General features: G+C 41.8%; 5 protein-coding genes and 1 long non-coding RNA gene across 7 annotated transcripts; 4 read left to right on the top strand and 2 right to left on the bottom strand.

Moving 5' to 3' along the window:
* The first annotated feature begins 7,008 nt into the window (after positions 1 to 7,008).
* Positions 7,009 to 31,755, top strand: nmt1a (N-myristoyltransferase 1a). Of its 2 annotated transcripts, none has more exons than XM_034190232.1 (12): positions 7,009 to 7,100; positions 16,088 to 16,159; positions 16,417 to 16,561; positions 16,707 to 16,825; positions 17,773 to 17,864; positions 18,063 to 18,179; positions 21,555 to 21,725; positions 21,808 to 21,916; positions 22,019 to 22,189; positions 22,296 to 22,460; positions 22,564 to 22,701; positions 30,261 to 31,755. In XM_034190232.1, the coding sequence occupies exons 1-12, from the start codon at positions 7,065 to 7,067 to the stop codon at positions 30,279 to 30,281; spliced, it is 1,356 nt and encodes a 451-aa protein (XP_034046123.1). In that variant the 5' UTR covers positions 7,009 to 7,064; the 3' UTR covers positions 30,282 to 31,755. The 2 variants fall into 2 exon arrangements, with proteins under 2 accessions (XP_034046123.1, XP_034046122.1); XM_034190231.1 differs by lacking the exon at positions 7,009 to 7,100 and adding an exon at positions 7,314 to 7,471 and having other exon boundaries at positions 16,054 to 16,159.
* LOC117527761 lies at positions 7,024 to 16,217 on the bottom strand. The gene is made up of 3 exons (XR_004565601.1): positions 16,206 to 16,217; positions 8,478 to 8,482; positions 7,024 to 7,105 (listed from the first exon to the last, which is right to left on the bottom strand). It is a non-coding gene; the product is annotated as an uncharacterized LOC117527761 (long non-coding RNA).
* A 163-nt stretch (positions 31,756 to 31,918) lies between the features above and the next one.
* retsat (retinol saturase (all-trans-retinol 13,14-reductase)) lies at positions 31,919 to 42,374 on the top strand. The gene is made up of 11 exons (XM_034190230.1): positions 31,919 to 32,114; positions 33,107 to 33,289; positions 35,428 to 35,669; positions 37,901 to 38,102; positions 38,213 to 38,410; positions 38,531 to 38,650; positions 39,806 to 39,944; positions 41,475 to 41,584; positions 41,696 to 41,865; positions 41,956 to 42,115; positions 42,215 to 42,374. Exons 1-11 carry the CDS (start codon positions 31,958 to 31,960, stop codon positions 42,361 to 42,363), a joined length of 1,830 nt encoding a protein of 609 aa, XP_034046121.1. The 5' UTR covers positions 31,919 to 31,957; the 3' UTR covers positions 42,364 to 42,374.
* A 7,851-nt stretch (positions 42,375 to 50,225) lies between these two features.
* cdk21 (cyclin-dependent kinase 21) lies at positions 50,226 to 64,830 on the top strand. Its single transcript, XM_034190233.1, has 7 exons — positions 50,226 to 50,460; positions 50,569 to 50,701; positions 54,462 to 54,629; positions 56,932 to 57,041; positions 57,148 to 57,198; positions 60,953 to 61,085; positions 64,473 to 64,830. Exons 1-7 carry the CDS (start codon positions 50,231 to 50,233, stop codon positions 64,545 to 64,547), a joined length of 900 nt encoding a protein of 299 aa, XP_034046124.1. The 5' UTR covers positions 50,226 to 50,230; the 3' UTR covers positions 64,548 to 64,830.
* A 10,458-nt stretch (positions 64,831 to 75,288) lies between these two features.
* svilc (supervillin c) lies at positions 75,289 to 119,552 on the top strand. Its single transcript, XM_034190225.1, has 32 exons — positions 75,289 to 75,788; positions 77,718 to 77,882; positions 77,991 to 78,164; positions 80,308 to 80,342; positions 83,153 to 83,214; positions 84,041 to 84,180; positions 86,052 to 86,265; positions 86,353 to 86,858; positions 87,165 to 87,279; positions 94,136 to 94,183; positions 94,347 to 94,409; positions 96,146 to 96,220; positions 96,329 to 96,449; positions 99,957 to 99,989; positions 100,075 to 100,258; positions 100,907 to 101,073; positions 101,149 to 101,280; positions 101,360 to 101,496; positions 101,753 to 101,900; positions 102,141 to 102,286; positions 103,105 to 103,280; positions 106,978 to 107,122; positions 111,419 to 111,704; positions 112,992 to 113,137; positions 114,230 to 114,332; positions 114,427 to 114,631; positions 114,705 to 114,838; positions 114,929 to 115,084; positions 115,405 to 115,542; positions 115,626 to 115,732; positions 117,999 to 118,154; positions 118,889 to 119,552. The coding sequence occupies exons 1-32, from the start codon at positions 75,523 to 75,525 to the stop codon at positions 119,033 to 119,035; spliced, it is 4,830 nt and encodes a 1,609-aa protein (XP_034046116.1). The 5' UTR covers positions 75,289 to 75,522; the 3' UTR covers positions 119,036 to 119,552.
* A 2,496-nt stretch (positions 119,553 to 122,048) lies between these two features.
* tmem98 (transmembrane protein 98) lies at positions 122,049 to 136,343 on the bottom strand. The gene is made up of 7 exons (XM_034190234.1): positions 136,252 to 136,343; positions 128,699 to 128,920; positions 127,261 to 127,392; positions 127,062 to 127,095; positions 126,871 to 126,986; positions 126,724 to 126,783; positions 122,049 to 122,460 (listed from the first exon to the last, which is right to left on the bottom strand). The coding sequence occupies exons 2-7, from the start codon at positions 128,827 to 128,829 to the stop codon at positions 122,259 to 122,261; spliced, it is 675 nt and encodes a 224-aa protein (XP_034046125.1). The 5' UTR covers positions 128,830 to 128,920; positions 136,252 to 136,343; the 3' UTR covers positions 122,049 to 122,258.
* Between the last annotated feature and the right edge of the window lie 90,494 nt (positions 136,344 to 226,837).

Raw genomic sequence — 226,837 nt, 5'->3', positions numbered from 1 at the left:
CATGATGTATATCGGTTTTACACACTGTCCCGGTCCGATGCCAAGCCCCAAATCCCCGTCAGTAGCGGATATCAGCGGTTAACGGCAGATATACAGCACATAGAGTGTGTATGTATTGTGTATGAATTGAGTATATATGGAGTATGTAAGACAGATGTCATCCGCATCCAGATTTTTGAACAGCTCAAAAATCCTGGCTGGGGACATGCGTGCCTCTGCGGATGATCACGGGCGTGTTCAGATGACGGCCGACTCATACAGGCATGTTACACGGATATTGTGGATGTTTGGCGAATATGGGCCAATTTTGTGCGCAATCCATACGCAAATCCTCCTAAACGCCAGTGGGACAGGGCCCTAAGTTAAGTGAAAAAATATGTTTTCTATGGAAGCGTATTGCATTCACTTGATAAATTTATTTTTTGCTTTGTTTTTCAGAGTAATTATTGGTGTTTTTCTGAGTAATTTCTTTTTTTGTTTTTTCAGAATAATTATTTCTGTTTTTCTGAGTAATTTTATTTTTTGGTTTGCTTTTCGGAATAATTATTTCTATTTTTCTGATTAATTTATTTTTTGGTTTGTTTTCTGAGGTTTTTTTTCTGAGTAATTTATTTTCAGGTTTGTTTTTTTTTTTAATATTTTTTCTGTTTTATTGGCTTTTTCTTGAGTCTCCACATAGCCAGTCTGAATGCATTGCAAATGTATCATCCTGTATCCATGGAGCATACTGTATCTGTCCAACTGATCCTGGAGAAAAACTATGTCTAGCAGATCTGAATGGGCTTTCCTTCTGAACAGCCGCAAAGTCCTCAGGTGCCTGTGTAGAGTCAACAAACTAATGATAATGCCATCTATATGACTTAAAGACAGGGCAATCTCCCAGTGTCTTAAACCCAGATCTAAGTAAAACTTGATTAAACTGAGCAATGTCATTTTTGTTACCAAATCGAGCTCTCAATGAATGAATGCATTTTCAAATGCTCTCTAAACTCAAAAAAAAAAAAAAAAAAAAAAAAAAACTGGTCTGAAAAACAGAAGAAAAAAAAATTCAGAAAATCAGGAAAAATTACCAACCATATAAATAAATTACTCTGAAAAACAGAAATAATTATTCCAAAAAAAACCAGACAAAAAATAAATTACTCAGAAAAACAGAAAATAATTACTCAGAAAAGAATTACTCAGAAAAACAAACCAAAAACTAAATTTATCAAGTGAATGCAATACGCTTCCGTAGTTTTCTGACTTTATATTATCTTGATTAAAACTTCATTATTTACACAAGGAATTTTTGTTTTTTTAGTGCAACTTTTTTGTTTGTTGTTTACACAACAAGGACATTTTAATCAAGATACAACCATGTTAGAAGAACAAATTATATTTTTTTCACTTATCTTAGAATTTTAAGGTGGCACTTTCACTACTATTTGAGTTGAAACAACATGTTTTGATTTTACAATGTACAAATTACATTTTGGCACTTTTACTTCTCTCAAAAGAAGTACAATATTTTCAGACAAATCATACTATTATTTTCCATAAATTATAAATGGACTTGGAAACAGTATATTCATGAGGTGATGGACAGATGCTTACTGATGGTGCTTAGAAAGTGAAATTGCACTATGCTACGTTAGTTTGTTTTTAAGATTTTCAAACAGTATGTCATATTTTCAGTGCACTTCCTTTTTTACATTTTAAAAACTACTTCCCTTTCTCTCATCCCTCCCCCCCCCCCACACACACACACATATATATATATATATATATATATATATATATATATATATATATATATATATATAGACACACGTGTGTGTGTGTGTGTGTATTAAACACTGAAAACTTGATAAATATGTTGTATTTCTAAATGACACTTTATAAAAAGAACTTTATAAGAATAATTTGGTTTTAGCACTCAACTGCAAATTACAAGAAAAGCGAGTTACATTTAATCGGGTTTTTAATAATCATTTTATCATTAAGTGATCATTGGTAAGTGGCATTATGTTACATACTGAACAATGAAATAAGTGATTTGTTGCTGCTTTTATGTATTTGAAAATTTGATTTGAAGTTCATAGTTGAAATCATTGTGGGTCCTTGGTTTGTTTAATGAAACAGAACAAAATGCTTCATTTGATTTTTGTTGATTAGGAGACTTAAAATTAGATTTTCTGTTTACCCACTAATGAAGAATAATAAAAACAAACCCCATTGCATTTCTATCAAAACTCAAGGGTGCAACTTATATTAGGATGTAGAAAACTAAAGTTATTCAGTAACAAATTCATTAATTTTATAATTGGTTTCTTTGACAGTTGAAGGTGATGCACAGTGTTTGTGTTTCTCTAATGAAATGGGTAGAAACTGACCGACTTCTTACCAGAACTCAGGACAAACACTTTTTGTAGAAATGTGTCGCTTTTATGGGAAGGAAGTGAAGCTCACCGCCTGCCTGGAAGGGTATTTTCCAGTCTTGAATCTGTCACACAACAATAACATCTACGAATATAAGCAACAGGTTTGTAGTTGTGTTCCACAGCAGCCCATATGTTCTCAAGGTTCTTGAAATGGAGCAACCTGGTGAACATTTACAATGAAAGCAGGTACAATAGAATTTCACCAAGTGCTGGTGTTGCCCATGATCTGGTTTGTGCTTATCACTGTGACAAGTGGACAAAGTTGATCATTTTTAACTTTCTATGGCGCATACCGTTGGTTGTAGTGCATATAGCTGCCACTCTCAATGTCAGGTGGTGGGATTCGTTCTCTCTTTAAAAAACAATGGCACATCTGATTTGCCAGTGGAATGAGTACAAGACAGGTGTGATGTGCTCACGAGTAAAAGTGTTTGTAAAAAGATGAGCAGCATTCTGCACCAACTGGAGGCAAGCAAGAGAAGACTGATTAATGCCAGAATAAAGTGCATTACAACAACCAAGTGTAGAGCTGATGAAAGCATGAATGGCTGTCTCAAGATCACGTCGACTGAGGAAGTGCTTTACTTTAGCCAGAAGATGAAGCTGGAAAAAAAACTTGCTTTGACAACAAGACTTAATCTGTTGATCAAACCTCAAACAGCTGTCAATTATCACTCCCAAATTCTTGGCAACTGGTTTTACATAATTAGCGAGAGCACCAAAGTTTGGTGTTACTGCATTCGGTATGGCAGAATGCGGTAATTAAATAATAACAAAGCATCGCTTCCTTTAGTCCTCATAGGCAGATAGAATTGCACATCATCTGCATAGCAATGAAAGGGCAGGTTGTACTGGGCTATAATTGAACCCAATGGCAAAATATACAAAGAAAATAGAATAGGCCTAAGAATAGAACCCTGTGGCACTCCACAACACAGGGGAGCAGTTGATGAGGAAAGGTCACCAATCATAACAGAAAAACTCCTTTCGGCCAAATACGATCTAAATCACTTAAGTGCAGTACCTTGAATGCCAATAAGATGTTCTAACCAGGAAACAAGTACTGTGTGATCCAATTAAAGCAATATAATGGACTTTTCTCTTATGTCAATGTATGAATGCAGTATCAGAAGTATAAAATGTCCCTAGTTTGAGCCATCCGTCAAAGCCATTTTTAAAACCTTTTTTAACCTTCCAATAGGTTCAAATACCCACTGGAATTAGCACAAAAGAAGAGACAGTGTATTGTACGTCATACAGAATCATACCAACACTTTACTCATGAGGTTTCCCACCAGATGACGAAGGCTTTTAGATTTGCCATGTCAGCATGCTGGCGTCTTTGCTTTGTATTTATATCCACAGTTGGCATTGTGAAGAGAACCTGAACTATGAAGAGAAACTACTGTTTTCATTAAAACACTAATAACACGTTGCAGTGTCAAACCGTTTGTCGCTCTTTTACTCAAACATCAAATAATACATTTGTATTTGTGTAGGATTTGACAAGTAATTCTTCTGATAATGTGAACTTCTCTGATGAGCTGCATGAAATCCAGAAAAAAAAAAAACATAATCAGAAGAATTCTGTAAGCTTTTTATTGCTTTGTAAAAAGATTTCATTATTAAAGGGAAGGTTTTTTGGGTTCAACCTTCCACTCAGGATGAACATGATAATAATCAGCCCAGTTGTGCTTTTTATTAACAGTATTGATATTTGGCTTGTATGGACTTAGACGGTGGTTGCTTTGCCAAATGAAAGAAGACTAAGGTAAGTCACTACCTGTTTGATCTGTAAAAAAAAAACTTACATTTACTGAGGGAAACGTAGTTCCATTCAGATCCTTTCACCGCAACCAGACACCTTGAAAGACATTTTCACTTATTTTGTGGTAACAAGAAGCAGATTACTTTGAGGTTTATGTACAGCCCAATAGACTTGCACTGTATAGCTGTTTAGCTATCTTAGTCCTTCCTCCTTGGCGTTGTTGAAGTCGCTGCTGCTTACGTGGAATAATCTATAGTCTTTCCTAACGAATTTTATCTTCATTCATTCATTTTCTATCCCATTTTCAACACCATTTCTATACTCCTGCAGAGTCTGCTGGACCTTGCCACTGATCGATGTTAATCACGTTTTCACTCTTCGCTGGCAAACGCTGGGCTAATTGTCAAAGTGTGAATGGAGCAAACCGTCTCCAGGTTTCATAGAGATTTTTGAGAATCTGCTACATCAGCAACTTCACGTCATAGTGTGAAAGCTCCCTCACGAGAGGCTGGAGCAGTCATTTGGCAAGCGGCGGGGTGCACCCTAGATGGGCTGCCAGTTTATCGCAGGGCCACACCTCGGACTGGACTACAAAGTAAGTGGCCATCTTGTACTGATCAGCGCATGTGCACCCACCAGGAATTGAAAACGGGGACGTAAGCATGTTAACTTCTACAACCGGCACATGTACGCGTGTTGACTTCCTGGTAGGCATGTGCAGATCAGTACAAGATGTCCACTTAGTCTGTAGTTCAACCTCTTCAGACACATCAAGACAAAAAGTTGGCCTTTTTTGTCTAAACACAACAGAAACATGCAATACAAAGCAGCAACAAAACAGAGCAAATAGATGTTTTCTGTGATTATTCACTGACGTTCCAGCTGCACACGTGCAGAGGATGGGGTGCACTGAATTTAAATAAAAGTCTATAGGAAAGACGACAGGTTAAAACACACCATTGTTAGAAAAAGCAGTACTGACTTTGACAACGTCATGCAGGGTGAGTAGTTCAACCTCAATACTGGGATGGTTATTATTGTTTTTGTCCCAAGTGAAAAGTTGAACCTAAAAACATCTTTTAAAAAAAATCAGGCTGAGGTTGAAAAGTTCCAAAGTTCCTCTTTCATAGTCAAAATGATTGTGTCATGTCAGTATTCAGGCCATATGTCAAAGGCCTCACTGCTTTAATTTCCCTTCGGGCCAAATGCATAGATCTTATGTGCGTGCATGACGAAGGGTGTTATTAAATCCCATAATTAGATTCAACCAGACTGAATAAAATGTAACTAAAAGACAAGAACTTCAAAAACTTTCACAGATACATTATGTAAATGTGTCTAGTGATAGATAATGAGTACAGACTAGACCCCACAAGAATAGAGGCATGTGTTGGTGCTGTGCGTCACTGCATCCACCACAGCATGATGGCCATCCTGGACCGTCCCAGGTCCAGGATGGCCATCATGCAGGTGCTTGAGAACAACAGTCCTGAGGTCCTGTGGGACTTCAAATTTCACACAGACAAGTGGCTGCTGGCCAAGCTACTAGATATAGTGATGGTTGACAAGGAGCAGAAGACCACAGTTGTGATCAATGTGAAAATCCCAGCTGATGGCAACATCAGAAAGGACCAGAAGAAAATCAAGAAGCACCAAGGGCTGAAGGAACAACTGGAGTGGATGTGGAAGGTAAAGTCCAAAGTGGTCCCAGTGGTAAATTGAGCAAATAGGAGATGGGAAGGTGATGGTCTAGTGGATAAATGGTGGGCTTGAGACCAAAGGATCCTCGGTTCAAACCCCTGCCAAACCAGAAAATTATGAGTGGCCCTTGGGCAAGGTCCTTAATCCCCCAGTTGCTCTCGGTGCACAGTTGAGCGCCTTGCATGGCAGCACTCTGACGTTGGTGTTGGGGGGGTTTGGGGTGAATGCGAGGCATCAATATCAAGTGCTTTGAGCTTCTGATTCTGATGGAAAAGTGTGATATAGATGCAATCCGTTTAATAGTGCAGGGGTGGTGGTCAAGTGGTTAGTGAGCTTGGTTTCAATGAAGATGGTTCCTGGTTCAAATCTCACCCCTGCCACATTTTCTCTATGTAATGTGGAGTTGCATCAGAAATGGCGTCCAGTGTAAAACGTGTGCCAATTCAACATGCAGGTCCACCTTGGGTCTGCTGTGGTGATCCCAAGTGACAACAAGGGAGCAGATGAAGGGATCTACTTTTAAAAGCTTATGATGGGACCAAGAGAAGAGTTGTGGTATCGTATGAGGAAGTTTGGAGTGGCAGAGAAATATGTGAGGGTATTGCAGGACATATACAAAGATGGTGAGATGCGCAGTAGGATTAGATTCAATTAGTAGTAGTAGTAGATTCAATTAAGGTGGAGGTCAGATTACACCAAGGATCAGCTCTGAGTTCTTTCTTGTTCGCAATGGTGATGGACAGGTTGATGGATGAGATCAGACAGGAGTCTTCATGGACTATGATGTTTGCAGATGACATTGTGATCTGTAGTGATAGTAGAGAACAGGTTGAGTCTAGCCTGGAAATGTGGAGATATGCTCTGGAGAGCAGGGGAATGAAAGTCAGCAAGACTGAGTACATGTGTGTTAATCAGAGGGAGCCCAGTGGAAATGTGAAAGGACAGGATTAGGGATGATGAACATATCAGAGGGATACAAAGTCAGAGAGGCGAGATAGAGATGACGGACATGTGCAGAAGAGGGACGCAGGTTATATAGGGAGAATGATGCTGAGGATGGAACCATCAGGCAGGAGGAGAAGAGAGAGGCCAAAGAGGAGGTTTATACTGAGGTGTTTAGTGTGACAGAGGAAGACACAGAAGACAGGGTGAGAGGAAACGGTTGATCTGCTATGGCGCCCCCTAACGGGAGCAGCCGAAAGCAGAAGGTGAACTCAAACTGTAAGAGCAGCTCCAACTTCCTATGAATAAAATAATCTTTATAAAAACTAACTTTTTTTTAAACTTTGTTCTGGAAGTGTCTGGTATATGCATGTATATCTGTATCCACGTTTTTGTTTTTGTTTTTTTTACATGGAACATAAGACAAAAGATCAAAAGGAGCGAGCACGTGTCGTCACGGCTCTGAGCCAATAGCGTCGAGAGAGTTTAAGGGCGTCGAGGACACGCGGCGGCTCTTCACTTCCTGGTTAAAGATGGCGGATGAGAATGAGACAGCACCGCTGCCGGAGAAAGAAGATGTAGAGGACCATGGACACTGCAGCGACTGTGAAAACGAAGAGCACCACTTCGGCGATGGGTAAGGAGGCCCCCTTAGTGCCGCTAACGTCGCACCGCTGTAAGGGAGCGCTTACCAAACCTCGGCCATCAGGCTTAAATCAACAACTCTTGATGAAGTTGTTCCGCCCACCTGGTTTCACCCTATTGGTAGGAAACGGTGTCTGCTTCGCTGTTTTCTGGTATGATTGGCTGGCTGTGAGTTTTTTCCCTGGTGTGGGCGGAGCATACGGCTGATTTCCTACAGCTTTGCGGTAGCGAGGCGTTAGAATCAAATGAAACGTTCTTACAAGGCAGTTAAATGATCACTTTTTAATATAATCCTGGCAAAGCCTTGGACCGGACATGGACGTAGGTTGATGTAAACTTTGAACTGCTCAGGATGTGAATTTCAAGAAGATATTTATTGAAATGGGCGGTGATAGCAACTTAATCGCAGCAAAAGTCAAATAAATTTGATTCAGAGAAATAAATTGGCGGCTGGCGTGACAATAATCGAGCTGATGGGTGTGATTGTTTAAGTAGCGGACAGTGTAATTAGATGTGAGTTTTTTGCATTTTAGCCACTGTTCTTTGGGCAGTGGGTTGTACCAGCAAACCGAGAAAAGAAATAAAAATCCATCACGATATTAAAAACAAAACATAGAATGCAAAATTTGGGCAGTAAGGTCCTCCTCGGCACAGACCAATATTTCATAAAGCATAATGATGACACACGAAGAGGATTATGCATCACATAGGTCAGTAACATGCATTACTTTGGGGGGAAATAATCAGCAGCAGTGCCCGTCCTAGGGCAGACGTGACATAAATGCAAATTACTCTCATAAATACCTGGTGTGTCTGAGATTTGATTAAATATCAGGATATTGAACTTCTACCCATTGTGTTGGATCATCTTTCAGTCGTTCAGCTTTGACTTGGTACGGACAAGATGCCAGTCCTTCTGCTGCTAATTTGGTTTTATATCGCTTCCGGGCGGTATTATCCAAACCCTCTGAATAGTTGAAGGCCAAACAAATAATTACTTAAACTGAAATTCAAGAGCAAATACCACTCCCAAATGCACAATGTATTTCTGTGGTAAAACATATGTATTGTTATGCCGGCAACTGATCTGATTTGGAATTGACACTGCTGCGACTGAATAAATTCTTCCCCCATGCTATTTTTAGATCTCATCGTGTGACCATTCAAAATGGCGATGCCCTTCGGTTTTAGGGGTCCTCATGGCAGATACTGATCTGACGCGGAAGCAAACCGGAAATGATATTGCCGTGACCGAATCAGTTCTTCCCCCATGCTAGTTTAGATCGCATCACGTGACCATTCAAAATGGTGGTACATTAGGTTTGTAGGGGTCTTCATGGAGGATGGCACATATGACCATTCAAAATGGCGGTGCTCAACAGTTCTAGGGGCCCTCGTGGCGGATGAGGTAGGTGGCCTAGGAGGATTTTTTTATTATTTTTTAGCATCACCCGAACATCCCATTCAGTGTTTGGTTTTACCACTTTGATCATTCACCGGAAGGAATTCCATTCTACATGTAAAGTTGACCCTAATATAATGTTTACACACAGGTTTGAACAGCCTGCAGATTATGCATTTTATCTCAACCCCAGCTGGCACTTTGAGTTAGCGTGTTAGCTAATGTAGCTGTCAAATCTCCCTATTGACTGTAAGCCGATTAAAAATTGAAACCATAAACAGCTGCAATGTGCCAACAGTATCAGTCTGTTGGGTTGTCTACTTAAAGTTTAAAGTCTATGATTTTCAGCTTCTCTTTTTTTCACAACACGAATGTGGCTCAGATCTTAAAGCAGCATAACATTCAGTAGTGTATCTGTGTCTTAAAACAGGTTTTGATAGACATCTTTCCCTGGTTGGCATGTAGAGCCAGGTGAACACGTATTTGGACAGTGGCAGTGGCTGTCTGTATGTAGACGTTAGAAAGATGCTTTTTGTATGATACGGTTCTCAGTGGGCAGTGTACGTCAAGTGATTATGAGGCTCCACAGATTTATTTTTATTTCCTTTTTCTTTAGGTGTCCAAAGTATTTCAGAAAGGGCCAAGAGGGTGCAGGTTTTCTTTGCAGCCACTGACTCCAGCAGGTGATTTCACCTTTGAACCAAGGACGATTGGCTCAGAAGTCCCATGCCCTGCCACTTATACAACAACATCTCACACTATACAATGGGTCATAGCTTGAAGTTCTCATCCATGCCATGTACGGCTATGGGAGAACACCTGATCTATATCATAATCTTACGGCTAAATACAGAATTTTTTTTTTTTTGTAACTATGGCTACATTTATATAGTTTAGCTTTGGAAACAAAACAAGATGTGCTTGTCATAGATTTAAATCTTTAAGTCAAGGAGTTTAATCCAAGCACCCACAAAATCACATTAATCATTTAGTAATTAGTCCTTTTAAACACAGTATAAAACAACTACATAAGAAGTTGGACAATCTAAATACAAGCTATGTGTGTGCCAGTGCACTGATTGTATTTTACAAATATGAAACTCCTAACTTTGTTATGGATGCACATTCCTGAATTATCTACTCACTCACTCACTCATCTTCAACCGCTTACTTCATTTAAGGGTCACGGGCTGGAGCCTATCCTAGCAGTCATAGGGCATGAGTCGGAGTACATCCTGGACAGGATGACAGTCTGTCGCAGGGTCACATATAGACAAACACATTCACATCCGCACGTACATATATGGACAATTTAAAGTTTCCAGTCCACCTAACTTGCATGTCTTTGGATGTGGGAGGAAGCTAGAGCACCCGGAGGGAACCCACGCAAACACGTGGAGAACATGCAAACAGAAAGGCCACTAGTGGGCATCAATCCAATGACCTTCTTGTTGCGAGGCAATAGTGCTAACTACTAATCCACCGTGCTGCCCACACAACCTCTATCTGTTCATTAATTTCAGTTTTATTTTCCTGTTTTGTTGTGAAACAGGTCACTTCTGTTTCATGCAGATTCTCGAACAGTGTTCGAAACGTGTTCAAAGAAAATGTTTTGGGGCAGTGTTTCAAGTTACATGTAGGAGCAATGAAATGGTGCAAATTTTGGCACATTTTGGCACATTCTTATGGCCACATTTTCTTTTTTCTAATTCTGGTTTTAGATTCTTGTTTGGTTATATATTTTCTATCAGGTTTGCCCATGTGTTAGGCATCGTGTTTATTCTGGCAGCTGCTAGCTTAATCCCAAATGTAAACTGATGCTACTACGAGGGGCAGAGCAGATATCACTATGACATTGGTAAGTAAGTCCCTTCAGCTTCTGCTGTGTTTCAGTTGGGGTTGCCACAGCAGATCTGAGATGAATCTGCATGTTGATTTGGCACGTTTTATGCTGGATATCCTCCCTGATGCAATTCCACATCACATGGAGAATGGGCAGAGGTGGCCTTGAACTGGGAACCTTCCACATGGGAAACACGCACACTTAAGTGCTTGGCCACCACACCTACGTTACACAGACAAAATAAAGTTGCTTTTGGAATTGATTTGGTGCATCAAATTCAGTGATGCCGGTAACGCGTTACTCTAATCTGACTACTTTTTTAGTAACGAGTAATCTAACGCGTTAATCTTTCCAAAACAGTAATCAGATTAAAGTTACTTCAAGTCACTGTGCGTTACTATTATTTTTGCATTGTGGGTCGATAGCAGCATTAAACTTGGTCCGTGGGCAGGAGGTCGGGGTTCAACTGAACTGCCCACTTTAAGCGAGCGGTGAGCTTTTCATCCACGGTTTTTTGCAGCAGCTACAACTCGTCCTCACCTTAAAGGCAACAACAGCACACGTGCACTGAGCTTTACAAAGACATTTTTATGCTTTTTTTTTTCTCCTTTATTTAGAATTCTGAGCTGAGCCGCTCCGTATCTGCTGCTAAAAACAGCTGATCCTCCGCGACACTATTTTCCACTCAAATGCACCTAAACTCTCTTTCTGAGGACCACATGATGTGAAAACGCAATAAAACTTTCTTACCTGTAAATCTGGTCATGTTTTCTGCATAAATAAATGTTATCCATTCTTTGTGCTCAAACGCCAAAGCAGGGGCGAATCCAGACGGAATGGGGGCGTGGGGCAGGGATGTGCCCCCCCCACAACACCCCTAGATGAGGCTGTTTTTTGCTACAACTATTAATACTACTTATAATAATAATAATAATAATAATTTCGACAAGTAAAATGTTTAGAGAGAATTTAAATGTTAGAAAGAATTTAATAGTTACATTTATAAACAATGTAGGTTAGAAATTGCAAGTTTTACTGTTACAGTGCTGTCAACAGTTAAATATGAGGTCAAGAAAGAGGTCTTTATTTTACTTTTTATAAAACAAGTATTTATTTTCATTGAAGTCAAGAAAGGGTGACTATAAAGTGAGTTTTGGCAGAACAAGTATCATTGTCATGTTGAGGTGGCAGAGGGTTGTTGGCAGCTGGAGAAAGTAACTAAAAAGTAACTAGTAATCTAACTTAGTTACTTTTCCAATTGAGTAATCAGTAAAGTAACTAAGTTACTTTTTCAAGGAGTAATCAGTAATTGGATTACTTTATCAAAGTAACTGTGGCAACACTGATCAAATTTCACTGTGAACTAATCTGTTCATCCTCACCGTGGCCTTTTTTTAATTTGGAGAGTTAAAAGATTATGCTGTTTTTGTTGTAGATATTGTCTACACAGGTGTTGATTTGTATTAAATTGTTGATTTGTATTAAATCTAATCCTTGTATTTAGTTTGTCCAGTATTGGGACCAGAAAATTAAAGGGAGTGTGTACAGAAATGGCTGCAATTCCTAAATGATTCTGGCCTTTTTTTTTTTTATTGAACCCCCGAATTCAAGCTGAAACTCTACATCTTGATTGTTTCATTTCAACTCCGTTATGGTGGTGAACAGAGGCAGTCTTTTATTTCCTTGAGCAAATGCAATGTGTTTCTGTGTAGTAAAAGCAAGCAACACATGTAATTCCAGAGCACACGGAGAAACAAAGAAGGGTTCTCGCTATTAACTCGACTCATCTGTGGAAATGGAAGCCTGGGGAAAAATTGATTGAATGCTTTGTTGTCTATTGTCCCAGTCACTCACTGACCTCTTCTGTGTATGTTCATGTACGCGTGCATACATACACATCCAGGCTTCTCTGGAGGTCATGTGATTCACCATCTGTCCTGGTGTTACAAATACAGTCCAGTGCTTGGCCTCTCTCCTCTCTTGGGCACTAATGAGATTATCTTCTGTAAGTATGCAGTCGTTCTCAGGGCAGAAGATGGGTTAAATGGGTGGGGGTGTGCAGCTCTTTTGGTTAATGTCAAGTAGAAAAGGAGGATGTAGGACTGTGATTTTTATTCCTTTGTGTCAACTGTTCGTGCATCAACACAAGTGGCCAACCTGGGTGTCACAGCACAATGTCGTCCATATGCTGCTATGTATCGGGTTGTTGTCAGGGGCACGTGTTTTTTTTTAATTATTTATAACAAATCCAAAACTCTACATTTAAAAAATATCTGCACTGAGTCATGTATCATAAACCTCTCTAGAGACAGCTAACTGTTGATTTCATCAAGCTTATTTTTTATTTAAGGGAATAATTGATTAGAAGTAAATATGTAGTGAAGACTTCTGTTCTTGGACAAGATTTACATCATACAAGCAGCTTGCGTTGTCCAGCTAAAATTTAATATTTTCTAAAAGCCAAATTCCAAATGGCATTGCACACACTTTTTTTTTTGCTTTTTTTTTTTTTTTTTTTTTTAAGTTGGCCTATGTTGATTTTTTAACATTGGCTTTGAGTTATGGAAACACTGTACATTTGTTATATTGCTGACAGGATTGTGGTCAAGCAAGTGGCCGATACAAGTGTGAAACATTAAATAATTATATGTGAAGATGGGCAACAGAGCAGAGATTTATGTTGTATGGGCATTTTAAAAAGGTTTTATGTTCTTTTTCTCTGTCTTATGGCATGGCTGAAACTTGGCTAATGCTCTGATTGTCTGTCATTGCTGGACCCAGTGCATAATGGTTACTTGGATAAAACTATTCCATTATGGAATAGTTTTAGCCAAGTATCTAATAGATACCAAATTAATTTGGTTTCTGGGGCCCTGCTGTCCCTAGACCCCAGCTGTGCCCCCCCCCCCCCCAAGGCTCCATTTATTTATTTATTTATATACACACACACACACACTGCTGGCTGCATTGGGGGGCCTTGTGTTTTTCCTGGCCCCAGGGTCGGGCCTCGCCTCTTGTCTGGGGGCTGGGCCCCGCCCTCGAGTGTCTTGGTGGTCCCTACCTTGTGCTTTAGATTCTGTTGTGGTGGCTCCTTTGCTCCCCGTCCTTGCCGCCGCTCGCTCCCGCCCTCAGGAGCCATGGCCCGGGTGGCGTGGTTCTGGGGCTTCCCCTATTGGTGGGCTCATCCCGGCGCCCTGTGTGCTTCCCTCAGGTTTGGGGCGGCTCCCTGCGACCCTGTGGGGTGGGGGTGGGGGGTGGTTATCAGGGGTGCGTTCCGGTGCTGTCGGGCCGCTCCCCTATTGGTTTGCTGTGCTGTCCGGTGGCTGTGGGGGCTTCCTTTCCTGGCCCCCGTGCCCTTCTGCTGCCCCTTTTCTCCTGGCTCCCCCTGGGTCTTGGACCCACTTCCATCATCGCTCACTGCTGGCCGCGTGGCTTCTAATGTGCCGGAGTGGTCCATGTCATATGGTAAGGTTCTGTACTCTTGTCTTGGCTCAACACACCAGCCACAGTAGTGATGGGATATTTAGCTGTGATCTGGGTCTCTGTGTGTGGATGGTTGCATGTTTGTGGCCATCACCACAATTCGGTTTTGGGTGCTCTTAAAGGGATTAACACTATGGTGTTCTGGATTAGGATATGGATGCTCACTAATTAGACAACAGACTGTTGCTGTCACTGTTTGTTCATGTGTGGTTGTTTGTCATGGTATGTCATATGGTTGGGGCCCCGTCTCCTCGGTATCTCACGTCACAGTTATTGTCTTCACCACTTGTCTCCCGTTCTTGTCTGTGTTGTTTTGGTGGTCGGCCATTCCTGATAGAAGCTGTCGGTTGGCTTTGAGTAGGATGTTGTAGGCTGATCGGGAAGGGCGGATGGGGGTCACACACACCACATTCACTCATGCACTACATACCTTCTGTCTTGCAAGAATAAATTCCATATATGCGTATTAATGTTCATAAATGGTTCTGCCAGTGTGGCATTTACCATTACAGTGGTCCCTCGTTTATCGCAGGAGTTGCGTTCTAAAAATAACCCGCGATAAGCGAAATCCGCGAAGTAGTCAGTGCTATTTTTTACAATTATTATAGATGTTTTAAGGCTGTAAAACCCCTCACTACACACTTTATACACTTTTCTCAAACAGGCATTAACATTTTCTCACTTTTCTCTCTTGTGTAAACACTCTTTTTTTTCTTCTGGGTGAGATTATAAACAGTCACTCAGAACTCTCCCTTCGCTCACTGCCTCCAGAGGTAAGGATGCAGGACCCGCAAAGAATCCAAGTCCTCTCTCAGTGGCCATGGAGCTCTCTCAGTGGCCACGGAGCTCAAAACAGCGAGCGTAGTCTCTGGACCTGTTGCCAGATTTGGCGCAGCTCCGCGCAGCAGACAGGAGGGCGGTGTGACTGGCCCGCTTCTGCGTTTACAGAGCCCGCAGACTCAGTAAGTGCATCGGAGGCAGTAAGAGCAATCGCGACCGGCCCGCCTTATAAGGATGCAAAACACAATGCGCAGTTAAAAAAAAAAAAAAAAAAAGCATGCAAAATTGCACTAAAAAAATTCTGCGGAACTGCGAGGCCGTGAAAGGTGAACTGCGTTATAGCGAGGGACCACTGTACAATATATGCAGACTGGGGAAGGGGGCAAAAAAGAAAGCTCTCTATGCATGCGTATGTGTTTGTAACTTCGATCATGGAAAAACTGTGGAGAGCTGACACTTGCCCTTTGGTATGCTTATGTATTTTGGGTCAAGGATGAATGCTGCGAAAACAGAACATTGAGACTATTTTTTTGAGAAACTATGGTTAAAAGCTAATATTGCTAATTACATTCTGGACTAACACGCCTTTCCAGCAGTGGGCAGTAAATCATCTTTATATTAAAAGTGTGATCGCGTGCATGCATGATTTTATTTAATGTCTTCAATGTAAGTTCATAATATAATTGTAAATACGTTAAAAATAGATGGAAAAAATTCAAATGGCAAAATAGAAGTAATCATAAAATAATAATACTGATGATAATAGTAATGTGTGTGTATATAACAAAAACCTAAACATTTTATAAATACATTAAGACAGTAAATTAACATAAAACAATTACATAATTATTAACAGGATATAAAAGGGTTGAGTTCTTCTAAAAGCTGTTGAGATCTAAGGTTCTAAAAACATTCTGAACTTGCACGCCATTCCAACTCATTATAGAAATTTTGCACAATTTATTACCACCATTGAAAAATGTCAGCTACCTATTTTGTAAACACTACCCAACAACACTCTAGTTTGAATATACTTTCTGTACCTTTTATTTCTGTCTGTCTTCAGCGACAGGGGTTTGGGTGATGACACTAGTACCAAGAAGAAGAAAAAGAAGCAGAAAAAGAAGAAGAAATCTGGTGCCATGGAAGCAGATCAGGACCCCTTTGCCAAGGTAATATTTATTAATGTATAATAAAACTCATCCTGCATATGGAAACAAGTGTGTTATTCAGATATGCTTGACAGGTTTGAAACTGTTCTGAGTGTGGTGATGTTTATATTGCCTACTGTCCATTTTAAGAGGTGAAAAAAGTGTTCTTTTCTTGTTGTGGGGAAGATGTTGGTGGTTATGTTGACATTAATCATTTCACAGAATGCTACGTTACATGAAGAAATGCTGTAACTGATTCCTCTTGACCCTTAAAACAGGTGAACTCGTTGCCAGCTGATAAACTTCAGGAGATCCAAAAAGCCATTGAACTATTCTCTGTAGGCCAAGGCCCTGCCAAAACCATGGAGGAAGCAAGTCGAAGGAGTTACCAGTTCTGGGACACACAGCCTGTCCCCAAGTTAGGTAGGATAGATGAAGGGACTAAAAGTCCTGTTTTTGTTATTTGCTTATTTCCATTATTCTCTCTTATGCATAATCCACAAATGGGTGAATAACAAGTATCCCAGGTGTCTGTTTCCTTGTCAGAAATGATTTCCTTTTCCTTCAGGGGAGACTGTGACGTCACATGGCTCCATTGAACCTGACAAAGACAACATTCGTGAGGAGCCCTACAGCCTACCGCAGGGTTTTAGCTGGGACACACTCGACTTGGGAAATCCTGCTGTGGTAAGAATCGCACTCACTTGTTGTGGAGATGACACCTGAGCAATTAATGTTTTGGCAGCTCACTGGGCATTTCAGGGGTACTCAGAATGCACCTTTGTTTTCTTTTTCCATGGTCTGATCTTGTTCTAAACCCAAAGAAAAGCCCAGTTCAGACATTTGATTTAAAAGGACGAAATCTGCGGAGCTCTTTGGAGCTGTGCACGTAGCCTCCCAAAACAGAGGATATTATTATTATTATTATTATTAATTCCTTTACCTGATGGACAACTCCAGTTTACGCACTGGCTGGTGCTCACGCCAATGGACTTGCTGCTTCTGAAAACCAGCGAAGCAGAGAACCAGTGAACACCAGGTCGAAGCGCTGCTTCATTGCTTCAGGCAGACTCGCTGCAGTCTCCGATCAACGTAGAGAAATATCATTTTCTCGATAAACACTCTCAAAAACAGTGGCTGCTCCGGTGTCCCGACCCGGCCATGGTGCATTCAGTGTGCCTCGGAAAATATTGATGCAAGCAGGCAGGGAGCGATGCAGTACGATTCAACCCATTGATTGAATCGATGCACTCGCATCGCGCACGCTTGTATCTAGATTCTGATTTGTATCGATTCATCTCCACATGCCTAGTGTATATGCAAAAGTCAGTGTGAATGTCACCATAAATTCATTCTTTAAGTGTCTTCTTTCGTGCTCAGTCTTTTATGGTCGTTCCTAACTGAAACATTTCTGTCACAAGTCTGTGGTTAACCAACACCCATCCTGCCAACAGACTGTAACAGTGTATACAGCCTGTATATTTAATTATTTTAGTCAAAAAAGGCTTAATGGATTGTTATACACACTGAATTAACCCACTTAGACTAACAAGAGACTGTGTGGGTGTGATTTTTGCTGTCGTACTCCTTATCTGCTGAAGGTAATTATCTTTTCGAAATTCTTTGTTTTCTAGCTCAAGGAGCTCTACACTCTTCTTAATGAGAACTACGTGGAGGACGATGATAACATGTTTAGATTTGACTACTCTCCAGAGTTCCTGCTTTGGTAATTCTTTTCCTTTTATGGTGTACATTTGAGACGCATTTGTCTCTGGGTTACATGCATTTTAATCTGTTTGCTATCTTTGGATTGCTATTGCTTTTCTTTGAGAGTTGCTGGCATGCCTGTTGGTCATGAAATGTTGAATTCAGCTGATTGCTGGGCAGCAAGCTGTTGCATGTGAATGACTTGTCTTTTTCTCAGGGCCCTACGGCCCCCCGGCTGGCTGCCACAGTGGCATTGTGGGGTGAGAGTCAACTCTAACCAGAAGCTAGTAGGCTTCATCAGTGCTATTCCTGCAAACATCCGCATCTATGACATGTAAGTGAACACAGCATGGAGCCATGTAAAGATATGACTTGTAATTTTGCAGTAATGTCATTTCACACACAATTTTTTTGCAAGTGATTAGACATAAAGTTTTCTGAAGAAGTGAACCAGAGTAGGTCCTGATTAGTGGGAGGCTGCTAGGGAAGACCAGGAGCTGTGTGCGTTTCTCATTGTACAACCCCTGGCAAAAATTATGGAATCACCGGCCTCGGAGGATGTTCATTCAGTTGTTTAATTTTGTAGAAATAAAGTAGACATGACACAAAACTAAAGTCATTTCAAATGGCAACTTTCTGGCTTTAAGAAACACTATAAGAAATCAGGAAAAAAAATTGTGGCAGTCAGTAACGGTTACTTTTTTAGACCAAGCAGAGGGAAAAAAATATGGAATCACTCAATTCTGAGGAAAAAACTATGGAATCATGAAAAACAAAAGAATGCTCCAACACATCACTAGTATTTTGTTGCACCACCTTTGGCTTTTATAACAGCTTGCAGTCTCTGAGGCATGGACTTAATGAGTGACAAACAGTACTCTTCATCAGTCTGGCTCCAACTTTCTCTGATTGCCAGATCAGCTTTGCAGGTTCGAGCCTTGTCATGGACCATTTTCTTCATCACTGAATATGACTTTGATCCAGTCATCCACAGTCCACGATTGCTTTTCCTTAGCCCATTGTAACCTTGTTTTTTTCTGTTTAGGTGTTAATGATGGCTTTCGTTTAGCTTTTCTGTATGTAAATCCCTTTTCCTTTAGGCAGTTTCTTACAGTTCGGTCACAGACGTTGACTTCAGTTTCCTCTCATTCATTCCTCATTTGTTTTGTTGTGCATTTTCGATTTTTGAGACATATTGCTTTAAGTTTTCTGTCTTGACGCTTTGATGTCTTCCTTGGTCTACTAGTATGTTTGCCTTTAACAACCTTCCCATGTTGTTTGTATTTGGTCCAGAGTTTAGACACAGCTGACTGAACAACCAACATCTTTTGCAACATTGCGTGATGATTTACCCTCTTTTAAGAGTTTGATAATCCTCTCCTTTGTTTCAATTGACATCTCTTGTGTTGGAGCCATGATTTATGTCAGTCCACTTGGTGCAACAGCTCTCCAAGGTGTGATCACTCATTTTTAGATGCAGACTAACGAGCAGATCTGATTTGATGCAGGTGTTAGTTTTGGGGATGAAAATTTACAGGGTGATTCCATAATTTATTCCTCAGAATTGAGTGAGTCCATTTTTTTTTTCCCTCTGCTTGGTCTAAAAAAGTAACTGTTACTGACTGCCACAATTTTTTTTTCTTGATTTCTTAGTGTTTCTTAAAGCCAGAAAGTTGCTATTTGAAATGACTTTAGTTTTGTGTCATGTCTGTGATCTGCTTTTTTTCTACAAAATTAAACAACTGAATGAACATCCTCCGAGGCCGGTGATTCCATAATTTTTGCCAGGGGTTGTAGAACCGGAATTGCGTCAGTAAGGGCATCCAGCGTAAAATGTACCATAGCCCAATGCAAATCTACTGGCTCCACTGTTGTGACCCTGAGAATTTGGGAGCAGCTGAAAGATAAATTACAACATGATGGAATTCATTGTAAGCTGGTTGGGATCTGGGATGGTCTCATCCAGTCATCTACGTTTTTCAGTTTCAATTTATTTTCATTTATATAGTGCCAAATCACAACAAGGTTGCCTCAAGGCGCTTCACACAAGTAAGGTCTAACCTTATCAACCCCCAGAGCAACAGTGGTAAGGAAAAACTCCTGAGGAAGAAACCTCAAGCAGACCAGACTCAAAGGAGTCACCCTCTGCTCGGGCCATACAGCAGACATAAATTACAGAACAGTTCACAAAACGAATATACACGAAATGTTGCCGGTGCACAGGACGGTTTCCGGAACAGATACCACACCCATCTCTGGGTGGAGCCACACCTCAAATAGAGAGAAAAGAAAAAAGGCAGAATCAAGCATTAGATAAAGTTGAGGCCGCGGCACGCTCCGTTTTCTAATAAATGAATTTAAGAGTAAAAAGCATAGTAACATACTATGCCAGTATGCTAGTCATATGAAAGGGAAAATAAGTGCGTCTTAAGTCTGGACTTGAAAGTCTCTACAGATTCTGACTGTTTTATTGATGCAGGGAGATCATTCCACAGAACAGGGGCACGATAAGAGAAAGCTCTGTGACCCGCAGACTTTTTATTCACCCTAGGGACACAAAGTAGTCCTGCACCTTGAAAATGCAACGCCTGGACCGGTACGTAAAGTTTAATTAGGTCAGCTAGGTAGGGGGGTGCCAGTCCCTGAACAATGTTATAGGTTAGTAGCAGAACCTTAAAATCTGATCTCACTGGGACAGGAAGACGCCAAAATGGATGTAATGTGGTCAAACTTTTTTGCTTTGTGTCAAAAGTCTGGCAGCAGCATTTTGACCCAATTGGTAAATCTATCTCTACTTGCTGCTTCTTTCTTTATTTTTTTAATGAATTGCTTGGTTGTGTAATGATTGTCCATTTGGCAAAATCCTATCAATTCAGTCTGCATTCTCCTATATACAAGTGTTGGTAATCCCAGGCTCTGTAGCTGATCTCCATGGGGTAAGTCAGCGATGCTCGGGGCTTTTTTGTTGCACATCGCTGTATTTTCTCTATTTCCTCAGTTGATATCCGGGGGGCTACATATTCAAGATGAGACCTGATTAGCAGGTGAGAATTTGCAGGATTTTTTTTTTTTTCCCCTGGAATCTGAATTATTGTTAAAATAGTGTTTTCCTGATGTTGGTTTAACATTGTGATGTCATATCCGTGAAGTAGTTTTGAGGTAATCCTTAAATCTACAAAGTGAAATCCTGATCTGGAATCCATGTCCAGATCACTTGCAACATTTAAAGGAGTCTTCCAAGGCTTAACACTGTGTGGTGAAAATTCGTTGAGTAGTTTTGACGTAATCATTCAAAGCCTATATAAAGTGAAACCTTGATCCACAATCTGGATCACCTCCAAAATTGAATGGAGTCTTCCATGGCCTAATAATCTATCTGTGATGGAAATTACAACAAAATCCATGTAGTATTTTTGACGTAATCCTGCTAACAGTCAAATAAATAAATGCTGATTTTTATTACCTCCTTGGTGGATGTAATAAATTTAAATTCACTTTCTGACGTTGCATGTTAAATGGTTGTCACCAGACCCTGAAATGGTAAAAATGTATGTTATGGATGAGTAATACAATGTAAAATATAGTAAACCTCTATTTTTAATGAACTTGTTAAATATACGTTCATATCTAAATAAAAAGTCTGGCCTGTTTTTTTGTAGAATTAGGTGTCGACTTGTTGACACGGCAAACTGTTGTTGTGGTTCCTCAGAGAGAAGAAAATGGTTGAGATCAATTTCCTCTGCGTCCACAAAAAGCTTCGCTCCAAGCGAGTAGCTCCAGTTCTCATTCGAGAGATCACCAGACGGGTCAACCTGCAGGGCATTTTTCAAGCGGTTTACACTGCTGGAGTGGTACTGCCCAAACCTGTGGGCACATGCAGGTGGGTCAGATGTGCCCTTCTGTTTTTAGTAATGACTCTCTACACACAGTACATTTTGTATAAGTGACCTTTTTCCTCTCAGGTACTGGCATCGCTCTCTCAACCCACGCAAGCTAATTGAGGTGAAGTTCTCCCACTTGAGCCGGAACATGACAATGCAGCGAACCATGAAGTTGTATCGACTGCCTGAGGTTGGTTGGTACCCACATGCTCTACATTGGTTTCATTAAGTTGGTTGACTTGTTGCTGTGCAGTCCACTGATCTGCCCGTTGTCATTTCATTTGTCCTCAAGGCCCCCAAGACTTCAGGCCTGCGACTAATGATGCGGAAGGATATTCCGGTGGTGCATCGTCTCCTCCGTGAGTACCTGAGCCAGTTCAACTTGGTGCCTGTTATGAATCAGGAAGAGGTGGCACACTGGCTGCTGCCTCGGGAAAACATTATTGACACGTACCTGGTGGAGGTAAACAGCACTGCTAAATATCCGTGTGTGTGTGTGTGTGTGTGTGTGTATACACAACATAATTCTTTGAGCTGACTGCAAAGATGAGTGTGTGCTCTGTTACCAGAATGATGGCAAGATAACTGACTTCCTGAGCTTCTACACACTGCCCTCAACCATTATGAACCACCCTGTGCACCGCAGTCTTAAAGCAGCATACTCCTTCTACAACGTGCACACCACCACTCCTCTGCTTGACCTGATGTCTGATGCCCTCATCCTGGCCAAATCGGTGCATTCCTATTTAGTGCATGCCTCATTTTCTTGTAGTATGTTTTAACAGGGCATCTAACAAGTTCTCTCCTCCCCTTACCCTTTGCTTTTTCTTTCTCCAGAAAGGGTTTGATGTCTTCAATGCACTGGATTTAATGGAAAACAAGACTTTCTTGGAGAAGCTTAAGTTTGGTATCGGCGATGGAAATTTACAGTATTATCTGTACAACTGGAAGTGTCCCAGTATGGGGCCAGAAAAGGTACCCAACCTGCCAAGCAGGTTATGCGTTTCTCTATCTTGTTTGTTGGGAGGGTTATTGAAACAGGTTTTTCCAAAACATCTTAAAGGTTGGAACATCTCTGGTGGTGGGGCGGGGCATATTGGTCCCTGCTACCCTAAAAAATGTACAAACTCTAAAGGACCTCTAAAGGATCTTCACTTAGCCTGGAAAAAGAGTGTTGCTCTATAAAAAAGCCCTCCGTAAAGCTAGGACATCTTTCTACTCATCACTAATTGAAGAAAATAAGAACAACCCCAGGTTTCTTTTCAGCACTGTAGCCAGGCTGACAAAGAGTCAGAGCTCTATTGAGCTGAGTATTCCATTAACTTTAACTAGTAATGACTTCATGACTTTCTTTGCTAACAAAATTTTAACTATTAGAGAAAAAATTACTCATAACCATCCCAAAGACGTATCGTTATCTTTGGCTGCTTTCAGTGATGCCGGTATTTGGTTAGACTCTTTCTCTCCGATTGTTCTGTCTGAGTTATTTTCATTAGTTACTTCATCCAAACCATCAACATGTTTATTAGACCCCATTCCTACCAGGCTGCTCAAGGAAGCCCTACCATTATTTAATGCTTCGATCTTAAATATGATCAATCTATCTTTGTTAGTTGGCTATGTACCACAGGCTTTTAAGGTGGCAGTAATTAAACCATTACTTAAAAAGCCGTCACTTGACCCAGCTATCTTAGCTAATTATAGGCCAATCTCCAACCTTCCTTTTCTCTCAAAAATTCTTGAAAGGGTAGTTGTAAAAACAGCTAACTGATCATCTGCAGAGGAATGGTCTATTTGAAGAGTTTCAGTCAGGTTTTAGAATTCATCATAGTACAGAAACAGCATTAGTGAAGGTTACAAATGATCTTCTTATGGCCTCGGACAGTGGACTCATCTCTGTGCTTGTTCTGTTAGACCTCAGTGCTGCTTTTGATACTGTTGACCATAAAATTTTATTAGAGAGATTAGAGCATGCCATAGGTATTAAAGGCACTGCGCTGCGGTGGTTTGAATCATATTTGTCTAATAGATTACAATTTGTTCATGTAAATGGGGAATCTTCTTCACAGACTAAAGTTAATTATGGAGTTCCACAAGGTTCTGTGCTAGGACCAATTTTATTCACTTTATACATGCTTCCCTTAGGCAGTATTATTAGACGGTATTGCTTAAATTTTCATTGTTACGCAGATGATACCCAGCTTTATCTATCCATGAAGCCAGAGGACACACACCAATTAGCTAAACTGCAGGATTGTCTTACAGACAAAGACATGGATGACCTCTAATTTCCTGCTTTTAAACTCAGATAAAACTGAAGTTATTGTACTTGGCCCCACAAATCTTAGAAACATGGTGTCTAACCAGATCCTTACTCTGGATGGCATTACCCTGACCTCTAGTAATTCTGTGAGAAATCTTGGAGTCATTTTTGATCAGGATATGTCATTCAAAGCGCATATTAAACAAATATGTAGGACTGCTTTTTTGCATTTACGCAATATCTCTAAAATCAGAAAGGTCTTGTCTCAGAGTGATGCTGAAAAACTAATTCATGCATTTATTTCCTCTAGGCTGGACTATTGTAATTCATTATTATCAGGTTGTCCTAAAAGTTCCCTAAAAAGCCTTCAGTTAATTCAAAATGCTGCAGCTAGAGTACTGACGGGGACTAGAAGGAGAGAGCATATCTCACCCATATTGGCCTCTCTTCATTGGCTTCCTGTTAATTCTAGAATAGAATTTAAATTCTTCTTCTTACTTATAAGGTTTTGAATAATCAGGTCCCATCTTAGGGACCTCGTAGTACCATATCACCCCAATAGAGCGCTTCGCTCTCAGACTGCAGGCTTACTTGTAGTTCCTAGGGTTTGTAAGAGTAGAATGGGAGGCAGAGCCTTCAGCTTTCAGGCTCCTCTCCTGTGGAACCAGCTCCCAATTCAGATCAGGGAGACAGACACCCTCTCTACTTTTAAGATTAGGCTTAAAACTTTCCTTTTTGCTAAAGCTTATAGTTAGGGCTGGATCAGGTGACCCTGAACCATCCCTTAGTTATGCTGCTATAGACGTAGACTGCTGGGGGGTTCCCATGATGCACTGTTTTTCTCTTTTTGCTCTGTATGCACCACTCTGCATTTAATCATTAGTGATCGATCTCTGCTCCCCTCCACAGCATGTCTTTTTCCTGGTTCTCTCCCTCAGCCCCAACCAGTCCCAGCAGAAGACTGCCCCTCCCTGAGCCTGGTTCTGCTGGAGGTTTCTTCCTGTTAAAAGGGAGTTTTTCCTTCCCACTGTAGCCAAGTGCTTGCTCACAGGGGGTCGTTTTGACCGTTGGGGTTTTACATAATTATTGTATGGCCTTGCCTTGCAATGTGAAGCGCCTTGGGGCAACTGTTTGTTGTGATTTGGCGCTATATAAAAAAATTGATTGATTGATTGACCTTTCACACTGCACACATTCAGGGTGTTAAACGTGTCGCAAATCGTTCTAAAACACATTTTCAATGAGAAGTGTCAAGTCAAAAACGAAGCTGGCGCAGTGTTCGGCTGGGAGCGCGCATTGCTGCATGTTGTCAGGCCACCATGGGCAAAGTTCAACCCAGTCCAACTTTGGCTGCTGGCCACTGTGGAGTAGCTTTGCGCTGTCCAATAGAAACAAGGCATCAGGCAAAAGCACGGAAGACTACAGTGCAGAAACGTCACAGAACTAATTTATACACAGCAGTTTTCGGAAGAAAATCCTTGCAAATGTTTTTTTTTTATTTTTTTTTTACCTCAATATCTGATTACTGCAAAAAAGTTTTACATTAGAACACTTGCAGTTAAAATAATAAAAAAATAGAAATCCTTTCATCTGTATAAGTGTGGTAGTTTTTTCATTCATATCTGCATTTCAACCAGGAAAAAAGACACCATAAATAAATACAAAAATTTATTATAAACACAACAGGAGATGATATTGCTGTTTTTTTTTTGTTGTTGTTGTTGTTTGTTTTTTCCCAGCTTTTTTTGTGGTTCTGTCAAATGTGAATCCAAGATGGGGATTGTCCTGCTTTTTCAGGCCTTGAAAAAGCCAGATAGTGACGTAGGAATCTCCACCCCCCCTTGCCGCGTCCAACGCAAGGGGAGACATCATTTGATGCTAATGAAGTATGCGGTGTGAAAGACCTTTAAGGTGTTTTGGGCCTTGGTGGAGGTGTGGTCATAAACCATACAAGTTTATGGTCATAAACCTGTATGGTTTATGACCATATAGTGGGGTTTAAATTGATAATGAGAAGCAAAAAGTGCTGATTTTAACTTGATTAACATCCAGACTGGGTGAGCGATGCATGAATTGAAGATGTATTTTTTTTTATTTATTTAAATGTCCTTTTGAAAGGACCAAATGTAATGATTGAGGTGTGTCATTATTTCAGACATTTGATTTATGAAATAATGGATAAAGTCTACAACTGATTGCTGAAGTACTGCAGTTTGAGTCTGTTGCTGGTCATTGTCAGTATGAAGTCCAAAGAGCTGAGGAAGCAAGCCATCATTTGCAGCAGGAACATTAAAAGAACAAAAGATTGTGGCGGATGATAGAATTCTTTCTTTGGGGAAGGGAGGGAATAAAAACCCTTTGTTAGCCAGATCAAGAACAGCATTCACATTTTTTGTTAGTCTTGTAGAAGGAGAAGACTTCAAGGTGAATAGAGAGTTCATAAGCTATAAAACACTGGTTAGCCCTAAAAATGGGTGAGGTCAGAGATTGCATTAAAAAAAAAAAAAAAAAAATCCCAGACAAACTAACACAAAACCACCTATTACAAGTTTGGAACATTTTATGGACGGATGTGAAAAAGACCAGCTTGTACCGAACTCTGGGAAGAAATGACTGTGGAGACTGTTGATCTGAAGCACACTGCCTGATCTGTGGTGTGTGTGTATAAATGGCTGCCAGTGGAACTGCTTCCTTCTTGTTGATGACAAAAACACTGAGTCCTGAAGTGTGCAAGCTGACATCACGTTGCCAACTCATTGCCCACGGGCACCTGTTACCTGTGAGAAACTTAAGCTGCCCTCATGAGCATCAACATCATCGCAGTAGAACTGCAGCTGTGCCAGATGGTCACTGATGCAGTGTGAAGGCCAAATTAAATTTGGACACCTGCAAATGTGCAAGGGTCTGTTGTTGTGCACTTCTGTTGATCCCCCTCCAGTGGAAATGCACTGAGTGGATACATTGAATGAAATGTCAACTAAATATTCAGCTCCAGGTGGAAAATATGCTGCATAATGAGTTTCTTCTGAAATAGTCTTCTATCCTGGAGATGTTATTGGATTCAGCACATTTTGATGTCCTCTTTCTCATTAAAAATTGAAGGACAGTAGTGGGATTGTGCCTAAATTGACTGCAGGTATGAATGTTTGTCTGTCAGTCCTGTGAAAGACTGGCAGGCTATCCAGGGTGTACCCCACCTCTCGCCCAGTGACCGCTTTATTCAGAGAGTAGCGATGAGACAAAAAAAAAAGATTGCATGACTCGTGCCATCTTGGGGCCAAAATAGTGGTTGCTGTTAAGGTGTCTGCATGTATTTTATTAACTTATTTGCTGAAAGTACCAAGTTGTTGTGCATTTAGGTGCACAAATAGACACAAGGGCTTCAAGATGTACAGATTCCCTTCAGATCCAAACAAGAAAAATTTGGGAAAATAGTCAGCCTTGTGGGATGGAAGCAACATCATCGTCAAAGCTTTTAATAAATGTATTCAGTCCCATTCATAGTAAAACTCACCTAAACCGTCATTGTATAAACCGGATATTTGCAGTCACTGGACAAAAAATTCCCAATGTTTTTGTATTGTTTTCCATGTAATTGTTGGAAGTTAAAAGCTTATGTGGCTCTGATTGGAGAAATTGTACACAGTGCAAATCTTGCATCACCACTCTTAGCTTCATAGTAGAGTAGAGCAGAGGATATTCTTTCACCAAAACAGACCAGATCTAGGCTTGCATCTCAGATGTACCTTCTGGCAATTTGTAGCTAAACTTTCAGGTCGTCTTTTAAGAAAATCCTCTACCATTTCATCATGAAGCATTATAACTGGTTGGTTGGTTGGTTATGACTTAAAACATCTTAAACTAAGATGCTAGGAAAAAAAAAATCACCCCCTGTATAGCTGTCATGGAGACAAACTGTTGAAAGAGACCAAAACTTTTTTTTGTACCAGGCTGTAAACTTGTTTATTTCTGCTCTAAAATCTTGACATTTTTATAGTGTCCAATGAGAAAGTGCTCTGTTTTGAAGCCAGCCACAAGTGGCTAGTCAAGGTACTACACTTCTGTGTTGGCCTCATTTATAGCAAACAGATTGCCGCTTGGATGGACAGGATTAGGAATGAACATAATCAGAGGGACAGCTCAGGTGGGACGGTTTGGAGACAGAGAGACAAGATAGAGATGGTTTGGACATGTGCAGAGGGACCCAGGGTATGTAGGGAGAAGGATGCTGAGGATGGAGCCTCCAGGCAGGAGGAGAGGGAGGACAAAGGAGGTTTGTGGATGTGCAGAGGGAGGACATGTAGGTGGTTGGTGTGACAGAAAGATGCAGATGACAGGGTGAGATGGAAACAATTGATCTGCTGTGGCGCCCCCTAACTAGAACAGGAAGAACTACTGGTAAATGGGAAAAGATCTAAAAAGATGTACAAAGACGTGTTGACTTTCTACTGAAAGTTGCCGTGCGCCAAAACCCTGAATCAGGCGTAAGCACAAATATATTCAGACGTATCAAAGTGTGCCTAGGCATGAATCCACGCACGGCACACATACACACTCACCAAACTCCTCCCTGGCCATGCCTCTATCTGAATATGCAAATGTATTCGAATAGTCTGGTTGTTGTGCTGATGGCACCATAAGTGTTGTGTTTGACGCCCGCCATCGTCTCTGTGTTGTAAGAAATTAAAGAACTTTCAGAGGAAATGTGCAAAAACGAGGAATGCTGTGGTTAGATTGCCATTGTCTCAGCTTGCTGTCATGTAAAATGGAAATTAAATAAATGCGTTTGTGTTAATGCTCTACTGAGCTGCGCACACACATTGAAGTAAAAAGATATTAGGTGCACAGCGGCTGACAGTGTGTGACATTAACATGACGCTTTTATTGACGAATGTTAAGCTCTCTAGTTCCACCATCAACAAAAACAAAACATAATAAGAATAATAATAATAATAAAAATGAATGTGCACATACCCAAATGTGGTTGCGCTGGTTTTCGTTAAGAACAATTACACGGATAACTTATTTAACCACCAAGCAGCCCCCCATCACGCACCGCGCCTGATGAGCATTTGCGCACCACATGATTTGAACATTGATGGAATGAAAATGTTTCCTGTTGACAAAAACAAACTCCTGTGATGGCGCCTTTATAGCAATATGTGTGCGGTTAATAGCTCTGATTATGTTCGGTAAAACTGGCTGTTGTTGCAAAATGCGCTGTAATGTTCGAATGTACCTGGATGAGATTCGGGTGATTGCGTGGCTCGGCGGAGGTTGACTGGCACACTCCTGACCGATCAGCCAGCTCCCGCTGGAATGCCCCTGATGCCAGGATGCCCAGCGTGGTCAGCAGCTGGCTCCTCGCCATATTGCGCTCTGAGCCAACTGCAGTTCTGTGCACAACTCCAGTGACAGTGGCCTTTGTAATCGGAATTGGTTTATGAGCCAGTTATCGTCACTTGCAAGTAAATCCTCATGTTTCCTGAATACACACTCCTGTTGGATTGCACCATTTTCAAGGTGCTTTAACAACACTAACACAGCCATTGTTCGTGCCATTTTACGCATCACTTTGGCGCGTGCTTTTATATCCACGCATATAATTGCAAACGTGGGTGTGTTAATTGTTCATCAGTGTGTCTCTGATGTGCACATCACTCTGACTTCTTGTTTTCACACTAACAACGGTTCCCAGCATCACCTCTACATGACCACAGTGGCACAATAGCTGTAGAAACGTGTGTACGCCAGCCAGGATTTTTGCCTGATGCACTGCACATTCTGCACATTTCCGCGGTCATTTCACTTTTCATACATATGAACGTTGGCATGGAGACGGATGCACGCCAGGTTTTTGTACGCATGCGAGCTTTGTACATGAGGCCCCAGGAATTCCTGTTCTAGACTTTGGGCAGTCATGGTTATGCAAAAAAAAAAAAAAAAATTGTTACTTTTGGTCCAACTTAAGGGGAAACAAAATGGACAGTGCATACAAAAAGGGCTGGGCTTTCCACACATTCTACCAAACATAACATGCCTTTGACTGGATCACTGCACTCCCCCCCCCTTTTTTTTTTCTTCTCCCAAATCCAGAATGCTATGATTATTATAATGGAAATTTTGTCACTTTAAAAATGTCTTCAACCCTGACGTTGGTACTCAAGTGCACACAATCAAGTTATTGGAATTTTACAAAAAATGACTGTCATTATCTTATTACTTCACTAATTTTTTTTTGTTTGTTTTTTGTTTTGTTTTTTTTCTTCAGGTTGGCTTGGTACTGCAGTGACATCACTTTGCATCATAGTAACAGACGTCGCCAATAGGCCAGGAAACCAACGCACTGACCAACCTGTCAGGGGGACTGATAATTTCCTGCTCCAGAAAAGGAAACTCGCCGCCCATTTTACTTTTTGACTTTTTTGAACTTTGACTTGCACTACCGCAGCCAAGCGGGGAGGCAGTTAGTCAGTTCTTCTCCCTGCTCTTCCTCCTCAGTCTATCACACGGACCTTAAAGCCATTTGTTGTTGCATCCTAAACAACTGTTTCATCTGAAGGCTGTCTTGATTGTACCAAACACGCCAACGGTTTACGCACGAGTCTGTATACCACACACTCACTGGTGGCACACCTGCAGAACCAACAGTCCATGTAAATAACATTAGACATGACTGCCGATTACATCCTAACGTGCAGACAAGAAAGTGTTTTTATTTTATTCCTAAGTGTTGGAAGTGCTTTTTGCAGTTGAATCTGTCATCTTTAATTTTTAGAGATTAAAAAAAAAGATCAAAAATATTTTAATGGGGTAAAAAGATGAGGTAATAAATACCAGATGTGGAGACCAGATAAGGGCTTATGTTCGCATTTTTATGTTTAACATTTGCAGTGCTACTTTGGGAGAGTTACCGTATATGCCAGCGTTGGCATTTGCCGTTATGCTCCAGCTTACTCCCATCATCCAACAGTTTAGAAGAAAGGCCTGATGCAACAAGGACCTGCTCGGCTGGTGACGTCGACATGCATACGGTCGAGCGGGTGCCGGTTTGATGGACATGTTCAGATTTGGTATGATGTGATTGGACTAAGACCCAGTTTCATTTTCCACAGGTTTTTTGCATATTCCTGCCAATAGGTCATGGTGACTCTTAGCTCTCCAGCTTTGAAATCAACAAGTGCCTGAGGGTGCACTTACTTTTTTTTTTTTTTTTCTTGCAAACTATGGAATTTATTGTGTTCCAGTGGTCTAAATGAGGATGGCTGGAAAATGTCCAAAATGATCATGAAAGTTACAAGTGTGCGTGCGTGCGTGCACACAGGAAGCTGTGTCTACATGCTTTGTGGTGTGGTGGCATGTTGATTATTTTTCATCAGACTTGATCAGAATAAATACTAATTCTAAGCTTTAATCAGGACATTTTTATTAACATGGAATAATTTCTTCTAACATTGCACACAGTGCTGCCCAGTTTGTTGGCATTTGTGCACTGGGTGATTGACAGGTGCGGGTCAGGTGGAAACTGCAGGGGAGGGGTGCGGATTGGGGTCACGCCCCCTTTTAAAGTGATTTATTTATGACGTGTGAAATAACCAGCATATGGTAAAGAGGAGGAGGGGGTTGGATTCGCTGTTATACAGAAATGAGACGTTGCGGCTGATTTTTCGTCTTTTCAGCAGAAATAAACTCTAGAAGTTTGTGTCAGACTGTTGTGTGGTTTTTCTCAAGGTGCAGTTTCATGGCTTGAAAATAAATCTGCAAAATAAACACTCGGCTATACTTTATATACGTGTTTACAATATGTGTAAATAGTAGCGTTAAGGCCTAATGTAGCCAGTGAATTCGTCAAAACGCGGTGACGTCTCCAAAAGCGTGGCCTGTAATTGGTCTATCCCGGCATCTTAAGCATGTGGGCGGAGCTTCAACGCGACGCGGAAGTACGCTGCACTTTTGAGTTCTGCAATCATGTGGATCTGGATTATAATTTGTCCCGCTTTGGTCTTTATCTTTTTGAAATACGTTTTTTTCAGTTCTGGGCCCAATCCCTTTCAGACGGACAGCCGGGAGCCGTTGAAAAAGAAGGTCTTTGACAAGAAAGAGAAAAATAAAGTATTGAAGCAAGGTGAGATACAAATACACGGACTGGAATGGATCACAAAAAGTTACATTTCTTTTAATTTGTAATGTCGAACAGCTGGAAAAGTGGATTGTCAGGCGGCAGTAGAAATAGTAACCTGTACAACAGTGGAATAAACTCAAACCGATTAAAGGCCATTGTTGCCAGATTTGCTAAATCACAGATTCGAAGTTCACGCATTTAAAAAAAATAAGGAACGTAGAAACAGACGGCAGTAGTTTCCAATCTCTAGCGAATTACCTCATTTTATTAATTTATTTTTTTTAAATCAATTGAACCGTTGTTGGGCAAATATGAGACAGTGCTTAGGGCTTGTCAAAGTGCAAAAAAACGAGAGACACAAGAAAAATACTTCAACCTTCTAAAGCAGGGGTAGGCAACCTGTTCCAGAAAGAGCCATGAGGGTGCAGGTTTTCTTTTCAGCCACTGACTCCACCAGGTGATTTCACTGATTAACTGATTCCATCTGCTCAAAGTGATATTAATCAGTAAAATCACCTGGTGGAGTCAGTGGCTGCAAAGAAAACCTGCACCCTCATGGCTCTTTCTGGAACAGGTTGCCTACCCCTGTTCTAAAGTGTGGTGTCACCAAATTCACTTCATCCATCGGGGGTCTCTGCTTGGTTAAACGTTATTTTTCATTGTTTGACTATTCAGTAATCTCATTGTAAGGTGTGGTGCCACTGAATTCATCTCAATTTGGGAAAATGTGATTTTACATCATTTTGAAGACTTTTTTCATTGGTTAAATTATCAGTAAATGAATTGTTTAAGGTGTAGTGCCACCAAATTCATTTCACACATCAATGGTCTCCAGTTGATCCCCCCCCCCCCCAAACAATCACATCTCCAGAAGTTTTATGCACTCCCCTGATTTTTAACAATTCACATTTCTGATCAACTTTTGGAGTCCTGAAGTCCATTCTCTTGCAGTGTTGTTTGTGCCATATCTATCCTGATGACGTTTTGTTGCTTAGGTTTTGTTGCCAGTAAAGTTCCTGATAACCTGGATGCCATTGTGATTGGCAGCGGGATCGGTGGACTTGGAGTTGCTGTGTTGCTGGCTAAAACTGGGAAGAAAGTCCTGGTTCTAGAGCAGCATGGTCGGGCAGGGGGATGCTGCCACACCTTCAGCGAAGAAGGCTTTGAGTTTGATGTCGGTGAGAAGAACAGCTGTGATTAATTTTCTGTATTATGGATGTATATATATATTTTTTTTCTTTGAAAAGACTGTGTAAAGATTCACGCTGACACATGACAGACACTGATGTGGAATTTTTGCAAACCTTAAAAAAATGAATTTATACTTGTCATATTTAACTCAGATACTCTTAGACATTTTATTTAGATTATTGGCAAAGAAAATCAAAATCATTGCATTTGGTTTTATTGCTTATATACAATTGTGGTCAAAACTTTACGTACATTAAGAACTTCTGTTCAGGCCCTGAGGCCCATCGGTTGACAATCTACAACTCCCACTGATGCCCGTCCATCACAGGCCTTAAGTGCACAACTGGAATCGAACCAAAGTCTGTTTATTGGTAGTTCAACTCCATTACTACTCAGTGATCTGCTCTGCATTACGTGCACTCAAGGGCATAAATGTAGTGGAAATATTTTGCTTTTTAGTGTGCAAGTTCTAATTTATTTTGGGTTTTCTGACATCAACACAGGGTTACAATTATAAATGCAGTGCACCTAATGTTTGGCTAAACATATAATTTATTTGGAGAAAGTGAAAAAAAACAACTTGGCCGGCCCGTAACATTACTGCGGTTCATTTCACCAACACAGAGCTGCTGAGTGCAGCGTTTTCCCTCAGACATTTTTCTTATTAGGGTGGTCGGTCGTGGAAGCAACATCTCAGACCAGTGCAGCGTGCCGTGTTGGTACAGGATGTGTAGTGGTGCAGTAATAACTAGAGAAAGCCAGGTTTAGATTTTATTTATTTGCATCATACAACACAAGTGAATATGCCCCTGTCCAGGACTCCAAATTGTAGCACCACTCAGTTTTGCTTATTTAGACAAGTAGAGTGTGAATTCTTATGAATAATCAAAATAAAACCCTTTAGAAAGACTGTATTGAAAATAAAGGCATAAAAGTAGAAGCTAAACATCACAACAGTCACTTCAAGAATGTATAGTGCCTTTCAGTCAGGGATGGATACAAGAACATATTAAAAATTTCAGGTTATCGCTTGGCATTACCATATTTTCCTGAGTATAAGTTGCACCTGTCAAAAATGCCTCTGTACAATTTGCACCTTTTTTCTGTTATCTGCTCTTTAATTTGGATTTTTGTGCATTTTTGTTGTGTACTTTTTTATTAGCAGTTGTTTTCCCTTACCAAAAAATAGTACTGATAAGTATATAAAAAGTAAACTAGAAGTATACTTGAAACATACTTGCATATACTTTTTGGTAAGGGTTATTATTGTAGTTTGTTTTGTGTTTTGCTTTGATTTCTGGGAAAGTTCTACATAAGTAATTATAATAATTGTGATTAACAACAAAATTGAGATTTTTCGGTATATAAGTCACAGGGCTACCCAAAGTAGTTAAAAAACAAAAAACAAAAGCAACTTATACTGTGGAAATATGGTACTTTTAAATAAATTTGTAATAAATTGAAAAAGCATGTTACTGTGTGGTTGAGCAGGTTCGCTTAAATTTAACCATGTTAGTCCCATTGAGATCGAGATCTCTTTTACAAGGGAGACCTGGACTTTTTTTTTTTTAAAAGTTTCCAATCCACCTAACCTGCATGTCTTTGGATGTGGGAGGAAGGCAGAGCACCTGGAGGGAACCCACACAAACACGGGGAGAACATGCAAACTCCACACCGAAAGGGCACAGGTGGGAATCAATCCCATGACCTTCTTGTTATGAGGTAACAGAGCTAACTACTAAGTCACCGTGCTGCCCACCTAAGTATACCGGTACACACGCTCAATGACGTTCATGTCAACATCTACGTGCGCTGCCTGCCAGACAAAAGGGTTCTTCCAGCGGTGGAAACGCAAGCCAAGCCAGACTTAACCGTTCCCAGCCAGACCACTTGGAAATGGGGCTTCTCGGCATACTCAGGCTAAATCGTTATGGTGTGACAGCTGCATAACTTATTCGACATATCCAGCGTAAATGCCAAATTTTTCATAAGTCTGCATATGCTGGCTAAATCATCAAGCTGTGACAGGGCCCTTCGGCTTGTAAAAGCACAATTTTCCACACAGACATGTTGTCTTACAGTAGTCTCAGCCACTACAAATCCCTGCTGTCATCTCACACCACAGGAATCCACTACGTGGGCGACTTGCTGGATCACAAGCCTTTCCGCTGCATGCTGGACCAGATGACCAACGGGCAGCTAGAGTGGGAGCCTCTTGACAATCCTTTTGACCATGTAGTGCTGGGACCTCGAGATAACCGCCGTGTGTACCCCATCTACAGTGGCAGGACCCGCTACGCAGAGGAGCTGAATAAATGCTTCCCTGGAGAGGAGGAGGCCATTGACAAGTACATTAGCCTGGTCAAGGTAGGATCTTGGAATGTTATGGAGCAATAACCGATCATCACGCATTGTAGATTGATATCAAGTGCCTTTTTGTTGAGTTTGAGAGTGTGTACATACTTAGTACACACACTTGCAAGGATAAGTTTTGGAAAAGAGCAGAAACACTGAGGAGATGAGAAAAACTGAATGTTGCAGAAAAACAAAATTTGTAGTTTCGGTACAAAAATCTTATACTGGCTCTTAGAAAACCCTTTGTTAGAACTCTCTTGGTAGTTCCTGTTTTTCTGCAAATATCTTTGAAGATCTGGCTGCTTGTATTTTTTTGTGCGGACCTTTAATGTGTCCTTGCTTCCTGCCTTTGTTGTGAACATCACCTTTAACACAGCGAGGCTTCATGGTTTAGACCTCTGCTGGTGATTTTTCTGTCTCGAAGAAGAACACTGTGTGTGGCTCTACCAAGACTCAGAATGCCTGATTTTGCTGTGTTATAAGTTTTTTTTATATTTTCCTTCCGAAATGGATTTATATATTGAGGATAGACCAAACATTTTTAGCAAGTTGTGAAAAACTGGTTGACTGTTAAAATATACAAGGTGTGGCAAATGCTCCCTTCTTGTTTTTATTTGTTGGCACTGCCCGTTAATCTAGATATAACCAAAATATAATGGTAACTGTTGCAGACCAAACCCACCTATTTTCAGCAAATCCAGTGGCATTGGGTTATAACAACATCTACCCTGTAATAGCATTTTGAAAAACTAGGTTCATAGTAGGGCGTGAAGACGCTAACAGCTACAGCAGTCTGCCAATTAACCCCAATGACCTTCACCTTCACCAAATGATTGACTTGTGGCTGACTTTGTCCAGGCAATTCTGGAATCCACCTAAGTGTGTGTGCCACGTTTGGTCCAAATCAGGTTGAATTCCTTGAATTCCTTTGCCAAAAAAAATTTTAACTGCAGTTTCTGGGCTAACTTTCATTGACATTGAAAGTTTAGTAGGAATTGGCAAGAAGACCTGGGAAGGGCCAATAGACACCTTTGGCACAGTGACTGACATTTGTCTAATTTGACCTCACTTTGACAGTTCCAGAGTTCGTGACCATATGTGTCCCATTTTTGGTGGATGTTAGAGTGAAAAATCATAACTTTGTCCTTTTGATCCCAAAGGCTTTGACCTTTGCCAAAGCAAGCCCTTTTTACTGCACTTCTGGGGTCGACTGTCATCCACATACCAGGTTTGATGGAAATTGGTCAAAGGACCTAGAATGAGCAGGAAAATGGACAGAAAACAAAATTTTGACCTTGACCCTGGATCACTTGATCTTTGCTGAAACAAAAATAGAACAAAAATAACTGAAAGCTTAGCAGTTCTGGGGTACACCTACATGGATGTATGATAAATTTAGGATTTCAATTAGATTAAAATAAATTTATTTGTATCGCGCCAAATCACAATGTATCACATATCGGGGTGCTGTACAAGGGCAGGGTCCAAAAGAGCTGACCCAACTCAGTTGGCCTACCATCCATTCTGGCAACCACAACATAATAAGACTTCAACAGAAATCAACACAAAATACAAAGAGATTTGATTATAACTAACAGCAAAGAAAACAGAATGGATAAACAATAAAATACAATTCAAATAAGGGGTAAAAGTGCAAAAAAACCCCACCAAAAAACAGCATCAATTATAAGAAACAGAAAAGTCTTCAGCCTGGACTTAAATGAGTCCACAGAATCAGATTTATCGTAATTAACAAACTGTTCAATAAAAAAAGGTAAGAAAAGGCCCTGAGATCAACTGACTTCTTCTTCACCTTTGGAACACACAACAGACCCAGATCCCGAGAACGGACAGAGCTTTTTTTTTTTTTTTTTTTTTTTTTTTTTTTTTTTTTTTTTTTTTTTTTTTTGCTTCTCCTCCTTTCTGACATAGCCACCTCCCCATTCAAAACTGCGCCTAACCTTTGCACCAATTCCTTATTGAGACATTCTTGTGATTTAAAAAAAAAACTTGTAACAGTCCAAATCAGAACAGAATCATGTCTGGGGTCAACTCAACCTTTTCACATAGTACTATGAAAAACCCTTCATTACTCTTTCAAAGTAATCTTATGTTTGGTTAATTCTACAGTCAAACCTACAATTGCAGGCACAAACACATTGTCCTTGGAAAAAAATAGTGTTTTTTAATTTATGTTGCTAGTGTTGTTTTTTGTTTTGTGTGTGTGTGTGCTTTTCCTTCAGAAAGCTCACCGGGGTATTTGGCTCCTCGCTGTGCTGAAGATGTGGCCTGTCTTTTTGGCAAAGTTCCTGGTCTACACTGGCCTTGCCACTCGTCTGTCTTTCTTCTTTAAAATTGCCTCCAGGAGCCTGACAGATGTGGTCAGTGAACTGACAGAGAACAAGGACCTCAGGGCTGTCTTCTCCTACATGTTTGGCACCTACGGTAGGCTAGGCTGTAGTTGTTGTAGTCAGGCTACATTTCTTTGCAGAATATTATCACTTATCTTGAACATCCTTCTTACATTTCTTCATTTCTTGGTTGCCTTTCATCAGGTAACATCCCGAAAGACGCAAGTTTTGCGACACACAGTTTGCTGGTTTCTCACTACCTAAATGGTGCCTGGTACCCAAAAGGCGGGGCCAGTGAAATCGCCTATCACATGATCCCCGTCATTGAAAAAGCAGGGGGCGCTGTTCTAGTTCGTGCTCCGGTCCACCGTATCTTGTTCAATGAGAACAAGGAAGCTACTGGTGGGTGTGACTCTTGTTTCTGGACTTGTTCCATTTTTCAAATTTATATAACTACAAAAATGCGGCTCCTTTCTGTGAGGTGGTTTCACTGCATTAATTTGGTCATTTACACCATTTCAGGTGTGAGTGTGATGAAAGGTCAGGAGGAAATACACATCCATGCTTCTATAATTATCTCTGATGCTGGAATCTTCAATACCTATCAGAAGCTGCTGCCAAAAGAACTCCAGACCATACCAGGTAAGGAAGGAGTCAGTGCTAAATGTGATTTAAAGAGTACTTGAAACCTCAAGGATATATATATATATATATATATATATATATATATATATATATATATATATATATATATATATATATATATATATATATATATATATATATATATATATATATATATATATATATATATATATATATATATATATATATATATATATATATATATATATATATATATATATATATTTATTTTGGGGGGGGGATGCATGGCAAATATAGTGGGTTTGCTCTCTGAGATCTCACAGGTGATAAGAAGGAGGATGACTTGCACATATGTCGGCTGGTAATGCTGGCTGATATGAGTAGTGTCAGCGTTATTTATGCAAACCTTTATTATGCAGAAAAATAATTTGGCTGTTGGAAATGGTGTCATTATGTAGTTTGTCCAGCAAACGGCAATCTGATGGTATTGTTTTCAATGCTGTCAAGCATGGCTGGGACTCCATCACCCCTTGGTCACATTAGTTACAACAAGAGACAGAGGTGGAGAGACCAGCTGCCATTCATTTTCAGTCAGAGTGGGCATTTTATAGTAAAGAGTGTCAAGTGGTTGGTATGCCACCAGCTGGGTAGGGCCAAAATAGATGTGAAGTCTATTTTGTGCAAATACAGAGATATTCTATACAACAACTACCAATCTAAGTGAAGGCAGCATGACAGCAGCGTGACATACATTGGTTGTTTGTTGGTTATATTTCTGTTTATTGATAATGAAGGTGATGTTTAAACTGTAAAACATTATGCTTTAATTAGATTTCTTTTTTATAATGATTTGATAATGAAATGTTAGGACACATTGCAATTTTTTATGTATATATTTTATCGCAATTTTTTTTTTATCTCCCTAATGTCTGTATCTCCCTCCCCCCACCCCAAAAAATCCATTTTGATCACACTCTACACAAACAATCTATAACTAACTCTGTAATTTTGAGTCTGTTGCTGTGATGTCAGTCACTCAGAAGAGCTGTGCAGGAGCACAGATGAGGCGAGACGAGCAGTTTATCACTGCTGGGTTAAAGGAGCCGTTCTAGGATCATCTGTAATGAAACGTGCCTCTAAGACTTATTTAATGTTATTTGTTCTCTGTGGTGTGAAACTCTTATTTTCCAGAAATCCAGAAGCAGCTCAGTATGATGAAACATGGTAAAGGTGGCTTCAGTGCCTTTGTGGGTTTGAATGGAACCAAGGAGGAACTGGGCCTGAAAGCAGACAACTACTGGATCTTTACTGAGAATAATTTTGATGAAATGTATGTTGCTTTTTTATGTGCATCTCTGACTGTTTAAGAATGTCAAAATAGCTATTGGCCTGATTAATTTAAATAGTTTTGCATGTTCAGTTTGGATGTTTGTATCAGGTCTGACCTGTTCACCTCCAATTACAGAGTATCACCACAGGAGGTGAATATTTTAAATATGTGATTGAAATGTGAAATGTTTATCTATGTGGGAGTAGTTGCCCTTGAATTGTAGCAGAATTAATATTAACTCAATAAATTAACACTTAATTGTTTAGTTATGGTTTAATGGTGTTCATGTGAACTAATGCATGACTGTATAAATTATTGCTAAATACACAAGTCTTCATTAACTGTTAACGCTTATTACTGCAGTAAATGCAGAGACGTTAGTCATTTCTTTTTTTTTCGGCTTCTCCCTTTTATCACTTGGGGGTCACCACAGTAGATCTGAGGTGGATCTGCATTTTGATTTGGGACACATTTCTTTCTGACACAATTCCACACTCCATGGAGAGCGGACAGGGGCGGTCTTGATACTGGACCCTTCTGCGCACTGACCACTCGGCTATCACACTTCAACCAACACAAACACATTAGTTATTAATAAACCTACATTAACTGTTAGTTCATGCAGTAATATGTTTTAACTAACATGAACATATTAATGTTAATAAACATATAAGATAACTCCAAACTGTTAGTGCTTATTACTGCATTAACTAATATGAACACATTAATGATGATAAACACAAGTTAACTCTTAATTGTAAGTTAATCCTTATTGCTGCATTAACTAACATGAACACATTAACAATAATAAATATATGTTGGCAATTGTTAATGCTTATTGCTGCATTAACAAACATGAACACATTAACAATAAACATATGTTAACTCTTAATTAACTGTTAGTTAATGCTTATTGCTGCATTAACAAACATGAACACATTAACAATAATAAACATATGGCATCTCTTAACTGCTAATGCTTATTGCTGCATTAACTAACATGAACACACAGGCTCCAGCCCCCCACGACCCATAACTGGATTAAGCGGTAGAAGATGAATGAATGACTCTTAATTAGTTAATGCTTATTGCTGCATTAACAAACATGAACACATTAATGATAAACATGTTAACTCTTAATTAACTGTTAGTTAATGCTTATTGCTGCATTAACTAACATGAATACATTAACAATAATAAATATGTTGACTCTTAATTAACCATTAGTTAATGCAGCAATAAGCATTAACTAACATGAACACATTAATGATAAACACGTTAACTCTTAATTAACTGTTAGTTAATGCAGCAATAAGCATTAACTAACTTGAACACATTATTGATAAACATAAGTTAACTCCTAATTAATTGTTAATGCTTATTGCTGCATTAACTAACTTGAACACATTAATGAGTAACATATGTTAACAATTGTTAGTTAATGCTTATTGCTGCATTTATTGACATGAACACATTAATAAATGATTAATAAACACGTATCAGTTAACTAAAATCACGTTTCTTTTGTAGCACAGACAAATATATGAATGGAAAGAGGGAGGAGTCAGCTGAAAACGTGCCCCTCCTGTTCTTAGCCTCCCCGTCAGCTAAAGACCCGACCTGGGAGCAAAGGAAACCAGGTAGAGAAAGAAAAGGGAAAAGCTGCACATCACTCCACCTGTTTTCACCGCAGTTTACTCATGCAGAGCGCATCTAGACAGTTCAGCCCATCTGTTTTTCCTTCACGTCAGGCAAGTCCACCCTGAGTCTGGTTAGTATTGCAAACTACAGCTGGTTTGAGGAGTGGAAGGACGCAAAAGTGACAAACAGAGGGCCTGAATACAAGCAGCTAAAACAGACGTTCTTAGACTGTATTCAGGACGTGGTTCTGGATATTTTCCCCAAGATTACCAGAGACAAGGTAAAGTGGTTTTGGGTCTCATCTTTCTGAAGGAACTGATGAAGCTCAGCACCTTCTCAGCAGCTCACACTGTTTCCTGTCTTTGTATAGATTGAATACATTGATGCTGGAACCCCGATCACAAACACCTACTACATTGGAGCCCCCAAAGGTGAAATGTATGGAGCGGATCACGGGATTGCACGGTTCAGCCCTGAACTCAGCGCTATGGTGAGGCCGCAAACGCCACTGAGGAACCTCTATCTGACAGGTCAGTGTGTGCACGTGGCAACGAGGTCGCAAGAAGCAACTAAATGCTGTGACTGTGCAGTTTGCTTTGCATTCAGTACTTTTTGTTTTTGTATTCTAGGTCAGGATGTGTTCCTGTGCGGCTTTGCTGGCGCGCTCGCTGGTGCTGTCACCTGCGGCTCCGTCATTCTCAACCGCAACCTCCATCTGGATGCCATCACCTTGGCAAAGAACACCAGATTTCTGAAAGACAAATTGAAAGGGGAGTAGCTGTCAAACCGTCAACCAAAATACACACCTCTGTGCAAAGGGGAGGGGGTGTGGCCAATCTAATTACACCCCCAAATTACATTGCATCTGTGGTGTTGTTTTTTTTTTTTTTTGTAGAGTGTAGAAAACTAAATCCTGTACGTTGCCAAAACATACCAGCACTGAGCAGTGTCCTTCCTTTGCTAAATGTACAACTAGACTAATTTGGTACCTGTGTGGTGTCAGCACTTAAATGACTTAAATGAGCTCATTATGCTTTCAGTATCACTGTACTCTTTTATATATATATATATATATATATATATGTGTGTGTGTGTGTGACGGGTCGCAGGCTACCACACTGCTGTTGCCTCCAGAGATGACGACCAGGTGGATTATGATGGTACTTTATTACAGCACTGCAACACAGCATATAGCACCGCAGTGGTGTGGGAAAGATTGCGTCAGTGTCGGGACAATCTGAACACCACAGTGAAGTCCTCTTTTTTTCTGTGCTTTACCCAAGTCCACCACTGCGCCACTAGATGGCGGTGTTGCACCTTTTTGCCATAATTTAACAGGTACAATTCAACCCCGTTACATACACCCCCCTTAAATTATGCTAAATAGGGGCAACTCCAAACAAACCTCCAATATAAAAGCAAACAACAACAAAACAAAATACCGACATACAAAAAAAAAAAAGAAAAAAAAAATATGGATCCAACAAAAACAAGGGAGAGGGAGAGACAAGAGGGTTGTGGGTATCGAGCAGTGATGCACGAAAAAGTCAATGTCAGAAATTCTTCCCAAGGAAGTGTGCAAGGACAGGGTGGCACCAAAACCTGTACTTATCACAGACTAACAGAGATGCCTTCTACATCTCATAAACATGGACATACCTTTGCTCTTACAGTGTAAGGAATCACATATACCCAATTCTAAAGTCAACTACACTAGCCAAAAGAAAAGAGCAGGAGAAGGAAAAAAAAAACAAAACACAACAGGTGATTGCCTGCTACAAAAGTCACATTAACTGGTCTACACACAAACTGACATGCGCACATTAGATGCAACGGGACCGAACATGGACCCCAACACAGGTTCAGTTTTCTGCACAAATCTCTGATCCAACATCTCACAAATAAGCCTATTTGGGCGTCTGCTGACCCTCCCACATCTCGTAAAAACTGAAGGGGCCGGTGTGGATAGCGGATGTGTGCAAACTACCTCTTCCAACTCAACCCCATCTGGAAAGAGAAAGTCACCCAAGACAACAGATGTATCAGTAGGTGTGTGTCCTGTAACATGCACCGAGACTGAGGATGAGGAAAGATGCGCACAAGGGATGTGGTCATGCTCAAAGCCATCAGGTGCACAGTCTGGCAGCTTCCCTGACTGGCCTGTCTCCATTGCATGCACAAGAGAGGTGTCACCAAAGTCACTCCCTTCCGAAACACTCCCACTCCCAGCTTCAGCCCGGACAGGCGACTGCAAGAGCCAATACATAGTGCGTGATTGAGCGTCCTCTTGATCAACAACAGAGCTTTGGCCACTGGCACCTGACACAAATGACTGCGACTCTCCAGGCACTGCCTGAGGCCCATCTTGCTCAGGAAATGTCAGGAAATCAACTGGGAGCAGCAAGTTTCTGTGCACAACCTTCACCTTTCCAGTAACATTATCGCAGACCCTGTAGACGTTAATGCCAGATCTCACAGACACCACCTCAAAAGGGGTCGAATCCCACCGGTCTGCAACCTTCCTCTTGCCTTTAACTCCCCGATTGGCAAGTAGCACCCTGTCACCCACAGTCAACGGCAGACCTTTCACTTTACGATTGTAAATTTTGGCATGGCGATCTTGCTGACCCCATGCATGCCGGCGAGCAACCTGTGCGGCTTCAGAGAGATCCCTCCTCAGGTGGTTTACAAACTCATGATGGCTGACAGTGCTGTCATTCTCTAGGACATGATGGAACATGATGTCAATGGGCAAGCGTGGGGTCCGTCCAAACATCAAGTAAAATGGTGCATAGCCTGTCGTCTCGTGAACTGTGCAGTTATAGCAGAAGGTCAACATCTGGAGCATTTGTGGCCACCTAGACTTGTACTGTGGGGGAAGAGCCCTTATCATGCCTCCAAGAGTTCTGTTGAACCTTTCTGCTATGCCGTTGCCCATTGGATGATAAGGAGTAGTGTGAGATTTGTGCACACCTGCCATCTCGAGAAGATCCTTGATGAGCCTACTTTCGAAGTTAGCTCCTTGATCAGAATGGATCCAGTTGGGGAATCCATAAATACAGAAAAATTTCTCCCATAAGCAGCGAGCAACTTGCTTTGCAGATTGGTTCTTACAGGGAAAGGCATGCGCCAGCTTTGAGAAATGGTCTGTAACAACGAGGACATCAGTAGTCTTCTCATCACTTGTCTCTGCTGTCCAAAAATCAAGGCAGACCAGTTCCATAGGAGCCGAGGTGCGGATAGGCCCAAGGGGAGCTCGGGCATCTGGTTCAGATGTCTTACCCAAAATGCATCTCTGGCAACACTTCACATGCATCACAACATCCCTGCCCATGCCTGTCCAAAAGACTCTCTCACTGGCCAGGGAGAGGGTTCTTGAACGGTCCTGGTGACCAGCTGCATCATGAACACCATGCAGGACCTGTTGTTTCAAAGACTCGGGTATGACAAACTGGAAAATCTTCCTGTTAACATGACAATCCCTCTTCACCCTGTAGAGAATTCCATTACGCACTTTCAATTTCTTCCAGTGCTTCAACAGCCTGAGTACACAGCTTGGCTCAGCTGCTCTCTCACACGTTTGGCCTCTTATGTCGCTGAACATAAAAGAGGGCCCTGGACACTGTTTCATCTTGTTGCTGCATGTTATGCAACTGGCTGAGGGGAATGACGATGGATGGGTCTTCATTTGGTAACTGCAGTGAGGAAGGACTCACGCCAGACAGACGGGAGACACCACCCGTGCAATGAGCGTCCAATACGGCAGACACCTCTTCTGCACCAGTTGCACCTCCAGACGACAGACAGCTGTCCTGTCCTGGGCTAAAATCCTCATTACTAGAGCCATCAGCAGTCTGAATAACTTGGCAGTTGGTAGTAAGTCGGAAGGCGTCTTGCACTGTGCCAGTGACAACCCCATTAATCTCATTCAACAGAGACAGATAGGGCTCCTTCACCAGACGATGGCTAATGCTGGACTGGACAAAGGGTTCACGGCTCAGAGCATCAGCAACAGTATTCCTAGACCCAGGGACATATATATATATATATATATATATATATATATATATATATATATATATATATATATATATATATATATATATAAAATACAGTTTAAAAAAATGATTAATTGCAAAAACTTTACATTGCATTTTGTAGGCGGTTGATAATATTTTCTCAGACTTGCAAGGATACAAACAATAAAAGGGAGTCAGCTTTGTTCAGTTTATTTTGTTCCACTTTTACAACTCTTTCAGAAAAGTCTGTTGTACAAGTAATAGTTGATTTATGCATTTGGCTGTACTTAATTTCTTTTAAAAACAAACAACCCATAGACCAGGGGTAGGCAACCTGTTCCAGAAAGAGCCATGAGGGTGCAGGTTTTCTTTGCAGCCACTGACTCCACCAGGTGATTTTACTGATTAATATCACTTTGAGCAGATGGAATCAGTTAATCAGTGAAATCACCTGGTGGAGTCAGTGGCTGAAAAGAAAACCTGCACCCTCATGGCTCTTTCTGGAACAGGTTGCCTACCCCTGCCATAGACAGTAGCAAAGAACAAAATGCGTATCATAATTTGGATCCATGAAAATGGGTATATTTACCTGTACAACACATTTAATTTAGTGAGGACCAATATACTAGTTGGCTGATATGAACTTTTTCATAGACATATCGGTATCGCCATTATTTTTGTTGAAATGTGAATTTTTAGCAAATGAACAATGCGCAACAACACTTTGGCTGATGGAAATTGTCATTTTGCAGTTTGTCCAACAGAGGGCCCTCCAACAGCATTGTTTACAATGCTGTCAAGCATGGCTGGGACCCCGTGACCCCTTGGTCACCTTAACTACAAGAGACAGAGGAAGAGCATCCAGCTACCATTTATTTTCAATCAGAGTGGGTGTTTTACAGTGTCAAGAGACAAGTGGTCACTATACCACCAGCTAGGTGGAGCCAAAATAAATGAGAAGCCTATTTTGTGTGACATAGCAACTGCCAATCTGAGTGAAGGCAGTGTGATGTACGTTGATTGGTTATTACGTCCACCAAGGATGGAATAAAATCATTGGCAGTTATTTATTTGTTTGTCTGTCTTTCTGTTAGCAGGATTACAACAAAAGTACTGCACAGATTTTTACAAAAGTTTCACCACAGATGCATATTAGAGCATAGAAGACTCCATTAAATTTTGGAGGTGATCCGGATTCTGGATCAAGATTTCACTTGATATAGGCTTTTAAGGATTATGTCAAAGCTACTTCACAGATTCTAATCAAATTTGCACCACACATAGATATTAGGGCATGGAAGATTTTGGAGGTATTCCAGTGTCACAGACCGAACGGTCCACCTAAAAATTGGTCCGTCTGCCTTCACTGCGCTTGTGTAATTTCTGACCACAGCAGCACTGAGATGGAGTCTCTTCACCCAGAGCAATCAAATGGGATTAATGGGATTATTAACCATCAGATAACAAGGTAAAACCTCTTAAATCATTCTAAAGTCAGTTTTAAGCAGAACGTTTGCAAAACTCCATGATGCTTTGAAATTACCGACGCACAGTGAACGCATCAGCTAGCAGCTCCTGTAGCCGCGGTACTCTGATCGCATCATCTCTTTTATGATGAAATAATGCTGAATTTATGTAAAAATGATTGTTGTACAAAAGCTTCAGATATCTGTCGCTGAGATAGATGATGACTGGAGACAGTTTGAAGCAGAAGCCATGTGTTAATCCGTGAACCAATGACGCATGCGCAGTGAAGGCAGGGCGCACTGATTTTTAGGGGGGACCGTTCAGTTGGCGTTACCGGATCCGGATTCTGGATAAGGATTTCAATTTATACTTTTGTTGGATTTTGAGGATTACATCAAAACTACTTAACTGATTTTCACCAAATTTTCACCACATATTGGTGTTAGGTCTTGGAAGACTCCATTAAATTTAGGAAGTGATTTCGATTCTGGATCAGGATTTCACTTTGTAGACTTTTAAGGATTATGTCAAAACTACTTCACAGATATGACATCACGATGTAAAACCAAGATCAGGAAGACACTGTTTTGTTTCATCTTGTGAATTAAATATCAGATTGCAACATGTTGAGCAGTCGGGCCATTCTAGATCAGTATGCGATTATTGCATTGTGTTGTGGAATCTGGATCCAAATTTCTGGGTCATGATGTGAATCACATATCTTTTATTTTTGAGTCCTTGTCAACCCTTGGTGGATGTCATAAATCTCAGATTGCTCTTGTATTTGTAATAAAGTTCATTTTGAATCTGGAAAACATCAAGCCTCACTCACACACTCATCTTCAACTGCTTTTCTGGGTTCGGGTCACGGGGGCAACAGCTCATCTTCAACTGCTTACTCCAATTAAGGGTCACGCGGGGGCTGGAGTCTATCCCAGCAGCCATAGGACGTGAGGCGGGGTACACCCTGGACAGAACCCCAGTCTGTCGCAGAGCCACATATAGACAATCAAACACATTCACACCTGCGTGCACATTTACGGACAATTTAAAGTTTCCAATCCACCAGTCCCATCTAACCTGCATGCCTTTGTGGGAGGAAGCACAGGGAGAACATGCAAACTCCACACAGAAAGGCCACAGGTGGGAATCGATCCCATGACCTTGCTGTGAGGCAACATTGCTAACCACTAAGATAATGTGCTGCCCACCAAGCAAGCCTCAATTACTGTATTTTCCAGAGTATGAGTCTCTGTTTTTTTCTTTTTTTTTATGAGTTTGAGATGTAGGTGATATCACAATAGTCATCTTTGAACCAGGAGCATGTGATGGCTTGAAATTAATAACAAAACATTTTTGACCTTTTCACAACGATAACATTTTGAGGTTTGATCTTGATACCTAGTTGAGCTGCAGTTGCAAATTGTCATGTTTAAGTTAAAAAAAAAAATTATCATTCGTTTGCACACCTAAATAACAAATCTCTGGCTGAGATACTGAGTGTGTTTATGTGTGATGGACTAACTGTCTCATCCAGCTGCAGTGCACGCAAAAGTTTTAGTACCTGTGAGCAAAAATTCATGAACCTCGACAAACATGTCAGAAGATGAAGCCCCGTCATGTCAACATGAAAAAGCAAAAATGGTGTCATTGATGCTGTACGTCTTGTTGGTCCTTAATTGCAGCAAATCTTTTGTGCATGACCACCTGGGGACCATTGTGTGCAAGTTGTCATCCAAATCTGACCATAAACTGTAGCAGGAGATCAAATCAAATCAATTTTATTTATATAGTGCCAAATCACAACAAACAGTTGCCCCAAGGCGCTTTATATTGTAAGGCAAGGCCATACAATAATTACGTAAAAACCCCAACGGTCAAAACGACCCCCTGTGAGCAAGCACTTGGCGACAGTGGGAAGGAAAAACTCCCTTTTAACAGGAAGAAACCTCCAGCAGAACCAGGCTCAGGGAGGGGCAGTCCTCTGCTGGGACTGGTTGGGGCTGAGGGAGAGAACCAGGAAAAAGACATGCTGTGGAGGGGAGCAGAGATCAATCACTAATGATTAAATGCAGAGCGGTGCATACAGAGCAAAAAGAGAAAGAAACACTCAGTGCAGAGATGCATTAAAGAAAATAAAAATTGTGGGCCTTCAGTGGGTTGAGCAATAAATAAATAAATAAATTCTTGAAAATGTTTGAAACAAACTATAAAATACAAAATAATAGTAATAGATTGCATAATTACTCAGTATTGAACATAACACAACTATGCAAGTTTTACTTAACAAAATGAAGCACTGCTAATCATTTTTTTCTTTATTTATGTGTAAAAATGTGTGTCCACTTTTCACCTTTAAAAAACTGGTGTTTCTTGAAGGTAGCAATTTTGAGGAGTGATCACTGCCAGTAGGACACCAAGAAATCTGAAATAAATTCACACCTTCATAGTTTATATTCGATTTTTGCTGGAAAATGATTTTTTTAAACTAATAATATTATTACTTTGAGTCGTAAATGAATTAAGAGCATATTTTTTATTTAATATAATTATTTAATCTGATTAAAATGATGTAATTTACTTTCCAAAACAACAACATGCACGTATTGCCCAAAGGTTTACACGAAGCTGTATCTAAATAATGAATAATTACATGCATATAACTGGTACTCACTGTGCACATGCGAGCTAAAAATAAATGATGCGCAGTAGAAAACAGTGAAGCAGTGACAGATTGTAGGAATGATTTTTAGCACACACAAGCACGATGAGCACCAGTTATGTGCACCCCTGATAATTATGAGCGTTTCTTGTTTTTGTTTACATGTGGTTGAAGTTGCCGACGGCTCGTGAACGCGCAGCATTCTGATTAGTTGACACTGGAAGGGGTGTGATTATTATCATTTTTAGGTCTCAAAAGGCCCCAAAATTTTCACCGCGCTGTCCTTGACATGACGGCGAATAAACGTTAAGGAGTTTGAGGTAAAGTCACGTTTAAATATCTCGTAAAAACGGTGTCTTTGTGTCTGATAAGCTAACTGCTAGCCAACCGTCTATTAAATTCAGTGTTTCATGGAGCAGTGCTGGTTAGCGCGTGAGCACGACATAACTAACCCGTGTCATTTTCAGACGGTGAAAATATCTTATGTTTGGAGGACCATGGATGCCACCACTGTTTCTTTGCGGTATGAAATCTTGGCAAAAGTTGGCGAAGGTTCCTACAGCCAAGTCTTCAAGGCCAGAGAAACGGGTGAGCAACAGCGACTCCTGGCGGTGAAGAAATTCACCATCCAAGGACATTCAGCAGAGATGGGGATCCCGCCCTGCATGATCCGCGAGGTGTCACTGTTGCGCAAAATGAGATGCTTCAACCACCCCAACGTCGTAAAGTAAGTGTGTGTTCTTTATCTTCAACAGAGATATGGTTTTTTTTTTTCTTTCTTTCTTTTTTATTTTAAACTTATTAACTTTGTGATTTAACGTTTTCACCTGTCTAGATTGCTGGATGCATCTGCTGTATCAGCAGGCAGGAGCATGGATCTCACAATGGTGTTTGAATTCATTGATCAGGATCTGTCAACCTACATCGCAAAGGCTCCTGCTTCTGGTCTGAGCCGTGACTCCATTAAGGTGTGAAATTACTCATATTTTTAAGATATGAGTTCATCCAGTAGCTTCACATTTCAAAATATGTCGAGCTCTCAAATGCGTGATTTTGTCCAAGATCCACAAGGGTAAAGTTTCTGGTTGCTGCACGAAAACTACCTGTATGAACCACTTAACTTCTTTCTAGACCAGTTATTTTGGGTGAACCACTCAAAATAAATAAATAAATAAAATAAAATAAATAAGTAAATAAAAATAAATAAATAAATAAAGGGCACCTGCAGTGCCTCGCTGTTACTGTAGTTTTTACAGGAAAATGTTGCAAACTGATTTTTCTGACTAAAATTGTGCATTGTGGGAAAACTGCTGTGCATTTATGGAAAGCTTAAATCCACCATGAATAAAGATAAAGTTACAGTGTGTAGGATTTTGCTGTGTTTATTTACAGAAGTGCAATGTAGCATTCGTAACCATCAGTTTATTAATGTACAATCACCTGCAACAACAAACTGATGACGTAAGTGAGAACAAGTCTTTCTTATCTACATGGGAGTGAGCCCTCTTAGTAGGCATGACAATTTTCAGGATTATTCCGGAATTTTAGATTTTTAGGACCATCTGGATGAAGTATTCCTGACTGTTTTTTTTTTTTTTTTTGAAGTGGCTTCCTGCCTGGCAAAATAAGTCTTAAAATGGTTCTAATTTGCCCTAAAACCCAGGAGCTCATAGAGGGAGCCCCAGACCGCTGGCAGACTTTCAGGATTTTTCAGGATGTCTTATTCTCAAGCTTGCTTATGGAGGCCATCTATGTTGAAACATTGGCCCAAAAATGACACAATTACATATCATTTTGTGTTTTTTTTTTTTTTTTTTTTTCCCCAGAAGACTGAAGAAAAAAAAAGGACCACTTATTGGTTACACCCTGGTTACTTCCTTCTGCAATCTGCAACTGTAACAATAAATGACACTAAATCCTATAATGTACATTTACATACCTTTGGGAATGGTACATTAGACCATTGGGAAATATTACCAACGATCTCCATAATCTTGACTAATTTACTCCAGCTCTATCAGGAAAAATGGTGAAAAGTTCAACAGAATATTGCGAGGAGCTTGTGAAAGTCTATCCTAACTATTCAAGTTAAGCAGTTAAAAGTCAATGCTATCTAATATTTAAACATTTACATAAACTTCTGACACACTGATCATCTGATAGAGCAAATGAACAAGTTTGGAGCATGTGTCAGTGCTTCGTGTTACTGTCAGACCACAGAACCGCCCTGGGAACTGGATGAAAGCCAGCTAGACAGCCAGATGACACTCCCTCATAATGCAAATTATACTCATCTTCTAAGTCCCAGGAATCCTCTGAAGAGACCTAGGACCAATGACATCCAGTCATTGCCTTGGTTCACTGATTAGCATCCGATTCTTACAAATGTATAGTAAGACAGGAAGCACCAAGACCCTAAAGTGTTAGATAGATCATTGTTCTCCTGCAAAGATACCAGCATCCCTAAATACCTCCATCCAGTGGTATCATGACTCCATGCGCTTTTCAGAACCATCTCCCGAATTCAGAGATGGAGGACCCAGAGACTTGAATTTCACTCCTGAGAGAAGTGAATCAATCAAAAGGTTCAACGTTCACCGCGTGTACAGTGAGGAAAATAAGTATTTGAACACCCTGCGATTTTGCAAGTTCTCCCACTTAGAAATCATGGAGGGGTCTGAAATTTTCATCTTAGGTGCATGTCCACTGTGAGAGACATAATCTAAAAAAAAAAAAAAAAAAATCCGGAAATCACAATGTATGATTTTGTAATAATTTATTTGTATGTTACTGATGCAAATAAGTATTTGAACCCCAACCAACCAGCAAGAATTCTGGCTCACACAGACCTGTTCATTTTTCTTTAAGAAGCCCTCTTATTCTGCACTCTTTACCTGTATTAATTGCACCTGTTTGAACTTGTTACCTGTATAAAAGACACCTGTTCACACACTCAATCAATCACACTCCAACCTGTCCACCATGGCCAAGAACAAAGAGCTGTCTAAGGACACCAGGGACAAAACTGTAGACCTGCACAAGGCTGAGATGGACTACAGGAGAACAGGCAAGCAGCTTGGTAGAAGACAACAACTGTTATGATTATTTATTAGAAAGTAGAAGAAAGACAAGATGACTGTCAATCTCCTTCGGTCTGGGATTCCATGCAAGATCTCACTTTGTGGGGTAAGGATGATTCTGAGAAAGCTCAGAACTACACAGAAGGACCTGGTCAATGACCTGAAGAGAGCTGGGACCACAGTCACAAAGATTACATTAGTAACACATGATGCTGTCATGGTTTAAAAACCTGCAGGGCAGAAAGGTCCCCCTGCTTAAGGCAGAACATGTCCAGGCCCGTTTGAAGTTCACCAGTGACCACCTGGATGATCCAGAGGAGGCATGGGAGAAGGTCATGTGGTCAGAGGAGACCAGAATAGAGCTTTTTGGAATCAACTCCTTACCATGTTTAGAGGATGAGAACAACCCCAAGAAAACCATCCCAACCGTGAAGCATGGGGGTGGAAACATCATACTCTGGGGTGCTCTTCTGCAAAGGGGACAGGACGACTGCACCGTATTGAAGGGAGGATGGATGGGGTCATGTATTGCTAGATTTTGGCAAACAACCTCCCTCCCTCAGTAAGAGCATTGAAGATGGGTCATGGCTGGGTCTTCCAGCATGACAATGACCCCAAACACACAGCCAGGGCAACTAAGGAGGGGCGCCGTAAGAAGCATTTCAAGGTCCTGGAGTGGCCTGGCCAGTCTCCAGACCTGAACTCAATAGAAAATCTTTGGAGGGAGCTGAAACGCCAAACTTGAAAGATTTGGAGAAGATCTGTATGGAGGAGTGGACCAAAATCCCTGCTGCAGTGTGTGAAAACCTGGTCAAGAACTACAGGAAACGTTTGACCTCTGTAATTGCAAACAAAGGCTACTGTATCAAATATTAAAATTGATTTTCACAGGTGTTGAAATACTTATTTGCAGCAGTAACATACAAATAAATTATTAAAAAATCATACATTGTGATTTCTGGATTTTTTTTTTTTTTTTACATTATGTCTTTCACAGTGGACATGAACCTAAGATAAAAATTTCAGACCCCTCCATGATTTCTAAGTGGGAGAACTTGCAAAATCGCAGGCTGTTCAAATACTTATTTTCCTCACTGTACATACACTTTTGATGGCCGAGTCCAGGAATATTTGAAAGCTTGGATCTTACTTTTGATCCAGGACGATCGCAAACCCACTGGATTCTCGCTCAGTTTCTTAAGTGTTGCTGCTATCAGGGTATCCATTGATTCCGCAAACATCACAGCGTTGTCAAACAAAGGCACCAAAGCTGCTTTTCTCTGCAAGTCTACCCACCACTTAGTCCATGTAAGCACTGAACAGTGTAGGAACCAGAACATATCTCTGAGGAACCCCAGTATATAGTAGTTGAAAAAAGTCTGTTCATTATCTAGAATAAAAACCCTAATGAAGATCAAACTGAGAACCTATTCGACTGAACACGAGTTGTGTGGTAATGTGAAATGCGTTACATATGGTAGAATTAAGTTGGAATGTTTTCAGCTAAGGCATACTGTTGTGGTTTACTTTGACATGAATATCATTGTAGTGCTGGACTTTTAGTGATTTCTATAGAAATCCAGTCTCTGAATTTGGATATGACTCTTTGGTGAAATATGTGCTGTTGTATGTTTTTTGTTTTGTCCAGCATGTGATGATGCAGTTGCTGCAGGGGTTGGACTTCCTGCACACAAACATGGTGCTCCATCGTGACCTAAAACCAGAAAACATTCTGGTCAGCAGCCATGGAGAGGTCAAGATTGCTGACTTTGGGATGGCACGAATTTACGCCTTTAATATCGCTCTCACTCCTGGCGTAAGTCGGACTGCACTTAACCTTCCAGACATTTGTTCTTCGGATTGTACATTTCAGTATAAGATGTGTAACAGTTTTGCATTCTTAGGGTGCAGGACTACTTTGTGTCCCTAGGGTGAATAAAAAGTCTGCGGGCTACAGAGCTTTCTCTTATCGTGCACCTGTTTGTGGAATGATCTCCCTGTGTCAATAATTCTGTGGAGACTTTCAAGTCCAGACTTAAGATGCATTTGCTCTCCCTTTGTATGGCTAGCATACTGGCATAGTATGGAACTATGCTTCCTATCCTTTTAAAGAAAATGAAATAAATGGACTGCATTTATATAGCGCTTTTCCATCTGCATCAGACGCTCAAAGCGCTTTACAATTATGCCTCACATTCACCCAGATGTCAGGGTGCTGCCATACAAGGCGCTCACTACACACTGGGAACAATAGAGGTTTAAAGGCCTTGCCCAAGGGCCCTTAGTAGTGATTTTCCAGTCAGGCGGGGATTTGAACCCATGATCTTCTGGACTCAAGCCCAACACCTTAATCACTAGACCATCACCTCTCCGTCACAACGCCGATAATTTCTCATAAACAGAAGAGTTACTGAAACAATGTTTTGTGTCGGCAATGTAAAATGTCCTTGCACCGTTTGTCCAGTAGATGGAGCTCTGACTCCATTCAACTGAGAGCTGCTTACACCCCTGCTTAAATGTGTTCATCACCGGCCCCCGTAGTTCTCCGTCACACTGCACTGATCAGCTGACAAAAGCATACAAGTAAGTTTATAAGGATGTTGTTTGTAATAACTTTGCGATTACATTCACCCCACATTTCTCCCGTTTCAGTTCAACTCAGTTTCACTAACTCAGTTTATATAGTAATGTGTCAAATGTGCTTCATTGCGTCGGTCATGCTTTTTATTAAGCCCACGTTATGTAGACCTTATTTCTAGCATGAAAATCTTTAGTTTACTGCTAAGAGGTTGAAACATTCAGATTCACTGGTCGTCCGGAAGGGTTCTGGGAATTACTGCCATTCGCTATTAAACCTCTGGGGCCTACACCGTCATATACGATGGCTGGAACCCAGCTTTACTAAATTGTAAATAACTTTTTAATGATATGAGATAGAAACTTACTTTTTTTTTAGCTGAAAAGTTAACTCCGCGGAGTTTCGATCCACTGTCAGCCATCTTGGTACTCCTCATAGAAGATGTGTGATGACGTGCGCAATGTGAGTGTCCAATCGGAATTGGTTCTCCGTCACATGGTTTTCCAAAATCCAATCGTAGTTCAGATTTACCTCACGTGATATGGCAAAGATCGTTTTCAGGAGTAATATCTTACTAGTTGGCCTGTTTGAATAGCCCCTAACTGCTCCAATTACATTTTTGCATTTTTTGAACCTGAAAATTCTTCTCTGTTATAAAGTTAATCAATATGAGGACAAAGCTTCAGCTTTTAGCTCATACCTTTTTTGTTAAGGGTCCAAAAAAGAACATTTTATTCATTTAAAAAATATATATATCGGCTATCGGCATTTTTTTTCATCCAAATATCGTTATCAGCATCGGACTCAAAAAATCCATATCGGTCGGGCTCTAATTTTCACACCATACAGACTTGCAGGCGTATATCACACAAGAAATGCACAGGCAGACAGTTTTGACTTATGGTTAAAATTTTAAACAAACTAATTCCAGACAAGTTATTGTTTTGCAAATTGAAAATATCAGCTATACATTTTAGTTTTAAAGTAATGCACTAATTTTGAAGGTTTAGCATTTACAGACACACATGCCACAATGTATTATGGGAAAATGAGTTTCCTGACATCAGTGCCGTTAGAACGCCGTATGTATGAAGCTCATTTTCCCAGTGAAGAAATTTACCAATCCTTCTAATTTCTTTAACCTCATTACTAGACTTAAATTGCCCTTGTCCAAACTTTTTAATTTTTTTTTCCTTTGGAATGTGTTGCAAGCCTGAAATGCAGGAAAGGATGTATATTAACAAATGAAATGGGATTTACCCCACAAAACATTAAATATTTTGGGTTCATACTGTGTGCGATGAAATTCAAATCAAAGTAAATGGAAAAATTGCAGGGGGCTTTTTTTTATTTATATTTTACATACTGTCCCAACTTTTTCTGTTTTGGGGTTGTAATTATAATAATGATGATTTTATATAGTTATATTTTGTATACTGTCCAGTACATGACAACAAAAACTGTTCTTGATGATCACATGATAATAAATGTTTAGTTCAGCGGTGGTGCTGTTCTATTTTCTGTGCGTCTCCTGCTTCAGGTGGTGACGCTGTGGTACCGAGCTCCTGAGGTGCTCCTCAACTCTGTTTACATGTCCGCTGTGGATGTGTGGAGCGCCGGCTGCATCTTCGCCGAACTCTTCCTCTTGAGGTAAAGGTGGGCGAGTCACCGTCTGCACCGAGACCTGTGCGGTGAGGAGTAAATGTTGTGTACCACCCTGCCGTGTGTCAAACGTCCTGTGCCTTATGTCCCACAGACCGCTCTTTAAGGGACAAACGGAGGCGCAGCAGCTGCAGAAAATCTTTGAGTGAGTTCTTCTTACTTTGTGTTTGACCCAAATTCGCTTTTACGTATGTTGAGTTGTTTCCTCAAATATCGGGGCATTTTCTAACTGAAATATAATTAACAATCACAAGATGCACAATTACAATAAAGTACATGTAACACAATTTAATCATAATCATCTCCCAAAATATTTGTTTTCCTGCAAATAAATAAATAAACCTTTGAAGTTGACTAAAATTGCATACGCATGATGCACCAGTGGTTGCCAGTTTAAAACAACAACAAAATATATCCCTGAAACTTAACAACTGCAGTATTTTGCCCAGAAAACGCTTTTTTAAGGTGTGGTGGTCCTCCAATCGTGAGGCAGCCACAAACAGAAGCAGTGAGCGAAAACTTCACTCACACTGAAAACTAAAGTACAGAAATCTTTTACTGTAGGAAAAATGAACTGTCACCAGTGCATTACATTTTTGCACAAATTTTGAGATAGAGTGCTAAATGAAAGCATTTGAGGACAATTCTGTGACACATGTCACAGAGGTCTCAAATGAGTTGTGCCAGGCCTAAATGATGTAGAGAGCAAGAAAACGTCTGTGAAAGCACTCAAAGAATTGTGGGACTTTTGGAGATTTTTAATATTAAACCTCAAGTGCATGAAAATGGGAAGGTGGATCCTTGGTTCAAATCCCACCCTGACCGGAAAAATCACTAAGGGTCCTTGGGCAAGGTCCTTAATCCCCTAGTTGCTCCCGGTGTGTAGTGAGTGTCTTGTGTGGCAGCACCCTCACATTGGGGTGAATGTGAGGTATTATTGTAAAGCGCTTTGAGAGTCTGATGCAGATGGAAAGGTGCTGTATAAATGCAGTCCATGAATGAAAATGGAAAACAGATGAATATTATTTTCCTGCAGTAAGACCCCTTTAATAATTATCGTAATTGATCCAGATTATTTTCATTTTCATATTTGAGCCTTCAAATGTTAAAACAAATGGGAAAAATAAATAAATCATGAAACAGATTTTTTTTTTCACAGTTTTGCTTAAATGTATGTCTGTGCTCAGTTGCTACATTAAGCTGTAGCACAAGCGTCATGTTTGCATTAGGACGTAGTGGAAGCAGCACGTTTGCGGTATGGCTACATTGCATGTTGATTTTCATTTAGGTGTCTACGTCAGCATATTAATCTGTGCAGACCGGCGGCATGAGATCAGATGTGTCCTGGAAGTGTGCGTTGTACTGTGTGTACCGTTTCCCTCTAGAGAATAGACCCGGAGTCGCGACATCATACCAGCAACATTAAATAATTAACACAATTTACTGGACTTTCTATGACTATGAAAGAACTCACAGTCTAGAAAAATATAGAGAATTTTTGTTTAAATTTATTTATAAAAAAAAAAAAAATAATTAAAATATCTTTTTTCAGTGTTTGAAAAAAGTCACATAACTTTTGTCCTATTACAAGAAGTCACTTTCTCCTCTGTCTGACCGCTCCTGAAACCACACGAAGGTCTGTGACCAAAAAGATCTGGGTTACAAAAATGATCTATAAGGCCAAAGTTGATGGTGAGTCTACATGTGCTTTTTAAGTTTATGGACTACAACATTCTATAAGAGCTGCATTCAGGCAGGTGATTTGGTATGTGTGGCTGTAAGTCAGCTACTTAAATCGTGTTAAGGCTAAAGCCCCGTTTACACATAGACGGTAAGAGCTCCCGGAAGCATCCTGGAAGAGTTTTTGGCCGTCTTAAGGATCAAACGCCGTTGTCAACGCCGGCACTAGGGGGCGTGGCTTAGTTCCAGCTTTACCGGGAATTGTCGAAAAAATTATTCAACATGTTGAATAATTCCGGGAGCGCACCCGGAGAATTCACGTGACGACGGAGACAACGCGAGCAATGGCGTTTGATACTTTGTAATCGCCGTGTCATCCTGCCCCTTCCTGTAGTGCCGCGGTTTATACTGCCGTAATTGCCGGCCGGCGTTGTATCCCTAACCAACGGCGTGTAAAATGGCAATAGAGCCCACATCGGTGTCCTCAAAGGCGTTTTAACCGGCGACAGAGGCAGACAAAACGGCGGCGCTAGCAGACAGTACGTCGTTCTTAACGCCACCTCCCGGTTAATGGCGTTCCAAACGGCCAATAGGCGGCGGTCAATATAAAAACGCTAGCACGCTGCATGCAGGCCTCTCACTCGTGGCCAGCTCCAGATATTTTTGCAGAGAAGCTCCAGTATGCCTCCTAAAAGAAAATTGGCAGCGGCAAGGACTTACCAAGAGGTCTGGTTCAGAAGCAGAGGAGAGCCCTGTAGTGGAGACAAGCAACACGTTGAGGAGGAGAAAAGGAAAGGAGAATAAAAGGCTGAGAGATGAGCTCCCTCCCCCTGCAGTGACAGCTGTTTCAGCCTATTATACTCTGGGGGCGGTACCTATATGCAAAAGTTCCTGGAGTAACGCAGGATTTGCCTGGATAAAACCAGTGGTACACAGGGCATTATCGGCGGCAGCAGAACACCGCTGTTCTCACGCGCGTCTTAACCTGCGATTGTAAAGGATAGAACTGGGTATTAACCCCCGTTGCCTGACGTGTTCCGGATGCTACAGCGTCAAAACGCCGCTTTATTCGGCGGATTTAGCAGCGTTTTATCCGCGCATTTGCGGCTAGTACGGCGCTCAAAACGCCAGCGAAATGCTCCGCCCCTTTCCACCGCGAAAACAGCCGGAACTACCGTGAACTTCGGTCTATGTACTGCCCGCCGACAAAACCGTCTATGTGTAACCTGGGCTTAACTCAGCAACTTTTCACTGAATCAATACAAATGGAGCAAACTGTTCATAATGAAGGATTTACCTGCTTTCCAGCTTTTTCACTTAAACAAAAACGATGTGACACCGCTCTGCGGAAAGGGAAGGAAAATGAAGCAATGCTTCATAGGAGTCTGAATCTGCTTTGTAAATGAAGTGAAATGAAGCAGTGCTTTGTAGATAATATAATCCTATGGTTTTAGCCCATAGGATTATATTATAGAAATATAATATAAGAAGTTATATCTATAATATACCTCTATGGTTCGGCCACAGAGTTATGAGCTCGGCTCTGTAAGTGAAGTGAAATGAAGCAGTGCTTCATAAGAGTCAGATTCTGCTAATTCACGCTTCAGATCCCGAGCTGCAAGTTGAGATGTGCAAATCGCTTAATGGTAGCCTAGTTTGTTTCTTCATACACTTTAATTCTTCCAGAGAGGTTTTCCTCATCACTGTTGCCAGTGTCCTTGCTTGGTGGGGGGGGGGTGTAAGATTAAATTTCAGCCTCGTGAAGTGTCTTGGGGCAACTATCTTGTGATTTGGTGCTATATAAATAAATTGAGTTGAATTATTTTAATTCCAATTGTAATGGTGGTACTTGGAAAGCCAAACATTTTTTAAGGTGGCACGTACTATAAAAAGATTGAGAACTACTGTTCTAGCTAATTAAAAATTCACCACTCACACAACAGAATCATATCTTAGACAATATTTTCATGGCAGTTATATCTTTGTATAAAATGACTATAAAGTCATTTTCTTATGGAAGTGTGTTATTTCCATAAGAAAAATGGTTAACAGGTTTTTTTTTGGATGATGTGTGTACTGTAGCATGATGGGGAACCTTCATCTATCATGATTTGCAACAGACTAGGTACGACTGTGCTGATGTGAGCGCTATAGTTGTGGCAAAATGGTAGAGTTCCATGTTAAAGGTTATTTGGTGGACTGTGTTTTATGTATGTCAGGGTGATTGGTCTTCCAAGTGAGGAGGACTGGCCCAAGGAGAGTCCAATATCCTACTCAGCCAGCTGGGGACCAAAAACTCCTGACACCCAGCTGATGCCCAACCTGAGTCCAGAGGAGAATGGCCTTCTCTCTGTGAGCACATTTGTGTTTCTTCTGTAATGAAATAATATCACGTGACCTGTTTTTTACACTGTATTCTTTTGTTAGTTTTTAATTCCGCCATCTTACAATCAATTACCTGTTTAATTTTCAAGAAAACACATACAGTGCAGTGTAATTTTTTAAGGAAAAAACAGCTACAACCCCTGGCAAAAATTATAGAATCACCGGCCTCGGAGGATGTTCATTCAGTTGTTTAATTTTGTAGAAAAGAAGCAGATCACAGACATGACACAAAACTAAAGTCATTTCAAATGGCAACTTTCTGGCTTTAAGAAACACTATAAGAAATCAGGAAAAAAAAATGTGGCAGTCAGTACCGGTTACTTTTTTAGACCAAGCAGAGAGAAAAAAAACGGACTCACTCAATTCTGAGGAAAAATTATGGAATCATGAAAAACAAAAGAATGCTCCAACACATCACTAGTATTTTGTTGCACCACCTCTGGCTTTTATAACAGCTTGCAGTCTCTGAGGCATGGACTTAATGAGTGACAAACAGTACTCTTCATCAATCTGGCTCCAACTTTCTCTGATTGCTGTTGCCAGATCAGCTTTGCAGGTTGGAGCCTTGTCATGGACCATTTTCTTCAACTTCCACCAAAGATTTTCAATTGGATTAAGATCTGGACTATTTGCAGGCCATGACATTGACCCTATGTGTCTTTTTGCAAGGAATGTTTTCACAGTTTTTGCTCTATGGCAAGATGCATTGTCATCTTGAAAAATGATTTCATCATCCCCAAACATCCTTTCAATTGATGGGATAAGAAAAGTGTCCAAAATATCAACATAAACTTGTGCATTTTTTTGATGATGTAATGACAGCCATCTCCCCAGTGCCTTTACCTGACATGCAGCCCCATATCATCAATGACTGTGGAAATGTACATGTTCTCTTCAGGCAGTCATCTTTATAAATCTCATTGGAACGGCACCAAACAAAAGTTCCAGCATCATAACCTTACCCAATGCAGATTCGAAATTCATCACTGAATATGACTTTCATCCAGTCATCCACAGTCCACGATTGCTTTTCCTTAGCCCATTGTAACCTTGTTTTTTTTCTGTTTAGGTGTTAATGATGGCTTTCATTTAGCTTTTCTGTATGTAAATCCCTTTTCCTTTAGGCAGTTTCTTACAGTTCGGTCACAGACATTGACTTCAGTTTCCTCTCATTCGTTCCTCATTTGTTTTGTTGTGCATTTTCGATTTTTGAGACATATTGCTTTAAGTTTTCTGTCTTGACGCTTTGATGTCTTCCTTGGTCTACCAGTATGTTTGCCTTTAACAACCTTCCCATGTTGTTTGTATTTGGTCCAGAGTTTAGACACAGCTGACTGTGAACAACCAACATCTTTTGCAACATTGCGTGATGATTTACCCTCTTTTAAGAGTTTGATAATCCCCTCCTTTGTTTCAATTGACATCTCTCGTGTTGGAGCCATGATTCTTGTCAGTCCACTTGGTGCAACAGCTCTCCAAGGTGTGATCACTCCTTTTTCGATGCAGACTAACGAGTAGATCTGATTTGATTCAGGTGTTAGTTTTGGGGATGAAAATTTACAGGGTGATTCCATAATTTATTCCTCAGAATTGAGTGAGTCCATATTTTTTTCCTCTGCTTGGTCTAAAAAAGTAACCGTTACTGACTGCCACAATCTTTTTTTCTTGATTTCTTATAGTGTTTCTTAAAGCCAGAAAGTTACCATTTGAAATGACTTTAGTTTTGTGTCATGTCTGTGATCTGCTTTTTTTCTACAAAATTAAACAACTGAATGAACATCCTCCAAGGCCGGTGATTCCATAATTCATGCCAGGGGTTGTATAACCACAGTGATACCGTAGTACACAATCATCCAAAGTCTCAGTCCAGCAGCGTACATGGAGCCTTTGTTGGCTGTGAAGGTTTACTGACCTTGACTTGGTGGAAGATGCTGTAATCTTTATGGCACCCTGATTGCAGCACTTGAGAAGCTCAGTAAAGAGTGTTTGGGTTCGTGATTGGCCTTAATCAAGACTAAGCGATTCAAGGTTTCAGTGACATCCTGGACTCCGCCATCAGAACTTTATCTGAATGCAGTTGAGCGTATCGCTGCAGTCATAAGTCAGTCTTTGGGTCATCAACCTCTGAGATCGGGATACGAGTGGGAAGAGTTTATGGAGTCATGAAGTCACTTGACAAAGGTGTTTTGCGATGCCAATATCTTTGCAGGAGATCAAGGATCCAAGTCTTTAGGGTCCTGGTGCTTTCTGGCATAGTGTACGGTTGTATGCTAATCAGTGACCTTAAGATGTCTTTGGTATCAGCTCTCTGAACGATCCTTGGATACCCCTGGAATGCTGTTGTGTCAAATGAACAATACTTAGGGAGGCACTGACACAGCGTAATACTTGCATTGTGATGGAACTTCAATATTTTGGATGTGTGTTGCGTTTCTCTCTGCATGATCCATCACTTCTGTGCCTCAGTGTTTTGGACCCTGCCAAGATCATGTCCATGTTTCACCTGGCTGAGGCAGACAAGTGTTATGTTGGAGAGGTCGGGATGGACTGGTTGTTTACCTGCATGTTTGCAATCCAGGACCTATTATTGTGTTTATAAGGTGAGCTTGACGCTCCCAGAACTGACCTGACCCCCTGAAGTACTTTTCAAAGCAAAGGGAGATTTTTTTTTTTTTTTTTGGTCATTAATTGCTACTGCCATTTTTGTTGTCCCGTTACAATGATGGAGGGATGTAGAAGTGTTGTCCATCTATCCAAAATGCTTTACTCCCTATAACTTTTAATAGATTTGAGACAACTTTACCAAATTTGCAGCAGCGATGCTTCGCTTGAAGATCTCTGTCACGTTCATTGATGGGTGACCTTGACCTAATTTTGAAGGTCATGGGGCCAAAAATATCTGCAACACTGTAATCCTAATAATTTTTGAAAGAAATAAGGCAGGATTACCAAATTGGGAAGCAGGAATACATCCCTTGAAGGTCTTGCTCAGGTTTGATGATGAATGGCCTTCACCTAATTTTTCCACAGACCATTTTTTCCTCTAAATGTTGTCTCCACAATAAAAAAAAAAAAAAAACCTTGGTCCTTATCTCCACAATATTTATTACAATGCAGTTTAAAGTTACATTGTTTTCATTACAACCTGGCTGCATGAAACATTCACCTATTCACAAATAGGTGGAATACTACACGTTTCTGCAGCAGGGAACACAAGGCCTTTAAGAATTGCACATGTATGTTGTAACAAAATACTGTCAATGCCATAAACAACATAACATCACTTTCAGCACAGACTGTAAATTGTACTTTTCTCTGGCTCATTTTTAAGATGTGGCCTGTTTCTTCCCGCAGCAATGTCTGGCGTTCAGACCGAGCAGTCGTATCACGGCGGTCAAAGCTCTGGCTCATCCTTTCTTCAAGCACTGAAGATATCAATCAAATGGGAAGTAGAGATCAGAACATCATCCTTTTCTCTGCCATCCCTTGGATTAAATAGCCTTGTGCCTTGAAAGCCTTTGTACACTCTGTTGGTTTGAGGAAACACAGTTACCCCTCTTGAGTAAATTAACGAAGATCCCAAGTGCACAAAATGTGTATCTAGGTGAGATGGGAACTTACTAACTCATACATTTTGACTAGTTTCTTCAATGTAGTTGTTAAATGGAACAATTCACATCATAAAAAAAAAAAAACAAAAAAAACGCTCATTGTTCTGTGATGTTCTTCCCATTTGCTCTCCAGTCGAATTCCGTTTTCCGCTGAATGTGTGGAACTGCAGATTTTTGTTGAAGTCGGGAATGCTGTTCAGCTGTACAATACTGAAATCACTGTTGTGTGCACTTTGTGGTGATGAGAGTGTTTGTTCAGCACCTGTACATGTCTTTTGGTGGTGGTGGTGGTGGGGGCACTTTTTTTTTTTTTTTTAACATTTTATTTTTGTGAAGATATTTATGGTGTCGTCATGTGACACCTGTTTTTATGTTTGTATGGACAAATTGTACAGGAAGATTATATTATATATTTTTTTGTAGTCATGCATGTCCTGTTCAAGCCAGAAGTTTTTCTATAAATGTCTGACCCCCTCCCCCAATTTACGAGTTTCATTTTGATTAAATTTATTCATTATTGGGTCTGCTTAATCTTGCAGCTTCACATTATGAACAGATGGGGGCAGTGCCGAAACACTGACGAGTGGATTTGCTTATAATAGTTGAAAGCAGTGTTTCTCAAACTTTTTTGGACCAAGGACCACTTAACATTAATTTAAAACACACACACACATGTACACACATCCCTCACGCAAACACACACCTTGCACACAGAACACACATCTGTATTACATACTTGTATTTTGTTTTTGCATTATTACTGTACTACAGTCACTTTGCAAAGATATTTGTTTTTACTGTACAATATGTATATAGCTCTCCATCTCCGTATGTCTCCCAGAATGTTTTTTTAAGCGCTGTGTACTTACTCATTTTATTGAATTAATTTTTTGCACAATGTATGTTCATTTTTGCACAGTTTGGGCAAGTCACACTGTCACTGCCTTTGTGCTGTACAATTGCATGTGACAAATAAATCTAAATCTAGTCAATTGCACACACACATACACAAAACTACCCCCCCCCCCCAATATATATATATATATATATATATATATATATTTAAACTCTCATCGACCACCTAACTCCCCAAAAAGCCAGAAAAAAACCCAAAAAAACAATATTTGCTATTTATAAGACTTTGGAGTCATTTTTAATCAGTATGAGAAACAATTTAGAATATATTGATATAAAATGTTAATCAGTGTACTCACAGACCACTAGGGGCTGCTCATGAGCCACCAATGATCGGCCCACCACTCTGAGACAGGCAGGTTTAAAGGAACAGTTCAGGCATTTTTCTAAAATGCAGCTCAGTTGATGAAGCAAGTTGAATGTTAAGCAGAAGGTTGGTGGTTCAATCCCGGACTAACTGTTAGTGTGCCATGAGAGGATCTCCTTCTGATCAGCCGGTGGGATACTGTGTCTTGTTCGGTTGTTCCGTGTGATTGTTGTGTTGACCCCTGCTGTGGATGACTGTGGGTTTGGCCTCATCACTTCCTTTGAGACCTAACACTCTGCTGCCAGGAATACCAAACTGAGGGCAGGGGGGTCAGTATGGTTATATTTTTAACGGGGACACAAGTGCTCGCCTTCCATGTTCGGAACATTACACATCTCTTCTGCTTTTAGCTCTCCTGAGGGGAAAACTCAGATATCCAATCATAATAAGATAAGATCAACTATTGATCCCACAGCGGGGAAAATCACTGTTGCAGCAGCAAGACTCGTTAAGTAGTAAAGAAAAGGAAAATATTTACTTTAAAGAAAGGTGACTAAAGTATATTGCAACATTTGCTGGTGGATGCATAAATATTAATGTGACTAGATTATGTGAAAAATAGAATGAGTATATATACAGTATGTATAGATATGGTAAAATTATTGCATAGGATAAATTGCACAGTTGTGCATGTAATAAAGTACAAAAGACGAGGGAAGACATAGTGAATAGCGTAAAATCAGCAGTTGGTTATGGTGCTACCAACATTTTGAGGTACTATACAGTCTCACTGCAGTTGGAATAAACAACCTGCGGAGGGGTTCTGTTTTGTACCGAGTGCTGTGTGGGCCGCTGAAGAGGAGGTACTGCTGGCCCACCACCACCAGATGGCGCCCTGCTTGGAGTGCGGGCTTCAAGCACGAGAGGGCGCCGGAGCCACTGGGAGTGACAGCTGTCACTCTTCATCAGCACCAGCTGTCACTCAGCCAACTCATCACCATCTCCATAAAGGCCGGACTGCGACTCCACCTCCTCGCCGAGAAATCAGCTACCATTCAGGTAATCTTCTCTGCTGTGATTATTGTTGTCCAAGACATTGTTCTGTGTGCAGCCGTGTTCCTGTGGACTCTGTCAGAGGCTGGATTGGCGGACAGTGAGAGGACGACGTTCTTCGCCTCTCACTCCATCCAGGAAAGAGACCAACAGGAGCTGCACGGGTGAAATTGTTGCTGGAGGTGGAGGTTCTCCCTCCTACTTGTGTACAGACTGTGGGATTACTGAGTGTGCGACCTCACACTCATCAGGACTGTCTCTGTTCTCTGCCAGCAGTACCGGGTCTGACTGCTGAAGACAGCGGCCACCTGGGGCGCAGGGCTTGGCGGCTCCGGTGTTCTTCAGCTCCGTTGGCAGTGGAAGCTGTGTGGGATCCGGCTCTTCTCTCGCCAGGCGTCTTCTATCGTCGAGCCTGCCCACACGTCACTTGGTGTATGATTGACAGTCACCATATTGTTATTGTCTGTACGTCGTTGTGCAATTCACAACATTAAATTGTTACTTTTGGCTTATCCATTGTCCGTTCATTAACGCCCCCTGTTGTGGGTCCGTGTCACGACACTTTCACAACACCGAGAGCGCAGCAGTCTCTTAGTCCTTAAAGCTCCCACAGTCTCATGTAAGGACAGAGAGGGGTTGTTTATAATTGATGTAAGTTTAGCTAACATCCTCCTCTCACCCACCACCTCTATCTGAGGTACATTCCAGGACAGAGCCAACACTTCTGATTAATCTGTTGACTTTCTTCCTGTCCCTCTCAGAACTTCCACAGCCCCAGCAGACCACAGCATAAATAATGTCCAAAAATGTCCTTTGTGTATTTTTACACCGTTACAGGTGATTCTAACACAAGTCTGTAACGGGTTGCTTGACGCGAGGATGTTTCGCTTCAAATCGCAGAAGCTTCCTCAGCTAAAATTCTTGCTCTGGTAGTCTGACTTCTGTCTTGACTCTTGTAGAGAAGAATAAACAGAAGCCACAAAAGCTGGAGTTAGTGAAACGTCCTCGCGTCAAGCAACCCAGTCCAGTCGAAGATTCAAGCTTCTCTACTATGGAAACCACCTGGACAACTGAGAGCCTACACAGAAACAAGTCTGTAACATCAGGTAACTCCTGCAGTCTGTTGATGCGGATCACTTTTGGTTTTGCTCCCATTTTGTATGAGATGAACTCAAAGATCGAAAACTTTTTCCACATACACAATATCACCATTTCCCTCAAATATTGTTCACAAACCAGTCTAAATCTGTGATAGTGAGCACTTCTCCTTTGCTGAGATAATCCATCCCACCTCACAGGTGTGCCATATCAAGATGCTGATTAGACACCATGATTAGTGCACAGGTGTGCCTTAGACTGCCCTTGAATGTTCATTTCTCTACCATAAGCCGTCTCCAAAGGCGTTTCAGAGAATTTGGCAGTACATCCAACCAGCCTCACAACCGCAGACCACGTGTAACCACACCAGCCCAGGACCTCCACATCCAGCATGTTCACCTCCAAGATCCTCTGAGACCAGCCACTCGGACAGCTGCTGAATCAATCGGTTTGCATAACCAAAGAATTTCTGCACAAACTCTCAGAAACCGTCTCAGGGAAGCTCATCTGCATGCTCGTCGTCCTCATCGGGGTCTTGACCTGACTCCAGTTCATCGTCGTAACCGACTTGAGTGGACAAATGCTCACATTCGCTGGCGTTTGGCACGTTGGAGAGGTGTTCTCTTCACGGATGAATCCCGGTTCACACTGTCCAGGGCAGATGGCAGCGTGTGTGGCGTCATGTGGGTGAGCGGTTTTCTGATGTCAATGTTGTGGATCGAGTGGCCCATGGTGGCGGTGGGGTTATGGTATGGGCAGGCGTCTGTTATGGACGAAGAACACAGGTGCATTTTATTGATGGCATTTTGAATGCACAGAGATACCGTGACGAGATCCTGAGGCCCATTGTTGTGCCATACATCCAAGAACATCACCTCATGTTGCAGCAGGATAATGCACGGCCCCATGTTGCAAGGATCTGTACACAATTCTTGGAAGCTGAAAATGTCCCAGTTCTTGCATGGCCGGCATACTCACCGGACATGTCACCCATTGAGCATGTTTGGGATGCTCTGGACTGGCATATACGACAGCGTGTACCAGTTCCTGCCAATATCCAGCAACTTCGCACAGCCATTGAAGAGGAGTGGACCAACATTCCACAGGCCACAGTTGACAACCTGATCAATTCTATGCGAAGGAGATGTGTTGCACTGCATGAGGCAAATGGTGGTCACACCAGATACTGACTGGTATCCCCCCCAATAAAACAAAACTGCACCTTTCAGAGTGGCCTTTTATTGTGGGCAGTCTAAGGCACACCTGTGCACTAATCATGGTGTCTAATCAGCATCTTGATATGGCACACCTGTGAGGTGGGATGGATTATCTCAGCAAAGGAGAAGTGCTCACTATCACAGATTTAGACTGGTTTGTGAACAATATTTGAGGGAAATGGTGATATTGTGTATGTGGAAAAAGTTTTAGATCTTTGAGTTCATCTCATACAAAATGGGAGCAAAACCAAAAGTGTTGCGTTTATATTTTTGTTGAGTGTATTTCTGTATTGATTAGGTCATGGGGATCTATAAGCTGGTTCACTGCCGTCTATCAACCCATCTAAAATATCAATATGAAATCAATATACCATTGAGCTATAGAAAATAAAATCTTTGATTTTTGACCTTGAACACTAGCTAAATCATGCATTCTGAAGTGTTGCTTTGGCAAGATAGTGCAGCAGATAACTGAAACAATCCTGCAAATGGTGATAGAAGCAACAAATTCAGAACAAATACTCCATAGACGTTCCTCTTTCGAAAAAACCGATTGGCCATTTGAATTATCAGTAGGCAGCCAGATAGGGGTCAGTTGAAGAATTACACAGGGGTCAAAATTAAAAGATGCTCCAATCATATTGAAAACTACACCACATTATTTGTTTGAGCAAAAAGATTCCAGAAAGGTATAGTTTGGACTATCTATGATTGAATGTTACAGATTTATGGGCTTAAAACAGCAAAAATGGTGACAAAGGTCAATTTCAGTTTTCACAGGGGTCAAAAGTTAAAGTTGCTCCAATTCTGGTAAAATGTGGTGCAAATTATTGGTTGAGCTAATAGGATTAATAAATGGAATAGTTTTGACTGTGTTGAATGTTTGGTCTGCAAAGTAAAGGTCAAACAATGTCGACGACCATTGGATTCTTTGACATGTGACATATCTTAACCCGTAACATGACAACTAAGCATGACCCATGATGCAAGCTATTCCTTTTTTTCAAAATTAGAGCAACTTTAACTTTTGACCCCTGTACAAATTGAAATTGACCTTTGTCACCATTTTTGCAGTTTTAACCCCATAACTCTGTAACATTCAATCACAGATAGTCCAAACTATACCTTTCTGGAATCTTCATGCTCAAACAAATAATGTGGTGTAATTTTCAATATTACTGGAGCATCTTTTTAATATTGACCCTTGTGTAATTCTACCTGGCTGCCTACTGATAACGCAAATGGCCAATCGTTGTTTTCAAAAGAGTAATGTCTAAGGTGCATTTGTGCCAAATTTGGTGCTTCTATCACCATTTGCATGATTCCTCTGTAAATATTCTATTATCTGCTGCACTAAGAAGGAGATAGTGAGGGAAGCCACCAAGAAACCTTTGACAGCTTTGAAGGACACATGGCTTTTGTGGCTGTGACTGGAGAAACTGGGTTGTGCAACTTTTCTTTGTTGTCCTGTTCAGACAAGAAGATGCCTCAAATCTAGCTTTGGGTCACATCTAGTTTTGGGGTCAGCCATATGCTTTCAGCCAAAGTGTTGGTAAAATTTCACTTTTTTTTTTTTTTAAAGAAAGTCCTGTGTGCCATCTCACCATGAAACTGTTTTAGTAGAGCTGCTGTGAGACATCTCTTGAAAGCAAGACATTTATTCTATTCTGTATCTGCCAGGTCGATCAAATAACTTTGGAGGACTAAAAGTGCTAAATTATTTAATTTTGGCACTTTTATTATTGTGACCAGAAAAATAATAAATAAATCATCTGTCACACCTTTAGACCTCCTACTTTACGAGTGTGCAGACACTAAAATAAACAAATAAAAAACAACTCAAAATAAAATCAGACATGCAACACGAATTAATAAAAAAATGAATGAATATAAAAAATAATCTTTTTTTTTTTGCTGTATCTTTACTTCTATATTTATTTACATGAAAATGTGTAATGAATTCAAGATATTAATTTAATTGTCCCCTATTTTCATCACTCAAATGTATGTGCATACATATCTAGTTAATCAAATGCTTATTTTTTAATGAGCGCATTTAATTATTTATTCTTTCCTCGCGCTCTCCCCGCCCACGCCACGCCCCTGCCCCGCCCCCTCGCTGAGCTCCGCGTGTCTACTTTTGGGCTAAAGTGAGCTTTGACAGTGTCACATGTTACTTTCTGCCGAGTCCACGTAAGTACACGTGTGTGAATATTTGTCCGTTTTTCTACGTACTGTAGGCGTTCAACTTTTACTCCAGGTGTTAGTCGGGTCCTTTCTATCAAACTGGACGTTGCTGTGCGGCTGATGGCGTGAAGCTGTTTATTTTTTTTTGTGTTGTATATAAAGTCTCAGTTTGACTTTTGCTCATACAGATTTTATTTTGTTGATAAAGTCAAATGAATTCCACGAGCACCTCTAGACACTTGTTTTGTTTCCTTGGTGTGTCAGGTGGGGCCATGGCTATATGTAGTGATGGTGACAGAATTTGTAGTAAAATTTGAGAAAATTTGTTGTTCATGCTGCATATATGTTCGTCATTCACACACACATTACACAACAGAAGTAATGATGGCAGTTCTTGATGAAAAATCATAATAAAACTGTGTGTGGGGAGTTAGAGATAGTTTTCTAACTTCTTGGGATATGGTGGTCGTGAGAGGCAAAGCACATCAGAATTAAGACGACACTAGCAAATGCAGAAAAGAAATGCAACCATCTGCTTCAATTCAACATTGGGTAGTGGTATCAAAAATGGTCTTAAAAAGAAGAGGACATAAACTCCGGTGCATGCCAGAGTTTAAATTGGTAACATGTTTCCTACAAATTCAGCACACATATTGCAAATATCCACAACACAGCAGTAGTAAAGAGACAAAAAGAGCTTTCTGCACTCAGAACTGATGGGCCATGGCAGCACTTTATCTTTGGGATATAGCACCTGTATGATCCGATTAAATTTATATATCTGCTTATTGATGATTTTACTGTTAAGCTTGTTATATTTTCATGTTTTATTTGTGATGCATTTAATGGTCAGTCAGTAAAACTGTTTTGTTCCATTAGTGTTCTGCACAGTTGTGACTGGGGTGTTTTTTTTTCTTTTCTTTTCTTCCCCCTTAATGCCATTTCTGGAAGGGATCCATGTGCTTCCAGTATTGGGTTCTAAGCCTCATGTCTAAGATGCTGAGCAATGTTGCAGCAAGTTATGCAGCCTTAAATGCTTTAAGGATTAGGATTAGGGTTTTGTTTTTGTCAAAATGCATTAACTGTTTGGAAGTTGGACTATTTCCACTTCCAGACCACAGCTTTGCAGACGACCAGGAGACTTTGGCAGTAGCAGAATTACGATATATTCAGGATCCAGTTGTGGAATATTTCTGCTTCACAAACTGTGCAAAACATTACTGCTTCAGTCATGTTGTGCCTGTTTGCAAGGCGCCTGGATGCACTGTGCCAGTTTGCAGCAGGAATATTACCAAATTGTTGCACGCACTGCAGGTTGCCTGGATTCTCTCTTTGGAAGCATTTTCTGTTGTTGAATTGATGCATTTTTTTTTTTTTTTTTTTTTGTATTCATGTTTTCTGTGTTGTGGCCGCTCTCGACCACCGTAACCTCACTTTCCAGCTGACTAAATGTTGCTGTGGTGGGGGCGGCCACCTGTTGAAAAGAAATGGAGTTTAAACTTGTGGTTTCCACTGCAGCCTGCATCATTCATCCCTGCAGCGGCTCCATCCGCTGCTCTGCTGCTAACACCTCTTTGTTCTGTGTCTGTTGTGCTTTTGAGGAGCAAGCACAGGGAATGCTGACATCTACATTTTGGGGAAAACACACACACACACACACACACACACACACACACACACACACACACACACACACACACACACACACACACACACACACACACACACACACATGCATCCAAACCCACTTTTATATTTCTGCACAATTGGAAATGCATGCGCACACACACACACACCCGAACCTGAACCAACTTAGCTGTGCCTGCTGCGATCTTAAAATTGAAATTACGTAATATCAGTCCTATTTTTATGTTATTTATTTCGTCTGTTTGTGTCTTCACTTCCAGGCAACCATGTAGCCAGTGGGGACTTTTCTTTCTTGTCTGTGTGTGCACAGGCTTATGAAGTATGCCTTAATTCAGGTCGAGCATTTTGTTATAAAGTAAACAAATGTGATGCTAATCCAAGTCTTAGCAGTCATACCGGTGACACGAACGGCGCTCTTTCAGGATGGAAAATACAAGCAAGCCTGCAGACTCGGTGCCGTCACAGCCTGGACACAGATGGGAGCTGTGCAACTGTGGTGTTGGGTTTCAGTGCAAGGGGAGATTCCTGACTTGGCACTGCAGGCTGCTGCAGGTCATCTTACATGGACTTCAGCAGGAAAGAGGAGAGAGACATAAATGAAGGATGTAGTCTTAGAAAAGGGGATGAGGAATAAAGCAGGATACCTTTTTGGAATCTTGGTGATCAGACAAATAATGTGGTATAGCTTTCAATATGATTGGAGTATGTTTTTAATATTGACTCCTGTGTAATTCTTCAGTTGACCCCTAACTGGCTGCCTGTTGAAAATTCAAGTGGCCAGTCAGTTTTTTCAGAAGTGTAATTTGCCAGTTTTGGTGCTTGTTTCCAGAAATGAATGATTGTTACAGTTATCTTCACTATGTGCCCACCCTGCTTCTGTAAAATGTGTCTGAGTATGACCCTCTTTAAATGAAGAAGAGTTTTTATTGTCATTGTACATACATTCTTTAAATGCAGAGGACAAATTTCATTGCAAGTCCCTTCGACCTCTCTTGTTTTCACTCTGCTTCACCAACAGTAGATTTGAGGTGAATCTGCATGTTGATTTGGCACAAGTTTTACCCGGATGCCCTTTCTGTCTCAACTCCACGTTACATGGAGAATGGGCAGGAGTGGCCTTGAACTGAGAACATTCTGAACTAGAAACAAGCACATTTAACAGTTTGGATGCCACCCCTGTCCTCTGCATTTAACCATCCTAATTACAGTTAGATTAGACACAATCCAACCACTAAGGAGTATTTGTCCCAAGTGCCTGGTGGAAACCCACACAGACACGGGAAGAACATGCAAACTCCACACAGAAAAGACCAAGAGGGAATCGACCCCACCACTGTCTTGCTGTGCCGTAGCACTGCTGACCACTAAACCACCGTGCCGACGACTGCATGAGGTGGAAACTGGCAATGACACTAGTTTGGCACTGTAATGCTTTGCACGGAGTTGAAGAAGTGTATATCTATACTGGGTTATCAAGTTGTTCAGATGAGGAAGTTTTCTGAAAAGAACGGACAGAATCACAGTTGAACGTTCTACCTTCCAAACACGTAGTTACATAATGTTACAAGGGAACAGTTTTGCATGATGGGACTAATTAATGACAAAACCAATGTGTACAGCTAGTCCAACAATCCTCTTGGGGCTAGCTTGCGTTGTAATGGGTTGTGCTCTTTTGGAAAAATGTGCCTGTTTGTATAGTTTTAGTGACAAACATTAATCATGATTTTAGCTGCATTGTAGTTGGTCTGCTTGAAGTCAGTGGCTTCTGGTGATGAGCCTAGTTAATGTTAGTGTTTCAGCAGTAACCCAAAGTAACACATTGCAGTTATTCATATCAAAGTACTGTAGAGACACTTGATACCCCTACAGACTGGGGACAGCTGTTGGGTCTTGATTGATTAGGCATCCACCAGGATGCCTTGACCCAGATTATAACCTAATAATATATGCCGGTATAAACATTATACTTATTTGTGGGTATTAGGTGCCCCGATGGTTATTTCTCCGTTAGCCATAGATATCACATTACAGATTGTCAAGGACTTTGGTTCGACTACCTACAATGTGGCTCCTGTCACCGTGTTGGATTTCTGAGATTAGTTTGTGACCTGTTTCCGTTTCCTTTCAGGGGGAACGCTTTACCCACCACGGGTCACCAGTGTTGGATGTGTGTTGCTGTTAGACGACAAAATTGTTGATGAGCACAGCAAACCTGGATGTTTGTAGATCACCTGGAGCCTGAGAACTTCACCAGGAGAAAGTGTGTCTCCTTTAAAAAGTGGAGGAAGCGTCAGTGAATCTACTTCCCAGGCCTAAATGTTTCTCAGTTGTTTGTTGAGCAGAGCATCCACTGAATTCATTTGAGGCACATGGACACCATGGAAAACCCAGTCCTGGAGCCCAGATCAGAGTGGCTTGCCCGCTATAAAGCTGAGAGGAGGCGGGAACTGGCTGAACGCTATGGCACCGTGGAAGAACTACCTTCTAAGTGGGTGAGGAGGGATGAAAATCAGCTCCAAGACTCAACAAACCAAGCCCACCACTCGACTGCTGCTGAAAGCATGAGTTGTGGGGTGCGTGGATTTGCAAATGGATTTAAAGGAGCAACTCCTGCAGAGTCCACCTACCTGAGAGGGTGAGTCACAGCAGGAGCGGATGGTCATTTGACTTCATGCGCATATTGGAAATGTGGAAGGAAAATCCCTCATAATATACAAGGATTTATGAGTTCAAAATGGTATTTGTGCAATGCTTAAAAGTTAAAAATGTGCAAAATAATTATGTTTGGTCTTCAAATCTTGATACATGAGGGATGGAAAGCCATTAGGTTGAGAAATGTCATTGGACATTAGTCTTTGCACTTCTCTATTTTACTTGGGAAAAGTTAATGATTTTTAAGGTTGGCGCATTTGGCTCTAAACCACACACTGATTACAGGTTATCCTTCTTTACCATGAAAACTGCTCTTTGTCCCTTTCGTCACTATGAACATGTTTTTGAATGCCCTTCCAATTATCTGTGTATGCTTGTATAACCTCACTGGCCACTTCAGTAGGTGCTTGATTAACTGTTCATGAAAGCAAATATCTAATCAGCGAATCATGTGGCAGAAACTTGATGCATTTAGGTAGTTAGACCTGGTCAAGGCGGTCTACTGAAGTTCAAACCAAGCATCAGAACGGGGAAGAAAGGTCATTTAAGTGACTTTGACACGTTGGTTTGAGTATGTCATCGACTGATCTCTAGAGTCTACAGTGAATGGGCTGAAAAAGAAGAAACAAGTCTATAGTTTCCTGGTGCTTCCAATATTTCCTGTATTTTACTCTATGGTTGTGAGACCCCGATGCTAGCCAGTGACCTAAGGAGATCAGTGGATGTCTTTGTTGTCAGGTCTCTTTGGAAGATCTTTGGGTACCGCTGGAATGACTTTGTGTCAAAATAGTGGTTGCTTAGGGAGACTAAGATGAGGATTTTCACTTGCATTGTGAAGAAGCATCAGCTTTGGCATTTTGGGCTTGTGGCATAGTTCTCTGTGCATGATCTGGCACATATGGTTGGTGCCTGAGTGTTGAGGACCTCAGTGGCTGGAGAAAGCCAAGTGGACGCCCATGCTTCACCTGGCCATGGCAGATAATTAGTTATTTTAGATATGTGGTGTTGTCAGTGCCCCCTTGGGTAATTGCAAATGCTAATGTCGGTGTGCCGCCATGCAAGGTGCTCAACTGCACATTGGTAGCAATTTGGGGATTAACCCTAGTGCTACCGCTGTGTTTATCAGTGGGCTCCCTTCCCCATGCCGGCATGTTAAGCATCCCCAGCTTGTCTGCGTGCCAAGCTGTAAAAAAATACATGTGCAGTGAAAAAAGCCAAATCTCCCCACTATAAGACACAATACCCATATTAAAGTCATGATAAATCAGTAGAATAAAGAATGTAGAATGCAATAGCGATCTTACGCTCTATAATCCTATTCAATAATCATCCTGATATGGTGAAAATGGAGAACCGTCATGCATATATAGAAGAATATGACTTACCTTTCCAAGAACACCGCCATGAAATATGAGCGATGTCAGTATCCAATCAGGTATATAATTTGCAAGGTCTTTGCAGTTCTGTCCTGGATCTTTTTTCCTCTCTGCAAATAACTTAAATATCTTTGGTTTGTGGATAAAACAAGACATTTGATGATGTCATTTTTGGCTTTGTGAAACGCTGACATTTTTCAGTATCTTGTAACATTTTACGGACCAAAGAGCTAATCCGTTAATTGAGAAAATAATCAATAGATTAATCGAATATGAAAATTCAGTGTAGTCCTACTATCACGTCAACGTGGACCAAAATCTGTGAGGAATATTTCCAGGAGCTTCTGCCATGAAGAAGTTAGTCATGAAGTTAAGGCAGTTATGAGGGCAAAAGGGGGTCCAACTAGGTACTGTTAAGGTGTACCTATCAAAGTGGCCTGTGTGTGTATGTTTTTCTTTATTTTTAGATAAACGGGTAGGTATGGGGGTGTTATTTATAATGGCTATCCTCACCTAATTCCCCACACCCACTCCAGGCAGGGTTCCCAGGACTCTGGCAGTATGCCGATTTGGGAGGCTCGGGAGGGGCACTCAGTCCACCTTGGTCTGGATGCCCCCCAGCTCCATACTCGGGTGTCGGTGGGCCAGTTGAGAAGTTCACTGATGCAGCAGGCCAGGAGTGAAGCACAGCTTGAGAAAGAGTATGGTCACCCACTTGTTTCTGTGTGGACGTGTTCCAGATTATTAGACTCTGTGTTTATCAGGTAACATGGCTCTTCCCTTTGTTATTTGACTGTGGACACTCGTAGGTCTGATGCTGGACGAGCCACATCCTCCCTGGATCTGGCTGTGAAGTCCGGATCTGAGGGGGGCCGACGACGTACTCGCCGCTGTCTTGCTGGTGCATCAGGTGGCAGTCGCAAGGCCACTGAGCGCTTCAGAACACAGCCAGTCACAGCCATCGAGATGCAGGAGAGTAGCGGGTAAGAGCATCTTTTTGTGGTTATCTAATCTGGTTAGTCAATAAGAACTGGTTCCCCAACGCCCCCCCCGCCCCCGCTAGCACACCCAGCATGTAATCCTGGTTGCCTTTTAACATCCAGTGAGTGACAATCAGTTAAAAAAAATTTAGCCTTTTTTTTTTTTTTTGCTAACTCTGGGTTACTTAAATGTAATTGCCAGAGTTTTGACTAAAACCAAGAGTTTCGATCACATCACACCCATTCTGGCTTCCCTTCACTGGCTGCCTGTGACTCTAAGAGCAAATTACATTTTTGGTTGCTGACATATAAGGCTCTAAATGGACATGCACCCTGTAATCTCACTCAACTTGTTAAGCCTTATGTGCCTCCTCCTACCCTGCAGTCACTGGATGCGGACTTGCTCTGTGTCCCAAGAATTTAATTTAATTAGCTTATAATGCACCAAATCACAGCAAAAGCCGTCTCAAGGCGCCTTACATAAAACAAGTCAACATAAAAATGAATAAAAATTCAAATGCATAAATAAAAACAGAAGTAAAAGAATAAAACAAATAAAAATAAAAACTATTCATAAGAAAGAGAATAAAAATAGGTTTTTAGTCTTGACTTAAAAATGGCCACAGACTCAGACTGCCTCATGGTCGCAGGAAGACTGTTCCACAGGGTGGGTGCGTGATACGAAAAGGCTCTTTGACCTGCTGACTTCTTCTTCACCCTGGGAACACAGAGAAGTCCCGCATCCTGCAACCGCAAAGACCGGCCCGGCACGTAGAGTTCCACCAGATCAGCCAAATAAGATGGCGCCAGTCCATGAACAACCTTATAAGTCAATAACAAAACCTTAAAATCTGCTCTCACAGAGACAGGGAGCCAGTGCAAAGATGAAAAAAGATGGGATTGAAAAGAAGTTGGCAGGTTTTAGAGCCTTTTCCTGCTGTGCTTCTACCTTGTGGAGTAGCCTATTTGGATTTGGAAGGCAACTTCCATTGACTCTTAAAACTCGTCTAAAAGCCTGTTTATTTTTTATTGCCTATCATCAGTTTTATGGGGGGTTGGATTTTTTTTTTTTTTTTTTTTTTTTTTTGCTTCTTTTAATTATTTTGCATGTACAATTTTTTTTTTTTTTTTATGGTAATGTTGTGGTCAGCACTTTGATTTTTGTTTTTTTTCCCTCCCCCTTCTCCTAAAGTGTTTTATTAATTTAGTATTAGTAGTAGTATTAATGGATGGATGGAAAAAATGCAATTATTAAAATTTATTGCTACCTTACTAATATCAAACCATTTCTTTACATTTTCTATTCATATTTAAATTTTTCTCACGACATAAAAAGTTATATAATTTTACAACAATTACACAATTGACAATGACTGTCTGTAGAGATTCTCAATCATCCAGGTCATGATATTCTGTACGTTGAGTCGGATAAACTGGACTTGTGTAGTTCCCTGAAAATGTTCAGTTCCACATCCAGAAATGCTTTATTCATTTGTATCCCAAGTAAATAATTTCAAATTGAAAACTGATGCCTGTGGAACTTCTCAACTTTTTTCAAGAACTGAGAACTTTTCATTAAAAAAATCAAGTAAAATTCATGCATATTTCGAGGGTTGTACATCTCTACTTTTTATAAAATGATCCAGTACATATCTCGATGCATGGGTACGATACGATTTAGGTATGATCATTTTTATCAAATTGATTTTGTGTGATTTGATAAAGTGCAGCCCAGTACATTTCTTTGTTTAATGTCCATGATAAATTAGAATAAGTCAAAAGTGGCGTTACTTCCATTCAAATACTTATTTCTTGGGAATCTTGAGTAGTAAATGGCAGTGGAGGGGTGGGAGTTGGGGAGACAAAATATATAGTTTCAGAAATGTATGTCCATTAACTACTATTACAAGCAACATGTTGGTCTTTGTTGTGTTCCAAGGTTTTTGAAATGGAGCAATAACTCCAACTGATGGACGTTTATCATTAATGCAATTACAATAGAATTTTGTCAAGAGCCCTCGTATAAAGTGGCAATGTCTTTTTTGTGTGTATGAAGATAATCTGAAAACCAGGATAAATGACCTGGAAAGGAGTTCCCCTTGCTTTAGTCATATTTCACTTGGTGATCATGTCTTTGCTCTTCCAGGATGTTGGGTGCAGATAAAGATGAGAACTGCAAAGGTAACAGTTGACTCATACAGTTTATACAACTTCTCATATCTGTGGAGGAACAAATTATTTGCAGCAACACAGTGAAACTAAGAGGTTTGGTGGAATAAAAAAAAATCTAAACTTTTATTCACTGTTATCTTTGCATATATTAGAAATTGGTTGCCAGGTTTGCAATATGTACAACAAGTATAAACACTGGGCTCAGACATGTAAAATAGTAGAGTTAGAACAACTAGTGAAAATCCTTAGTTGACTTGTCGGGTATCATTAGTTATCAACTAGTCATTGACTGATCTTGACACTAAATTAATATGGTCAAATATAAGTAGCAAAAATCCAAATGGACTTTAAATCTTCAAAGTAACTATATATTTAAGAAAGTGACCAACATGGGAAAATGTTTGTCAGACTCATAGAAGCAAAGATCCTAAGTGGCAGGCACGATAAAGAGGAGGATTTTCTTCAGAAATGTGGAATTTCAGCTGCAGTTTTCCAAAAGCCACATTGGTGACTCAAGATTAGATTTGATCCTTCTTCGTGTATGAAAAGTCCTTCTCTGCTGCACTCCACCATGAAGCTGTGAGTGCAGTGATGCAACAGACAAAAGTTGCACTTTCCCCAGTCGCACCAGTCAAATCAAATCAATTTTTTTATATAGTGCCAAATCACAACAAACAGTTGCCCCAAGGCGCTTTATATTGTAAAGCAAAAGCCATACAATAATTACAGAAAAACCACCAATCCCCACCACAAAACCATATGACTTCTTCAAAGTTGTCATGGGTGTCTTGGTGGCGTTTCCTTTTGGGATGGATACTAAGTTTTTTTTATAACTCTTTCTTTTAAATTCATTGTCCTCTGTCAGTTCTGAGATCCATCTGTGTCGGTGCTTTTTCTCGGAGTCTACCAGTCTAGTTGGATGGGATGCGAGTCCAGCACAGATTATTCCACAGCTAGTTGGACTCTGACAATGCAGATGAAGTGTCTTAATCAAGTACACAAATGGGTAATATGACTGTGAATGGAACCCAGGTCTACGTGTTGGAGTCCAGCTCCTTTTGTTACCCCTCTTGAATTAAAGCAGAAAAGGTCTGCTGTACAGCCACATCTTGATTGTTTCATTTCAACTTCATTGTGGTGGTGTACAAAGGCAAAATGAGGGAATTTATATCCTTGTTCAAATACTTATGGACCTGACTGTGTTGTTAAAAAGTCAAGCGCAAATGAATCTGGATTAAATGTTGGTTCAGATAAACATCTGAACATCAAGCATGCATTTTCCAGCCATTATACAGTAGTGTTCAGAATAATAGTAGTGGTATGTGACTAAAAAGATTAATCCAGGTTTTGACTATATTTCTTATTGTTACATGGGAAACAATAAGGCTATGAAATTGGGCTATTAGTTAAAAAAAAAAAAAAGGAGAAAAGGGGGTGTTCACAATAATAGTAGTGTGGCATTCAGTCAGAGAGTTTGTCAATTTTGTGGAACAAACAGGTGTGAATCAGGTGTCCCCTATTTAAGAATGAAGCCAGCACCTGTTGAACATGCTTTTCTCTTTGAAAGCCTGAGGAAAATGGGACGTTCAAGACATTGTTCAGAAGAACAGCGTAGTTTGATTAAAAAGTTGATTGGAGAGGGGAAAACGTATACGCAGGTGCAAAAAATTATAGACTGTTCATCTACAATGATCTCCAATGCTTTAAAATGGACAAAAAAAAACAGAGACGCGTGGAAGAAAACGGAAAACAACCATCAAAATGGATAGAAGAATAACCAGAATGGCAAAGGCTCACCCTTTGATCAACTCCAGGATACTCAGACAGTCTGGAGTTACCTCTAAGTGCTGTGACAGTTAGAAGACACCTGTGTGACGCTAATTTATTAGCAAGAATCCCCCGCAAAGTCCCTCTGTTAAATAAAACACGTGCAGAAGAGGTTACAATTTGCCGAAGAACACATCAACTGGCCTAAAGAGAAATGGAGGAATATTTTGTGGACTGATGAGAGTAAAATTGTTCTTTTTGGGTCCAAGGGCTGCAGACAGTTTGTGAGACGACCCTCAAACTCTGAATTCAAGCCACAGTTCACAGTGAAGACAGTGAAGCATGGTGGTGCAAGCATCATGATATGGGCATGTTTCTCCTACTATGGTGTTCGGCCTATATATTGCATACCAGGTATCATGGATCAGTTTGGATATGTCAAAATACTTGAAGAGGTCATGTTGCCTTATGCTGAAGAGGACATGCCCTTGAAATGGGTGTTTCAACAAGACAATGACCCCAAGCACACTAGTAACCAAGCAAAATCTTGGTTCCAAACTAACAAAATGAATGCCTCGCAGATGTGAAGAAATCATGAAAAACTGTGGTTATACAACTAAATACTAGTTTAGTGATTCACAGGATTGCTAAAAAAGCAGTTTGAACACAATAGTTTTGAGTTTGTAGCCTCAACAGCAGATGCTACTATTATTGTGAACACCCCTTTTTCTACTTTTTGTTTTTTTACTAATAGCCCAATTTCATAGCCTTAAGAGTGTGCATATCATTAATGCTTGGTCTTGTTGGATTTGTGAGAATCTACTGAATCTAGTGGTACCTTGTTTCCCATGTAACAATAAGAAATATACTCAAAACCTGGATTAATCTTTTTAGTCACATAGCACTACTATTATTCTGAACACTACTGTATGTGGTAGTTGGTCATTTTATTTCTAAATGTTTACATGTTGACAGCTTATTTTTTAAGTTTTTCATAGTGCTGCTTATTTGCCAGTTGTAATCTGTTGATTTTTCCTCGTCCTCCTCCATAGGTGATGTGAAAACAGATGAAAGAGCCAAAATGAGTGTGGCAGCTAAGATGTCTTTGTTCAAAGTAAGTCTTTATTTACACCAGTGAATGAAACTAGGTTTTCTGTTGCTGCCTGTTACTAATAATGATTCCTGATGAAGCGTCTTTGCTCCTGCATCCCATTTAACAGCATGTGCACTAACAGAATTTACTCCTGACAATTCACCTTTTTAAAGACATCACCTCACCAGATTCACATCCATTATGCACACATTTGCCTCCCAAACTGAATTCAGCATGCCTGTGTGGCGTAGTAGCGAATATAGGATTACAGATTGATATTCCGAGCTGGTGATAAGTTGATGACTAACATGTTAAAAAGAAGAAGGCTCTGACTGGTCACCACAGCTGCTCATCTGAGCGCACACTGCTGAACCTGATCGTGCTGAGGAGTGTTAATGCTCCAGCAGGTGTTGCTGCTTGAGCCACAGTTGCTCTGATAATGTGGTTTTCCTGTTCATGTCAAAACAGACTTTAAAAAAAAAAAGAGGAGCTCAAAGTGGATGGAGGAAAATCTGTTGATTTAATGATCTGTTGGTCAGCAGCAGACATCGTGCTGGTAATAACATGCGTAGCTGCTGTTAGGATTCTCGTGTTGTTCCGCAGCAGTGGGCAGGAAGGTAACTGAAGCCAGCAGAGCTCTGGTTACGCTGTGACCTTTGGTATTCTGTCCGTGGCTCTTTGCATCCTTCCAGCTTGCAGCTTTATTCACCTGCTCTCAGAGCAGCTTCCTTTTCCTCTGTCCACGCCACTACTCCATCAGGAAACGTTTCCTTGCTGCGCTAAAGTAGAACTTTGACCCAGATGTTGTGATCACCTGTGACTTCCTTCCTCGATTCCTCCTCTGTAGGAGCTGGAGAAGTCCGCTGCCTCCTCTGCCTCCCTGATGCCTCACTCAGGGAGCGTCGGTCATGAACGCAGAGTGCGCCGTGGCAATAACCATCGTTTTCTCACTCAGCCAGTCACATCCGAGGACATGGTGGCTATCAGGTAGGTTTTGCAGCAGTCTAATGGAGGGAGATGCAGCAATGTGATTTCTTTGTCACTCCACTAATGCAGCTGAGTGGATAAGGAGCTGGCCTGCCAATCTGTAGACCTGGGTTTGAATCCTGCTCATGCTACCTCTCTGTGTCCTTGGACAATCTACATTGTCTCAGTCCACCCAGCCGCAAATGGGCCTCAGTTGGGGAAGTAACCTGCATTAGACTGGCGTCCCATCCATGGGAAGTCACAGACTCTTGTCCGCATGATGCTGCGAAATCCGGAGGCAAGCACCGGCATCAAACAGGCCTCAGGGCTTATATAGGACTTGCGTCTTCCCCTAATGTCCATGTCTGGGTTAGATGTTCGTGTCAGTCTATGCAGTGAGTGACACGTGACTGTGAACAACTGGACATACTCAGACTTGTGTCATGTTGTCCCTTTTAAATCATAATTACCCTGTAAAGTAATGCCTAGTGCATCTGGAAAGTATTCACAGCGCTTCACTTTTTCCACATTTTATGATGTTGCAACCTTATTCCAAAATGGATGAGATTCATTTTTCTCCTCAAAATTCTTCAAACAATACACCCCATAATAACTGTGAAAAAACGTTTTAAGATTTTTGCAAATTTATAAAAAACAAAAACAAAAGTAAGAAATGACATGTACATAAATATTCACAATTTTTGCCATGAAGCTCAAACTTGAGCTCAGGTGCATCCTGCTTCCACTGATCATCCTTGAGATGTTTCTACAGCTTAACTGGAGTCCACCTGGGGTAAATTCAGTTGATTGGACATAATTTGGAAACACACACACCTGTCTGCATAGAAGGTCCACAGTTGACAGTCAGAGCACAAACCAAGCATGAAGTCAAAGGTATTGTCTGTAGACCTCAGAGACAGGATTGTCTGCAGGCACAAATCTAGGGAAGGGTACAGAAACATTTCTGCTGCTTTGAAGGTCCCAACAAGCACAGTGGCCTCCATCATCATCTGTAAATGGAAGAAGTTTGGATCCAACAGGACCCTGGAGCTGGTGGCCATCTAAACTGAGGGATCGTGGGTGAAGGGCCTTAGTCAGGGAGGGAACCAAGAACCCGATGGTCACTGTCAGATCTCCAGCATTCCTCTGTGTAGAGATGACCAGTTGATTATGGTGACCTTGGGGTAATTTTCAAGGTCACAGTGAGATATTCAAGATAATGTCATCGTCACTGTTCTTAGCGTGATATCTCAACAACCAGTTGACCAATTTCATTCATATTTAGCATAAGGGTGTACTTTGGTAATCCCCTGACACTTTGTATTACTGATTTGTGAGACCTGGGGGAGGGGGACATGTAATTTCCTGAGGACTCGTGTTTGAATAGATTTCAGAAAAGATGTGTAGCTAGAAAATGCACAGTGCAAAGGTGTTAAGTATCATAGAATTTAGATTAAAAATGTAGTGTGATTCTGAGCCATTAAGTCAGAAAACAAACAAACAAAAAAAACCTATAAATTCAAGTGTTTTGATTCTTCATATTCAAATAAAAATCAGATGTGTATCTGTAGTGTCCAGAACAACTTAACGACAGTTGTTGACGATCACTTAGTAATAAAACGATTATTTTTGCAGGAGACCACCAAAAAAAGGAATGTAGTTTTATCACAAAAAATGAGTGGTCCATGCTTTATTTGCAGATATTAAATATTTCACAGTTAATGTTGAAAAGAAATGAGAAATTATTTCTGCTGTTAATCAGAGCTGTGTAACTGGATAAACAATTGAGTTATATTTGTGGATGAAAAGTCTAGAAATGGGAAACTAGTCTAACTCGTAGTAGAATGCACTTCAGAGTGCCCCTAAATTTGATATATATATATTCATTTCAGCGACTGTAAAGCTGCACAGCCAGTGCAGGCTGCAGAAGCGGACGAGGATGACGAGAGCTGTAAGCTGAGCGTGAGCGAGAAGCTGGCCCTCTTCAACAAGCTGTCGCTGCCCAGACGGCAGAGCGGCAGCCATGTTGACGGTGCACCAGACAGGCGCCGACAGAAGGGGAGCCGCTACCGCACACAGCCCATTACTGTGGAGGAGGTCAACCTTGTGAGTCGGGCCTTCACAATCCTAACTGTGACTGCACGTGTGTGTTAGTAGATTTTTAAGTGTCTCAGAGACCTTCTGTTTGTTCAGCTCCAGAAAGGCCCCATACAGCTTCCTACACTCTCTTTGTCCTCTGAGCTGTCTGGCAGACAGCAGATGTCATCCACAAACCTGAAACCCAGTGAGGTGCTCCTTTCCCGGTCCAGATATGACCCTGGTCCAGACCTGGAAGCATCCAGTTCGACCCAGCAGGCCATGCAGAGCTGTGGCTCTGAGCCGGGTTTAAGAGGGATCTTGAAAAAGAGCCGCTCCGAGGGTTCGGAGAGGAGAGTTCAAACAGAGCAGCTGCTCAGCCGTAAACAGGACGGGCGGGATTGTGAAGAAACAGGTCTGCAGGGGGTGACGCAGTGCACGGAAAGCCAAGAGGTTTCTGCTACACTGTCGCTGGAGAGACGTGAGGCTGCGTGGGCTGATGGAGGCTTGTTGACTGCCACTCCCTGGAGGCAGAGGAGCAAAATCAGGAGGGAAACCAAACCGATGTGCCCTCAGCATGTGGCCGAGGAGAAGAAACCTGAAACCCCAGACACCAGAAACCAGTGAGTAACCGAAACAGAGTTACGCGCGATAACAATGGCTGCACCAGCTCCAAATCTCATAACGATGAACATAACACATAAACGTTTGATGGGCTTTTTGATGTTGAATGTAAAATAATTATAATGAAAATCAAGAACTAAACCATCTGTTAAAAAAATAAATAAAATAAAATCTCTAACAGAATTTGCAGACTGTCATGATAAACTTAAGATGCAGCCCCCCCAAAAAAAAAAAAATATATATATATATTTTTTATCATGCTTAGATATTGTTGTTAATCTTCATGTTATGTCCTAAACCTAAAGGCAGTCGGATGAAGAAGACAAACTTGAGAAGACGACTGGAGAAACCACACAAACACTGAATGGCGATGCCAGCGTGCAGGACACGACCAACAACACTAAAGTGAGGAAGTACACGGTACAGTGCGTCACACCGCTAATGTAAAGCTACTCTCTCACAGACGTGGCACTTGTTGCTTCACGCAATTGACCCTTACATGCTAACAACACGCCGCGCACATGCCACACATACACCCTCTGTGTCACAGGCTGGAAAACACCAGGTTGTTCAAAAACTCCAAATCCATGACTTTAAAAAAAAAAAAAAAAAAAAAAAAAGACAAAGTTGATAAAACACTGGCTAGGCAGCAGCAGACAACTCATTGCATTAAACGCAACCCAGTCTCACGGCATGTCGTGATTCAGCAGCACAAAATATACATTAATCTATTGGTTTGTTATATTGTCACGGGTGTAACGGGTGCACGTAATTAAAAGTGCAGTGGGGGGGTTGGGGGGTATGGTTAGGGTTAGTAATAGTGAGTTAAAAAAACCCTGTCAAAATTTTAATCATTTTGTGACAGGAGGATGAAAAAAGTGTGAGACTGGGCTGGTTAAACGCCACTGAACTCTGTGCACACGCAGCGCTGGTAGTCACCGTTATTGACAGTGAAACTGCATATAAACAGTTGCCACACACGTGTCATCTGTGTGAGATGGGCTTTAAAGTATGCAACACCTCATGGACTTTCACCACAGCTTCTGAAGTCTGACAATCTCTGTAGACAAATGAAACCCGAACCCAAAAATCACAGATGATCCCCAACAGAAAACTCTTTCCCACCACTTCCCTTTAAGCCTGTCTTGAAGGCAGGTGCAGACCGAGTGGTGCACATCATCTTGGGCCGTGTCCCAGTTCTATTTGCCTGCCACTGGGCATGTAGCTGGGCCTCGGGTACAAAGGGGACGGATTTACTATGATGACCAGACTGAACATAATATCAACCAATCTGAGTGGGACATTTTATTCCCTTTAAAACAGAGTGTCAGAAAGTGGACAGGTGAACATGTTACCACCAGCGAGTTTTCTGTTTTTATATGATGCGCACATGTGTGTGAGTGAGATTGAGCTTCATTTTGCAGCCTCGCATCACACATAGTGCTACATTAGTAGCTGATTATTAATATTGTAGTAACTGAATGAGGATGTATTGTGTGTGTGTGTGTGTGTGTGTGGACTTTTCACTTCTGAAAAGCAGCAAAGCAATGAACCAACAAAGCAGTGCTTCATTGGTTCAAGCTGCAAGAACAGCCGCTGCAGAAGTGGTTGATTACAGAGCCGCTGCAGGGTCGGCAATCAGCGTAGAGAAATTATCATTTTTGCAAAAAACCACCCTCAAAAACAACGGATGCGCTGAAGTACCAATAAGGGAATAGTTGAGCATAAAGGCTATTGCTGTCTGTGGATCGAATCATTTCTTAATGATTCTCGATCCCCATCCCTTGCGCCTTCCTCTGAAGAACTCTGGTGCCCCCTGGGGGACGGGAGTGCACCCCATAGTTTGAAAACCACTGATATTAGGGGGACAAAGTGTACTGTATTTTCCAGAATATAAGTTGTACCTTTTTTCTGTATTAGTTCTTTAATTGGGATTTTTGTGCATTGTTGTAGAGTACTATTTATTAATGGCATTTATTATTTTAACTTTTTTTTTTTTTTTTTTTTTTTTAAGTGCTTAGATTCCTGGGAAAGTCGAAATAAATTGTCATTATAATCATTATTAATACATTATGTGTGATTTTATTTATTTTTTATTATTATTGTTTTGTTTATTTTTTCCTCTTTCTTTTTCGGTATGTATTTTGGTATGAGTCGTACTGGAGTAAGTTGCAGTCCCTCCTAAACTAGAAAAAACAACTGTACAATTTATTTTCAGTAATTGAATTGTGTTGAATTTTTTTTTTTTTTTTTTTTTTTTTTGTATTGCAAATACAAATTCATTCATGTAAAAATTCATATCTATAAGAAGTCACAAAAATTGCAGCTCGACTTTTGTAGGCTGTTGTCAGGTTATTTGAGGGGAATCTCAATGAGGGGAATCTGTTTGGCATTTTGGGTTGTTGGGTTCATTCCTGGCTTTGAGTCGAGAACAGGAGAAGGCCAGTGGTGATGTTGGGGTATTATTCTTTCCATTGAAACCAGATATAGCTTCTCCCAGCAACAGCAGCAGGATTTGGTATGTGGCAAATGTCTTCAGATGGGTGTTCTGTTACTGGGGAACATACCCAGTATCCTATGTGATAATGTACTGGGCTAAGTTTGGCTCAAAGTGTGACATGGAATGTAAACACCTGATAATTCTGCCGGTTCCTTCTGACAGTTAGCTGGACGATGTTGACACTGCAGTCAAGTCCACAAATATTGAGACATTGTCTAAGCGTTTGTTTTAGTTGTCAAATACAGCGCATTTAGAACTGAAAGGAAAAATGAATGGAGACAAAAATACTGTTGTTTCAGCTTTAACATTATGCTCCTTTTGTGTAGGTCTCCTTTATTAAAAAGCTCATTGGCTCTGGTAGCCATGAGATGAAGGCTGTCAGTGTTTTGATTTTTTTTTTTTTTTTTTTTTTTTTTTTTTTTTTTTTTTTTAGAACAGATGATGCAATGTGGGAATTCTTAATGAGATAACAGGAAACGTGATTTCAAAATGTTAAAGAAATGAGGAAGGGGACAAAGAATTCATTAGTTTTCACAGCTGTTAAATTCTCAGGAGAAATTATGTTCCTCTGTACATCCTTCCAGGAAACTTTAATATCTTAAAACTCAAACTATAAAACTCTCAAAAATTAATTTTTATGCATTATTAGAGGTCAAAGCTCTGCCTGCCATATATATATATATATATATATATATATATATATATATATATATATATATATATATATATATATTTCTGACATTTATAAATGCCTTTTTTACTCAATTTTGGTTTTAAAGTAGGAAATATACCACAACCCCTGAAATGCACACAGTGCCCACTAGATGGCGACAAAAGATGCTCGTATCTGTCAAGGTCTCGACTGTTTATTCATTAGAGAAGTAGTGGTGGGCTAATTTTTAAACTGCTAACATATTATCACAAGCTTAGTGAATAAAGCTTTAACAGTTAATAAGCATTTTTAAAGTCTGATATCAAAGATTTTAGAGCCTACCTGTTAAATGTTTTGTAGTAGATGTACAGTTCTGTCCTCTGCAATCAGAGGAGAACTGTCACAGAAGACAAACAAAATGTAACAATTTCTCTTGACACCCTACTAACCAGCCGGCAATAAACTAATTTTGGACAACTTATTTAAATTAACGTCACGTCTAAAGTTTTATCAAGTGAAAATATCAGCTACATGTTTTAGTTTTAAAATATTGCACTAATTTTAAACGTTTATTGTGTCAATCAATCAATCAACATTTATTTATAAAGCGCTTTACAGCACCGACTGGTGTCCAAAGTGCTTAACATTAGAAACACAAATTTACAAAAATAAAACGCATAAAATAAAATTTTAAAACAACACATAAAAAAAGAACATAAAAATAACAGAACAAAGCCAGTTTAAATAAATAAGTCTTTAACTTAGATTTAAAAAGTGCTAGGTCAGGAATAGTATGTAACTCAAGAGGTAGTTCATTCCACAGTCTCGAGCCAGCTACCGCGAAAGCATGATCACCCCAGCGTTTATATCTTGACCTTGGAACATCTAAGTAAAGCTGGCCAGACGCCCTTAATGTCCTACTGTAGGTGCGCAAACTTAAAATTTCAGACAAGTAGGGAGGTGCAAGGGCATAAATAGCTTTAAAAACAAACATTAAAATTTTAAAATCAATTCTAAAACGAACTGGAAGCCAGTGGAGTGAGTACAGGACAGGCGTAATATGCTCACGTCTACAAGTGTTTGTCAAAAGACGAGCAGCAGCATTCTGCACCAACTGGAGACGTGCAAGAGACGACTGATTAATGCCCGAATAAAGTGCATTACAATAATCAAGTCTGGAGCTGATGAAAGCATGAATGGCTGTCTCAAGATCACGTCTACTGAGAAAGTGCTTTATTTTAGCCAAAAGGCGAAGTTGGAAAAAACTAGCTTTGTCAACAGAATTTATCTGTTGATCGAACCTCAAACAGCTGTCAAATATCACTCCCAAATTCTTGACAGCTGGTTTTACATGGTTAGCCAAAGCACCAAAATTTGGTGTTACCACATTTGGTATGCCAGTGCGCTCAAACACCATGATCTCAGTTTTACCATCATTCAGGTAAAGGAAGGTACATGGCATGTATGCAGTGCATTATGGGTACAATAAAAGTTCACAACAGGATTTGAGATGCTCTGATCAGGCTCCACACAGACAACAGCAGTAAACCCTTTGTACATTGTGCCTAAAACTCTCGTGAATATATTCTCTGGGTTTATAGACGTTGTTATTGTTTATGTAAAAATGCCAGAAGAAGCTCAAGTTGCTTCTCCATTATTTTCAGTTGAAATCACTGTGAGCTGCAATCGCTTCCTGTTTGCTCTATAATGTCAGGGTTATTGTCCTTTACAACAGTGTTTGTCATCTTTGTTCCAGAGTAATATATATAAGATGTCTGAAATTCGGTATGTGTTTATTAAATTCCATGCTGTTTTGGCAAGTTTTCACGGTCTGTACGGCCATCTACTGGCTGGTAGTGTTCATGGCAGTATTATCAGGTTATATCAGACGGTTGTCTAATCACAACTTGACTTTTGCAAATGGCTTTTTTTTTTCCCCATATGAAAAAAATGGCATATTTTACAAAAGCACATTTATATGTAAACCAACACACACATCACATTGTTTTTACATAGAATGAATGAGCCAACCAATCAGTGTTAGCGGAAGCTATCTTACTCTTAATCCCTTTGGCATCTGTGTGTATTTGTTGCAAAAATTCAGAATTAGTGCATTATTTAAAATTAAAAGATGTGTTATTTTAACTTTGTACAAATGACAAAATTGTCATTAATGTAGTTGTTCTACACTCAACAAAAATATAAACGCAACACTTCTGGTTTTGCTCCCATTTTGTATGAGATGAACTCAAAGATCTAAAACTTTTTCCACATACACAATATCACCATTTCCCTCAAATATTGTTCACAAACCAGTCTAAATCTGTGATAGTGAGCACTTCTCCTTTGCTGAGATAATCCATCCCACCTCACAGGTGTGCCATATCAAGATGCTGATTAGACACCATGATTAGTGCACAGGTGTGCCCTAGACTGCCCACAATAAAAGGCCACTCTGAAAGGTGCAGTTTTGTTTTATTGGGGGGGGATACCAGTCAGTATCTGGTGTGACCACCATTTGCCTCATGCAGTGCAACACATCTCCTTCGCATAGAGTTGATCAGGTTGTCAATTGTGGCCTGTGGAATGTTGGTCCACTCCTCTTCAATGGCTGTGCAAAGTTGCTGGATATTGGCAGGAACTGGTACACGCTGTCATATACATCGGCCCAGAGCATCCCAAACATGCTCAATGGGTGACATGTACAGTGAGTATGCCGGTCATGCAAGAACTGGGACATTTTCAGCTTCCAAGAATTGTGTACAGATCCTTGCAACATGGGGCCGAGCATTATCCTGCTGCAACATGAGGTGATGTTCTTGGATGTATGACACAACAATGGGCCTCAGAATCCTGTCACGGTATCTCTGTGCATTCAAAATGCCATCAATAAAATGCACCTGTGTTCTTCGTCCATAACAGACGCCTGCCCATACCATATCCCCACCGCCACCATGGGCCACTTGATCCACAACATTGACATCAGAAAACCGCTCACCCACATGACGCCACACACGCTGTCTGCCATCTGCCTTGAACAGTGTGAACCGGGATTCATCCGTGAAGAGAATACCTCTCCAACGTGCCGAATGCCAGCGAATGTGAGCATTTGCCCACTCAAGTCGGTTACGACAACGAACTGGAGTCAGGTCGAGACCCCGATGAGGACGACGAGCATGCAGATGAGCTTCCCTGAGACGGTTTCTGACAGTTTGTGCAGAAATTCTTTGATTATGCAAACCGACTGTTTCAGCAGCTGTCCGAGTGGCTGGTCTCAGACGATCTTGGAGGTGACAAAATGGGAGCAAAACCAAAAGTGTTGCGTTTATATTTTTGAGTGTATACAGAATAATCTGATTTATAAATCAAAACCATAAGTCAAAACTGCTTTATTTTACAAGACCTCTGCCTCACAGCAGAACAGATGTATGTTGTTAAGGAATAATGTTTTTTTTTGTTTGTTTTTTTTGTGACAACCTGGTGGTCAGGCTCCTTTTGCTGTGGTAGAGTAAAATACATAGTAAACACAAGCTTCCAGCAGGGGGCACAAAGACAGAAGTGTTGATTCATTGTTTGGGTTTGTGATCGTGGTGTTAAAACTCAGTTTTGAAAGTTATCGGTTAGCTGTAGCTTCCAATACATTTTTGGGTGGTTTATCGGTTTAGCTTTATAAATGATAACTTTTCAATTAGCTGTTAACAAAGCTAAATTTTTGGTTAGCTATGCCCACCACTGTGGAGAAGTTAGCTTGGTGAAAATAAGACTTGTCTCTTGTCCTTATGGGCGGCTTAATTTTTTTTTTTTATTATTTTGAGGCAAATTTGGATCAACACTCTTTTAGTGGCACAGTGGTGATCTCTGCAAAACACAAATCACATAGCCTCCACACTCCTCTGTCAGCAGGCACTGAGGTCACACCTCTGACACACCACAGTGGATCTAATTATCTGTTTTCTGTTTGTACTGGATCTGCTTCTGGATGAACCTGAAAATCTCAATTCACATTAATATGGAACAGAGTGTGTGTCTGTTTAGTTGACTTGTCATAATTTGTTTAATGTACTCTTAAGTTACATTTACTGTAATAAAAAAATGATTCTTTATGACTGTATTTTTCAATGAAGGAAGAGACGGAGTTCCCCGATGCTGACAGTGTCACCCCACAGTGCTGGGTAAGCCACAGGGATTATTTTGAGTGTATTTTAACTTCCTGATGAAATATGAACCCCACACGTCCCCACATATATAGTACTACTACTTTTTTTTTTTTTTTTTTTTTTAAACTATTCTCCAAAATAGCTTTTGCCTGTCCTTGTCTTCTAACTCCTCTCACAGGAACCAGTCTTTGCCACTGTCTATTCTAGCAGCACTCCTCAGTATATCATGTGTTTCAATCAGGTAATTGTGAGTCTGCACGCCGTGTGTGAACCAGTGCATGCAGGCTAAGTGTTGCTTTTCATAGACTGAGCTTTTGCATTGGGTTAAATTTTGTTCAGATTTATGTTTATATGATAGTGGATTTTGCTATGTGATGTGTGAATTTTAATGGTTGCTTATTCTGTCACCTCATGCGGGTTTTGATTTGAAAATGAAATGACATGATCTGGGACCTGCAGGAGATTTTCCAGCCTGCAGAGAACTCTTTTTTCACAGTTTGGTGGTGGGACTAGCAAAAGGAAATTAGATTGGAAAGGATCCCTTATCATTTCTATATTCTGTGGGAGTCACTCTGCTGTTGCAGTCTACTGATTAGATAGAACTTTATTACTCCTTCAGGGAAATTGTGGTTCCAGCAGCATTGTATAGCAGCACACAGTATCAAAAGTGAAAGTAAAAAAACTATTTGCAAATATAAATACCAGGAATACTGCTCGCTACTGGTTTACTGGCTACTACTGTTCCTCTCCTTCCCATCCTCTGTCTTCCTGTTACTCCTCCTCCCCCTGAGTGAGGAGGATGCAGGATGCCAGGGGATTGGTAGTGAGGAGGGTGGAGGCAGGGAATTGATGTGGATCCTCATCATTGGAATTGAAGATCAGAAAGCACCTGAGATTTTTGGAGGGTGATGACTGATGCAGTGCTGAAGGGTAGCCCACTGTGTGGCAGCACCCAGATCCAGTTAATGCAAGTCATGCAGATGGGCACCTGGAACATTTATCAAAGCTCTTAACCTCATCAACCTCGTCAGCAAGCATAGCGGTAGCAATGCTTCAATATCATCTAAATTCAGGCATGCTTTGATGGAAAGTCCAGGCTGTGGCTACATGAACCTGGGAAATTGGGCCGTGATCTCACCCAGGGTACACAAGGAGACGTTTGTTACAGTAAGCTGTTAGCAGGTGATGGATCATGTGTCAGAGATGTCTGGGAAAAGCTTATGGAGTCTTGAGGTTGCTGGATAGCTGCCTTTGCAGGAGAACAGAGGTCCACGTGTTCAGGGTTTTGGTTCTTCCAGTCTTAGTGTATGGCTGTGAGACCTGAATATTGAAGTCTCTCCAGGGGATCCGTGTTACTTTTGGAATGACTTGGTTATTTGGCTCGGGCATCTTTTCCAGATGCCCCCTGGACGCCTCGCTGGAGAGGTGTTCCGGGCACGTCCCACTGGGAGGAGGCCCCGGGGAAGACCCAGGACAGGCTAGAGGTATTACATCTCTCGGCTGGCTTGGGAACGCCTTGGGGTTCCCCCAGAGGAGCTGGGGGAGCTGTGTGTGGATCGGGAGGTCTGGGCAGCTTTGCTTGAGCTGCTGCCCCCGCGACCCGACTCCGGATAAAGCGGAAGAAAATGGATGGACTTGGATGAGGTGGGTTATGTACATTGTGAGGGGACACTTCCCAAAGCACGATCCATTACACACATTTCTCAGTGCAGAGGATCCTGGCAACTGGTAAAGACCACGACAACACTCACGTATCATCTGAGACTGATAGTTGCTTTTGGGAGGTGGGGGTGGCCTAGGTGATTGAAAACCAAGATCCATGGTGGTTGGAGTGTAGTAGGTGTGGTGATGTCAGCAGCGCATGCTCCCAGCCCTGACCTCCTTCAGTTTTCATTGTATTCATTACAAGTCTGTGGGTTTGCTGGTCGACTCGCTGGAATTTTCTTTATTTTTTGGCATTCTGTTCTCACTTCTCAGAGCAACCTGTCCTTTGAAGCACAAGAAGTCTACTCATCTACCAAGTGCCACATCCAACCTCAGTGGAGACAGAAGGTGATTTTAATACATGCTGATGATATATATGACATTTAAAAACACACCCCTGTAACCTTGTGTGTTTTTTTTTTTTTTTTTTTTTTTTTTTTTTTTTTTTTTGTATAGGCTAAAAATGAGGCACTTCAAATTACTGAAGCAGAGGAAATGAATGCACAGCAGGACAAAGAAGAACCGGTCCAGACCAAGGAAGACTCAGACCAGTCCACTGTGAATGGACACAAAGATGGTAGAACTGCACTCTGCTTACTCCCATTCTTGTATAAACACCGAGCAAATCATCTAATGTGACAGTAAAAATAAGTTGATATATTGAGTAAGCTGTACAACATGTTTATGGGTAATGGTCTCTTTAGTATGTATTGAGAACTCCATAACAGATTTTTTTAAAGAAATTATTACATAATAGAAATTCTGTAGTTTGCAGTGTGCACAGTTTGCTCTCTTATGTGTGTGTATTTGTTTGTCAAATGAAATTTGCAGAATTAAAAGAAAAGTTGATACAAACCAGGATGTTGCACAACTGCACTTAAACATTGCCACATCCATATACAAAACGCAGAGGATGTACATTTGGCATTATGACTGCTGCACAAATGAAGGGATGACACAATAACCAATTGATTTTGTTGAGGCAGGACACTTCAAAGCAGGCAGTTATTTTTCTGCCACTAGATGTCATACTTGCATCACATTACAGGACATAGACAAAGCGTCCCTCTTCCTTCTCATACCCCCGCATCGAGCACAAGGAACGGCATTTGGTGCCTGTTAACAGGACTAAGGGCTGTTCATAGCCCCGTCTTCACTGCAGGGATTTCACCTACTCTCCAGATTTCACAAATATTTACAGATACGGCCTACTAATTGGCCTTCTCAGCAGTTGTGTCTCCACTGCGGTGAAGACTCACCGGGGTCAAAAGTGAAAGTTTAAAAAAAAAATGCAAAGTACCAGAAATACTGCTCACTACTGGTTTACTGGCTGCTACTCTTCCTCTCCTTCCTGTCCTCTGTCTTCCTGTTACTCCTCCTCCCCTGAGTGAGGAGTTGTACAGTCTGATGGCCTGAGGGACAAAGAAGTTTTTCAGTATGTTGGTCCTGCACTTGGGAAGGAGCAGTCTGTGGCTGAAGAGGTTCATCATCCATAATGTCTAGCAGTTTGTCGAGTGTTCTCTTCTCGGCCGCCGTCATCAGAGTCCAGTTTCATGCCAACCATGGAGCCAGCCTGCCTGATCAGTTTGTCCAGCCTGGATGTATCCTTCTTGGATGTGCCCCCCAGCACACCACGGTGTAAAAGAGGATGCTGGCTACTCCGAACTGGTAGAACATCCACAGGAGTGTTCTGCACATGTTAAACGATTGCAACCTCCACAGAAAGTAGAGCCTGCTCTGTCCCTTCCTGTACAGGTGGTTGTTGTGGGTTGTCCAGTTTGCTGTCCAGCCACAGCTCGAGGTACTTGTTGGAATCCACAGCCTCCAACTCAGCTCCCTCGTTCGGATCTGGTCACGGGCTTGGTCCGGACTTCCCAAAGTCAGTGACCAGCTCCTTTGTCTTTGAGGTGTTGAGCTGTAGATGGTTTGTGTGGCAACAGGCAGCAAAGTCCTTCACTAAGCTCCTCCTCTCTCTTTCACTATATTGCTAACATAGTGCTAGGCAGTGGTGGGCACAGCTAACCAAAAAGTTAGCTTTGACCGTTAATTCGCTAACCGAAAAGATAACGTTTATAAAGCTAAACCGATAAAAGCTTTTAAAAATTTAGCGGAAGTTATAGATAAAAGCTAAACTGATAACTTTTAGTATTGGCTCCAGTACATTGTTAGCTACTGAAAAAACAGATCAGCCTTCTCTCAGCAAAAGAGAACTGGTGACCAGAGAGAAAGGAATATATATATTCACAGCCATACAGACTTGCAGACGTATCACGGGAGTCATGCACAGCAAGACAGTTTTGACTTGTGTTTAAAATTTTAAACAAACTAATTCCATGCAAGTTATTGAAATTAACGTCACCTTTGTCATTTTACAAAGGGAAAATATCAGCTATATGTTTTAGTTTTAAAGTAATGCACGAATTTTGAAGGTTTTAGCGTTTACAGACACATGCCGAAAGACATTATGGGAAAATTACTTTCCTGTCATCAGTGGTTGGTCGGTATATGTAAAAACCAACACAAGTTACTGTAACGTGTGTTGGTTTTTACAATGCCATCTACTGGATAGCAGTTTCCATGGCAGCAGTGTTCATGGCAGTGTGAATACCAGTTGCCACATTTTCACTAAAAGTGCTGAATCACTTAACAGAATTTTCAGTTTTCAAATCGCCTTTTTTTTGTTGTTGTTGTGGGTTTTTTTTTTTTTTTTTTTTTTTTTTTTTTTACAAATAAAAAAAATTGACATATTTACAAATTTCCTTCCATCCATCCATTTTCTTCCGCTTTATCCGGAGTTGGGTCACGGGGTTAGCAGCACAAGCAAAGCCGCCCAGACCTCCCGATCCACACACACCTCCCCCAGCTCCTCCGGGGGAACCCCAAGCCAGCCGAGAGATGTAGTCCCTCCAGCCTGTCCTGGGTCTTCCGCGGGGCCTCCTCCCAGTGGGACGTGCCCGGAACACCTCTCCAGCGAGGCGTCCAGGGGGCATCTGGAAAAGATGCCCGAGCCACCTCAACTGACTCTTTTCAACGTGGAGGAGCAGCGGCTCGACTCCGAGCTCCTCCTGAGTGACCGAACTCCTCACCCTATCTCTAAGGGAGTGCTCAGCCACCCTGCGGAGGAAGCTCATCTCGGCCGCTTGTACTCGCGATCTCGTTCTTTCGGTCATGAGCCAAATCTCATGACCATAGGTGAGGATCGGAACGTAGATCGATCGGTAAATCGAGAGCTTTGCTCCCCTACTCAGTTCTCTCTTCACCACGACGGTCTGATACAGCGACCGCATCACTGCAGATGCTGCACCGATCCATCTATCGATCTCACGCTCCATCCGTCCCTCACTTGTGAACAAGACCCCGAGATACTTAAACTCCTCCACTTGAGGCAAGGACACTCCACCGACCTGAAGAGGGCAAAGCACCTTTTTCCGGTCGAGAACCATGACCTCGGATTTGGAGGTGCTGATTTTCATCCCGGACACTTCACACTCGGCTGCAAACCACCCCAGTGCATGCTGAAGGTCCTGATTTGACGATACCCAACTCTTGGAGAGGGGCTGGACGCTTCATTTACAAATTTATTTCTAAAAATGTGGGCAGTCCTGCAGTGGAGACACATGCAAGGGTGTTGAACCCCCTAAAATGGCCCGTAAGTTCCTGTGGTGGAAACAAGCCTCATGTGGGAAAAGCCCATTGTTTGTAGATACTATTTGAACCACATTCTTGCTTGGAAGATTTTTTTTTTTTTTTTTAAATCTAGATTTTTTGGGGTGTTTTGTTGGAAAGTAGCTGCTATGTTGTTTACTGCTCTCTCTTCTTTAAACAGGCATGGTGACAGTTTCACAAGGCAGGACTCTCATGCACAAAACATACAAATACAGGAATCTCCTACACTAATTGTGCACACGAAGCCAGACTAAGAAAGTAAATGGGTTGGAAAAGCTCACTGCGCAGAGGGAGCGCTGCTTCGTTCTGTACAGGACACCACTGAATACTTGCACAGAAAAATAGTCTGTTTGCTGCATTAATGTGTACGATGCCATCTGACTGTATTCTGTGTTTGTTTTTTTTGTTTTTTTGTCAGACGTTTCCACACAGCCTGTGATGGAAGTAGAAGGTAAAACATTTTGAAATTAGATCCTCTCTCCTTAAGACTGTTGCTGTGCCATTTGTCTTAATAAGCTTACATTTCTGTCTCTTAGTAGAGCTGCAGAGCGCAAAACAGGAAGTGAAGGAGACGAAGCCTGTGGATGAATCAGTGTTTGATGCATGCTTCCACAGGGAACAGTTTCCTCTTTATGCATGTGATCCCCCATCGTGTGGAGATGTTGCTGCCACAGCGTGTGAACAGAACTTAGGTTTCCTCTGCCAGAACAGCACACCGACGTGAGTCCAGTTTGTGATGATGAACAAAGTTGTGCATGCTTCTGCTCCTTGTCTGCTTTCCTATGTCATTTAGGAATGACAGCCAGCCTGGGGTGCTTCTGTGGTGTGGTGGATGCGGTGATGCTCCCAGGCTCAACCTACCATTTGTATCCGGAGTAGCACTGTTTTCAGAACCCACAAGAAATGGGACAAACAAAATATGATGATTATTTTGAATTCAGATCATCACTTTTACAGCTGCTTTTCTTTGGACAAGTTAGGGGATGGACACAGGTCTGTAAACAGATTTGCACCAAACTTGGCACACAGATGGAGGTGGGTTCTGAAATTGCTCAAGTGAAGTCAAATTTGCCAAAAGTCGATCACTGGGTCTGTTTGACCTACTTTTCTCTGGTCCTTCTGCTGATTTCTACCAACCTTGGTACGTCAATGAAGGTTGACCCTGAAATTGCCTTTAATGTTTGTGATCTTACCAACAGCTGACACTTTATTAACCACATTATTTAAATACCTGGCAGTAATTTCTTGAAATTAACACTTTTATCTCATTAATTGTTAAAAAAAAATCTGAATAAAATCAGCTAATTGGTCCTTCAGGTTGGCACCTCACCACTCTGAGCCTTAGGTCTTTCCTCTTGTGTGGCACAGGCTGACTTCGGCAGTAGCAGAGCACAGACGAGCGGTGCGTCCGTCCCGTCGGACACAGGGTTCCAGAAACCCTCTGAGAGTTTTGGCTGCCAGAGAGGACATCAGACATGACTACATGGGGGAGAGAGTGGAAACAGCTGCTGAGGAAAGAATTCAAACACAGAACCGTGAGTGCAGATCATCCCTGTCCCCAGTTCATTTCTCTTCATCTCATCTAATCTTGTGTTTCTTCATTCTTGCAGAATGTAACAATTCCTCTGTGTCGGCGTCCGAAGTACTCAAATCTGAAGATCTCCACAGCGCTGACTGTTCAGACGCACCAACAAATAAGTTGTGCGCTCCTTTCAGCAGCCTTATGCTCATTCACATTAAAGGTCAGGAAGGATTTGGTTTGTGTATTTATTTATTTATTTATTTTTTCTGTCTGAATATTAACTAGTTTTGTGGTGACAGGTAGGTGGCATGTGCAGGTCAGGCTGGTGGAGCCCTGCGTGCAGTCGCTGAACAGTGGCGACTGCTTCCTACTGGTCACTCCAGAACATTGCATCCTGTGGACTGGAGAGTTTGCCAGCGACAAAGAAAAAGCCAAGGTACAAGAGAGGAGAATAACTTTTCCCCATCTTCATCATTTCAGTTTTGTCATCTTGATATATTTAAGAATCAAAGTTGGGTGTCAAGAAACAGTACACTGTAACTTTCAAATTGTTCCTCGGTCTACGTCGTGAGGGTGCTAAACACTCCATTTTTGACTTATTTCATTTGACTTGAAATCACAAGATGTTTTAGGAACCCAGCTTCAATTGAGACTGCAGCAGTATTGAAAAGTATATATTTTTATTTTTGCAGGCTTTCGAGTTGGCTTTGTTCATCCAGACCCAAAGTGACCTCGGCTGTAAAGCGTCACGAGTCGTCCACCTGGAGGAAGGGCTGAACTGTAACAGCAGCCTGGCTGCAGACTTCTGGAACCTTCTAGGAGGAAGGACACAATACAGAGGTTGAAGTTCAAAATTTCTCTTGTTAAAAAATTTTTTAGGGTTACTTGGGTTATATGTTATGGTTTTTGGACACTCTGTGACCACAGTAGAAATTGGGGAGAAAAAGAAAAAAATTATTTAATATAGAAATTATATAATATTTCAGTATTATTATTTTGAATTTAGCCAGTATTTGTACACCCCTTGTTATGTCTGTCTACATATCGAGCCTACGGTTTACTCTTTGCTGTCCTCCACAGGAGCAGGTCCATCTGAGGAGGATGAGCTCTATGAGCAGGGTGTGGTGGAGTCCAACTGTGTGTATCGTCTGGTGGAGGACAGACTGGTTCCGCTTGAACAGGCCTGGGCTTCCATCCCCAGTGTGTCTCTGCTGTGCCCCAGTGAGGTCAGCTTCTGCCAATGTTCACACAAACACACCCCGCTGAAGAATCCTCAGGTGTCGCTGGAATGATGTCGGCTCAAATGACATGTGACTTAGCGGGACTTGGATGAGGCGTGCTAGTTGCATTTTGAGGGAATGTTTATGACGCTGCGGCAGTGTGGCACACGTTCTAGAGTGTCGTCCGTTGTGCAGGGACCGCCGTGCTCAGGACCTCCACAACTGGACAAGGCCAAGGAGACACCCACGTACCACCTGTTTATGGTAGATGGTTATCTAGAGCAGGGGTATTCAACTCCAATCCTTGAGGGCCGGTGTCCTGCAACTTTTAGTTGTCCCTGGTCCAACACACCTAAATCAAATGGCTGAATTACCTCCTCAGTATGCAGTCAAGTTCTCAGAGTGCTGCTAATGACCTCATTAATTGACACAGGTCTGTTGAAGTAGAGACGCATCTAAAAGATGCAGGACACCGGTCCTCGAGGACTGCAGTTGAAGACCCCTGATGTAAAGGACGATGATGCACTGGTGGTTAATCAGGACGGTTACATAAGATGGATGATGTGGTACATGTTCCCAGAATTGACATGCTGGGGTTAACCTCTTGTAATCAAGTTTGGACATTTCTTGACTGACTGTGAAATTATGTGAAAGTATTCATTTGCATGTGATGAAAGATTGCATCATGTTGTTAAGTTTTCACTTATGCATGCTTTAATTTGTTCAGTTTATTAATAACTTTCTGAATTTACTCAGCCATCATTTCATGATATCAACATGGTGTCTTTGTGTGTGTGCGTGCGTGCGTGCGTTTGTGTGAGTAGGCTCTGCTGTTTGATTTCGGCAGCGAGGTCTACCTGTGGTATGGAAAGGATGTCTCTCTCTGCAGGAGGAATGTTGCTCTCCAGCTTACTCACCAAGTGTGGGCTGGTGCTTACGACTACAGTAACTGTCCAGTCAACCCACTGGATCCCACTCACTGTAACTCCAGCATATCACTGTAAGTCCACACTGCACTCACTGAAACATGTAAATGTTAAAGAAATATCCTCTACACTGAACAACAAAAAAAAACTATTAATGTTGATCCTTATTTCAGCCATAAATACAGAGTACACATTTTGCAGCATTGCTAAAAGGCTTCACATCGTAAAAGCAAATTATACGTAATTCCACATTTGACAGTGTGATTCCAGCACATTCCAAAAGTAAAACCATGCAGAAGACTTGAAGGTTGTCAGCTAAGTTGTTTATTCATAATTTTCTGCAGAGTGCATAATTTTCCATCATGCCTTCTTTAAAAAAAAAAAAAAAAAAAAAAAAAACTTTATTAAAATCGACTTCAATGCAATTTCAGTTTGAACAAACCAAATTGGAACTTTAAAAGTGCAAATGAAGTAAATGAACCATTGTATGTGAAATCATCCTGGTTCATACTTAATGTAAATGTCACTGTACTCGGCAACAAGTATGTAAAAAGTTTAGCTTCTGTCTACTTTACCTTCTGAGATATGGGGGGTTGGTATCAACAGGATGGTTCCGTTTGATTTACGATGATTAAATGCCAAGAACAAAAAGGCTCAAGCAGCTCAACCTTGAAGCACTTCTTGGACATGACCCTGTTTTAACAGCACACACAGAACCTGACCTTCAGCTGAACATGTCCAGAATTGCAGAGGTGATGTGCCAATTTGCTCCAACAATCGCTCATAGAAAAGCTGAAGAAGTTCCTGGTACCATCTCAACCAAGTATACTACATCATGAAGAATGTAGCTTCCTTCAAATACATCAGTAATGCGATATGTTTTGGTGGTTCCCACGACAAGGAAATCGCAACCAGATTCAGAAGTGCCAGTCAAGCACCTGGTCGAGTCCAAACCTGCGTCCATAAATATTAAGAAATCAAGCTGCCAACATATCTTCATGTTCAAGGTAACTGTTGTCACTCATCTGCTCTGCGGAAGTGAAACATTGATGCGCCTGACAACAAAAGAAATTCCACATGTGCCATTTATGTTCCATCAAGGTAAACTACTAGCAGTATGAAATGACCAACTTGAAGCTGCTGGGCAGATTAGGGTTTGTGAACAAAGTGTCCCAAGTGTTATGGTGAGCCTTCTGTGGCACTCTATCGGGAAAAAAAGTGTTTCAAAGATTCTCCAAGGTCATCAGCAGCTCCACAGAATGTGTGTGGAGGAGCTAGAAACACTTACTGGAGACTGGACTGATTGGTACAGAGCTACAGGAATGATGGTCACCATCTTTGAAGGCACCCATTGTCAGTGTCTTGCCTATGATAGAGAGAAGAAGGAAGGCCACAGTTTTTAACCCTCTTCCACAGTTTACATTTACTTTAACCGTTACCATGGGTGGCTCCTGCAGTGGCCTCTTTAATCATACAAAGGTCCACCAGAACTAAAAACTGACAAATGTACATTCAATTTTTGTTGACCATGATTGGCCACCAAGCTGATTCTGGCCCCATATTGGTGCTGTTCAGCAGAACATTCCATTTAATCTTATCAACACATAATGGTAGGGGGGTGCCGAAAGACTAAACAATTGCAGTCATTGTTGGACTACAATTGCAAGAAGCAGAAGAATATATACTTCATTCAGTATGACTGCCGTTATTTTTTATTTAACATCTGCTTGATTTGTGTGCAGACAACTGACAAAAAGCCTTTTAGGGTTCACTCAATAAACTGATGCAACAACCAGAAAGATGTCCTCATTACCACTAGAGCCAGACACAGCAGATAATTACCACATTTATTTTCTCGGGATCCAATTTAGACCTGTTTTATTGAACACCATTAGTCACTGAATAAAAAGATGACGCCTACTTCAATTATTTGTGGATTCAGAGAAGGCGGCCAATTCTGAATGTCTGAACTTACTCAAATTACTCCAATAATGAAGCCAAATGACATCTGTTGACATCTAGTGTTTTCGTGAGTGCAGTGCACAGACAGCCTGGATAGCATGCACATAATCACATCCAGGAATCTGGTAGCTGAACCCCAGCTTTTGTTCTCTAATAAGTCTCAGAAAAGCATCAGTCTGTCTGCCTGTGGGAAAGGCCCCCATGAATGTTAAGACCTGTATCTGACTGTCCAGAGAGACTCTTACGTCTGACAACCTGGAATCATCCGTGTTTTGTCATGACTGCTCATGTCGACACCTCAACACAAGCAGTTTCCTGCCAGACCTTCATGTCATCTCCTTTGAAGGTTTTTAGAGGTGCAAATACATAAGTGCTTATTTGGAGAGTTGGAGTTGACTTGGTAGTACGTTTTGCATCTGTTTCCAAGTATGGTGTCTCGAATGTTTTAAGATCATGCTTCACGTTATTTTTACAGGATGTGATTATTCGCTGAGTTTGGTGCAGCATTAACACTAAGCTACACTTGCATCTCAACTCTTAAAGACAAGTGTTTTGTTAGCAGAGGTACTGATTTATAAACTAACGCAACTCAGTATTCAGTTCATCCAATATTTACATTTACAACTCTGTTTTTAAGACGAAGTTGTACTGTACAGTCCCATCGGACTGGTGCTTATCCCCGAATACTGAATCATAAAGCAAATAAGTCTGACTCCCCCGAGATGGAATAAAAGGTCCATTGTGGGTAGCTTACCCAGCCAGGGCCAGTACCCATTTACAGATAGCTGGACTTAAGATTGCCCAAGTGCAAAGACTGGACTCGAACCCCAGTCTGCAGATTGGTACCCCGACTCCAAACCATAGAGCTAAATTAATAGAATCCCTAAAGGCAAATATTATACTTTGAGTACAGTCACTTTAATAATAATATCAACTTTATCAACTCTATTCACTCTTAAATTTCCAGAATGTAACTTTATGTGGGACAACAGGAAATATAGGTGTACTTTCTGAAAAACTATCCACCCAGATCCAAGCCAAACTGGATTTATAGTCAAACATTTGTAACCTATGCAGTTCTTTTGAAATTGACACACAAATTACCACATTACTCTTCACATGAGAAGTATTTCTACACCATTTCATCAAAGCCAGTTGAAGAGCTTAGTTGGAACTTGCAACAAAACAGTTGAACTGACTTACAGCATGTCGGTCTGTTTGCATTCTGGAAAAAAAAAAATACCTCAGAGCACAAATCCTTCAAAAAGATGACTGCTGTCATTTCCAGTGTTTACTGGTTTTTGACCAACTCGGTAATTGTGGAAAATTCATTTATTAATTTTCTGCCGCTTAACTGGTTTCCCAGCTGTGGTGAAGAGGTTAGAGTTAGAGTCCTCTAAACTCTTCTGGAGGGGGAGATCCCAGGACAGCTGGGAAATGTAATCCCTGCAGCATGTCCGGAGTCTTCCCCTGGGCCTCCTCTCAGTTGGATGTGCCTGGAAGGCCTCCAGGAAGCGACTAGGGGCCATCCTCACCACATGTCCAAACCACCTTAGTTTTCGAATATCCTTCCCAGATATTCAAGCTTCTCACCCTGTCCAGTGTGAGTGTCAGCCCAGATAATCAAAAGAGGACCCTCTTTTCTGCTTTCTGGATATCTTGTTCTTTCAGTCATTACCCAAAGTTAATGACTAGAGGTGAGGATAGGAGCGTAAATTGAGTTTTTCCATATCTGGACTGAAGTGTACCAGCAGAAGTCGGTTTGAAAACATGATCCTGGTAATGACGTGTTTTGTGTTCTGTGTGCAGGACAGGAGAGGGACGTCCCAGCTGGGCGCTATTCGGCTGCCTCATGGAGAACAGTGAGACTGTTCTCTTCAAAGAGAAGTTTTTGGCCTGGACAGGCACGAGTGGCAGTGCAGAGGAAGCTGCCACAGCCAAGGATGCCTTACAGGTTGTTCTCGCAAAGTGGCAATTTATTTGAGTTGATGGGGTTATTTGTGACGCCACTGTTGTGGGTTATTTATACATTTCAAAAAGAGTTCCCCTTAGACAGTTTTTATAAAACTGGTGGGGGGGAGGGGTGGATAGGAGTTACCCCGTCTGTCCGTGTGTTTTCTAAATGCAGCTCCTCCTAAACAGGTTGGATTTCAATGGTAGTAAACCGTGTGAGGGAAAATAATTCCATTCAGATGTCTTGAAGGGGGAAAGTCATTTGACTTTGGTGGTTGTTGTTGCCGAGTACGTCATTTTTGCTTACAGCATGTGTGCCTGTTGGACTGTTTAGTACAAAGGTTGTTCAGTTATTTCATCACAAGATTTTAAATCTATCAGGTTTTTTTAACCCAGTGTTGCAGACCGAACGGTCCCCCTGCCTTCACTGCGCATGCGTCATTTGGGACCACGGCAACACGTCTGAGTCTCTACACCCAAAGCTGTTAAAGGGAATAATGTGATTATTAACCATCACATGACAAAGTAAAACCTCTTAAATCATTCTAAAGTCTGTTTTTTAAACAGAAACGAGACGATAATCACCTCATTTCGGCACTTACGCACCAAAATGACATAGGCAGACGTCTGACGTGCAGCTGCAGCGCTCTGATTGGTCCACCGTCTTTTATTACAAAATAAGGCTGAATTTGTGGAAATGATTGCTGTACAAAAGCTTCAGATATCCGTTGCTGAGATAGATGACTGAAGTGCAGTGTTAAGCAGAAACAAGGTGATAATCAATGAATTGCTGCTGATGCTCTGAAATGACGCATGCATAATGAAGGCAGGGGAACTGATTTTTAGGGGGGGCAACACCAGGAAATAGAGGTGCCGCGCCCCCTTCTTTTGGCTGTGCACCCCTTGCTGAAATACTGTTTTTTTTTTTTTGTTTTTTTTATGTTATTCCTAGCACACAGCTTTCCCCTCGCCAATTGATTCTTCCGTAAATACTTAATATGGATGCCAGGAAATGACAAGCCCGTTCGTAATAAACGGCGTATTTTTTTTTTTTTTTCCCCAAAACAATAAAACGTGGCAAAATGATAAGAATATGTAAATACGTCCCATTTCATGTAGCTCCCCTGCTCTGTTGTTGTCGTCATTCCAGTCCTTCAAGAAGCCTCAGAATGCCTCATTTTAACCTCAAATTTTCAAAAGTTCCACACCAGGCTGTACACATGTAGCCCCTTGCTAAGTTTTCTGAGGAAACCCGTGTGTGTGTGTATCCTCACCAAGCTCTTCAACCGCTTCCTGACACATGCCACTGAAGGCCTCCACCATTGTCCCCATCCCCCCAAAAACCTTCCATAGACAGCCTGAACGATTGCAAACCCATCATCCTGATGTCTGTAATCAGGAAGTGCCTGGAGCATTCAGTCTCCCAGCACATCAGAGACTGACTCCCTGTCTATCTCGACGCCCACCAGTTGGCTACAGAGCAAATCGATCTATGATGGACATCATCGTCCTCACTCTCCACACAGCGCTGAGCCACCTGGAGAACAAGAAGAGCTATGTGAGGATGCACTTCATGGACTACAGCTTAGTGTTTAACACTATCATACTGGACATTCTCATCACCATAGTGCTGAAATTACAGATCCCTGGATTAAAAAAACTGGATTAAAAACTTTCTGACGAGCCGCCTACAGTTTGAGACTCGGCCCCCACCACTCCTTCACACTCGCAGTCAGCACTGGTTCCCCTCAAGGCTGCAGTCTGAGCCCTCTGCTGTACGCCCTGTACACCTACGACTGCTCTCCAACCCACCAAACCAATCGCATTATAAAATATTAGGACGATGCCACAGTGGTTGGACTCATCTGCAACGGGTACGAGACAACCTACAGGGCCAAAGTGGAAGAACTGTCACTCTGGTGCTCAGAGAACAACTTGGCCCTGAAAGTTCATAAGACAAAAGAACTCATCATGGACTTCAGGAAAAACACACAGGACCAACCTCCCCCACCCCTCATAAATGGAGAACAGGTGGAAACTGTCACTTCCTTCAGGTTTCTGGGTTACCCAGATCTCCACAGACCACACCTGGACCTCCAACATCAGGGCTCTGGTTAAAGGTGCGTTTACACATAAGCAAGATGCATTACGAATGTCATTTTTCTGTCATTCGTGACACATTCCTGACATTCTTAATGTCACTTAATGCATCTGAATATGTTTCTTAATAGTGCGTGATATTCTTGATATTCGTGGAGCATGTTTTTGCCTCTCAAAAAAATCTTCCACGAATGTCACACACCACCCGCGTCTCACGTCGTGGAGGTCGCAACTGAGTGTATTGATCCGTCTTGATGAGTAGTGGTTCCTGTGATGGTTCTTGGAGCCCACACTGTCACGCGTTATTACGAAATGACACGGAAACTGTCAAGTTTTGACACGACTTGTAACACGGCATCACATTTCACTGCGCGCCACGACAAATCAGTTTTCTGTCACTTGTGCACAATTAAAGTCGGCTCCACAGCGTTCAGTTTGATGCAGTATGCCGAAGAGGAACAGTGATGCGAAGTCAGCCAAGTGTCGTTCCACAGTTCCTGCTGAAGCTCCACAGGACGCTCCTGCAGGTTTTCCACCTGCTGTTGTAATCAACGAGCGGGAGAGCGAGTCTGAACCAGAGGAGACTCACGTGCAGCCAGACATCTCTGCACCTCCTCCAGTCCGGCTGAGGAAGAAGCGTGCGCACAATTAAACCCTGCTGCACTGCATTCAGTTTGATTGCTGACACCAAGTCGGCTAAAAGTCTCATTTCAGTGCTTCTCAGCGCGCTCCTGCAGGTGTTCCACCTGCTGTATGTGCCTGATGTTTGGGAAAACGTGCAAGACGAGAGCCGCATGAAGCCACACATCTGGCTCTGTCCGTCTCCTCCTCTCTGCGCCACTCCATGGCACAGAGCCCAACTATGCATGTAAAGTTCTTCTGGAAAAACTGGAGCGATCTGAATTTGGCTGGATGAATATGGGTGTGTGTGGAGACAATTCACCTTAACCTTAACAATTCACCTAAATTCACCTCACCTTGCGCGCAACAACGTGGAACATTATTCTTGACCGTGCGTAATGGTTCCTGATCATTCTCCAGCAACACGTGCCATTAATCGTAACATGTGGTAACAGGTTGCAGCAGTTCCTGACGCCTCTGCCCCGAATCATCACATTCGTGATCAGCGGCTAAGAATGTGTACTTCGTGGCATTCGTGACTTGTCATCGTTATGTGTAAATGCAGCATAAGAAGGCTCAGCAGCAGCTACACTTCCTGCGTGTCCTCAGGAACAACAACCTGGACACAAAGCTGCTGCTGGTCTTCTGTCACTCCTCAGAGGAGAGTGTGCTGACATACTGTCCAGGTGTGTTTGGTACACAGGCTCCACAGCTGAGGACAGAAAGGTGCTGCAGAGGATCACAAACACTGCCCAAATGATCATCAGCTGACACCCCCCCCCCCCCATTCACAGTGCCCTGACCTAAATGTTTACAGCCCCATTTAAACTGTACTTTATTTATGTTTACATTAACCCTGGGGCACAACAATAACCAACCTGTTGCTCATAGTAGTAGATGAAAGCAACTATTGTGTCAGAGCAGAGGTATCATTTTGTGTGCTTGCTGATAGATCTCCAGATTCTGTAGCCTCAAGCTGATGAGTCTACAACCCCCACCCCGAGAGGGGACGCCAGTCTGACAAAGGTTACTTCCCCAGCCGAGGTCGGTACCCATTTACTGCTGGGTGGACTGAGACACCATAGATTAAGGCCCGATCCCAATACTCTCACTGCGCCCGACTCCTTTGGCAAAGGGAGAGTTTTGGGATCAGGTCTAAGTGTGTTGCTGAAGGATGCAGACATGTAGCATGAGCTGGATATATTTTATGAAGTCCATTAAGAGAGGATGACGCAAAAAAGTGACTGGCATCGGAAAATATCACAGCTTCACAGCTGAAATAGATCTGAGAAAGCCAGAGACATCTGTAGGAGGTTTGTTTGCAGCAGAGATGGCAAACAACTCATTTCTGCTTTGGCTGCAAATTACAGAAAGATCAAAATGCAAATGATTCAGCTGTATTTCTATTAAAGAAGGGAAGGTCAATTTATTTCACTTTTTCTACATTATGACTCCCCAAGTACACCATGCAGCAAGTTTCATTGAACTCCAAACTTTTGTCAGAAGTTGCTAAATGTCAGATTATCTGAGTGTGATGTTCTTCAAATTCTACTCACGCACTAGTGTCTGTCTTCAGGTTCCTGCCCTGCCCCCTCGCTCTGACCTCCTGAGCCCCTGTGATGCCAAAGCTCTAGTTCTGGGCCAAAAGGAAGATGACAGCTTGGTCCATAATATGCTGCCTGTAGAAGATATCCAGAGGGGTTACGGAGTTGTTGCAAGTCGGACAAAGCTGAAAACGGTTGCTGTGGACACGTGGCATGTCCAGGAGTTTGATGACAGTGAGATTCCTGTAGAGACCAATGGACAGCTTCATGAGGGGGACTCCTACGTCATCCGATGGACATACATCAGCATCACAGATGGTCAGGGGCATTCATGTACACTGCACTGGAGCTTTTTAGGAATAAACGCCTAAAATACGAGGTCTGTTAGAAAAGTATCCGACCTTTTTATTTTTTTTAAAACTATATGGATTTAAATCATGTGCGCTTGCATCAGACAAGCTTGAACCTTCGTGCGCATGGGTGAGGTTTTCACGCCTGTCGGTTGCATCATTTGCCTGTGGGCAAGCTTTGAGTGAGCACTGGTCCACCCCCCTCGTCGGATTTTTATTGTTTAGGAATGGCGGAGCTACTGCTGCTTTGTTCCATGAAAATTTTTTCAGAAACTCTGCCAGACAGCCAGATGGAAACCATTTGGAAGATTCAGATGGCTTTCGGTGAAGATTCTATCGGTATCACACAGATTAAGGACCATTAAAACTGGATTAAAAATGGCCCACGGTGGCGGAGGGCGCACTGCGCCCTGAGCGGCCATCAACAGACTGGAACGAGCAGATCACTTCCAGATTTAAGGCTCTGTTGATGCAGGACGTCGTGTGACTAGCAGAGAAGTTTCAGAAGAGGTCGGGATTAGCACTTTATCGGCACATTCCACTGTTAAAGGAGATTTTGTAATGAAAGACGTGCGGACGGATTCGTGCGTCTGGAGGCAGCTGCTCATGGTGCGGGACAAACACCTCCGTGTTGGAAGTCTCACAGGACAAGTTGGAACATGCCCAGCTGTTAAACAATTTCTCGGATACTCACTCGACTGAAAAGCCACCGAAAGCCGTCTGAATCTTATGAATGGTTTAGTCACACGACGTCCTGCATCAACAGAGCCTTAAATTTGGAAGTGATCTGCTCGTTCCAGCCTGTCGATGGCCGCTCGGTGCGCCCTCCGCCGCCGTGGGCCATTTTTAATCCAGTTTTAATGGTCCTTAATCCGTGTGATACCGATAGAATCTTCACCGAAAGCCATCTGAATCTTCCAACTGGTTTCCATCTGGCTGTCTGGCAGAGTTTCTGAAAAAATTTTCATGGAACAAAGCGGCAGTTGCTCCGCCATTCCTAAACAATAAAAATCCGACAAGGGGGGTGGACCAGTGCTCACTCAAAGCCTGCCCACAGGTGAATGACGCAACCGACAGGCGTGAAAAAACTCATGCATGCACACAAAGGTTCAAGCTTGTCTGATGCAAGCTCACATGATTCAAATCCATATATTTTTTGAAAAAAATAAAAAGGTCGGATAGTTTTCTCACAGACCTCGTATGATAAATAGCTTTTCTTCAGCCAGTGTGTTTTGGACTTATGTTGTCTCTATAGGTGGTACAAATGGCCTGGATGAGTGTATGAAGGGGCCCACCCCAGAAAGCACCGTCTTCTTTCTGTGGCGGGGTCGTCACTCCAGTTTAAGTGGGCAGGACAGTGCAGCTTTTCTGTCCATCGGGATGAAAAACAAAGAATCACAGGTCAGCATACTGCTGTTAAAAATCCTTTCAGACAACTTAACTCGGGATCACAACCTGAACTCAAACCTGGATTTGGCTTAAAGGACATTCACTTGAGTATAAAATCAAAGCGCATTACATTTTTTTTTTTTTACCTCATTACATTTTGTTTTCATTTACTGTATTTATGCAGTTACTGTAAAGCAAATACTCTGGAAGTGATTTTGTTACTTTGTCAGATACACATATCCTCAAAGTTTAATTAGGGCAATGATGGCATCGTGTAGTGCTGCTCAGGCCAAAAATATAACCTACTAATGCTGAAGCTTTCAATCCACAGTGTGGTCTGTTAAGAAACTAGATGAATACTGTATTTTATGGAGTATGGTTTAACTAGTTTGGGAGGTCCTGCAACTTGTATATGTGTATGTATATATATGTATATATGTGTATGGTGAAAAATATATTTTCCACCATATAAGTCGCACCTGTTAAAACATGCTGCTTGAAGAGGAAAAACCCATATAAAAGTAGCACTACTAGAGTACAAGTCACACTTTTTTTTCTGCATTATCATCTTTTTAATTTTTTTGTGTATTGTTGTAGTTTACTTTTTATTATAGGCATTATTTTTTTCATTATTGGAGTTTTAGTCCTTTGAGTCCTGGGAAAGTCTGATATACATAATTATTATTACTCTTGAAAGTGTTATTTATTTATTTGGTATATGTCGCACTGGAGTAAAAGTTGTAGGACCTCCCAAACTAAAACACAAAAAAACCCACAACTTGTTCTCTGGAAAATACGGTATAGTATGTGAGAAGATTTGCTCTGATGAATCCTTTTTTACATTTTTCCATTTTAACAGGTGCATCTCTAACTGCGTTGGGTGTCTCAATAAGGTTACACCTTTTAAACATAATCACCCCCTGACCGTACTATACTTTCACTGCAGATATTTCTCACTTTTGTTACATTTTGATTGCAGAATTACTGAAGGATTTTCGAACTTTTTTTTTTAACCATTATACACACAGATACTGTATTCTCACAGTTTTCCATGCGAGATTGTTTACAGCTGTTTTATTTATTATTGCTGTGTTGTTCATGAAGGTGATGGTACCTCAGGGGAAGGAGCCTCCTTGTTTCCTTCAGCTTTTCCAGGGTTGCTTGGTCATTCATAAAGGCAAGCGAGACGAAGCCTCTGCTAAACCAGGTACAGTTTGGTTTTTGTGTAATTATTTTTTTTTGTCTACTTGTATCCACTCTCATTGCTCTGCAGTCCAAAACAAAAAAATCTGTTTTTGCAGGCTGGCGTATGTTTTGTGTCCGTGGAGAGCTCCCAGACGAAGGTTCTCTGCTAGAAGTGGATTGCTGCTGTGCAAGCTTGCGATCCAGAGGTGCCATTGTTTTGATCAACAGCCAGGTGGGGGCGCTGTACCTGTGGACTGGTTGCAAAGCCCATCCAAGCTGCAGAAAGGTCAGCCAGAGAGCAGTGGGCCGTCTCGTTGAAATGTAAGTGGCACGTCCCTAGTGGGCTTTTAATTCCATGCATAGTTTAAAAAATAACTCTGCTCATGTTTGTTAGGTGTCCACCAGAGTTGGGTCTCAGCAGAAGCAGCCCTGTGAAAGTGCATGCAGTAGAGGAAGGTTCAGAGCCTGCAGACTTTTGGACAGCTCTTGGACAGATGGACAGGAAAGCCTACGACTGCATGCTGCAAGGTAAACACCGCTGCTTCTGTCCACGCATGACATGTACTTCCAGCTTTCCATCTGCTTCAGTCAAAATAACAGCCACACGCCCTCTGTCAGATCCAGGGAGGTATAACTTCACACCTCGTCTCTTCCACCTGAGTGCTGCCTCTGGAAGCTTCCAGGCCCAGGAGCTCCAGAGTCCAACCCGGTTGCCAGGAGTAGTGACAGCAATGCCGTTCGTCCAGGAGAGTCTGTATGTGGCACCGCAGCCAGGTGAGGGCAGTAGACTAACATCAGGTCTGCAGCCACAAGCGGTAGTGTTGGGAAAGTTCTTGTGCTTTATTATTTTTCAGTATCATCATGATGGTAGAATGTGGAGTTTTCTTTTAATTGATATAATATATGCAGAATATGTATTGTGCTAACTTTACATTTAAGTGTAACCACTTAATGCTGAGGGTTTTTCATGTGAAAAGACGGCTCTCCTCTGAATAAGACGCGAAGACTACTCTCCCCCATTTGAGAATAATACGGTTGTCTGACTGAGGTGTGGACTGTCTGGTTGTTTAACGTATCACTCGTCTTTCCTCCAGCGTTGTTTTTGCTGGATAACCATCTGGAGGTGTACCTGTGGCAGAGAGGTCACTCTGACCGAGAGGATCTCTCTGCTTCAACCCGCTGGCACAGTGAGAGGAACTGCGCCATGCAGACGGCACTGCAGTACTGCAGAGGTAGAGGGAGCAGCTCTATCAGGACCACTTGGATGTGATCTGCAGAGCTTTGCTGGATGCTGACGTGTTTCTTTGTATTCCAGAAATGAATCCAAGACGCCCACCACTGGCCTACCTAATCAGTGAGGGGTCAGAACCGCTCACCTTCACTAACGTCTTCCCTCGCTGGGAGAAGAAACCCCCCACACAGGTACAAGATCTGTGGACTGTCGTTATCTAGAAATATGGAAAGATGAAGATTCGAGTGGCCTCAAGTCATCAATTGTGCTTATAAACCACAAAGAAGCTCCTTTGTATCTTCGTAAAGCTTTCCTCCTACCTCCAAGTGTTTGAGAATTTTGTCTTGGGCAGTCTCCTATTGCCATGTACACCCCCCCAATTCCCATTTGTGTCCTAATTTTTAAATAGCAGGCAAAGTTCTTATTACTTACTATCAGTGGCGGGCACAGCTAACCAAAATGTTAGCTTTGATAACCATTAATCCGCTAACTGAAAATGTATCTTTTATAAAGCTAAACCTCTAAAAAGAAATTTAGCGGAAGTTACAGATAAAAGCTAAACCGATAACTTTCAGTATTGACTTTAGTACATTGGCAGGCAGCTACTGACACAACAACAACAACAACTCAGCATTTCTGTCTCAGATCGGCCTTCTCTCAGCAAAAGAGACCTGGTGACCAGAAAGAAAGGAAACATAGAGGGAGAGGAAGGGGGGAAAAAAAGCAAATTTATTTTTAACACCATACAGACCTACTGGTGTATTATTGGAGTCATGCACAGGCATACAGTTTTGACTTATGGTTAGAATTTTAAACAAACTACTTCCGGACAAGTTATTGAAGTTAATGTCACGTCTGTCATTTTACAAAGTGAAAATATCAGTTAAACATTTTAGTTTTAAAGTAATGTACTAATTTAGAATGTTTTAGCGTTTAGACACATGCCGCAGTGCATTATGGTAAGATTAGTTTCCTGACATCAGTGCTTGGCTGGTCAGTATAACACACAGCAAGTTACTGAAACGTTACATTTCAGTAACGTGTTATACCGATCAGCCCGACCAGCCAACCACTGATGCCAGGAAACTAATCTTACCATAATGCACCGTGGCATGTGTCTAAATGCTAAAACCTTCAAACGACAGACTGACATTAATTTCAATAACTTGTCTGGAATTAGTTTAAAATTGTAACCATTAAACTGTATGCCTGTGCATGACTCCAGTAATGTGACGGCAGGTCTGTATGGTGTTAAAAATATTTTTTTTTTTCTCTGGCAGTCGGCTCTTCTCTGCCTGCAGAGGATTGAGCTCTGTCTGCTACAAAACATGTAACAGTTAAGCACTAAAATCTTTGATTTTAGACTTAACAAATGTTTATAACTGTTAAGCTGTATTTACTATGCCCGCAAAAATATGTTAGTGGTCTAAAAGTTATCGGAACTAAACTTATCAGAAGCTAATTGGCCCGCTGATGTTTTTCAGTTATCTGAAAAGCTAATCTGCTAACAAAAATGTTAGCTTTGCTAATTAGTGGTTAGCGGAACTGTGCCCACCACTGCTTACTATTTTATATCCGCTTACATATGAGTGTACTCAAATATTGAGAAATACACCACAGAACGCAGGGGTGGCAGCCAAGTGATGAGTGCACTTGGTTTCAGTGCATAAGGTTCCCAGTTCAAACCCCCACCCCTGCCACATTTCCCCATGTAATATGGAGTTGCTTCAGGAAGGGCATCCGATGTAAAACTTGTGCCAATTCAACATGCAGATCCCCCTCGGATCTGTTGTGGCCACTCCGAGCGCAAAACAAAGGAGCAGCCAAAAAAACTTGCGTCTTTACCATCGAATATATGATTCCCATGAGCCAGATCCCATTTTGGCCTGTCCAGTCTGGGTATATCATGACCTACACAAATATATGGTGGCCATCCCGGTTTGGTAGCTAAAGAACCACCAAGAACAAATGATAGATAAATTTGGTTGCTTGGTTGAGTTGGAGCTTGTTAGCCAGGGAGGGGTCAGTGAAGGATTACACTGGCATCAACTTAAAAAAACAAACAAAAAAAAACCCCCCAAAAAAAAGCTCCAGTCATATTGATTAGTATACCACATTATTTGTCTGACTATAAATATTCAAAAAAGGTGTAGTTTGGACCATCTGTGACTGAATGTTATGGGGTAAAAACAGCAAAAATGGTGACGAAGACAAAAGTTGGTTGCTCCGGTTTTGGTAAAAATGATGCAAATTATTGGTTGAGCTCGTAGGATTAATAAATGGAATCGTTTTGACTGTGCTGAATAGTTGGTCTCCAAAGTAAAGGTCAAACAAGGTCAGCATCCATTGGATTTTATGACATGTTAACACTGTAACTAAATGATTCCTTTTTGCTCTCAATCATTATTGTAGTGGCTTCTGGTTATTTACTTATTTACCCCCACCTTTGTATGTCAGGGTGCTGTGGGACAGATGAAGCTGACTTTGGTGCAGGACGCCTTAGCCTGGCTCACAAAGACTCAGTACCCTCTGGAGGAGCTGATGAGGAGCCATTTGCCTGAGGGAGTAGACCCCGGCCGTTTAGAGATCTACCTGTCGGATCAAGACTTCCAGGTTTGAGCCAACAGCATCGGCAACCAGCAGGCTGCAGTGTTCACTAGATTTTTACAATAACAGGGATAATTAGGGATATTTTTTTTTCCTATAACATTTAACACAACTTATTTTTGGGTGATTCTTAGACTACGGGCACTTATTATGTCCTTTGATCATATTGTATGAGAAACAGAAAAAAGGGAAAATTTCACACTTTTATAGTTCTTTACAATGAAAGTGTGTTAAGAAATTTGTTCTAGTAGTCTATGATGACTTTTTCACCTTTTTTCAGCATCATTATATGCGAATATTGCCATTTTGTGCTTGTCCCACACCCAGACTTTTGATCTTCAATGATAAAAATTAATGGTAAAGAAACGCTTTTTCTAATGTTTTAACATATCTCTGCATAAAATATCAGTAAAATAATCAAAACATAATTGGGGTATTCAATGTCATACAACTGTTGTGATTTTTTTTAAACAAAATGTAGTTGTCCCACACTATTGCCGTAATTTCCACCACAACACTGTAATGTCCCTTAACAGTTTGTATGAAGGATTGTTTGGGTAGTTTCTATGGAGATAAACAGTGACATCAGAGCACATGTATAAATCATAACAGTTGCCCCAAGGCGCTTTATATTGTAAGGCAATGGTGTGGTGGAAATTACATTTACAAGGCCAATAGTGCCCGTAGTTAAAGAATCACCCTTTTACACTGTTCCTTGTTCTAAAATTATTTCTTTTTAGACTATTTTGGAAATAAAGAGAGATGAGTTTGACTCCCTCCTGAGCTGGAAGCAAACTGATTTAAAGAAAACTAAAGGTCTCCTCTGCTCGGTGGAACCGCAGGCTGATGGAGGGACAGTCTCTGAGACGGTGGCAGGTGGACATTAGTGCCACGTTGCAGCACAAAGGACTGCTCAAAGCTTAAAAAGAAGATATTTATGTCAAATTGGATGCAAAGTGTTACTTTCTTCAGCTGGCAACATACACAGTCTTTTTCTAGATGCTGTTTGCAACTTGTGTCTGAGAGTCTGATTTAAGCCTTAAAAGTGTTCTCGGCCAAATCCTTGTTTTGGAGAAGCCTCACTGCCTGTGCCTTTTTAAAAGAGGGTTTTATCCCTGTCCCTAATTTGTGCCTCCTCCACCAGTTTTCTCTCTCTCGTTCTCTTAAAAAAAACTGTAGTTTTGGGCTTTCAGAATACCAGCAGGGAACCACATCTGAACTATGACAACAGCCTTTGCAATTTATTACCTCTATTCTGCAAAATATTTCTTTCATTTTTCACTCACTTTGTCACTATAATCACTGGTTTTTCAGTGACCCCTGCAGGTGGGACACTGCCCCCGATCCCCTGCTGACTTGTTTTTGAGACCCCTGCTGCAGCGTTGTGTTTGCACGTGTCCGTGTGCACGCTTTGACTTCCACTGTACACGAAAACAAAAAAAAAAGCACAAACACGTGTTCCTGTCAAACTGAACTTTATCTGTACAAATCAACGGTGTCTGAGCAGAAGGACATCAGGGACAAACTACAAGATAAATGAGCACTGATATAACAAGTCAGTGTGAATAAACATGTAAATGAGAAAATAAAAAGATATACACTTTATAAATGTTTCCTCATTCATTGATTGACAGACAAACACAAAGAAAAACTGCTTTTTGATTGTCGTCAAAAGGTTACACAGCGTAACTGAAAAATAACTAGTTGTGAAGCACTGATGTGTTCAGTTGTCTGGCTGGCGTGCACGTGCACACGTCTGTACTTGCTTGTTGGGGTTGTGGGTAATGCCTGATTACGGCTCCACAGGGACTCACTGTTATCTATGTATGGAGGAGCAGGAAGACGTGCTCCGCTAATGTTCCCTCTGGTTAAAACGGCATGCTAATTCCATTCGGCCTCGTAGCATCCAAATGCAATAACGTGCCAGAGCTGTCTCAATGGAGTGAAAGGAAAAACCAACCCTGAAACACAGATGTTTTTTTTTTTTTTTTTTTTTTTTAAGTGGTCATACTGTGCAAAACGTTATTTAAAAAATCTTAACTGTTTGTGTTTGGCCTCTCAGCCTTTGAGATCGAGTTTTGTCTTAGCAGAGCTTACAGAATCCTGGGGGCGCTGGACAGACGTATTTGGCAATGCTGATACCTTTGCAGGAGAACAGAGGTCCAAGTCTTTAGGTTCCTGGTCCTTTCAGTCTTTACTGTACCGTTGTGAGACTTGATGCTAATCAGTGACCCCAAGTGACAGCTAGATGTTTTGGATACTGGGTATCTTCAGACCATCCTTGAATACTGCTGGAATGTCAAACGAATGTTTACTTAGGGAGACAGAGAGGAACATCAGTTGTATTGGGAGGGAATGTTGGCTATGACATGTTGGCCGTGTGGTGCATTTCTCTGGGTGCCTCAGTGCTGAGGACACCAGCGCGTGGAGAAGACCAAGGAGACGCCCACACTTCACATGGCTGCAATTGATAGATGGTTACTTTTCAGACATGGGGATGGATCTGTTGCTGATGGTTCTATACGGAGGCCACTGTTGGAGTTCTGAGTGACATGTTTTTCAAAGTACTACAATTCTATGTGCCACTTTTTAATGGGTATTGTTTAAAAGGTGTTTGATTACTGAGTGACTGTACATGGAGATTCTGACTGGTTAGTGTTAGCTTATGTGGTCACATTACAGATAGTTAGGCTCAATGATTAATCATATATGCTAACATTCAAAGTAGTGTTTCCATTAATATGTCTGTCAATACACAAATGCACCACATGAACAGCTGGTATTAACAGCAGTTTGTTTTTCTACAACTGGGCATCTGGTCTTTTTCAGAAAATCAGTTCTTGTATATGTGGAAACTCCAGACCAGAAGCAAAACTGAGTCCTGTAATGGTACATTTCAGACTCTATGACCTATGAATAAACTAGAGGTCTTGGTGAACATTCTATTTTACTGGCATTAGTAGTAAATGTCCACCGGGTGGCGATATTGCTCCATTTAAAGAACCCAGAGTACAGCCTGCTCAGACACTATGACCAACCTGTTGCTTATAGTAGTAGATATCTTGATTCCTAGTTGATCCTAATCACATCCGCTGAGTTGATTCACACTGTGACGCCACATGGAACATGGGAGGAAAAAAAAAAAAAATCAGACCAGAGGTCTCTATTTTCATTTTTAAATGTCGCTGGATTGTGTAATCATGTATAATTTGCAGTGGGGATCAGAGGATCCTGTCTTCTTGAAGCTGGATTATTTTGTTTGCTTGTTGCCTTTTTGTGTGTGTGGGGGGGGAGTCAGCTACCGAAAGCATGTCATGTTAGTTTTTGACTCCCCCCCCCCCCCCCCCTTTTCACAGACGTGTGTGTTACACATGGCGACTTTCAGACTTGCTTAGCCTCCAAAATGGGAACACAGTGATGTAGAAAAGGGGGTGTGGCCAGCAGCTCCTTTGTATTTAAAGCAACAGGCACAAACATTCCTCCCCCGAAAAGCTAACCCCTAAAAAAAAAAAAAAAAACCCAAAACAAACAACCTAAAACAAAAAAAACACAAAAGTTAAAAGGAATAATCAAACTTCAAACTGCTCTGCTGACGGGGGTCACCTGAAAAGGCGTTCTCCTCAAGAACGTCCAGAAGTCGACACGGAGAACAAATGATAAATAAGTCGGGTTGGTTGGCTGAGTTGGATCCATTCAGGGTCACTGAGTAACTCTTATTTTCTCCTAACTTGGATTATCTGACTAAGCCTCTACGTGATTGTGCAGAACTGCTGATATTGGGTTTAAACCCACCACAGCCAGCTGATCGAGCACAACCAACGCATTTGTGAAGGGGCTTTCCTTCACGCACGGCTACACCTGCAATCTGCACCTGCTTCAGACTTTTTCCAAAATCCCCGTGGTGCTTTCTGTGTTGCCGTGGTGCAAACTTGAGAAGCTTGACAGTTGAGTTCCAGCAGCCGTCAGCTCGGCGTCGTCATTCTCGTCCCGCATGACAAGTTTAGGATGTGAACCTGTTCAAGGTGGTCAATAAAATAAGTGTCGTGTGAGTATCAGAAGTGACAACTTGAGGAGAAATCGTACACTTTTGGAGCTTTGGGGGTGCATGCTCTAGATGGCCTGCTCTCTCTGCGTGTCTGCTCCGGGAATGTGTCGCTCCGGTTCTGAAGCCAGCGCCGCCTCGCGCAAAACTACCATGTGATCTTCAGCTGCATGGAGCGACTGGTCGATCCAGTCCAAGCTGCCCGACATGTGGCAGGCATTCCTGGTAACGAGCACGAGGTGGCTGACTGAAAGGAGGAGAGCGGTGGCCCTGTAGAGGAACAACACCACAGACTCATGTTTGTGTCGGTAACAAATAAGAACAGTGACGTGCCAAAGATGAACCTGTTAAGAAACTAACAATATGTTATTAAGCAGTAGTTTTGTTTAGTCACATATCTGTGCTAATAGATTGTGTGTGTGTGTGAAGATATTCTCAAAATCAGATCTGGTGTTAAGGCTGTTTTACCCCTTTAAAACAGGAGCATCCCGCAACTGTGCCTGGTGGTACTCCATGTTTAATCGTCAGTATTTCACAACAAAATGTCAACATATGAATATTCTGGGGAAATTTACCTCCTCTGGAACAAAATAAAAATCCAAAAATCTTTTTGTTTAAACGTGCATATGCAAAGCATGACATGGCAGACACCCCCCCCCCCCCCAAAAAAAAAACAGCTGAGCAGACGGGAAAATGACACAGCTGAACAGAAAAGGCTTTTCTTTTTTAATATGCCCTTTGTTTTTATGCTATTGCTGTTTGGGCACAAAGAAACATTTATTTGGTGCAAAAACAAGGGAAACTGCGGTGCCAAATACCAAATTTTGTTTTACACTTTACGCAAGTGGTTAATGCGCTTGGTTTCAGTTCGGAAGGTTCTGGGTTCAAATCCCACCCCTGCCACATTTCTCCATGTAATGTGGAGTTGCGTCAGGAAGGGCATCCGGCGTAAAACCTGTGCCAAATCAACATGCAGATCCACCTTGGATTTGCTGTGGCGACCCCGAGTGCAAACAAGGGAGCAGCCAAAGGGACTTACTATAAGTCGCATTTTTATTACTAGTTTGGTTGGCCTGCGATTTAAACTCCAGTGCGACTTAGACTCAGACTCACGTTTATTGTCACTCAACCCTTACAGGCAAAACGAAATGCAGTTTCTCCAGGTCTTGGCGTAGTTAACTGGGACAGTTTTTTTTTTTTTTTTTAAACCTAACCTATTGTATAAACTTTTGCAATGTATATACGCCCCCCCCCGCCCCCCCCCACACACATACACAAAAGTTGTTGTTAAAAATGATGACTATTTATATCAAACTTCCCCAAGACACAAAGCACTAAACTAATAACAAAAGAATAAATGCCAATAATAAAAGTAATTACAAGGCACAAAAATCCCAAATTAAAAAGATGAAAACACACAGAAAAAAAAACATGTATACATGTTTTTCTTCTTCAAGAGGCATTTTTAAAAGGGTGCGAATTACAATTAGAAAAAATACAGTTTTTCTGTGTTTTAAGGTTTGAGTCTTTCTGTTGTACATTTCATTATCTTTTACAGGTAAGTACTCTATAACTGTTTTTGAAAGGTGCTCTATAAGGTGTCACTCTATATTGGAGTGTATGGGGTGTATGGTAGAGGTAGTAACTCTGTTGGGGGGACATGTCGTGCTCTTCGGAGTAGTTCGCCCATCTTGGTCCTCACCATGCACTCAGCTCTCCCCTGTGGCTCCTAGCAGCTGTTAGCATGCAACAGCGGCCACACCCCGGGCAACGGCTTCGACTGGCCGGCTGAACCAGGCGGAGGGTAGCTGACGGGTCTAAAACCCTCAGTGAATTCGGGCTCGTCTACCCTTGCATGCGCAGACTGGATCCGGCGGACTGCGCGGAGGAAACCAACTGATTGGTTCAACGGGCAGAAAGGCGGACCCAGCAAAGCGCTTTGGAGCGCGAACAGGGCACAGTGAGACACTAAGGACACTGTTGGCCATCCACTGCATCCAGAGCCATCTCCAGCCGTCCTGACTGTCTTGCCACTGGACACAGATGGGCCGGGATAAGAGAGTGAGGCTGACGACTGTGCGCAACTCTCCCTCACTTAAATCCAAGTCAAGCGCAAGTCATGACTCCACTCTCCACACACCCACCACCATAATAATAATAATAATAATAAAAAAAAATAAAAAAAAACACAAGTCCTGTGGTGATGGGCGAGTGGCGAAGCAGCAGGTGCGGATACACTGGGAGCTGTAGTCACAAACCTGCACACAGGCGGCCCAGGGCATAGGGTCGCTCTCTACTGGGCTGAAGTAGTGGAGTTCGGCAGCCCCCTGGGCGACTGAGCAGCCCTGTTTAGGATCGCTCTGCTCACCTCCACGGAGGAAGGGGCTAGAAAAGGTGCCTCAAACATAGCTTGCTTCAAACTCACCCCGGTAAGCATACCGCGGCTTGCGGGGATCCCACTCAGCGGTCGTAACTCGGCAAAAAAGAAAGTGAAGGTATTAAATCTTGGCACATGGAATGTGCGAACCCTGCTGGATAACATCAAAGCAGACAGGCCAGAAAGAACGGCGCTAGTGGCCAGGGAACTAGCTCGCTACAACGTGGACATAGCGGCACTCAGCGAAACACGCCTTGCGGACAAGGGCCAGCTCACAGAGCAAGGTGGCGGATACACATTCTTCTGGAGTGGTCGCAGCAGCGCTGAACAGCGAGAAGCAGGAGTTGACTTTGCCATCAAGTCCCATCTCGCAAGGAAACTTGCCAAGCTTCCAGAGGGCATCAATGAACGACTGATGATTTTTCAGCTCCTGCTGGGGGGGAAGAAGAATGCGACTCTGATTAGCGCATATGCCCCCACCATGACAAACCCTGAAGACATCAAGGACAAGTTCTACGAAGAACTCGACACCCTTATTGCAGCAGTCCCAAGGTGAAAGAGACCGTCATCAGAGATCTATTGTTTGCTGATGATTGCGCGCTCAACGCAGCTACAGAACAGAAGATGCAGCATGAAATGGACTGCTTCTCGAGAGCATGCGACAACTTCGGTCTCACCATCGGCACCAAAAAGACCGAAGTTATGTACCAACCAGCACCCGGAAAACTATACCAAGAACCCCACATCACAGTGACAGGACAGAATCTGCGGGCGGTCGACAACTTTACATACCTGGGTAGCACCCTTTCTCGCGCAGTCAACATTGATGCAGAAATCAACAACAGGGTTGCAAAAGCCAGCGCCTCATTTGGAAGGCTCCGTGAGAATGTCTGGGAAAGGAGAGGACTTAGCATTACCTCCAAGCTGAAGGTCTACCGTGCAGTGGTTCTAACCACCCTGCTGTATGCCAGTGAGACCTGGACTGTCTACAGCAGACATGCCAAGCAGCTCAACCACTTCCATATGAGCTGCCTCCGTCGCCTCCTCCACATCAGGTGGCAGGACAAAGTCCCGGACACGGAGGTCCTTGAGCGACCCGGCCTCCCCAGCATCTACACCCTCCTGCAGAAGATGCAAGTCAGATGGACTGGCCACGTAATCAGAATGCCTGACACTCGACTGCCAAAGCAGCTCCTGCATGGAGAACTGTGCCAGGGCAAGCGCTCTGTCGGGGGGTAGAAGAAACGCTACAAAGACTGTCTCAAAGCGTCCCTGAAAAACCTGGGCTTTGAGCTCACCTCTTGGGAAACGCTTGCCCACAACCGCCCTCAGTGGCACAGCAAGACCACCAGTGGCGCCCGCGCAGCAGAGGCCAGACAGATCGTGGACGCCAAAACAAAACAAGCCGCACGCAAGGCCCGAGCTACCTCTACCTCCACCGCAGCACCTACCCATGTGTGTCCCGCATGTGGGCGCACTTTTCAAGCCCGGATTGGTCTCATCAGCCACCTCCGGACGCACCGTCACTGATTACCCACCTAGTGGAGCCATGGTCATCTTCGACCCCGAAGGACGAACAACAACAAAACATAAGTTATTCTTATCATCATTATTATTGGCTTGTGTTTGTGAAATATTTTTGAAAAAATGTCTTTTTTTTTTTTTTTTAAGGGTTGCTCATCCACACTTTCCCCTTGGCCAAGGGTAGGGAAGTGTGGGATGAGCTGGTCTGCTATTACCGCGACTTGGACCCAGATAAGTGTTAGAAAACAAATGAATGTATAACTTGAAATGATACCCCTGTTAACCTGAATTATTTGTGTTTTTGTCATTTAAAAAAAAAAAATTGAAGTTAAGAATAGCTAAACTTATCTGAAATTTTAAACAGTTTTCTGTCAATTGTAATAAATGTAATAACTCCTTTATAGTACTAAAGTTTTATTTTTAGGTCATTTCAAAAACACTGAAGTTTATCCCGTTTTGATGATCGTGTCATTGAGTTGTGACATGCGTTATCGCTGTTTCTATGTTATAACTGAATGGCAAATAACATGCAGTATCGGTCACGGTGGTCGCACTGAACGGCTTCCTGCAGACACTGTTCTTAAAAACGCAGTGTCTTCGCTGTTAAGCAACAATGAAGCAGGTGGGCTTACCTGGCATCCAGCAGGATTGGGTCCAGAGGAGGATACATGGATCTGACCACGTCGTCCACCCTGCCGGACGGGACAGTCGGTGTTAGTCGGCCGTTTGGTGAAGCGGTGACGGGTGTGGGGGGGGTGGGGGGGAGGGTGTACTCTCACCTTGGGCTGATGCGTTTGGCCACAGTGATGATATCGTTCAGACTGGCTGGTGCTTTGACCTTTGTCCCTGAGCCCATTGTCATGGCAACTAATTTTTCAGTCAGAGTGTGGCAGATCTGCAGGCAGACGTACGTTAACGTCAGTTGCTGAATCAAAAAAAGAAAAGATGAGCAAGAATGTGCCGGAATTACCTTCAGGATAGAGATACAGTGAGAGACCAACCCGCTGAGGGAGAGAAACAAACTCAATTAATTCTGGTTTGTAACAATGATTAAGTACTAGTACTGTACTAGGTCGGTGTAAAATTCTAACATTTGTCTCCTGTCAAAATTAAAGCGGAGCTGGAATGAATAAGTGAGATTAAAGCTTTGATCTACGGTGGGGACGTACGAGGCATCTTCGATCCAGTCCTCGTTCTCCAGGATGGCCTCGATGTGGGGGTTGGTGATGACCACGTCGTCCAGCTCCAGCTCCGACGGCTCGCTCTGTGTTTCCATGGCACCGATCAGATCCACGGTGGGTCTGACAAAAGGGAAAAAAAAAAAAAATTCAACAGATTTCCAGTCCCCTAAGTGAGATGTGCGGCATTTTAAGAGTCAAAATGTGAGAGAATTTCACATTGACAACTAGAGTTGAATTTAACACCAATTTAAATTAAGTGTGTGTGTTGGGGGGGGGGGGGGTAATTAAATTAGATTGAAATGATTAAAAGTAGTTAAAGTGAAATGTGGCAAAAAACAAAGGAAAACATCACTACTGTCACGAGTCAATACAATATACATTCTACACAGGAAGTCACTATTTTTTCAGTTAGAGCTGTTGGAATTATTTATTTAAATATGTATATTCATCCACTCAGTCCTGTGTGTCACCACAGTATACACACACTATAAGTATAAAGCCTCTGTCCTACAGTATTGTCCAGCAACCATACTTACCTATGGTGTAAGTATTAAGTGTTTACATTGTATTATTGAGTTAGAGGACTATAAAAAAAACACTGTCTGAGGATAGGAAAGTGTGGGGTGAGTTGCTTGATCTTCTGCAACTGTGACTCAGACACGGATAAATGTTAGAAAATGAATGAAGGAAAAAGCAAATACACAACTTCAATGGTACTAAACTACCCTTAAGTCTGTTTTCCAGAGGGTACCTACAGTGTAATGTCTAATATAACATCGACTTACTGTGAGCATAATAAAAGACAGTTCAACTTCAGTAATATCAAAATATGTAATAAACAATGCTAAAATATATTTATCATCTATTCACCAAGGAGTACCTATGGTGCAAATATAAAGTGTCTACCTTGTACTGTTAGTTATTGCATGTAAATGAAAAAAATTAATTCAACTACATTTTAACTTGAATATACAACGAATCGGCTCATATTTTCACCAGGGAGTATCTATGATGCAAGTATCAAGTGTCTACCATGTGTTGTTGTGTTTTACATAAATTTGCCTTCATTAATGTTCAAACATCTGCAACCTTAAAATTGAATCGGTTTGTCTAACGCTGAGGGGGTACCTATGGTACAAGTATGAAACACCTATCATGGAACTCACAATAATCAATATGCAAATATACTCACTTAACAAACTCATCTACTTTCCAAGTGATACCTGTGGTATAAGTATCAAGTGTCTACCATGTATTGCAGTTCTGAGTTAATGTGTTCACAAGAACAACCAATTAAACTTCATTCATACACAAACGCGCACACACACAACAAGCAATCCTCGGATATCTATGGTTTAAGTATCACGTGTCCACTCTGTGCTGCTACTAATACAGACATCTGGAGACTTTGTACTGATTCACTGACTTGGAGTCGAAGTGATGCAGCAGGTCGTGCGGGCGGCAGTAACGATGTCGGCACACCACCACCAGGGCAACAAAGGAAGCCAGGAAGATGGTGGCCAGCACCCCGATGGCCACAATCACCACGGTCTCCATGGCAGCGCTGCCACCCACAGTGGCTTCTGCAAGTAAGACGTTGAGGAGAAAGCGTCCAATCAGGGCTGGTTGATTATGGAGGAGCGCTCATCTGTCAGAGAGAGAATAACAGTGCGAGTCTGATTGTGTGTAAAATCAAACATCAGGGAACGCTGCGGAGGCTGAGCGGAGCTGAACGCTCGCGCTCATCTCTGACGGAACAGAAAAAGCTGCAGTGTCGAGACAGTTTGTCTCCAAGAAACACAAACCGAGACAATCACTTCAACTTTGAGATAAAAACTGTTTATGCTGCAGGAATACGACAGCAGCAGAAGAAGTTTAAACCAAGGAGAAAATGATCTCATGAACTTTGACCTCTTACCATCCGTGTGCTTTCAGTCCATGCTAATGTACGTTGATATTTTCCCACCGTTAGCTTGTGTCTGAAGCTGTAAAGTTGATTATTTGACCTCTGCCCAGTTAGTCGTTCATTAACTTGTCCTGCCCCGCCCGAGCGTCTGTGTGGGGCGGCAGGAGAAATCTAATTCAAAGTAGGTCTACACATCACTACAACTTAACGCAAACTGCAACACCTACGACTATTTTACCTTTTTAACATATTACTCAAACAGCTGTTGCCATAATTAAAAAATAAACAGAAAAATAATCGAGCACCACACTCAGGTTAAACACTTCCAGCCCTCTTAAATGAGGCAAACACAGAAATGATAAAGCCTGCAGTTCCTCGAATGGCCACTAGAGGCATGCTCTAATGCCTGTCCACACGGGTGTCGGACTGGGGGGGTAAAGGGTACCCAGGGCCCAGAGCATGGGGGGAGCACAAAAAACTGGCATTAAATACATTTTTGTGTTGCATATTATTAATATCCATACAACTCATGTTGTGCGATAAAATAATATAATTAGAATGTATAAATGTTGCAAAACATAATTCTGCTCTAACAATAATATTGAAAGATTGTACAATGGTTTAGTCCAGGCGCACAGGCAGCACTCTGTCCCACACACACACATCACAAACGGGATCTGACAGAAAGAGGTGTTTAGTAGAGCTGAAACAACTAATCGATTTAATCGATTATTAAAGGGTGATTCTTTAACTACGGGCACTATTGGCCTTGTAAATGTAATTTCCACCACACCATTGCCTTACATTATAAAGCGCCTTGGGGCAACTGTTTGTTGTGATTTGGCGCTATATACATGTGCTCTGATGTCACTGTTTATCTCCATAGAAACTACCCAAACAATCTTTCATACAAACTGTTTAAAGGGACATTACAGTGTTGTGGTGGAAATTACGGCAATAGTGTGGGACAACTACATTTTGTTTAAAAAAAATCACAGTTGTATGACATTGAATACCCCAATTATGTTTTGATTATTTTACTGATATTTTATTCAAAGATATTTTAAAACATTAGAAAAAACATTTCTTTACCATTCATTTTTGTCATTGAAGATCAAAAGTCTGGGTCTGGGACAAGCACAAAACGGCAATATTTGCATATAATGATGCTGAAAAAAGGTGAAAAAGTCATCATAGACTACTCGAACAAATTTCTTAACACACTTTCATTGTAAAGATAACTAGAAAAGTGTGAAATTTCCCCTTTTTTCTGTTTTTCATACAATATGATCAAAGGACATAAGTGCCCGTAGTTTAAGAATCACCCTAAAATAGTTGTCAACTAATTTAGTCATGGATTAGTTGTTAAATAACCTTGTTTTACTGAAAATGATTTGTTTCTTCCGTATAAATCAACCATTTCTGCAGCGCGGCTTTGCTTTGAACCTTGAACCAATCGACAAAGCAGCAGATCGAAGCGAATCACTGCTTCGATCTGCTGCTTTGGTGATTCATTGTTTTATTTCGCTTTATCTTTTCCCCCGCTAAAACCCCAAAGAGCATATGTCTGTGAGTAATATTTACCTTTTTATGTTCATCTGACCTGTTATGGTCTTCTGAAACAGTTGATAGATGTATTTTATAACTTAAAAACGGGACCAATGCTAACTTGTTAGCATGTCTATGGTGTTTTCAGTGTTAAAGTTAGCATTAAGCTGTTGCAGCAGTCACCACATTTGTGTGCTTTTGTTTTCTGTATAATTCATGGCTCAGCATTTGTTGTCATAAGAGTCAAATGTATTACAAATTGTAATATCTTTTTTATTTTTTTATTTATATATTAGTAATAATAGCAACAACAATAATAGTAATAACAGTGGTGGGCACAGATAACCAAAAAATTAACTTCGATAACAGATAATCAGATAACTAAAAAGTTATCTTTGATAAAGATAAACCACCCAAAAATGTATCGGAAGTTACAGATAACCAATAAATTCCAGTATTGCCTCTGGTACATTTGCAACTACTAATAAACTGAATTTGAGTTTTAACACCACAGTCGCTTTTGGAAGAATCAAAAGCGACAAAAGACCCAAACAATGAGCCAGTACTTCTATGTTTGAACATGCTGTCCCTGCTGGAAACTACACAGCTGCACCCTGAGAGTAGCCACAAAGCCAACTCTCTACCAATCACAATGCTCCAGTCAGGCGGAGGTCTTGAAAAATAAAGGCAGGCTGACTTATGGTTTTGTGTGAATACTGATAGAATAACTCCATTAATGTCAATTCTGTCATTTGTACAAAGTTAAAATGTAACATATATCTTTTAATGTTGAATAATGCACTAATTCTGAGGTTTTGTAACAAACACAGACAGATCGCAAAGGATTCTGGGTAAAAGTGCCTCTGCTAAACACTGATTGGTTCAGTCATTCATTATGTAAACCAACACATTAATGTGACGTGTGTCGTGTGTTGGTGTTTACAGATAAATGTGCTTTTGTAAAATATTCCTTTTTTTTTTTTTGTTGTAAAAACAGGCATTTTTACAGAGCCCTAGAAGTGTCATCGCAAAATGTTTTGCATGTGGAGAGAATGTGCACTCATTTTATTAGTGCCGTGTGTACGTTTTATTATATTGTAAAATGTGCACTCAATATTATCTTGACACATAAATGTTGGCTTTACACTGTGCGGGTTTTGGCCCTTTTTCAGATGATTTTTCATTCGTGCGAGAATTTTTTTTGGACCGAGTTTCAGGTTAATCGCACATCCTGCATCGTGTAGTGTACATGGAGTAACAAGCTGCATTTAACATTTCACGACCACCTCCTGATCGCTGATCGTATGGTCGAATGAAAATCAAACCTGTTTGATATTCTGGTCGGCCAAGTGTATCCTGCTGCTGAAGAGCTACAAACGTCCAAACGCTCACACTGTGCATGTGCAAACACCGCAGAGCTGTCTTGTAATGTTTGTTTTTTTTTTTTTAAACTTAATTTTGTTTTTGTTGTCGTTTTAAAAAACATGACACTGTTTCAAGAAATATTTATGTACACACAAAACCACTGACAACTGAAAATGCTGTAGTATTTATGCCAGGCCTGTATGTGGCGCTGTAATGCTCCCACGCAAAAATGGAGAAGATGACGTAAAGGTCCATGTAGCCCCAATAAACTCAGTAGCTTCTGTCACACAAATACAAGCCTGCAGTCTTGTCATTTTTGGTAGTACATGATGTCATCATTTCACAAAAGTTGCATTTTTTTGGACGCCCAAAAACACAAAGGCGCCGTTTTGAAATTTATCCACTCTGGGACCCATTTTCAGGATCCACGTGGATGAAACGCCAATATGACACAAAACATTTGTGGAAATGCCTAAACTCATCTCTGTGTGGACGGGCTCTAAAAGTGAGTGACTCCTCGTAGACCCTGATGTTAAAATCCCGAACTTTAGAGCAGGAATGATCATGTTTACAGCCTGGTACAAAAAGGTGTTGTTGTCTAAATAGCTAACTTGACTGCGCCATGACAATGCTACAGGATAGGATGGGGGTGGGAGTGCAATTCATCACTTCAAGATATTTTAGGTCATAAAATTATGAATAATTAGGGGTGGGGTCACTTTGAGTGACAGCTGCGTATGCCGGTGAGTCACGTCCAGGGTCCGGCTACCAGAGACCGCTAGCAATAGCTGATAGGTGTTATAGACTCAACATGTCTGTCCTTTATGATCATTGTTACAAATATCTAATTTAACTTATTATTCAGTTAAATGTACTAACAAACCATCTAAGAAGTTTGTGCTCCAGTATTTCCATTAAGTGAAATTTTGTGTTATTTAATTGTTCAAGGTATGCCCCGCCTCTCGTCCAAAGACAGAGTAAGCAGGTACAGACAATGAATGACTGAATATTTGTTAGTTGGTTCGGCCACAACAGATCTGAAGTCCTCCGAATTCCGACACACCACGTGTCCACACTGTGAGTGAAGCCTTCAGCCAATCAGAACAAAGCTGTGTTGTCACAGGGGCGGTTCTCAGGCAGCACAGTCAGTGAAAAGCACCTGTAGCGGCTAGCAGTTAGCGTGTGACACGTGTGGTTTTACAGACACATGGCATGGTGACACTGTGCGGCACCAACCAACGTGCAGTACCTTCACTCCACAATGCACAGTGTCTAGCGAGTGCCACGCAGCACCGCACAGCGTCTAGCGAAGTTAAACGCACACGATGCTGCAAATCAGCCTTCTGATAAATTGACGCAGCAGCCTTGTAGTTTGTTCAACGTTCCTGATAAGTCATGGTGTTGTACGCAGAATCTTTTGTAACGCAATCTGAAAACTGTGGCTCTGTTGCCTCCTGGTGGCCTGGAGACAACTCCACTGCAAATGGTGGCAAATGATCTAATTACGTGCGATATTTACAAAGCAGAAACACACTTTTGTACGCAGTTAATTATACAAGTGTGATTAGCAAAGGCTGAACTGGAGAGTTTCAACACAGGATCATTCTTGCACTGTGAGATTCAGCGCAGGAATGCTGTAATTCTTTAATCAGATTAATACCTCTCACACTGGCAGTATCACTCAGCACTTTCTCCCATCCCTCTCCCACCTGATTATTTTTCATTTCACCAGCTCAACATTACATTTGTGAAACAATACTGCTAAATCAAAAAAGGGATAGAAGTGTGTCGTTGACGTATAGTGATACGTCTAAACTGATCCAAACAGTTCAATTGCAAGCAAATGTTGTACGTAGTGTACGTAGTGCACGTAGTGGTTCGTCTGCACTCTCGTACCCTGTGCACCAAAATCCCAGGAGCCACCGCTCATACAGTCTGAATTATAGCGTTAAATTAACTGCAGAATTTGATGCATTTCTATGGGCTCAGCCTGAAGCTTTATCATGGTAATGGACAAAAACAACAAAAATTCACCCACGACTCAGATCTCATTAACGACTGAGGCAAGAGAGCAGACCCCTGATGACTGCAAAATTCCTGCTTTGACCTTTGGCCTTGATGAAATGACCCCTCAGTAACAGCTCAGATGAACACATAAACTTAACAGAGTGTAAAGAAAATACATTTTTAAATTAAATGGCGACATAATGCCTGATGTTAACTGTTTTTTGTCAGTTGGGAATAATCAATACCAAACTCTTGACTGAAACAAACAGTCCAGAAGTCTGGTATGCGTCTGGGGGGGGTCCATTCATCTCCATGATGGAGACTTACCGCTGCCCGTCTACTGCGGAAGACAGCGAAGCCTGAGATGGCGATACATAAAAAAAAAAAAAAAATCCATTTCCATGTGGAACACTAACTTATCTCAGCGATGAGTCTGACTCTCAGTGGGTTGAAATGATGTCAAAAACACTGATTTGTTTCTTCTCGTCACTGATTTCAGCAGGACACTCGACTCCACTTTTTTCATGGGAAGTCCAGCTGCAGTTACTGAAGTTTCTCTTGTTTGCCATAAATTTATTTTTAACATTTAACAACATATTCATTCACAGGTACAACACAAAATGTGTTGCACATCTCTCTGGTGAACTAGCAGAGGTGGAAGTGGAATTTCTTTATTATTAGTGAAACCAACCAGGGCTGGTTTAAAAAAAAAAAATAAAAATTTCTAAAAAGTCAAGATTTTTTTTTTTTTTTTTTATAAATTTAGACTTAAATTTGCAATAGACACTTATTGATTTAAATATGGTACTGATTTCATATTTTGGTGATGTTTTAAGTACTGATTTCTTAAAAAAAAAAAAGATTTTCTTTTTAACAGAAATTGAAATCATACCAGCCCTGAAACCAACTAACCTACAGCTTTTTTTTTTCATTTTTGAACTATTAACAAAGACAAATCTTCAGAAATAATTTACAGTACAAATACCACCAGTGGGTAAATATTCTGGAGCAAACCATAATACATTAGACAATAATCAAAAAATGCAAGAACACTTCATTGGCCGTACTTGCTGGGTTTCCATTCCAGATTTATGCAAAGGTTTGGTGATATTTTCAGAATATTGAGAAAGCAGAATCAGGAAATGACAGCATTTCCATTAACTGATGGAATGCAACTGGTTCTGTGTTTTCGAGATAACTACCATTCTAGCGAGGCTCTTGTAGGAATTGTAAATCCAATAGATGGTGACAGAATGACAAATTAGATTAAATATTTTTACCTTTTAAAAAACAGCATTGCTTTTATACTATTTAACAATTTCTGTCTCTTATCCGTCCACACGCATACTGCTTGAAGCAATCGCATATTTTAGAATGTCGTATGATGCTTTCTATACATCATGTGATCTGTAATAACAAAAAAAGTGCTTCTACCCGTTTTTGGAATTACCCGAATAACCACTTTTTTTTTGCAGTATTTGAGATTTTTGTAAAAATATACGTGTTTCAATTCAGGATATTTTCAATTCTCTACTTTAATTTGCACAGTTTAGATTATGATGAAAACCTGCCAGCGGTGCAATTTTAAAAGACGGTTTAAATTAATCTGTAAACATATTTCAGGTGCTGCACCAACCAATAGATTTACTTTTCAGTAATTGCAGAAAGAAGTTTCTCAAAAGTGAATTGAGTCCTCAGAGGCCTGATTGTTAATATTTGAATATAATACAATGGCTGCAAAAGAAAAGTGAACTTGTCCTTTAAATTTAGCTTCAGATTTTTTTTTTTTTATACCTGCAAATAAACTTCTACACTGAACCAAACCCACTCAAAAACGTCTAAATAATATTATTTTATTTCCGATTACTGGTCAGTACTGTTTTCCATCTTATTTATTTATTAGATTTGTATTTTTATTTACACACAAAAAAATGATGTCTACTTCAAAACTATTTAGCAGAAAACAGACAAAACATAAAAACTCATTAAGCGTTCACGTGCAAATGAACAGAAGTTCTTTGTAGTTTTTTGTTTTTTTTTTCCCTCTCACGGATTGAAGATATGAACACTAAAGTTCGTCAGACTCCACCGGGGCTCGTTAACGGCTATAAACCTGTCAAACAAACTGTCTGTCGGAGGTTCTGGTTACTCACCGAAACATTTTCTTCTTTTATTCAGAGACGCAGCACTTTGCAGCAGTTTGTCTGCAGCCGTCGGGAGCGCGGAGACGTCACCGACATCTCCGAAGGCTGTGGCGGGAGCGCGCTGACGTCACTGACTGGCTGCTGTGCTGCGCGCGCGCGGGAGAAACAGAACTGGGCCCCCCTTCCAGGGAGGCTGGAGGTCAAAGTTCCTTCAGGGTTTGAGATGTTTATGTTGGTGTCTTCTGTGTTGCCAGATTCAACTCGTCTTTTTTTACTTTCTACGGTCTGACACCACGACCAGAGATTATTATATCATTTTCACAAGTTCATGGGGATGTGATGGTTTAGTGGTTTTCAAACCAGAGGATCCTCAGTTCAAACCCCAGTCCCTTGGGCAAGGTCCTTAATCCCAAAGTTGCTCCCGGTGTGCAGTGCATGGCAGCAGCACCCTGAAATCAGAGTGAGTCTGTGTGAATGGGTGTATGTAAGGCATCATTGTAAAGCGCTTTGATCTTCTGATATAGATGGAAAAGTGCTATATGAGAAACGGGCAGCAGGGACCCTGGTCCAGATGTGCTGATGTCTGAGTGATGTTGTCAGTCACGGTGATGCGTTGTTAGATGTGTGCGCACGTTGCACAACTTTTAACTTTTTCCAACACAAGAGCATTTGCACACTAACAGACCCTCAGCTCAGTGGGATTATTAGAGATTTCAGTAAGTAGAGAATATTGTGATGTAGGTTTTACACATGAACTGCGTAGGAGCTAAATATCACTGCAGGATATTTGTTCAGCAAGTCACAAACATCTTCACTCTGTGTTCTTACAGTCCAGTCTCACTTTATTTATTTATTTTTGTGATACCGTCATGAAATGCGTCACATTTTTGTTACATGGTCAAGTTTAGTTCACCATTTTTAATGCTAACATGGCCAAGCGGTTAGTGCACTTGGTTTCAGTGCAGAAGGTTCCCAGTTCAAATCCCACCCCTGCCCTATTTCTCCATGTAATGTGGAGTTGCATCAGGAAGGGCATCCGGTGTAAAACTTGTGCCAATTCAACATGCAGATCCAACCTGGATTTGCTGTGGCGACCCAGAGTGCAAAACAAGGGGGCAGCCATAAGCCCCGCCCACCTGAATCACCCCAAATTTGTGATACCATCATGAAATAATTTCAAGATACCGTCACAAACATTTTGGTGACGAACAAACAGATTAAAGCACTTTTAGCTAAGATCAGGTATTTGGTGAGATCACATCAGTACTTCTTGACTTCTGGTTATTTGTGGGTCACCTTCATGGTGCACGGTGAACAAATAACAGCACCGTTCTTGGTTTAAGGGTTCATAACCTTTATTGCAAACTCCAAGAAGGATTGAATAGTTTTTTTTTTTGTTTTTTTTTAAGTAATAGCCAGTTACAAACATCTGGATCTGATTAGTAAGGAACAGATGCCCACATGGATCAGGTTCCTATGTCTGTCAATTATGGGCAATGAAAATCCAGAATGGCAGCACATCAGCTTCAGTCATTTTTAATCCATATCTCTGGATCCTTGACCTTTAAAATTCTTATTTAGTCACTTCAGTCATGATGTGAGGTTAAACAGAAGTCCAGGCAGTGAAAAGTTAGTTTTCATAGGTTTCTGTTTATAGAAATCTAAGATGGGTGCTACTATAACAACCTTTGGGGAAAAAAAGGAAACATTGTTTTTTGGATTCTTCATAAGTTTTCTGAAAATGTATAATTTACAAAATGGCAGCGGATATTCTTCCGTTACAATTACAGCTGATGTTCTGGATACACAAACACACAGAGGCCACTCCCCTTTTGTTATATGGAATACATTTATCTCCTGCACCACAAACCTTGACAAAAATACATATTTGCAGGTGCCATCTTTTAAAGAAAGTCTGCCTTCTTGAAAATTGAAGCAGCTAATGGCTTTTTTGTGCCAAATTTGGTGTTTGCATTGCATTTGCATTTATATGGCGCTTTTCCATCTGAATCAGACGCTCAAAGCCCTTTACAATTATGCCTCACATTCACCGCGATGTCAGGGTGCTGCCATACAAGGCGCTCACTACACACCGGGAGCAATAGGGGATTAAAGGCCTGTGTTTGTATCACAAAATAAAAGATTCTTATGTTATACGCATTTATCTGCTACACTACAACACTTTATAGGAATATATATTTCCGGGTACCATCTTGAAGAAAAAAAAAGGCAGCCATCTTGAAAATTGAAGTGGCTAACAGCTTTTTTGTTGTTGTTGTTGCAGAAACTAGACCATTGTGCCAAATTTGGTGCTTTTATCATGACATGAAAGATTCTTACATATGCATTTATCTGCTGCAGTACAACCCTGAACTAATCTTAGAAGTAATGACGTTCTTTGCAGAAACTGTGTGTATCTGCCTCAACGCCGCACTGTGCTGGTTTGTAGAAATGACGCCTTGAGGCTTTTGCTGCATCAGCGATCAGCCCTTCTCACTCACTACGGCGGTGTGTTTGAGTACCGTCCATGATCAGGGCTAATGGCGTGTGTCTGAACAGAACTGCCGCCTATGGTCTTCTCCTGAACCTTTGATAGACAAGCTGGCGTGCCAGCTGCTGAGCCTGGCAGTCGACAGACACCATTAAGTGACTCTTAATTTCATTCACGCTCGCTCGGATGGATTTGTGGTGATAGTTTGCCTTTTAATCACTCCACACAGAGCATAATATACATACTTTTTTCCACACAGTTGTTATGATGATAATAATAATGATGATGATGGTGGTGATGCTTTGGGCTGGCTGCATTTAACTGGCCGACTGAGCGTGTTTACAGTCCATGTGGCCTTTTGTGACATCTGTGGCATGTGTCGCTCTGCAGGCGACGAGAGTGTGGAAGAGTGGGTGTTCAGTTGTGATTGTGAGAAAATGTGTGTGGGGGGGGGGGGCTGTGGATCCATATCGTCACACTTGCGATTTATCTATTTCTGTCAGTGTTTTTGTCAAAAACAAGGGGAATGAGTCTTTCTTGTTCTTATTTCACATTATTTTGCTGGTTAAATTTTGTGCCTGGATGAGCAGGAGTTTCATTATTCTGCTGTAATCACATTTTGCCTTTTGTGTCTTCATCCGCTGCATATTCTCATTTTGTAGTTTCATGCATCAGTTAAGGTTTTACTTTATCAGAGTTCAGACCTGAAACTATATTTGTTTGCTGAGAACTTGATGCACAAAATCAATTGGAAAGAATTACTTTTGCCCCATTGTTTTACCAGCTGTCTGCATATGTCATGTGTTTTAAGGGTATTTATGCTAAATATAATACTAATAATGACTTGTAAACACTTCACAGCATCACTACAAGACAGTAAAACCCACAGGTGTTGTGGGCTGCCTCTCTCCCCTTCCCTTCTGTCTCCTCTTCTGTGTTGTCTGTTTTCCTTCCAGGTGGCGCGCTGTAGAGCCGAGGAACAGCTGCTGCTTATCATCTACTCGCACCTGATGCTCATGAGCGGCTCATCAGGAGCAGGTTACTTAAACTCTGGCTTTGAGCTCAGTCACTGCCAGATTCTACATTGATTCTCCGTGATCATTACATCATCATTCCTGTCGCCTCCATGCATTTTGACGTCTGAGCTTTCCACAGCTCAACTTCCTCGTCCTCGGCTCTCTGCATCCCACCTGGCTCCAGGACTCCAGCTTGTTATCTAACTTTCAAGACTGGCTCGGGTTTACCTGCAGCTCCCTAATTTCCACCGCTACAAGTGGGCCGTCTCTTCATTCTGCAGGCATCCCCAGCGCAGCACCTTTTGTTTATTTATTTATTGTAAATAAATCTCTTTTTGTTCACAACCAGTTCTCTTCCTTGCTCCCAGCATTTGAGTCCATCGCCTGAAATGGTTGAAACAACAGGCATTCTAAGAATTAAACAACATAGAAATTAATATTAAAAACATTAAAAATGAATAATATTATTCCAACCTTGAATAAATGAGAATTAATATAACTAGCACCCTGACATCTATGTGTGCATAGCAAATCATAATTTTGAAGCCTAACTAGCAAGGCACATCCACGTTTATCATTTAAAAGCTTGCAATGCCTTTATTCAATGTCTATTTATATGTAGACGTTGAATAAACTTTCGCATTGAGACCAGTTTTCAACATATTTTTACCATTACTGTTTTTTAAACGTCCATTCAATGTTAAAATCCTCCCTTTTGGAAGTCTTAATTAATGACCACAACATTTTTGTTAGAATTACCAGCACACAAATTACACTTTGAAACATCATTCTGGCTGTTGAGAGACAATTACACCACCATCAATTATCACATATATAATCATAATAGTTTACAAAAGGACCAATAAATACATAAATGAATAAATAACCCCCATACAGGATATAATAAATTTATTTGCAGAACACCTACATAGATCCTTGTCATTTCATTGGTGGTTTGTATGACGTGATATGGATTATTCATCCTATTTGCCATTGTGTTCCATATGTTTTGTACCATTGCATGCCGCCACCACAGCCTGCGCTCACACTGGCGGCGACAGCACTTAGCTTCAAAACAAACATTTTATTAACGGTGCTCATTCGTGTAATACACACACACACAAAAAAAAAACAGAGTACGGCGTCAGCCATCTGGAGACATTTGCAGTTTTCACTGGGATGTCTCTATCTGAAGTACAACCGCTGTCAGATTAAGAGCTCTACAAATTTCTGTCGCAATTTTTTACTGGACTGAGGAAAGCAGACGGCAGTCTGTACACAAAGCAGTCACTACATGACATCAGGTACGGACTACATCGACAGGAATGTTAGGCATTATATAACACAAATAATGAATGTTTTTTTTTTATTCATGCAATGGAAAGTTGAATGTTTCTCCGCCTCAGTGAATGGAACATTCCATCTCTCACCTTAAGAAATGGTCTTTCCATTGCACTCACAAATATTCATTATTTGTATATTAAGCAATAATTTAAATATAACACAAATAATGTCTATGAATTGCCCTAAATGAGGAGTTTTTTTTAAATGTTAATATTGATATTGAATCTTGATATTTAATTCACAAGCTGAAACAAAACAGTGTCTTCCTGATCTTGGTTTTACATCGTGATGCCATATCTCCGGAAATGGAAACGGAAATGGCGTAGTTCCAAACTAGAGGTGTTCCACCTTGTGTGGCATGAAGCTATTTTAGATTATAAGCATGCTTTATTGGCTACGAAGCAGGGCTATTACTCTGAATTGATCAACAAAAACAAGCATAACTCAAAGGTTTTGTTTGATACGGTGGCATTTCTTATTCATGGACAGCCACCTGTTGGTTGTTCTCCTTTTTCAGCACAGGACTTTCTGGACTATTTCGAAAAGAAAATAGAAGATATTAGGTTGAGCACATCTCAGCATACTTTGGTCCAGTCATTGTATCCAGCTACTGAGCTTGGGACTACTACTGAGGTGCTACCTAGATTCACGGAATTTAACAGTATCTCACAAGGTGTGCTGACGAAACTCATGATGTCTACTAGAATCACAACCTGTTTATTTGATCCTATACCAATAAAATTGTTTAAGGATCTTTGGCCCATTCTTGGGCCGACTGTGCTGGAAATTGTTAACCTTTCTTTAAACTCTGGATCTGTTCCAAATTGTTTTAAATCTGCCGTGGTTAAACCACTACTCAAGAAATCTAATCTTGATCCTGGTGTATTGAAAAATGATAGACCAATATCAAATCTATCATTCTGCTCTAAAATTCTGGAAAAGGTGGTTTCACGGCAGCTTGTGGACTATCTTACTGAGAATGACCTTTTTGAGCCACTGCAGTTTGCTTTTAGAAGACATCACTCCACAGAAACATCAGTTATTAAAGTAGTTAATGATCTTCTGCGACTCGGATACTACTACAATATTGGTGTTGTTGGATCTCAGTGCTGCGTTTGACACAGTTGATCATCATATTCTACTTGATAGGCTAGAAAACTGTTTCGGGATTACTGGAACTGCTCTTGCGTGGCTGACATTTGTCTGGTCGTTCCCACTGTGTTTTGTGCAATGGCACTACCTCTGACTTTAAGGGCATGAAGTTCAGGGTTCTGCAGGGATCCGTTCTGGGTCCCCTGCTTTTTTCCCTGTATATGGCACCTCTTGGGAACATTTTGTGGCGTTTTGGGGTTGCTTTTCATTGCTATGCTGATGATACTCAGTTGTATATGCCGATTTTTTTTTATGTTCTTTTTTTATGTGTTGTTTTAAAATTTTATTTTATATGTGTTTTATTTTGTAAATTTGTGTTTTTAATGTTAAGCACTTTGGACACCAGTCGGTGCTGTAAAGCGCTTTATAAATAAATGTTGATTGATTGATTGATTGATAGCTACTGGAAATCCTGACCACATAAAATCTTTACAGGACTGTCTCGCAGCAGTGAGAAGTTGGACGTCGAGCTACTTTCTACTTTTGAACTCTGATAAGACTGAATTGATGATTCTTGGTCCAGCAAGACATCGGCATCAATTTGATCAGCTGGCGCTTAGCCTAGGTTCATGTGTTATACATCATACTGACAAAGTGAGGAACCTTGGGGTAATTTTTGATCTTACGTTGTCCTTTGACCTCCACATTAGGGACATTACGAGGACTGCTTTCTTTTATTTAAGAAATATAGCAAAGATTCATCCCATCCTGTCTGTAGTTGATGCTGAGACTCTGATTCAGGCGTTTGTCTCTTCTAGATTGGACTATTGTAATGCTTTGTTTTCTGGTTTACCACAGTCCAGCATCAGGGGTCTTCAACTGGTTCAAAATGCTGCTGCCAGACTTCTGACACGAAGCAGAAGGTTTGATCATATTACGCCGGTTATGGAATCCCTTCACTGGCTTCCGGTGTCCTTGAGATCGGATTTTAAGGTATTACTATTGGCCTATAAAATTGTTCATGGACTGGCGCCCCCCTATCTGGCCGGCCTGGTTGAGTCCTATGTGCCAGCGAGGGCTCTGCGTTCACAGGGTGCAGGACTATTGTGTGTCCCGAGGGTGAAGAAAAGGTCAGCGGGTTACAGAGCTTTTTATCACCGCGCTCCAGCTCTGTGGAATGATCTGCCTGCACAAATACGACAGTTGGACTCTGTGGAGACTTTTAAAGCCAGATTGAAGACACATCTGTTCTCCCTATTTTATCATTAGTATTTTATTGTCTTTTTTTTATTTTTTATACGTTTTATTTATTTTACTTCTTTTAATTTTTATGGTTAAATTTTTTATTGTATTTTAATCTTATTTCATTTTATTTTGCTTTTAAATGCTTGTGAAACGCCTTGAGGCGGTTACTCGTGATTTGGCGCTATATAAATGAATAAATTATTATTATAAATTATATTATTATATCTTTCTGCTGCAGAACCTGCATATTGATCCAGATCACTCCTAACAAGTCCTGAGCCAGAATCCGGATCCAGATCACCTCCAAAATTCAGTGGAGTCTTCCATGCCATAATAACTATCTGTGGTTCAGATTTGGTAAGAATCCATGAAGTAATTTTGACGTAATCTTTCATCCATCCACCCATCCATTTTCTTCCGCTTATCCTAAGTTGGGTTGCGGGGGCAGCAGCTCAAACAAAGTCGCCCAGACCTCCTGATCCACACACACCTCCCCCAGCTCCTCCGGGGGAACCCCGAGGTGTTCCCAAGCCAGCTGAGATACGTAGTGCCTCTGGGTCTTCCCCGGAGCCTCTTCCCGATGGGACGTGCCCGGAACACCTCTCCAGCGAGGCGTCCAGGGGGCATCTGGAAAAGATGCCCGAGCCACCTCAGCTGGCTTCTTTCGACGCAGAGGAGCAGCGGCTCGACTCCAAGCTCCTCCCAAGTGACAGAGCTCCACACCCTATCTCTAAGGGAGCGCCCTGTCACCCTGTGGAGGAAACTCATCTCGGCCACTTATACTCGCGATCTTGTTCTTTTGGTCATGAGCCAAATCTCATGACCATAGGTGAGGATCGGAATGTAGATTGATCAGTAAATCGAGAGCTTTGCCCCCCCTACTCAGCTCTCTATTCACCACGACGGTCTGATACAGCGACCGCATCACTGCAGATGCTGCACCGATCCGTCTATCGATCTCACGCTCCATCCGTCCCTCACTCGTGAACAAGACCCTGAGATACTTAAAATCCTCCACCTGAGGCAAGGACACTCCACTGACCTGAAGAGGGCAAGGCACCTTTTTCCGGTCGAGAACCATGGCCTCGGATTTGGAGGTCCTGATCTTCATCCCGGACGCTTCACACTCAGCTGCAATGCTAAGCAATGCTACCCCAGCTTGCCGCCTCTCCCCATGAGCAACGCCAGAAAAGTGGAGCATCCAGCCCCTCTCCAGGAGTTGGATACCAGAGCCCAAGCTGTGCGTGGAGGTACCGACTATCTCTAGTCAGTACCTCTCAACCTCCCGCACAAGCTCAGGCTCCTTCCCCCCCAGCGAGGTGACGTTCCATGTCCCAACAGCCAGAGGCTGTGAGCGCGGACCGGGCCGCTGGGCCACCCGCCCTCGACTGCCACCCAGTCCTCTCTGCACCCGACCCCCATGGCCCCCTCTGCAGGTGGTGAACCCACAGGAGGGCGGGCCTACATCGCTCTTTCGGGCTGAGCCCTGCCGGGCCCCATGGGCTAAGACCTGACCACCAGGCGCTCGCGCGCGAGCCCCAACCCCAGGCCTGGCTCCAGTGTGGGGCCCCGGCTCCGCCATACCAGGCGATGTCTCGGTCCTTGATTTCGTGTCAGTTATGGGAGCTTTTCAATCAATCAATCAATTTTATTTATATAGCACCAAATCACAACAAACAGTTGTCCCAAGGCGCTTTATATTGTAAGGCAAGGCCATACAATAATTACGTAAAAACCCCAACGGTCAAAACGACCCCCTGTGAGCAAGCACTTGGCGACAGTGGGAAGGAAAAACTCCCTTTTAACAGGACAAAAGCTCCAGCAGAACCAGGCTCAGGGAGGGGCAGTCTTCTGCTGGGACTGGTTGGGGCTGAGGGAGAGAACCAGGAAAAAGACATGCTGTGGAGGGGAGCAGAGATCAATCACTAATGATTAAATGCAGAGTGGGGCATACAGAGAAAAAAGAGAAAGAAACACTCAGTGCATCATGGGAACCCCCCAGCAGTCTAAGTCTATAGCAGCATAACTAAGGGATGGTTCAGGGTCACCTGATCCAGCCCTAACTATAAGCTTTAGCAAAAAGGAAAGTTTTAAGCTTAATCTTAAAAGTAGAGAGGGTGTCTGTCTCCCTGATCTGAACTGGGAGCTGTTTCCACAGGAGAGGAGCCTGAAAGCTGAAGGCTCTGCCTCCCATTCTACTCTTAAAAACCCTAGGAACTACAAGTAAGCCTGCAGTCTGAGAGCGACGCGCTCTATTGGGGTGATATGGTACTACGAGGTCCCTAAGATAAGATGGGACCTGATTATTCAAAACCTTATAAGTAAGAAGAAGAATTTTAAATTCTATTCTAGAATTAACAGGAAGCCAATGAAGAGAGGCCAATATGGGTGAGATATGCTCTCTCCTTCTAGTCCCCGTTAGTACTCTAGCTGAAGCATTTTGAATTAACTGAAGGCTTTTCAGGGAACTTTTAGGACAACCTGATAATAATGAATTACAATAGTCCAGCCTAGAGGAAATAAATGCATGAATTAGTTTTTCAGCATCACTCTGAGACAAGACCTTTCTGATTTTAGAGATATTGTTGTATGGCTGGGGGGCCTGGCTGCCTTTTTGTTTCTGTCTTTTGTTTTTCCTTCCAGGTGGCTTGCATTTGGGACTGAGTGGCTGTGTTGCTGAGGTTATCAGGACCTCACCCTGATCACCTGCGGCTCGTCAGGACTCACAGCTGAGGTGCATCTATATGGATTGGAACATGGTGGCATTTAAGACTGGAGTATACAGTGTGTATTTGCCAGAGACTCGACCTTGTGACCAGACGGGTGAGATCGTCGTCTCGGGAGCCATCTCATCATCAGTGGATGCAGAGAACGTCCAGGGTTTGATGCACGGTCTGTGAAAGAGGAGGGGGTGAGGTCTCACGCTCGTCAGCATACTTCCTGAGGTACGTTAGATTTTGTGACTAACATTTATACAGTCAGTAAATGTGGTGTTCCTCACACCTTTTTATATTGAGCTGTATGTTAGTCATGTATCGGCTTCCACTGCAGTGGAGTTTTGTGAACTGGATGTTCCATGCCTGCAGGTTGGGAAGCTGATTAGTAATCAAGCCAGGAAGTGTTTGCTGTTTGTACACCTTTAAGTGTTCTCTCTGTGTGTAGAGTGTGGACTCACATAATGGTTCCTTCTTTCACAGACTCGGTTTGTTGCGGCCACCTGGGGGGTGTCGGCGGGGTCCTTGGGTCCGAACAGCTTCTGGCTCCGGACCGTTAGCGCTGCTGGGAGCGCACCACACCAGACCGCACTTTCTTTTGTTGTTTTTTGTATCACTGTTATGTATTAAATTCAGTTAGCCTTTGTACCGTGCTCTGCTTATTTCATACTGGGTCCTTCAAACGCTGGTCGGTTCTCCGAGCTGCGTCCGACACATAACAGATATTGCGTAAATGCAAAAAAGCAGTCCTACATATTTGTTTAATATGCGCTTTGAATGACATATCCTGATCAAAAATGACTCCAAGATTTCTCATAGTATTACTAGAGGTCAGGCTAATGCCATCCATCCAGTTCGAGGGGGACTGCCACCTTAATCTTTCAAAGCCTATATAAAGTGAAATCTTGATCCAGAATCCGGATATTGATCATCTCCAAAATGGAGTCTTCCATGGCCTAATATCTATCTGTGGTGAAAATGTACAACGGTGCTCATTTCTGGTTTGTTTAGTTGAGAGACAGTAGTAAATGTACTTACCGAGTTTGTCCTTATCACATTTCTTTGGCTCATTCAGGTTACAGGCTTCTTTGTTACAGTGTTCCGAGCTACGATCCTACAGCAACTGTGTGTGCAGGCAGCGACCAAAGCATAAACTTAGAAAAACTCCAAGTGTTTGCGCATGCACATTAAACAATAAGCCTAAAATATTATTTGGAAATAATCTCTGAATGTGTTCACATTACAGAGTTCTGGAGGCTTCTTTTTAACTCCGTGCAGCCGACACAGCTCTGTATTTGTGACATTTTATTTGAAACATTAAATGTGTTGAAAAGACGTCTTTTTGTAAGCCAGATTTCACTGACCAGTGAAAAATGAATTTGGAAAAATTTCACCACAATAATCCGTATCACCTCTGTTTAAAGCTGCATCTCAATGAATCACCTATTTGATGAAAGAAATTTATGTTTTGTGACACGTTGATAATGTAGCTGCATTTTTGCTGCTTAAGAAGTGGGTGAAAAGACGTTCAGACGGACATCACCCAGTTTTCAAACAAAAATCAATGCTGGAATTATGTCTTGTGCTCACTGGGAAGGAGCACAGCCACCTTCTGAAGACATGCTGGTTACGTGAACTGGAAACTTTTAATTGACCGTAGGTGAGTTTGTTTGTCTGTCTATATGTGACCCTGCAATAGACTGGTGTCCTGTCCAGGATGACACTGCCAACCACCCTATGACTGCTGGGATCGGCTCCAAGCCCAAAGTGACCCTTAAAGAGAGTAAGCAGGTATAGAAAATGAATTAATCTATTTCTTTTGATCCAACCTTCACCAAGGCCATTGAAGATATTGGCACCAAATTTATCCCACGCATATACTGATCCTCAGATTACTTCTTAGGGCCAGAGTAGGCAACGTCCTACGAGGACCGTATTGTAATTGCGCTGTTTATTGGTATTGAAATTCATGATTTCAGCACTCAGGTGCCTAAACTTTTGCTAGCGGAAAAGCTAACCCGCTACCAAAAAACATTAGCTTCGCTAACTAGCTGTTAGCTAATTGGTAGACATGTTCCCACTTCAGTCCACAAATAAAAACATCTATCTGACTGTGTGATTACAAGACTAATGACAAACAGCATGATTACAGCACTCAGGTGCCTAATGTTTTGGTAGCTGAAAAGCTAAACCACTAAGAAAAAAGTTAGCTTTGCTAACTAGCTGTTTGGTAGACAGGTTCCCACTTCAGTCCACAAATAAAAACATCCATCTTCGCACGTCAGGACCGATTCGCTGATCGAGCGAGACAAAGGAACACCTCCGTTTCAGGGGGTGTTAGAGGACAAGCTGGGGCATGCCTATCTCGGCTTTCAATGCTTACCAGCCCAGTGAGTATAACAGAAATTGTGGAGAGCTGGGCATGTCCCAACTTGTCCCCTGGCACTCTGAAACGGAGGTGTTCCTTTGTCTCACTCAATCAGCGAATCGGTCCTGACGTGCGAAGCCTCCGCGCGGCTTTCCATGACAAAATCTCTTGTTAAAAGTGAAATCTGCCGGAAAATGGCTGATGTCCAGCTCTTGTGATAACCAGAGAAATTGCACACGACGGCCCGGCTCCACACAGCCATCCATTTAGAAATGATGTGGTGTTTTCTGCCTCTCGATGGCGGCTCGGAGCACGGCGCGCCGTGCACCATTGTGGGCCGTCCTTAAAGCTGTAGTAACACTCCTTATTCTATGTGAAGCCTGTACAATTTTCACCGAAAGCCAGATACATTTTTCTAGTGGTTTCCAGCTGCTTGTCTCTAACAGTTTCTGAAAAAATTCTGATGGAAAAAAAGCCCAAATCATTCCGCCATTTCCTCGCAATGAAACAACGACGAGAGGGGTGGAGCAGTGCTCATTCAAAGCCTGCCCACAGGCGAATGACGCAAACGACAGGCGTGGAATAACTCACGCACACGCACGAAGGTTCAAGCTTGGCTGACGTAAAAACATATGAATCAAATCCATATGGTTTTTGAAAAAAATAATGTCGGATACTTTTCTAACAGACCTCGTATGTCTCAGAATAGATCTGACAGTCAACTCGCTCTCTAAAACTACAAACACAGCGCCAATCAGACCCACTCATGATAAAAATTTCCTTTGTGTTTGAAAAGAGCTGCACTCGTCCTAAGGGTGTCTGACATTTTAACATCTCAAAAACGTAATTTTCTGTGAAGAGGCTTAAAGATGTCTCGACTTTCAGAACGGGGCTTAGAAACAAAGTCAGAAAGCAAAACTGCAGTATTTTTTTAAAAGAGTTTTCTCAGATTTGACCCAGTGATTTCCAATCCCTGCTGCTCCGAAGGCTTACATGGTTTACCGTTTTATAAGCAGCTGAACTGGAATGGTACGACGCCGTCTGTGACAGATGACAACACATTGTGACTGCTTGGAGTGAACTCAGATAGGAAGCAAAGATGTCCTTGAGAGGCAGGCTTTTAGCCAAAGAACACTGCTTCTTTATTTTTGCTCCTTTTTAAGAGTCTAAATGCTGCTGAAATCTATTTCTTGGCAAGGAAAGTTTGCCGTGTTTCGTTTGGTGGAGATGACAGATGGTATCAGACTGTACACATTAAATGTGTGTGGATTATATGTAGAGTTTGTAATTTCCCATATTGCTAGTGCAATGGGATTTATAGCCACTAATTCAGAATATGTTGTTTCCTCAGTATTTTAAAAGTTATTTTGTTCCTCACCCACCACATTAATGCTCTCATTGATCCACACACTGAAACAAATGACCATGTCTCTTTTCTTTTGCCTTGTGCTCTATAGTCCTCATCCATTCCACTCTGCGGACCCTATAACAATCTGCCATGTTCTCACTATAACAGCTGACTTTAATACGACTCTGTTCCACAGTTTCAGCATATCAATGGTGAAACCACAGCAGCAGTTGAGATTTGAAACCGCTACGGTATGAGGTATTGTTTTTTTAATAGTAAACAGGAGCATTTAAATACATGATATCTCATGATAGTTTGAGATGTCATGACACGATTATTGTAGTTAGTGAGTGCATGCACTCCACCCCGGAGTGGAGCACATGGAGTGCTGTACGGAGTGAAGGCAGAGACTCTTGAGACGTTCCCTGGGAAAACTGGTGTTCCTCGGGGGGGGGGTTTCCAGTTCACACATTGTTGAATGCTTGCATGGATTGGGTGTTGCATATGGTTGTGGAGACCACTAACCTGGATGCTATCTTTTTTTTAGGAAAGGTTTACTGACTTGATCTTTCCAGAATCAAGGGACAGTCTGGTTGCAGTACTTGAGAAGCTAAGTGAGGAATCTGAGCATCTGGGATTACCATTGTCTTGGATCAAGAAGAACATTCAGGCTTTTAATGGCTTCCTGGACTCGGCCATCAGAAGTGTAACTGTAGTATGCAGTGAAAGTGTTGAACTTGTAGAGACATTCACTTATCTCAGCAGTGACCAAAACTTTCTTGAGGTTCCCAGGTCCAGGTCCAAACAATGGGGTGACCGTTCTTTTGCAGTAGCAGGTCCTAAGTTGTGGAATGCATTACCTCCTGAATTGAGGTCCATTAATAGCTTGCCTCTGTTTAAAGCTAAGTTAAAAACATACTTGTTCAGGGCAGCTTTTTGTACATAATTGCTTTGACACTTTTTTGTCTATTTTTATTCTATTTTGGATGCTCTTATTGTGTTTTATTGTGTTTTTCGTACTTTTCGTTTTATTTTATCTCTAGCTGGTGCTATTGGAAAGCACTTTGGTTCAGTGAAAACTGTTGTAAAGTGCTATAGAAATAAAACTTGATTGATTGATTGATTGACATACATGTTTCTGGGTCTTCAGCCTTTGAAATCGAGAGACACCTGGGAAGAGTTATGGGGTCATGAGGTTGTTGGCCAGAAGAGTTTGGCAATGCCAATGTCTTTGCAGAAGAATGCAGGTCCAAGTCATTAGGGTCCTGGTGCTGCCTGTCTTAGTGTGTGGTTGTTTGACATCAATCAATCAATCAATCAATCAATTTTTTTATATAGCGCCAAATCACAACAAACAGTTGCCCCAAGGCGCTTTATATTGTAAGGCAAGGCCATACAATAATTATGTAAAACCCCAACGGTCAAAACGACCCCCTGTGAGCAAGCACTTGGCTACAGTGGGAAGGAAAAACTCCCTTTTAACAGGAAGAAACCTCCAGCAGAACCAGGCTCAGGGAGGGGCAGTCTTCTGCTGGGACTGGTTGGGGCTAAGGGAGAGAACCAGGAAAAAGACATGCTGTGGAGGGGAGCAGAGATCGATCACTAATGATTAAATGCAGAGTGGTGCATACAGAGCAAAAAGAGAAAGAAACAGTGCATCATGGGAACCCCCCAGCAGTCTACGTCTATAGCAGCATAACTAAGGGATGGTTCAGGGTCACCTGATCCAGCCCTAACTATAAGCTTTAGCACAAAAGAAAGTTTTAAGCCTAATCTTAAAAGTAGAGAGGGTGTCTGTCTCCCTGATCTGAATTGGGAGCTGGTTCCACAGGAGAGGAGCCTGAAAGCTGAAGGCTCTGCCTCCCATTCTACTCTTACAAACCCTAGGAACTACAAGTAAGCCTGCAGTCTGAGAGCGAAGCGCTCTATTGGGGTGATATGGTACTACGAGGTCCCTAAGATAAGATGGGACCTGATTATTCAAAACCTTATAAGTAAGAAGAAGAATTTTAAATTCTATTCTAGAATTAACAGGAAGCCAATGAAGAGAGGCCAATATGGGTGAGATATGCTCTCTCCTTCTAGTCCCCGTCAGTACTCTAGCTGCAGCATTTTGAATTAACTGAAGGCTTTTTAGGGAACTTTTAGGACAACCTGATAATAATGAATTACAATAGTCCAGCCTAGAGGAAATAAATGCATGAATTAGTTTTTCAGCATCACTCTGAGACAAGACCTTTCTGATTTTAGAGATATTGCGTAAATGCAAAAAAGCAGTCCTACATATTTGTTTAATATGCGCTTTGAATGACATATCCTGATCAAAAATGACTCCAAGATTTCTCACAGTATTACTAGAGGTCAGGGTAATGCCATCCAGAGTAAGGATCTGGTTAGACACCATGTTTCTAAGATTTGTGGGGCCAAGTACAATAACTTCAGTTTTATTTGAGTTTAAAAGCAGGAAATTAGAGGTCATCCATGTCTTTATGTCTGTAAGACAATCCTGCAGTTTAGCTAATTGGTGTGTCCTCTGGCTTCATGGATAGATAAAGCTGGGTATCATCTGCGTAACAATGAAAATTTAAGCAATACCATCTAATAATACTGCCTAAGGGAAGCATGTATAAAGTGAATAAAATTGGTCCTAGCACAGAACCTTGTGGAACTCCATAATTAACTTTAGTCTGTGAAGAAGATTCCCCATTTACATGAACAAATTGTAATCTATTAGACAAATATGATTCAAACCACCGCAGCGCAGTGCCTTTAATACCTATGGCATGCTCTAATCTCTGTAATAAAATTTTATGGTCAACAGTATCAAAAGCAGCACTGAGGTCTAACAGAACAAGCACAGAGATGAGTCCACTGTCCGAGGCCATAAGAAGATCATTTGTAACCTTCACTAATGCTGTTTCTGTACTATGATGAATTCTAAAACCTGACTGAAACTCTTCAAATAGACCATTCCTCTGCAGATGATCAGTTAGCTGTTTTACAACTACCCTTTCAAGAATTTTTGAGAGAAAAGGAAGGTTGGAGATTGGCCTATAATTAGCTAAGATAGCTGGGTCAAGTGATGGCTTTTTAAGTAATGGTTTAATTACTGCCACCTTAAAAGCCTGTGGTACATAGCCAACTAACAAAGATAGATTGATCATATTTAAGATCGAAGCATTAAATAATGGTAGGGCTTCCTTGAGCAGCCTGGTAGGAATAGGGTCTAATAAACATGTTGATGGTTTGGATGAAGTAACTAATGAAAATAACTCAGACAGAACAATCGGAGAGAAAGAGTCTAACCAAATACCGGCATCACTGAAAGCAGCCAAAGATAACGATACGTCTTTGGGATGGTTATGAGTAATTTTTTCTCTAATAGTTAAAATTTTGTTAGCAAAGAAAGTCATGAAGTCATTACTAGTTAAAGTTAATGGAATACTCAGCTCAATAGAGCTCTGACTCTTTGTCAGCCTGGCTACAGTGCTGAAAAGAAACCTGAGGTTGTTCTTATTTTCTTCAATTAGTGATGAGTAGAAAGATGTCCTAGCTTTACGGAGGGCTTTTTTATAGAGCAACAGACTCTTTTTCCAGGCTAAGTGAAGATCTTCTAAATTAGTGAGACGCCATTTCCTCTCCAACTTACGGGTTATCTGCTTTAAGCTACGAGTTTGTGAGTTATACCACGGAGTCAGACACTTCTGATTTAAAGCTCTCTTTTTCAGAGGAGCTACAGCATCCAAAGTTGTCTTCAATGAGGATGTAAAACTATTGACGAGATACTCTATCTCCCTTACAGAGTTTAGGTAGCTACTCTGCACTGTGTTGGTATATGGCATTAGAGAACATAAAGAAGGAATCATATCCTTAAACCTAGTTACAGCGCTTTCTGAAAGACTTCTAGTGTAATGAAACTTATTCCCCACTGCTGGGTAGTCCATCAGAGTAAATGTAAATGTTATTAAGAAATGATCAGACAGAAGGGAGTTTTCAGGGAATACTGTTAAGTCTTTTATTTCCATACCATAAGTCAGAACAAGATCTAAGATATGATTAAAGTGGTGGGTGGACTCATTTACTTTTTGAGCAAAGCCAATAGAGTCTAATAATAGATTAAATGCAGTGTTGAGGCTGTCATTCTCAGCATCTGTGTGGATGTTAAAATCGCCCACTATAATTATCTTATCTGAGCTAAGCACTAAGTCAGACAAAAGGTCTGAAAATTCACAGAGAAACTCACAGTAACGACCAGGTGGACGATAGATAATAACAAATAAAACTGGTTTTTGGGACTTCCAATTTGGATGGACAAGACTAAGAGACAAGCTTTCAAATGAATTAAAGCTCTGTCTGGGTTTTTGATTAATTAATAAGCTGGAATGGAAGATTGCTGCTAATCCTCCGCCCCGGCCCGTGCTACGAGCATTCTGACAGTTAGTGTGACTCGGGGGTGTTGACTCATTTAAACTAACATATTCATCCTGCTGTAACCAGGTTTCTGTTAGGCAGAATAAATCAATATGTTGATCAATTATTATATCATTTACCAACAGGGACTTAGAAGAGAGAGACCTAATGTTTAATAGACCACATTTAACTGTTTTAGTCTGTGGTGCAGTTGAAGGTGCTATATTATTTTTTCTTTTTGAATTTTTATGCTTAAATAGATTTTTGCTGGTGCTAACCAGTGACCGAAGGTATTGACTGGATGTCGTTGGTACTCGGTCTCTTTGGAGGATCCTTGGGTACCGCTGGAATGACTTTGTATCAAACGAGCGGTAACTAAGAGAGGCTAAGATGAGAAATATCACTTGCATTGTGAGGGAGCATCAGCTACGATGTTTTGGCCAGGTGATGCGTTTCTCTGTGCGTGATCCAGCACACGTGTGTGAGTGTTGAGGACCCCAGTAGTTGGAAAACACCAAGGGGAGGGCCACGTTTCACCTGCCTGCAGCAGAAAGACGGTTATTTTTGAGATATGGGAATGGACCAGTGGGCTGCCTAGGTCACAGGTGCCAAACTGATTCCAGAAAGAGCCCAGAGGGTGCAGGTTTTCTTTGTAACAACCAACTCTTTCAGGTGATTTCACTGATTAACATCATATTGAGCAGATGGGAAGAGTTAATCTCTTGGCACTTTCTGGAATCACTTTGACACCTATGGCCTAGGTGGCTGCCATCCAGGACTCAAGGTGGTTCTGGTGTGTTGTGGATGTGGTAAAGCACAGCACAGCATTTGCACATGCTCCCAGACTTGACATTTTTTGAGGTTAAAAACTGACTATTGTAAGTATGTAAGGGGTAATGGGTAGGAATGACAAACATTCAAGGTGAAGGTGGGATTGGTTTCGAGCCCTTTCTTGTTTGCAATGGTCATGGTCAAGTTGACGGACAAGATCAGAAAGGAGTCGACATATACTATCATGTTCTGGAGTAATACTGTGATCCATAGTGAGACTAGGAAGCAGTCTCAGGTGAGCCTAGTATAGCAAGATGAAGTCCGGATTGAAAAGACGTTCCCACTAGCTTGGCTAATGGGGAATTCCCCTTTGGCTGACCTGGTAGAGTTCCGGTCTTTAGTGCGAGCAGTCCGGGGTTCAATCCCACCGCCGTCCCGGCCACAAAGGTCCTACGGGCACAATTGGAGTTGTTGGCAGGATGTTGGTAGTCACAGAACATGCTTAAATGCACCTGTGACTTCGAGACAAAGTCAAAAATGGTGGGGAGATATGTAGCAAGATGAAGTCCAGATTGAAAAGACGTTCCCGCTAGCTTGGCTAATGGGGAATTCCCCTTTGGCTGACCTGGTAGAGTTCTGGTCTTTAGTGCGAGCAGTCCGGGGTTCAATCTCACCGCCGTCCCGGCCACAAAGGTCCTATGGTCACACTAGAGACATGGTGTTATGCACTGGAGAGAAGGGGAATGAAAACCAGTAGGAGTGAAATGAAGCACATATGCTTAAATGAGATGAACAGCACAGGTAGAACAGTTTGAAGACAAAGTGGTGACAGAAGAAGATGCAGACAGATTATCTGCTGTGGAAGAGGAAGATAGAAGTATTATTTCACACAGTTTTTCATTCCACTTTATTGTGAGTATTATAGGATGTCTGTCAGTAGTATTTTCATGTGGTATTGGACGAAGCACCCACCAAGACTACAAATAAATTAAACACAGGGGACAACCCAGCACATCAGTTGGGCTTGAAGCATATTTTTATTTAAAGAATGAAGTCACCTGGAAATGAACCTTTGTTTCATATTGAGCCTGCAGCTCTTTTGGGTTGTCCCATGTGCACTGCGGTTTTGTTTTGTTCCTGTCGACTTCACATGAGGATGCTGGTTTACAGGCAGACAGGAGTGATTTCTTCCTTTAAAAGAAAAAAAATGTGAACAAACAATTTCAGCATCCTTCTTTTTCACCCACAGATCATAAGATTATCTGCAGTTGTCCCGTTCCTCAGAGAATATATAATTTTACATACTCTAAATGCAAAGAACATTTGTCTTTCCCTCATTGTATTTCTCTGTTGACTTATGATTAGTGATGATATTGGCTCTGCTTTGTATTCCTGCATTCATTTCTAATTGAATGGATTACTTCCCTCTCGCTCTGCTCCATGGAGGAGATAAATTGCTTCCTTCTCTCCTCAGATTACTTTCCCAGTCCTGAAGCAGTGCGTTGTGTCTCACAATCAAAGGCTGAGTGAAAAATATGGGAAAAATGACATGTTTTTCATTTGCAGGTAAGCTGACAAAGTCATCATCTTGGAAGGACAATTGGAAAGTCATTTCACTCAGATGAATGAATAAATGAACATAACGTAAAGAGTTTTGCCTGGTACCCATCAGTGATTTATGGAGAAACTGTCATTTCACTCAAATATTTGCAGACTGGCCTTTTAAGAAAATAAATATTTCTAACAAGTTAAAGTTGGTATTTTTTATAAAACAAGGTAATGCACAGAAAGTTCTAGTCTATGGAGTTGTAGATTTGGTACTGGCAGAAAGCAGAGCTGGGATGATCGCAAATCCTGCCGATGGAAGAGGCATTTCCAGAGCTTGCTCCCAGGTAGAGGACAGTGACCAACTGGTGGCGATGGGGTGGAAGTAGTGATGTCTTGTCAGTGATCTGTAAGCAGTGAGAGGTGAGTGAGCTCACTGATGTTTTAAGGAATGTGTGCAGTTCCTCTTGGTTGAGAGCTGATGACTAAGAGGAATCATCTGCTTTGTTAGAGATGAAATCTGATGTTAATCTAATATTAATTTAAGATGTGCTGCATTTCTTGATTGACTAACAATTTTTACTGCACAAAATGGCAACTTCGTCTTTCGGCTGTTCCCGTTAGGGGTCGCCACAGCAGATCAATCGTTTCCATCTCACCCTGTCCTCTGTATCTTCCTCTGTCACCCCAACCACCTGCATGTCCTCTCTCAGCACATCCATGAACCTCCTCTTTGGTCTCCCTCTTCTCCTCCTGCCTGGTGGCTCCATCCTCAGCATCCTTCTCCCTATATACCCTGGGTCCCTCCTCTGCACATGTCCAAACCATCTCAATCTCGCCTCTCTGACTTTGTCTCCAAACTGTCCCACCTGAGCTGTCCCTCTGATATGTTCATTCCTAATCTTGTCCATTCTTGTCACTCCCAAAGAGAATCTCAACATCTTCAGCTCTGCCACCTCCAGCTCTGCCTCCTGTATTTTTGTTAGTGCCACTGTCTCTAACCATACACATAGCTGGTCTCACTACTGTTTTGTAAACTTTCCCCTTCACTCTTGCTGATATTCTTCGGTCACAAATCACTCCTGCCACCTTTCTCCACCCACTCCACCCTGCCTGCACTCTCTTCTTCACCTCTCTACCACACTCTCCATTAGTTTGAACAGTTGACCCCAAATATTTAAACTCATCTACTTTCACCACTTCTACTCCTTGTAACTGCACTATTCCACTGGGCTCCCTCTCATTCACACACATGTACTCAGTCTTGCTTCTACTGACTTTCATTCCCCTTCTCTCCAAAGCATATCTCCACTTCTCCAGACTAGACTCAACTTGCTCTCTACTCTCACTACAGATCACAATGTCATCTACAAACATCATAGTCCATGGGGACTCCTGTCTGATCTCATCCGTCAACCTGTCCATCACCACTGCAAACAAGAAAGGACTCAGAGCTGATCCTTGGTGTAATCCCACCTCCACCTTGAATGAGTCTGTCATTCCGACTGCGCATCTCACCGCTGTCACACTATTCTTGTACATGTCCTGCACTACCCTAACATACTTCTCTGCCACTCCAGACTTCCTCATACAATACCACAACTCTTCTCTTGGCACCCTATCATAAGCTTTTTCTAAGTCCACAAACAACAATTGTAACTCTTTCTGTCCTTCTCTGTACTTTTCCAACAGTATTCTCAGAGCAAACATTGCAACTGTAGTGCTCTTTCTCGGCATGAAACCATATTGCTGCACACAGATCTTCACCTGTTTTCTAAGCCAAGCTTCTACTACTCTTTCCCATAACTTCATGCTGTGGCTGATCAGCTTTATGCCTCTGTAGTTACTGCAGCTCTGCACATCACCCTTGTTCTTGAAAATAGGAACCAGCACACTTCGTCTCCACTCCTCAGGCATGCTCTCACTTTCCAAGATTTTATTAAAAAATCTGGTTAGAAACTCTACTGCCATCTCTCCTAGACATTTCCATGCCTCCACTGGAATGTCATCTGGACCAACTGCCTTTCCACTCTTCATCCTCTTCATAGCAGCCCTCACTTCTTCCTTGCTAATCTCTTGTACTTCCTGATTTACTCTCACCACATCATCCAGCCTTTTCTCTCACTCATTTTCTTTATTTTCTTTATTCTTTATTTATTTCTTCCTCACTGGGGAAGAAAGCGCCACTAGAGGGAGCCCTACCTCCCTTGCCCATCTGCTATCCAGCAGATTCCCTTCTGACCCCGTGTCCACCAGTGCTGGGGCTTGAAGGGTTAAATCCCCGCTCAGGATTGTAACTGGGAGTCGTGTTGAAAGATGAGTATGACCCACGTGAATGTTTTGACCCCCCCCCTCAGCCCAGTCTCTAAGGGCGGGCGTTCGTGTTTTGACCGTTTGGGGCAGTCTCTCTGCTGATGCTCACTCGAGCCGCAGACAAAGCACTCCCCGCGGACCAGCCTCCTTTGTCTGAATGTGGCCCTGCTCATGTCCCTAGCATCGTCAGCAGGGGGAGCTGTAGCCACACGGAGCGCTGTGGCTGTGGAGCGTGGGGAAGACGGCTCCCTTTCGGACCCGGGAGGAAGAGGGACGGCTTGTGCCTGACCGTGCCCTTCGCCTCGCTCCCGTCGGCGTTCTTCTAACCGATTGTCCAACCGTATAACCAAATCGATAAGCTCCGCCAAATCCCGCGGTTCCTCCTTAGCCACCAGGTGCTCCCTCAGGACCGACGACAGTCGGTTTATGAAGGTGGCGCGGAGCGCGGTCATATTCCAGCTGGATTTCGCAGCCGTGATGCGGAAGTCGACTGCATATGCGGCTGCGCTCCGGCGCCCCTGTCTCATTGACAGCAGCACGGTAGATGCGGTTTCGCCTCTGTTAGGGTGATCAAAAACAGTTCTGAGCTCCCTCACAAACCCAGTATAAGAGGCAAGGAGCTGTGAACTTTGTTCCCAAAACACTGTAGCCCAAGCGCATGCCTCACCTCAAAGCAAATTAATCAAGTAAGCCACCTTGCTGGCGTCAGACACGTACATCACGGGACGTTGTGCAAAGACGAGCGAACACTGCATAAGAAAGTCCGCGCACGTCTCCACACAACCTCCGTACGGCTCTGGGGGGCTTATGTATGCTTCAGGGGGTGGTGGGGGGGGGGGGGGGTCGTTGAATGACCAGTGGAATGTCTGTATTCGGCACTGGGTCGGCAGGAGGATGAGCTGCAGCAGCGCCCTGAGCGCGCGCTTCCACCTGTGGTGAGAGCCTCCATCCTGCGATTAAGGATGATGTGTTGCTCGGTCATCAGGTCCATCTGAGCGGTAAAGGCGGTGAGGATGTGCTGCAACTCACCAATCACGCCTCCAGCCGATGCCTGTGCACCCTGCTCTTCCATTGGCTGTCCAACAGATGGTTGATGCCCCTCGGGATCCATGCCGTTGGCCGAGATATCCTGTTGGGGAAAGTGTAGTGACACGGACCCACAACAGGGGGCGCAAATGAACGGTCAATAGATGAGCCAAAAGGTAACAATTTAATGTTGTGAATGTGCACAACGAATATACAGACAATCACAGAATCTAATAGCAGTCAATCCACAAAAGTGACGTGTGGGCAGGCTCGAGGATAGAAGACGTCTGTCCTGAGAAGAGCCGGAACCACACGATTTCCACCGCCACAGAACCCGGTGAATACTGGAGCCGCCAAGTCCCGAATTCCCAGGTGATCACCGTTCCCAACTGTCGGATCTGGTACTGCTGGCGAGGAGCACAAACAATGAGACGTGGGTGTGTGCACACCCAGTAAAAAAAAAAGTCAGAAGGTGGAAGGTCACCTCCACCTCTAACACACACTCGTGCAGCTCCTGTCAAACACTTATCTGGTTTGGGCTGTGAAGCGAAGCCGTCGCAGATTACGCCAACCTCACTGATAAGGCAGTCCACAGGAAAGCAGCTGCAAAATGAATTCAGACTAGGACACAGTTAGTTTCTGGCTGAGGATATTACCTTCACAGGTAGATGATATCTCGGCAACGAGGTGGAGATGATGTCCGGTCTTTATGGAGTGAGATGATGTAGAGTAGATGGGTGACAGCTGTCAAGAGATAATGAGTGACAGCTGTCACCCCCGGCTGTGTCTGTGGCGGCGGCGCCCTCTCGTGCCTGAAGCCCACACTTCAGGTAGGGCTCCCTCTGGTGGTGGGCCAGCAGTACCTCCTCTTCAGGCGGCCCACACAACACTGTGCATCACTTTGTTGCGTAACGGCTCTGCTGGACCATTCAAGTCCGTTTCTGATGAGTATTAATGGCCATGAAGGCCCCATTGCTTTAAAACAATCAAATCAGTAATAATCCACGCCCATCCTGAAGATGTTCGGACCGTCTGCAGATCAGACGTCCAAATCAGCCGGTGTGTCCTGCACAGACGACACGCTGCCACCACAAACTCCTGCATCTTTAATCAGATTATGTTCCTGGACCGAGCTGCCTTAATTATACTGCTCTGTTCCCGGTCCACTAAGCCCAGCTTTAACTGAATCGTAACGCTCGGTTGAAGTGAAAGCGCACTTGACAAGACGTCGGGCTGGAAGTGATGTGTGTACCAAACTCTGCAGCGCTGATGAAACCCACTCTGTGGTCTATTGATCTGGCCTGTGGTTTGATTGATGCTGTCTTTAAAAATTCATTAGTTTGAAGCATGGCGGAGCTACGGGGCGGCAGGCACGCCTGCAGGCCGCATTTGTCTATGATTACAGAAAGAGGAGTCTTCAGCATCCAGCACGAGAAGCGGCCTGACAGGGCTACCCATCGAGACGCACAAACACACAAACACGGCCCAAGAATGTGGGAAAAACCTTTAGATTTTGTTGATTATTATACGTCTATATATATGTGTTTTCTTCGTTAGTGGTTGCCTTGATGTACCCCATCCTGTGTACTGATTATTGGCTGCTTCTGTGCCTTTTATTGTGCAGCAGCGGTGCCACAATTCCATCAGATATAAAAATACACACAACTCATTTACAAGTCCTGGTTTAACAAATCAAATCAAATCAATTTTATTTATATAGCACCAAATCACAACAAACAGTTGCCCCAAGGCGCCTTATATTGTAAGGCAAGGCCATACAATAATTACGGAAAAACCCCAACGGTCAAAACGACCCCCTGTGAGCAAGCACTTGGCAACAGTGGGAAGGAAAAACTCCCTTTTAACAGGAAGAAACCTCCAGCAGAACCAGGCTCAGGGAGGGGCAGTCTTCTGCTGGGACTGGTTGGGGCTGAGGGAGAGAACCAGGAAAAAGACATACTGTGGAGGGGAGCAGAGATCAATCACTAATGATTAAATGCAGAGTGGTGCATACAGAGCAAAAAGAGAAAGAAACAGTGCATCATGGGAACCCCCCAGCAGTCTAAGTCTATAGCAGCATAACTAAGGGATGGTTCAGGGTCACCTGATCCAGCCCTAACTATAAGCTTTAGCAAAAAGGAAAGTTTTAAGCCTAATCTTAAAAGTAGAGAGGGTGTCTGTCTCCCTGATCTGAATTGGGAGCTGGTTCCACAGGAGAGGAGCCTGAAAGCTGAAGGCTCTGCCTCCCATTCTACTCTTACAAACCCTAGGAACTACAAGTAAGCCTGCAATCTGCGAGCGAAGCGCTCTATTGGGGTGATATGGTACTATGAGGTCCCTAAGATAAGATGGGACCTGATTATTCAAAACCTTATAAGTAAGAAGAAGAATTTTTAATTCTATTCTAGAATTAACAGGAAGCCAATGAAGAGAGGCCAATATGGGTGAGATATGCGCTCTCCTTCTAGTCCCTGTTAGCACTCTAGCTGAAGCATTTTGAATTAACTGAAGGCTTTTCAGGGAACTTTTAGGACAACCTGATAATAATGAATTACAATAGTCCAGCCTAGAGGAAATAAATGCATGAATTAGTTTTTCAGCATCACTCTGAGACAAGACCTTTCTAATTTTAGAGATATTGTGCAAATGCAAAAAAGCAGTCCTACATATTTGTTTAATATGCGCATTGAATGACATATCCTGATCAAAAATGACTCCAAGATTTCTCACAGTATTACTATAGGTCAGGGTAATGCCATCCAGAGTAAGGATCTGGTTAGACACCATGTTTTAAGATTTGTGGGGCCAAGTACAATAACTTCAGTTTTATCTGAGTTTAAAAGCAGGAAATTGGAGGTCATCCATGTCTTTATGTCTGTAAGACAATCCTGCAGTTTAGCTAATTGGTGGGTGTGTGTCCTCTGGCTTCATGGATAGATAAAGCTGGGTATCATCTGCGTAACAATGAAAATTTAAGCAATGCCGTCTAATAATACTGCCTAAGGCAAACACGTATAAAGTGAATAAAATTGGTCCTAGCACAGACCCTGGTGGAACTCCATAATTAACCTTAGTCTGTGAAGAAGATTTCCCATTTACATGAACAAATTGTAATCTATTAGATAAATATGATTCAAACCACCGCAGCGCAGTGCCTTTAATACCTACGGCATGCTCTAATCTCTGTAATAAAATTTTATGGTCAACAGTATCAAAAGCAGCACTGAGGTCTAACAGAACAAGCACAGAGATGAGTCCACTGTCTCAGGCCATAAGAAGATCATTTGTAACCTTCACTAATGCTGTTTGTACTATGATGAATTCTAAAACCTGACTGAAACTCTTCAAATAGACCATTCCTCTGCAGATGATCAGTTAGCTGTTTTACAACTACCCTTTCAAGAATTTTTGAGAGAAAAGGAAGGTTGGAGATTGGCCTATAATTAGCTAAGATAGCTGGGTCAAGTGATGGCTTTTTAAGTAATGGTTTAATTACTGCCACCTTAAAAGCCTGTGGTACATAGCCAACTGATAAAGACAGATTGATCATATTTGAGATTGAAGCATTAATTAATGGTAGGGCTTCCTTGAGCAGCCTGGTAGGAATAGGGTCTAATAGACATGTTGATGGTTTGGAGGAAGTAACTAATGAAAATAACTCAGACAGAACAATCGGAGAGAAAGAGTCTAACCAAATACCGGCATCACTGAAAGCAGCCAAAGATAACGATACGTCTTTGGGATGGTTGAGTAATTTTTTCTCTAATAGTTAAAATATTATTAGCAAAGAAAGTCATGAAGTCATTACTAGTTAAAGTTAAAGGAATACTCGGCTCAATACAGCCCTGACTCTTTGTCAGCCTGGCTACAGTGCTGAAAAGAAACCTGGGGTTGTTCTTATTTTCTTCAATTAGTGATGAGTAGTAAGATGTCCTAGCTTTACGGAGGGCTTTTTTATAGAGCAACAGACTCTTTTTCCAGGCTAAGTGAAGATCTTCTAAATTAGTGAGATGCCATTTCCTCTCCAACATACGGGTTATCTGCTTTAAGTTGCGAGTTTGTGAGTTATACCACAGAGTCAGGCACTTCTGATTTAAAGCTCTCTTTTTCAGAGGAGCTACAGCATCCAAAGTTGTCTTCAATGAGGATGTAAAACTATTGATGAGATACTCTATCTCACTTACAGAGTTTAGGTAGCTACTCTGCACTGTGTTGGTATATGGCATTAGAGAACATAAAGAAGGAATCATGTCCTTAAACCTAGTTACAGCGCTTTCTGAAAGACTTCTAGTGTAATGAAACTTATTCCCCACTGCTGGGTAGTCCATCAGAGTAAATGTAAATGTTATTAAGAAATGATCAGACAGAAGGGAGTTTTCAGGGAATACTGTTAAGTCTTCAATTTCCATACCATAAGTCAGAACAAGATCTAAGATATGATTAAAGTGGTGGGTGGACTCATTTACATTTTGAGCAAAGCCAATTGAGTCTAATAATAGATTAAATGCAATGTTGAGGCTGTCATTCTCAGCATCTGTGTGGATGTTAAAATCGCCCACTATAATTATCTGAGCTAAGCACTAAGTCAGACAAAAGGTCTGAAAATTCACAGAGAAACTCACAGTAACGACCAGGTGGACGATAGATAATAACAAATAAAACTGGTTTTCGTTTATTCAGAGAGCAATGAACAGAAGTCAGTTTTATGGAGAATTTATGGCATCTGGACAATCAACCACGTTTCATATATTCAAATTAGCATTACCGATGACTTGTCCACACCCACCCTGTGAAACTTTGTATCTTTTGTCTTTGCATTTAAATTTTATCTCCAGCTGTTTTGGCACAAAGAAGCAACATCTGTTTGCTGCCGAGCTCCTTTCTGCAATCCTGAACAAGCATCAAAGACACAAAAATTCTACTTCAGTTGATCTAATGGGTTGTCGTCTGATTCAATCAAATGAACTAGAGGGGTACTAACAGTTCATACCTCTGCCGAGCCCCCAAACATCCCACTAGCAGTGTTAAAAAAAGTGTCTTTGAATAGGTAAGCTCCTTTGGTGTCTCCTTGTTTTCACTCGGGATTGCCACAGCAAATCCACGTTGATTCAGTACAAGTTTTACACCGGTGCCGCAGACCGAATGGTCTGCCCCTAAAAATCGGTTCGCCACTTGCATCTGTGCATGCGTCATTTTGGACCACAGCAAGACGTCTGAGACGGAGTCTCTTCACCCAAAGTGATCACATGGATTAATGGGATTATTAACCATCAGAGGATGAAGGTAAAACCTCTTAAATCATTCTAAAGACAGTTTTAAGCATAAATGAGGCGAAATTCCATGCTGCTTTGACTTGTCGGACGCGCAGTGAACGCATCAGCTAGCAGCTCGGCGCTCTGATCGCTTCCGCTGCCTTTTATGATGAAATAATGCTGAATTTATGTGGAAATGATTGCTGTATAAAAGCTTCAGATATCTGTCACTGAGATAGATGATGACTGGAGGCAGTTTGAAGCAGAAGCGAGGTGTTAACCTGTGATCTGCGTCATCGGAGGGGGACCAATTTTTAGGGGGACCGTTTGGTCTGATGTAACGCTACACTGGACGATGGGCAGGAACGGGGTTTGAACTGGACGGCACAACAAACAAACACATCTAACCGTTTGACCACCACCTCAAAGTGTCTTTGAGTACTTCTTCAAAGTTAATTAGTTCATAAAACACCCAGTATTTTCCTGTGATTATCAGGAACGCACAGGATTAATGGAGTCACTGAGTGAGCAAGTGAGTGAGTGGAAGCAAAATGTCTATAAGTAACACCATAAAAATGATCTCTTAATCAAAGAGTAGCCACAAAGGATAATCTTGCTTGTATACATAACAAGATTTTTGACGTCCACCAATCTGGATCACCTCCAACATTCAGGGGAGGTGCAAATTTGGTGAGAAACTGTGAAGTAGTTTTGATGTAATTCTTCAAAGCCTATATAAAGTGAACCCTTGATCCAGAATCTGGATCCGGATCCAGATCACCTCCAAAATTTAATGGATTCTTCCATGGTCTAATATCTATCTGTGGTGAAAATGTCGTCAAAATCGACGTAGTAGTTTTGACGTAATCCTGCTAACAAACAGACAGGCAGATAAATAAATAAAGGCTGATGATTTTATTTTATTATACATCTGACTGAAATCCTTTGTTCTGATTGGCTGATTCACGTGCAATAATTGCAATACTTTTCACAATAAATCATCCAAAGTTAACAATAGCCACATTATTGACTGATTCTGCACCATTTCGGGCAACATTATGAGTGATTGCAGACCGATTTTGTCATAACGGTGCAACGTTTTGTGCATGCACAGGGGTGATGCATCACAGACGACATCATGGCAGAGAGCAGAAGGTTTGCATCCGTGCATACTGATGGGATAAACGCTCTTCTATCCAAGAAAGACAGTGAGAGTACCGTGACAAGTATCAAGAAAAGTTCCGCGCTGATCAAGGAGTTTTTAGCGAAGGACGACGGGAAAGATTTGCATGGTGTTTCACCGGACGAGTTCGAGAAGCTTCCCAGTGCCACGCTTGACCATGAACTGGGACAGTTCTACGCATCAGTGCGCTTCAAGTCTGGCCAGAGGGAAATTTTTCACACAATTGTAAAGATAAATTTATTAACTACACAGATGTATAATAAAACAAATGGCGGCTGGTTTATTGGGCAGCATAATGGTGTCACCCCTCGGGATCATTGTTGCCCAAGGTCAAAGGCCACGGGCAACAATGATCCCTCGGGGTGACACCATTATGCTGCCCTCTTGATGATGAGTTTATAATTATATGTTTGTGCTGCTGTCAGGTGACGGCTGTGCACATGTGACAAAGGCAAGTCCGAGTACTGTGCATATGCAGTCTGAAAACTCTCACTCCAATCAATCAATCAATCAATCAATCAATCAATCAATCAATCAATCAATCAACAACTTTATCAATCCCACAAGGGGCAAACAAACAAACAACACAATAACATAACAATATATAGCAACAATAAAACTAATAAAAATAAATAAAACAGACTTAAGAAGTTAAAACGAATAGCAAGAATAAATAAATAAATTAAAAATATGGCAGACCTACGGAGCATTTAAGTCAAATTGCCGAAGGTATAAACAACTTTAAAAAACGGTTGGTTCTACACACTGGGGACGCATAACAGTGTCCTGAAGGAAGCAGAGAAAACTCTCCTAAAAGAACATGACCTGACAAGGACAAGATGATTTCAGCCTTCCGGAGGATCTGTTGATTACAAAAAGAGTGTAAGTCTCTTTGTTTCACTCCCATCATCTTTGAACAGATTTTAACAATCTTGTTCAGGCTGTTTCTGTCTTTTCCCACCGCCAAAAGACATTCAAAAGACATTTGATTGTTCAGATGTGAAACATGGAATCAGACTCTAACTGGATATTGACATAAATCAGATTTTTACTCACTATCCTCCTTCTTACAAGGTGAGCCAGCTTTTGAGAACTGACAACGCACAAAACTATGCTGTTTGTATTTCTTAATAATTGGTGTAAATGAAGTCCATACAAGTCTTTTCATGTTCAAGAAGAAGAAGGATGAGTAGGTCCTACACAGGCCCTGAGGTCCTTTGGGCTTATTCCTTCGTAGTGTTGCTTGATTAGGGAATAACCCCCTTGTGTCTGATATTTTGCGGACGTTAATGCTGGATTTTACGGCAAATTGAGTTTTACCGGTGACACATTAGCGGAGCCGGTAAAACGGATATTTGTGACCATAATCTAGCATTAACGTCTGCAAATCATCAGACACAAGGGGGTTATTCCCCTTCTAATCCAATTCCAAGGGGGTTATTCCCATTCTAATCCAATTTGCACGGTTTATTTTTCTGTAAGTAATTCAGTTGGTGAAGGACGGAGTAATACATCAAATGTAAAACGGTTGAATATTTTGCCACCAATATTTTATGGTCTGAAATCTCACATGATTAACCAATCAGATTTGCGGAACAAATGTAATTGGATTAGAATGCAGAATTATCCCCTGGACAGGACACCAGTTCATCCCCGGTTACTTCCTCAGCCAAGGCTGGTTCCTATTTACAGCTGGGTGGTCTGGGACAATACAGATAAACTGTCTTGCCCAAGTGCAGAGACAGGTCAGCCTGAATCACACACCTGGAATCAAAAATCCCGCTCTATTTATTGGTAGTCCCCAAAATCCACCTGCTCTATTCTTTCAGCTCTGGACAAATCCATGCATTTACTTTTATAGGTTCTCTCCCTGCACTTTGTTTTATTTAACGTATGTATTCAATAGAATTCATTGTCATATACTCAGTCAGTTTTGTCCGATTCATTAATCTTCCAACTATAGAAACATCAAGCGCTCCCATTTTCCTGATAATCTAATAGCAGACTTTGAATTTTACTTTCTCACGTTGTAATTGTCCCAAAGGTCTCTAATTTAATCACTGCAAACTTGTGAGGTATTGATCTTCTGTCCTTTATGACCGCAGCTCATAACTAGAATAATCAATCATGGGGATACCATGGGGGATTGGAACCAACAAAGACTGGACGCAAATGAGAACTGAATCACCTCAGGAGCATCACATCCTGGAGAAAGTGCTGTCACGCGACAAACAGGGTCTGCTAGCATGTTTTTAATTAACGCTGTGCTCTTCAGTTCCTTAAGACAATGAAAACAAGTGTGTGAGAAATGTGAAACAGAATCATCCTGCCGCTGTAAGAGCACTGTAATTATAGCGAGTATCACTGTCTCACCCCGCACCCACTACGCAGCCACCGCAGACACACACCAACACATCCAGAGACGGAACATAAGGCAATCCTCACAGTCTGAGCTCCTCTACGCCCCCGCTGTGGATTCTGGGTCAGCACAGGGAAAGCCTCAGCTGCAGGGACGTGAACTGCCGGAGAGCTCCTGGCTTTTTGAAGCTGGGAAATGAAAAACGGTCTCTGGTGGAGGTTGCGGCACCCCTGCCCATCACCCACTCCCGCGATGGAGCAGGAAAGAGTTCACACGCAATGTTCCACACCAGCCCACGCTTTATTCTTCTGCTGTTATCTTGTAGCATGTGCTCTTGTTTAAAGCTACAGTGTGCAGAATTTAGGGGCGTTTATTAGCATGAATGAAATATAGCATTCATAAACATGTTCATAAGGGCTCATTCACACTATGACATGAAGCAGCTGATGCTGGCTGATGTAGCAGATTCACAAAAATCTCTGTGAAACGCTGGCGAAGGCACAGTCCAGGGTCCAAATTTCCTGTCTCCAATGTAGGTCGATGTAGCGCAGCAGAGGGCGCAGTTGTACTGGTGGAGCTTGATGTTTGGTGATGGTCCCCTAACTCAGTTAGTTAAATGTCCACCATCGGAGGTCAGGGACATATCGTCGCTTCAACATTTCCGATGTCACGTGATGTTACCGATATAAACTCAGCGCAACTCTGATTGTATCACTTCCTAGTGGCGCATTATTGAGACATGTTTTACATATCTCATTATATTTCTTCATGCCCAAGGTATCCAGAGAAGGTCTGATGTTGGTTAGCAAAGGCTAGCAGAAGGAAATGGAGTAGTAACATGTACAACCCCTGGCAAAAATTATGGAATCACCGGCCTCGGAGGATGTTCATTCAGTTGTTTAATTTTGTAGAAAAAAGCAGATCACAGACATGACACAAAACTAAAGTAATTTCAAATGGCAACTTTCTGGCTTTAAGAAACACTATAAGAAATCACGAAAAAAAAATTGTGGCAGTCAGTAACGGTTACTTTTTTAGACCAAGCAGAGGGGAAAAAAATATGGAATCACTCAATTCTGAGGAAAAAATTATGGAATCATGAAAAACAAAAGAACGCTCCAACACATCACTAGTATTTTGTTGCACCACCTCTGGCTTTTATAACAGCTTGCAGTGTCTGAGGCATGGACTTAATGAGTGACAAACAGTACTCTTCATCAATCTGGCTCCAACTTTCTTTGATTGCTGTTGCCAGATCAGCTTTGCAGGTTGGAGCCTTGTCGTGGACCATTTTCTTCAACTTCCACCAAAGATTTTCAATTGGATTAAGATCCGGACTATTTGCAGGCCATGACATTGACCCTATGTGTCTTTTTGCAAGGAATGTTTTCACAATCTTTGCTCTATGGCAAGATGCATTATCATCTTGAAAAATGATTTCATCATCCCCAAACATCCTTTCAATTGATGGGATAAGAAAAGTGTCCAAAATATCAACGTAAACTTGTGCATTTATTGATGATGTAATGACAGCCATCTCCCCAGTGCCTTTACCTGACATGCAGCCCCATATCATCAATGACTGTGGAAATTTACATGTTCTCTTCAGGGAGTCATCTTTATAAATCTCATTGGAACGGCACCAAACAAAAGTTCCAGCATCATCACCTTGCCCAATGCAGATTCGAGATTCATCACTGAATATGACTTTCATCCAGTCATCCACAGTCCATGATTGCTTTTCCTTAGCCCATTGTAACCTTGTTTTTTTCTCTTTAGGTGTTAATGATGGCTTTCGTTTAGCTTTTCTGTATGTAAATCCCATTTCCTTTAGGCGGTTTCTTACAGTTCGGTCACAGACGTTGACTCCAGTTTCCTCCCATTTGTTCTTCATTTGTTTTGTTGTGCATTTTCAATTTTTGAGACATATTGCTTTAAGTTTTCTGTCTTGAGGCTTTGATGTCTTCCTTGGTCTACCAGTATGTTTGCCTTTAACAACCTTCCCATGTTGTTTGTATTTGGTCCAGAGTTTAGACACAGCTGACTGTGAACAACCAACATCTTTTGCAATATTGCGTGATGATTTACCCTCTTTTAAGAGTTTGATAATCCTCTCCTTAGTTTCAATTGACATCTCTCGCGTTGGAGCCATGATTCATGTTAGTCCACTTGGTGCAACAGCTCTCCAAAGTGTGATCACTCCTTTTTAGATGCAGACTAATGAGCAGATCTGATTTGATGCAGGTGTTAATTTTGGGGATGAAAATTTACAGGGTGATTCCATAATTTATTCCTCAGAATTGAATGAGTCCATATTTTTTTCCCTCTGCTTGGTCTAAAAAAGTAACCGTTACTGACTGCCACAATTTTTTTTCTTGATTTCTTATAGTGTTTCTTAAAGCCAGAAAGTTGCCATTTGAAATGACTTTAGTTTTGTGTCATGTCTGTGATCTGCTTTTTTTCTACAAAATTAAACAACTGAATGAACATCCGCCGAGGCCGGTGATTCCATAATTTTTGCCAGGGGTTGTAGTAGCAGAGGTGATGTAGCGTAGATTTTAAGCATGTTGAAAATTTTTCTGGCACTATGACCAAATGACAGATATTCCCTTTCTGTCACGCTCGGCATTTGGTATATTTCCTTTCCTTCAGAATCTGTCACTTGTAAATTTGTTTCGGGACTTCTTGTAAAACTGTTCTGCTGTTTTGTAAAAGTGTTTTTGCACTTCCCAGCTACTGTAAAATGGGCTTTTCATTATTAAATTCAGATGTGCACAAAATCCACAATCCAGATCAGATCTGGATCCAAATTTATCAGGCGATAGTGAGTGCCTGTCTGCACCTCACTTTCAAATGAGTGTGATTGGGTCACGCTGGATTAAGATATAATGCAAACTATACATTAAAATGGAGTTTTCAATGTTAAATTTAAATGGCCACAAAATCTGTAATCCAGCTCAGATCTGGATCAAACTTTGTAGGCCCACAAAGGATGCTACATAACACTCTAAAATATGGAAGAAATTTGATCTTTTTTGACAGAGTTATGACTTTTTGAAAAAGTGTTCAATTTTAAAGGATAGGGATTTTTCTAATTTTCCAAGATTTTTTTTCCTGATTTTGACCTTTGACCTAAGACCTTGAAAATTGAATCAGTTCTTGCCTATCAGGATATGAATCCTCTGTAAATAATTTCATAATTATATATGAAAAAATTGTGCGATCTAGGCTGTTCACAAACAAACAAACAAACAAACAAACAAACAAACAAACAAACAAACAAACAGAGGCAATGTTAAAAATGTTGGCGTAGGTAAAAATGTGATTAGAAAAAAATTGCAACCAACATAATGCAACCTACAAACTCGCCACTTGATGACACTAAATCCTGCACACTGTAGCTTTAAGTGATGCATTCGTGTGCATGTGTAATTTTCAGAAGCTGCCTTTGCACTGCTGTCATCCTCAATACTCATTTGAATAATATCACCAGTGGCTCTGGCGTATAACACAAGCAGCTCGGGTGAAATCATTCTCTCCTGCAAAAAGTGTATCGAATCAGCCAAAACCCTCTGAGGTTAGTGCACGTTCCTGCATGTATGAATTTTGAAGGAGTTGGTAGCGGAAGAGCCAGGATCCGCTGCTCTCATGGGTCTCGTTTGCTCCCACTGGAATAATGAGCTCTTAAAGTGACTCTCATCCCAGCTGTAATTTACCTGCAGGCGGATTTCAGCATCACTTGTTCATGACTGAAACAAAAACACAGTCACACACGAACACGTGGACATTTACAAAGTTAGCATCAGTGTATTAAAAGTGAAAGCAAATAATGAATATGGATGACTGTCGCGGGAATTACTGTGTGGTTTAAGCAAGAACAATTAAATCCTCAATATTCATGGAGGCCCATTGGCATTTTTAACAAAAGGTTGTATTTTTTTCTGTCTTTTGTCCCCTTTCATTTGTTAGCTTTGATAATTACTTTGACATACTCTGAGTGTTTAAGTACCTTTCTTTGTTTGTTTGCTAAGTTCACATTAGGAGTGGTTAGCTTAGCCAGTTAGCTTAGCCAGGTTTAGAGTTACTTGTACGAACGTTTGTCTTAGCTGCCTGATGGGGTACTTCCCACTAGTACTAGTCCTGTTAAGGAGAGCATGTTAAAGTTATTTTTTACATTTGTGGTAGGCTATGGTAGGGTAAATGTTGCACTAAAGTTGGTTAAGTTAATGTTACAACAGTGTGGCAATTTAAAAAAAAACGCATGTAATTTATGACGAATTACCATTATTTGTTGAGTTTCAATTCAACAGATTTATATACAACGGTACAATTAAAGGTGATTAATAGTGTGTCAACAGAATCATGTTTTATTTTTGTAAATTGAACAAAACTTGATCTGGTTTGTTAGCTATTTGAAAGTATTACATTTATTTGTGAACTTTAAAATCAGTTTGGGGTTGTAATATACACCATCAAATAATATTTAGGACCAGTGGACCCTCCCCGCTCGATGTTGGCGGGGTGTCCGTAAGGTAGACCAGTTTATTTCAGAGTAGATAGACGTTAGCTTAGCTGTGCTGGGTGATGGCGGTCTGTTACAGATTGCAAACCATATTTTTTTTGTTGCCCTTGTTAGCCCTGTTGATAGCCCTGCTGATGTATGTCCTTCCCGTTAACAGGCTGAAAGTTAGATTAGCAATGTTTAATTGGGGCCAGAGCATCCGGTGTAGCTTCTCATATCATGGCATTGGCATCACTCAAAGTCAGATAGCTGACTGTGGCACAAATGATAGCAACACTGTTATCCATGTCATCGCCAATGAATTTTCCATATATTTGTTCACCTCATGGCTGTATGTTCTGAAACACTCTGTCATCATTTGGTGATGCCTGACGCACTGTAGATGAGATGGTCTAGTCTATCTAGTCTATCTCCTAATTTAGTCACATACACTCAAAAAAAAAAAAAAAATAAAATAAAATAAATATATATATATATATATATATATATATATATATAAACGCAACACTTTTGGTTTTGCTCCCATTTTGTATGAGATGAACTCAAAGATCTAAAACTTTTTGTACATACACAATATCACCATTTCCCTCAAATATTGTTCACAAACCAGTCTAAATCTGTGATAGTGAGCACTTCTCCTTTGCTGAGATAATCCATCCCACCTCACAGGTGTGCCATATCAAGATGCTGATTAAACACCATGATTAGTGCACAGGTGTGCCTTAGACTGCCCACAATAAAATGCCACTCTGAAAGGTGCAGTTTTATCACACAGCACAATGCCACAGATGTCGCAAGATTTGAGGGAGCGTGCAAATGGCATGTTGACAGCAGGAATGTCAACCAGAGCTGTTGCTCGTGTATTGAATGTTCATTTCGCTACCATAAGCTGTCTCCAAAGGCGTTTCAGAGAATTTGACAGTACATCCAACCAGCCTCACAACCGCAGACCACGTGTAACCACACCAGCCCAGGACCTCCACATCCAGCATGTTCACCTCCAAGATCATCTGAGACCAGCCACTCGGACAGCTGCTGAAACAATCGGTTTGCATAACTAAAGAATTTCTGCACAAACTGTCAGAAACTGTCTCAGGGACGCTCATCTGCATGCTCGTCGTCCTCATCGGGGTCTTGACCTGACTCCAGTTCGTCGTCGTAACCGACTTGAGTGGGCAAATGCTCACATTCTCTGGCATTTGGCACATTGGAGAGATGTTCTCTTCACGGATGAATCCCGGTTCACACTGTCCAGGGCAGATGGCAGACAGCGTGTGTGGCGTCGTGTGGGTGAGCGGTTTTCTGATGTCAATGTTGTGGATCGAGTGGCCCATGGTGGCGGTGGGGTTATGGTATGGGCAGGCGTCTGTTATGGACGAAGAACACAGGTGCATTTTATTGATGGCATTTTGAATGCACAGAGATACCGTGACGAGATCCTGAGGCCCATTGTTGTGTCATACATCCAACAACATCACCTCATGTTGCAGCAGGATAATGCACGGCCCCATGTTGCAAGGATCTGTACACAATTCTTGGAAGCTGAAAATGTCCCAGTTCTTGCATGGCCGGCATACTCACCGGACATGTCACCCATTGAGCATGTTTGGGATGCTCTGGACCGGCGTATACGACAGCATGTACCAGTTCCTGCCAATATCCAGCAACTTCGCACAGCCATTGAAGAGGAGTGGACCAACATTCCACAGGCCACAATTGACAACCTGATCAACTCTATGTGAAGGAGATGTGTTGCACTGCATGAGGCAAATGGTGGTCACACCAGATACTGACTGGTATCCCCCCCAATAAAACAAAACTGCACCTTTCAGAGTGGCCTTTTATTGTGGGCAGTCTAAGGCACACCTGTGCACTAATCATGGTGTCTAATCAGCATCTTGATATGGCACACCTGTGAGGTGGGATGGATTATCTCAGCAAAGGAGAAGTGCTCACTATCACAGATTTAGACTGGTTTGTGAACAATATTTGAGGGAAATGGTGATATTGTGTATGTAGAAAAAGTTTTAGATCTTTGAGTTCATCTCATACAAAATGGGAGCAAAACCAAAAGTGTTGCGTTTATATTTTTGTTGAGTGTATTTATTTATTTGTCTCAGACACTGTGGTAAATGGTAAATGGATTGCATTTATATAGCACTTTTCCATCTGCATCAGACACTCAAAGCACTTTACAATAATGCCTCACATTCACCCTGATGTCAAGGGTGTTTATTATTATTATTATTATAGTCATTCCCTGAAAAACTGAGGGACCCAACTTGTGTGCTTTACACTAAAATGGACAAACACTACAAATGAAAACTAAATTATAACTACAGAAGAATTCTGCAATAAATTCTACATATCAGTTTAGCATAATAAGTAAAAGATCTTATGCCATTTCCTAAAATAAGAGACTGAACAAACTTTTAAAACTTTATCTACTTAATAATTTGTGAACCAACTGTCACCATGTGTTGATCTCTGCTCCCCTTTCCACTCTTTCTGGGCCATCCTCTCCCTCTCTTTGAGATTCCTTGGGACACATGTGGCACTGACCCCACTGTGTTGTCCCCGTTCCTGGGTCTACCTCGACCCCATTTCTGTGATTTCATGTTTCCATCAGATGCATAAGCACCTGACTCCTCCTCACTGCTCACTGATCTCTACAGCATCGGTTTCTTATTGCAAGAGTAGCCCTTTGGTCTTCCCCTTTTTCGACATATTGCAGAACCGCTGTCATTTTCAACACTTTCTGGTAAATAAAAGACCTCCTTCTTTGTTGGTGTTCCCTGCTCTCTGTCTCACTTTCTCTTGGCATTTTAAAGAAATCCACTTGGAGGAATTGAGCCATTGGTCTGCTTACTCTTTAAGGGTTAGACACCAAGATCGATAATGTTTCCCCTCTTAGAATCTCTGGTGATCCGAGCTCGCTCCGTGGCGTTCATCATGCTGAGTGGCATTAGGCATGAAGAAAACAGACTGTTAAGTAAGAACATATTTATTCATTCAATGTTATCCCCTCGGTATGAAATACGGGGGAATAGCGATCAGTACGTACCTCTGTCCGTCCCTTGTTAGAGCGATCTCTCTCTCAAGAACTACTTGACCAATTTGATTTATATTTAGCATAAGTGTGTACATGGGTGATCCCCAAAACTTTGTATTACAGATTTGTCAGGACGGGTGGGGGGGGGGGGGGGGGGGCATGTTATCTCCTGATGATGCTTGTATCTGCTTATTCCTGTTAAGGGTCACGAGGGGCTAGAGCCTATACCAACACTCACTGTGCAAGCAGTGGGGTTCACCCTGGACAGGGCACCAGTCTATTGCAACTTATTTGTAATTACGTATTACGTCCGTCAAGGATGTAATAAAATCATCTGCGTTTATGTATTTGTCTGTCTGTCTGTTAGCAGGATTATGTCAAAACTACTGCATGGATTTTGATGACAATTTTCACCACAGATAGATATTAGGCCATGGAAGAATCCATTAAATTTTGGAGGTGATCTGGATCCGGATCCTGATTCTGGATCAAGATTCACTTTATATAGGCTTTGAAGGATTTCGTCAAAACTACTTCATGGATTCTCACCAAATTTGCACCATGGATACATATTAGGGCATGGAAGATTCCACTGAATTTTGGAGGTGATCTGGATCCAGATTGGCCGACGTCAGAAATCTTTGTTTGCTCTTGTTATTATTATTATTATTATTGCCTGGTTTTGGTGTGTGGTTTAGTTGTATGTTTCTCAATGGATGCATATTCCCTGTGCTTGGAGCAGCTTTGCGTGTGGATAGCAGAAATGTAGATGAGTGGGAGAGTGAGTTAGTCCAGTCATTCATCATCATCACACAATTTCAGACTTGGATTCAGACTCTAGATTTTTTTTAAGTGATTAAAAATAACCTCATTTTGACCACTGGTGGCATCATGGACTGTATATATACTGGACAAACAATCTGTGGTATCACTCAAAGGTTCCCTGAAGAACTGGTTTGAAACCCAAATGGTGCTGTACCAAATATCTCCATCGTAACAGTGCTCAACTCCGCTTAAGTCCCAGGTAAAGAGGTGGAACATGGATAAGACCAACGTGACCATAGCTGGATGCATGAAACCTGTACAATAAAGTTTGCTGAGTAAAATAAACTCTGCCTGGATAAATTTGGTCCCATTCTAAAGAGAGTAAAATACACTCTGTTACAGAGTGAAATCAGCTCTACTGTCTTGTCAAATCAAGTGTTTCTACTCCAACAAGAGTTGATTTTACACTGTGATAGAGTGCATTTAACTCTATTTGGACTGGGACCAGATGTTATGCCAGCAGAGTAAATTTACCGTGTGAATATCAATCTTGGAGTAACAAACCAAACTAAAGCTAACAGGCTAACCTTGATTCAGGAGTTTATTTAGTCCTTTTTTTTCTTGCATACATGGTCAGTGTTTTTTTATAATAGGTTGCTGCGGTGCAGGAATTAAAAACTACAACCAGCATATTGTCTCAGTAACTGTGGAGTAGTGGCTATAAGCCTCACCAAGCTCTTAATTCCTGCTAATTTGTGCAAACTATGATAATGTACAAATTAAATAATACTAAAATTTCACTCATTGTATATATTGGAAGACAGACTTCCTAGATGGTCCATTCATAGAATTAATCATATAGCAAACCATATTAGCTCAGATATTTGTAATAATATGCTGAGCAAGAACAAAAACAGTTGATTCAATAGCAGCTAGAACACAGTGCTAGCAGCAGCGGAATCTGCTAGCAGAGTCCTGGACACGGCTCAATAACACATGAGCTGTCATAATTATTCATAACATTATGGATTAAAATAGCTTAAACTGGTGAGTTATAAAAAATAATTCACCACCATAACATTGTCATGGACGGGGACATAACTATAGGGACCAAAACCACTCTTTATACAAAGCTGTAAACATGTTAATTCTGCTCTAAATTTGAAGAGTTTAGTATGAGGGCTCACAGGGAGTGACTCATTTTGGAGCCAGCCTCAAGTGGCCATTCAAGGAACTGCAAGATGTGTCACTTCTGCCTGGGCTTCATTTCTCAGCACCGGAGGTTGTGAACTTGGTCTGAATCAGTTTGTAACATCTCATTAATTTTTCTACATAATAAAAACAATATTTGAGGTAGACGGGCAGATTTTTTTGGGGAAATTTCAAGTCAACAGCCTCAATTTTCAGATTCAGACATCTTTATCTATTTTTAATTAATGACTCGCCAGGACAGCGTGACCCAGATGGAAAAATGAAATGATGAAAGTTGTTCACTTTGTTTCACAGCTTTCTGTAAACCCATGAGCTCCACCTTATTACTGTCTGGACGCATTTTCTTGATGTGCTGAAAGTTCAGTCGTGTAGACTGCAGCTTGAGTTTTATGATGTCATGCTGTTGGATCAATAGTGAAGTTCACTGAATGATGTGAGGTTGGGAGACGTGGGCCAACTTCTGGACCGATGTGTCGAGATCAATCCCATCTGCTCTGCAGCTGCCAGTCTGACGTCTGTGCTGAAGCATGATGTGAGGGAAGGACAGGGGAAAAAAAAAAAAAAGACATAATCTTCATTACTCCTCTATACTCGTATTACTTTTCTTTGCAAAATAATCAACCTTACAGGTGCAGTCTCTTTTGGTTTTCCAAAAATTGACCAAATTTACTTCATGTTAATAACTAGTTATTATAAAGTGAATGAATTAATAAGTTTATTCAGCACGCACATGAACAAAATACCAACACAAACTCTTACTAACATAACAAATTAAAAAACAAAGAAAATACAACAATAACTCAAACAATTTCCCAAATTGGGTGCGGCCGAAAGGGCATGGGCTGAAGCAAAAGCTTATAAACGCCCACCCCATACACCAGTTACTATACACAGTTAAATACACTCAAAATGAGATAACAATCAGAAAATAATGTAACTGAACAGAACAATCAAATATATGATGTGCAAGTCAACAAAAAAGAAAAGAGTGTTGAGAAGGTGTCGTAGCACGGACCCACAACAGGGGGCGCAAATGAACGGACAATGAATAAGCCAAAAAGGTAACAATTTAATGTTGTGATAATACACAACGAAACGTACAGTAATTTGCACAGTCAATTTAACACCAGGTGACGTGTGGGCAGGCTCGAAGATAGAAGACCCCCGACGAGAGAGAAGCCGCGTCCCACACGGCTTCCACCACCAACGGTCTGAAGAACACCGGAGCCGCCAAGTCCCGAGTCCCCAGGTGGCCTCTGTCTTCAGCTGTCGACCCTGGTACTGCTGGCAGAAAGCAGAAATATGATGAGTGAGTGTGAGTCTGCACACTCAGTAATTCTCAGTCAACAACACAGCCAGGAGGGAGCACCTCCACCTCCAAACTAGGTTATCACTCGTGCAGCTCCTGTTGTCTTCTTTCTGGATGGAGTGAGAGACGAAGACCGTCGTCCTCTCACTATCCGCCAATCCAGTCTTCCACAGACCTCACAGGTACGCGGCTGCACACAGATCACAGTTTAGATACACTGAATAATTATAGCAGAGAAGAATTACCTTGGTAATGGTAGTCGATTTCTCGGCGGGGAGGTGGAGTTGCAGTCCGGCTTTTATGGTGGTGATGATGAACGAGTGACAGCTGGTGCAGAGGATGAGTGACAGCTGTCACTTCTTCTGGGTCTGGCGCCCTCTCGTGCTTGGAGCCCGCACTCCAAGCAGGGTGCCCTCTGGTGGTGGTGGGCCAGCAGTACCTCCTCTTCAGTGGCCCACACAACAGGACCCCCCCCCTCAACAGGCGCCTCCTGGCGCCCGACCAGGCTTGTCCGGATGTCCTGATGCCAGGAGGGCCGGGTCCAGGATGAAGCTCCTCTTCACCCAGGAGCGTTCTTCAGGTCCATACCCCTCCCAGTCCACCAGATATTGGAAACCCCGGCCCTTACGACGGACGTCCAGGAGCCTGCGGACTGTCCAGGCAGGCTCCCCGTCAATGAGCCGGGCAGGAGGCAGCGTAGATCCCGGAGTACAGAGGGGCGAGGTGTGGTGTGGTTTGAGACGGGAAACATGAAAGACAGGGTGAATCCGCAGTGAAGCCGGGAGTTGCAGCTTCACTGCGGCCGGGTTGATGATCCTGAGGATTTTGAAAGGTCCAATGAATCTGTCTTTCAGCTTTGGGGAATCGACACACAAAGGGATGTCCTTGGTCGAGAGCCACACCTCCTGCCCGGGCTGGTATGTGGGGGCCGGCGGCACCTCCTGAGGTGGGCCTGGACCGAGGGCACACCGACCTCTCCCTCCACCAGCGGGAACAATGGGGGCTGGTACCCCAAACATGCCTCGAAAGGGGAGAGGCCGGTAGCAGATGAAACTTGGCTGTTGTGGGCATACTCGATCCAGGCCAGATGGTGACTCCAGGCTGCCGGATGCGCGGAGGTGACACATCAAAGGGCCTGCTCCAGCTCCTGGTTAGCCCGCTCTGCCTGGCCGTTTGTCTGGGGGTGGTACCCGGACGAGAGACTCACGGTGGCCCCCAGCTCCCTGCAGAAACTCTTCCACACCTGTGAAGAGAACTGGGGACCACGATCTGAAACGATGTCCGATGGTATCCCATGCAGCCGCATGACGTGGTGGACCAGGAGGTCTGCCGTCTCCTGGGCCGTCGGGAGCTTCGGGAGGGCCACGAAGTGGGCCGCCTTGGAGAACCGGTCCACTATCATGAGAATCACGGTGTTGCCCTGGGACGGCGGGAGGCCCGTGATGAAATCTAGGCCGATGTGAGACCAGGGGCGATGAGGCACTGGCAGGGGTTGGAGGAGTCCCGTCGTCCTCCGATGATCTGCCTTGCCCCTGGCGCAGATGGTACAGGCCTGGACATAGTCCCGGACATCGGTTTCCAGGGACGCCCACCAGAAGTGCTGCTGGACTACTGCCACGGTCCTACGCACTCCGGGATGACAAGAGAGCTTGGACCCGTGACAGAAGTCCAATACGGCAGCTCTTGCCTCTGGTGGGACGTACAGTCTGTTCTTGGGGCCAGTCCCCGGGTCCGGGCTCCTTGTCAGGGCCTCCCGGACGGTCTTCTCCACGTCCCAGGTGAGGGTGGCCACGACAGTGGACTCGGGGATGATGGTCTCAGTGGGGTTCGACAGCCCCACTTTGGCTTCTTCTTCATGCACCCGGGACAATGCATCTGATTTTTGGTTCTTAGTCCCGGGGTGGTACGTGATCTGGAAGTCAAAGCGTCCAAAGAACAGAGACCAGTGGGCTTGCCTGGGGTTCAGCCGCTTGGCGGTCCGGATGTACTCCAGGTTCTGATGGTCCGTGAAAACCGTGAAGTGCAACGATGCCCCCTCCAGCAGGTGTCTCCACTCTTCAAGAGCCTCCTTCACCGCGAGGAGCTCCCGATTGCCGACGTCATAGTTCCGTTCAGCTGGGGTCAACCTGCGGTAATAAAAGGCACAAGGATGGAGAACTTTATCAGCCTCCACGCTCTGGGACAGCACGGCTCCTATCCCTGAGTCAGAGGCGTCCACTTCTACTATGTACTGGCGATCAGGATCAGGCTGCACCAGAACTGGTGCAGTCGAGAACCAGCGTTTCAACTCCTGGAACGCGGCTTCGCACCGATCCGACCAGGCGAAGGGGACCTTGGTGGAGGTCAGGGCAGTCAGGGGGCTAACTACCTGACTGTAACCTTTAATGAACCTCCTGTAGAAATTTGCAAAGCCTAGGAACTGCTGTAGTTTCCTGCAGCTTGTTGGTTGGGGCCAATCTCTCACCGCCGCAACCTTAGCTGGATCAGGGGCGACGGAGTTGGAGGAGATGATGAACCCCAGGAAGGACAAAGAAGTGTGGTGGAACTCGCACTTCTCGCCCTTCACAAACAGCCGGTTCTCCAACAACCGCTGTAGGACCTGACGTACATGCTGGACATGGGTCTCAGGGTCCGGGGAAAAGATGAGTATATCGTCCAGATATACGAAGACGAACCGATGCAGGAAGTCCCGCAAGACGTCATTTACCAAAGCTTGGAACGTTGCGGGGGCGTTAGTGAGGCCGAACGGCATGACCAGGTACTCAAAATGACCTAACGGGGTGTTGAATGCCGTCTTCCATTCGTCTCCCTTCCGGATCCGAACCAGGTGGTACGCGTTTCTAAGATCCAATTTAGTGAAAATTTGGGCTCCATGCAGGGGCGTGAACACTGAATCCAACAGAGGTAACGGGTATCGGTTGCGAACCGTGATCTCGTTCAGCCCTCTGTAATCAATGCATGGACGGAGTCCGCCGTCTTTTTTACCCACAAAAAAGAAACCAGCACCCATCGGGGAGGTGGAGTTCCGGATCAGCCCGGCAGCTAAGGAGTCCCGGATGTAGGTCTCCATTGATTCGCGTTCCGGACGTGAGAGGTTGTACAACCTACTGGACGGGTACTCAGCGCCCGGGACCAAATCGATGGCACAATCATACGGTCGGTGCGGGGGAAGAGTGAGCGCCAGATCTTTGCTGAAAACGTCCGCAAGATCATGGTACTCCTTTGGCACCGCCGATAGATTGGGGGGGACTTTGACCTCCTCATTAGCCGTAGTGCCGGGAGGAACCGAGGATCCTAAACACTCCCGGTGGCAGGTTTCGCTCCACTGCGTGACAACCCCGGACGGCCAATCTATCCGGGGATTGTGCTTCACCATCCATGGAAAGCCCAAAATCACTCGGGAGGTAGATGGTGTTACATGGAACACTATCTCCTCCTTGTGATTCCCAGACACAACCAAAGTCACTGGTTGTGTCTGATGTGTGATTAATGGAAGCAGGGTGCCATCTAGTGCTCGCACCTGCAATGGTGCCGGCAGAGCCACCAGAGGGAGCCCTACTTCCTTTACCCATCTGCTGTCCAGCAGATTCCCTTCAGACCCCGTGTCTACCAGTGCTGGGGCGTGAAGGGTTAAATCCCCACAAAGGATTGTTACTGGGATTCATGCAGATTTGCGGGGTTTTCCCGCGTGTGTGTTATGGCCCACCCTTAGCCCAGTTTCTAAGGACGGGCGTTGTAGTTTGACCGTTTAGGGCAGTCCTTCTGCATGTGCTCGCAAGAGCCGCAGACAAAACACTCCCCGCGGGCCAGCCTCCTTTGTCTGACATTTGTTTTTACTTTGGCCCTGCTCGTGTCCATAGCCTCCTCAGCAGGGGGAGCTGTAGCCACACGGAGCTCTCTGGCAGTGAAGCGTGGGGACGACGTCACCTTGTCGGAACCGGAAGGGGGAGGGACGGCTCGTGCCCGGTCACGCCCCCCGACCTGCTCCCGACGATGCTCGTTTAAACGGTTGTCTAAGCGTATAACTAAATCGACAAGCCCGTCAAAATCCCGCAGTTCCTCCTTAGCCAGTAGGTGCTCCTTAAGGACCGGGGACAGTCCATTTACAAAGGCGGCGCGGAGCGCAACGTTATTCCAGCCGGACCTCGCTGCCGCAATGCGGAAGTCGACTGCATACTCGGCTGCGCTACGGCGCCCCTGTCTCATCGACAGCAGCACGTTCGAAGCGGTCTCGCCTCTATTGGGATGATCAAACACTTGTTTGAACTCCCGTACAAACCCAGTATAAGACGTTAGGAGCCGTGAATTCTGCTCCCAAAGCGCCGTAGCCCAGGCGCGTGCCTCTCCTCGAAGCAGATTAATAACATAAGCCACCCGGCTAGCGTCTGATGCGTATATGACAGGGCGCTGTGAAAAGACGAGCGAACACTGCATGAGGAAGTCTGCGCACGTCTCGACACAGCCCCCGTACGGTTCCGGAGGGCTTATGTATGCTTCAGGGGACGGTGGGGGGGTTCGTTGAATGACCAGTGGAACGTCTGATACAGGCCCAGGACCAGCCAGAGGAGTGGCTGCAGCAGCGCCCTCATTGCGCGCTTCCACCCTGGCGGTGAGAGCCTCCACCCTCCGATTAAGGAGGACATTCTGCTCGGTCACTAAATCTAACCGAGCCGTGAAGGCGGTTAAGATCTGCTGCAGCTCACTCAACACGCCTCCCGCTGACGCCTGCGCTCCTGGCTCTTCCATTGGCCGTTCAAGCTCGGGTTGACGCCCCTCGGAATCCATGACGATGGCCGAGAAATCCTGTTGAGAAGGTGTCGTAGCACGTACCCACAACAGGGGGCGCAAATGAACGGACAATGAATAAGCCAAAAAGGTAACAATTTAATGTTGTGATAATACACAACGAAACGTACAGTAATTTGCACAGTCAATTTAACACCAGGTGACGTGTAGGCAGGCTCGAAGATAGAAGACCCCCGACGAGAGAGAAGCCGCGTCCCACACGGCTTCCACCACCAACGGTCTGAAGAACACCGGAGCCGCCAAGTCCCGAGTCCCCAGGTGGCCTCTGTCTTCAGCTGTCGACCCTGGTACTGCTGGCAGAAAGCAGAAATATGATGAGTGAGTGTGAGTCTGCACACTCAGTAATTCTCAGTCAACAACACAGCCAGGAGGGAGCACCTCCACCTCCAAACTAGGTTATCACTCGTGCAGCTCCTGTTGTCTTCTTTCTGGATGGAGTGAGAGACGAAGACCGTCGTCCTCTCACTATCCGCCAATCCAGTCTTCCACAGACCTCACAGGTACGCGGCTGCACACAGATCACAGTTTAGATACACTGAATAATTATAGCAGAGAAGAATTACCTTGGTAATGGTAGTCGATTTCTCGGCGGGTAGGTGGAGTTGCAGTCCGGCTTTTATGGTGGTGATGATGAACGAGTGACAGCTGGTGCAGAGGATGAGTGACAGCTGTCACTTCTTCTAGGTCTGGCGCCCTCTCGTGCTTGGAGCCCGCACTCCAAGCAGGGCGCCCTCTGGTGGTGGTGGGCCAGCAGTACCTCCTCTTCAGCGGCCCACACAACAAAGAGAACCACAAAAACAATTAGCCTAACATAACATACTATAGTGAGAAATTGCATTATTTTTATAGAGCCTTTTAACACCTATCAATGAGCCACATGATTTAATACTATCAGCACAATTATTCCCTATTCTAACACCTTTTACAGAAATACAATGACTTTTAACAATAGTGAATCTTTCTTCTTTCAAATCTCAGTGTTCCTCACAAATGATAACAGGACTCCCTCATTTTAAACAACTCCTGAACATGTAGAGGCAGAAGATTATTTTTAACTTTGTACATGATCTGTATCAAAAAATAATCAACCAAATCTTGAAATTTCAAAATACCTAGACAAGCAAACAAATGGTTTGTTGGTTCATAATATGTTTTTTTTACTTATAACTCTTATAGCCCCTTTTGTAACAGAAAAACTGAATTTGTTTTTGTTTTATACGTGTTTCCCCAAACTTCAATACAATAGGTCATATATGGGACAAGTAATGAATGATACAGCATGACCAACGAATGTTGGGGGAGAAAATAATGTGCTTTGTACAAAATTTAAATAACTTTTGAAATTTTAGATTTGACATAATTTATGTGGCGTTTCCAACTTAATTCCCTCTATCCTTTCCAAAAGCTGTTCCAAACTGTCCCCACTACCGAACACAGTCATGTCATCCGCAAAAAAAATACAACGCACAGACTTTGACACCAAACCTATATCATTAACATACAACAAAAACAACAACGGCCCAAGGACTGACCCTTGGGGCACCCCAGATGTGATCCTCAACAATCTGGAATTTGTCCCTCCAAAATGAACACACTGATACCTGTTTGATAAATAACTGGCTAACCAATCAAGTGCTAATCGTCTAATGCCATACTTCTGTAATTTGTCCAATAATAAAGAATGATCTATGGTATCAAATGCTTTCTGTAAATCAAAGAAAACCCCTACAGTATATTGCTTCATCTCTTCATCTCTTCCGGTTGACGTCACTGGTTGGGATCGTCCTCTGTTGGGGACAAGTGCAGTTTACTGAGCTTGTTCATAGTCTGGTCAAGAAACAGGTGGAATATGCCGGAAAGCTGCGCATGTTAGAAAAGCCACAAACGGGGGAACAAGGGAGACAATATTTCCTTTTATATAATGGCTGAGTGGATCCTTGTCATTTGATTGGTGCTTTGTATGTCACATGACATGTATTAATTCATCCCATTTGTGTTGCATTGCATTTAGAGTGCAAATTTGGTTCCATACGTTTGATACCATTACACTCTGCACACACACATGCACGCATACACACACACACAAAACAAATCCACTGCACTGTCTGGAGACTGTTAGCGGGAAGAAAGAATGAAAAGCTGGACTAATTTCTGCTGTGATTTTTTTTTTTTTTTTTCACTGCACTCAGGATGTACACAGTCTTTTTTTGGTAGTACACTTGTATTTTGAGTGTTTTTCTGAGTGTGTTCAGTCGTGAATCCCCATTGAAAATGCATTAACATCCGGGAACTTCGTCAATATTTTGCGCGGTTAGGAGGTGCCATGTTGCTGTCCATGAAGGGACGTTGGCGTTTAGTGGGCACCATTGGGAGTGTGGACTCTAGTAGTTATATATAACCTCTTTGTTGGTGCCTCTGGCAGGGAATCTCAGAACAAGGCTCATCTTCCCCCCCAACCAGTGACGTCACCCGCCTGACCTGCATAAATGGCTGCAGCCGGGTATGTCAAAACCTCTCAGACCACGACTAAAACAAGGTTTTCTGTAGATGTTTTATGGTCTTTAGTGTTTCTTGAACTATCAAAAGAACACGTTTTTTGTGTTTATTCATGCTATAAATAATCTGTGGGCATTTCTGTTCCCCTTTAAAGAAAAAAAGGTTTGATGTTCATGCTACATTCAGTGGTAACTGGTAACTTGGAATTTCCGGCTCAAAACTTGGGGAAAAACAAATATCTAGAAGATAAGTTATGATAAAATAGTCATGTCTCCACTGATGCAATTGGGCAAATCAATTAAAAATGTTGTAACTGTAACTAACATTTGTATTGAAAGCTACAGTAGACTTTTATGAGAGTTTGTCTATTCTGTCCAGCAAAACCTTTCTGTGAAATATGTCCAGATATTATCCAGAGTTCTTCCCTACAAAATCAAACTAAGTGGCCTATGATTATCAGCTGTGTCTGTGGCTGTCTTTGTTTTCATTTACATCATTTTTTAGCACCTTCCCGTGGAAGCACATTGCATTTACTGGATAATAAATAAATAAATTTAGACCCCTGATCTCATAATTACCAATTTTCGATTATGACTCGGGAATTCTCATATTTGCCTTTACTGAGAGATTGGAAGTACGGAAGTGCATCGTATGGAAGCTGGAAAGAAAAAGAAAATTTAGATACCTGATCTCATAATTATGAGACCTTTTGTCTTTTCTCATAAACAGGAGATCAGGGGTCTAATTTTTTTTTTATTCCGTGAATCCAGTGCGCTTCTGTACCTTCAATCACATCTGAGGGTATAATTTCAACGCTACGATGCTAGCATTAACATATGTAGCATGGCCACGCCATTTGAATGGTTGATTCCCTGCACGCATTCGGAGAGTTGGAAGCTTCCCGACGTGGGATTTATGTCGTGACATCGAGTTATGCTGCTTGTTGTTGTGTTTTAACTCATGTGGGTCAAAATTTGAAATGGTTTCCAGATGGTGAATTTTGATCATACTGTAAAGGTAAGATGGCGAATCCATTCATTTGAATACTACAGAACAAAATTAAAATGTTACAAAGGAAAATCCTTTTTCTGATTTAAATACTTAAAAATAATCTAAAGGGTTTACACCTTTAAAGGAGCAAAGATATGTGTATTTTTATACCAAATAGCAGCTGAAACAAACAGACGGAACTTCAGAGAGTTTCACAGCTCCTGTTCTAATATTGACAGTTACATCAAAGAGCAGGAGTGTAATAAAGCGAGAGTGTGTTGGATTTCATCACCCTGTTTTCTACGTACATGCTATCAGCCGCTCAAATGTGGACACGGTGTGAATCGACAGCAATCCGGCGCTTCAGTCTAACACCTGTTTAATGATGCCGCCTTTTGGCTCCACGGGGAAACTCCTCGTCTCCGAGGAGCATAAACCTTGTTTCCACGGGGATAAACCTGATTTGACATCATGTGGTAGCATTCTGCTACCCCCCCTGAATCACCATGCTGCAGGGCTCCCTGGGCCAGAGCGCCTAAATTACAAAAATTAGCCGCCTGTTTTGCCACGTTAATTGTGAAGCAAATACTTGTCACTATGACATGCATTTAAAAATAATCATCTTTTTGAAAGATAAAAGGGTGTGCTGGGAGTGAAAGAGCAGAGGGATATTTTGCAGAGGGGGCACGGCGCTCCAGGCTTCAGCAGACCTGTGAGAGTTACTGTGAACTCTGTAATGGTGCTGCCGTGACTGGAATGTCTGATCCGGCCTCTGCCGTGTTTTAACAGGTGAGCCGTGTGCTTACTGTCAGAATCCATGTTATACTTCAAAAGGATATACTGCAACCAGAGAGGCGAAGTGCACGGTGCAGCGTAAGACAGAGTGTGTTATATCCTGCACAGTGATTGTGTAGTGCTGTTGTTTGTGCTGCCTGCTCAGCCGTGATAATTAAAAGGACCCCCCCCACGCACCACCGTTTCCCCATGAGCACTCAGTGTTCTTCACATTACAGCTCTGAATTACTTTACATCTCAAGTCAGATATGGAAGTACAAGTAAGCAGCTACACTGCAGTATCACAGCTTTCATCAAGAATTATTATTATATATTTTTATCATTTCAATTTCTGCTAAATATGCATAACTGAACAGTCTTATAGGTGAAAAACACCACTGTGTTAGTATGCAGTACATCTGGAAAGTATTCACAGTGCTTCACATTTTCCATTTTGTTAAATACAACCCCTGGCAAAAATGATGGGATCACCGGCCTCGGAGGATGTTTATTCAGTTGTTTAATTTTGTAGAAAAAAAGCAGATCACAGACATGACACAAAACTAAAGTCATTTCAAATGGCAACTTTCTGGCTTTAAGAAACACTATAAGAAATCAAGAAAAAAGATTGTGGCAGTCAGTAACGGTTACTTTATTAGACCAAGCAGAGGAAAAAATATCGAATCACTCAATTCTGTGGAAAAAATTATGGAATCACCCTGTAAATTTTCATCCCCAAAACTAACAGCTGCATCAAATCACATCTGCTCGTTGACATTAACCCTGTGTGTCTTTTTGCAAGGAATGTTTTCACAGTTTTTGCTCTATGGCAAGATGCATTATCATCTTGAAAAATGATTTCATCATCCCCAAACATCCTTTCAATTGTCCAAAATATCAACATAAACTTGTGCATTTATTGATGATGTAATGACAGCCATCTCCCCAGTGCCTTTACCTGACATGCAGCCCCATATCATCAGTGACTGTGGAAATTTACATGTTCTCTTCAGGCAGTCATCTTTATAAATCTCATTGGAACGGCACCAAACAAATGTTCCAGCATCATCACCTTGCCCAATGCAGATTCGAGATTCATCACTGAATATGACTTTCATCCAGTCATCCACAGTCCACAATTGCTTTTCCTTAGCCCATTGTAACCTTGTTTTTTTCTGTTTAGGTGTTAATGATGGCTTTCGTTTAGCTTTTCTGTATGTAAATCCCATTTCCTTTAGGAGGTTTCTTACAGTTCGGTGACAGACGTTGACTCCAGTTTCCTCCCATTCGTTCCTCATTTGTTTTGTTGTGCATTTTTCGATTTTTGAGACATATTGCTTTAAGTTTTCTGTCTTGACGCTTTGATGTCTTCCTTGGTCTACCAGTATGTTTGCCTTTAACAACCTTCCCATGTTGTTTGTATTTGGTCCAGAGTTTAGACACAGCTGACTGTGAACAACCAACATCTTTTGCAACATTGCGTGATGATTTACTCTCTTTTAAGAGTTTGATAATCCTCTCCTTTGTTTCAATTGACATCTCTCATGTTGGAGCCATGATTCATGTCAGTCCACTTGGTGCAACAGCTCTTCAAGGTGTGATCACTCCTTTTAGATGCAGACTAACGAGCAGATCTGATTTGATGCAGGTGTTAGTTTTGGGGATGAACATTTACAGGGTGATTCCATAATTTATTCCTCAGAATTGAGTGATTCCATATTTTTTTCCTCTGCTTGGTCTAAAAAAGTAACCATTACTGACTGCCACAATCTTTTTTTCTTGATTTCTTATAGTGTTTCTTAAAGCCAGAAAGTTGCCATTTGAAATGACTTTAGTTTTGTGTCATGTCTGTGATTTGCTTTTTTTCTACAAAATTAAACAACTGAATGAACATCCTCCGAGGCTGGTGATTCCATAATTTTTGCCAGGGGTTGTATATTACAGCCTTATTCTAAAATGAATGGAATTCATTCTTTTATCTCAAAATTCCACACACAATACTCCATAATGACAATATGAAAAAGTAGTTTTATTTAGATTTTAGTAAAATTAATAAAAATAAAAAATAACTGAGAAATCACCTGTAGGTGTCAGGATTCGGGCCCTAGTCATGGTTTTATCACCTTGCCTTGCTTCTGTTTTTGATTATTCTGTTTGTGGTTTCTGTTTATCTTTACCTTCTGTGTTTTATAATCTTGGTTATGCTCTGTTTATGATAGGTTTTGTTTAATTTATTTTCTGTGTATCACTTGGTTGCCATGTATTTAGTTTTGTCTTAGTTCCTGTTTGGCCTGTAGTTTGTTTTTCTTTATTGCTCATTGTATTGTATTCGTATTCTTTTACTCGTGGTCCCTTCAGTCTTAGTTTAGTTTTGTTTATCGCATTTATTGTATTAGTTTATGTCATTCATTTTCTGGTCAGCTTCTAATCGGTTATGGCATTTACGTTCATGCTTTAATCTGTATCACTTATCTATTTGTTTCAATCATATGTTGTAGTATCTGTTAATATTCCATTTCTTTTTGCCACCAGTGAGTTCTAGTTTAGTCCTTGCTTCTTATTTTCTCATTGTGTTTGCACTCAGCCTTTCACTGCAGTCATTAGTTGTTTTTCCCTTATACTTTAGCCATGTGGTGAGTTCTGTCTAAGTTTCTACCTTTTATTTTCTGTGGTATTCAGTTCTTTTTGTCTCTGTTTGTTTGTGGGTGGGGTCACTTGCACTCAGTTATTTCATCTGTCACACCCACCTGTCTTCTCTGTTTTGTCTGGCCACGCCCCTTCTCGATTCTTCCTCACACCTGCTTCACATCACACCTGATTACTCCCCTGGTATTTAAGCCCTCACTTTCTTTCTGTCTTCTGCCAGTTTGTTGATCGTTTATCTCATTCTCAAATCCAGTTTCTGCCTTGTCTGCCTAGTGATTTTGACCTTGCTTGTTTTGTCGATCTCCGCCACGCCGTGAACCTGACCCCTGCTTGTAAACTATTCTGTGAATCTGCCTCTCGTCTGCCTGTACTGCTGCCCCGCTGACTGCCTTTTTGTGTACCCAACCACACCCTGTTTTTTGATAAAGCCTTTTATTGCCTCCACATCTCAGCCTGTGAGTCTGCATCGTGTGTCCTACCACTCCCTGTGCCTTGCCACACCCAGTCATGTCAGAAGGTACGTAGAGACAGAGAGAGAGAGAGAGATCTGAAAATGTCTGTGCACCGACGCTCCCCATCCAACCTGATGGAGCTTGAGAGGTGCTGCAAAGAGGGATGGATAAAACTGCTCAAAGATAGGTGCACCAAGCTTGTGGCATTATATTCAAGAGTACTTGAGGCTGTAATTGCTGCCAAACGTGCATCAACAAAGTGATGAGCAAAAGGTGTGAATACTTACGTACATGTGATCTCTTAGATTTTAATTTTTAAGATGTTAAAAATGTGCAAAAATGTTAAACTTTTTCATGTTGTCATTATTGGGTGCTTTGTGAGTAGAATTCTGAGGGGAAAAAAAAAATACTCCATTTTGGAATAAGGCTGTAACATAACAAAATGGGGAAAAAGTGAAGCACTGTGAATACTCTCCGGATGCACTGTAATTAACAATGGAATTGTTTGCTGCTTGTCTTAACATTTCAGATTATCACACAAAGCATCAAATTTTTCACATGCATTTTTTTCCACGTTTTGCAGGCCACTCCATTTGGGGAAAAAATTCACTACATGGAACATTTTTTGCTGCATCTTTTAACTCAATACTCCAATTCTGCCAATATTAGCATTAATTCATGTTTTTTAATCTGTGACAGCCACATCTCTAATCCGCAGCAGCTGGTCCACAATTTAGTCATCAACCCCAACCAATAGGAAATGTCAAAGCCATTTAAAAATGTCAATCCTGACTCATCTCTCAGCTGTTTGCAGCCACTGAATAGGACTCTGCCTTCTCTACCCCACAGCAACCAGTTGATCTCTATTGCTGGTCTGGGGCATCAAATTTGTCATGTGCATATTTTACAGCCCACTCCATTTTGGAGAAAATAAATATCACCCAACAGAGCATTTTTGCTCCATCTTTTAATTCACTAGTCAAATTCTGGCAATGTTAGCATTAATTCTCATTTTTAAGGATTTTCCACTAAATCTTGTAGAACCACGTGTCCTGATCTACTTGACTTTGTGCATGAATTAGGTGAGTCAGGCATCATCTGTCACATGCAGAGGGTTTCCATATGCTACACTAAACTTCAGCTCATTTGTCAGGATGAGGTCGCATGAGGTTGCATCAGACTTGCCTAATCAACAGTCGCATCTCTAATCAGAAGCAGCTGGTCCACAATTTAGTCATTAATTTCAACCAATATAGGAAACATCTAGGTAAATCCTGACTTGTCACCTGTTGGTCCCTGTTGCTGGTCTGGAGCGTGCTCTCCTCTACCCTGCCCACTCAATTGGTCCCTGTATGATTCCGGGGTTGCAAATCATGACTCTGCCTCATCCACCTGGTTGCCACAGGCTGGTCCCTCTTTGCTGCTCAGGTTGCTGGCAAGGCTCGCCCCTCCTTTGCACCACCACCACCCCTTGCCACCAGGGGTAGGCTTCACCTCTGCCTTCTTCCAATTAGGAGCTGAGTTTGACATACCCCAACACTGTCAGAAGGACCAGCCCCAAAGGCTGCCTTTCATTTGTAAAAATATATATCCAAGGAATAAATGTTTAATAGTCTCTCGTCTCCCGAGTCTTAATGATAGAGCTGAGTGAGCTACGATGACCCGAACCAGGAATCCATCCAGAGAACATACTGTTAAGGACATATGTTTAAGTACACCTTGCTTAAAACTTTCAAGCTCAATTTTCCCTGACTGCACATTTGACCAAACTATTCAAAATTACCTTGATTTGGGACACTGAAATTTGCAATTTTGAGGAAAGGGGATGGTAGCTTGATACCGTAATTCCTTCAAGACTGCAAGGAATGCAAAAATGATAGAGGTACCAAAGGACAGGGAAAGGGTTCCAGCTCCTTTGTTTTGACCTTGACCGTCAAACGACATTAGCCCCCTTTTAAATGCACACTAAAAACTCAACGGTTATCGGATTACTGACTTAACTGATTATTAAGTGGCCATGTAAACAACAAAATGCGATATGCTTCATCCAATAAGGACAGTTATCTAATTATGAGAAGTCGGTTTTACACACACGTGGATTTATCTCCAATACACAGATTTCTTTGGTACATATATACCATTAATCTGATATTTTGTTCTTGTACATTTGTGTATGTGTAAAGTAATTACCACTGACATTTCCAGAGGTACAGCAGGATGAACAGTTGTCTCGTCAGGGCTTGTAACATCCTACATCAGATCACAAAGTTCTGAGAGTCTGTTGCATTTCACAAATTGCCAGGGCACACAACCTTGTGTGTTGTTTCAGCATTTTATAGAAGAAATCTCTTGATGACCTATGCAGTCTATGGATATATATGCTGGATTTGAGTGGAGTTTGCTGTGGTCTAAAAGCACAACGTCATATTTCCTCACTGTTTGTGGACCAGGACATCAACTCCATAAACATTCTCTCTCTGTGTGTGTGTGAGAGAGAGGGAGCTCTGAGTACATGCCAATTCTGGTTTATATATGACAATATATTTGCAGTTATCTTTACCACTACATACCACAGACTTGAATACACTCACTCATCTTCAACTACTTAGTCCAATAAGGGGCGAGGGGGCTGGAGCCTATCCCAGCAGTCATAGAGCGCGAGGTGGGGTACACCCAGGAAGCCAGTCTGTCACAGGGCCACAAACGGACAAACACATTCTCACACACTCGCACACCTACGGACAATTTAAAGATTCTAATCCACCTAACTTGTATGTCTTTGGGTGTGGGAGGAAACTGGAGCACCCGGAGGAAACCCATGCAAATACAGGGAGAACATGCAAACTCCACACAGAAAGGCCACAGGCAGGAATTGAACCCATGACCTTCTCGTTGTGAGGCAACAGTGCTAACCACTAAGGCACCGTGCTGCCCCAGATTTGAATAAACGCTCCCAAAGCCCTTCATCTGTGCACCGAACTGGGAATTTGTCCATGATGTATCCGGTCCCTGCTCAGTATATTCTGGAATACACACCAGTGCTGTCTACATGTCAGAAGGGATGGATGATGGATGGAAAGCCTTGACTATGAAGCACTGACAAACTGGTGAAAGACTTCCTCTGCAGGTCTTTGTTGAATTGAAGTGAATATGATGGTGAAAATCCCAGTGCTCAGCAGCTTTCAGGAATAAAAGGTTCAAACACCTATTGCATATTTTCCATGTTTTATTTTGGGCTCATTGTGATATACGAGTACATAACTGCAATCAGTCATTCGCTTGACTTAACGTTTTTATTTATGTTCACAGAGGGCAATTTACAGCATTAAATGCAACAAAATATCAGTGTGGTAAGCACTCCTAATCTACTCCTTCAGCTCCTCCTCACAAATAGTTTTCCACCATCACTGAAATGGTGTCTAAAATTACATTTTAATTTTAATATTTCTCAACAGGTTTTAAAAAAATGAAACGGAAAGCCTTTGTACTTTGTGTATTTTAATACTCCCTATGTACCTATACCCTATCCAATGGTGGGCACAGTTCTGATATCGAAGATAGTTGTCATTATCGGATTATCTTTTTAGATAACTTTAAAAACCATTATCAGACTAATTATCTTCCGATATATTTTTGTCCGATAACATAGAAAACAAAGATGAACAGTGACAAACACTTTAAATTTAAAATCAGTTGAGCATCTACCTGTTAAAGGTTTCCTAACAGATGCATAGTTCTACTCTCTGCAAACAGAAGAGAGCTGCTTCCATAAGAAACCACTCTGTCCTTTGCAGGCAATAGAGAATTAGTCTCACACACAAAAAATAATTTTCTTTAATACCATACTGATACACTGGCAATATCACCCAAGTCATCCAGGGCCATACATTTTTAACTTATAGTTCAAATTTTAACCAAACTAATTTTGGACAAGTTATTAAATTACTGTCATGTCTGATGTTTTATAAAGTGAAAATATCAGATATATTTTAGTTTTAAAGTAATGTGCTAATTTTAAGGTTTTAGTAAGCACATGCTGTGCCCAGCAGTGCATTATGGGTAATCTCAGTACGTTCACGACAGGACAAATGCATTTCAGACACTCTGTTCAGGCTCTACGGACAGCAGCATTAAACTCTAGTGCCTAAAACTCTCGTGAATATATTCTCTGGGTTTATAGACGTTATTGTATTTGTGTTTGTTAAATTCCATGCATCTTAAGTGTAGCAGACAGATTATTTGGGATTTTGTTTTGGCAAGTTTTTCAGGCCTCTACTGTCATCTGCTGGCCAGTAGTGTTCATGGCAGTATTCGCCCTAAGTACTAAGCATCTGGGCACCAGTAGATGGCAGTGTTCTACTTATACTCAACAAAAATATAAACGCAACACTTTTGGTTTTGCTCCCATTTTGTATGAGATGAACTCAAAGATCTAAAACTTTTTCCACATACACAATATCACCATTTCCCTCAAATATTGTTCACAAACCAGTCTAAATCTGTGATAGTGAGCACTTCTCCTTTGCTGAGATAATCCATCCCACCTCACAGGTGTGCCATATCAAGATGCTGATTAGACACCATGATTAGTGCACAGGTGTGCCTTAGACTGCCCACAATAAAAGGCCACTCTGAAAGGTGCAGTTTTATCACACAGCACAATGCCACAGATGTCGCAAGATTTGAGGGAGCGTGCAATTGGCATGCTGACAGCAGGAATGTCAACCAGAGCTGTTGCTCGTGTATTGAATGTTCATTTCTCTACCATACGCCGTCTCCAACGGCGTTTCAGAGAATTTGGCAGTACATCCAACCAGCCTCACAACCGCAGACCACGTGTAACCACACCAGCCCAGGACCTCCACATCCAGCATGTTCACCTCCAAGATCGTCTGAGACCAGCCACTCGGACAGCTGCTGAAACAATCGGTTTGCATAACCAAAGAATTTCTGCACAAACTGTCAGAAACCGTCTCAGGGAAGCTCATCTACATGCTCGTCGTCCTCATCGGGGTCTCGACCTGACTCCAGTTCATCGTTGTAACCGACTTGAGTGGGCAAATGCTCACATTCGCTGGCATTTGGCATGTTGGAGAGGTGTTCTCTTCAACTCTATGCGAAGGAGATGTGTTGCACTACATGAGGCAAATGGTGGTCACACCAGATACTGACTGGTATCCCCCCCCAATAAACAAAACTGCACCTTTCAGAGTGGCCTTTTATTGTGGGCAGTCTAAGGCACACCTGTGCACTAATCATGGTGTCTAATCAGCATCTTGATATGGCACACCTGTGAGGTGGGATGGATTATCTCAGCAAAGGAGAAGTGCTCACTATCACAGATTTAGACTGGTTTGTGAACAATATTTGAGGGAAATGGTGATATTGTGTATGTGGGAAAAAGTTTTAGATCTTTGAGTTCATCTCATACAAAATGGGAGCAAAACCAAAAGTGTTGCGTTTATATTTTTGTTGAGTGTATTTTTGTTATTTTGACCGCGGTTATATCAGATGGTTGTCAAATCAACTTTTTGGCTTTGCAAATGGCTTTTTTTTTTTTTTTTTTTTACAAATTAAGTTTAAAAACAAAACAGCAACAATAAAATAATACAAGACAGCTCTGCAGTGTTTGCACAGGCACAGTGCTAGCGGTTGGACGCTTCTAGCCCCTTAGCAGCTAGATACACATACGACAGCCGACCAGAATAATATCAAACAGGTTTGATTTTCATTCAACCATACGATCGGCGATCAGGAGGTGGTCGTGAGATGTTAAACGCAGCTTGTTACTCCATGTACAATACAGGACACGCGATTAACCTGAAACTCGGTCCAAAAAATTCTCGTACGAATGAAAAATTATCTGAAAAAGGGCCAAAACTCGCACAGTGTAAAGCCAACATTTATGTGTCAAGACAATATTGAGTGCACGTTTTACAACATCATCAAACGTGCGCACGGCACAATATAATAAAATGAGCGCACATTCTCTCCACATGCAAAACATTTTGCGATGACACTTCCAGGGCTCCATAAAAATGCCTGTTTTTACAAATAAAAAATGGAATATTTTACAAAAGCACATTTATCTGTAAACACCAACACGCGTCACATTAACGTGTTGGTTTACATAATGAATGACTGAACCAATCAGTGTTTATCGGTGGTTTATTGTTTTATCTTTACCAAAGATAACTTTTCAGTTATCTGATTATCTGTTATCGAAGTTAATGTTTTGGTTCTGTGCCCACCACTGACCCTATCCCCCAAAAAACAGATCATATTTAAAAACCCTGATCTTGCACATAAAGTATTGCTCACTGAATAAAAGAAACCACAACCATCACTTCGGCCCCCCACAGTGTGGACTTTGAGTTCATTAGCCATATGTATTCAGCAAATTTATTTTGTGGTTGTTACTTTCCTAATATTGATCCATCATAAGTAGAAAAATTTAATTTAATTGCTCAGGCAACACTGAGCTGAGAGAGAGTCCGGCTGCAAGGATGCAGATGCTTGTTCTTCTAGAATTGCAAGCCATCTTTGTTGCCCGTGTTTCTTTCTGAAAGGAAAACACAATCGCCTGGACCGCAGCAATTACACTGGTCAACAGGATTTTTCTTACATGGAGTTTGTCAACAGATTTTGGGTAATTTGGGGGAGCTGAATCCAAATTTGGTGTTAGTTTTCATCAATCACATTCTGTTTTTGAGATATGAAAACATATTTCATATATCAAGCACTGAAGCAAAAGCTGCCGTCTCGCACAGCTCTTGGCACCATAAATGATACTACGCCTCTTGTTCACATTTCATGAACCTGGCTTAAAAACTATGCTTTTGAAGCTGCTTTTGTGCGCGACTAGTGGCATTAAACTCATGAGTGATATCACAATCTGAACCCCGAAATGACTGGACACAAATGCTGGACGCAGACACCAGAGTTTGATGTTTAAAGGCTTTCGTGAATATACTTGCAAAGGTCGGTACACGGGTCGGCAGTCCAGAATAAGCAGCGGTATCAAAAACATCAGGTGAAGGCTAGGTCGAGAAAGCAGGCAGGAAGTTCAAAAAACACAGCAGGACAATCAAAAACAAGGACTCTGAAGAATACTAGATGCAAAGGCAAAAAAGCACAATGATCTGGCAGAGAGAAAGTGAACATGGTGAGGCTTAAATACAAGGTGTAATGAGCAGGTGATGAGAAACAGGTGTGAGGGAGTGGAAGAGCAGAGGGAAATGCCCACAAACAAGCACTACATAACAGACAAGAGAAGCAGTGACAGAAAACCCCAAGCAGAAAATGACAGACAAGGAAGACACCACACAGAACAAAAATACTGCACAATAAAACACACCCCAGAGCCCCAAACCCTGACAAGTGAATGAGCAACTTTTACGGAACATGCAGTTTCCAAAAAACGTGATGTGATAGAGGGAATCTGAGGTCAGATTCTGATTCAACACCCCCAATATTACAATAAATCAGTTCTCAAAGTCCACGCAAGAATAAAACTTTTTTTTTTTTTTTGGACTAGTGTTATAGGGCTCGATTTCCAGTTAGGCACTTGTAACATTCATTCTTGAGGGTTCGCAATCAAATTCAAAAAACTTTATTTGTCCCCAGAGGCCAATTCAAATATGTATATAAATGGGGATCCTGTCTCATTTATTTGCTACTCAGCAAGCAGAGCAGTTTATGGCTTCATGCCCAAGAAGTCAACCACTGACCATATCCTTGCTCTCCGAGTAGTCACTGAATATGAACATAAATATTGGCAGTGCTACTTTACAGCCTTGCTTGATCATTTTTCTTTTTTGGAAGGCATTTGTTCCACTTGCAGCTGTATCTCTTTGAATGTGTTGAATGATTCATTTATTTCGGCAATGGAATTTATGTATCTGGGACTTTGGTTTTTGAGTTTGAAAGATGCCTGGCAAATATTTTATGGAGATATACGGTCACTGAACGAAGGCTTGTGGTGATGTCAGCACCTGGGCAGGAGCATGAAAGCCCAAGTCTATAGGATCCTAGGGGTTCCACTCTAACAGTACAGCTGTGAGACCTGGTTACTCACCAGTCTGCCTGTCAGGATGTGAGTTTTTGCCTCATTTTGTTTTCATGCTTTTTCCATGTTTCTGTTGATTCTCCATAGGCTTACTTTCTTGCTGGGGTTTTTCCTACTTGGGTTTATCTGTCCCTGTCTCTCCTGTTTCTTGGTGGTGGGCGTTTCCCTCTCTCTGGTCACACCCTCATTCTGGAGCGTTCCACGAACACCTGCTCCCAATCTGCACCTCATCACCTGGGTGTATTTAAGCTCCTCATTTTGCCCTGCTCCCTCACCACATTGATGCGCCCTGTGCCTTCTCTCAAGCTGTTTTCATGTATTTTTGGCCTGCTTGCCTCTCGTGTGTTTTGACCACCTGCCTGTATTATCGACCACACCTAAGCCTGATGTTCCATGTACTTTTGCTCTTGTTGGACTGCCTTTTTGTGTACCGGACCCTGTTTACTACTTCAGTAAACTGTTTTTACATACAGAGCTCTGTTGTTGAGCCCTGCATTTGTATCCAGCCATTGCGTTTATCTGGACCTGATACTGCCAAAGTGATGACTGGATGTCTTTGGTGCGAAGCCTTTTCAGAGGATCTTTGATAACATTGGAATAGCTTTACACCAAATGATTGGAGACTTGGATGACACATACTACTTGTATTCTGGTGGAACATTCGATATGAATTCATCGCACTTTCTTGTGCATGAACCTGTCCATTGCTGAAAAGCCCAACTATTAGTAACCAGCCATGGATCGACTCTCTGACCTGTCGAACATGGCTTGCTCAGTTAGTTCTACTAACATACCATCTATGAAGTCCATGCTCCAGTATATCTGTCAAGTGACATTTTCATCTTAGTGAGGCAATTCAATTACTTTTATTTATATAGCACCAAATCACAACAAAGCTGCCTCAAAGCGCTTCACACGAGTAAGGTCTAACCTTACCAACCCTTTAGAGCAAGCACACAGGTGACAGTGGTAAGGAAAAACTCCCTCTGGTGATAATGAGGAAGACGCCTCAAGCAGACCAGACTCAAAGGAGTGACCCACTGCTTAGACGATTCTAACAGTTACAAGGTTTATACAGATTGTACAAAAATTTCTTTACAAACAGAAAAAACAAGAACAACAAAAACAGAGTCCTTAATTGAAAATACAGTGGATTCCATCCGGGGTCTCTAATACATAGGTGTCCACGTCCAGCACCAAGATATATTGCAACAGGCGTGGCATCCCGAAGTCAGTCCGGCGCCCTGCGGTGCAGGACCAGGATCAGTTACTGGTGTCATCAGTACCTCAGACAGAGAGAAACTGGCAATAAGCCCCGCATAATGTCTAACACCCACACCCAAGCAATCACATCTTTTCGATAAATTAAACATGGATCTTGATAATTCAACAATACACATTACAATCATGCAATTTCTGTGCATATTCCATCTGAGGGGTGGCTTCCATAGACAAACAAAAACACACACTGCATTGATATTTCCACAATGATTTTTTTTTTTTTTTTTTGTAATGAGTTATGATTAACATTTAGCATCACTAAAAACAATACACACCACTGGTCTTCTCTTACTCTGTTATTGCAATTTATCTTCAGAAAACACATCCCCACATACTTAATGCATAATGCAACACTTATTCCTGCAGTGATTCAAGCTCTTCCTGGTCACTCATGTTCTCCACCGTAATGAGAGAAGCCACACAAACAGGAAGAGAAAAGCAAGTGGGCCCTTCAGACATCTTCAGGCTCATCCTCTCGTGTGGCTGTAGATTCTGCTCAGGATGAATGCTGTCTGAACGCTGTCTTAATACGTTTTAGTAAAAATTAAGCGGTTGTGACAAATACCTGGGAAATGAGATTAACAGCGGTATTACAAGAAGGGGGAAAAAACCTTAAGCGCATTCTACTCTGATGCTTCGTTATACTACAGAAGGGCTTGTGTTCTCCACCCTTTCCCTTTGAGTGGGTCTGTGGATGTAGTCTGGCCTGATTGTCATACATGCATGATGAGACACCTGCAGGAAAACAGAGGGTTTTTGCTGTTTGAGTTTGATTGAGAGCCTCTACAACAAGCTCACTGCATCTTCCATTTGTGCAAAAGAGCTGTTAATGATGTGAGCGACGTTGGCTGGTGTTGTCCGTGGGTGGGTTTTGGTTGGCAAGAAAGTATTAAGTAAATATCAGCTCAGATCCATTTGCTTCCTTACGCTGACCAATGGAGGTCATAATGCTGTAATATGAAGACAACATTAGCAAATGCAGGAATGTAAAACACAAATGAAAACCTCAATTTAAAAACAGGTATTTGCATTAAATAAAAGTCTTGCAAACTGAGATAACTGAACAATTGCAAACACAGAAAATATATCCTGCAGCACATGCAACAATTAAATTTGTTAACTTCTCTGCTGGTTAGCAGAGGTAAGTAAGTTTATTTAGTTACTTTATTGACCAGTTTTATTCTTAAACTGGCTATATTTTCATGTTTTATGATTGTATTGGTGAAGCATTGAACAGTAGGTGTCAGTGACAGTCCTCCGGGCAGAAACTCCTTATGTGTTGCAAGAACTTCCATTGTGTTGTGGAGCTTTGCAACTCATCTGTTTTTTTTTTTGGTTTTTTTTGGTCTATGTTGACACAATTAGCAGAAAACACAATTAGATTAAATTGGTACATGTGCTGTTGCCTGTTGGTTATATTTGTGATCTCAGCTTTTTTTTAAACATGCAAGAAGGTTGTGTTATGCACCTCCGTTGCTGAATTGATGCATTTTTTTAATGATTTCACCCGTTTGTTTGTTTGTTTTTGAACAGCCCGAAGCCCACAATTTTTCATATATCATTATGAAATTTTTTTTTATTGAAAATTCATTTCCCGATAGGCAAGAACTGATTCAGTTTTCAAGGTCATGGGGCAAAGTCAGGGAAAATCTTGGAAAATTGGAAAAAATCCTTATCTTTAACGTTGAACAAATATTCCAAAATTCATAACTCTTTAAAAAAAGATTGAATCAAATGTCTTTCATGTTTGAGAGCGTAATGTAGGATGGTATCCTTCGACTGACAAAGTTTGATCTGCATCCGGTCTGTATTGCAGATTTAGCGGATATTTGATTCTTTTTAATTGAAAAGCTCATTTGTTCTATATTTTATATTTTAGCTTATGAAAAACCACTTCTAACAGGACTTTGACTTTGAAAAATTTTTCCAAGGTAAAAATTTGTGTAATTGGAAACTAGTGTTGGAGGTTTGCGCTCTACAAATGTGTTGCTCTAGTTCGGGCGTCTTCAACTTGTTCCAGAAAGGGCAGAGATGGTGCAGGTTTTCTTTGGAACCACCAACTTCAGCAGGTGATTTTCACTGATTAACATCACTTTGCGCAGATGGAATCAGTTAATCACTTTTTCCAACATGATGATGTAGGAAAAACGGTCCTACCAGTCATCATGGCAGAATTCCTGACATCTGCAGCGGCAGAATCCAAGTGACGACATAGTCATTTTATAATGTTAACAACACGGACAATTATTTGTTTAATGGAAAAATACAGTGATTTAGCGTTTTGCACAGCATTATATTAAAACAGGACGTCCTGGCTCTCTGATAGTAGCTTAAAAACTGAACTTTTAGTGAGATTATAGAGGAATTCATCTCTGTAATCTCACACAAATTATTCATGCTTATCTGATTAAAACAGGGTGATTCTCTGCACTTAATACATCTCTTGTGGTCTGTCTTCTCATCAAAGATTTAACATCCAGTTTGGCAGTCAGTCAAACCTTTTACAGCAAGTGTCCTCAGTGTGCATTTGCTGCACTCGCAGGCAGAAGCACAGGAATTTTCCACCAACCCCTTAGGAAACATCCAGGTTATCATGTGCTGCTTACAGCCAAAATGCTGCTGTTGTCTTAATTTGGAAATGTTGTGGCCTCTCTCAGCCACTGTACTCCCCCCACTTAGAGCCATGCTGCCACTCAGGGTTGAGCAATCTGGTGGTGGAGTGTTTTCCTGGAAGGTCTATCTATATCTCCGTTGGCTCAGACTCAGGTGCACTGTGCCCAGTGAAGCAGAGAGCTGCACCGCCCGTGTGCCACTTTGACAGGAGTCTCCCCTGTGTTTGACTGTTCACCTGACAGTTCATGCTGCTCTTAAAACTGGACAACAGCAACTGGAAATGTTTTGATGGGGTGCCAACAGCTGTGCAAGCTTCATAAAATATTTTAAACATATTGTTTGTCTGAATTATTATAGATTGTTTGGAATTATCACTGAATTATTTCTATCGCTGTGAAAGTGGAAAAAAGGATTTAATGTGCAGGTCAAAGGTCTGTTGCCATCGATCCCTACTGACACAGTTGTCTCTGCAGTTTTCAGAGTTTCTAAATCCAAGTCAAACTCTCAAATCTGTGCTGCCTGTAAAATCTTTGTTGATTGCATATTTGGGCATTTGCTGCACAAACTCCGCCAAATCTTAGTGCAGCAGATAAGTGAATATTTACTGAGGATCCTTCAAATGGTGATGCAAGCACCAAATTTTGCACACATACTCCTTAGCCATTACTCTTTTAAAAATGCCGGGTACCCACGTGAACTTTCAATAGGCGGCCAAGAAGGGGTCAATTGAAGTATTACACAGGGGTCAAAATTTAAAAATGCTCCAATCATATTGAAAGGTATTCCATATTATTTGTCTGATCATAAAGATTACAAAAAGGTACAGTTTGGACTATCTGTAAATGAATGTTCCGGAGTTATGGGGTAAAAACAGCAAGAACAGTGACAAAGGTCAATTTCAATTTGTACAGGGGTCAAAAGTTTAACTCAGCCACATGGGGTGTGCAGCCAGTACATTCTGAGTGCTGGTCCCAAGCCCGGATAAATGAAGGTTGCATCAGGAAGGGCATCCGGCGTAAAACAAGCCAACCCAACTATGCAGACTCAAAATCGAATTCCCATACCGGATCGGTCGCGGCCCGGGTTAACATCCGCCACCGGTGCTATTGCCCAACAGGGTGCCGGTGGAAATTGGGCTACTGCTGGGCGAAGACGACGAAGAAGAGGAGGAAAACTAGAAGGGTGGAAATGAGTGGGGACTTTGAATGTTGGTAGTATGACTGGTAAAGGGAGAGAGCTGGCTGATATGATGGAGAGGAGAAAGGTAGACATATTGTGTGTGCAAGAGACCAAGTGGAAGGGAAGTAAGAGCAGGAGCATCGGTGGTGGGTACAAGTTGTTGTACCATGGTGAGGACAGGAAGAGAAATGGTTTTGGGGTCATTTTAAAGGAAGAGTATGTTAAGTGTGTTGGAGGTTAAGCGAGTGTCTGACAAGGTGATGAGTGTGAAGTTGGAAATTGAAAGGGTGATGATGAATATCATCAGTGCATATGCCCCACAGGTAGGTTGTGAGATGAAGGAGAAAGAAGATTTCTGGAGTGTGTTAGATGAGGTGGTGGAGAGTGTGCCCAAGCATGAAAGAGTGGTGATAGGAGCAGACTTCAATGGGCATGTTGGTGAAGGGAACAGAGGTGATGAGGAAGTAATGGGTAGATATGGTATCAAGGATAGGAATGGGGAAGGACAGATGGTGGTTGATTTTGAAAAAAGGATGGAAATGGCTGTGGTGAATACCTACTTTAAGAAAAGGGAGGAGCACAGGGTAACATAAGAGTGGAGGAAGGTGCACACAGGTGGACTACATTCTTTATAGGAGATGCAAGCTAAAAGAAATCAGACTGTAAGGTGGTAGCAGGAGAGAGTGTCACTAGACAGCATAGGATGGTTGTTTGTAGGATGACTTTAGAGGTAAAGAAGAGAGTGAGAGCGCAACAAAGGATTAGATGGTGGAAGCTGAAGGAGGAAGACTGCTGTGTGAAATTTAGCGAGCAGGTGAGAGCAGCACTAGTTGGAGGGGAAGCAATTTTTTGACAACTGGAAAAGTACTGCAGATGTGGTGAGGGAGACAGCTAGGGCAGTACTGGGTATGACATCTGGACAGTGGAAGGAAGACAAGGAGACTTGGTGGTGGAATGAAGAGGTCCAGGAAAGCATAAGGAGAAAGAGGTTGGCGAAAAGGTTTTGGGATAGTCGGAGAGATGAAGAAAGTAGACAGGAGTACAAGGAGATGCGGCGTAAGGCGAGAAGTGGCAAAAGCAAAGGAAAAGGCATATTGTGAGCTGTACAAGAAGTTGAATAGTAAGGAAGGAGAAAAGGACTTGTACCGATTGGCCAGACAAAGGGACAGAGCTGGAAAGGATGTGCAGCAGGTTAGGGTGGTAAAAGATGCACATGGTAATGTGCTGAGAAGTGAGTGTGTGCTGAGAAGGTGGAGGGAATATTTTGAAGAGTTGATGAATAAAGAAAATGAGCGAGAGAAAAGGCTGGATGATGTGGCGAGAGTAAATCAGGAAGTAAGAGATTAGCAAGGAAGAAGTGAGGGCTGCTATGAAGAGGCTGAAGAGTGGAAAGGCGGTTGGTCCAGATGACATTCCAATGGAGGCATGGAAATGTCTAGGAGAGATGGCAGTAGAGTTTCTAACCAGATTGTTTAATAAAATCTTGGAAAGTGAGAGGATGCCTGAGGAGTGGAGACGAAGTGTGCTGGTTCCTATTTTCAAGAACAAGGGTGATGTGCAGAGCTGCAGTAACTACAGAGGCATAAAGCTGATCAGCCACAGCATGAAGTTATGGGAAAGAGTAGTAGAAGCTAGGCTTAAAAAACATGATCTGTGAGCAGCAATATGGTTTCATGCCGAGAAAGAGCACTACAGATGCAATGTTTGCTCTGAGAATACTGTTGGAAAAGTACAGAGAAGGACAGAAAGTTACATTGTGTGTTTGTGAACTTAGAAAAAGCTTATGATAGGGTGCCAAGAGAAGAGTTGTGGCATTGTATGAGGAAGTCTGGAGTGGCAGAGACGTATGTTAGGATAGTGCAGGACATGTACAAGAATAGTGTGACAGCGGTGAGATGCGCCGTCGGAATGACAGACTCATTCAAGGTGGAGGTGGGATTACACCAAGGATCAGCTCTGAGTCCTTTCTTGTTTGCAGTGGTGATGGACAGGTTGACAGATGAGATCAGACAGGAGTCCCCATGGACTATGATGTTTGCAGATGACATTGTGATCTGTAGAGAGCAAGTTGAGCCATACAATAATTACGAAAAAACCCCAAGGGTCAAAACGACCCCCTGTGAGCAAGCACTTGGCGACAGTGGGAAGGAAAAACTCCCTTTTAACAGGAAGAAACCTGCAGCAGAACCAGGCTCAGGGAGGGGCAGTCTTCTGCTGGGACTGGTTGGGGCTGAGGGAGAGAACCAGGAAAAAGACATGCTGTGGAGGGGAGCAGAGATCAATCACTAATGATTAAATGCAGAGTGGTGCATACAGAGCAAAAAGAGAAGGAAACGCTCAGTGCATCATGGGAACCCCCCCAGCAGTCTAAGTCTATAGCAGCATAACTAAGGGATGGTTCAGGGTCACCTGATCCAGCCCTAACTATAAGCTTTAGCAAAAAGGAAAGTTTTAAGCCTAATCTTAAAAGTAGAGGGTGTCTGTCTCCCTGATCCGAATTGGGAGCTGGTTCCACAGTAGAGGAGCCTGAAAGCTGAAGGCTCTGCCTCCCATTCTACTCTTAAAAACCCTAGGAACTACAAGTAAGCCTGCAGTTAGAGCGAAGCGCTCTATTGGGGTGATATGGTACAATGAGGTCCCTAAGATAAGATGGGACCTGATTATTCAAAATCTTATAAGAAGAAGAATTTTAATTTCTATTCTAGAATTAACAGGAAGCCAATGAAGAGAGGCCAATATGGGTGAAATATGCTCTCTCCTTCTAGTCCCTGTCAGTACTCTATCTGCAGCATTTTGAATTAACTGAAGGCTTTGTCAGGGAACTTTTAGGACAACCTGATAATAATGAATTACAATAGTCCAGCCTAGAGGAAATAAATGCATGAATTAGTTTTTCAGCATCACTCTGAGACAAGACCTTTCTAATTTTAGAGATATTGCGCAAATGCAAAAAAGCAGTCCTACATATTTGTTTAATATGCACATTGAATGACATATCCTGATCAAAAATTACTCCAAGATTTCTCACAGTATTACTAGAGGTCAGGGTAATGCCATCCAGAGTAAGGATCTGGTTAGACACCATGTTTCTAAGATTTGTGGGGCCAAGTACAATAACTTCAGTTTTATCTGATTTTAAAAGCAGGAAATTAGAGGTCATCCATGTCTTTATGTCTGTAAGACAATCCTGCAGTTTAGCTAATTGGTGTGTGTCCTCTGGCTTCATGGATAGATAAAGCTGGGTATTATCTGCGTAACAATGAAAATTTAAGCAATGCTGTCTAATACTGCCTAAGGGAATCATGTATAAAGTGAATAAAATTGGTCCTAGCACAGAACCTTGTGGAACTCCATAATTAACCTTAGTCTGTGAAGAAGATTCCCCATTTACATGAACAAATTGTAATCTATTAGATATGATTCAAACCACCGCAGCGCAGTGCCTTTAATACCTATGGCATGCTCTAATCTCTGTAATAAAATTTTATGGTCAACAGTATCAAAAGCAGCACTGAGGTCTAACAGAACAAGCACAGAGATGAGTCCACTGTCTGAGGCCATAAGATCATTTGTAACCTTGACTAATGCTGTTTCTGTACTAGGATGAATTCTAAACCCTGACTGAAACTCTTGAAATAGACCATTCCTCTGCAGATGATCAGTTAGCTGTTTTACAACTACCCTTTCAAGAATTTTTTTCTGAGAAAAGGAAGGTTGGAGATTGGCCTATAATTAGCTAAGATAACTGGGTCAAGTGATGGCTTTTTAAGTAATGGTTTAATTACTGCCACCTTAAAAACCTGTGGTACATAGCCAACTAATAAAGATAGATTGATCATATTTAAGATCGAAGCATTAATTAATGGTAGGGCTTCCTTGAGCAGCCTGGTAGGAATGGGGTCTAATAGACATGTTGATGTTTGGAGGAAGTAACTAATGAAAATAACTCAGACAGAACAATCTGAGAGAAAGAGTCTAACCAAATACCAGCATCACTGAAAGCAGCCAAAGAGAACGATATGTCTTTGGGATGGTTATGAGTAATTTTTTGTCTAATAGTTAAAATTTTATTAGCAAAGAAAGTCATGAAGTCATTACTAGTTAAAGTTAATGGAATACTCAGCTCAATAGAGCTCTGACTCTTTGTCAGCCTGGCTACAGTGCTGAAAAGAAACCTGGGGTTGTTCCTATTTTCTTCAATTAGTGATGAGTAGTAAGATGTCCTAGCTTTACGGAGGGCTTTTTTATAGAGCAACAGACTCTTTTTCCAGGCTAAGTGAAGATCTTCTAAATTAGTGAGATGCCATTTCCTCTCCAACTTACAGGTTATCTGCTTTAAGCTGCGAGTTTGTGAGTTATACCACGGAGTCAGGCACTTCTGATTTAAGGTTCTCTTTTTCAGAGGAGCTACAGCATCCAAAGTTGTCCTCAATGAGGATATAAAACCATTGACGAGATAATCTATCTCACTGACAGAGTTTAGGTAGCTACTCTGCCCTGTGTTGGTATATGGCATTGGAGAACATAAAGAAGGAATCATATCCTTAAACCTAGTTACAGCACTTTCTGAAAGACTTCTGCTGTAATGAAACTTATTGCCCACTGCTGGATAGTCCATCAGAGTAAATGTAAATGTTATTAAGAAATGATCAGACAGAAGGGGGTTTTCAGGGAATACTGTTAAGTCTTCAATTTCCATACCATAAGTCAGAACAAGATCTAAGGTATGATTAAAGTGGTGGGTGGACTCATTTACATTTTGAGCAAAGCCAATTGAGTCTAATAATAGATTAAATGCAGTGTTGAGACTGTCATTCTCAGCATCTGTGTGGATGTTAAAATCGCCCACTATAATTATCTTATCTGAGCTAAGCACTAAGTCAGACAAAAGGTCAGAAAATTCAGAGAAACTTACAGTAACGACCAGGTGGACGATAGATAACAACAAATAAAACTGCTTTTTGGGACTTCCAATATGGATGGACAAGACTAAGAGTCAAGCTTTCAAATGAATTAAAGCTCTGTCTGGGTTTTTGATTAATTTATAAGCTGGAGTGGAAGATTGCTGCTAATCCTCCGCCTCGGCCCGTGCTACGAGTGTTCTGGCAGTTAGTGTGACTCGGGGGTGTTGACTCATTTAAACTAACATTCATCCTGCTGTAACCAGGTTTCTGTAAGGCAGAATAAATCAATATGTTGATCAATTATTATATCATTTACTAACAGGGACTTAGAAGAGAGAGATCTAATGTTGAATAGACCACATTTAACTGTTTTAGTCTGTGGTGCAGTTGAAGGTGCTATATTTTTTCTTTTTGAATTTTTATGCTTAAATATACGACCCCTGGCAAAAATTATGGAATCACCGGCCTCGGAGGATGTTCATTCAGTTATTTAATTTTGTAGAAAAAAAGCAGATCACAGACATGACACAAAACTAAAGTCATTTCAAATGGCAACTTTCTGGCTTTAAGAAACACTATAAGAAATCAAGAAAAAAAGATTGTGGCAGTCAGTAACGGTTACTTTTTTAGACCAAGCAGAGGAAAAAAATATGGAATCACTCAATTCTGAGGAAACAATTATGGAATCACCCTGTAAATTTTCATCCCCAAAACTAACACCTGCATCATATCAGATCTGCTCGTTAGTCTGCATGTAAAAAGGAGTGAACACACCTTGGAGAGCTGTTGCACCAAGTGGACTGACATGAATCATGGCTCCAACACGAGAGATGTCAATTGAAACAAAGGAGAGGATTATCAAACTCTTAAGAGAGTAAATCATCACGCAATGTTGCAAAAGATGTTGGTTATTCACAGTCAGCTGTGTCTAAACTGATGACCAAATACAAACATGGGAAGGTTGTTAAAGGCAAACATACTGGTAGACCAAGGAAGACATCAAAGCGTCAAGACAGAAAACTTAAAGCAATATGTCTCAAAAATCGAAAAATGTACAACAAAACAAATGAGGAACGAATGGGAGGAAACTGGAGTCAACGTCTGTGACCAAACTGTAAGAAACCGCCTAAAGGAAATGGGATTTACATACAGAAAAGCTAAACGAAAGGCATCATTAACACCTAAACAGAAAAAAACAAGGTTACAATGGGCTAAGGAAAAGCAATCGTGGACTGTGGATGACTGGATGAGTCATATTCAGTGATGAATCTCGATTGGGCAAGGTGATGATGCTGGAACTTTTGTTTGGTGCCATTCCAATGAGATTTATAAAGATGACTGCCTGAAGAGAACATGTAAATTTCCACAGTCATTGATGATATGGGGCTGCATTTAAGGTAAAGGCACTGGGGAGATGGCTGTCATTACATCATCAATAAATGCACAAGTTTACGTTGATATTTTGGACACTTTTCTGATGTTTAAGGATGATGAAATCATTTTTCAAGAAGATAATGCATCTTGACATAGAGCAAAAACTGTGAAAACATTCCTTGCAAAAAGACACATAGGGTCAATTTCATGACAGAGTCAGTGTCAACGAGCAGATCTGATTTGATGCAGGTGTTAGTTTTGGGGATGAAAATTTACAGGGTGATTCCATAATTTATTCCTCAGAATTGAGTGAGTCCATATTTTTTTCCTCTGCTTGGTCTAAAAAAAGTAACCGTTACTGACCTGTCACAATCTTTTTTTCTTGATTTCTTATAGTGTTTCTTAAAGCCAGAAAGTTGCCGTTTGAAATGACTTTAGTTTTGTGTCATGTCTGTGATCTGCTTTTTTTCTACAAAATTAAACAGTGATTCCATAATTTTTGCCAGGGGTTGTATTTTTACTGGTTATTGGTGGTCTGGGAGCAGGCACTGTCTCTACGGGGATGGGGTAATGAGGGGATGGCAGGGGGAGAGAAGCTGCAGAGAGGTGTGTAAGACTACAACTCTGCTTCCTGGTCCCAACCCTGGATAGTCACGGTTTGGAGGATTTAAGAAAATTGGCCAGATTTCTAGAAATGAGAGCTGCTCCATCCAAAGTGGGATGGATGCCGTCTCTCCTAACAAGACCAGGTTTTCCCCAGAAGCTTTGCCAATTATCTATGAAGCCCACCTCATTTTTTGGACACCACTCAGACAGCCAGCAATTCAAGGAGAACATGCGGCTAAACATGTCACTCCCGGTCCAATTGGGGAGGGGCCCAGAGAAAACTACAGAGTCCGACATTGTTTTTGCAAAGTTACACACCGATTCAATGTTAATTTTAGTGACCTCCGATTGGCGTAACCAGGTGTCATTACTGCCGACGTGAATTAGTCTTACCAAATTTACGCTTAGCCTTAGCCAGCAGTTTCAAATTTCCTTCAATGTCGCCTGCTCTGGCCCCCGGAAGACAATTGACTATGGTTGCTGGTGTCGCTAACTTCACATTTCTCAAAACAGTCGCCAATAACCACAGTTTGTTCCTTGGCGGGTGTGTCGCCGAGTGGGGAAAAACGGTTAGAGATGTGAACGGGTTGGCGGTGTACACGGGGCTTCTGTTTAGGACTACGCTTCCTCCTCACAGTCACCCAGTCGGCCTGCTTTCCCGGCTGCTCGGGATCTGCCGGAGGGGAACTGACGGCAGCTAAGCTACGTTGGTCCGCACCGACTACAGGGGCCTGGCTAGCTGTAGGATTTTCCACGGTGCGGAGCCGAGTCTCCAATTCGCCCAGCCTGGCCTCCAAAGCTACGAATAAGCTACACTTATTACTAGTACCATTACTGCTAAAGGAGGCTGAGGAATAACTAAACATTTCACACCCAGAGCAGAAAAGTGCGGGAGAGACAGGAGAAGCCACCATGCTAAACCGGCTAAGAGCTAGTAGCTTCGCTAAGCTAGCGGATTCCTAAAAACACACAAAGTGAATAATGTGTAAATAATTTAGAGGTGATTCAGCAGAGGGAGTGCTTTAGTTAAGGCACGTGAAGATTACACTGTGAAACAAATCGTTATCTAGTTAACTAGATCAATCTAACTGTGCAGATTAAACAGCTAACATATACAGCAAAACACCGCTGTGCTCCGGAACAGGAAGTGATACAATACCGCAGTGAGAGCCAACCACCAGTAGAGGTCAGTCATGTGTGTGAATGAGAGGGAGGCCAGTGGAATAGTGCAGTTACAAGGAGTAGAAGTGGTGAAAGTAGATGAGTTTAAATATTTGGGGTCAACTGTTCAAAGTAATGGAGAGTGTGGTAGAGAGGTGAAGAAGAGAGTGCAGGCAGGGTGGAGTGGGTGGAGATTGGGTGCAGGAGTGATTTGTGACCGAAAAATATCAGCAAGAGTGAAGGGGAAAGTTTACAAAACAGTAGTGAGACCAGCTATGTTGTATGGTTTAGAGACAGTGGCACTAACAAAAAGACAGGAGGCAGAGCTGGAGGTGGCAGAGCTGAAGATGTTGAGATTCTCTTTGGGAGTGACAAGAAGGGACAAGATTAGGAATGAACATATCAGAGGGACAGCTCAGGTGGGACGGTTTGGAGACAGAGAGGCGAGATTGAGATGGTTTGGACATGTGCAGAGGAGGGACCCAGGGTATATAGGGAGAAGGATGCTGAGGATGGAGCCACCAGGCAGGAGGAGAAGAGGGAGACCAAAGAGGAGGTTCATGGATGTGGTGAGGGAGGACATGCAGGTGGTTGGTGTGACAGAGGAAGATACAGAGGACAGGGTGAGATGGAAACGATTGATCTGCTGTGGCGACCCCTAACGGGAACAGCCGAAGGACAAAGAAGACAGGGGTCAAAAGTTAAAGTTGCTCCAATTTTGGTAAAAAGTGATGCAAATTATTAGTTGGGTGAATATGGTTTTAAAAAGGAATAGTTTGCATCATGTATCATGCTTAGTTATCATGTTACAGGGTAGCATATGTCACATGTCATAGAATCCAATGGATGCTGATATTGTTTAACCTTTACTTTGCAAACCAAGCGCACAACACCGTCAAAACTATTCCATTTATTAATCCTATTAGCTCAACCAGTAATTTGCACCACTTTTTACCAAAATTGGAGCAACTTTAACTTTTGACCCCTGTACAAACTGAAATTGACCTTTCTCAGTGTTCTTGCTGTTTTTACCCCATAATTCCAGACCATTCATTCACAGATAGTCCAAACTATACCTTTTTGCAATCTTTATGATCAGACAAATAATATGGAATACCTTTCAATATGATTGGAGCATTTTTAAATTTTGACCACTGTGTAATACTTCAATTGACCCCTTCTTGGCCGCCTATTGAAAGTTCACGTGGGTACCCGGCATTTTTAAAAGAGTAATGTCTAAGGAGTATGTATGCCAAATTTGGTGCTTGCATCACCATTTGAAGCATTTTTTTCAGTTATCTGCTGCACTATCTGTCTCTCCATGTGAATTGGTCTTCTGTTGAAGAAGCTCTTGCACACAGAGGGACAAACTGGACTTGAACGCATGGGTTCTGCTGGTGGACACTTTTGTGGTTCAGTGAATTATAAATATTCCTTCCACACAGATGCACCGACGTTTGCTTTCATGGCTCCTCAGGCCTGGAGTGAGAAGTGTTTGTTCCATCCAAGTGCATCCCAGACATCTCTCTGTGGGATGCCACTACTGTAGTTAATCAGCATGTTTAATGGGGGGTCTAACAGGGGCATAAACACAAAAACAACCGCTGCTAGTCGACAGTTTACTGTCTGAGTTTTTGCAGCAATTATCTGATTTGATTGGGTTGCGATCCAGGTTTTTAGAGCTGTGCACCTTCGCAGAATACATGTGGTGTTGGCAGGTGTGGTTTTTTTTTTTTTTGTTTCCACTTTTTTGGTTTCTGAATTCTTTTTCTGATCATTTTCACAGAACATTGAAGGTCTCTGCTTTGTACAATTTGTCATTGCTTTTTGGCACTTGGTTTCTGACTGATAACTGGAAGACAAACAGGCATAAAATTGGAACCTCCATCCAATTTTGGTGGTGTAGGTAAATCCATAACAGAAAAAAATGAGTGACCTTTGATTGAGATATAATGCAAAATGTACACCAAATGGGCTTTTCAATATTAAATTCAAATGTCAAAAAAAAAATCCACAGTCTGGATCAGATCCAGATCAAACTTTGTCAGGCGGTAGTATGTGTCAGTCTGCACTTCACTTTCAAATATGAGAGTGATTGGGGCACGTTTGATTCAGATATGATATAAAATATATATATTAAATAGGGTTTTCAATATTAAATTGAAATGTCATCCACTAAATCCACAATCCGGATTGGATCTGGATCAACCTTTGTCAGGTGAGAGTGTGGATCAAGTCAGGTGGAAGAAAGCAGTCCTCGTAATATCTCTAATGTGGAGGTCAAAGGACAACATAGGATCAAAAATTACCCCAAGGCTCGTGTGATGTATGACACATGAGCCTAGGCAAAGCGTTAGATGGTCAAATTGATGCACTGGACCATCAACTGTCATTTCAGTCTTATCAGAGTTTAAAAGTACGAAGTTGCTGGACATCCAGCTTCTCACTGATGCAAGACAATCTTCTAAGGATTTTATGTGGATGAGATTACCAGCAGTTATCAGCATGTATAACTGAGTATCATCAGCATAGCAGTGAAAGGTACCATGACGCACTTCCTGCTGGCTGCTAGGATTTACTCACAGCGGTCCGTTCTGGTCTGTGTCCTTCACTGAGCTTCCCTCACCAGCTGGTGGAGCTGGATGGCTGCAGGCTGCCTTGGACGGTGATCAAATATCAATGTCTGGCTTTCTGTGCTGACTGACTCACCAGAAGAAGAAGAATTTGATGGTGGTGCATGTAAGATTTCTTACGTGCACCTGGAAACATCTCCATAAATTACATTCAGATCCCTCACCGTTTGCTTTTGATGTGACATTTGGTCCATTTTGCAAACAGATCTGCATGTGGCTGCTGGTTGATTTCACAGTGTAAAGGAAGCAGCATGAAGTCATTGATTGTAGGTGTCTGTGTGCAGGCTCATGTGTCCACCCTCATCACAGGCAGGTCCACTGGATGAGAAGTGTGAAAAACTCATCCTAGCAGCTGACCTTTCCCAGTCCTGCCATGCTGGGTGTGGATAATCTTCCTGCAGGTTGTTGTCACCGTGCATGTAGCCCACTATTATTCTACGGTAAAAGTGTAGCCGAAGGGCCCTGTTTTGATGATCTCCGGTGCACGGTGTAAGTCATGCAGTATTTTTGGGGAGTGTTCAGCTGCATTTTGCTGTTTAAAGGGGACGTATTCTGACCACAAAGTAGCGCACCGGGTGCAAAGAGGTCATATTTACATTATATTACATTAGATTCATGTTGCTGACGCTTTAATCCAAAAGTGACTTACAAGTGATGAACTTTAGCATAAATTCTGTTATAATTTAAAGTAGATTTCAGCATCATGATAAATAACATCTTTATGTATAAGTGATGGTGCAAAACATATAAACAACTAGAAGCACTCGGAGAGCGCAAACCTCCACCAAGGCCATAGGGATACCCTTTGGCAAAGAGACTTATTCCACATCATTTCATGCATCTACCGTCATGTTTCAGATTCAGTGGTTAACCCTCTGAGGTCCGAGGGCATTTTTTTTGGACAGTTCACTTGCCTGGCATAAATGTCTTATTATTGCTGTTAACAGCTCTTCCTGCATCCCACAATCAAGTTTTTTGTCTCTTTTTTTCAGGACAACATGTACTTTCAAAATATTTATGCTATAGTTGTGTTTTATAAGTGTAATAAAGGTTTACAGTCAGAAATAAGAAAGGAAAAAGTAAAGCGCAAATAATTTTCCACACATTTATTCAAAACACACAGCAAACTATAATAAACTAGTAACCCATCACTCCTAAAAACAATCTTTGGTGTGTCACGTGAGGTGACTCTGCCCTATGATTGGATTTTGGAAAATCATGTGACGGTGACCCAATTCCGATTGGACACTCACATTGCGCATGTCATCACACAGCTTCTATGAGGAGTGCAAAGATGGTGGACAGTGGCTCGAAAGTCCGGAGTTACCTTTTCAGCAAAAAGAGTAAATTTCTATCTCATGTCATTAAAAAGTAATTTATAATTTAGTAAAGCTTTGTCTCAGCCGTCGTATACAACGGCGTCGGCCCCAGAGGGTTAAACCCTTAGATCTTCAGCAAATGTATTTATAAAGAGAAACCACATGAACTACACAAGTTTTTTTTTTTTAATTTTCTAATAAGTTTTTTCAATGAGGAGAAACAAATGCTAAATTATTGTTGTCGTAACTTAACTTTTGTTCAGCCTTTGTGACCCGTCTTCATGAAGTTAAATGCAAAAATGTTGAAATTGGTCCTATCCTGCAATGATAATCGTTAAAAAATTACTGGATCCAGATCGTGTTCCAGATCATTACCAGAATTTAATGACTTCTAAGTTAGACCAAGATACACCCCTGGTAAAAATTTCATTGAAATCTGTTGAGGATTTTTTTGAGTAATCCTGCTAACCAACCAACAAACAAACGGACGCGACCGAAAACATCACCTCCTTGGCGGAGGTAATGAACAGAAGACAGAGAAAAGCAGCACACAGTAAGTGTGAATTACACGGTAGGGTTGTTAGAAGTGGTACTCCGGGGAGGGTCCACTGGTCCAACACAATGTTTACTTGTATTGAACATTGTGTTGAAAAAGTAAAAACCTCAAACTGAATCAAAACAAACAAATGTAGGTTGAAGAGGATTTGCAAATCATTGTATTCTGTTTTTATTTCCATTTTACACAACGTCCCAACTTCATTGGAATTGGGGTTGTACAAATAAATCTACATTAGCAAACATTCTAAATGTTGAGATTTTGGTGATTGGACAAGGCCCATGGCACCTCTGATCCAAGTTCTTGCCAATGTTGAGAAACCAACATTTCTCAACATTCACCCAGTCAGTCAAAACTTCACAAATTCTCTAGAGGTGTTGCTTTTCTCAGATTGCAAAAGATGGAGAACAACACCCTACTTCTTCAGGATCAGGCTCAAAACTTCTTATTCACCCCCGTATATCAAGTTGTGTGTCCTTGAAGTCAAAGATCTCAAACCAGCAGGTTTATGATACATATGTGGTGTAATGTGTTAGGTCATAGGCTAAGAAGCAGAGGCATAAGGACCAAATGCTAGATAGATGTACAGTAGATTAGTTGGTTTCTCGACTGGCACAAGATTGTTGTGTCGCATTAGTATTCTTTCCTTCTAAATGGACATACTGTATATGTGATACTCCACACCCAAATAATATTGTCACTAAATGCCTTTGGGCTGGACCTCTGACCACTGTGGTAGAACGGTCTTGGTTTTGATTGGTTTTGATCTTGACACCAGTGGCTATGGTACTGAAAATTCATCAACAGAAACATCAGAGGTATGCAATTTGCCTCTGGATAATGATGCCATTGGTCTTGTGTATTGTGTTCTTTCTTGACAGAGTATAAAAGCTTAATATTGTCCCAGAGCACCGTTTCATATATACAGTACCTGGCTTTATTCCCAAAAGTATAAAATTATCTCCACGTCTGAGTTGCGCCATGATCTAAGACTTCAGAATTTGTTTGGCGGATACACTCAGTATCAGCAATCAAATCTGAAGCAGTTGGTGGACATATTTGGGATATTACAGGATTCAAAGCCTTGGCTGACAGTTCTCTATAATTAGGCCTTTTGTATTTCACAGATGGGAAGTCTTCATGGAGATTATCACTACCTACAGTACTGCCATTTGTGTTATACTATGTCGTAGTGCTAGTAAAAGTAGTACTGCTGTCCTGGAATATGGTGTTTGATCCTTCCTGAAGAACTTCCCCAATTCTCAGTTCCTCAACAAAGACCAGCTCACTCTGATTGTTGGAGGAAATGTAAAAATTTAAAGGAAAGGATAAGTAACTTTATGATTCATTTGTAGATAGTGTAGTTATTATGTTATGTCACGTTTATGTTCATTAAAAAGCTTATTTTGTTAAGTAAGCCATGATTTGGCAATGGCATTTTATCTCTTCCTGACATTTTTGCAGAAATATATATGAATATCTTAGCTCATTGTCAGCAGTGCATTTTTCCTTTTAAAGTTCCGTTGTTATACTGTTTGTGTCTGTGTTTGCACTGTCTTTGTAGAGAGAAATTTAGTGCAAGACAGGGAATGCAGCGCACCATAAATTCCACCAGACGTCTCAGATCTTTAAGGTCACTCAGCATCAGCTATTTAACATCAGCTTTAATCTGTAAATGAAGCAGCTGTTTCCTATAAGTTATCAGCTCTCAACCAATAGGAGCTGCACACATCCTTTAAACACCAATGATCTTGCTCACCTCTTGCTGTTCACAGATCACAAACAAGACGTCCTCTCCTCCACCTCATCGCCACCAGTGGATCCCCATCTTCTGCCTGAGGAAAGGCTTCACCCCTAGAGCTCTCGAGTCTCACTCATTCGGAGTGAGACTCACACTTAAAAGCAGTCCTGTCAGGTCTCATGCATTCAGTGTGAGACTCAACATTTTGTAAATGTTCTCATGCTAATGCATGACATTCTGAAACTTTTCACCGCTATGACCTGCAAGACCAGATTTGACAGAAAATAACTCTTGAGCGTATCTCAACTTGAGAGCTCTGCATCCCGGCCATTTGCATCTGCAGGATTCGTGATAAAATCTTCTTTCTATCATGATGGAAACCAATGTCAAATTTAATACACCATAAACTATAACTTTCTGTGCATTATCTTCTCACATTAAACATGTCACATTTAACTTGCCTTCTGAGTCCTTCTTGTAGAAACAGCAACGATGATATTTTGCTTCTCTACCTGTCAGATATTGTCCATGAAAATTCAGTAAGGTATATCTTATATATTACATTCCAATTATAAGGTGGAACTATGCTAGTATATAAAGGTATATCTAAAAAGGGAGAGTAAAATAGAGTAGAAAAGAGTAGAGTAGAGCCACTTAGGTGCCTGGTCTTGAGAACCAGGGATAGTTCTGAATGGTTACCTAGGAACATTAAAATGAGTATCGCTTGCATTGTGAGGGGATGTCAGCTCAAACATTTGCCATGTGATGCATTTCTGTGGCCATCATTCATGCACATGTGCCTCAGTTTTGAGGACCGCAGTGGCCGGAGAAGACCAAAGGATTGCCCAAGTTTTGCCTGGCTGCAGCAGATAGATGTTACTTTTGGAAAGTGGACATGGACCAGCCACTTGGCTGACTGCCATCTATGATCCAAGATGGTTTGCTGGTGTAGTGGATGTACACGTAGGAGAAGTTTGGAATCCTTCCCAGGCTCTGCTGTCTCAGTTGATTTACCTGACCTGAAAATCTCACACTGAACTTTTGTTTTTTGCTGTCCCTAAATGGACTGTATTTATATAGTGTTTTTCCATCTAATACAGACAGTAAAAGTATTTTGCAGTGATGGCTCGCATTCACACACTGATGTCAAAGTGCTGCTGTGCAAGGTGTTCAACTGCACGCCGAGAACAACTTGGGGATTTATAATCTTGCTCAAGGCTGCTTTATTGAAACACCTGTCTGACAGGAAATTGAACAGGCGATCCTTAGGTCGCGATCTCTAGTCTCTAACATCCAGGCCACAAACATTCCAGCACAGTCTTTTCTGTACTCCTAAGGAGAAGACAGTTTGGTAGGTTGTGTGGAGCTCTGACAAGTAAGATGACTGCAGTGATCTTGCACTAGGTTCAGCGTCAGAATAAGCAGGTTCTTGAATTAAGGAATTATATTAAACACCTCTGTCAGTTGTGATGGACAACAGTATACATATGGATTCTCTTTGGCGTATCCTTGGGTATTGCTGGAATGGCTTTGTGTCAAATGAATGGTTACCCAGGAACACTAAAATGAGGAGTATCACTTGCATTGTGAGGGGATGTCAGCTCAAACACTTGCCATGTGATGCATTTCTGTGGCCATCATTCATGCACATGTGCCTCAGTTGTGAGGACCACAGTGGCTGGAGAAGACCAAAGGATTGCCCATGTTTTGCCTGGCTGCAGCAGATAGATGTTACTTTTGGAAAGTGGACATGGACCAGCCACTTGGCTGACTGCCATCTATGATCCAAGATGGTTTGTTTCCTGGTGTACAACCCCTGGCAAAAATTATGGAATCACCGGCCTCGGAGGATGTTCATTCAGTTGTTTAATTTTGTAGAAAAAAAGCAGATCACAGACATGACACAAAACTAAAGTCATTTCAAATGGCAACTTTCTGGCTTTAAGAAACACTATAAGAAATCAGGAAAAACAAAATTGTGGCAGTCAGTAACGGTTACTTTTTTAGACCAAGCAGAGGGAAAAAATATGGACCCACTCAATTCTGAGGAAAAAATTATGGAATCATGAAAAACAAAAGAACGCTCCAACACATCACTAGTATTTTGTTGCACCACCTCTGGCTTTTATAACAGCTTGCAGTCTCTGAGGCATGGACTTAATGAGTGACAAACAGTACTCTTCATCAATCTGGCTCCAACTTTCTCTGATTGCTGTTGCCAGATCAGCTTTGCAGGTTGGCGCCTTGTCATGGACCATTTTCTTCAACTTCCACCAAAGATTTTCAATTGGATTAAGATCCGGACTATTTGCAGGCCATGACATTGACCCTGTGTGTCTTTTTGCAAGGAATGTTTTTACAGTTTTTACTCTATGGCAAGATGCATTATCATCTTGAAAAATGATTTCATCATCCCCAAACATCCTTTCAGTTGATGGGATAAGAAAAGTGTCCAAAATATCAACGTAAACTTGTGCATTTATTGATGATGTAATGACAGCCATCTCCCCAGTGCCTTTACCTGACATACAGCCCCATATCATTGACTGTGGTAATTTACATGTTCTCTTCAGGGAGTCATCTTTATAAATCTCATTGGAACGGCACCAAACAAAAGTTCCAGCATCATCACCTTGCCCAATGCAGATTCGAGATTCATCACTGAATATGACTTTCATCCAAATCACAAGTCATCCACAGTCCACGATTGCTTTTCCTTAGCCCATTGTAACCTTTTTTTTTTTCTGTTTAGGTGTTGATGGCTTTTGTTTAGCTTTTCTGTATGTAAATCCCATTTCCTTTAGGCGGTTTCTTACAGTTCGGTCACAGACGTTGACTCCAGTTTCCTCCCATTCGTTCCTCATTTGTTTTGTTGTGCATTTTCGATTTTTGAGACATATTGCTTTAAGTTTTCTGTCTTGACGCTTTGTCTTCCTTGGTCTACCAGTATGTTTGCCTTTAACAACCTTCCCATGTTGTTTGTATTTGGTCCAGAGTTTAGACACAGCTGACTGTGAACAATCAACATCTTTTGCAACATTGCGTGATTTACTCTCTTTTAAGAGTTTGATAATCCTCTCCTTTGTTTCAATTGACATCTCTTGTGTTGGAGCCATGATTCATGTCAGTCCACTTGGTGCAACAGCTCTCCAAGGTGTGATCACTCGTTTTTAGATGCAGACTAACGAGCAGATCTGATTTGATGCAGGTGTTAGTTTTGTGGATGAAAATTTACAGGGTGATTCCATAATATTTTCCTCAGAATTGAGTGAGTCCATATTTTTTTTTCCCTCTGCTTGGTCTAAAAAAGTAACTGTTACTGACTGCCACAATTTTTTTTCCTGATTTCTTATAGTGTTTCTTAAAGCCAGAAAGTTGCCATTTGAAATGACTTTAGTTTTGTGTCATGTCTGTGATCTGCTTTTTTTCTACAAAATTAAACAACTGAATGAACGCCCTCCGAGGCCGGTGATTCCATAACTTTTGCCAGGGGTTGTAGTAGATGTGCATGCTCCCACACCTTACCTGACTACTATGTCTGGGTATGAACAACATAACTTGAAGTGTTTTGATTGGATTTGGACCAAATGTGGTGGGAGGAATGAAGGGCAGCCAAGGACAAAGTAATCTGATTTAGAGAAAAAAATAAATCCATTCAATGTCAAGTGTCACGCCAAGGTCAACATTTTGACCCAATGCCAATCTATGGGGGATATTGGAAACTACAACCCCAATTCCAGTGAAGTTGGGGCATTGTGTAAAATGTAAAAAACAGAATACAATGATTTACAAATCCTCTTCAACCTATATTCAATTGAATACACCACAAAGACAAGATATTTAATGTTCAAACTGATAAACTATTGTTTTTGTGCAAATATTTGCTCATTTTGAAATGGATGCCTGAAACACATTTAAAAAAAACTGGGACATTGTTTACCACAGTGTTACATCACCTTTCCTTCTAACAACACTGAATAAGCATTTGGGAACTGAGGACACTCATGACTAGATATAAAAGGAGCATCCCCAAAATTCTCAGCCATTCATAAGCAAAGATGGGGCAAGGATCACCACTTTGTGAACAGCTGCATGAAAAAATAGACCAACAGTTTAAGAACAATGTTTCGCAACATTCAATTGCAAGGAATTTAAGGATTCCATCATCTAGAGTCCATAATATAATCAGAAAATTCAGAGAATCTGGAGAACTTTCAGCATGTAAGCAGCAAGGCCAAAAACCAACATTGAATGCCCCTGACCTTTGATCCCTCAGGCAGCACTGCAATAAAAACTGACATCGTGTAAAGGATCTTACCGCGTGGGCTCAGGAACACTTCAGAAAACCATTGTCGGTTAACACAGTTCATCGCTGCATCTATAAGTGCAAGTTAAAACTCTACCATGCAAAGTGAAAGTCATACATCAACATCTAGAAACGCCGTCGCCTTCTCTGGGCCCGAGCTCATTTGAAATGGACAGACGCAAAGTGGAAAAGTTTGCTGTGGTCTGAGTCCACATTTCAAATTGTTTTGGAAATCATGGCCATTGTGTCCTCCGGACAAAAGAGGAAAAACACCATCCAGATTGTTACCAGCACAAAGTTCAAAAGCCAGCATCTGTGATGGTTTGGGGGTGTGTTAGTGCCCATGGCATGGATAACTTGCACATCTGTGATGGCACCATCAATGCTGAAAGATACATCCAGGTTTTGGAGCAACACATGCTGCCATCCAAGCAACGTCTTTTTCAGGGACGTCCCTGCTTATTTCAGCAAGACAATGCCAAGCCACATTCTGCACGTGTTACAACAGCGTGGCTTCGTAGTAAGAGTGCGGGTACTAGACTGGCCTGCCTGCAGTCCAGACCTGTTGCCCACTGAAAATGTGTGGCGCATTATGAAGTGCAAAATATGACAATGGAGACCCCGGACTGTTGAACAACTGAAGTCGTACATCAAGCAAGAATGGGAAAGAATTCCACCTACAAAGCTTCAACAATTAGTGTCCTCAGTTCCCAAATGCTTGAGTGTTGTTAGAAGGAAAGGTGATGTAACACAGTGGGAAACATACCACTGTACCAGCTTTTTTGAAATGTGTTGCAGGCATCCATTTCAAAATGAGCAAATATTTGCACAAAAACAAAGTTTATCAGTTTGAACATTAAATATCTTGTCTTTGTGGTGTATTCAATTGAATATAGGATGAAGAGGATTTGCAAATCATTATTCTGTTTTTATTTACATTTTACACAGCGTCCCAACTTAATTGGAATTGGGGTTGTAGAGCTCTTGGCAAAATTCAGGTCTACCTGCATTAATAGCAAATGTCCACCAGGTGGAAATATTGCTCCATTTCAAGAGCATTTGGATGCCACCCACGACCTGAGATGATTTCCTGGTGTGGTGAATGTGCATAAGCAACCTGACCTGAACTGACCTTCCTGCCTGGGCATGAATAAAATAACTTTAAGTGTTTTGATCAGATTTGGAACAGATTTTTGGTGAAATGATTGAGGATCAGCCAATTACAAAGGATTCTGGTTCAAAGAGAAGAAAAAAAAAAAAAAATCAGTTAAAAGTCAAGGTCAACACTTTGACCCAATACAAATCTATGGGGGGGTATTGAGAAGTAGAGCTCTTTGAAAATGTCCACCAGGTGGAGATATTGCTTCATTTCAAGAACCCTGGGACACGATGATGACCAACCTGTTGCTTATAGAAACAGATGGTTATTTGGCCACTGTCACACGTAAATGAAGTCATATATCACCTTTGTATTGGTCTCATGACATCTGAACTTGGGTGACATTGAAAGGTTATAACTTGAACAGGTTGGAGCCAATATGGATTAAACATGGTTGAAGGGTTTTATGTTCCTTGAGATTGAAGTGGTTGGACAGAAGGCTCCATTAAACCATGCATTCTGGTATCACAGCAAATTAACTTGCACGGATCTCCCCGAGTGCTCCTTAAATAACTAAATCTCAGCTGCATCTACTTTTAAAGCTGTAGATGTCAATATGTAAACTGCGTCACAACCGGCAGAGCACCGACAGGCACAAGGGTTGAATTTTTCTTTAATGCAATGTGCCGACAGATAACACGGTACCAGAAGCAGAGCTTCTGGAGTGCCACTGATCCAATGCAGACAAATGTAATAACTGTACTTTCAAAGAACAATATGAAGCTCTGGCTGCTGCAGCGAATATTAATTGTCCTGCGGTTTCCTTATGAAAATGACAAGTTGAAAGCTTGGCACAGCCTCAAGAGCTTTTTCAAAGCATTGAGGAAAATGAGAGCTAACAGGGAGACAGACTGGGTGGGAGGGAGGACGAGACAGACAGATGAAACAAAAATCACAGAGATCAGTGCTACGTGTGAGGAATAAATGTTCTGAGCACAGAGGCAGTATTGACAAGTGGAGACGAGGCTTAAAAGCTAAACCGCTGTTTCATTTGACTCTGTTCCATAAAGGCCGCTGCATAAATTAAACAGGGCTGTTGTGTTCATTTGTTGGAAGACATGGATGTTTGTGTGTGTGCATGTATGCTAACACTAAATAATAACCAGGCAATGTTTTCACCTGTCTATTTGCTAAAACCTAGACTTTTGAAAAGCCTAGGCATGTATCCTGTAAAATAGAGTGAATAGGTTTAACACAATAACTCAAAAACAATAGATGCGATCATCTTTGAATTATGCCATAATTGCATTTCAGTGAAATTTTGTGTGTATTTAGATTTTGTTAATGAGGAGTTGATTAGATTTTGAGCCAGACTGATATTCAAGATAACAGTTACAGAAAGTTTCTGCAATATCTAGAATTAAATTTCATGTTATTTGTACTTAGATGAAATAGCGGCAACACAAGCAGATACATGAAAATTTAGAATGCAATAACTTTTGGGGAACTAAGCAAACAAAAAGACAGTATTGCACACAGATGCATGTCAGCCCACTACATGAAATAACAAAAATATAGGCACAATTTTGTTGCAGGCAAACTCTGAATACAGTAATGAACATATCAGAGTACTGTAGGTTCAGTCAGGTCAACTGGAGTTGTTTAGTTCCTTGAACATACTTCGGTATTCATCTAGAAAAGCATCATCAGTTCTAGTTGGATTAGGCCAGAGATCTCAAACTGTTACAAGAAAGGGCTAAGAAGTTTCAGGCTTTCTTTGCAACCACCCACTCCACCAGCTGATTTCACTGATTAATTGATTCCTGTTGTGTTTAGGGGTCTGGACAGGACCGGACCGTTACAGGTGATGGACTCAAATGCTGGGAGCAAAGATGAGAATGGGTTGTGAACAAAGCGATTTATTTAAAATAATAACTGAGGAATTAAAGTGCTGAGCTGGAGATGGTGCCTGCAGAACTGAGACATGGCCCACTTGTAGTGGTGGAAATCCAGGAGCTGCAGTGCACACAGAGCCAGGCTTGGGAGTGAGATGGAATCCTGGATATTGGGACTGGAACCAGAGCCAGGTGGAACGCACAGAGCTGAGGACGAGGAGAACAAAGGCGAGTGAATGCACTTGTAACACTGGAAGCCTTTAACAACAGAATGTTCAAGGTAGGCTCAATGCAGGAACATTCACAGTTCAGGAATTGTTCACTGTTCAGGAATTGTTCAGAGGTCAGCAGCAGTTCAA

This window comes from Thalassophryne amazonica, chromosome 16 (genome assembly GCF_902500255.1).
Source record: "Thalassophryne amazonica chromosome 16, fThaAma1.1, whole genome shotgun sequence".
Taxonomy (NCBI): Eukaryota; Metazoa; Chordata; class Actinopteri; order Batrachoidiformes; family Batrachoididae; genus Thalassophryne; species Thalassophryne amazonica.
Note: the sequence above shows the minus strand (reverse complement) of the source record. Positions and strands in the feature narration are given on the sequence as shown.

What these genes read in the sequence shown, in the direction of transcription:
- cdk21 (XM_034190233.1), top strand. Translation starts at nt 50,231, where the DNA reads ATGGATGCCACCACTGTTTCTTTGCGGTATGAAATCTTGGCAAAAGTT. An exon ending in ATATCGCTCTCACTCCTGGC is followed by an intron (nt 54,630 to 56,931) that starts GTAAGTCGGACT and finishes CTCCTGCTTCAG; the next exon opens with GTGGTGACGCTGTGGTACCG. An exon ending in CAGCTGCAGAAAATCTTTGA is followed by an intron (nt 57,199 to 60,952) that starts GTGAGTTCTTCT and finishes TATGTATGTCAG; the next exon opens with GGTGATTGGTCTTCCAAGTG.
- nmt1a (XM_034190231.1), top strand. Translation starts at nt 7,368, where the DNA reads ATGGCGGATGAGAATGAGACAGCACCGCTGCCGGAGAAAGAAGATGTA. An exon ending in ATCAGGACCCCTTTGCCAAG is followed by an intron (nt 16,160 to 16,416) that starts GTAATATTTATT and finishes CCCTTAAAACAG; the next exon opens with GTGAACTCGTTGCCAGCTGA. An exon ending in CCAGTATGGGGCCAGAAAAG is followed by an intron (nt 22,702 to 30,260) that starts GTACCCAACCTG and finishes TTTTTTCTTCAG; the next exon opens with GTTGGCTTGGTACTGCAGTG.
- tmem98 (XM_034190234.1), bottom strand. Translation starts at nt 128,829, where the DNA reads ATGGAGACCGTGGTGATTGTGGCCATCGGGGTGCTGGCCACCATCTTC. An exon ending in CTGCATCACTTCGACTCCAA is followed by an intron (nt 127,393 to 128,698) that starts GTCAGTGAATCA and finishes CCCTTTTGTCAG; the next exon opens with ACCCACCGTGGATCTGATCG. An exon ending in ACTGTATCTCTATCCTGAAG is followed by an intron (nt 126,987 to 127,061) that starts GTAATTCCGGCA and finishes GTCTGCCTGCAG; the next exon opens with ATCTGCCACACTCTGACTGA.
- svilc (XM_034190225.1), top strand. Translation starts at nt 75,523, where the DNA reads ATGGACACCATGGAAAACCCAGTCCTGGAGCCCAGATCAGAGTGGCTT. An exon ending in CTCTGCTGTGCCCCAGTGAG is followed by an intron (nt 102,287 to 103,104) that starts GTCAGCTTCTGC and finishes TTGTGTGAGTAG; the next exon opens with GCTCTGCTGTTTGATTTCGG. An exon ending in CTACGACTGCATGCTGCAAG is followed by an intron (nt 114,839 to 114,928) that starts GTAAACACCGCT and finishes GCCCTCTGTCAG; the next exon opens with ATCCAGGGAGGTATAACTTC.
- retsat (XM_034190230.1), top strand. Translation starts at nt 31,958, where the DNA reads ATGTGGATCTGGATTATAATTTGTCCCGCTTTGGTCTTTATCTTTTTG. An exon ending in AGAACTCCAGACCATACCAG is followed by an intron (nt 38,651 to 39,805) that starts GTAAGGAAGGAG and finishes CTTATTTTCCAG; the next exon opens with AAATCCAGAAGCAGCTCAGT. An exon ending in CCAAGATTACCAGAGACAAG is followed by an intron (nt 41,866 to 41,955) that starts GTAAAGTGGTTT and finishes GTCTTTGTATAG; the next exon opens with ATTGAATACATTGATGCTGG.